At 34.8% G+C, this 236,063-nt stretch overlaps 23 protein-coding genes and 3 pseudogenes across 35 annotated transcripts in view; 14 read left to right on the top strand and 12 right to left on the bottom strand.

Annotated features, from left to right (window-relative positions):
• Positions 1-1,438: 1,438 nt before the first annotated feature.
• LOC147403219 (uncharacterized) lies at positions 1,439-7,142 on the bottom strand. The gene is made up of 5 exons (XM_086438713.1): positions 6,797-7,142; positions 5,329-5,430; positions 2,416-2,557; positions 2,283-2,329; positions 1,439-1,861 (listed from the first exon to the last, which is right to left on the bottom strand). The coding sequence occupies exons 1-5, from the start codon at positions 6,881-6,883 to the stop codon at positions 1,646-1,648; spliced, it is 594 nt and encodes a 197-aa protein (XP_086294839.1). The 5' UTR covers positions 6,884-7,142; the 3' UTR covers positions 1,439-1,645.
• Positions 7,143-9,127: 1,985 nt separating this feature from the next.
• Positions 9,128-15,271, bottom strand: LOC147403218 (acyl-coenzyme A thioesterase 2, chloroplastic-like). Its single transcript, XM_086438712.1, has 5 exons — positions 14,526-15,271; positions 13,018-13,195; positions 11,986-12,455; positions 10,206-10,334; positions 9,128-9,412 (listed from the first exon to the last, which is right to left on the bottom strand). Exons 1-5 carry the CDS (start codon positions 14,931-14,933, stop codon positions 9,275-9,277), a joined length of 1,323 nt encoding a protein of 440 aa, XP_086294838.1. The 5' UTR covers positions 14,934-15,271; the 3' UTR covers positions 9,128-9,274.
• A 4,422-nt stretch (positions 15,272-19,693) lies between these two features.
• Positions 19,694-21,561, top strand: LOC147403217 (UDP-glycosyltransferase 74F2-like). Its single transcript, XM_086438711.1, has 2 exons — positions 19,694-20,347; positions 20,770-21,561. The coding sequence occupies exons 1-2, from the start codon at positions 19,694-19,696 to the stop codon at positions 21,499-21,501; spliced, it is 1,386 nt and encodes a 461-aa protein (XP_086294837.1). The 3' UTR covers positions 21,502-21,561.
• Positions 21,562-27,575: 6,014 nt separating this feature from the next.
• Positions 27,576-29,647, top strand: LOC147403216 (UDP-glycosyltransferase 74F2-like). Its single transcript, XM_086438710.1, has 2 exons — positions 27,576-28,251; positions 28,833-29,647. Exons 1-2 carry the CDS (start codon positions 27,607-27,609, stop codon positions 29,553-29,555), a joined length of 1,368 nt encoding a protein of 455 aa, XP_086294836.1. The 5' UTR covers positions 27,576-27,606; the 3' UTR covers positions 29,556-29,647.
• Positions 29,648-42,275: 12,628 nt separating this feature from the next.
• LOC147403215 (mogroside I-E synthase-like) lies at positions 42,276-43,940 on the top strand. The gene is made up of 2 exons (XM_086438709.1): positions 42,276-43,031; positions 43,124-43,940. Exons 1-2 carry the CDS (start codon positions 42,369-42,371, stop codon positions 43,841-43,843), a joined length of 1,383 nt encoding a protein of 460 aa, XP_086294835.1. The 5' UTR covers positions 42,276-42,368; the 3' UTR covers positions 43,844-43,940.
• LOC147403214 (uncharacterized) lies at positions 43,894-53,855 on the bottom strand. Its single transcript, XM_086438708.1, has 15 exons — positions 53,699-53,855; positions 52,298-52,978; positions 51,894-52,206; positions 50,975-51,121; positions 50,783-50,871; positions 50,577-50,669; positions 49,621-49,747; positions 47,801-47,865; positions 47,540-47,714; positions 47,042-47,236; positions 46,870-46,917; positions 45,945-46,094; positions 45,696-45,778; positions 44,702-44,817; positions 43,894-44,218 (listed from the first exon to the last, which is right to left on the bottom strand). Exons 2-15 carry the CDS (start codon positions 52,897-52,899, stop codon positions 44,133-44,135), a joined length of 2,289 nt encoding a protein of 762 aa, XP_086294834.1. The 5' UTR covers positions 52,900-52,978; positions 53,699-53,855; the 3' UTR covers positions 43,894-44,132.
• Positions 53,856-55,648: 1,793 nt separating this feature from the next.
• Positions 55,649-60,764, bottom strand: LOC147403213 (2-alkenal reductase (NADP(+)-dependent)-like). The gene is made up of 5 exons (XM_086438707.1): positions 60,463-60,764; positions 57,964-58,144; positions 57,404-57,570; positions 56,619-56,698; positions 55,649-56,240 (listed from the first exon to the last, which is right to left on the bottom strand). Exons 1-5 carry the CDS (start codon positions 60,694-60,696, stop codon positions 55,862-55,864), a joined length of 1,041 nt encoding a protein of 346 aa, XP_086294833.1. The 5' UTR covers positions 60,697-60,764; the 3' UTR covers positions 55,649-55,861.
• A 3,743-nt stretch (positions 60,765-64,507) lies between these two features.
• Positions 64,508-71,943, bottom strand: LOC147403212 (2-alkenal reductase (NADP(+)-dependent)-like). The gene is made up of 5 exons (XM_086438706.1): positions 71,607-71,943; positions 69,344-69,521; positions 66,760-66,926; positions 65,781-65,863; positions 64,508-65,044 (listed from the first exon to the last, which is right to left on the bottom strand). Exons 1-5 carry the CDS (start codon positions 71,838-71,840, stop codon positions 64,666-64,668), a joined length of 1,041 nt encoding a protein of 346 aa, XP_086294832.1. The 5' UTR covers positions 71,841-71,943; the 3' UTR covers positions 64,508-64,665.
• Positions 71,944-78,089: 6,146 nt separating this feature from the next.
• Positions 78,090-90,220, bottom strand: LOC147403211 (2-alkenal reductase (NADP(+)-dependent)-like). Its single transcript, XM_086438705.1, has 5 exons — positions 89,755-90,220; positions 81,713-81,890; positions 80,138-80,304; positions 79,342-79,424; positions 78,090-78,598 (listed from the first exon to the last, which is right to left on the bottom strand). The coding sequence occupies exons 1-5, from the start codon at positions 89,908-89,910 to the stop codon at positions 78,220-78,222; spliced, it is 963 nt and encodes a 320-aa protein (XP_086294831.1). The 5' UTR covers positions 89,911-90,220; the 3' UTR covers positions 78,090-78,219.
• Positions 90,221-93,432: 3,212 nt separating this feature from the next.
• On the top strand, positions 93,433-100,864 carry LOC147403210 (pyrophosphate--fructose 6-phosphate 1-phosphotransferase subunit alpha-like). Of its 5 annotated transcripts, XR_015177451.1 has the most exons (8): positions 93,436-94,034; positions 96,121-96,183; positions 98,349-98,462; positions 98,563-98,630; positions 99,426-99,478; positions 99,982-100,074; positions 100,159-100,212; positions 100,584-100,864. XR_015177451.1 is itself a non-coding variant. In XM_086438702.1 (6 exons), exons 3-6 carry the CDS (start codon positions 98,360-98,362, stop codon positions 100,717-100,719), a joined length of 360 nt encoding a protein of 119 aa, XP_086294828.1. In that variant the 5' UTR covers positions 93,433-94,034; positions 96,121-96,183; positions 98,349-98,359; the 3' UTR covers positions 100,720-100,864. The 5 variants fall into 5 exon arrangements, 3 of the variants coding, with proteins under 3 accessions (XP_086294828.1, XP_086294829.1, XP_086294830.1); XR_015177450.1 differs by lacking the exon at positions 100,159-100,212 and having other exon boundaries at positions 93,437-94,034; XM_086438702.1 differs by lacking the exons at positions 99,982-100,074; positions 100,159-100,212 and having other exon boundaries at positions 93,433-94,034.
• A 2,238-nt stretch (positions 100,865-103,102) lies between these two features.
• Positions 103,103-104,294, bottom strand: LOC147403209 (probably inactive leucine-rich repeat receptor-like protein kinase At5g48380 pseudogene; annotated as a pseudogene).
• A 2,415-nt stretch (positions 104,295-106,709) lies between these two features.
• Positions 106,710-108,020, bottom strand: LOC147403208 (probably inactive leucine-rich repeat receptor-like protein kinase At5g48380 pseudogene; annotated as a pseudogene).
• A 1,465-nt stretch (positions 108,021-109,485) lies between these two features.
• Positions 109,486-114,066, bottom strand: LOC147403207 (Zinc-binding dehydrogenase family protein). Its single transcript, XM_086438701.1, has 5 exons — positions 113,686-114,066; positions 113,370-113,547; positions 111,138-111,304; positions 110,767-110,849; positions 109,486-110,036 (listed from the first exon to the last, which is right to left on the bottom strand). The coding sequence occupies exons 1-5, from the start codon at positions 113,914-113,916 to the stop codon at positions 109,658-109,660; spliced, it is 1,038 nt and encodes a 345-aa protein (XP_086294827.1). The 5' UTR covers positions 113,917-114,066; the 3' UTR covers positions 109,486-109,657.
• Positions 114,067-117,897: 3,831 nt separating this feature from the next.
• LOC147403206 (putative serine/threonine-protein kinase PIX13) lies at positions 117,898-121,318 on the bottom strand (annotated as a pseudogene). The gene is made up of 6 exons (XR_015177187.1): positions 121,176-121,318; positions 120,600-120,618; positions 120,351-120,516; positions 119,008-119,147; positions 118,792-118,915; positions 117,898-118,353 (listed from the first exon to the last, which is right to left on the bottom strand). The product of XR_015177187.1 is annotated as a putative serine/threonine-protein kinase PIX13 (transcript).
• An 8,440-nt stretch (positions 121,319-129,758) lies between these two features.
• LOC147403205 (polygalacturonase-like) lies at positions 129,759-131,684 on the top strand. The gene is made up of 4 exons (XM_086437633.1): positions 129,759-130,207; positions 130,496-130,785; positions 130,894-131,122; positions 131,205-131,684. Exons 1-4 carry the CDS (start codon positions 129,773-129,775, stop codon positions 131,421-131,423), a joined length of 1,173 nt encoding a protein of 390 aa, XP_086293759.1. The 5' UTR covers positions 129,759-129,772; the 3' UTR covers positions 131,424-131,684.
• Positions 131,685-134,443: 2,759 nt separating this feature from the next.
• On the top strand, positions 134,444-139,944 carry LOC147403204 (Ankyrin repeat family protein). 3 transcript variants are annotated; one of them, XM_086438699.1, is made up of 4 exons: positions 134,444-134,770; positions 135,771-136,285; positions 137,161-137,570; positions 138,565-139,944. In XM_086438699.1, the coding sequence occupies exons 2-4, from the start codon at positions 135,844-135,846 to the stop codon at positions 139,426-139,428; spliced, it is 1,716 nt and encodes a 571-aa protein (XP_086294825.1). In that variant the 5' UTR covers positions 134,444-134,770; positions 135,771-135,843; the 3' UTR covers positions 139,429-139,944. The 3 variants fall into 3 exon arrangements, with proteins under 3 accessions (XP_086294825.1, XP_086294823.1, XP_086294824.1); XM_086438697.1 differs by having other exon boundaries at positions 135,645-136,285; XM_086438698.1 differs by lacking the exon at positions 134,444-134,770 and having other exon boundaries at positions 135,557-136,285.
• Positions 139,945-141,069: 1,125 nt separating this feature from the next.
• LOC147403203 (Rhodanese/Cell cycle control phosphatase superfamily protein) lies at positions 141,070-145,503 on the top strand. Its single transcript, XM_086438700.1, has 4 exons — positions 141,070-142,033; positions 142,893-142,995; positions 143,785-144,030; positions 145,211-145,503. Exons 1-4 carry the CDS (start codon positions 141,141-141,143, stop codon positions 145,262-145,264), a joined length of 1,296 nt encoding a protein of 431 aa, XP_086294826.1. The 5' UTR covers positions 141,070-141,140; the 3' UTR covers positions 145,265-145,503.
• Positions 145,504-147,858: 2,355 nt separating this feature from the next.
• On the top strand, positions 147,859-151,785 carry LOC147403202 (PPR superfamily protein). The gene is made up of 2 exons (XM_086438696.1): positions 147,859-148,957; positions 150,078-151,785. Exons 1-2 carry the CDS (start codon positions 148,225-148,227, stop codon positions 151,172-151,174), a joined length of 1,830 nt encoding a protein of 609 aa, XP_086294822.1. The 5' UTR covers positions 147,859-148,224; the 3' UTR covers positions 151,175-151,785.
• A 1,468-nt stretch (positions 151,786-153,253) lies between these two features.
• LOC147403201 (protein transport protein SEC31 homolog B-like) lies at positions 153,254-170,291 on the top strand. The gene is made up of 23 exons (XM_086438694.1): positions 153,254-153,853; positions 156,755-156,809; positions 156,891-157,013; positions 157,414-157,510; positions 157,612-157,648; positions 157,748-157,853; positions 157,952-158,009; positions 158,557-158,654; positions 158,835-158,954; positions 160,322-160,364; positions 162,139-162,260; positions 162,336-162,463; positions 162,547-163,108; positions 163,266-163,358; positions 163,904-164,089; positions 164,174-164,384; positions 165,581-165,696; positions 165,797-165,955; positions 166,674-166,799; positions 167,395-167,677; positions 168,907-169,145; positions 169,244-169,342; positions 169,967-170,291. The coding sequence occupies exons 1-22, from the start codon at positions 153,534-153,536 to the stop codon at positions 169,337-169,339; spliced, it is 3,378 nt and encodes a 1,125-aa protein (XP_086294820.1). The 5' UTR covers positions 153,254-153,533; the 3' UTR covers positions 169,340-169,342; positions 169,967-170,291.
• An 852-nt stretch (positions 170,292-171,143) lies between these two features.
• LOC147403200 (uncharacterized) lies at positions 171,144-174,416 on the bottom strand. Its single transcript, XM_086438695.1, has 5 exons — positions 174,010-174,416; positions 173,590-173,677; positions 173,340-173,448; positions 171,865-172,653; positions 171,144-171,453 (listed from the first exon to the last, which is right to left on the bottom strand). Exons 1-5 carry the CDS (start codon positions 174,161-174,163, stop codon positions 171,214-171,216), a joined length of 1,380 nt encoding a protein of 459 aa, XP_086294821.1. The 5' UTR covers positions 174,164-174,416; the 3' UTR covers positions 171,144-171,213.
• Positions 174,417-178,657: 4,241 nt separating this feature from the next.
• LOC147403199 (uncharacterized) lies at positions 178,658-178,999 on the bottom strand. Its single transcript, XM_086437551.1, has one exon. The coding sequence runs from the start codon at positions 178,997-178,999 to the stop codon at positions 178,658-178,660; it is 342 nt and encodes a 113-aa protein (XP_086293677.1).
• A 4,614-nt stretch (positions 179,000-183,613) lies between these two features.
• Positions 183,614-188,573, top strand: RAP (RAP domain-containing protein). The gene is made up of 3 exons (XM_086438693.1): positions 183,614-185,553; positions 185,645-185,727; positions 188,195-188,573. The coding sequence occupies exons 1-3, from the start codon at positions 183,813-183,815 to the stop codon at positions 188,285-188,287; spliced, it is 1,917 nt and encodes a 638-aa protein (XP_086294819.1). The 5' UTR covers positions 183,614-183,812; the 3' UTR covers positions 188,288-188,573.
• Positions 188,574-191,870: 3,297 nt separating this feature from the next.
• Positions 191,871-197,695, top strand: LOC147403197 (uncharacterized). 4 transcript variants are annotated; one of them, XM_086438692.1, is made up of 4 exons: positions 191,940-192,026; positions 193,045-193,095; positions 194,766-195,715; positions 197,465-197,695. In XM_086438692.1, exons 3-4 carry the CDS (start codon positions 194,768-194,770, stop codon positions 197,468-197,470), a joined length of 954 nt encoding a protein of 317 aa, XP_086294818.1. In that variant the 5' UTR covers positions 191,940-192,026; positions 193,045-193,095; positions 194,766-194,767; the 3' UTR covers positions 197,471-197,695. The 4 variants fall into 4 exon arrangements, with proteins under 4 accessions (XP_086294816.1, XP_086294817.1, XP_086294818.1 ...); XM_086438690.1 differs by lacking the exon at positions 193,045-193,095 and having other exon boundaries at positions 191,871-192,026; XM_086438691.1 differs by lacking the exon at positions 193,045-193,095 and having other exon boundaries at positions 191,938-192,090.
• A 9,468-nt stretch (positions 197,696-207,163) lies between these two features.
• Positions 207,164-209,105, top strand: LOC147403196 (ARGOS-like protein). Of its 3 annotated transcripts, XM_086438687.1 has the most exons (3): positions 207,164-207,391; positions 207,645-207,745; positions 208,271-209,105. In XM_086438687.1, the coding sequence occupies exon 3, from the start codon at positions 208,654-208,656 to the stop codon at positions 209,017-209,019; it is 366 nt and encodes a 121-aa protein (XP_086294813.1). In that variant the 5' UTR covers positions 207,164-207,391; positions 207,645-207,745; positions 208,271-208,653; the 3' UTR covers positions 209,020-209,105. The 3 variants fall into 3 exon arrangements, with proteins under 3 accessions (XP_086294813.1, XP_086294814.1, XP_086294812.1); XM_086438688.1 differs by lacking the exon at positions 207,645-207,745; XM_086438686.1 differs by lacking the exon at positions 207,164-207,391 and having other exon boundaries at positions 207,470-207,745.
• Positions 209,106-219,418: 10,313 nt separating this feature from the next.
• LOC147403195 (guanosine nucleotide diphosphate dissociation inhibitor 1-like) lies at positions 219,419-227,243 on the top strand. Its single transcript, XM_086438685.1, has 13 exons — positions 219,419-219,639; positions 221,450-221,512; positions 221,616-221,699; positions 221,820-221,927; positions 222,021-222,193; positions 224,619-224,730; positions 224,855-224,935; positions 225,015-225,077; positions 225,185-225,286; positions 225,616-225,740; positions 226,294-226,504; positions 226,586-226,660; positions 227,044-227,243. Exons 1-13 carry the CDS (start codon positions 219,553-219,555, stop codon positions 227,092-227,094), a joined length of 1,335 nt encoding a protein of 444 aa, XP_086294811.1. The 5' UTR covers positions 219,419-219,552; the 3' UTR covers positions 227,095-227,243.
• Positions 227,244-229,050: 1,807 nt separating this feature from the next.
• Positions 229,051-236,063, top strand: part of LOC147403194 (guanosine nucleotide diphosphate dissociation inhibitor 1) — a 7,716-nt gene continuing 703 nt past the window's right edge. Inside the window, exons 1-11 of the mRNA XM_086438684.1 lie at positions 229,051-229,213; positions 230,679-230,741; positions 230,843-230,926; positions 231,076-231,183; positions 231,290-231,462; positions 233,625-233,736; positions 233,860-233,940; positions 234,027-234,089; positions 234,196-234,297; positions 234,949-235,073; positions 235,826-236,036. Coding sequence (XP_086294810.1) covers positions 229,127-229,213; positions 230,679-230,741; positions 230,843-230,926; positions 231,076-231,183; positions 231,290-231,462; positions 233,625-233,736; positions 233,860-233,940; positions 234,027-234,089; positions 234,196-234,297; positions 234,949-235,073; positions 235,826-236,036 — 1,209 coding nt within the window. The 5' untranslated portion in view covers positions 229,051-229,126. The remainder of the gene's footprint in view (positions 229,214-230,678; positions 230,742-230,842; positions 230,927-231,075; positions 231,184-231,289; positions 231,463-233,624; positions 233,737-233,859; positions 233,941-234,026; positions 234,090-234,195; positions 234,298-234,948; positions 235,074-235,825; positions 236,037-236,063) is intronic.

Raw genomic sequence — 236,063 nt, 5'->3', positions numbered from 1 at the left:
AAAGACCATTCTCACCAAAAATCAACTCATTCCGAGCATTTACAAGTTTAAGGAATTGTAAATCATTAAATTTTTTAAATCACTTTTGATGGGGTTTGAAGTTTTAAAATGGACTGATTTTTTGTAAGGATGATCTCCTCACCATAGAGATCATCCTCACACAAAATCAGCTCATTCCGAAATCTTCTAACCCTATAAATTTAAAAATGTTTGTCACACTGTTTAGTTTTATGTATGATCCTTGAACGCCTCCATAATCTGAGACGGTCCTTGACTTAGTCCAGCACTTTTTAACATTTGTCATCATTGTTTCTTATAAATAAGGTTATTTTAGAAATACCCCTGTTAAATTTGTGATATTAGGATTACCCATTTGCAAAGTGTAAAATTAGGTTTACCCCCCTTGATTATAAGTCAAGGCTGCTTTTTCTTGATGATTTAACAGTGAAATTTTGATTTTGATTTTTTTTTTCAAATTTGGATTCAGTAATTTAAGTATTTCTTGATGATTTAACAGTGAAATTTTGATTTTGATTTTTTTTTCAAATTTGGATTCAGTAATTTAAGTATTTGAAGAGTAATTTGAAAAAACAAAAAAACAAAAAACAAAAAAAAAATCATAGTTTCACTGCTAAATCATCAAGAAAATGCAAGGTTTACTTAGAGTGGAGGGGGTAAACCTAATCTTGCATTTTGCAATGGGATAAACCCAATATCGACCCACTATAAATAAAGATTGCGGATATTGGAACACTAACTTTTACTAGTACCACCCAAGTAAAATAAAAATAAAAAAATTGATGGGGGTGGGAATAGGAATTCTTCACAATATATTTATTCTTGGAAACAAATAGCGGAAAAACCCCATGAAGCCGTCCGCATATGTACATATACACCTAAAAGCCACCATAGGGTGGGGGTTGGTGGATTTAGGTTTTACCTAAATGTTTTACAAACTTCATAGAAGGATTGAAGATCAAGAGTGTACTAAGACACGAGGCAGCACCACATGTGGTTGGGATGAAACAAATATGATCATATATAAGGACCATCAGCCTGATGAACGGTTATAGCATGTACACAATTATTTGCAGTCCAGATTTACATCAATCATCTGATCAAACAATTGTAACCATCTGATCAAAATATCACTGTCAAAAGTGTCGAGAAAAGTTTTCTCACACGCCAATGGGGGCAAAGAAGATCAAATTTGGTTGATAATCAGATATAACTGAAAATGCTGGGAACTCTGCCACACGATTTGTCAAACAGAAAACAAACACAATAAGCACAGAATTATGAAACAAAGCAGGTAAGCAAACAAAGTGGGGAAGTTCTTTTCAATCAGATTTCCTGTTATGTCAAACCTAGCAATCATTAGCATTTCGATTCTAACATTCGAATACGATATCTTTAATTGATAAAAAAAGAAAAGAAATGAGGAAATCAAATCTATGAATATAAAAACTTGACAGAGTATTATACAAACTTTTAATCCTAGATGAATTAAGATAAAATTCTACTCTGTCCTTCACAGAGCTTACTGAGACATCCAAACTCCTTTAGAGAAAATTAAGGAAAAGGAATCCATCCATCCATCCATAGTTGAAAGAAAGGTCTATAAAGCTACCCAGAGGTTGAAAGATCAGTTCTTTACAGTCCCAAAGAATCTTGAAAGTGGCAAAGGCCCGTCACCCTCTTCACTATCACTAGTGTGTTTGTTTCTTGATTTGTGCCTTCTTTCCTTCTTTCTCTTCGACCTTGATTTCGATCTCCTAGTTTCTCTGTCTTCGTCGTCACTGCTAGAAGATTCCGAAGATGAAGTTGAGGAACTTGATTCAGAAGACCTCCTCCTAGAATGCTGCAAAGAAAAGCTTAGTGCAAACAACAGACAAAACAATAGAAGCAAATGAACCATTCCCTAAAGAAACACGCTTCAGAAGTAACAAAGTTTCCACATGGTTTTGCTTTAAAAATTCTCTCCTCAAATAAACCAATATTCAACATTGCCCAAGGGAGGGCCTTAGACCCATAGCTCAGTTAATTTGACACATTGCAAAGCAACTTTGAGGTTGTGTGTTCAAGTCCAGCTTACCCATCAAAAGGACTTGGACCCATAGCTCAGTTGGTTTGACACATTGCAAAACAACTTTGAGGTCGTGAGTTCAAGTCCAGCTTACCCATAAAATAAAAAACATTGCCTAAGCCTTGTATGAATCTAATTCTCTAGAAATGAGAATAAAACATGCCTAGACATAGTAAAATTGTTTGCAGAAACCAACCTTTCTCTTTTTGCTGCTCCTTCTCTTGGAATCCTTGTCCTTCCTATCTGTATGGACAGCTCAATTTCAGAGATAAGCTACAAAAATTATTGCAAAGAAAAAAATAAAGAAGTTTTTGTATTTGTATGCTTACCCTTTTTGTTAATAGATTTGCTACTTGAGTGGTTTCTCCCATGAGCGAGCTTGCTTGCCCTTTCAGCATCTAATTGAGCCCGGTATTCTCTCATCATTTTATCTTTATCTGCCTCCATTTCTCCTTTTTTCAGTTCATCTTCCTAGAAAAATCAAGTAGAATACAGAATATTTAAAAGGAATAGCAGACTTATGAAGCATCATACAAAAACAAAGAAGAACTATATGATTTAGCATGCGTTTATTATGAAAGACCAACAGAAACTATGAAAGGAACAACATGATAGAGCAAACATAATGTATTGAAATGTTTGAAGAAGTTAAATATATCATGAATCTTGGGAAAAAAAAAATTAATGCATTCGTCAATGGAAATGCATGAAGAACGTTCACACACTTTGACCCCATCTTTGTGGATGTAACCAGTTTTGAAGATGGCTCATTTCATTCCCTAAACAAAGACGCATGATGCTTCTCATGACGCATTTCTTTTTCAGAGGTAATGTTCAACTTCATGGAGTTTCAATGATAATCTGACAAGGATGTGAAACTTTATGAGTTATTTCGGGTGACCCTACGGACATCATCATAGAAGCCTTATCCCAAATATTTGGAATTGGCTAAATGAATCACATCTGTTTATTCAACTTTGTCCAGAGCCATGCTTTATGTTACTGAAAATATCCGCTTTCACTATCTCAATCCACATCCGTTTGGACCTTCCTTCTACTCTTTTAGAACCATCAACTCGTATATTTCTTCTAACTAAGGCTGTAATCAGACCTCATTGAATGGATGAAAAGAGATGGAACATAGAAATACTGTGCTTATCACTCTCAGGGGGGTCATGGCAGATTGCAGTTAGGACTAAAAGCCTGGGATATCTGCTGCAGTATGCCACTGGAGAAAGGGTCTATACTTTCCCAGCAATGCACTCTTAGCCATACTAAAGGTTCAACTTCATGGAGTTTCAATGATAATCTGACAAGGATGTGAAACTTTATGAGTTATAAAAGCCTGGGATATCTGCTGCAGTATCCCACTGAAGAAAGGGTCTATACTTTCCCAGCAATGCACTCTTAGCCATACTAAAGGTTGGTCACCATTCTCTAGGTCAATCCAAGGCAAGATCTTTCTTTGATCTTGTGGCCTAAACTGTCCCAACAAACTGAAGATGCTGCAGAATTTGCGCAATCATATTCATGGCTTTCATAGGGAGTTATTGGGATGTAGCCCTTAGGAACGAAAATAACATGGAAGAAAGTGATTCTAAATGACAATACTTGCTTAATTCTAGCAGACAATGATGATTAACTTGAAGCCCAAAATATTTCCAGAGTGGTGTACTTATCAAAAGATCCATTACAAACATGCACGACCATATCGTATGAAGAAGTTGGAAACCAATGCTTACGACTAGGAGCATCTAAAATATTCATACAGCATCATCACCTTCAATATAGAAGATTTGACTTATCAAAAGATACACTACAAACATGCACAACCATATCGTATGAAGAAGCAGTTGGACACCAATGCTTACTACTAGGAGCATCTACAATACTTATACAGCATCATCACCTTCAATATAGAAGAATAGGGTTTGCCCGTGCCTACGGAACGGTCATCCGCTTTGGGGTTCAAGGGGGTAAACAAGTAAAATAATAATGTTGGGGGGTATTATTAAAAAAAATTGAGGTTAAGGGGTAAAAGATGACAAACAATAGAGTGTGTTAAAAGAGTAAAAGAGGAAATATAGTAAAGTTAGAGAGGGTGAAGAGATGAGAAAAGTGGTTGGGACTTGGGATGTTTATCCTAGCTGGATTTCTCTCTCACAAAAGTGGGCCCTACAGTTGTGTTTTATAATATAGATTTGACTGCTTATGAAAGAATCCTTAAGCACCAAAGAAGCCTAGCCACATCATCATGTACAGAATTGATGATTTAACAGTTTCTACATGTTGTGGAGCATATAAAATTCTTGGGGTGATGGAAGCATTAAACTATAGGTGGTTGCATCCATGGTTCAAAATTTCGTGCCATTTCGGACTGTTTCCATGGAACAGAAGGTTTAGTTGAAACCAGAATGAAACATCAAATATTTTGGACTGTCTTAGAATGTTCCAGTTGAGACCGCTTCAGTTTTTTCCATGACTGAAACTTGCTTCAAAACGAGACTTTAAACCTTGATTGCATCTGGATTTCTGCAAAGTTCAGAAAAACAATCCAGATCTTTCTGAGTCAAACTAAGCAAGTCTATTTGTCTCAAGCTGAGGAGACAAGTTGACCAACCTCAAATTGAGCTCACAAAATATGTTCCAGCTCACTCTCAAGTTTTTAGAAACGTTACCCGCAAGTTTTCTACATACAATTGTTTTAATTGTCTATATTGAATGAAAATGGGATAATTCGGAACCATCCAGTACCATGATCTTGAATCAGTGAAATTCGAATGATTCTACCTTTTAAGCCCATATTCTGTGACAATTTTACCCCTAAATAGAAAAATTTTATGTGGAGAGATATTTTTCTTGATCAATATGCCAAGGTCGGAACTTTTTAAGCAGAAGGAAATATGCTAAGGTTAGGAAAGCAAAAATCATAAGATACAGACATTGAAATAATCGTACAAAGTAAGACAACTAAACAAAAGAGAGAAGTGTTTGCTGTTATATTTCAGTAGGAGGAGTTCAAAGCGATGTTTTTTTTCATAAAGATTTTCTTGTTAGCTGGGAGAGGGTTTATAACTTATCCTTGGGGTAGTGTGTCACACTGTTTGGGTTATTGTATTCGGGCTGGTTTCGTCAACTACCCTTTTTTCGCTTTTTCAAAAAAAAAAAATAATAATAATAATAATAATAAAAATGTGTTCGCTGTTGAACATACCAGCAATTTTCCATGTCCAGTAGATTACCTTTTGTTTCTTCTTGAACTCTTCCCAGGTAACTGTGTGAGAAGTTTTGAGGCTGGCCAAACGAGCAGCATGCCACTCTGGTGAATGAAAAGAACCATCCATCTGTGACAGTCCTCGTCAGTAAAAATCCAGGAAACAAATCCATCTAAGATATGAGTACTATAAAATATTGTCCAAGTAAATTCTTTGGGAAAGAAGAGATTGTAACAAAGCACAGTAGTAACTGAAAAAGTATAAGTAAACAAATATCCATCCAACATGTTTTGTAAACTGGGGTTAGAAGATTCAGAATGGATTAACAGAAAATGGATGGTCCACGATTCTTCAACTTATAAACTGGGGTTAGAAGTTTTGGAATGGGCTCATTATTGGTGAGGATGATCTCCTCACCATAGAGATCATCCTCACCAAAAATCAGCTCATTCTGACACTTCTACCCCAGTTTACGAAACACGTTGGATGGTGATCCTGTGCCATATATATGTATGTATGTATGTATGTATATATGCTGGCAAAAAAATAAAGCCTTTTCTAACACAAGAGTGAATTTTTTTAGCAAAGGCTTATATTTTCTTCTTTAATATGAATTACAAATTTATCCAAGTGGGATAAATTTTCAATTATTTTTCATAGGTGAAAAGAACAATTTGATGTGAAAAATTCCACTAATTATCAAATAATAAACCTTAAAAGGTTAAGATGCTTGGTCTCATATTTCTTTATATAATCATCATCACGCCACTCCTACCAATGATAATAGAATTTTCAAGGGTTTCCCAATAGGAACAACAATATTATACACCTTTCAATTCATCCCAATTCTTACTTAGATAAGTTATGGAGAAATTTTGAAGCAAGAAGAGGAATCTATATAAGGTCTTCTATTTACTTAAAAATAACACATGATAAGTCCCTCAAGAGTTTATTTGATGAGTTTTAGGAAAAAAAAAGGAACCCCGAGTAAATATATTTACTATTATTAAGGACAAGTACAATTGAATTATAACTAATATGAGAATAGTGTGTCGATGTGACAAAAGATTTTTTTAGTTACAATGGGTTTGCTTAGTATCAGAGATCTACCCAAAATTTGCACTTTTTTTGTATTAGTAATAGATGGAGTATACAGATCATAGGGGAAACTTATCATATTTTATTCTAATTCATCATACCATATGGCACAATATTAATTGATTCCCACATTTTATATAAACATCGATATACAATACTACAGCAACATTAAACACCAATCATATAAAATCTCAAACAAGTGTTGTAAATTTTAACAAATTGAACCTAAACCCTAATTAAATTCCACAAATATTCATTATAAATAATACACAAATGCACAAAAATTTAAAGGGTATGTAGCATTAAGATACCCAAACCTAGAAAAGTATGACAAAAAAATCAAACAGAACCATAAATCGAAAATTGAAGGAAAAGGGTAGTATGAAAGGGTACAAACCATGCCATCTTCAACCTCCTCTGGTCCAGCCGAGCTCGAACCCACCCTTGCCCTCTGCATGGCTTTGTAGGCTTGATTTTTCCCCATTTTTGGAAGAAATACAGATGATAGGAACAAGGGAAGTTGAAAAATCGACGGAGAAACTTTGTTGGATTTTCTTGAAAAACTTTTATTCGATGGGTTTTTAGATACCCATTAGCGATTCGAGCACTTTAAGGGACGTTAATCCATTAAAATACAAGATCGAGGAAGAGCGGAAAGAACTGTTGGATTTTGAAATTGGGGATGAGAGTAGATACAAAGGAGAAGAAAAATAGGGTTGAGACTTGAGAGAGAGATATGGATGACATTTGTGGTATATTTTGAGGTACCCACGTCTTTTCAAACTTATGATATACCCTTGACCTTGGACTTTATTAAAGACTAATTGCAATGACGTCAATGCCCCAGCTTCAATCTCCACCTCAAAAAATACATTGAATATTTTGTAGAGCTACTATTGGAACCTCAACTTTTACTTATTACACTCCCAATCTTTTTAAATTATTTATTTCATCCTAATTAGAGATTAAAACACACCCTTTAAACATTACACAAGTTTGGTTCAAGTTATTACCTTAACCTTACAAAATATCATAATACTTTCCACCAAATTTTTATAATTAGGATTGTGCTCATATAATATCTAGTGAATAGAAATCTAAACAAGAGAGAGAGAGAGAGAGCTTCTTTTGACTTATTCTCAGCCATTAATTTTTTTATATTTTAATTAGAGTGTAACAATTAAACATTAGGATGCCAATAGCTCTCATATTATTTATTTATTCTGAAAAATCTGTCTCCTCCATCTATTTTCTAGTGTAAAAAATTTAGGGCAATGTTCGGCACCAAACATTTTAGCAAAACATTTTTCAAAACATGGGTTAAAAGTTTTGGAATTGGCTGATTTTTGGTGAGGATGATCTCTACGGTGAGGAGATCATCATCACCAAAAATCAGCCCATTCCAAGATTTCTAACCCCATCAAAAATGATTTATAAAAAATGGACGGTCCACGATTTTTTAACTTGTAAACATGGGACTAGAAATTTTGGAATGGTCTGATTTTTGGGGAGGATGATCTCCTCACCGTAGAGATCATCCTCACCAAAAATCAGCCCATTCCATTCCAAAACTTCTAACCCATGTAGGACAAAAATGATTGGCTAAAATGTTGGCCAAAATGTTTGGTGCTGAACAGGACCCAAAATTCTATCCTTGTTTCTAACATCGAGATTCCATCTCCTTGAAACTTGGAATCTTAATTAAGGATTTTTGACAAAAGAAGACAAGATAAGATTAGGGCAATTATGTCATTTCATTGTTATTCTATCATCCGTTTGAAAACGTAAAGAGAACCGGTTGGCCCACACTCACACAATTCCTTTATCATTCTATGAGCTATTGTATGCAAAATGAGTCATGCTGGAGTGACCTAAAGTTGGAATCTCATATCGCACTTTTTGACATGAAATATGGACATTTGACAACAAGAATGAACCAAAACACCCAACAGTGAAGCAAAGAATGAGGGCAACATGGAAGTTGAGTTGAGGATTGGAGATGGTGATGCATCCTTGTGAATTGATGGTGCTCAGGAGGGGAGGAACACTATTAAGCGTTCCCCAATGGGCTTGGCTTCACGGATGTTCCTTTGTTTTCCTGCCGCAAGTTACCAAAATGAAGCCATTGGAGACTTTGGACTCCCTTGTTCATGGCTTTTAATGGCTTTTAATATGCATGCAAAATAATAACAAACACAATAGAACTCCGCAATTAAATGTGCTTGGACAAAAATAATATTATGATGGATAAACTCCTGGAAAGTCCTCGTGTTGCACCCCTCCTTTATTTTTTTAAAAAAAATCTTGAACCAACGTAAACCAAATATAATTTTACAAAGAGATCCCACGACACGTAATGCTGGCAACAAATGGGTTGAACAATGTGTCAGCCATCTTTGCTTCTACCATAATGTGCTCCACCCAAACTTTAAGAAGTATTGATCACTTTTGAAGATGAGACCAACACAGATGGGTGTCTGAAATGAAGGAATGCCAAGCTCGAAAAGGATGATCCAACATGGAAAGCTTAACAAGGTCGAAAATCAACCTAGTCAAATGATCATGGCCATTAAATTTGAGGTCTTTTTCTTGAAAGCCGCCTATTTATTGACTTCCACGAGGATGGTATAAATTGTCGTGTGTATGTACATCTCCTAGAATTCAATTATATGTATGGCTAGGTTTCAATCCAAAAACTAGAAAAACAGAATTTTCCTTCTTTTCTTCGGAACAAAGACAAAAAGATATATTTGTTGAATACCTCATTAAAATGTTTCAATGTTGATCTGAAGTTTTACCACTCCCCACTTCCCCTGAAGAACTCATCCACTTTATTTGTTTAATACATCGTGTTTTATAATAATAAATTAAGAAATCATGACTTGTCAGCATCCATACGTTCAAGCACCCGTTGGGCCTCCTCCTCAGTTGCAGGAACAACATTCCGAATCCTCAATCCATTTTTCAAGGCCTCATGATGTACGGAGAATGTGAAGTGGAACGTGTTCGATACCTGCTCAACAGTGCAGAAACAAGCACAAAATAAATAGGTATAAGAACAAAAACTGAGTATTTTGGATAAGCTAAGAGACATAAATATACATAAACTTAAGTGTACATACCAACGAGCAACCACGAAAGAACACATGAAAAATAACAAAAACCTTTAACAAATCACATCAATCCATTAAGGAGTCTCATCTTACAACAAAATCCTCAAAGGCTCCTTTAAAGTCTTCTACAATCCTTGACTGAAAGAATAATAGAGCTTTCGATTCTTCAAGAGTCCAAACTGGGATGATCCAGACTACAACTATATCTATAAATAACATCTCTTACTTGTTCTACACGGGCAATGCTTTAGCTTGCTATTTGATGGGTGTGACCTGGGAGAGTATCTATGCTAAATTTTCACCTGTTTAGATGATAGCTATTTGATGTAATTTTATTTTATTTTCTTCTTGGTCCTAATAAAAAATGATGGATTGGATCTCATTGAATTTATTGGCTTTTACCAAATAAACCAAATAATTGGCTATGTTATGCTATTTATAAACCTCATTCACAGCCTACAAGACCCAATTCTTAGCTTCCCCTCCCGAAGAAAATGACTAGATAGACGTTGACAAGCTAATTAGTGGAAATTTGGTACTACCAAGGTTTAAAGTCTCATTTTGAGACATTGTCTTGGCCAGGAAAAATCAAAATGTTTGAATGTTACGTTATGGTCTCAATCAAAACATTCCAAGATAGTACAATAATATAAACCATGGATAACACATGCGTTGGGTGTTTCAGGAGCTAACCTCACTAGTCCTGAGCTCAGGCCGTGTAACGTGTGCGACAACTTCAATGTTGATGAGAGGCTGCTCTGGATTCTCAAGTTCCGTGTACAAAACGCATGATTTGAAACGGAGGAAGTCCCCAACATCCACCTGAATCAGCACATTAGATTCTTTCAAGATGTATTTTTTTCGTTTGAAGTTTTGATACATTCCTTTTTCTATTAGAGACGTATATGTAATAGTAGCGGTAGATATATATATATATATATATATGGGTAGCGTTCAATGGCAAACTTTTTGGCAAAACATTTTTCAAAACATGAGTTAGAAGTTTTGGAATGGGCTGATTTTTGGTGAGGATGATCTCTACGGTGAGGAGATCATCATCCTCACCAAAAATCAGCCCATTCCAAAACTTCTAACCCATGTTTACAAGCTGAAAAATAGTGGACCGTCCATTTTTTGTAAACTGTTTTTGATGGGGTTAGAAGTTTTGGAATGGGCTGATTTTTGGTGATGATGATCTCCTCACCATAGAGATCATCCTCACCAAAAATCAGCCCATTCCAAGACCTCTAACTCATGTTTTAAAAAATGTTTTGCCAAAAAGTTAGCCATTGAACGCCCCCCTACACACATATATATATATATATATATATTATATATATAGGGAAATGTTCAACACCCTACACTTTACCCTACGCTTTACCAAACGTGTTTTGTCCTACATGGGTTAGAAGTTTTGGAATGGGCTGATTTTTGGTGACGATGATCTCTACGGTTAGAAGATCCTCCTCACCAAAAATCAGCCCATTCCAAAATTTCTAGCCCCATGTTTACAAGTTGAAAAATCGTGGACCGTCCATTTTTTGTAAACCATTTTTTATGGGGTTGAAAGTTTTGGAATGGGCTGATTTTTGGTGAGAATGATCTCCTCACCATAGAGATCATCCTCACCAAAAATCAGCCTATTCCAAAACTTCTAACCCATGTAGGACAAAACATGTAGGGTAAAGTGTAGGGTAAAGCGTAGGGTGTTGAACGGGACCCATATATATATATATATATGGGGAATGCTAACGTCCAAGACCTCATGGAGACGTTAGCATTATCCACCACATTTTTTTTTCAGTAATATCCCTCCCCGTTTTTTGTCTTTTAGTTAAAAATACAAGAGTATGTTTGTCTTTTACATAATAAGTACATTTATTGAGCCCTTAATAAATGCATTTATTATGTTGGCATTGATTGCCAAAGCAATTATTAAAAACTAAAAAAATTAATCAAAATGCTTAAATTCCCTTAGCATTTGTTATATAAACAAGCATTTATTACGTAAAATACCAATATACCCTGGTCTTTTTCACTAAAACACAAATGGAGATGGGTATTATTGGAAAGTGAATGCGGTGGACAATGCTAACGTCCCAACAAGGTATTGGACATTAGCATTCCCCTATATATCTAATGTGATGTATAAAAAAATTTATAAAAAAAAACATAATATCAAGACATTATCATCCTTTACATTAAATAGTGAACCAAAGCACAAACAATCATAAGACCAAAAAAAGGGTTATTTTAAAAAAATGTGTTTAAAACTTAAAAAACATGTTTAAAACATAAAAGTCGTGTTTAAAACATAAAAACCTGTGTTTTTTTTAAGTCGAGTTTTTATTTATTTATTTTTTATAATTGTTTTAATCGTTAAAGGTGCATAACACGCTTTAAACGAGACTTTTTAAGAAAAAAAATGGAGTTTTTTGTTACTATGATACTAAGTAGCAGAAAGGCTACTCACAGGTCTTAAGAAATCAACATGATCAACTTCTAGAAAGCATGGCATGAGACCAGCAAAGGCATATGCTGTCGAGTAAGCCAGTTCAAATGCTCTGTGCATCAAGAAACCTCCGAAGATCCGTCCATGTATGTTCCTTTGCTGTGGTTGGCAAATCAAAGAGTACTCAAGACGTGTATCCCTCATAAGAATGCTGTCTCGGTTTGCTAAAGCTGGCATGTCACAGAAGATTCGTCCTTCAGCCAATAAAGCATTGAGCCTCTCGGTTTCCCTGTTCTCGAACTCCCTTTTCTGCTCTCCTCTTTTCCTCTTCCTTAGTTTGTCTCTAGCTTCAGCTTCCTCCCAAAGCATCTTTTCTTGTTCAGTTTCAGGTGAGAGCCGGTTCACGGGTGCAGATTTTCCTGTCTTAGAGTCACGAGCCACAAATGTGAAGTTTGCAGTTAAAGCTATGTCACCCGAAGGATGAGAGCTTTCTGCAAGATAAAAATCTTCATATTACAATCTAACAAGACATAACAGATGCTAGTATTGCTGGAAAAATTAAAGTTATATAAAAAAATTATAATTGGGTCAATTGACCCAATTACCACACAAAATGAACAAATCGTGTTTTTTATTATTATTTTTTTTTTGGGAGGGGGGGACAAAGGACGCTATTGGAATATTTTAATATCCTTTTATAGGGGAGCAACAATGGGGAGCATTCTGATACGCGAGTTAAATATATTTCATGTTTATTTCGGTAAGAAAATATGTCAAATGTTAAATTGCAAACATGGAAATCCTTTAAATGTCTCTGGACATTTCATGAGGTTTTCGCACGGCATAAAAGACCAAATTCTCGCATGCTGTGTATGTATAAATTTTGCACAAAACAAAACTTCCCAATGTTTTTGGATTTCTTGAAAAATAGCAGAAAAACTTTAAAATATAAATGATATTAATGAATGAAGAGAGATCATCAACCCAAATTGCCACCAAAATTGTGAAATTTATAGACATTCCAACAACTGGGTTAATCCCAATGTTACATACCTTGTGGCACTTGAATCACATCCAGTTGAATATCAATGGACGACCGTCCAACCCATATGACAGATCCAACTATTTTCAAATCAGTGTTAACATGGATAGGATTCTTCAGAACCATCTTATCGACAGAAGCAGTGACCAACAGGAGAGGCCTTGTCGTGCTATCATCATCAGAACAGTGCTGTCCAGTGGCAAAAATAAATTATAAATTATAAAAACGGGGGAACTGTTTCCATATGTTTGAGGGATTTTCTAGTTAGATGAACACAGCCAATTAAATTATTCGGTAATCAAGTTAGGGAAAGACCATCAGAAGTTTCCATTACAGCGATTAGTTGCATAATTGAGGGGAGATCTAGATTCAAACGTGATCCTATTCATGGAAAATAACGGAGGAGAAAGCCACTGAACTACACTCAACGTCAAGTCAAGCCATGCTTCTTGCTAGTAAATATTATTCAAACTATGTTTTTTGATATATATTATTCAAATATATAGCAAACTTTGATAAATCAGTAATGCAGAAGCAATTATATATTCCATGGAAGCTCAGTAAGACCATCTATACCACAAGTTAGACAAGATTACTAGTTGCCAGCAAAAAACTAACAATCCAAACCGAAAACATGAAACAGAATTACAATAGCGACAACCTATTGCAGTCAAGGTTTAAAATGTCTTATCGATTGAATGTTTCGGTTAATGAAAAAACAGATACCAATACATTCGATACAAACCAATACATTCCAATATATACCCGATATATTCCTGGAAAATTGAAGTTTCGGGGTCAATGTTCCATATCGGCCTCAGCTGATATCGATAAGTATTGGACGATACAACCCCAAGGGGTTGACCTAGTGGCAAGCTGAGCCTCGATAAGCTCCTCAGGAAGGGTAGGCCAAGTGTTCAAACCCCACGAAGCAGTGAATTCCTTGGGGGCCACCCTCCAGGGTCCGGTTGACCCTCAACTCAACCAGCTGCAGGTAGGACTTTCTGAGGGGGCGGTGTGTGTGACGGTGAGATTAGTCTCACCCGAAGTGTGGGGATCCCCACAGTAAGCAAAAAAATAAATAAATATTGGATGATACATTCCGATATTTTAAATCATTGCAGTAACACAGATGCAAATACTAAAAACCTAAGGAAATCACACACAATGTATATCTCATTTCCCAATTCCAATCAAATCCCATTCCAAAACCCCAAAATTTGGAAAAATCAAGAACAAAAGATGGGAATTCAAACAAGAAACTGATGATGATCAAAAAGCATTATATGGAGCCCATTAACCCTTCTAGTAGTATAGATCAAAAGCCAATTCAGAAACCACACAATCTAAGCAAATTACACAGAACCCATTACCTTATCTCCAAAGCAGGAAAAAAAACCATTTCAGAAAATTGCAATTCAAGCACTACAATTAATCAAAATCAAATAAATAGAAGAAAACCACCAATCAAAAACCCAAATTCAGAAATCAATGTAAATAGACTTAGAATCTAGATTACCTTGACTGAGATAGTTCCTGCTAGAGCATCTAGGTCTTCAAGCAATTTACCAATCCTAACTTTATTCCAAGGGTCTCTATACTGCTCTCTGAGTATATAATCAGAGGAGAAATTGTACACAATACTTGTACGGCTCTGAGATGGGGTTTTTGTGAGTAGTTCTCTTTGTGGAGGAGCATCTATTGGTGGGTCAAGGAGTCTCTCAAAGATGCTTGATCTCGCTTCCCATAAAGCATTTGTTACAGGAGAATGGTACATTCCAGGCCACAAACTAAGGGGTTTTCTGATTGAAGAACTAGCATCAATTGGAGGAGAAGATTCAAATGGAGAAGAAAAAGTTGAAACAACAGGGATGGTTTGAGAAGGAGAGGAATTGGAATTGGAATTGGAATTTGAATAGGGTTCCATTGGGTTTGATGAAGAGAAGGTCTTGGTTTGAGTAGTAGAGACTCTATTAATGGGTTTTGGTGGATCAGAGATGTGGGTTTTGTTAGAATTTAGAGGAGAAAATTTTTTAATTTGGGTAGGAGAGAGGAAGGATTTTGGTGGGTTTTGGGTTGTGGTTTGGATGGTTTTATGGTGGTGGTTGTGTTTTGTGGTGGTAGAACCAGCAGGAATGGGTCTCCTCAAGAAGTGAAGGAGAAACGGTTTTGAGGTTTTTTCATGATTTTGGTTCAGACTTGGCGAGGAAAGATTGTTCCATGAGAGTATGGTGGAGTTATTTAGGTAGTTTGACTTCTTGTTAGTTAGACTCCATTAAAGTAGGGGAGGCTCATTAATGATGAAATAGGACTCAAATTTGACAACTTTGGCTCATCTTCGAGTCGATGGGTTCCACATGTAATGTACGACCATTCTTTCAATGGGATCCAATCAAATACAACATTGTGGGACCTATTCAAGACGTGTGGAAAGGTTGAGTACAAACCATTCAATTCCTTGACGCCCCAAAATAAATTTAAATAGAATTCATGACAATTCTAAGGTTTTGGTTGACTAATTAAAATAATTATTTTAGGTGACACTTGATTGGATTAGATTAATGGGAGTTAGATGTTGCCCCTTCCCAGACCTCTCACGTCTCCTTACTTATGGGATGGGACCAGGTCACAACATGAGTGACAGAGAGAGAAAAAAAAAAAAAAGAGGGGTAGGTTGGAGGGTGCGTAGAAGAAAGTGGGTGCATTGAGCATAGAGGTGGGTGCAAATAGAATGACCCTTGCTGTCCTTTGACGAAGGCTACCTTTTTCCCACTTGAGCATCGTGGATGCTTTCTTGCTGAGTGCGCCTTCTTGTGAGGGCCCATACATGAATTTTACAACCTAATGTTATGATACTTTATCATGTCGATGGCATAACAAATTTAGATTCATAATCCCAATTGACATGCATGCGCACTCTTTTTATGTTGGACAGGGAGAGAGAGTTGGCCAATAATTCAAATATGTGAGTTCTACCCCAAGAGCATGGCCTAGTGGCAAGCCGAGCCTTTATAAGCTCCTGATGAAGGGTAGGTCAAAGTGTTTGAAATCCCACAAAGTAATGAATTTCTTGGTGTCAAGCTCCAAGGTCCGATTGACCATTAACTAAATCAGTTGCATGTAGGACTTTCCAAGGGAGTGGTGCATGTGACCGTCCGATTAGTCTCACCCGAAGGGGGAGGATACCCATGATAAGCAAATAATAATAATAAAGGAGAAAAAAAAAAATTATATTACTAAAAAAAGTGCTTTAGACATCACTTTATGTATATATACATTAATTTTGGAAAAAAAAAATAACATCTAAAGTGCAATTTTTGCAATTGGAGGGATCAAGCCAAAAAGTACGAGACTTTAGACATTGATTTACGTTTGATCTTTAGACATTGATTTTTGAAATATCGATGTCTAAAATTTGTCTTTTATGCACAATTTTTCTAGTAAAATCATGGGATCCACCTCATAGTAACAAGCAGGATTAACCGAAGAGATTACTGTTGTTGGCAATCACATTGAAAAAATGTTTACGCATACAGATTTTGTACCTTCACAAATAATTTCCTTATCTAAGTACTCCCTCGAGTTAGGCTGATTAGTGAATCTCTTGGAATAGAAACTTATGGAATAATATATTTGATTTTGTTGCTCCATCAACAAAATGGGAGACATCCACTTATTGTACCCTCCGATTCAAGAACTTAAATAGGTCAGGCTACTTCAAATTTTGAAGAAACCGTCCTCGTTAAGAGACACGTGGCATTTTGTATTTATTTTACACCCCTACATTTTTGTCAATATTTAAAATACCTCGTTAGAAATTCCATGTGTAATCCAAAGGAGATGGTTTCTTTGAAATTTTGAAGCGGGATGACTGCTTCAAAGTTTTTTCTGTGGGAAAGATCCTTTATGAGAATATTAATTAGCAAGCTAATCATCGATTGGTACAAATCTCAAATTAGTTAAGAGAGCTGCTATTGCCACACCAACTTTTGCTGACGCCACCAGAATGTGTGCTAATTCTCAGGTGATCTACATATGAATTGGGGTGGCATTAGCAAAAGTTGGTGTGGCAATAAAATCTCAATTAATTAATAGAGCTGAAAATAATCTCCTACATGAAGTAGGGTTGTAAGTCATGACATACCACCACACTCCACGGCCAATATTTATGACAATCCAACTTGCGAGGCCCTCAGGTAGCCCTTTAATTTATTCCCTTGGTACAGATTCTGTGGTGACTTTTTCTCTGGTAGCATTCTTCTTGGGTCTCAACTCGTTCATTCTAAGGTTTGAAGTTGAACCCAAGACGTTGTAGTGACTATGGAGACTAGTCCATGGACAAGACCATGGTCTATGGACTGGGCCAAGCCCAAATATGGGTCTGGTCCGCTGTCAACAGGATACCCGGTTATCACAAAAAATAGTGACTATGGCACCAAACCAATACGCCTAAAGCGTCTATGGGTATTCATGGTGCGGAAAGTTAATCCTATATCTCTTGAAGAACCAGTCTCCAATCGAGGATTACTACTTTCGACAACAAATATAGAATGAGTGTGTAAAAGAATATGATGCATGAGATACATTGTATAATTATCAGTGTATCTTATCATTGAAAATAATATATGTAGTAATATCAATTAGGATATTCTACATTAGAAATATTTATAAAGTAGAATATTTATATATTATGCTAATTTCCATATCTTGGTTGATGTAATCTTTATAATTACCTAATTAGGGTTTATGTTATATTCATCCAAGAATTTTCAATAAAATTCATCATGGTATCAAAGTGGGCCTTTCTCTTCTTCACGTTACCTAGTTCATATCTCAACGTGCTTTGGCCCAGTCAAGCCCACACGTGTGGGGGTGTATTGAGTTTAGTCTCACATCGGACATAAAATTGTCTTATCTCTCTCCTTATAAGATTTTGGGTCTCTCCACTCATTGCCAATTGGTTTTGAGTTGGACCCCCAAATTTATCAAGGTATCAAAGCTTAAGTTTCATTAAGCACATCAATCTTGGTACGCCGAACCTAAATCATTTTGTTTCCGTTATTAGTATTTTTTTTCCAATAAAAATACAATTTTTCTCTATATTTTTACAAGCCTCCCTATTTCACAAGTTAATCCTACATGATCTCGATTTTCATTTTATCTATAATCTCTTCAATGAGAGTTCTTGTATTTAAACTGCACGATCCTTATTTGTATACGTAGGGGAGAGATCATGACAGACCTAATCTAATGGGCCACCGACTCCAATAGATTTAAAAATGAGCTGGATGTGATAGTGATGGACTTCACAAATATACAGTGACCACCATCAAGCATGATTGGATGTTTGCGAATATCCATTATCAAGTATTTCATAAGATCAAGAGGAATTATTTAATTAAACCGATTGCATACTCTTTCTTAAAAAGACCATGCGATTGCGGGAGGTTGTAAAATAATATGATGCATAAGATACATTGTATCATTATCAATGTATCTCATCACAAAAGGAAAATAGTGATGGAAAACCATATTAGGAAATTCTACATTAGGAATATTAATAAAGTAGAATATTTATATATTATATTAGTTTCCATATCTTGGTTGACGTAATCTTTATAAATACCTTATTAGGATTCATGTAATATTCATCCAAGAATTCTCAATAAAATTTAGATTTCTACAGAGTGATGATTTTTTGACGCCCCCCTCTAACGCACACCCCCCTGATGTGGCATGAGCTAGAACCATAGATTCTTTTCCTTGGGATACACAATTGCACATATTTATGGGGATGTACAGTTGTGAATCTCGAGGGAAAATAAACTATGATTCTAGCACATGCCACATCAGGGGGTGTTAGAAAATCATGACTCATATAGAATATCATTTATTTGATGAGTAGTAGAGATTACCATTCCAATTATATAAAAAATAGAAAGTAATTTGTACCAATACATGTCTATCATTAGCAACTAATAGGTGTCATGTGAAAATGCAGGTGTTACAAAAATTAGGGTTTATGTAAGATTAAAATTCCTTATAATTAATTTAAATGATTGTTTTAGAAAATTTAAATAAACAATATAGATTTATCATATTTTATCATTCAATACACTATAAAATGTATTTTTAGAATTTATCTCATTAATTATAATAATAAAAATATATTTTTGTAATTTAAAATTTTAATAATATGGTTATATGAGGCATGGGTTTGTAATTTTATTTATTTTGATGAAAAAGATTTTAGGTACACTATGCAAAAATTGGAATATTCGACAGGCCAAGGCCCATGAATTTTAGAAATCAAATTTCGACAGTCAAAGGCCACTAAAATTTTTTATGTTTCCCAGATTCGACAGCTTAGAGCCGTTGAATTTCTCCCATCCTTCATTAATTTAATGATTTTGACCCGTCGAAAAAGAAATTTGACAATGAAAAATTGCAGTCGAATATAAACGTTTTTCCCGTTGTGGTAAGTTGAAATGTTATTGGAAGGGTAGTTTTGAAATTCAAAAATGTCGTGTCATGTCAACAACTCTCTAACAACAAAGATAAGGATTAATGATGCACATTTATTATAAAAATTAATACTCCTCTGTGGATTAGATTACAATAATTGTATTTCCTTTAATGGAAATTCTGACCAATATAAATACTTTCTCCTAATACCCTTCATGGATCATGCACATAGAAATGGATTCAAGTTCACCAGCTCATATCCTAGTGTTCCCAGGTACTGGCCAAGGTCACATAAACCCTCTCCTACAATTTTCTAAGCGTTTAGCCTTCAAAGGCATCAAAGCCACCCTAGCCATCACTGTCTTCACCAAGAAATCCATGCAAGCTGAACTTGGATTGATAAAAATCGAGACGATCTCTGATGGGTACGATGAAGGTGGATATGACGCAGCTACTAGTGTTGGGGACTACATTGAACGCTTCAAAGATGTCGGGTCACGAACATTAGCAGAGCTCATTCAAAAGTATGAAGAGACTGAGTATCCTTTCACATGTCTCTTATATGATCCTTTCTTCCCATGGAGTCTAGATGTAGCGAAGCAATTTGGCTTAGCTACGGCCGCATTCTTCACTCAATCTAGTGCAAACTTTGCCATCTACTACTATCTAAGACAAGGTTTTTTAACTGTCCCTCCTATAAGCCAAGATCTTATAATGCTCCCTGGACTGCCACCATTGGGAATTTCAGAGTTTCCGACGTTTGTTTCAGATAAAGAATCTAACCCATATTTTCTTGAGATGCTTTTGGGCCAATTTTCCAATTTGGATGAAGCAGATTGGGTCTTAATCAACTCATTTGAGAAGTTGGAGGGTGAGGTAGGACTTAAATTCTTTTCAGATATGCAATACATATTTTGGGAATTATGATCTTGAAAAGGAACTCATCGTGATTCTATTAATTGAATCACATTCTTTTTGAGAGCTTCTATTGTCACATCAACTTTTTGTTGGGTTTCTATTGGGGTGGCATTTGCAAAAGTTGGTGTGGCAATAGAACCTCTCTTCTTTTTATAGGAAGATTCAATAATGGACCTTTTAAATTAACGCATGAAAAAAGATTTTGGTATGCTTGTTAGTTTATTTGATTTTAAGTTCTTTTAAGCTTTTGTATAGCTTATGGACATCAGATTCTTTGACTCGATAACGTATTTCTAGAGTTTAATGTATATATGAGTCGTGATTTGTAGGTTAACATTAGTACTTACTAAAAACATTCCATATTTCAAAATTCTATCCAGGCATTAACTAACTTTAAGGATCGTTGGCATTTGAGGATGGTTGGTCCAATGGTGCCATCAATGTACTTAGACAAGCGTGTCAAGGGGGACAACTCTTATGGTCTCAATCTTTGGAAGCCAAATTGCGACGAAGTCATGAGGTGGCTAGATGCAAGGACAAGTAGATCAGTTGTTTACGTGTCTTTTGGAAGCACCGTTGCATTGGGAGCTAAGCAGATGGAGGAAATGGCATGGGGCCTAAGGAGGAGTAACAACTATTTCTTATGGGTGGTGAGGGCATCTGAGCAAAACAAGCTCCCTATCGAGTTCATTGATGAGACGTTAGAGAAAGGGTTCATCGTGACATGGTGTAACCAATTGGAAGTACTGGCACATCAAGCGGTTGGATGCTTTGTAACACATTGTGGTTGGAATTCAACTTTAGAGGCATTATCCTTGGGAGTGCCCATGGTAGCAGTCCCACAGTGGTCGGACCAACCGACTAATGCTAAGTATTTGGAGGGAGTATGGGAAGTAGGATTAAGAGCTAAAGTGGATGATGAGGGAATTGTGAGGAGGGAAGAAATGGAGGTATGTATAGACGAAGTGATGGAAGGAGTGAGAGGGAAAGGTATAAGCAAAAATGTTGGTAGATGGAGAGAGTTGGCTAAGGAGGCAATTGATGTAGGTGGGAGCTCAGATATAAATATTGAAGAATTTGTGGGGGAGTTGGTGAGTTTCGAGAAGAATTAGAACCTTTGTTTGAACATTTGGTGTACTCTTCATAAGATTCCATAATTCACATTAACAAAGAGATTTAATCCTCCCCTACTTTTCTTTTGCTGTTTTTCTTTTTGAAGTAAATTATATTTTGCGGAAAATTTGGTGCTATATCCCTTTTAAGGCCTGATTAGCATTGGACCATTTTATATGACTATTTTCCTAGGAAAATGATTTTCAAGAAATATTATGTTTTCTGCAATCATACAGACATACACCCTGAGAAATATTGAATTCTTGTGTTGAAAAAATCAAAAACTTCCATTTTTTAACCAAAAGATATCTATATTCAGTTGGGATATTCTAACTAGGGCTGTCAACGGATAGATATCCGATCAGATAGTGCTATATTTGAATTTGAATCCAAAAAAAAAATATTGATATCTGAATTCGAATTCGAATCCGATTGGATATCACTAGCCAAGATTTGACTTCAAATTCGAAAAATATATCGGATATCCGATTCGATAAACCAAATCGATTTGTAAAAACCAAATCGACCTTGCGAGCTCCGTAGGTTGAAGATTTGGTTTAAACTTCGATATTTTTTGAAAAAAAAATGGTCTTAAAATCAAATAAACTTTAATTATTTAAAAAAAATTATGAAAAATTCAAATAAAGATTTACATCAACATTAAAGAAATAGCTTTTCAAAAAAAAAATCAAAATTATTTTGATTGAGGTTGAAGCTAATGGATTTTGAAGGGTAAAAGAATAGGGTTTTATTGTGTGTATGTGTGTGTGAGAGAGAGTTTGATGCTCGCCGACTAGAGAAAAGGGTTGTGGAGCTCGCACAATTGAAAAAAATAAGGGGTTAAAGTTTGACTTTAAGAGAGGGAGAGAGAGAGAGAGAGAGAGAGAGAGAGAGAGATGAAGTATGAGTACCTACCTTAATGCTCGCTGGTCGGAGAAGAGGTTGGCTACGGAGCTCGCACGGCCGAAACCCACCTGTTGGTTCTTGCATTTTGGTTGGGAGAGAAGATAAGATTGAAAAAATTTAATTGTGAAACATAAATACAAAAGTAATTATATATATAATAAGTTTCGTTGTGTTACATGAATACGTAAGACATAAATTTAAATCGGAGTGGATATTACCGAGTCGAATTTCGTAATATTCGAATTCGTATCTGAAACTCATCCGAATGTTAAAATAACATCCGAATCTGATAATTTCGGATAATATCTGATTTTTCGAATTTGGATTTCGGCTATCCATTGACACCCCTAATTCTAACGTGATATTTTGAAAATTAAGTCAAACAGAGATGAATCGTAGGAACATGTATCTAGCAGGGCTCAATGGGCTAGGCTTGAAATGGTCCAATGCTAATTAGGCCTTAAAATCCTATCTCAAAAGTAGTCCAGTTTGTAAATATTTGTGTATATACATTGAAAAATGCTAACGTCCAAGACTTCATGGAATGATAGTATTGTCCAACAGTTTTTTTTTTTTCAATAATACTCCTCATCTTTTTGTTTTTCAATGAAAAAGATAAAGGTATATTGGTCTTTTACACTATAAATGTTTGTTTACATAATAAATGTTATGACCATTTAAGTATTTTAAATTTTTTATTTTTTTTTTAGTAAATGCTTTGGCAATTAATGTCAACATAATCAATGCATTTGTTAATGACATAATAAATATATTTATTGTATAAAAAATCAATATACCATTGTCTTTTTCACTAAAAGACAAAACTAAGAAAAGTACTATTGAAAGAAAAAAGTTGGACAATGCTAACATCCCATGAGGTCTTGGACGTTAGGATTCCCCATATATACTATATTATGTTTGGCCTTAAACATGAATCAAGTGTAACCCAACTAGATAACTAAATGGGTTCTTATGAACACTTCCCAATTACAATCCATAATGGATCAAGCTGGGCCAAAACAAATCTCAACCCATTGAATGTTGTATTGTAGAATCATTCTCAACATAAAACATCTATGGTTCCTAGACATTTTCACGTCATGATGTGCGATATGAGGTACAATCTTGCGATCACTCCAACATGACTCTAAGAATATATTGGTTATTTTTGCCACGGTAAATTTATGTTGAAAATGATTCTATAATACAACATTCAATGGGTCAAGATTTGTTTTGGCCCGGCTTGATTCATTGTGGATTGGATTTAGGAAGTGTTCCTAAGAACTCATTTAGTTATTGGGTTGGGCTTCGCCTGATTCATGTTTAAGGCCAAATATAATATAATATATATGGGGAATACTAACGTCCAAGACCTCATGGGACATTAGTGTTGTCTAACTTTTTTTTTCCAATAATAACCCTCCTAGTTTTATCTTTTAGTGAAAAAGATAAGAGTGTACTGGTTTTTTATATTATAAATGCTTGTTTACATAATAAATGTTATGGGCATTTAAATATTTTGAATTAAATATTTTTTTGTAATAAATACTTTGGCAATTAATGCAAAGATAATCAATGCATTTATTAATGACATGATAAATATATTTATTGTGTAAAAAACTAACATATCCTTGCTTTTTTTACTAAAAGACAAAACTAGAAGGAGTATCATTGAAAAAAAAGTTGGACAATGCTAACATCCCATGAGGTTTTGGACGTTAACATTCCCCATGTAAATTATATTATATTTGGCCTTAAACATGAATCAAGTGTAGCCCAACCCGATAACTAAATGGGTTCTTAGGAACACTTCTCAATTCCAATCTATAATGGATCGAGTTGAATCCAAGACAAATCTTAATCCATTGAATGTTGTACTGTAAAATCATTCTCAACATAAGATTACTCTGGCAGAAATAACTAATATATTCTTAGAGTCGTGGTGGAATGACCTCAAGATTGTACCTTATATTGCACATCTTGACATGAAAGTGTGTAGGAACTATAGATGTTTTTTGACTCGTATCTCGATGAAAACATCTTTGATTCCTACACACTTTCATGTTAGGATGTGTTATATGAGGCACAATCTTGAGGTCACTTCAACATTATTCATATTCTTATATTACTAACTCTATTAAAAAGCATAATTAACTATTTGAATGAACAATTCAAATTCAAGTCAAGGAGGTTACAATTTTGTGAGGAATAAACCTCCCATCAAATTATAATTTTTTGAGGCTCACTTTATTTCCTTTACTCTTAACCCCTTCTAACTTTATTATATTTTTTTCTTTAACCTATTTAATCTACTTGATTGTTTTTCATCTTTTACCCCTTTTAACAATCTTTTTTTTAATAATAATTATTGTTTTTAACCATAATTTTTCTCTAATCTCTAACTTCATTTTTTTTTTTTTCATTTTTACCCCCATTAATTTAAAAGATGATGCTTGTGCAGTAGGCACATGCGAACTCTAGTGGATTCATATTTAGTGAAAAATGTTCACCAAGGCGGGTTCAATTCTTTGTATTGTTAAATTTTCCAAAATGGTTTTCATAGGTCCCCACAGACGAGAGTTCAAACAAAAAGTTGTTGCTGGCTTTTAGATTTATAAGCAAACCTACTTTCAGTGTGTAACTCTTTAGGCTTTACCTATTTGTTCTCTTGCTTGTGGGGTACATATGAATAATAATTTGGATGATTCAATCGTACATTGATTAGAATTAATATTGATCTCAAGGACTCTTCTAAGATTCCCTTGTCTAGGGTGTCCAAGGTAGAAGATCAAGTTGGTTCGTACAAATAATTTGATGCACTATTTCCCTTCAAACTTTTGAGTTAAATACAACATCTCTTCAAAATTCAAAAGATATATTTTTCCATCTCAATATTTCTTTAAATATTAGAAAAGTTGAATAAAAACATATTTGTTATATTAAGAAAATCAACCAATAATAATGGGAAACTTATGGACTTCTAATTGTACCATTAGTTTAATTTTGACCCTTAACCAAATCATTTATAATAAAAAAAGTGATACACACAAGTATGGTCACAAGACATGAAGCCTAAATAAATTCCATTTGGAGGAAGGCCTACTTAAAAGAGATGGAGGAAAATGCATTAGTGTGCATCATATTTTTATTTTTATTTATTTATTGTTAATCCAGAAAGTATCCCTACATTGGTGAGACTAAGCCTCCCAGGGACTGAGCTAAGAAAGTATTCAAAGGTTACACTCAATTTTGAATTCATGATCAAGAGGATCATACTCTTATCGCTACGCCTTATTGCCGAGCCACACTCTTGATGAGCATCATATTTTTATTTTCTTAAAAACTCATGTTTTATTATTTTAATTAGAAAATTCATTCAATCTCATCTTAATCCTTTTCCACATCAAACTTAATAATCATCCAAATAATAATTCTTTTCTATTTTTTTATATTAATTACATGAAGTAAAAGTCCACATTGTTTCAATAAACAATAATAATAATAATAATAATAAATACTTCATCAATTCATTGAATATGGGGACAAATCATACTATGCCATGATGTACCTAGTCAAAAAATAAAATAACTAATCCAACAAATTTATCTCACATGAGCTTGAATCCTCTACTCCAAGAGTTATGTAAGTGTATAGGTGAATATAGGTGAAAATATGTAGCTGGGTACATGTTGCGTCAAGATTTGTATAAAAAGAAAGTGGGAATTAATCCATTGTAGGGAAATTAGAATAAGAAAAATATTTAAACAACTTAAAATAGCGTTACTAGCGTGAAGAATTTGCAAAAACTCATAGATACTCTTTCACGAGATATGTGTGTTATACACTCAAGGAAAATCGATGATTATCTAGACAGACAATACTCCTTCAAGTGTTATTTTGAGTCATTGTAGGAAATGTCATAATTTTAATTGGGAAGAGGATCTAAGGTCATAATATATCCAACATGAGTACAAGAATAGATAATCATATAATCCTAAAATTATGATATAGATCATGAAAGAAATGTAGTTGGTTTGGGTCTGCTTAACCTTGATAACTTTCCAAAAAAAGAGTAATGGAAGAAAGCTACCAAATTAAAATCTAATGAAGATAAATTTAATAAATAAGAAGATGATACATTATTCACAGGTAATTGAATTTTGTGAATATAATCAAATTTAACTTAAGTATTTAAGGGTAAACAAATAAGAGTCCTGATAATATAACTCATCAGGTAGCATACACACATCAACTCCTTGAAATGGACAAATTTAGGAATAGTAGATCTGTGCGTTTCAAAATACACAATTCTCTCGTGATAAATTTTTTTACGAAAAGTGTAATCATGTATATCGAGATGTAAAAATCCATGATTCTCGAACTTATCATGTCAGGGAGTCAATTGAGTATGCCACCCTGGTGAGTCATGACTCAACAAATAGAACTTCATTTTTTTTTAGGGTCCCATTCAGCAACAAACATTTTGACAAACATTTTTCAAAAGATGGGTTAGAGGTTTTGGAATGGGCTGATTTTTGGTGAGGATGATCTCTACGGTGAGGAGATCATCCTCACCAAAAATCAGCCCATTCTAAAAATTGTGGACCGTCCATTTTTTGTAAATCATTTTTGATGGGGTTAGAAATTTTGGAATGAGCTGATTTTTGGTGAGAATGATCTCCTCACCGTAGAGATCATCCTCACCAAAAATCAGTCCATTCCAAAGCCTCTAACTTATGTTTTGAAAAATGTTTGTTAAAATGTTTGTTGTTGAATATTTCCCTTTTTTTTTTAAGACAAATATTTGAGCTAGCGACCAGCAAAAATTGTGTCAAATGAAAAAAAAAACCGACATATTCACACAAATAATGAAGTAGATTGACTCTGGATGAACGGCAACTACGGTGTCATGTTGCTATAAGAATGGTAAAGGTATCTATTGTATCACTTCAAACATGTCCTACTGACACTGCACTCTGGGTTCACCATCAATCAATGAAAATGTTTTATTATAAACGTGGGTCCCCATGCTTTAATGATCTTTGTATACTTGTCTTTGTCTTCGCTTACGTAAGCAATGACTTCAAGTAAAATACTTTATTTAGTAATTTTTGAGATATGTGTGAACAGATCCCGAGGAACATGAAACCCTATTTAAAAAGGACTCAAACAGAGAGAGAGATCAAAGATCAAAAGAAATGGAGAAGGAGAGAGATTACAAAGCCCATGTTCTACTTTTTCCTTATCCATCCCAAGGTCACATAAGTCCACTCCTCCAATTCTCAAAACGCTTAGTCTACAAAGGACTCAAAGCTACATTAGTCACAACTACCTTCCTTTCCAAGTCCATGCAGGCCAAACCCGGCCCAATTGAAATCGTAACGATTTCCGACGGCTACGATGATGGTGGCTTTGGTGAAGCCGAAAGTATCGAGGCCTACCTGAAAAGCTTGGAAGAGGTGGGTTCAAAAACGTTAGCCGAACTCATAGAGAAGCTAGCTAGCAATGGGCACCCAGTCGATTGTCTAATTTACGATGCTTTTTTACCATGGGCTTTGGATCTAGCTAAACGGGTCGGTATAATGGGAGCTTCTTTCTTCACCCAAACTTGTGCAGTTAACAACATATACTACCATGTTCATAGGGGACTAATACCTGTTCCAATTCCGGGTCCAACTGTTACAATTCCTGGATTGCCTACACTTGATCTTCAAGACATGCCGTCTTTCTTCTATGTTTCGGGATCTTATCCAGCTTACTTGCAGCTTGTTTTGAATCAAATGTGTAACGTTGAACACGCGGATTGGATCTTTTTTAACACCTTCGAAAAGTTGGAGGCCGAGGTGGGTATATTAACATTTTTTTTTTCTTCTTTTATATCTGACATACATAGCTTTCAAAATCATGGTAACCCAATTAATTCCTTATTTATTTGGTAATTTTTTTTTTTTTTTTTTCGAAAAATGGTCTAATTTTTTTGTTTGTGTTTTTTGGAATTGTAATTAAGGGTGTGTCTGATTGAAGAGAAACTGTGTTCTTGGAAAAATCAGTTTCTTTATATAATTGATTTTCTTAGAAAATGTTTTCTTGCATCTTAGAAAATGTCAGAGAAAGTTTAGATTTAGTTTTCGTGGTGGGAATAATGGTTTTGAGGAGAGAATTATTTTCTAAAGAGGTTGACTTTGAAAATATTCTTCCAATAAGATGGGAATTTTTTTTTCTTGAGAATATGATCTTCTCTTGGAAGTCCACAATAATCATACACTTGTGATTGTGAATCACACTTTTTTTTTCCGGAAAAACCATTTTCCCATTGATTTTCCTGCCTCATATACCGATCCTTACCATAGATTAACTTGAGATATAGTTGTTGCTTAAATTTAATCTTTTTATTGAATGATCATTTCACAAAAATTTCAATTAGATTGTGGAGTGGATGGCTAAATTGCTTCCATTGAAGACAATTGGGCCGACGATACCTTCATTGTACTTGGACAAACGACTGGAAGATGACAAAGAATACGGGATCGATCTTTATACACCAAATAGTAGTGTCTGCATGAATTGGCTAGACTCTAAGCCAATTGGGTCAGTCGTCTACATGTCATTCGGGAGCATGGCAACATTAGATATCGAACAAATGGAGGAACTCGCATGGGGGTTGAGGGGGAGCAACAACTATTTCTTGTGGGCTGTAAGGGCATCAGAGGAGAGCAAACTCTCTAGCAAGCTTAAAGAGGAGACGGCGGAGATGGGATTAATAGTCACATGGTGCCCTCAATTGGAGGTGTTGGCACACCAAGCAGTGGGATGCTTTGTGACACATTGCGGATGGAATTCTACAATAGAGGCATTGAGCTTAGGCGTTCCAATGGTTGGAGTACCACAATGGACGGACCAAACAACGAACGCAAAGTTTGTCAAAGATATTTGGGGTATAGGAGTTCGAGCTAGGGTCGACGAAAAAGGGATGGTAAGAAGGGAAGAAATGGAGAAATGTATTAAGGAGGTCATGGAAGGAGAGCGAGCTCAAGAAATTAAGAGGAATGCTAGTAAGTGGAGAGAATTGGCAATAGAGGCCGTCGATGAAGGTGGAAGTTCAGACAAGAACATTGATGAATTTGTCGCTAAATTAATATGCACTTGAATTAATTAAATGCGTGTCTCCCTTATCTAAAATAAAATGAAATTCAAGTTCTTAATAACTATTCAACTATATGAAATAATATTTCACTCTAATATCTGTGATAAATAGGTAATAATGGAAAACCAACCACCGTACTCAAAGTGTCCACGTTCGCCAACTACTTAACATGGACCACAAAAACAAAAGCAAAGTTTCTTTTGGTTTAAAAGTGAACAAATTTGATGACAATGAAGTTGATTTTGTAATTTATGTTACTTTGGGAAATATTTTAAAAAATTGCTGAATACCATTGATATTTGGTCCGGCTTGATCTTTTGGCATAGTTTCCTTGCCCACCAATATAGGACATCCTCTTTTCGAATGTATTCTTGTCGTTTTCATGTAGAATATATAACTCTCATGTCTCAGTAGCACTACTTGAATATGTAGTATATATGGATTTTTTTTAATTATCGGTAAGTCTTTTTTAATTATTTCAGTAACTTTACATTAGAGGGATTTGAACCTCAAATCCCTGATTTCATCACCCAAAGATGTTACCAACTAAGCTAGCTGACACCTGCCATACATCGATATTATTTATGATACAAAATTGAATAGCCTGAATAGTTGGGCGACAGGTATTTTGGTGGCATAATATTTCTAGGTTCATCAACACCCATGAATTAATGTTTTTCACACCTACTTCAACTGTGAAGTTTGTTCATTTTTAGTGTTTATACTACCATACCAACTTTAGAGAAATCAAATAATGATTTTAAGTGATTCGGATTTTAGTGAATATTTGAAATAGTGCATTTTTTAAAAGAAAAATGCTAAAGTGGCCTGAAATAGCACTTGAGAAGAGTGTGCGTAAAAAGATTGATGCTTTTTTCTAGAGATATGAGTCTTACACTCGAGGACAATCAATGGTTCTCGACACATTCAAGTGCAACTTCAAGTGTTATTTAGAGTACTCACTATATAGCAAGGCTCTTTTTTAAATGAGTCGTGATAATCTGACTCCCCCACGTGGCATACTCAAAATGAAGAAATAATTAAAATTTAAATCTAATATTTAGAGTAAATACAAGACGATAATGATGATGATAATATCTGGAATACAACCACTGGTGAATTGTTCACCTCCACCAACCACATAACATGGACCACGAAAACAAAATTAATTCCATCAATTTTTGGCTAGAAGAGAACAAATTTGATGATAATGCATAAAGATGGTTTGTAACTTATGAGACTTAAATCTTTCATTGGGCTTGCTGTTGTGGCAGTTTCGATGCAGGCCATACGTGTGTAATCTTCGTTTTGAACGTATTCTTGTATCCATGTAGAATATACAACTCTCAATGTATCCATGTGGCACTACTTGTATGCATAACTGAAAAAATTAGGTTCAATTGGATAGCAAATACATCTGATACTCATCAATTATATTAGCTATGGAGAAGTAAAGCACGAGAAAATTAGAGACTGATAATAATTATGAAAAAAAGAAATCCACGATCATATTTGTTGAGTTTAGTCTCACATGGGACATTGTCTTGTCTCTCTCCTTATAAGCTCTTAGGCCTCTCCACTCATCGATATTATTTGCAATAATTATGACATAAAATTGGATAGCCTGACTATTTGTGGGTTGCGAGGTCAGGGGTCTGGTGACATCGATTATTCGAAATGTAGCAATTCTTCAAGTTTACTAAAACCCATGAGTGTTTTTCTCACCTCCTTGGTGTGCTTAATTCACACCAAAAAGTCCATGTGATGATGTGTGATTCCCACCATTGTGATTGAGATTATGCACTTTTATATAGTTTATATATTTCGTTTGTCGATGATTTTGACAAATCCCTTCAGATTTTAGTGAATAGTTTAGATACCCGTATTTTTTTAACTGATGACATGCCGGTCGTTTTTGTTCGAGAGACTAATAGAAAATGACCTAATGCCATCACCTTCAAACCCTAGCAAAATATCTTTGAATTTTCTCCCCAAATTATGGTAAAAATTTCAATCTCATTTTCGTGTCTTCAACCTCGAGATTCTCTCTCCTTCAACCTTCAAACTTTGAAAACATATGATTTTTGAAGAAGTTGAAAATGATAGATTTTTTCAAGTACAAAAAATCAAGGGTTCTCATTAAGAGGTTCAAAACAAAGTCTAATTTGTTTAAGAAATTATACTATACTAGAACGTGGCATGACCAAACACACATGCATCAAATTTTTTAATATGTGAGGCACCCTTAGAATTGGGTTAGAATTTGTGATTCCCCATACTTAAAATTGATGATTTGCCTCTCCGCCCTCTAAATTGATTTATTTAGATAGTACCCTTGGATGGATTAATATTAATTTAGAATACCCTTCCTTTCATCAAACAATGACAGGCCCCTTTGACCTTTGACCTTGCTTAATACAACAAGGCCCGTCCATTTTTAATGTTAATAATCCTTTCCTTTCATCAAACTTTGACAGGCACCTTGGACCTTGTTGTAGCCTATAACACAGCACACCTGCCCATTTTTAATGCAAATTATGAAAGGCCCCTTTGACCTTGCTGTAATACAATAAGGCCCACCCATTTTTAATGTTAATAACCCTTTTCTTTCATTAAACTATGACAGGGACCTTTGACCTTTGTCGTAGAACAAGTCGGCCCATTTTTAATGCTAATAAATTAATAAGTCAAAATAAAATAAAATTGATGGAGTTGTGAAGTTTTGGACGACTTACCACAAACCTAGTTAACGGTTCCAAGACAACGTTAAATATAGTTTGCCCACCCTAGACAAAGATCCTCACTCCGCCCTCGATTAAAAGGACTTATTTGTAATTTAAATATTAATTAAAGATTAAATAGTAAAAAATAAATATTATTATAACTTTGGAAACTAAGGAAGAGGGGTTGCAATTTGTTGGGTTTTTATTAAAATGATGTTGATTATATTAAATTTAAATCTAAAAATAGGGGTATTTATGACTATTCAAATTTTGATGTCAAACCACTTTTACTTGGCCTTCTTTCATTATAATAGTAAAAATTTAAGTTGAAGATGATGGATTTTTTAGATAAAGATGAAGGGGTTTTTGCTAAAATATGGCCGTACCTTAATTATTCACCAAAAACCCCGTGAGGGGTGTGTCTAAATCACATTTTTTTTCAATCACCACACACCACCACTATAGTGTTACATATGCATGAGTGATATAAATTATTGTGGAGTAATCTCCACCTAAATGCTCTCTCTTTGTCCATGAAGGAGCTAGCATGAACTCAAATACATACAACTTCCAACTCCCCACGAAAGCATATAAACATGCAACACCATTTGAATCTATCACCAACTGCCAATGCCAATCGCATCAAGCTTCAATCAATCGGAATTGAGCTGGTGATCGAAACATGAGTCATCTTTCAATAACTAAAGATGTGATGCTCGACAAAATTGAATGAAGGGTTAAGATTCGTTTAGCCAACCCCAAAAACTTTAGGTAAGGCTTGGATGATTATGGTGATTGAGATTTTTTTTTTTTTTGAAAGGTCAACAGGGTTAATGTAGACTCAGATTAGCTATAATCTTAAGAAAAGACAATATCTTTTATTCTGTGAGAGAAGAAAAACAAGGGGAGACGAAGATCCACAAACGATCTTCAAACAACTCACAAAAGGAAGAAATGATGCAAGGTAATCAACCACCTTGTTGACTTCTCTAAATACATGTAAGAAACTAACTACATTGAAGTTGATGCAAGATGATCAAGATGTTAGCCATTGTACTCAACTCAGAAGGCTTAAATTAAAAGAGTTATCCATGATGTTAGCAAAATTTGGTGTGGCAATAGAAGCTCTCTAACCATGAACCCTAGTAATATACACAACTCACTCTCTTTCTTCCCATAAGATTCTTATATTATTCCTCTTATGCATCTGTCATCTTGATAGAAATGGTTTTACCTCGTCCACTATTTATTCTAATATTATATAAAATAAATTAAGAAATATTTGAACTATAATTCATACGTACGGTTAATAACTCAAGTTCAAACTCAAAAACAAAAAAGATTATTAATCCAAGGATTTTTCTTCCTTCAAAATCATTCTTATACTTATTTTGAACAAATATTCCTATAGATTTTAGTAATTTAATTTATTTATTGAAATTAAATAATTTAGGATACATGAATAATATCCAATAAGATAATATGCTAATTAAAGACTCTATATGGGTAGCAATCTCATCAAATTAATCTAATTTTTTATTTGAATGAATTATTTGTTAATCTCTACTCAGCAATCACGTGCAAATGCATGTGCCACCCCTTAGTATCTTCTAATTAAGGGGAAACAAATTTTTCCCTTTGAAAACACACTCTTTTGGGCTGTGAATATTTCAAAATATTCTTTACTTTGGTAATGTTTATAATATATATTACAAAACACTCTATTCATTGGCACCAGATAATCATTTTCTTTTTAATTTTTTGTTTGTTATAGATCCCAACTAATAAAATTATAAGGGAAACGGTTGCACGAACCTAGGGACCATGTAGAGCCGGGACCATTGGTCCATGTCACAACTCAGCCCTCTTGTCTAGATTGGGGGACCGAAGAATCATCTATCTCTATGAACCACATGTCAATGTGATGTCTAAATACATTGTCGGGTGCTACATCTCAAATTATAATTATGATGTTTCGTTTGTACTTATTCAAGTCTATTTTGCTGGACACACATGAGATAACACCATGTGGTGTACTTTTTAGGTCTATGGTCGGTGATATCTTGGATACTGAAATTGGATTCAAGTCTACGATCTTAAAAATCACAAAAGAGTGCTTGTTTTAGGTGGAAAAATCATTTTCCTGGTGGATGGGATGAAAAGTGCAAAATTGCTTTTAGCGGAAAATTGAATTCTAAGAAAAATATGTAGCCAAACACCTAAGATTTGCACTTTTCAAGAAAAATTATTTTTTCTCCTAATTTTCATGCCTAATCAAATGTAGTCTTCATTTTGGTGGAAAATTAAACGAGACCGTCCTGTTCGGCACCCAACCATTTACCCAACAATTTTCCCAACATGTTTTATCCTACATGGGTTAGAAGTTTTACCATAGAGATCATCTTCACCAAAAATCAGCCCATTCCAAAACTTCTAACCCCATCACAAATGGTTTACAAAAAATGAATGGTCCACGATTTTTCAACTTGTAAACATGAGGTTAGAAGTTTTGGAATGGGGCTGATTTTTTGTGAGGATGATTTTCTAATCGTAGAGATCATCCTCACCAAAAATCAGCCCATTCCAAAACTTCTAACCCATGTAAGACAAAACATGTTGGACAAAATGTTGGGTATATATATATATATATGGAAATATTCAGCATCAAATATTTTGGCAAAACATTTTTCAAAACATGGGTTAGAAGTTTTGGAATGGACTGATTTTTGGTAAGGATGATCTCTACGGTGAGGAGATCATCATCACCAAAAATCAGCTCATTCCAAAACTTCTAACCCCATCACAAATGGTTTACAAAAAATGGACGATCTACGATTTTGAACTTATAAACATGGGGTTAGAAGTTTTGGAATGGGCTGATTTTTGGTGAGGATGATCTCCTCACCGTAGAGATCATCCTCACCAAAAATCAGCCCATTCCAAAACTTCTAACCCATGTAGGACAAAAATGGTTGGCTAAAATGTTGGCCAAAATGTTTGGTGCTGAACGGGACCCATATATATATATATATATATATATGGGAAATGTTCAGCACCCTAAGTTTTACCACACACTTTAACAAACGTTTTTTGTCCTACATGGGTTAGAAGTTTTGGAATGAGCTGATTTTTGGTGAGGATGATCTCTATGATTAGAAGATCATCCTCCCCAAAAATCAGCCCATTCCGAAATGTTTAGCCCCATGTTTACACGTTGAAAATTCGTGGACCGTCCATTTTTTGTAAATCAATTTTGATGGGGTTAGAAGTTTTGGAATGAGCTGATTTTTGGTGAGGATGATCTCCTCACCATAGAGATCATCCTCACCAAAAATCAGTTCATTCCGAAACTTCTAACCCATGTAAGACAAAATGCGTTTGTTAAAGTGTGTGGTAAAACTAAGGGTGGCGAACGGGACCCTATATATATATATATATATATATATATATATAGGGGGGCGTTCAATGGCCAACTTTTTAGCAAACTTTTTGGCAAAACATTTTTCAAAACATGAGTTAGAGGTTTTGGAATGGGCTGATTTTTGGTGAGGATGATCTCTATAGTGAGGAGATCATCATCACCAAAAATCAGCCCATTCCAAAACTTCTAACCCCATCAAAAACAGTTTACAAAAAATGGACGGTCCACGATTTTTCAGCTGGTAAAGATGGGTTAGAAGTTTTGGAATGGGCTGATTTTTGATGAGGATGATCTACTCACCGTAGAGATCATCCTCACCAAAAATCAGCACATTCCAAAACCTCTAACCCATGTTTTGAAAAATGTTTTGCCAAAAAGTTTGCTAAAAAGTTTGCCCTTGAACGCTACCCATATATATATATATAGGGAGTGGTTCAACAACCCTAAAATTTGCTAAACATTATGCCAAACATTTTTCAAAACATGGGTTAGAAGCTTTGGAATGAGCTGATTTTTTGTGAAGATGGTATCTACGGTGAAGAGATCATCCTCTCCAAAAATCAGTTCATTTTGAAATTTCTAACCCTAATTTACAAATTGAAGAATCGTGGACCGTCCAATTTTTGATGGGGTTAGAAGTTTTGGAATAGACTCATTTTTTGTGAGGATGATCTCCTCATCATAGAGATCATCCTCACAAAAAAATCAGTCATTCCAAAACTTCTAACCCATGTTTGACACAATATTTGACAAACTTTAGAGCTGCTGAACTGCTCCCATATATATATAAATGTTCAGTAACAAACATTTTGGCAAAACATTTTTCAAAACATGGGTTAGAGGTTTTGGAATGGGATGATTTTTGGTGAGGATAATCTCTACAGTGAAGAGATCATCATCACCAAAAATCAGCCCATTCCAAAACTTCTAACACCATCAAAAATGGTTTACAAAAAAAGGATGGTCCACGATTTTTCAACTTGTAAACTGGGGCTAGAAGTTTTGGAATGGGCTGATTTTTGGTGAGGATGATCTCCTCACCGTAGAGATCATCCTCACCAAAAATCAGCCCATTCCAAGACCTCTAACCCATGTTTTGCCAAAATGTTTGTTGCTGAACAGGACTTATATATATATGGGAAATGTTCAACACCCTACACTTTACCCTACGCTTTACCAAACGTGTTTTGTCCTACATGGGTCAGAAGTTTTGAAATGGGCTAATTTTTGTTGAGGATGATTTCTACGATTAGAAGATCCTCCTCACCAAAAATCAGCCCATTCCAAAATTTCTAACCCTATGTTTACAAGTTAAAAAATCATGGACCGTCCATTTTTTGTAAACCATTTTTTATAGGGTTGAAAGTTTTGGAATGGACTGATTTTTGGTGAGGATGACCATAGAGATCATCCTCACCAAAAATCAGCCTATTCCAAAACTTCTAACCCATGTAGGACAAAACACGTTTGGTAAAGCGTAGGGTGATGAACGGGACCTATACCTATATATATATATATATGGGTCACGTTCAGCACCCTAAGCTTTACCAGACACTTTAACAAACGCGTTTTGTCCTACATGGGTTAGAAGTTTTGAAATATGCTGATTTTTGGTGATGGTGATCTCTATGGTGAGGAGATCATCCTCACCAAAAATCAGCTCATTCCAAAACTTCTAACCCCATCAAAAATGGTTTACAAAAAATGGGCGGTCCACGATTTTTCAACGTGTAAACATGGGGCTAAACAATCCGGAATGGGCTGATTAGAAGATCATCCTCACCAAAAATCAGCCCATTCCAAAACTTCTAACTCATGTAGGACAAAAAACGTTTGTTAAAGTGTGTGGTAAAACTTAGGGTGCTGAACATTTCCCATATATATATAAACATTTCCCATATATATATATATGGGAAATGTTCAGCACCCTAAGTTTTACCACACACTTTAACAAACGTTTTTTGTCCTAGATGGGTTAGAAGTTTTGGAATGGGCTGATTTTTGGTGAGGATGATCTTCTAATCAGCCCATTCCGAATTGTTTAGCCCCATGTTTACACGTTGAAAAATCGTGGACCGCCCATTTTTTGTAAACCATTTTTGATGGGGTTAGAAGTTTTGGAATGAGCTGATTTTTGGTGAGGATGATCTCCTCACCATAGAGATCATCCTCACCAAAAATCAGGCCATTCCAAAACTTCTAACCCATGTAAGACAAAACACATTTGTTAAAATGTGTGGTAAAGCTTAGGGTGCTGAACATTTCCCATATATATATATATGGTCCCTATTCGTGGCCAATAGTTTGGCAAACATTTTGGCAAACACTTTTTCAAAACATGGGTTAGAGGTCTTGGAATGGGCTGATTTTTGGTGAGGATGATCTCTACGATGAGGAGATCATCCTCACAAAAAATCAGCTCATTCCAAAACTTCTAGCCCCATTTTACAAGTTGAAAAATTGTGAACCGTCCATTTTTTGTAAACCATTTTTGATGAGGTTAGAAGTTTTGGAATGGGCTGATTTTTGGTGATGATGATCTCCTCACCATAGAGATCATCCTCACCAAAAATCATCCCATTCCAAGACCTCTAACCCATGTTTTGAAAAATGTGTTTGCCAAACTGTTGGCCATTGAATGCTACTCATATATATATATATATATATATATATATGGGAAATGTTCAGCACCCTAAGTTTTACCACACACTTTAACAAACGTTTTTTGTCCTACATGGGTTATAAGTTTTGGAATGAGCTGATTTTTGGTGAGGATGATCTCTATGATTAGAAGATCATCCTCCCCAAAAATCAGCCCATTCCGAAATGTTTAGCCCCATGTTTACACGTTGAAAAATCGTGGACCGTCCATTTTTTGTATATCAATTTTGATGGGGTTAGAAGTTTTGGAATGAGCTGATTTTTGGTGAGGATGATCTCCTCACTATAGAGATCATCCTCACCAAAAATCAGCTCATTCCGAAACTTCTAACCCATGTAAGACAAAACGCGTTTGTTAAAGTGTGTGGTAAAACTAAGGGTGGCGAACGGGACCCTATATATATATATATATGGGAAATGTTTAGCACCCTAAGTTTTACCACACACTTTAACAAACGTTTTTTGTCCTACATGGGTTAGAAATTTTGGAATGAGCTGATTTTTGGTGAGGATGATCTCTATGATTAGAAGATCATCCTCCCCAAAAATCAGCCCATTCCGAAATGTTTAGCCCCATGTTTACACGTTGAAAAATCGTGGACCGTCCATTTTTTATAAATCAATTTTGATGGGGTTAGAAGTTTTGGAATGAGCTGATTTTTGGTGAGGATGATCTCCTCATCATAGAGATCATCCTCACCAAAAATCAGCTCATTCCGAAACTTCTAACCCATGTAAGACAAAAAGCATTTGTTAAAGTGTGTGGTAAAACTAAGGGTGGCGAACGGGACCCTCTATATATATATATATGGGTGGCGTTCAAGGGCGAACTTTTTGGCAAAACATTTTTCAAAACATGGGTTAGAGGTCTTGGAATGGGCTGATTTTTGGTGAGGATGATCTCTACGATGAGGAGATCATCCTCACAAAAAATCAGCTCATTCCAAAACTTCTAGCCCCATTTTACAAGTTGAAAAATTGTGAACCGTCCATTTTTTGTAAACCATTTTTGATGAGGTTAGAAGTTTTGGAATGGGCTGATTTTTGGTGATGATGATCTCCTCACCATAGAGATCATCCTCACCAAAAATCATCCCATTCCAAGACCTCTAACCCATGTTTTGAAAAATGTGTTTGCCAAACTGTTGGCCATTGAATGCTACTCATATATATATATATATATATATATATGGGAAATGTTCAGCACCCTAAGTTTTACCACACACTTTAACAAACGTTTTTTGTCCTACATGGGTTATAAGTTTTGGAATGAGCTGATTTTTGGTGAGGATGATCTCTATGATTAGAAGATCATCCTCCCCAAAAATCAGCCCATTCCGAAATGTTTAGCCCCATGTTTACACGTTGAAAAATCGTGGACCGTCCATTTTTTGTATATCAATTTTGATGGGGTTAGAAGTTTTGGAATGAGCTGATTTTTGGTGAGGATGATCTCCTCACTATAGAGATCATCCTCACCAAAAATCAGCTCATTCCGAAACTTCTAACCCATGTAAGACAAAACGCGTTTGTTAAAGTGTGTGGTAAAACTAAGGGTGGCGAACGGGACCCTATATATATATATATATGGGAAATGTTTAGCACCCTAAGTTTTACCACACACTTTAACAAACGTTTTTTGTCCTACATGGGTTAGAAATTTTGGAATGAGCTGATTTTTGGTGAGGATGATCTCTATGATTAGAAGATCATCCTCCCCAAAAATCAGCCCATTCCGAAATGTTTAGCCCCATGTTTACACGTTGAAAAATCGTGGACCGTCCATTTTTTATAAATCAATTTTGATGGGGTTAGAAGTTTTGGAATGAGCTGATTTTTGGTGAGGATGATCTCCTCATCATAGAGATCATCCTCACCAAAAATCAGCTCATTCCGAAACTTCTAACCCATGTAAGACAAAAAGCATTTGTTAAAGTGTGTGGTAAAACTAAGGGTGGCGAACGGGACCCTCTATATATATATATGGGTGGCGTTCAAGGGCGAACTTTTTGGCAAAACATTTTTCAAAACATGGGTTAGAGGTTTTGGAATGGGCTGATTTTTGGTGAGGATGATCTCTACGGTGAGGAGATCATCATCACCAAAAATCAGCCCATTTCAGAACTTCTAACCCCATCAAAAACAGTTTATAAAAAATGGACGGTCCATGATTTTTCAGCTTGTAAACATGGGTTAGAAGTTTTGGAATGGGCTGATTTTTGGTGATGATGATCTCCTCACCGTAGAGATCATCATCACCAAAAATCAGCCCATTGCAAAACCTCTAACCCATGTTTTGAAAAATGTTTTGCCAAAAAGTTTGCCATTGAATGCTACCCCATATATATATATATATATATGTTTTGGAAATGTTCACATGGTTTTTAAACTCGGTAATTTGTCTCGTCTCGTTCAGCTTCGATATCGAGTCGTCTCGGACAAATTTTTGAGACATCTCATGAGATAAATCAATAAATTGAACTGTGACTCGTAAATCTCGATCAAAAAATGACTTTGTGAGTTGATCTCGTTCAGCTCTAATACCGAGTTAACTCGTATAATATGTATCGATCTGGGACGAGTTTAAAAATCATGAATGTTAAGCACCCAATCATTTACCCAACAATTTGCCCAACATGTTTTGTCCTACATGGGTTATAGATTGGTGTGTTAATTGAAGTTTTTTTTTTTTTTTTTTTTCAATAAAATAAAGATTCTGATGCCCTTCCACTCGCTCACCATACGTTTATTTGCCATCTGTTATCCTGAGGGTATTATTTGTCTTTTCACCAAAATCAAAAGAACCCATTATTGAACAAGACGAAAAGAAGACATTTCCTGCATCTTATCTGGAGAGGAAATTTGCTCTCCCACAGTGACAGCAAATTCTGAGGTACTACCTCACGATGCCACCTTACACATTATTTTGGTCTGTCGAATCCGATGATGAAAAATAATTAGATTAGAGATTATTAATAAGGCTGCATTTTGACGTGTAGTTTTCGTACACATAGTAACAAAAAAGGACTTTTTTAAATTAAAAAAACAATGCGCGTCTTGTAACTCTAATAATTAAAACAATATAAAAAAATGTATGTATATATTTTTTTTGTTTTAAACGTGTTTGTTTTCAAAAATAAAAGATATAGAAAAAAATACTTAAATACTTTTATTTTTTTAATGTGGGATTTGATATATAATAAATTTTTTTTTTTTTTTTTTTGATAAGTATGACGATTTTATAAATATCAAAAAAGAGAATACAAAGGAGACTAAGATAGAACCTAAGGAAAGAAAAATTAAAAAGAGAGAAACAAGTGAAAAGACAAAAACCACCAAAACAAAACTAATTACATAAATTATCCCAACTAAACACAAAATTTGCGAAAAAAAACTTTGGAAAAACCCTTGCTTAACTTAGTCCAATTAGATACATAATAGAATTTGGTGATTCATAAATGTAGAAACATAGAATATGATGATAATATTTTGATGTTATGATTTTTCAATAATTTATTATTTTGAACAAAAAAAAAAAATTTTAACGAGTAAACTTTTTTCCTTTGGCATCATAACATGTATAATTATGTTTGGGAAAATGTTATTAGAAATATGGAATAAATTAAAATAAATATCTTATGTATTATTAAAACCTATGATTGTATATATATATATATATATATATATATATTATATATATATATATATATATATTTTTTTTTTAAATTTTTTAAGTATTTTTTATATTTTATAAAAAAAAAATTCCCATTTTTTAAACCTGTTTTTAAAGTTTTTTCTGAAGTTTTCCCTTGTATTTTAAAAACCTATGATTGTGTTCACACATAATGAACAGGAAAAAGTATCACAAGTTCCATTTTTCTGTGGTTTATCAAAATTTGTAGTCTTAACACTTGACAGCAAATTCCTCCCCCTCCCCTCTCCCTTGTCCCCTCGCTTATCAATTGTGCCACCTTATAGTTCAATGAGAGGGAGTAGAAGTCTAAAACAGAAATGGAGAAGAAAGAGAGAAATTGGAGAGGTCACGTTCTGGTTCTACCCTTTCCTGTCCAAGGTCACATAAACCCAATGCTCCAATTCTCTAAACGACTCATCTCCAAAGGACTCAAAGTCACCTTAGCCACCACTCTCTTCATCACCAAATCCATGGATGCCCATACCCAAACCCAATCCAGCCCAGTCAAACTTGAGTCATTCTCTGATGGCTGCGATGAAGGTGGCATGGCAGAACCAGAAAGCTTCAAAGCCTATCTCGAACGCTTCAAAACCATTGGTTCCCGAAGCTTAGCCGAGCTCATCAAGAAGCATGACAGCTCGGGTGGGTACCCGATCAAGTGTCTTGTATATGACTCTGTCCTACCTTGGGCCCTTGATTTAGCAAAACGGCTTGGCTTAACAGGAGCCTCATTCTTCACTCAGTCTTGTGCTGTCGATGCCATCTTCTACTACGTGCACCAAGGGCTGCTGAATACACCCGTGCAAGGGCCTACAGTATCGATACCTGGACTACCACTACTAGGAATTCATGACTTGCCATCTCAAATCCTTGCTTGGGAGTTGGATCCAACTTCATTGGGTCTGGTTTTAAACCAATTCTCAAACATTGATAAAGCTGATTGGCTCCTTTTTAATACATTTGAAAAGCTGGAGGACGAGGTGGGTTCATATCAAATCACCCCTTTTATTGGATTATATTCCTTTTTTTTAATACTCCAAATTGATAACAATGGGTAGGTTGATATACGTAGGTAGTGAGTTGGATGGCAAAGCTATGGCCGATCAAGATCATAGGACCAACAGTACCATCAATGTACCTAGACAAGAGAATTGAAGACAACAAAGAGTATGGTCTCGATCTCTTTAAGCTGAATGGTGATACCTACGTCAAGTGGCTAAACACAAAGGAGATGGGGTCAGTAGTGTACGTGTCGTTCGGGAGCACAGTAATGCTTGGAGAAGACCAAATGCATGAAATAGCATGGGGCCTTGAGGGAAGCGACTACCACTACTTGTGGGTAGTAAGGGAATCAGAGGAGAGAAAGCTTCCTATTGATTTCATAGAGAAAATGTCGCATAAGGGGTTAGTGGTGACATGGTGTCCACAGTTGGAGGTGCTTGCGCACCAAGCTGTCGGTTGCTTTATGACTCATTGTGGATGGAATTCTACGCTTGAAGCATTGAGTTTGGGTGTGCCAATAGTGGGGATGCCAAACTCGTCAGACCAAACCACTAATGCCAAGTTCATTGAGAACATGTGGGGAGTTGGAATCAAAGCTAGGAGGGATGAGAAAGGGCTTGTAAGAAGGGAAGAAATAGAGCTATGTATAAAGGAAGTTATGCATGGAAAGAGAAGGCGAGATATTAAGAGGAATGCAAATAGATTGAAAGATTTGGCTAAAGAGGCTGTGAATGAAGGTGGAAGTTCAGACAAGAACATTGAAGAATTTGTAGCTAGACTTGTATGTTGAACGTCACATTGGAGATCTCAAAATAGATGTGTAACATGAAGTCCACATAATAAAGGCAACAAATTTATGGTGCTCCATGCACATTTGTTTTATTTAATTTTTATCTGGTTTTCTTGTATTAATTTTTACACAAGTAAGAAATGTTTCTCTCTTCTACTACTGGTACAAAGAATCAAAAAAATTTACTTTCATCTTCCTGTATCATACCACAAAAACTCACCTTGCATATAGTATATGGTATCAACGTATTGAGTCAAAACTAGAATTCGTAATTGAGATATTTACCCTTCTAGACGCGCCCTTCTTCAGCCGTATCAGCATCATCTTCATTTTGACTTGCCAATTTGACAAGGTCTTCAACAAGAATCTTTCCTTCTGTTGCAAGGAAATTGATGAAAGTTGTTATATTTTCATGGGAGCAAATAGAGATTGCATTTTTCTAGTGTGGATTACGACAGAATTTGAATTGAATATGTTTAATTTATGGGAATACTTGCATCAGGAAGGACAAAAAAGGAAGAACAAAAAAATTTGAAAATAAAAATGTTAGCACATGTTAGTTAGGATCTAGCGTGTTTGACTGGCCCCACCTTGGAGATAACATAACTCAAAACCAATCAGGTTAGATACTCCTGGCCATAACTGGACAAGAAATTTTCTGCCACTAATCATATTTTTTTCCAACTGCCCAAGAGTGACTAGATTGGATGGTTAGGATCCTTCAATCAGGTTTCTTTTAGTAGATTTCTTAGGTGAGACCAATCAATGAAATCAACAGTTTGGCCTAGGAATTTTTAACTCATCTAGTGAGAAAAAACAGGGAATTATTAGTTGAAAACAAAACTTAAAGATACTGACCACTATCTTTGGAAAGGTTGCTGATGAGTTCTTGGATACCCTCCTTGCCCAACGTGTCCTTCAGGTACATAGCTGCAGATGCTACCTCCTCAGGAGTCACTTTCCCATCATAATCCCTGCATACATAAGGCATATATTATCTATTTGACAGAATTTTTCTTTTGACGTGTATTCAACTGCCTTAAATTGAAACAAAAATTATATTGAAATAATAAATAAACCATTTTTTATAGGAAGTAAATGGCAATAATCATTTATAAATGAGATGTCAGGACATTCGATGCATATGTGGGAGGTTGGACCAGGAAAATCATCTAGTCAGATAATCTATCAATTGAAATTTTAAATTTTCCATTAGATTTTTTTTTTAATCCATTAATAATGTTTATTGATAACGTGAGAATGTATTTTTTTTAAATAAATTATAGTAATGCGATAATATAGTACATATAGTTTTTTTTTTCATTTAAGAAAGTGGTACATATTAAAGTACTTGTAGTCACGGATATTTTTCTCCTTTCCAATAAGCATATAGTTATTTTAGGTGTTAGGCTTTTAGATACTCATGCCCATGTGCAACGAAACATTACTAATCTTCATTTCCATAATTCATATGGTTGTTTATCATAGTTTAATGACTTATGAGTGTTTTTATGTATGTTTTATCATTTCCTACACTTTCAATGAAAACTTCTTCAACATTTCTATCGTTTCCTAAAATTACCATTGTTTCCTTAAATTTGCATTGATTTCCACACTGATCTAAATATTTCCATTTCCCAGATGTTCGAAATAGTCATCAAAATCGAAATTTAATACCTAGCACAGGTACCAATCTGGTGGCATATAGTTAAGCATACCAATTAATAGGTTAAGACTCTCTGTGGAGTGTTATTCCCACGTCATAGGTTCAAACCTCCTTGAACCCAGCTTCATTTGCTAACCACTAGCCCTCTACTGATCAAAAAACTAAATATATAAAAAAATTACTTACCTGTCGAGTAGCCGCCAACGGTCTCCAATTTTAGCATCCACGTCATCGATTTCCTTCTCAAGATTTTGGAGCATAGCATCAACCTAAAGAATGATTAAAAAAAAATTCAAAAATAATATTGCATTATAAAGTGCACACAAAATGTATCATGTATTCAACAAGGCAAACGATCAAGTGATTGCAAAAACAACAATCAGAGGAAGTAACTGGGTTTAAATAACTTTTGAGGTTCATTCGGCAATTCCTTACCCTGTCTATTAGAGCTGAAGAAACCTTGTTGTCTAAAGATTTTTCTTCAGCACCTTGGTCACCGTCCTCTCTGGCAGCCTTATATGCCTTCTTGGCATCTTCTTCACCTTCAGTACCCTCTTTCTCTACCATGCTATTATACAATCCAATCTGCAAAAACATTTCAACATTAAAAAAAAGAATTTCCAGCAGAATGTAAAGTATACATTTTGAAAGGAAGTAAAGTAGATGATAAAAATGTTAAATCATAGAACTTATATTAAGCATTCTCATTCTCCATGAAGAATATCTAGTCATCATTTTAGAAGTAAACAAAATTGTAATACAGTCAATACTGTCATGCCTAAGATTCTTGTAAAACACGATAAATTTAGGGGTGATAAGTGCAATTATCAAAAGGTTAAGGGGGCAACATGGAATTATGCTAAACCATAGGGGGTCAACGTGTAATTTACTCCAAAAAAAAAAAATGAAAATAAGAAAATATCTAAGGTGCACTGCTGATTGACCATCAGAATGGTCTCTACCACAACATGCAGTACAGATGGTCCGTATGTAAGAGATCTTCCACGTAGGATTCATCAAGTAGGAAATATGGGCTACACATGAACAACTATCTTCTTTGTAGACCATATTTACAGTACCATGCAGGTATTATATTCTATAGAAACAAAAAGTTTAAGACTCCAGATAGGAGAAAAATAGAAACTAGGGAATATGAAATATAAAAAGAAAGATACTTTTTGTAGAAGGAACAAATAAATGGTAAAATTGGTCAACAGTTTCGAAGCAAATAAAAAGAGTAATATTCATCTTCGCAGAATTGAGGTAATTTCTGAAAGTAAATGCAATTCATCAGGTCTTCATAATTTACAGAAAAATAGCTAACATGTCAATGATAGTTATAATCAAGGTATCAACTTACCTCCTTATTGACAAGCCTCAAAAACTCCTCACGTTCCCTACTGACTGACTGCAAGGAATATCAGAAAAATTAAATAAACTATGTAGGATTCAGAGCAGATAGCATCACTTGAAACGGATTAATAATTGATAACAGCTTCAAAAGAACAGCAATGTTAAAATTCAATGCTTACAGATGCTGATGCAAGAACAGCTAAGGCACGGCTGAGCTCACAAAGCTGCTCTTGTTTCTCAAATAATTTCGCTGTTGCTTGTTCTTGTGCTTCTCTCTCCATAGGATTAGTCATCTCTTTCAAAGCCACGTCATCTTGACCAAGCTCAGATTCCTTTATTCTAGCTTGCTCCACTTCCTCTTTCTCTTCCTCCTCCTATAATTGAGTGATTATAGTACATTATTTAAAATACCCAAAAAAGAAAGAAAAAGATGGTCTTACTTCTAGCACTTTTGGTGACTCCAGGTTCTAAGCTTAGGTACCACCAAGACAGTAGATAGATTAAAAAGAGAGGTGTGGTCCTAAGGTTATGTGCAACATGGTCCGAAACTGATGCATTTAAACCAATGAAAACATGTTTACAAATGAAGGAAAGAACAACCAATCCACTAGTGAGACTCATCAAATGGCCCATACATTGGGTAAGATGAACTAAGGGCACAATTTATTTTTTCATACCTTGATAAGTTCTTCTTGCATCTCTAGGAATTCCAATTTTCTCCTTCTTTCTGAAACAGAATCTTCAGATGGCAAAGTTGTCACACCAACAGTATCCACAACCTCATCTGGCAGCGAGGACAGTGTAGCTTGAACAGCCTCTTCCGGTCTAACCTTTCCAGACACGTTGAAGGCTCTGAAGATGGTGTCACACAAGAAAGAGATAAGTTAGATGTGTAAGAGAATGTTCAAGTGCATATGAATAGATGAGGCCTTAATTACCTGGAAAGTATCAGAAGAGAAGATGGCACAGAATGGTTAAGAGACAAATCCAACCAATCGCGAAGCTGCAGAGAGAAATTGCCATTAAAAAGAATCAGAGTCACAAACAAAGCGCTTCATTTTTCTTTTGATCATTGAGAAATTTTATTGGGAACTTTAAACAATGAAAGTTGAAACCTATTTTTTTCTTTTTCTTTTTTACTTTTTTCAGATGATGAGTAACAAACTAAAAGATAAGAGAAATAATAGCAAGGCTCAGTAAATAGAATTTTCTACGTACGTCCTCTATTGAAATAACATCTAGTCTACACACAAATGACATATGTTGTGACTTCTAAATCGCTTCCAACAAAGCTAGTAGTTTCATTTCATTAGAATTAAAAGACCCTGTATTGCCGGGTGGTTCTGATTCCTCATTTGACGGCTTATGCTTGATGTTCCAAACCTTGATCCTACCAAGTTTGGGTGATCCGATCATATCCTTCTCCCTCTTTTTCTCTTTCTCTCCTTTCAACTAAGAAGCCATACCGCAGCACTTCCTCTTGAAGAAGATACCTTTGTTGTCTGCACATGATTCTCCTCTATGCCTCGATAGCTTTGACCAAACTGAGAAAATTCGAAGTAGGGAATGACAATCTCAAACAATTTTCATTATGGAACAAATGACACAAAATCCAATCCCTCTTGCTGTCATTAGGTGCCATTTGGCTACTCAAACTTCTAATGCGTTTTCCTTTATCCAATTGATATCGCATACATTATGTTCCATCCTTTCATGTGACTTTTAGTCAAGGGAAACACTAACAATAGAAACTTCCCTTTTCCTTTCAATTTTTTACCCATACACAGTCAAATCCAACTCATCACCATTAGTAGAATACCTACCAACTGTGGCCAAGTCCTGTGTTTCAACCATAGGATACATGGTGAGATCCAAAGCATATCTCAAGGAAAAATACAATCAAGGAGAAAGCAGACAACCCCATTGCGACAAGATAATTACATGGTTTAAATAGATCCTTCAATGCTTCTAAATGGGCTTCCTAGGTGCTCCCACTAACTTGAATTAAGCAAAATGAAACCAAAGATACAAAACAAAGGTGATTTTCCTTGAGCATTTCACTTTGACAATAAACCCCCCCTCCTCAAAAAAACAAACAAAAGTAAACAAAATTGTTGAGTATAAAAAAAAAGAATCGGGCTAAAATTAGGGAAGGAAACAATCCCAGGAAGTTGTATAGAGAGTCATATTGTAATGGAGAAGTGAAACTTTAAACATGTTCCAACTTCCAAGACACACACTGTAGATGAATAAGCTGTATGATGCATAGGGGAAATCATTAACCAGGGGAAGTCTATAATGAGAAAAACAAACATACATATAAACCAATACATTGATAAAGAAAAGAGGGAATGAGAATCAGAGTTGCATATTACTAATTAACATCATGTAGGGATGGAGGAACAAAAATATTAAAATTTGAGTTTTAGAGCAGTGAAACGAGAGAATTTTATTCCACAATATATACATGTTAAAATCTCTATCGATTATCATTATCGGCAGCAGCTGGAACAACAAGCTCAAAAAAAAAAAAAAAAAAAACATTTCCTAAGATATTATATATTCAACTAGAAAACTAGTACAAAAATACGAAAGGTTTTCAATGTGAATACTACAGAAAGTACCACTATATCCACAATTAAGTTATTCATAGTTACCAATGCATAACTGTGAAACACTGCAACGTGGAAATTATTTTTACAAAGTCCTTGATTTGTCAAAAAAATACAGTTAAATAAAGGTTGAGTTGAACAAGAACCTGCTGCCGCATTTCCTCAACTGAAAGTAATCCAAGTAAGCCTCGATCCCTACAATCTTCACGAAGTTCAGCTTCTGAAAGGGACTCCACACCCTCTGCTTGGATCATTTTATCATCATTCTTGATCCTAACCAAAACCAAGCAAATTATCACCTTGTAATGAACTATAAGTAATCTAGTTTGATGTGGCATTTCAGTTGATATAGAATAAAAAATGACAAGATAGAAATTAACATTAAAGAATAATCACAAGTAGTGACCAATTGTGAAATTATTTATGTGAAGAAAGGAGAAATGTTGAACAATGCAGATATAGCTCAAGAAAGAGTTGAATGGAGAAATAGGATTCATGTTGGCCACCCCAATATTTTGGTCAAACAAGCAATAAGGAGCAAGAGGAGAAATATTGAATTGATCATACATATGAAAATTTCAGGCAATTACTGACCCATTGCCTATTTCTCCACTTGGCTTCTTTGAAAAAATCATAACACCAAACTGGTAGTTTTGGATTGAAGTTCACATCAAAAGTCTAATCACCCAGCCCATTCTAACTTATGCCTTGAAGTATGTAAAACAATATTAATCGTTAAACAACTCTAACCAAGCATGGCTTCAACCATGCAATTACATGGTCAAGTTTACCAATTGATTCCAATGAGAGGCCACCCAATGGCCACACTTATGAGGGATGGACAGATCAAAGTTGAAGGATGCCAAGAATTAGGCAAAATAAAGAAGCAACCGCATGCCCATCCGGACATCATGATGAGAAATTTGTAGCAAAATTAAAGATAGCTGATCATTATGTATCATGATCAATCCCAACATCTCTCCTTGACAAACATGGTGTATCATGATCATTATGATTGTTTATATCACAACTCAGGCAGATGAATTTCCAAATTTGAAGGTCATAGAAGTCATTTACTAAGATTGCACACGACATAACTTACCATCGGAGTCTTTTTCGAAGCATGTAACGTAAATAAGCATCTGTTCCATACGGACTGATTCCCATATATTTGCACATATTTACTAATCGAGGCCTGAAAGCAACAAGTGGATTACAATGAATGCAAGCAATTGCATCAATAAACTAAAGAAAACTCAAATACAAATTGAAAAGCATGGATATACAAAAAATCACAATAATGCTAACCTGCTGATATTGTCCAGAGTAAGCTCGTCATTGAACAACTTTGCAAAGCCTAAAATTTCCTCATTAGAAACACGGGCACCAGTCCTAACCTATTTAAAGATACTAGTGCACACTTAGTTTTATGATTAAAAAATTAATATTGAATAGAAAAATCAATCCCAAAGAGGAAGAGGGATTGGTGAAGCAATATACCTTGTTCAAAAATTCATCTAAATCTTCTGCCGTCTTCTTAGTTTCTCCACTACGTGAGTTTTGAACTTCCTTTGCCATTTCTTTGACTGTGTCCTGTAGAAACTTCGCATACTCTATTCTTGCATTAAGCCTTCTTTTCAATGCTTCCTACAAGTTGAATGTGAGTGTGAGACCAAATGTTCTATTGAAGAAAGGGGACTCTAGAAGAGCCTAATGAGACATAAAACATACATACGCATATAGTGTGACACAAATGCTCTACTGAAAGAAGGGAACTCAACAAGAGTCTAAGGAGACAAAAACATATGTACATATGTATGGATATGTAAATATATGATATATGTTATCTCCATGATAAGAAGATGCGAGGAAGCAGCTCATCATGCCTCAGCCATATATGTGCAAAGGCACCCAAGAGGCACTGAAACCCACTATTTGATGGTCCTACCAAGGTGAATATATAGGACAAAAACCAACTTGACCCTATGATTCCAACCATTTAATCTTATTCTTTTGGGGCAAAAATAAATACAGTTAATGGTCCATAAAATTGGATAAATTTGGGAGGCCAAATTCATCCAAATTAGCTTTTTATTTTTATATGATGATTTCCAATCTCCAGGATGAGAGGAATCCTCCCGTGTGTATAGCAGAGGTATAGGATGAGCTTCAATCCATCCTCTTTCCCAGACTAAGTTGTCATCGGATCTAAATTACTAAAAAGGAAAGATGAATAGATTGTAAACAAGCATATGCATAGACATGTTTGCCTGAGGCTCATATTTCATTTTGTTCCTGAGACAATCTTTGTGGCCTGGCCTAGTAAATATGAATTATAACTCTATAAGCTAGCCTAATTTCAGTGCTGCAAAGTTCAATATGAAAATACTCAGATCATGACAACTATAGGGATCAATACCTGCTCTTTCATCTTGTCCTGGAATGTTGATGGCAACATGTTGGGAAATAATTTCAAGAATACCGGCAGCAAGAACTCCATGAATGGAACTATGATAAAAACTGCAAAAGGAACTAGCCTGAAAATATCTGCAGTGGTACGCGTAAGTTGTTGTCTTTCCCTCCTAGAGAGACTCTTTCCACTAGCAAGTTTTAAAAGTAATCTCGAGCTAATCCTGACATCAGCCCAAAGTAGTTTTGTACCCAACCAATAATGTTGCATGGTTGCTATAAATTCATCCTTCCAATGACGTAACTTCTTGGCCCAATCCTCTCTAGAACAAGGCAGTACAAATAAAATAAATAATTGGACATAAACTAGTTTATTTTGGTATCAAACAAAATGAGAAATAAAAGTGTTCTTACCTGCTCATAGAAGCTACGGCTCTAAGAGCTGGACCAATACCCAAAAAAATAGCCCATACTCTTTGGATGATAGACTTAGCACTCTTCTGAGACTCTTGTACTTGTTTAGCTTTCGCTTTAGCCTTCACGGTACTCAATCCTTCAACGGCCTGATCACATTCCTCTGGGGATGCCTCCTTTATCTGTTTGTGTACCTGTTCCTCATCTCCTTCATCCCCCTTACCAGATTCAGGTTGACCATCTTTGATCGTAGAAACGTTATGTATGGATTGTGACATCCATCTGAATCCCAATGGAGACATAAAATCCGACTTTCCATTTCCATAATACAACCTTGAAATTCCACCAGAATTCTTACACTTCAAGAATCGTTTGGATGAAAAACTTAACAAATCCTCTTTACCTAATGAGGCCACATCCTTCTCCCTTCTCCGACCAACATGAGTAGAAGGACGTTCTTCAACCAAAGCCAAATCTACAAAATCTAGACAATGGGTCGATTGACCATGCCCAAAACTCGAAAAACTTTGAATTGAGCGATTTAGCACATTTAGGTGATCGAAGAGGAATCTCTTCCTTCTAAAAATCGCTCTAGAAGCCATTATTAAAACTTTCTCCTCTACCGGATTAATACAATCATATCCTTGGTAAGTACAACATTCATGGAATTAGCAATCAAACCTACATCATAGAATAGAACAAAAATTATTTAGTTTTCCTATAATACAAAATTCGTGTTTTATTAAATGCGCATTTCTTCATCATCCATGTATGATGATGAAGAAATCATACCAAACATCTACATTAAAACTAAAAAAGTTTGATTATCAACAACAACAAAAAAAAAAAATTACCCAAAATAATTAAAGATACCTATCATAACACATGTTTCCATCAGTTCGTAAGTTTCATTTCAACTCATTTTTTTTTAAAATTCAGCGATCTAGCAAAGAAAAGATAATAATAATAAAAAATAAAAAATAAAAAGTAACAAAAATAAAAATTATGAGCAATCTTGTAAAGTTCATGGTATTAAACATGGACAAACATTCAAAAAAATTATGTAGTATACCGGACACATGAATAGACTCAAAATGTACAGAGCGGCACTTGTGTTTTTTGGGATTCACCGATACAACGAAGAGTCGGATTCCATGTGATCAAAAATCAAAGAATCCAAAGTCCCCAACCTATTGAAAACTTAGAAAACAAACACACATAACGCAATCTTGGATTCAATTTGTTCTTTTGGAGATTTCAACAAATAGGTTGGATGCATCAACAATTATAGGGTTTTTATTTAGGTTTGTAACAGTTTGTGTGTGAGAGAAAAGAAGAAGAAGATGAACATGATGAAGCGAACTGAATCTCTGAAATTATTTACTAATTCAAGGCACGTACCTTCCTTGAGTGCTTGTAAGAGAGAGAGAGATTGTATGCGTATTGATGTCTCGAAGATATGAGACGAGGAGGGTAGTTTTGGACTTAGCTGACAAAAAAAAAAAAAAAACGTTGATTTAGACATATTGGGGATCAGTTGAGAAACCCAAAATGTACGACTTTGATGAGATATTTACAAAATGGCAATAATACCCTCATCTTCAACTTTTTAGTAGTCGAAAGTAACAAGTCGAACATGTATTAATTGAATCCAAAATTCGAAGAATTTGGAGAAAATGGATTTTAGAGTAAGAAAATCACTTGTGCTGGATTAGTGGTTGGAAATGAGGATATTTAGGACATTTCAAGGTTCATCAGAGACAGTTAAAAAAAATAAAGGATATTCCTCAAATATTCACTAAAACATGGGAGGTATGTCTAAATCAACTCAAATAAAAAAATTCAGGATCTTGAACGGACACCGCCAGACTTCACGAAGTAGTGTGCCACGTGGCATTTTGGAGGACACGCCTTAATTCGGACTTATAGCGAACCATTGCACTTGAATAACCCTCTTTAACCCCAAATCAACAGCTGAGATGAGAGGATGGGCCCTAGAGATCAGAGTTAATAAAAAACTAGGACAGCTGCACGTTTTATTCGCATCTCAGCCCTGTATTTGAGGCCTAGCATTAAGCGTTGTTTATTGTTAATTTGTCATTTTTTTATTCGTTTGTTTATGTTTAGAGAGTTTCTATTACCACACCAATTTTTACTAAACAACTTTTTGATAATATTATATAAGAATTGGTGTGCCAATAGTAGCTTTCTTATTTTATCTTCAAAATTTTTATCTCTTTTTAAATTTCTGCATTCAATACCATGGTTTTTAAACTCGTTCGAGACCGAGACGTATCGCCCGAGTTAACTCGGTATTAGAGCTGAACGAGACCAACTCACAAAGTGATTTTTTTGACCGAGTTTTACAACTCATGTACAAATTTTCGAGTTATCTCGTGAAACGTCTCAAACGTATCGAAAAACTCGTCCGAGATGACTCGGTATCGGAGCTGAACGAGACGAGACGCGATACCGAGTTTAAAAACCATGTTCAATACACGTGGACCAATAAAAATTTGTTGTTTTAAAATTTATGAACCAAAACCAATGGCATGACACTGCATGTATTAGAAAAACAAGAATGATTGGTTAGGGGAGAGAATTTTGGGCAAATTTGCATATTGGGATTTGAACAAAGATTTGTTGTTTCAAAATTTATACGATAAGCTAACGAACCAATGGCTTAACGCCGCGTGTATATTAACAAAACAAGAATGATTGATTGGTGGAGAGAAAATTCCGACGATTTATGTGCTCAACTGATAAACCCTAAATTTATCAGTTTAGCACATAAATTTCAAAGCAGTGAATATCTGTTCTTGGATTTCTACATAATACCTCTTTTAGATCCTCCGAGCCTTGAGTTAGTTCGTACTCGATTTCGCTCTTACTTAATCCTAGATTCTCCAAAAATTTCTTTTATTTCCTAAAATAAATATTTTTCAAAATATTTATAATTTTATCTTTTAGTCTAAGAATAAAAAGTATCTTTTATATTTTAAAAATATAAATGTTAACTTTCAAAAATAAAGATCTACAAACTAAGCATTTTACATCTTTAAGAGAGAAAAAAAAAAAAAAAAAAACCACTGATTTATAATTTTTGGTACCGAAAAGATAAATTTTTTTCTCCCAAACTAAAGCAAGGTTTGTAACACCAAAAGACCCTCAAAAGTAAAATCTAACAATCTCCTACTCAGTCCACATAACAGATAATCTATTAAAACGAAATAGACCTTTAAAATTATCATGTTGAATATAACGAGCGTAAAAACGTTACACACGCTAAGATTTTCATCCCATAAAGAATGTATCATGAAAGCACAAGCCATCATCCAGACTAGAAGATCATAACCATCAAGCTATATTTATATATCACATATTCACATTCTATTAAACACATCATCAGTGAAATTAAAAGTTCAAAGTTTATCCTAATTTCACAGAATTATTTTATCTCATCGAAGATCATCTAAAGACCGAACCCTCCTTACTTCTAGTAGAGACAAATCCAGGAAACTTAAAACACACAACAAAAACTAAAAGTATTTCTGTAGCAGAAAATCATTCCCGAACAACTTTAACTACCTGTTTCCCAATGTTGCGGCCTTCGAAGAGTCCAATGAGAGCCTTGGGTGCATTTTCAAGGCCTTCCGTTGTATCCTCCACATATTTTATCTTCTCTTCCTTGATGTACTGATGTACCAACTCTAGGAACTTGGGATAGACATGATAGTGTTCTAAGACCGAGAATCCTTCCATGCGGACACGCTTTGCCAGGAGGCAGAGCAAGTTGTGTACCCCCTCGGGCTGGTCAAGGTTGTATTGGGAAATCATCCCACAAACAGCAATTCGACCATGGACTCTCATGTTGAGCAGGACAGCATCGAGCATCTTACCACCCACGTTCTCGAAGTATATATCAATGCCTTCGGGAAAGTACCTAACACATTGGACAAACGTGACAATTTATTTCTTCTTTTGATCGTACATCATTTTAAGAACAAGGGGTTGGGGTTATTTAGAAATTTCTTGGTTAGGACAAAGGTTTAAGTTGTATAAATAGGGGGGGTGATATATTTCAGCAATATAATTAAGAAAAATGTGTAAATTGGATGTCAAATTTGCAAGCAAAAGGGTATGGGCATCTTTTGGACAAGCGTAAATATAAAGGGTCAACTAGTTATTATTCGAAGGATGATGCAACCCTCTACGATTTTCAAAGGAAAATTATGGCACTCTTTGATAAGATTCAAAGTGTCATCTAAAATTAATTCTCTGTGTCTTAAATTAATTCTCTCGGGCAAGTATAGATACTGACCTTCTCAAAGCTGCATCCAAGTCATGTTCTTTATAGTTGAAAGCCTCATTAAAACCGAACTTTTTCTTCAGTAGATCAACCTTAATTTTCAAGGAAAAAAAGAAAGAAAGAAGGTCATTAGAGATACCATCATGATTCATGATTACTAGCAATCTGTCTATGACATGGATACTCTTTGTTGCGCTCGATTAGATTATTGGAATAGCAAACTGGATTGTTGAAATGGACTTGTGTGTCTATCTGTGTGTCCATCACAAACAAATAGGTGACCTAACGATTACCACCCAACTTGACATATGCAATTAATGATTTTCTTAAGATCGATCTGCCTTGAAGGGATTGAGTGAATATTATATATATTATAGCAATCATGCTTGGAGTATAAATGAAAGGAATGGAACGAAGTGCGCTTCAGGAGACATAGGTATTGAAATCTAAAAACTAGTAGGTTCGCAATTTTGAAAGAATTCCTACCAAGACGACGGCATGTGTCATTTGGCCTATTTGATTTTAAAGATCATACACTAAAGCAAGAGAAATATGAACATGGATTGATCCGCATATTTTATTTTTCTAGAAACCGGTTTGGCATCTTTTTACAAAAGTTCTGTTCTTCCTTTATTTTTTTATTTATTTTTATATAGTTTCCAATCCATAAGTTGATTTTATAATAAATAGAGTAAAATGTTTCTCATTTCCTTGACGGGAGCTACCAAATGGTCAATCCCACAGCCTTCTTATATATATATATAAGAATTAAAACATTAACGAGTGGGAGATGCTACCTTTTCTTTGGATCCAGCGCTACCAACCACATAGCAACCCATCAACTTGGCAAACTGTCCAACAAGCTGGCCAACCGCACCAGAGGCAGCAGACACGAACACATATTCTCCTTTCTTAGGAGAGCAAACATCATAAAAACCAACGTAAGCAGTCAATCCAGGCATACCTATAAAAAAAAATTCACGTATTAAAGTTACTGAAGCATTACAAATCTTAACAAGATAACTTCGAAAGAGGAATTCCTATTAAAGTAATTGCTGTTCTCTGATTAATATACTTGCATGAAATCCAAACAGCATTCATTGGGTCGAAAATCATGATGGAATTAAAGACTCCAAATATGAAAAATGTCTCAAGACAGAGGCATATTTGTAATCTTGGACAATAATACAAAACAGGATGAAGTAGTATCCGATCCCCCTTAATTGTTCCTATCCAAATAAAAAGGTTCTTTTGCACATAAAGACGTATATTCTCCTTCATAAAAACAACATTATTAATTTATATATTTTAATACCCATAATATGTAATGTTCATGAATTGAATCGAAAAGGCTTACCGAGTATTCCTGTGTAGTAAGAAAGAGGTACATCCGTGTTCTTTATTTTAAACGGGTTCGTATCTGGGTCCGTTATGAGGCTGTAATCTTCCCATCCTGTCATCCCCCACACCAAATCACCCTTCTTGAACTCTGGATGTCCAGAATCTATAACTTCAGCTACACCGTATCCGATTATTGGCTGCGCATTTTTGACATGATAAGTCACAAATGCAATCCTAAGACTCAGAGCAAGACCCATAAGTAGAAAATCAACTCAGATGTTCAAAGTTGATTTTTAAGTAGTTTTCAAGTCAAATTTCGATATGTAGAATATTAATTCAATGTTTATGCGGTTCTTTTAAGTTTAACTGTAATCTTTTGAAGGCCTTTTAAGTACTCGGTAAATTTTCTTTGAAAATATATACCAAATTAGCCGGTACATAATATATCCCAACACGCCTGAAATAACTAAAATACCAAGCAATCTTATTTGTTGAAATAAACCAATAACCTGCTAGGCTGCAATCATGTTGAACCCCACATGTACCAACAAATAGATAATGTTAACCCCATACATAAAAATAATGTTCAAACCCCATGCATTGATTTCTAACATTGGTTTTGTAAGTGACTCACGACCATAGATAGAAATTTCATGAATTATTGCATATAATTATATGTGATTTCTTCATTTTTTTTCTACGTAAAATGTGTTGGTAGGTTGAGTTTTTTTTTTTTTTGTTTTTTTGGGGTGGGGGTATCTTGTAGCTGGGGGAGTTTTTTTTTTTTTTTTCTCGATTTGGGCATCCTTACAACTTTTAGGGGTATTTTCATTATTAAAAAAAAAAAAGTGTGTTGTGCCCTAAGATGCCGTATATATATATTCCAAGTTCAGAAACCCTAAAAATTGTATTGTATTTTTGCAGTTTTCATCCATAAAGAATTATCATCGTCACCCGTGGACGTAGGCAATTTTGCCGAATCACGTAGATCTCTTGTGTTCTTTATTTCATCTGTTTTAATCTTCGTAGTTTATCAATCTTGATAGGTCAAAGGGAGCTTTTCCACAACAAAATGTGTTATATGGCAAAATTTTGATCTTATCAAACTTTTAACATTTTTAAGGGTAAAAATTGTCCTTTTTACCACAAATGGCCATGTCTCACTTCATATTCGTAAGCGTAAGAAGAGCCAAAGAGATAAATTTGTCTCTTAGTTTGCTTATCTATACATATATAATGTTAAAAATTCTAAATTATACAGGAACAAATACATATAACTATCTAAATTTATAAATTGAAAAGATATAAACAACCATTACAAAATATAATATACACTTCATATTAAATATTTTAAAAAAATAAAAAGTATTGTTATATCAAACTTAAATGAATTAATCAAATTCTAACTAGGAAGTATTTCTTCTCGAAAAGCATCCAAACATATAAATGTTCGTTCGGTGATGCTAGAAGATTGAAAACCAAGAACTCGAACAAATCAAAAACCGAATCAATTTGCTTCTACTTATTCATGGTCATGGTTTCAAATCTCGTCCGACACCGAGATGACTTGCCCAATATCGATGATAAACATGAATCACACCACACGTTGTCTCGTGTTACAGTCGAGTTGACTCGGTTAATATTTTGAAAATCTTAGATAAATAGGTAAAGTTAGGCCGAGCCAACTGGGATTTTGTACTTTTTGATTAAAATAATTAAAGTTTTATAATTTAGTCTAACAAAAAATATGATCTTCTCCCTAAATATCTAGGGGTGCAACTTGGTTCGGTTTGAGGTTAAATTGGAACCGAACTAACATAGGCCGGTTCCACTAAATAAGAACTAGAACCAAACCAAATTCCATTGGAACTAAACCAATCCAAACAGAATTAAAGTCAGTTTGGCTTAGTTCGGTTCTATGGACTGCCAATATTCTATAAATTGTAAGTAATATTTTTTAATGAAAAAATAAACATAAAATTTCATACAATAGATCACAAATCTATCCATAAAAATTCATTAGTTTATTCATAAAGATCACTAATCTATGTCCTAACTCCTCGAAAAATTCATAATAATTATTATATACATATATATTTATTTATTACATAGGGGTTCGGTTCTATACAAGCTTGATTCGAGAACCAATCAAAATTGATCGGTTCTTCATTTTCGTAACCCGGAACTGAACCGCAACTTGTTCCAAACCGAACCGAACCACCCCAAAACTATCGGTTTGGTTTGGTTCTCAGTTTGAACCGGACCAAGTTGCACCCCTGTAAATATCTACTAATCTATCTTATTTTAAAAAAATCACTTTTTTTTGTATATAAATATATTTATTGGTAAATAATTGTAAACTGAGTTCAATGGTTTACCCATCCGAGACAAATCAGTCTCGTCCATGAACGAGACGAAACATTAAACCGAGATTTGAAACCATGATCACGGTTCAGTGTAGTTTAGCTTCAAACAACTCGGCCTCGTCCATGAACGAGAGAGAGAGAGAGCTTACAGAGCCAGGTGTGAAGGAAGGGACGAAGCTAAAGCGGTCTGGTTTCTTCATTCGAGATCTCATGTAAGGATCGCAAGATAAGTAGAGATTTTTCACTAGAACTGCCTTCGATCCCTCTGGAATCTTCAACCTTATAGTTTGGGTTCTCAAAACCATGTCATTCTCTTTGGGAAAACCAGTGACATAATCTCGTAGAACGATCTGTCTGTTATTTGCTTCTTCTCCAGTCGCCATTTCTCTCTGCAATTCGAAATTCTCTCAGGATCGCTAAAATTTACTATTAGTGTTGCAGTTCTCTCTACTAACATTTGCTGTACTTATTTATAAACGAAAGCCTTCGAGAAAACACGGCAATTTACGAGAAGATTGAGGAATCAGGATGGGGAAATTACTAAAAGAGCCTTCTGTTGGATGACACGTGGAAAATTGATTATTTTGAAAAGTGAGATTCTATTTGAACGCCGACTTTTATTTATAACACACTAATTCTTTATAAATTTGAGAGATTTACAAAAGCTCCATTAATTTTTCAAGTCTGTGACTCAACAAACCTTTCTTTCTAAACTACGTCAGCTAATGGGCTAAGATTTTCTTTCTTATTAAGGGTCATTGGGTGGGCCTCACGTAGATTATCAATTTGAAAAGAGAAACCTTTTCCTTGATACCTTAATAAGATTTCCAGCCTTATTAAGAGTCATTTTGCTCAAAGAATCTGGATTGTGTGCACTAGGAAAGAGGATTGAAACCCTCCTTTCAAATCCCAATACATGCCATTTAAGTCATAATCCAAGGAATTAGTTCTTAAATATCTCCTTTTAAAAAATTTCTTGGATTATGACTTCCATAGCATGCATTGGGGCGTGGGAGGAGGGCTTGAATCTACCACTTGTTATGGTTTGTGGAGCTTGATAGTACATGTCAACTTGATAGTACATGTCAACAAGGAAGTACTCTAAATTTTATCAATGGTATTTTCGTAATTTTGTTAATATTATGTAAAATCCTAGTTAGATTTCTTGAAGTATTTATATATCTCATCTTGGTGAAAAGGTGTAATCTGTATCTACGAGTTTTCACTTCATAGTGGAATAGGTGTGATCCGTGGACGCACCTTAATCTTGAGGGAATCACGTAAAATCTCTATATTTTTTTGTATGATTACATCTTGTATTTGTTTTTTAATTCGTTTTCGTTATTTATTTATACTTATTTTCTTAACCACCCTAGGTGCTACGATCCACACTCTTTACTCAAATGGATGACGACATGTCATTAATCCAACACCACAACCATCTAATTTTTTTGAAAAACTCATATAAAAATGCAACAATCAGGTCTACTCGATAAATCTCTCTTTGTATTAAATACTTTTTACCTGGATCAGTGTATTATAAGTAAAAGTTAATGATTTAGTAGCATTTCTCTTTAGAAAAATTAACTTGATTTTTGAACCCAACAAGTTGATTCAAACAAACGACAAAACAAAGATAAACTCCATTTTACAATTGTTGTCTGATTTTCCTTTGGACAACAATAAGATTTAAATAAGTTTATGAAAGAGACAAGCTTTGAGTCAATTCTTTTCTTTGCCTTTCCTTTCGACAACTATAAGAATTAAATAAACTTATGAAAAGACAAGCTTTGAGAGTCAGTTTTTTTTATTTTTTTTGATTTATTAATGAAGAAAAGGAAAAGAGGAGACTGAGATAGCCCCAAACAACAAGACAAGAAAAAATAACAAGGAAAGGAAGAAAGAAAGGAAAAAATACACATCCGATGAGATGCACTTTGAGAGTCAATTTTCTATCTAAATGAGAAGGCCAATGCATAACACACCTCATATGATTAACATGGCAAATGCTAGTCAGCCAGAATACTTAAAAGTGGGAAATGTGGCACATTAAGCCACACACACTGATGGAATTGAGTTGGACACCAATTATGAGAAATTATGCGTGCGTGCATGCATGCCATGCTTTGGAACAGTTTTTTAACTGCAACCCACGATTAATGCTATCCATCAAAGAACAACGATTTGCTGTTAGAAATGTATAGGATAAATTTCCAAATAATAATCAAAGTTTTTAAAAATATTGGAAGTGTTATATGTGTTGATACAACTATCACATAATGTTGTTCATCAAATGTTATCTAATTGTCAATAGTACCTTAACTTTGTCAATATTCAACCCCTGATTTTTCAACTTCAAAACCAACCATCTTCAATCATTAAGATTCCATCTACTTTAACCTTTAAGTCAGCCAAAATAGGATTTTTGAAAAAGTAGATAATGATGGAATTTTGTAGGTTTACTACAAAGAGTCATGATAAAATGACGCGCAAACATGTACGCGGTTGACCTAACAAGTGCACAGAACTATAGATCTTTTTCCTCGGTATGCATAAGGAAAAACATCTACGGTTATGTGCACTTGCCACGTCAACCACGTACAGACAGCGTATGTGTCAACGCGTCATTTTGTCATTAGTCTTACTACAAAAGATTTAGGTAAGGACTAAATCGATTGACTGTAGATAAGGTTGAATAGATTAAATATAACATTATCATAAAGGTTGAATGATTTTTGAAAGAAAAATCACATTCAAAAAGCCTGATTTATGTTTTTTTTTTTAAGTCTTATTTTTATTCTTTGTTTTGCTCTCCTTTAAAAGTTCTTAGAAAAGGGTATGAACAATTTTTTTTTGCTCACATAATCCAGATCCACCGATCACACGCGTGTAACCGTATGTATTGAATGGCATCCCCAATTTACAAAATTACCTTTGTTAGGCTTGATTGGACACACGATTGAGAGTCTATGAGCACTGTGACGAGAAATTCTGTGAGCAAAAATCATTCAGTATGACATGGTCACTACGTTGGAGTAAAATAAGGATATGACGTGCTATATACAGCACCTTTTTGGGTCACCGATCCACAAATGTCTTCACCCTTTGATGTACATCACAAACAGTTTGTGTTGCTTGATTGTCTGGTTTGCTCGATTCAAATTTTAGTTCGCATTCACCACTCATGAACAAATCCAATTCACAGAGAGAGTTTGGCAGAGGAAATTGGGTCATTTATGTTAGTCTTAGAGAAAACGACCTAAGGGAGAATGTCAATAATTTGAAAACACTAGAGGTATCTCTAATATTTGACCATAACCCTATCGAGGGAGGGATATCTCTAATGTTGATCAAAACATGGGGGCATCTAATATTTGACAAGAGATAGGGGATACATCAAGTTCACTGATTCCTTTTGAGTTGCGATCCAAAGTGGTGTCCCCTTCCTATAACAACATACGGTGTCTACATGGTAAGTTAGGGTTGGAGATTAAACACATCAGGCTGCGTCCAATATGAAAAATGGCTAAGTTAGATGCTCAATGTGTTTTGACTCCTACTTAAATCTGTCACGTACACATCGTTCCTATGGTCGCCTTACTTGATCCTGTTTCTTTCACAAATCCAATTTGTTTTGTGCGGATTTATGGTACGGTAAGTAGAAGCAAATTTGGTAACATGGGTCATTTTGAATGTTTTACTTCCAAGAGTAGAAATTATCCATGCGAATGTGACGGCAAACTCCATATACAATCAGAAATGCAATAGAAATACTGGACACAAAACACAATGAAATTTACATGGTTTTGTTTTATATGAGATGAGAGTAAGTCATTAATTTTGGTAACAGTCATGCTGGAGTGACCTCAAGATTGACCTCAATTCACACTTTGCTGATGTCGAGGTGTGCACAGAACCATAGATGTTTTTCACTCGTATTTAGAAGCAAAGCAATTTATTACTCTTATAAAACACTGATTTATGTAAGTTTTCTCCTCCCAAACTGAAGCAAGGTTTGCACCATCAAAGGACCTTCCAGCAGAGTTAAATCTTACAATCTCTTACTTGGTTCCAGGAAAAACAGTAAGTTAAATCTTTTAAAACGAACTATATTCCTTTAAATTTTCATCCATATTGGAATCTAAGAATGGATCATGAAAGCACAAGCCACCAACCACTAACCACACAAACATCAAAACTAGAAAAACCCATTACCAGTGAAATGAGAGTTTGAAGCATGACCTCAATTGGGATGAATTATTTTATCGAATTCTAGACAATCTAAAGTCCCTCCACCATATAGAGAGAAATCTACCATGCACATCAAAGAATAGTAGTTATGTAAAAGAAAATCATTCACGAGCAACTACAACTACCTGTTTCCCAATGTTGCGGCCTTTGAATAGTCCAATGAGAGCCGTGGGTCCACTTTCAAGGCCTTCTGTCGTATCCTCCACGTACGTTATCTTCTCTTCCTTGATGTACTGTCGTGCCAACTCTAGGAATTTGGGATAGAGATGATGGTACTCAAAGACCATGAATCCTTCCATGCGGATGCGCTTTGTGATGAGGCAGAACAAGTTGTGAACCCCCTCGGGCTGGTCAAGGTTGTATTGGGAAATCATCCCACACACAGAAATGCGACCATGGATTCTCATGTTGAGCAGGACTGCATCAAGCATCTTACCTCCCACATTCTCGAAGTATATATCAATGCCTTCAGGAAAGTACCTGATAGATTGGACAAACATGACGATTATTTAACTTTTTTATTTGCTAACTTTTGATGGGTAAGCTGGGCTCACAACTTCGAAGTTGCATTGCAATGTTTGAACTTAAAGAAGAACATGGTTTCTCAACCAAAAAAAAGTGATAAAGCATCATCATTTTTAAGAACGATGGGTTGGGATTATTTAAAAAGTTCTATATAATAAAACACAACAGTGGACCCCACATAAAGGGGGATTAATTTAATATTGGTATGGATCTCGAGGAAAACTTGTAACTTTATTGTCTTTCCGTTACTATTACTTTCCAAGAATGCTCTTCCAACATTATTGTCTTTCCTCCACTAAGATACCCCTCCAACTTTATTGTCTTTCCTCTCTTACTCCCTTTTCCAATGATATGTCTCCAAATGTTTTGCCTTTCCTCTCCTAACCCCTTAAACACCAAAGAGGATGCCCATGACTGCCGGTACGGACAAACTCAGGTAGGATGATAAATTTGTACTCCACTAGATGATAGCATTTCAGCAGTATAATAGAGAAAGATGCCTAAACTGGATCACAGCTAAGCAAGCAAAAGGATATGGGAATTTTTTGAACAATTGTAAATATAAACAGCTGACTAGTTATTATTGTAAGGATGATACAACTATCAATTATTTTCAAAAGCAAAATATGGTAATCTTCTGATAAGATTAATGGTATCATAGAGATTCTCACAGTCAAGTATAGACATTGACCTTTTCAAAGCTGCATCCAAGTCAGGCTCTTCTTTATAGTTGAAAGCCCCATCAAAACCAAACTTGTTCTTCAGCAGATCAACCTTAATTTTCACAGAAGGAAACAGGAAGAGGAAGGCCATAAGAGATCATTTTCATGATTACTAGCATTCTATCTAACATGGATTATCTTTGCTGTGTTTAATTGGATTCTTGGGCTGGCAAACTAGATTGCTGAAATGAACTTGTGTATCTATCTCTTTTATCTTTCATATTCATTTTCATTTTCATTTTTATTTTTGCTAGAATATGTACTACTATTGCTTATCACCGGAAAAAGAAAGGAGAGAGAATGTGTATTACTATTGAATATAATATATTGTGTATCAATCTATGCTACAAAGTTCTGTGATTTGAAAGGTAAAGAAGTTGTGCTTTATTTCTTAAAATCTATTTAGGAGAAGAGAAAAAGCGTACGGTATTCCCTATTTGGGTTTTTTTACTAAAAATAAACTTACAAATATGAACTTCTGAAAATTTTGAAAGTAAATACCCTGCATGGAAGTTCAGAATATTTTCCATTAAAATATTTCCTTACAGAAATTTCTAATCTTTTTGAAATTTCAAAGAATTTTTAAAATCGAACTTTTTTTAAAGTAAAACATATCAGGGGACAATTTTCTAACTTTCATAAAGGGGCCTAAATTTATTATTATTATCAATCAACATTGATTTCAAATCTCAATATTTCCTTGCTTTTATATGGACAATTCCCATATTTTCTTTTTTTTTTCCTAATAGTTGGTTTGGCATCTTTTTATGGAAGCTTTGTTTTTTTTTTTTTCCTCAGAAATTTTTTGTAATCTCACAGCTTCCGATCCATAACTTGATTTGTATTAAGCGGAGTCAAATTCTCCTCATTCCTAGATGGAAGCCACCAAATGGTGGATCCCACAGCCTATATGTAAGAACTAAAAACATCAATGCGTGGGAGACTTACCTTTTCATTGGATCCGGCACTTCCAACCACATAGCAACCCATCAACTTGGCAAACTGTCCAACAAGCTGACCAACTGCACCAGAGGCCGCTGACACGAACACATATTCTCCTTTCTTAGGAGAGCAAATCTCATAAAAACCAGCATATGCAGTCAACCCAGGCATACCTATAAAAGAGCCATGTACTACAGTTATTGAAGCATTACAAATCTTAACCACCGTAGAAAGATGAATGCCTATGAAACTAATTGTTGCTCACTGATCAGTAGACCTGCGAAAACTGCTATTATATACGAAATATTATTATAGTCCATGTTATCTAACCATGTCTAGTTAATGAACACCTCTAATAAATTATGGAATTTTATTTATTATTAGGAAAATATTTGTGTTATTTAAATTGGATGGTTAGAATTTGTTATTTGGTTCTTAAGTTCACTTTTAGGGGTTTCTTCTCTCATGAACAGATGTCATGAGATCATATGAAGGATCCAAATTGTATGATCCTCTGATGGAGAAGAATGTCAAGAACAAATGGACATTATATCCCACCAGCTTCTGGGGCCCTTGCATTTATGTGCAAGAAATTGTATGCAAGCGTCATTCACTTTCATTGAAAAATACAAAAATAAATAAACACTCAATAACAGAGTCAATCTTTCACAGAGGGTCACATTGTAGGTTATGCAATTCATCAGCAGCCAATTGATGGATCATGTAATTAATCTTAGAGATAAAACAGCTTTACGCAAAAATTTGACATAATAATGAAAAAGAACTGCTTTGTTCATCAGCACAGAGATAATATCCTATAGAGTGGAAATATTTTAAAAAATAAATAAATAAATCTACTGTGATTTGTGCCTTTGATTTAAGATTTCTTTTTCTTGTTTTTTGATATGTATAGGTTTAGTGGTTAGCATATGAAGTTGGGTTCAAATAAAAATCTATATCTATCTAATAATTATGTAAGTAAAAACTGTTTTAAGGCACCCCTGATTCTGCATAATCTGAAGAACTGAATAAAGTTCGAATTCAAGTTCAACATTTCATGGTTGCCTTTATATAAGACCATCACGAAGGAATTCTTATAATGAATTCAACTTGCATGAATTTCCATCCAATAGACAGTAAATAGTAACTCTTAAGGAATTTGGAAGAACATGCCTCCAAGTTTTACGTTTGATGTAATTGAAACTGAAAGATGCAATGTTGCTTCTTCTGTTTGAATAAAACTGGCATGAAATCTAAACTCTGTTTTATCTTCAATTAATTGGATCAAGAACCACAATGGAATTCTCTTTTCTCAATTTATAGGTCCACTGTCAAACATTCAAGATCCAATTCTACTTTAACATGATAAGACCAGGAATGATGTATATGCCACTGCATGAAGTTAGATGACACTTGACATAATTAAAGACTCCAAATATGAGAAATGTCTCAATAAAGAGGTATATTGTACATAGAGAATATTCGCCTTCATTCTACATTATTTGTTTATATATTTTAATATTCGTCATACGTAATGTGTTATCCGGTAGATACCCGAGAATCGAACATAATAAAGATTGACCGAGGCTTGTGTTGAATACAATTTCCTTTAGACAATTTTGTTCCCGCAACTTGGTGCACACGGATCAATGAACAATTGTCTCCCAAGATACAACGATCACATGCGTAGAGGCAGCACTACAATCTACACGTTTAGCAAACTGAACGCTAAGTTTGTACTCTCAAAGAATGCAGACGAGAAATCAGAATGCAAGCAATTTTAAAACAGCAAAGAAGAAGAGAAATTTTTTGAATGAGAAAAACTAAGGTCGAAATGACCTATTTATAGAATTTTAAGAGACAATGTGTCTCTTAGGAAAAGGAAGGTTCTAAGATATATAATATCTCTTGGAAAAGGAAAGGTGTATCTCTTAAGAGACAACCCAAAAAATCAAAGGAGGTGTCTTAACCAGACAAACAGGCACCCATGGAAACCAAGAGGTGTCCTAACTGGACGGTGATAGGAATTAAGAGGTGTGTCCCTTCAAAAGAAATTCGGATTTAAGTCCAAACCCAAGCCCAACATGTAAATTAGCAAAAGGGCCCTGCGATCGCATTGTGTGCCTGCACACGCATTAAGGATTTTTTGGATCAATGGTTCAAATCCTTCTTGAGCCCATGGGCCCCTTGTGCGCGTGCGTGGGCTTATCCAAGTCTCTCTCTTATATTCACTTAAGTGATATGAGAAGTTCTATATAAGAACTAGACAATTTTCTTATTCCTATCCACTGTGGGACTAAAGAGTTTCACTTATAAGTTCAATAGCTCTACAATCCACATACAACAAACCATGGCTAGTAGGGGTTGTTTGGAGCCGATTTCTCATTCACCCAAAATGGATTTTTGACAACTAAATACATGAAACTATTCTCTTCAATGAGAAGAATAAGTTTCCAAGTGGTCCCGCCTCCAATAAATTGTGGGACCCACTTAAATCGTAGCTCAAAAAGACCCACCCAATCACAAAAATCTGGAAAAAACTGCAGATTTTTTCAACATAATGTTCATGAATTAAGTAGAAAAGGCTTACCGAGAATTCCTGTATAGTAGGAAAGAGGCACATCTGTGTACTTGATTTTAAACAGGGACTCTGGCTCTGCTATGAGGCTGTAATCTTCCCACCCAGTTATCCCCCGCACCAAATCACCCTTCTTGAACTCTGGATGTCCAGAATCTACAACTTTAGCTACACCATATCCAATTATTGACTGCACAAGAAAAGTCACAAATGCAATCCTAAGACTCAGAACAAGATCCAGAAGTCGAGAATCGACTCAGATGTACAAACTTGATTTTCAACTTGTTTCCAAGTCAAATCTCAATATGTAGAATACTAATTAAGTGTTTGTGTGTTTGTTTTAAGTTTTAAAATTAATCTTTTGAAGTCCTTTTAAGTATTTGACAAAGTTTCTTGGGAACAACAAACCTAGTTAGCTAGTTAACTCAATCAAGGTCTTGGCTGGGTTGACTCAATTCACTGAATTTTAGGGTTTTTGGACACAAAAATTACAGTTAGCCAGTAAATAATTTATCCAAACATGCCTGAATAATGAAAATATAAGCACTTTTATCTATTCAAATAAACCAGTAACCTACAATCATGTTGAACCTCACATGTACCAACAAACAGAAAATGTTCAACCACATACAACAATTCTTATTCAAGAACTTTTCGATTGAGAAATATAGGGTTTTATTTATATATTATTATGCTGAAATCATATTCTCGAACCTAAATTATGTGGAATTTTATTCCGTGTTAAATATTTATTTCAAGTCCTTGGGTATCACAAACTGGGTTAACCACTTAATTTGATCCAAGTCTTTATTGCGCTGAGTTCACTTGAATCACTAAATCTTCCAGTCTCCGACATCCAAACTACAGTTGGTAGTGACTCATGACCATAGATAGGAAGTTTGGGAATCATTTGTATGTTATATGTGACTTCTTCATTCTAGTTAATGTAAAATATGCTACATGGTAAAGTTTAAATCTTTTCAGACTAACATTCGTAATGGTTAAAAATGGTCACTTTACCACAATTCCACAAATGACCATGTGTCACTTCGAGATGTAAATAATCCAAGATCCCAACCTGAGTTCTCACAATAGGTCTCATTTCGAGCATATAAATAGAAGGGACCAATGCAAATCCCTCGGAAATAATGGCAATCTAAGAAACAGTTGGAAATTTAAATTGTTCCCTAACCCAGAAAGGAAAGGAAAGGATCTCTGAAAGGTCAATGGTGCAGCCGTGCAGGTGATCTAAGGAAGAAACATGCCATGATACCAATCTAAAAATAGGGACATACATAAATAGAGGACAGAAAAAGAAGTGTTGAATACTTGTGAGACTTGATTCAATAGATGTTTATTTTAGTTTTTTTTTTTTTTTTGTTTGATGTGTGTGTCCTAACTTGGGCGTTGGAATGCAATTTGGGCGCACGTGTGCACACATGCTTGCGAGAGAGTAATTTCAGAAGTATTGGTCGACTCAAAACTGATTCAATAAGTTATGAAATTGTGTCCCAATTCAATATAATGATAGATCCATCTCCTCTACTCTTCAAACTTATTTTACCTGGTTTGTTGGTTCACTGGGTTCGAATTCAGTTCGCGGTTTGCCACTATATGTATATATATTAAAAAACTAAGTTATACATTATACAGGAACAAAATATCTAAAGATTTAAATTCTATATATAAACAATAAAATAGAACTAAAACATACCAACATGAGTAAAATTATTACATTCAATATCACTACTTTATCAAATTTAAGTGTCATATTAATCAAACACATTCAAATCCATTTTGGGCCTTTTGTTTTGTTGGTCCAAAGTTTTTAGAGAATTTAGGGGGATCTTCTTCAAGGATTTTATCTATAACTGGGATGGGATGCTTTGTATTTCTGGTGAGTAGCATCTGTTTTTAAGGTCTTGCTAGGTTGGTCACCTCGACTGGCCTAGTATTGTTTTTTTCATATGAATATATTGCTACTTATCAAAATATATATATATATATTCAAAAAAGTAATTTTTAATCTAGAAGATGATGAAAACAATTAATTATACTCAACAATTCATCAATAATGACTCTTTAAGCTGAAAATAAGCTAAAATTTATGGAGAGATTGAAGAAGTCTTTGAGGAGAAAGAAACAATGGAGGCAAGTAAAGAAATCTCTAGCTATTTCACAACGAACAGTACTTGGACAAATTTGCTAACTTAGATTCGAACAAATTCTACAGAAATCAAAACCAGAACACAAAGGAGAGAATAATCAGTCTTACAGAACCAGGCGTGAAGGAAGGAATGTAGTTCAAAGAGCTTGGTTCCCTCATTCGAATTCTCATGTAAGGATCGCAAGATAAGTAGAGATTCTTCACTAGAACTGCCTTCGATCCCTCTGGAACCTTCAACCCTATAGATTCGGTTTTCAAATCCATGTCAGTCTCCTTCGGAAAACCAGTGACATAACCTCGTAGAATGATCCGCCTGTTAATTACTTCTTCTCCTTCCGCCATTTCTCTCTGCGATTCGAATGTCTTCGAGAAACCCTAGAATCTATTAATGGCGGATTTTTATAGGTAGTTAGTTCTCTGCAAAAATTTACTGCATTTGAAAAAAAAAAACCTCTAACTAACTTGTATAACTGGAAGAGTGCTGATTTCCTAACTAGAAAGTCTTCACTCGGTCACTACTCGGCTGACGTGGCCTGCACACAGAATAATAGAAGATATGCAGCTGTGTATCCCGAGAAAAAATATATGATTTTATTTTGATGCCACGTCAGCCAAGTATTGATCCAATAAATACCTTCTAGTTCGAAAGTCATTGTTTTAACTTGCAAACCAAACCAAACACATCGTGAAGCACGAGAAGACTCGGGAATCACGATCAGCCAATTACTAATTGCACCAACTTTTTGAAGCATCCGGACCCATTAAAAATTAAAAAAGAGTCGTGCTGGGGTGACTCAAGCCGAAACCGCATATCGAACTTCGTGACATAAAAGTGGATGAGAACAGATGCTTTTTCACTTGTATCTTATGAAAAATATTTGTGATTCACATATACTTCCATGTTAAGAAATGCGATATGAGGTTTAAACCTGAGTCACTTCAACATCATTAATAAGATATCCACGAATGAGATCCATATTATTATATGAACTCATCATTATAACTAATCATTTGAAATCTCGAAGTCTAATTTATACTTATATCTATTGGAAAAGACAAAAGAGAACTCCTCTCAATTCTCCCATTTTGTATTGATTCTAACATTTAAAAAAAAAAAATTTAAAACCATTATTTCGATTGATTATGACTATAGAAGTTTATTATTATTAAAAGTTAACTTATGCCCTTAAAATACAATAAATACACTTTAGAAATTGGATTTTGCACCAAAAGCACCTTTTAAAATTATTTTTTACCAAAATACTCACAGTTTCTAATATCCAAAGTGTATTTATTGCACTTTAATGTGTGCCCACCCATTATTGAAATCTTATTCTATTTTTAGATTTTTCATTGATTTTTATTTTTTTATTTGAATTCAAATGAATAATTCTCAATAATTCAATCTAAAAGGAATAAACCAATCAAATGACCACAATTCCAATAAATAGGATGATTCACAAGTTGTAGATAGAACTTATATCTTTCCATGCATTGATCAATTTTTCATTTTCGTATTTTATGTTGTTCAAAAAAACTATGTCACTAGGATTTGTCTAACATGGCTTAAGTCATGTCGTCCGAGACCTATTGACACATAGTTTTTAGGTACAAAAAAACATGCTAACAGGATACATCTGACATGATTTAATTCATGTCAAATATGTCATGTCAACTTGACTTAACACATATTGACCTTTTTAGGATTGACATAAGGAAATCAAAAAATGTTTTTTTTATTATAAAGATTTAACACACTATTAACAAGTTCTTATTATCGATACTTTCTAAAAATATTTTTCAATGTTTTTAAACATTTAGATGTTGTACATTATAATTTTAACTCTAATATAAATCAATCCATACCATTTGCCCAAATTTTTCTTCATTACAAACACATTAAAAAGTGGAGATGATAAATAAACAAAACTATTTCTAAGTTTGATGCCTTGCAAGATTTGAAGCAATTGGTTGAAGAAGAAGATGGTTCATTGTGCATTTCTTTGTAAACAACAACGAAGATGAGTTGCAAAGAAGTTCAATTGTGTATGATGACAAAATGTGTTTGGTTGGTATACATACCATATGGGTATATTTACAAATTGGTTTTAAATTCCCGAGGAGGAATTATTGAGTGGGTGTAGATGTCTCAAAAAGTGGGTGCAATTATTCACACCCATTATGAAAACTATTATGTATAATTTCAAAATGAGTCGTGCTAGAGTGACATCAAAATTGACATCATTTCACACATTGCTGATGTGGAGTGCACATAGAACTATAAAAGTTTTTACCTAGATGCTTTTTCACTCCTATCTTGATGAAAACATATATAGTTCCATACACACATCCACATCAATAATGTGTGAAACAATGTCAATTTTAATGTCACTCCAACATTTTCCTTCCAAAATTAGTGAATCGATTGTTAATACTAATTCACACTATTTCCTATGGGATTTTGTCATTGTAGCGTCAATTTATTTAAAATAATACTAAAGTGATCTCATCACATTTTCTTGATGTGGATGTGTGTAGGAACCATAGATACCTTCATTGAGATACATGAAAAAAAGCATTTATGGTTCCTACATACTTCCACATCAGGAAAGTGCAATATGACGTAGAATCTTGAGATCACTCTGGTATGACTCATTTATTTGTAGTGTTATTTGAGTTTTGTTAACATGTGCCCTAAGGGGCACAAGTTAGTGCATTAAAAGTAGGCCTATCAACGGATAAATATCCGATCGGATAGTGCTGTATTCGAATTCGAATCCGAAATTTTTTAGCGATATCCGAATTCGAATTTGAATCTGATCGGATACCACTAACGAATATTCGAATTCGTATCTGAATAAATTATGAGATATCCGATTCAAATCCGAAATTTACTATCCGAAAATTATCCAAAATTATTTACTATTCGAACATTATCCGAAAATTATCTGAAATTTATCAGAAAAAATAAATCCTAACCTGACGAGAGAGAGAGAGAGATTTCGATTCGACTTATCCATGGACGCCGATGCCCAAGGTGAGCCGCTGAGAGAGATTCCGACGGTGACCGCGAGGGGTTGAGATCGTGAAAGACGATGAGATCTGTAAAAAGCTTTTGAGAAAGAGAGAAAGAGAGACAGAGAGAATTCGACGCCGATTCAGCCTGTCAATGGACGCCGATGCCAAAGGTGAGCCGTTAAGAGAGATTCCGACAGTGACAAGTGTTTTCGACTGAAGACGATGAGGGTTGAACCGTTGAAGACGATGAGGGCTGTCGATGTCTCGTTGAGGGTAGAGCACGATGAGGGCCGTCAATGAGGGTTGGAGATGACACGAGGGCTATCGTAACCAGATCAGGCCAGCCATAGGACTATCAATGAGGGTTGAAGACGATGAGCATGAGGGCAGAGGGCAAAGGGCAGAGGGAGAGGACTGAGTTCTGTTCGACATAACCGAAATTTTAATGTTTTATACTTAAAAATAATAATAATAAATTATTATTTTCGAATCGGATATTATCGAATTCGAATTCACCTATATCCGAATTCGTATCCGAAACGCTATTGGATATTAAAAACTATCCGAATCTGAATTCGATATCCGAAAATTTCGGATAATATCCGATTTTTTGAATTCGAATTCAGATTTTGACTATCCATTGATAGGCCTAATTAAAGACACCTTGGAAATAAGCATTTGAGGGTATTTATGTTAAAAATAACATTTTGAAAGTATTTTTGGTATAAAAATTAATTTTCAAAGTGTATTTAGAGCAACTCCAACGCTTAACTTATCCCACTACGTACCCATCCATTTTAAATTGCCATTTTGGGTCATGGAGTCTAAAATAGGGATTTCCAACATACTACCTATCCAACAACATTTTTTAATTTTGAGGTCATGGAAATTTTAGGACCCAAAAATAGATCATTCCACTTGGTTATTCATCTTTTTTTAGAGGGAAAAAATCCAGATAGTTACTTGAAAATAAGTCAATTTCAAACAATTTGAAGTCTAAGTTAAATTAAAAAAATATTAAAATATTTGTTGATAATCATTTTCAGATAATACGGTTGGAGTGCATACCCCATGAATATCCAATGTGACTACTCATAAGTAATTGATGACCCATAAATGGGTATAAGTATGGGTATCTCCTTTGGAGTTGCTCTTAATGCACCTAAACGTGTGCCCTACAAAACCTGTGTTCTTTTTATAATAAAACTAGAAGGTGGAGTCATACCTCATGGATATCCAATGTGACTACTCATAAGCATTTGATGACCCATAAATGAGTACAAATATGAAAGACTTATTTGTAATTCAAAATATTAATTAAAGGGTGATTTTGAAGATTACATAATATTTTTAAAATTTTGAAAAGTAAAAAACGTCATTATAGGGATGTGGGATTGCAATTCTTGGATTTCGACCAAAATAACTCTAATTATATTAAATCTAAATGTTAAGGTGGGGGTATTTTTAAAATCCAAATTTTGGTGTCAAACCACTTCTACTTCACCTTCTCTTATTATAATAGCACTAGAAGATGCCATGTGCAAACACACATGTATCTAAAGTGTTTATTCGTAATTCAAAATATTAATTAAAGGGTGGTTTTGAAGATTACGTAGTAAAAAATTGATAATTTTGTGATCTTGTAAACTAACCAAAGTGATTTTCAGGATGAATTGCAATTTTTATAATTTTTTACCAAAATGACCTTGATTATACTAAATTTAAATATTAAGGTGGGGGTATTTTTAGAATCTAAATTTTGATGTCAAACCACTTCTACTCCGGCTTCTCTCATTATAGTAGTAAAGAACATAAATATGACTTATAGGGTGAATTCGTATCACAGTGGTGTGGTAATATGACCACTCCTTTCACAATATTTATGAAATGTCGACGGATGTGCTCATGGTTCTAAATCTCCATGTTCTGTCTAATCTAGTCTCTCACCAATTCCAAGTTAATTTGTTTGAGTGGATTTTTTATAATAAACCATGCTTATAGTTAAATAGTTATACTTTTTAATAAAATAATATGATTAGAAAATGTCTAATCACATTATCAAATTTTATTAAGATAATAAATTTTTTAATTATTATAATTTAATTATATTTATTATATATACAAAAAAAAAAAAAAATTCAATAATTTCAAAATATTGGATGAGTCAATATTAGGGATTATTTATATTGAATATTCCGGTTGTTCTTAAACGATACCAAGATGACTTGATCTTAAAATATTTTTAGAACCACAAATTTTGTACAACCGTGCAAAAGATTTTCATAAATAAATCGAACGAATCAACTCAAAACAGAACTAATTTCATTTCGGATACAGTACTCGTGTTTGAATCGTTGATTTGAAGTTGGACTCACAATTCACCACTCGAGAATGAAATGAGTATGATTAGCTAGTTCAATTCATCTGTGCATATATAGAATTCAAGTAAGTGAAATAAAAGTAACATTAGTCAAATTTAAAAATACATAATGTACCCTAGTATGTATATACATAAGAATTATTATATAACTATATAAATAATTAGACGTATGAAAGAGACGGGAATGGATCCCCTGTAACCCATTTTTCCTGGTGCTCTTGTTCTACAGTAAATAACAACTCTGTCCTTTTTGGTCATATTTTTATCAAATTTGAGAAAAAAAAATTCAAAAAAACATTTTTTTTTTTTCTATTTGAAAATTGACAATCATGGAACACTTAAATTTAATCGACTAGATGCAACCGTCTTGATCATGTGGCACACCCGCACCTATTGAAAACAGAACTACAAAGAGCTATAGAAAAATCAGGTCATAGAGGATTGAGTGATTATTTGCCCACAGTCCAACACCGATTTGATATGTGGCGTTGATGATGCAAGTAATAAGAGAAATTTTCTCTCCCTTACCCCCAAAATCTTAATTTTTCGCTTTCAAATCTTAAAAAGTATTGTGGGATCCACATGAATTATCATACTGATAATCGAACATCACATCTTTCTAGATTTCATGAAAAAACTCATGGTAAAAAAAAAATGCAAAGTTTTTCAAACTTAACCAAAATGTTAAAAATGAACAGTTATGGAGCACTCAAGTTTGAAATTAAAATTAAAATTCAACAGTGAAAAATATATATATTTTTTTAAAATTCATATAACTTCATCCTATGCAACACTGGTATTGGAATAATTGGCTCATGTTTTTAATGTCTCAAGACAACGTGATCTAAATTTAAAAAAAACAACAAAAAAATTCACTGTAGACAGGAGAGAGAAAAGTTCTCTTGTTAGTTATGTCATCTGCACCACCTGTCAAAACGGTGTTGGGTTGTATTTGCTCCCGAAAGAGACAAGCTTCAAGTCAGTTATCTTTCAAAATGGGAAGGGCAAACACGTAACACTTCACAAGTAATACGACATAGGCTAATGCACCAAGAACACTAAAAGTAGGAAAGGTGGCACATTATAAAGTAGGCTTACGTGAAGCCACGTATGTCTGGGCATAGCCTTTGAAATTAGACACTCCACATATTGGATGATTTTTTCAGTTTCAACCCATGGATGAGGCAACCATAGAGGAAAAACAAAATATTCTTAAGAGTTCAATTTTTATGTTCGAGGAATTAAAAAATTAAGAGGGATTTTTCTTGGGAACCCATAATTTGGAGATACGTCTAAGAGGAGCAGTAGTTATGTAAAAGAAAATCATTCACGAGCAACTACAACGACCTGTTTCCCAATGTTGCGACCTGTGTATAGTCCAATGAGAGCCGCGGGTCCACTTTCAAGGCCTTCTGCCGTATCCTCCACGTATGTTATCTTCTCTTCCTTGATGTACTGCACTACAAACTCAAGAAATTTGGGGTAGAGATGATAGTAATCGAAGACCATGAATCCTTCCATACGGATGCGCTTTGAGATGAGGCAGAACAAGTTATGTACCCCTTCAGGCTGGTCAAGGTTGTATTGGGAAATCATCCCACACACAGCAATGCGACCCTTGATTCTCATGTTGAGGAGGACTGCATCGAGCATCTTACCTCCCACGTTCTCGAAGTATATATCAATGCCTTCCGGAAAATACCTGACAGATGGGACAAACATGAAAATTCTTTAATTTTTGTCTTTTCTATCTTTTAATAGTTGAGGGCTCATGGCCTCAAAGTTGCAATGCAATATGTCTGTTGGAATTTTAGAGAATTGAATTTGAAAACCTTTTAATATTGATTAGGTATTGACATTAAGGTAAAAACTCAATCCCACCTTTTAACGTTGGTGGTGGTGTCTTTTCTTCTAAATTTTGTGTCTGTTCTGAAACAATACAGAATGAAGAGGTGCTTCGTGCATGTCTCAACCATTACTTATAGGTTAAGTATTTTTCTAATGCATTCAATTCCGAAATCAGAAATTTTCTCAAACTTCATCTCCCTCTTTTCATAGAAATCAATACCCAGTTTCCAACAATGTCAACCAAAACAAGAACATGGTTTCTCAACTAAAACAATGATGGGGCATATTCATTTTAAGAACAATGGGGTGGGGTTATCGAAAATTTTCATGGTTGGGAGAATGGTCTGGTATAAATAGGGTGATAAATTTGTACTCGACCAGATACTAGTATTTCAGCAATATAATTAAGGAAAATGAGTAAACTCAGTCACAAATTTGCAAGTAAAAGGATATGGGAATTTTTTGAACTGTAAGTTAACTAGTTATTATTGCAAGGATGATACAACCATCAATTTCAAAAGCAAAATATGGTCATCTTCAGATAAGATTAATGGTATAATTGAGATTCAATTTTCTCACTCAAGTATAGACACTGACCTTTTCAAAGCAGCATCCAAGTCATGCTCTTCTTTATAGTTGAAAGCCCCATCAAAACCAAACTTGTTCTTCAGTAGATCAACCTTAATTTTCACAGAAGAAAACAGAAAGAGGAAGGCCATAAGAGATCACCTTCATGATTACTGGCAGTCTGTCTAACATGGATGATCTTTGATGTGTTAGATTAGATTCTTGGACTGGCAAAACTGGTTTGCTGAAATGAACTTGTGTATCTACCATTTCAATCTTTTATTTTCATTTTCAACTTTTTTTTGCTAGAATTGTATTAATATTGAATATAATATATTGATATCTATGCTACAATGTAAAGCATCTTTCCATAATTTGATGGGTAAAAAAATTGTGCTTTATTTCTTGAAGTCTATTTAGGAGAAGAGAAAAAAACATATGGTATTCCCTATTTGAGTTGAGCATTTTTACTGCAATAAACTTACAAATCTAACATTTCAGGGGAGGATTTTTTTTGAGAAAACATTTCAAAAATATTTGTATTATTATTATTATCAAGTTGATATTTCAATTGATTTAAAATCCCAATATAGAGTTGCTATTTTATGGACTGCTCCCACATTTATTTTTCTAAAAACTGGTTTGGCATATTTTTTTTTAATAGAAGTTTTGCTCTTTTTTCCTCAGATTTTTTTTGAAAGGTCGCAGCTTCCAATCCATAAATCGATTTGTGTCAAATGGAGTCAAATTCTCCTCATTTCCTAGATGGAAGCCACCAAATGGTGGATCCCACACTCTACATATAAGAACTGAGTGGGAGATTAACCTTTTCATTGGATCCGGCACTTCCAACCACATAGCAACCCATCAACTTGGCAAACTGTCCAACAAGTTGGCCAACTGCACCAGAGGCCGCTGACACGAACACATATTCTCCTTTCTTAGGAGAGCAAAATTCATAAAAACCAGCATAAGCAGTCAATCCAGGCATACCTATAAAACATCCATGTACCATAGTTATTGAAGCATTACAAATCTAACAAGGGAACCCATATAAAGATGAATTTCATATTATAATAGCCATGTTCTTTAACCATGTCCACTTAATGGGTCACCTCTACGAAATTAAGATATTTCACTTATTATTAGGAAAATATTTTGTTTTATAAACTGGGTGGTTAGATTTGTTATTTGGGTCTTAAGTTTGATTTTAGGGGTTTTTTATGTCATAAATAGATGTTTTGAGAACATATGAAAGATCCAAACTGCCTGATCTTTGATACAGAAGAACGTCAGAACAAATGGACACCGTATCCCACCTGCTTGTGGGGGCCTTGAATTTATGAACAAGAAATTGTATACAAATGTCACGTGTTTCATTTGAAACAAAAGCAATCAATAATAGAGAATCTATCATTAAGGGTCACACTGTAGGTTCTGCAATTCATCAGTAGCACAATTGATGGAACATGTAATTAATCTGGAATGCCCAATTGATGGGTGACCTCATAATTGGACCATTACATGAACCACCATGTAATTAGGACTGGCATGTCTTTGAAAGTATGTAATTTCATAGAGATAAAAGAGTATTGTGAAACAATTTGACATAATAATGAAAAAGAAATGCTTCGCACATCAGCAACAAGATAAGATCCTATGGAGTGGAAATCCTACCCAAAAAATAATAATAAAAAATAAAAAATAAAAAATCTACTGTATTGTGCCTTTGGTTTAAGAAAAAATTTGATGTAATCAAATTAAAAAATGAACATTCATCAAATAATGGTGCACGTGAAAAATGTCCAAGGCAACCCTGATTCTGAATAATATGAAAAACTGAATAAAATTCCAACTCCACATCTCATGGTCGCATAAATAAGACCATCACGAAGGAATTCTTAAACTAAATTCAACTAGCATACATTTCCATCCCCATAACTCCTAAGGTTTTTGGAAGAACATACCTCCAAGTTTTATGTTTGATGTAATTGAAACTGATAGACGTAATGCTGCTGCTTCTGTTTAAATAAAACTTGAATGAAATCTAAAACACATTTATCTTCAATTAATTGGATCCAAAACTATGATCGAATTCTCTTTTCTCAATTCATGGGTTCACTGTCCAACATTCAAGATCCAATTCTACCTTAATATGATAAGACTAGGAATGATATATGCCACTGCTTGAAGTTAGATGACACTTGACATAATTAAAGACTGCAAATATGAGAAATGTCTTAGGAAAACAAGAAGTTGTATCCCATACCTTAATTGTTCCTCCTCAAATAAAAAGGTTATTTTGTACATAGAGAATATTCGCCTTCATACAACATTATTTGTTTATATATTTTAATATCCGTAACACGTAATGTTCATGAATTGAATAGAAAAGGCTTACCAAGAATTCCTGTATAGTAGGAGAGAGGTACGTCCGTGTACTTTATTTTAATCAGGGTCTCTGTCACCGTTATGAGGCTGTAATCTTCCCACCCAGTCACCCCCCACACCAAATCACCCTTCTTGAACTCTGGATGTCCAGAATCCATGACTTTAGCTACACCGTGTCCTATTATTGGCTGCACATTTTTAAAGAAAAGTCACAAATGTAATCCTAAGACTCTGAACAAGATCCAAAAGTAGAAAATCAACTCACATGTTCAAAGTTGTTTTTTATCTAGTTTTCAAAATGTGTAGATTACACTAATTCAGTGTTTGTGAGTTTGTTTTAACTTTTAACAGTAATCTTTTGAAATCCTTTTAGACTAATGAGAAGTGCTAAAACGTACACGGTCTGTATGCAGCTGACGTGGCAAGTGCACAGAACCATAGATCTTTTTCTATGGTTCTGTGCACTTGCCACGTCAATCAGTCGCATATGTTTTAGCACGTCATTTTATGATGACTCGTCCTTTTAGTATTAGACAAATTTTCTTGGGAACTACATACCAAGTTAGCTAGTTAACTCAAACTAGGTCTTGGTTGAGTTGACTCAACCCACTGAATTTTACAGTTTGACTAAAATTTGGACACAGGAATTACATTTAGCCAGTACATCAATTATCCAAACATGCTTGAAATCATTAAAAGAAAACAAGCACTCTTATTTGTTGAAATAAACCAGTAACCTCCAATCATGCTGACCTTACATGTACCAACAAAAAGAAAATGTTCATCCCCATACACCAATTTATATTTTTTTAAGGGACCTTTTGTTTGAGAAATATTGGGTTTTGATAATATCATCTCGTCACTCCTAGATTATGTGTAATTGTAATCAATGTTAAATGTTCTTTGAAAGCCCTTGAGTACTCTGTTCAAATATTCACGGGTGTCACAAACTGAATAAACCAGTTAACTTGATCAAATTCCGAATGAGAATCAATAAATTTTCCAGTTCTTGGATAATTTCGACATCCAAACTAGAGTTGTCGAGTACAGAAACTAACCTAAATACCCCTCAAAACCATTAAATGGGCCCATTCATGTTGGTATTGACTAATGACCATAGATAGGAAGTTTGGGAATTATATGCATATTATATTTGATTTCTTCATTCTAATTAAATTGTAGAATGTTATGGGTAAAGTTTAAATCTTTTCAGACTAACATCCGTAACGGTTAAAAATGGTTTTTTTACCACAATTCCACAAATGACCATGTGCTGAAAGGTCCATGGTGCAGGTGATCTAAGGAAGAAACATGCCATGACACCAACAGAGTAAATAAAAAGTAAGTCAAAAAAATAAGTTTGGAATACTTGTGAGACTTGATTCAATAAATGTTTTTTTAGCTTTTTTTCATTTGATGTGTGTGTCCTGACTTGAGCGTCGGAATGCAATTTGGTCCTAAGTAAGCACGTGTGCACACATTCTTGGGAAAGAGTAATTACAGAGTATTGGATGGCATGGTCAAATAGTAACCGATTTATGAAATTGGGTCCCAATCCAGTCTAATGATAGATCCGTCTCCTCTACTCTCCAACTTATTTTACCTGGTTTTTTGATTCACTTAGTTTGAATTCAGCTCGCTGTTTTCCACTCTAGAAAGATTTCAGTTTGTAGGCAGGGGTGGATTTATATTTGGGAGCGGTGGGGGCACTTGTCCCCACAAGAATTTTTGAAGTCTTTAGCTTAACAAGCTATTGAGACAAATATTAGCGGCAGATAAAAAATCCGCCCGTGTTTGTAGGGTATTAAAATAAAAAACTGAGTTGTACAGTAACATAATATATAAAGATCTGAATTCAACAAGTCAAGGTAGAAAAAAAAAATATATATATATATAGGGTAGCGTTCAAGGGCAAACTTTTTAACAAACTTTTTGGCAAAACATTTTTCAAAACATAGGTTAGAGGTTTTGGAATGGGCTGATTTTTGGTGAGGATGATCTCCACGGTGAGGAGATCATCCTCACCAAAAACTCAGCCCATTCCAAAACTTCTAACCCCATCAAAAACAGTTTACAAAAAATGGACGGTCCACGATTTTTCAGCTTGTAAACATGGGTTAGAAGTTTTGGAATGAGCTGATTTTTGGTGAGGATAATCTCCTCACCGTAGAGATCATCCTCACCAAAAATCAGCCCATTCCAAAACCTCTAACTCATGTTTTGCCAAAAAGTTGGCCATTGAACGCCCCCCATATATATATATATATATATATATATATGGGAAATGTTCAGCACCCTAAGTTTATCACACACTTTAACAAACGTTTTTTGTCCTACATGGGTTAGAAGTTTTGGAATGGGCTGATTTTTGGTGAGGATGATCTCTATGATTAGAAGATCATCCTCCCCAAAAATCAGCCCATTCCGAAATGTTTAGCCCCATGTTTACAAGTTGAAAAATCGTGGACCGTCCATTTTTTGTAAATCATTTTTGATGGGGTTAGAAGTTTTGGAATGGGCTGATTTTTGGTGAGGATGATCTCCTCACCTTAAAGATCATCCTCACCAAAAATCAGCCCATTCCAAAACTTCTAACCCATGTAGGACAAAACGCGTTTGTTAAAGTGTGTGGTAAAACTTAGGGTCCCGTTCAGCAACAAACATTTTGGCAAAACATTTTTCAAAACATGGGTTAGAGGTTTTGGAATGGGCTGATTTTTGGTGATGATGATCTCCTCACCGTAGAGATCATCCTCACCAAAAAATCAGCCCATTCCAAAACCTCTAACCAATGTTTTGAAAAATGTTTTGCCAAAATGTTTGTTGCTGAACATTTCCCATATATATATATATGGAAATGTTCAACACCCTAAACTTTACCCTACACTTTAACAAACGTGTTTTGTCCTACATGGGTTAGAAGCTTTGGAATGGGCTGATTTTTGGTGAGGATGATCTTCTAATCATAGAGATCATCCTCACCAAAAATCAGCCATTCCGAAATTTTTAGCCCCATGTTTACAAGTTGAAAAATCGTGGACCGTCCATTTTTTGTAAATCATTTTTTATGGGGTTAGATCATCCTCACCAAAAATCAGCCCATTCCAAAACTTCTAACCCATGTAGGACAAAACACGTTTGTTAAAGTGTAGGGTAAAGCTTAGGGTGGGGAACGGGACCCATATATATATAGGGTCAGGATCAAGGGACATGAGAAAACAATGTAACATTAATAAATTTTCACAATATGGGTTAGAAGTTTCGGATTGAGCTGATTTTTTGTGAGGATGATCTTTATGATGGGAAGATCATCCGAAAAAAATCAGTCCAATCTGAAACTTCTAACCCCATTAAAGTGATTTAAAATGTGAATCGTCGATTTTTTACAAATTTTTATCAATAATTTGTAAATCACTTTTGATGGATTTAGAAGTTATAAATTGAACTGATTTTTTGTGAGGATGATCTTATCATCATAGTGACCACCCTCGCAAAAAATCAGCTCAATCCAAAACCTCTAACTCATATTTTGAAAAACCATTGTTTTTACATATGTCCCTTGAACCGCCCTTATAAATAAATATATATATATATATATATATATATATATATGGGTTAGGATCCGTAGACACGTAAAGCTACTCATAAAGCTACAACGTTTTTGTCTTATATGGGCAAAAAATTGGAATGGGCTGATTTTTTGTGAGGATGATCTCTATGGTGAGGGGATCACCCTTGTAAAAAATCAGCCCATTCCAAAACTTCTGACCCCATCAAATGTGATTTACTGAAAATGGACGGTTCAAAATTCTTCAACTTACTAACATAGGGCTAATAGTTTCAGAATGGGCTGATTTTTGACAATGGTGATCTCCTCACCATAGAGATCATCCTCACAAAAAATCAGCTCATTCCGAACCTTTTTACTCATATAAGACAAAATCCATTGTAATTTTATGAGTAGCTTTATGTGTATACTGATCCTATATATATATATAGGGTCCCGTTCGGCACCCTAAGTTTTACCACACACTTTAACAAACGTGTTTTGTCTTACATGGGTTAGAAGTTTCGGAATGAGCTGATTTTTGGTGAGGATGATCTCTATGGTGAGGAGATCATCCTCACCAAAAATCAGCTCATTCCAAAACTTCTAACCCCATCAAAATTGATTTACAAAAAATGGACGGTCCACAATTTTTCAACGTGTAAACATAGGGCTAAACATTTCGGAATGGGCTGATTTTTGGGGAGGATGATCTTCTAATCATAGAGATCATCCTCCACCAAAAATCAGCCCATTCCAAAACTTCTAACCCATGTAGGACAAAAAACGTTTGTTAAAGTGTGTGGTAAAACTTAGGGTGCTGAACATTTCCCATATATATATATGGGTAGCGTTCAATGGCAAACTTTTTAGCAAACTTTTTGGCAAAACATTTTTCAAAACATGGGTTAGAGGTTTTGGAATGGGCTGATTTTTGGTGAGGATGATCTCTACGGTGAGGAGATCATCCTCACCAAAAATCAGCCAATTCCAAAACTTCTAACCCATGTTACAAGCTGAAAACTCGTGGACCGTCCATTTTTTGTAAACTGTTTTTGATGGGGTTAGAAGTTTTGGAATGGGCTGATTTTTGGTGATGAGGATCTCCTCACCGTAGAGATCATCCTCACCAAAAATCAGCCCATTCCAAAACCTCTAACCCATGTTTTGAAAAATGTTTTGCCAAAAAGTTTGCTAAAAAGTTTGCCATTGAACGCCCCCCTATATATATATATATATAGGGTAGCGTTCAATGGCAAACTTTTTAGCAAACTTTTTGGCAAAACCATTTTTCAAAACATGAGTTAGAAGTTTTGGAATGGGCTGATTTTTGGTGAAGATGATCTCTACTGTGAGGAGATCATCCTCACCAAAAATCAGCCCATTCCAAAACTTCTAACCCATGTTACAAGCTGAAAAATCGTGGACCATCCATTTTTTGTAAATTATTTTTGATGGGGTTAGAAGTTTTGGAATGGGCTGATTTTTGGTGGTGATGATCTCCTCACCATAGAGATCATCCTCACCAAAAATCAGCCCATTCCAAATCCTCTAACTCATGTTTTGAAAAATGTTTTGCCAAAAAGTTTGCTAAAAAGTTAGCCATTGAACGCCCCCATATATATATATATAGGGAAATGTTCATCAACAAACATTTTGACAAACAGTTTGGCAAAACATTTTTCAAAACATGGGTTAGAGGTTTTGGAATGGGCTGATTTTTGGTGAGGATGATCTCTACGGTGAGGAGATCATCATTACCAAAAATCAGCCCATTCCAAAACTTCTAACCCCATCAAAAATGGTTTACAAAAAATGGACGGTCCACGATTTTTCAACTTGTAAACTGGAGATCATCCTCACCAAAAATCAGCCCATTCCAAAACCTCTAACCCATGTTTTGAAAAATGTTTTGCCAAAATGTTTGTTGTTGAACGGGACCCATATATTTATATATATATATATATATAAGGGTCCCGTTCGCCACCCTTAGTTTTACCACACACTTTAACAAACGCGTTTTGTCTTACATGGGTTAGAAGTTTCGGAATGAGCTGATTTTTGGTGAGGATGATCTCTATGGTGAGAAGATCATCCTCACAAAAATCAGCTCATTCCGAACCTTTTTACTCATATAAGACAAAATCCATTGTAATTTTATGAGTAGCTTTATGTGTATACTGATCCTATATATATATATAGGGTCCCGTTCGGCACCCTAAGTTTTACCACACACTTTAACAAACGTGTTTTGTCTTACATGGGTTAGAAGTTTCGGAATGAGCTGATTTTTGGTGAGGATGATCTCTATGGTGAGGAGATCATCCTCACCAAAAATCAGCTCATTCCAAAACTTCTAACCCCATCAAAATTGATTTACAAAAAATGGACGGTCCACAATTTTTCAACGTGTAAACATAGGGCTAAACATTTCGGAATGGGCTGATTTTTGGGGAGGATGATCTTCTAATCATAGAGATCATCCTCCACCAAAAATCAGCCCATTCCAAAACTTCTAACCCATGTAGGACAAAAAACGTTTGTTAAAGTGTGTGGTAAAACTTAGGGTGCTGAACATTTCCCATATATATATATGGGTAGCGTTCAATGGCAAACTTTTTAGCAAACTTTTTGGCAAAACATTTTTCAAAACATGGGTTAGAGGTTTTGGAATGGGCTGATTTTTGGTGAGGATGATCTCTACGGTGAGGAGATCATCCTCACAAAAATCAGCCAATTCCAAAACTTCTAACCCATGTTTACAAGCTGAAAACTCGTGGACCGTCCATTTTTTGTAAACTGTTTTTGATGGGGTTAGAAGTTTTGGAATGGGCTGATTTTTGGTGATGAGGATCTCCTCACCGTAGAGATCATCCTCAACCAAAAATCAGCCCATTCCAAAACCTCTAACCCATGTTTTGAAAAATGTTTTGCCAAAAAGTTTGCTAAAAAGTTTGCCATTGAACGCCCCCCTATATATATATATATATAGGGTAGCGTTCAATGGCAAACTTTTTAGCAAACTTTTTGGCAAAACATTTTTCAAAACATGAGTTAGAAGTTTTGGAATGGGCTGATTTTTGGTGAAGATGATCTCTACTGTGAGGAGATCATCCTCACCAAAAATCAGCCCATTCCAAAACTTCTAACCCATGTTTACAAGCTGAAAAATCGTGGACCATCCATTTTTTGTAAATTATTTTTGATGGGGTTAGAAGTTTTGGAATGGGCTGATTTTTGGTGGTGATGATCTCCTCACCATAGAATCATCCTCACCAAAAATCAGCCCATTCCAATCCTCTAACTCATGTTTTGAAAAATGTTTTGCCAAAAAGTTTGCTAAAAAGTTAGCCATTGAACGCCCCCATATATATATATATAGGGAAATGTTCATCAACAAACATTTTGACAAACAGTTTGGCAAAACATTTTTCAAAACATGGGTTAGAGGTTTTGGAATGGGCTGATTTTTGGTGAGGATGATCTCTACGGGAGGAGATCATCATTACCAAAAATCAGCCCATTCCAAAACTTCTAACCCCATCAAAAATGGTTTACAAAAAATGGACGGTCCACGATTTTTCAACTTGTAAACTGGAGATCATCCTCACCAAAAATCAGCCCATTCCAAAACCTCTAACCCATGTTTTGAAAAATGTTTTGCCAAAATGTTTGTTGTTGAACGGGACCCATATATTTATATATATATATAATATATAAGGGTCCCGTTCGCCACCCTTAGTTTTACCACACACTTTAACAAACGCGTTTTGTCTTACATGGGTTAGAAGTTTCGGAATGAGCTGATTTTTGGTGAGGATGATCTCTATGGTGAGAAGATCATCCTCACCAAAAATCAGCTCATTCCAAAACTTACACCCCATCAAAATTGATTTACAAAAAATGGATGGTCCACGATTTTTCAACGTGTAAACATGGGGCTAAATATTTCGGAATGGGCTGATTTTGGGGAGGATGATCTTCTAATCATAGAGATCATCCTCACCAAAAATCAGCTCATCCCAAAACTTCTAACCCATGTAGGACAAAAAACGTTTGTTAAAGTGTGTGGTAAAACTTAGGGTGCTGAACATTTCCCTATATATAATATTAAAAAAAATAAGACTATTAAAATAGAACTAAAAGATACCACCGACATCAGTAAAAGTATTACATCTAAAAATCACTACTTTATCAAATTTAAGTGTCATATTAATCAAAACTCTAACTATGAAGCATTCTTATTTCAAAAAATCATAAAAAAAATAATAACTGTTCATTAGATGACAACTAGAAGAATAGATGATGACAAGAATCAATTACACTCAACAATTCATTTATAAGTGACTCTTTAAGCTGAAATAAGCTAAAATTATATGGAGAGATTGAAGATATCTTTGAGAAGAAGGAAATAATACAAATTATAAAATCGTAATATAAACCGTACTTGGAGCAAATCAACAGAAATCAAAACCAGAACACAAAGAGAGAATAATTAATCTTACAGAACCAGGCGTGAATGAAGGAACGTAGCTGAGAGAGTTTGGTGCCCTCATTCGAGATCTCATGTAAGGATCGCAAGATAAGTAGAGATTCTTCACTAGAATTGCCTTCGATCCCTCTGGAACCTTTAGATTTATAGTTTTGGTTCTCAATTCCATGTCAGTCTCCTTAGGAAAACCATCAACATAATCTCGTAGAAACGATCTGTTTGTTAATTATTTCTTCTCCATTCGCCATTTCTCTCTGCTTTGATGAACCCTGGAGTTTATGAATGGCGAATTTTTATTGCTACTTCTCTGCAAATATTTGCTGTATTTTTTTCGCATTAAAACCTTACTCACCTGACAGCAGCATATTTAACATCATAACTGGAAATTCAAATAGATTAACGATGAATGCATGCGGTCCCGCTTCTCGGTTTGATACACGGCTGACGTGGCAAGGGCATAGAACCACACATCTTTTTGGTGTGAATTCGCATTCTAATGACCACTATTTATCATAATTTTCAGATGTGGCTGATGTTGTCACGCTTATCTGATCTCCAACTTTTTCGAGTCCGACTTTGAAGCAGGCATCTCGCTTCAAAATGTGAAGGAACCCTCCTCGTTACATGCCACGTGGTATTTATTTCACACTTACACTTCTGTCAAATTTTAAAATATCACTGAAAATACCACGTGTAATTCAACAAAGAGGGTTCTTTCAAAAGTGATAAATATTTATTGGATTTTGGTCACATTTGTAACACATGTGAAGTTGCATTAAAATGAGATCTAAATGAATAATGCTAAAGTGTACATGTGAAGTAATATTAAAATGTACATCATAGATGCTTTTCATCAACACATGTTAAATTGCATTAAAATAATGATAATGCTAAGTGAGATCTCGATGAATGACATTTATGATTCTGACACGTGTGCACGTTAAAAATATCTTTCATGTTGTACATTTCAATGTTACTCCAACACGAAACTTAAAATAATGCACTTTGAAAATTTAATTTTCTAATAAAAATACCTTCAAATATATATATATAATATGCTCTAAAATTATTGTTGTACCAAAATATTGTCAGATTCCAATTTTCAAATTATATTATTGTACTTTTAAACGTGTACCTAGCAATATGAACATGACATAGACTAAGCAACCGCAACAGTGACATTAGGAGACGTGGCACGTTAAAAGCCACTCATTAATTAAGGGGATCAAATTTGATTCGAAGACTTCATAACATAACATGTGAAGTCACGTACATTTGGACCATAAGCCTTTGACATTGGCATTCACATATGAGAGAATTTTTTCAATTTCAACTAGGGGTGAACATTAGATTGGATAAATCCAAGAATCGAATCAATCTGAAGTCTTTTGGATTGAATTGATTTGAATTGAGTATAACTTGATTCGGATGTGGATTGTAAAAAAAAAAATCCAATTGATTTGATTCGATCATGGATTAGGGGTATAATAGAATTGAACCAATCCGAGAATCGAACTAATCCGAACTATCTATCATATATATATTTTATACTAATTTTATATGCTTTAACAATAGATTTCAAAAAAGAATGATTTTCTCCTAATGAATTTTAACTTTCTTTCTATTTTATTTTATGAGTGTTTTGTGTCATATTCATACTTGAATATGATTCTAATATTTATTTTATTTCCCTTTTCATTAATTACGAATCTTTAAATTGTAAGAATTTTTCTATCGATCACTCCCACACTTGAAATATTCATGGACTTTTCATTTTTAAAAATAAATTCCAGTAATTTTTGATGTATAGATAGACTGATGTAAGATTGGACTAAGGGTTTGTTATTTTTGTGTTATGTATGATGCTTTGTTTATGTTGCAATAATATATATGTTGATGTTTTGTTTATGCGTGCTATGTGTTGTTATACATGATACTTTGTTTAATATTTATTTTGCTTAGTTTTAAATTTTAATTATTTTAATTTTAGTATTAAAAATAATAAGTATGAGAACTGAGATCCGATCCGAACCAATCTGAACCAAGGTTGGTTTGGATTGGTTCGGTTATATAGGGTAATTGAATTGATTCGGTTCCAAATTTGTAGAATCGATCATACTTAGTTCGGTTCCAATTTTGTTAAAATACAAACCAATCCGAATAATGTTCACCCCTACTTTCAACCTATGATTGGTAGAGGCATAGCCATTCAAAGAGACTTTTAAGATGATAGAAGAAAAACAAAAATCTTCTAATAGATCAATTTTTTTTTAGAGATACATTTTTGTTGGGAATCCATTGTTTCTCAACCATCTCTTTGATGAAGAGCATCAATTGTGGGTTGAGGCTCTGCATTAAAAAACACTTGATTTTTCTTTTAATTTTTTAAGAGATTCCATTGCCACACCAACATTTGCTAATATTAAATCACCAAAGAATTAACACACATTTGGATTGGTATTAGCAAAAGTTAAGTATCAGAAATTGTATCTCAAGAAAATTAATGTTATATATTTTTGATATTGACATAAGAATTATGATTGATTCAATATTTTAACATTATTTGATGTAAGAATTATAATTGTTTTGTCATTGTTTGGGATCAAAGTATACAGTAAACACCTGTCAAAGAGTCTCCAAAGAATGATCAAATTAAAGTCCTATCTCTCTTCCTTTCTCTAAACATTTATAGGTCTTTTATACTTTCAACTCCTAATTGGGTATCATTCTTCCATCATGATTCGGCCAATTTAAATCCGAGTTTTCAGCTTGACTCAACTCGATGAACAGTGAGTCAAGTTTGAAGTCATGGCACAACCATCTTAGACTCTCCTTAATAATGACAGAGAATCAAAAGAGAAATCATTATTAAGTTGAGAAGACTTCTATAATTAAGTTGAGAAGACTTCTATAATTTCTTAGTCGTCAATGTGGACTATTTTTTTTTTTTTCTTCTAAAACTAGGTTCCATACTTCTCAGTCTCATAGATGGTTTAGAAAATTTTATTTTAACCTTAAAAAAAAAAAAAAAAAATTATTTTTCTTTAAAATAGTGAGATAAATATAGATTTCTTTGAAATACGAACACTTGAACTGGTGGATTTTATTATTATGCATGCATAAATACAAAATATCCATGATAGTAGGCTGTGTTTATTGAGGACAGTCATAATTTAAAAATACGAGTCGCGATCCAATATAGTGTCCAGTTCGTTCTTACAGATAGAAATGGTTGTCTATGTGACATGTTTTGATTGGCAAACAAACACATTGGACTACGTGTAAATCTTGGTTAGCAGCCTGAGACTGTTTTAAACTACAATTAAAACACGTCACATAGACATTGTTCCTATATATTTTATAGAAATGGGACACTTTACTTTCTAAGTCTTAAAATAATGCCCATGTTAGGGAAGCCCTTAATACACATGGTGTCCTATGAGCAATCGATCCATGATTCTATGAAATTCTGAATTAACTTTCAAAAAGCTAAAAAATTCTCCTTACATTGCATTCTAAAAATAAGAAAGAAAACGTCCAAAAAATTTCAATATATTGAAAATGTTGTAGTGATAATACCCTCAAAACATTAAATTATTATTGCAATACTTTATTCTCTTGAAGTAAGTATAAATACAGAGATAATAGTTCATCAATTACCATCTTTATTAACGCCTTGGCACTACGTCATATTACGTATTTCGCGACAGCACATTTGCGCTAAAAACGACTGTTAAGGGCTGTCGTTAATTGCGACAGTTTTTAACAGTCGTTTAACCGTCGTTTCTACTTACATACAAATTATTAGCTGTATATCGATATACTATATCAAATCTCTCTCTCTCTCTCTCTCTCTCACTCTCTCACTCTCTCTTTCTCACACACACAGCTCGATCTGTATCTATGTTTCTCGCACTCTCGCACTCATCTCTCTCTCTCTCTCTCTCTCTCTCTCTCTCAAATCGCTCGATCATATTCTCTCACTCTCCCACAGTCATCTTTGTCTCTCTCTCACTCATCTCTGTCTCTCTTTCTCAAATCTCTCGATCATACTCTGTCTCTCGCTCTCGCTGTCGATCTCTCACTCTCTTGCACTTTTTCGATCTCTTTGTCTTTGTATTTGTCTCTTGCACTCTTTAGATCTCTTTGTCTTTGTATTGGTCTCTCGCATGCACTCTCTCTCCACAGCATCCAAGATCTAGGGTTTGTGAACTCGCTTCCAGATGCATCTCAAATCTACGAATCTTAAGTTGAAATCAGATCTAGGGCTTGCGCACTCGGATGGATTTTAAGGTCTGATTTGCTTATTTTTCTATTGGTGGAGCTTTATATCTGGTTTGATTGTTTTCAATTAGTGAAAAGAGAAAGAATCGTACTTTAATATTTGGGGCTTTGTTCTGGTTTTCACATTTTTTTTTCTTTCCTTTCTTAGATTACTGTTTAGATAGCTAAAGTATTGATATAAAATCGCACTTTAGTATTTGAGGCTTTGTTCTGGTTTTTCATGTTTTTTTTTTTCCTTTCTTGGATTACTGTTTAGATAACTAAAGTGTTGATATAATGACCTGATGCTTCTTGTTCTTTTATTTTTCTTTCTAAATTTTTTTTTTCCTTTTTTTTTTAATCTATTTTATTCAGAGGTTGCCTATTTTGTATGGTTCTTTTGAATTGAGAAACATCTGTAACTTGCATCCATTGCATAATGGGGGTTTCTCCAATCACCAGAGACTTAGTTTATTACTGCTCAAATGTAAATATGTTGAGGATGTTTTAATATTTTATATAGAGGTGACATGTGAGTGCACAAGCCATATTCTGAGTTGGTTAAAAGGCCACTTTTTTATGAGTATTGTGGGATCAAACCTAGTACATTATTGTTCATAGTTATGGCCATAAGATAACATCCTGGTTCTTGGTTTTTTTATTCAAGAGGTTCTGTTCTTTCTGTTTCTAGTATAGAAGAAAATTTATAATAATGCAAGCTAGTTGATGACTTAAATTGTCCTTTTGAACCCAAAAAAAAGACATGGAGTCCAACATCAGGTATCTGATAAGTGCCTTTGAGAACTCTACAATGCCAACACATCTATAATTCAATTTTATTAAACTATGAAGGTTATTTTTTTTCCTTGTAATTTTATCAATAATAAAAAGCAATATAAGAAAAGTAAAGCTTGATTGTGATTAACGACGTAATAAATTAGCGTATTAAGGATGTTTTATGCTAATCTATGTATGAAGTCGTTTTTCCCCGGAAAATCATCAAAATAAAATGTTGACACTACCTTTCTGGTTAGAATGTGTTTGTTGTTGATATGTAACAGACAACAAGAATCTTAAAAAGTACCATTTACTTGTTACGAAGGTAGTGTCTTGTTTCTTGCTGTGGGTTTCTCTAGAATGAGCTGCTATGAGTGCTTGAGGGTTCATGTGCTCTAGGTAGAAGCCTTAGCAATGCAGTGCGCTGCATAATTATTCAGCTTGAGTTTCTTTCCTATTAGTTTCATTGTGCCTCAGGTTCTCGTCACAATTCATTGACGGGGTTGTTAACATATGTTCTTATTTAGAGGTGATTCCCTCTTTGGTGCTAATGTTATTGGTTTTTTTTCCTCTCTTTTTTATTTTATTAGATACCATTTGGTTAGGTAATTTGAAGGTTAATGCAACTGTTACAAGTTTACCCTTGGCTATATTTGTACATTGCTTGGCTATAATTTGATGAATAGGAAGGCTTTGTGCCATTTATTTTTTATTTATGATGCATGCTTTCTTCCTTTTTTCATAATGAAGATCTCAAGGATTCAGGCAGATGTTTTGGAGAATTAAAAAGTAGATATGCCTACTGATATTTTAATATTTAAGCAGAAATAGTGTATTTCAAATTTTATTGTTTCCATCAATAATTCTTCACTTATATGAAAACTTAGTTGTAGCAATCCTAGCAGAACATTTGGAACATAGAAATACAGCACACATCTAATAAATTAGAAGCAATCGCGTTTGTACAACCATAAATTGAAATGGTAAAAAAATGGTTGAGGTGGAAAATTACCAACTTGAACATTCGACGCATATTCAGTCCTCTAAATTGGAAAATTCCAATTTTATATAAAACCTTCTTTACTTCTAGTAGTATTGGCAGTTCAGAGTGAAAATGCTAAGAAAGTGTTAATTGTTGATTGGGTATCACCAATAACTCATCTTAACTATCATTGTTCTGTTCTGCTCTATGTATAATGTACTTGTTGTCTGTCACTAATGTTTATTTACATGTATGATTGAATTAGCTGAAATATGATGGGCAACCTTGATCCTGTAAGTAATACTGAAAACTAGATATATAGTTTGAGTTGCTTTATTAATTCTATTTGGTTTATAGGTAGCATTGAGTGTGGGCATAATGTATTTTCTTCCCTACAGAACAGCATAAATTGTTGATCAGGTTTGGATGAATTTAGTTTTTCTCCCTGTTATTGTTATTTGTGTGTTTAGAGTCATCTGTGCAATCTGTTATTGTTATTTGTGTGTTTAAAGTTTTAAATTTCATCTTTAGATTGTCCTGAAAGCTCGCTTTTATGGTCTTTCTGTCTCAGATCCCCTAGTGGCCATGCCACTTTTTTTCTTTCTTGGATGAAAATACTACAATTATCTTTTTGTCTCAATCTTCAACTCATATTACTCACTTGTTGCATGCATCTAAAGTTGATGCCCTGGCCCCTGGCTGCCCTATGGCACATCTCTGGCACATCTCTCATTTTTATTTTAAATCTTCTGGTGATGCAATTATCACTCTGATCATCTCCTTCAGAACCCATTCAGGCTCTCAAATTCACCATGAAAGCCACATTCATAGTGGCGGAGCAACGAGTTATTTTTTGTTCTGATTAAAATAATATAAAATCCTAGTGAAAGTTTTTCTATTTAGAAAACCTGTTTGTTCGTAAATTAGTAAAATTTCATTTCTTCTGATTATCAGCAAATGCTTGGAATAGTTCTTCCAGTGTTACCTTGGCACATGGCATGGGTGCTAAGATTCAAGGCATGTGTTGGAAGGGTGACTCACTTGTCCATGGGAATAGTCAGACCAAGTCTGGATACCTGTGTATAAAAAAAAAAGATGTTCCTTTGAAAAGAATGGAAAAAGTGGTTCTACCCTATGTATGGAAAGTGTCTAAGCATTAAGTGTCAGTCCATGAAATGTTGTGTCATTTCGGCCCAGAAAAAATTTGGACGTTAGAAGTGCCAAGGCAACACTGGTTTCTTCTGGTGCTTGGACCCATAGCTCAGTTGGTTGACATATCGCATTGTGACTGTATGGTTGTGGCTTCAAGCCCAACTTACCCACCAAGTAAAAGATAACAAGTTTATTGTTTTATTCCCCCATTTTTCTCGTATTGATTGCTCCCTTCTTATTCCTTTTCCTAGAACATATTGTTTATTTATTTTTCCTTGCTGGTTCTTGTTATTGTACTTTTGTACACGACTGTTTTTCTTCAGGTTTCCCTTTCGAGTTATCGCTTATGTGATGTTATTTAACTCTAAATTCAGATCACTCATCCAGTTTCTTAGCAATGAAATCTTGAGTTCTTGCCTGTCTAAAAGAAAAAAAAAATCTAAGAGTTCTTGATCCTTTTAGATATATCCTTTTAGGTAAAGCATGCTCTTTTTAGTTCTAGATGTCCTACAAAGTCTGGGTTTTAATGCATTTGTGAATTTCCTTTGGTGCCTAAGTTGTATATGTCTCCCGCGTTATACAGATTGTTGTGAATCTGCACCCATTGTGATTGGCAAACGATATTTCCTATCTTACTTCAACAAATGATATTAGTTCAAGAATATTCGGATTCAGCTAAACAAGACCCTTTCTTCCATTAAATTCTGTACAGAGCCCACGTCTTCTATCATTGAATGTGTGTTCAGATCCGTTTCACTTTCTCAATACACGTTCTTCTGAGCATTCTTCTAGCTTATTTAGAACCTTCAACTTGCATACTCCTAATTTGGGCTGTAATCGGCCTTCATTGAACATGGACAAACCATCTCATTTGGCTTTCTAGTTATAGTCTTGCCCCAGCTTTCCCCCTTTCCCTAACAAGCATGTAATCTGTAATTTTTAAAATTTAGTAATTCATATCAATTCTCTTGCAATTTGTCATTTAAAAAAATGTCATTTGCGCTTCTCTTATCCTTCTGCCTATTCATTTGTGTTGTGAGCTGGAAAAAATATGATTCAACTTTCCAGACGTGAGTGAAAGGATCATTATTTGATAAAGCTGAACCAACTTTGATCTATATGTATCACCTTTTTGCTAATTTGGATGGTTACTAAACTCTATGAAATAATATGTTCAAAACATGTTTATTTTGAGAATGTGGTGGGTGATTCAGAGCAAAATTTAACAATATGGTAATTTAGTGGAGAAAGCACACATGTGGTACTTTCTTTGGATGATAATCATGTCAGTTCTGTCATGAACACCAATTATCTTTCCCATGCTTGGCTTAGCCATTTATTTCTTTGAGGATCAAGTTTGTAAGCAACCTTTTGGACTCAAGCTATTCAAGATATAACTTATTTGGATTATTCTTGTCTTCTTGCTTGTGAAGGTGGTTATGACATGTTGGGTAGAACAAAGGATCAGATAAAAACGAGTGAGCAAGTGAAAGCTACATTGGAAGCATGCCAAGCATTAAATTTAGATGGGCTTGTGATTATAGGAGGTGAATATAATTCAGATTGGATAAATTTTTGACTGACTTTAAATAATTTCCACTTTCGGATTCATGTTTCTCACATTTAATTTTGTTTGATTTTGTGTAGGGGTCACATCTAATACAGATGCAGCTCAGCTTGCCGAGACATCTGCAGATGCAAAATGCAAAACAAAGGTGCTTAACAAATCATGTTCTTCCATTCTGTTCTGTCTAAATTCAAGTCTTCTGTTATCATGATACATCTGTATATAAATTAATTACTTAAGATAAATTTTCTGAGGTTCATTGAAAATGTCACCAAAACAGTAGCATTAGGTTGAACATCACCATTGATTGTCTTCAAGTTTACAATGAATCTCTAGAGGAGTATAACTGTTTAATTAACAAATAATTGGCTTGTAATATGATCCCAGACGAGTAATACCCCTAGGATAAGGATATGTGCAACAAGAATAAGCATCCTTACTGCTAAGCATGATTTAAAGTTTCGTACCATTTCAAAATGGTTTCTGCCAAGGAAGTAATATGGCAGCCACAAATGAATAGTTTTTGAATATTGTAAAAAGGGTCGGTCATTTTTGGTAGTTGCTTTCTTTATACAATCAAAACTTAGACAACAAAGGAACTGTGTATCTTCTATTAGAAGCTTTGGTTTTAATTCTTGGTACTTGTAATTATATCCTGTTGAGAAATTGGAAATTCTGTTTTTAGCGATTAGGTGTTGAGATCTTTCTTCTCTCTTTTTTAGCGATTTATGTTTGTAGCTTACAATTTATTTATTTATTTATTATTTTTTTTTGTTTTACCACTTAAATGGGTTGTTAAAGTTGTTACTTTTATGAATGCCTGGGCTATCTAATTAATTCATGATTCTCTTATTGCAATTGCCTGCTTGAAATTTATGTACACTTTTATGCCCTTCAATAATTGGAGAAAATATGGTTCATATTTTCTTATGTTTTTCTTTAGGTGAACTCTCAACTTGTCAGCAATTATGTACTGATGCGCTCTCTGCGGAAAAGGTATAACTTCACATTTCATTCATGTGCTTACAGTTAGATTTTGTTTCTACAGATTTTACTCTCTCTATCTCTCTCTTTCGTGGTCTTCTGTTCTTTGTTTTATTTTCCCTGTTGTGTGCCATGATTTTGAAAATCTACATACAAGGGGAAGACCCCAGTAAGGACTCTAAAATGCAATGATGCTTTTCTTTGTAGTATTTTCATTCTTTCGTCTCCTTTTTTGGAGATCATACTATTTTGGATTTGTTTCTTGAGTTGCGATTTAGTAGTTCTATTGTGAATTTGGACTTTTTATAGTTTCTAATGTTGATTTAGATCTCATAAACTTTGTGATTAAGACATTTGTCATGTAGGAAAAATCTATAAACGAAGCACCAACTTTGTATCTACGATTTTCTGTTTCTTTTACCTTCTTATCTTGTTTTTTTTTGTTGAAATTTTACTATTTCTTTGTTTTTGAAGTCATCTGTCATATCTTGTTAATGTGGTTTGTTGTGTTGTAGATGATCAATCTAGCTGCTATTTGTACTCTAGCGGATTACAATATGCGTCCTCTTGATACAATTTACAACTATTTCATTGATGCACTCCCTTTGGTAAGCTTTTAGATCATCTGCTTTAGTGGATTCATGTGTATGTGTGTGGAAATTGATGAAGGTGTGTGATGTTGAATTCTTTAGGTTAAGTATTGTTCTGAGTGATGGTTCAACATTATTTCTACATTAATCTCTGATGTAGTGTTGAATTGAACTCCATATGCTTATTAGTATCAAGGGAAAACTTTGAACTGATTTTCTTTGAGGTTAATAATCTAGTTAAATATAGATTTTTTGCTTTTACTTTTTTCTTCCTTTTTCTGGATTTGGAAGAAACAAAGAAATAAAAATGAAATTATGGATTTTTGCGCAATTTATATTGTGTTCTGACTTCAATCTTCAATGGCTCTTGAAACGAACCTTCATTTTCCTATCTTGACAAGTTACATTCGAATAGTAACTAATGAAGATATTAGTTATACATGTTTCACCGTTACCGCTAACTTCAGTTCCTTTATACATGTTTTATTGTTCATGTTACTTATAAAAATTGTTGTTGGTGTTGGCAGGGTCCCTTGTGTGAAGAAAGGAGGAATAAGATTCACCATCAATGGCCACTCTTACTTCAACTTGGTCTTGATCACCAATGTGGGAAATGCAGACGATGTTGTAAAAGTGTCAATCAAGGATTTTAAAACAGGATAGCAAGCCATGTCAAGGAACCGGGGTCAAAATTGGCAGAGTAACTCATACCTCAATGGGCAGAGTCTCTCCTTCCAAATCACCACTAGCCATGGCAGGACCGTCACTAGCTATGATGTGGCACCTTCTGGTTGGTAGTTTGGACAGAGTTTCAAGGGGGGAAATTCTAGAGTTCCAACTACAAGAGATATAGTACTAGGTTGATATGGAAGCTAGTGGCTGTATGCTGTGATAGCACCCACTAGGACTTTATATACAAAAGGTTGTGGTTGTTAATTGTTTGAAAACGTTAAATTTGCATAATTGTTTGATTTTACTTTCTAAAAATAAATAATTTATACTAGGTGGTTCCGAAAATAGTTAGATTTATGAAAGTTGAAGATGAGGGGCATTTGGGTCTTTTCATGTTATTAGTTGGGGTGTAGGTCATCAATGTCAAAACATAGGGGTATCTCCAACATTTAGCAACATGTGAGGGGTCAGGTGTAAAATAAATTTTTTTTTAAAAACAAAATACCCTATAGCGACGGTCGCCGACCGTCGCTATATCTCTATTTTACTGTCGTTTTTTCCGACTGTCTTGGACAGTCGTTTTTTTCCGACTGTCTTGGACCGTCGTTTTTAAAAAACCACTCCTTTTAAAACGACTCATTTTCCGACTGTAGGGGCAGTCGTTTTTGGCGCATTATGACGTAGTGGTGGGGTGTATTCTCTTAATACTTCATAAACGTTGAACATAACAAACAATGTGAGTCAAGTTTGGAGTCATAGCAACAACACATCTAGACTCTCTTTAATAAAGACAAAGAATCAAAAGAGAATCATTTATTAAGTTGAGAAGACTTCTATAGTTTCTTAGTCGTCAATGTGGACTATTTTTATTTTCTTCTAAAATTAGGTTTCATACTTCTCAGTTCTCACACATGGTTAATTTTTTTTTCTCTTCAAAATAGTGAGATAAATATAGATTTCTTTAGAAATACGAACACTTGAACTGGTGAATTTTATTTTTAGGCATGCATAAATACAAAAATATCCAGGATAGTAGGCTGTGTTTATTGAGGGCAATCATAATTTAAAATAAGAGTCGCGATCCAATACAGTGTAATGTTTGTTCTTACAGATAGAAATGGTGTCTATGTGACATGTTTTGATTGGCAAACAAATACATTGTTAGAAAAATAGAACTTGAACTTAAATTGTATTGCTCTGAGGCACGTAGTAATCTACGTTGTCTTATAGACAACAGACGCCCCCACTCCGATTAAACACGAAGATGCAGATGGGTTGCTGGCGAACTTGTCTTCAGGATACAACAGAGCCCAGTTCTAACACAACTGTATATTTCCTCAAAATTTGCACTATTTTGAGAAAATCTGTCACTAAGAATCTCGGATACACGAATGCTTCTTTTTTGTAGAAATTTTCTTAAAATTAGTTATTTTTTTTTAACAGAATTAATCTCCATAAATATATATCAATTTAAAAATCACACCTATTCGTAAATGATTTTTGAATCTCAATAGGTATGAAACCCATTGGAACCATTAGGTACCTATTCGGATCAAGGAATCCGTTAAGCACCCTTAAGCCCCTTTGACACCTTTCGGTTCGGCCTGGTGCCTATCCAAAATTGGACAGCCCTATTAAATATTTAATTTTTCTCTCTCTCCTTTCTTTCTTTCTTATTTTATATCTATATATATATATATAAATTAAAATAAAATAAAAAGAATTATTAAATTTCCATATAGCTGAAGCCATTAGGAGCTCTCAAGGAGAGAGTCTTTGGAATGAAGAAAGAGTTGAGAATAGGTCTTATATATAGGTTTAAAAAATCCCTCCAAAACATTTTAAAAAGCAATGTGGGATTTATGAAATTTTAAAAAAAGGAGCCAAAAGAACTTTTACAAATTCCAATCCATGTGAAAAGTTATCAACCAATAGAAATGCTCTTTTTAAAAATTACTTACTTTTCTTTTAACAAAAGTAAACCAACCCATAAAGTAACTTTCAAAATATCATTTTTAAAATAAATCAAATTAATTTTATTTGAATCAATTTTAAATAAATATTAATCATCATTTATTAACATTTATTTTAACATACATTAGACTGCGTGTACGATTTTGTTAGTTGCTTAAAATTGTTTTAAACTACAATTAAAGCACACCACATAGACACTGTTCCTATATATTTTATAGGAATGAGACACCTTACTGAGTCTTAAAATAATGCCCATGTAAGGGAAGCCCTCAATACACGTGATGTCCTATGATCTATCAATCTATAATTTTGTGAAATTTTGAATTGACTTTCTAAAACCTAAAAATTTCTCTTTAGATTGCATTCGAAAAAATAAAGAAAAACTTCCAAAATTCAATAATACCCTCAAAACATTAAATTATTATTACGATACTTTAATCCCAATAGCAGTCTATTGAAGTAATTATAAATACAGAGATAATAGTTCATCAATTACCATCCTTATCGACTCCTTGGGGTGTATTTCTTCTTAAATACTTCAAAAACGTTGAACATAACAACACTGTAACCTAAACCAACTGCCAACCCGATAAAAAACGCAGTATGAGATATGTCTTTTAGAAAACCTGAATGAGCCACCTTGCAAGTATTGTTCAAAGGTTTCCCACAAAGTCCTACATTATTTGCATAACTGTCTATTCCAAAAGTTGGATTGGCAAAGGTAGGGATCGGCCCAGATAAGAGATTGTTGGCGACATTAAAGGTCTTGAGCCGAGAGAGCTGGCCAAGTTGCAGGGGGATCTGACCTGTTAAACGGTTATGGTCGAGTTTTAGGATATTCAGATAGGTACAATTTGCTAAACTCGAGGGGATCTCCCCAGAGAAATTGTTGGAGGAGAGATCGAGGGATGTCAAGAATGAGAGACGTTCCGAGATGTCGGATGGAATGGGTCCCGTGAACTGGTTATTAGATAGATCTAACCCCGTCACGCTGCTGCAATTCTCGAGACCCTTCGGAAACTGGCCCTTTAGCCCCATGTCTGATAACCGAATGTTTAAGACCTTGTTCTCGTCCGCATTCCAGCATTCGATCCCTTTAAATTTACAGATGAATCCTTCGGTATAGTTGTTGAAATTCCATGAAGAGGTTAAGTAATTCAAAGGGTCTTCTACTGACTCTTTCAGAGTTCTTAAGCAATGAATATCACTTAAGGTAGCATAGGATACATTAGTATTACCCAGCATGATTATTAACAAGAAGAAAATTGAATGAAGAAGCACAACAGAAAGACCTTTACTTCTAATAATATTCATCATCATGACCATTAAATCCCTTTAAAATCAAAATAGAATTACACTACTCGGCTGCTAAAAACATATATAATATTAAAGAATTCTTTTCAAGTCATCCCCCCCCCAAGCATTATTTAATTTCAAAGAAAAATTACAAAACCTTTTAACCTTGAAAGACCTCCAAACCTTAATAGAACGCTGAAACTTGATCACCCATAAATAAATAAAATAAAATAAATTGAAGAAAATGAGATACCCAACTCAAAGACATCTACAAATGAATAAAAGATGGGTATTTAATAACTCAACTGAGCGTATTAGTGGCCATTTCTTTTTTATATTTTTATTTTCATGTTAGAAAAATAAACGTCAATCTAGACCTAAACGTAAAGACCCCGCAATTAAGAATCAACGAGGAAGCATCCCTCATATAAGTCCTCTGTCTCCAAGACTTTTCCAAAAACAAACTCTTTCTCTTATATAAATTAGTAGTTAGGAATTAGGAATATATAAATAATGATGAATGCATGTAGTTGGATACGCAGCTGGCGTGGCAAGGGCACAATACCAACCGCACATCCTTTTCCTGTGTATCCCGATGAAAAAGATCTATAGTTTTGTGCCCTTACCAAAACCCCTTGCATTCATCACAACTTGGAATATATGAATATTATAGGTTAGGTTGCATAGTAATAGAGTTAAATTATTTAATTTAGAAGTTTGATTTAAATGCGAACAATGTTGAATTTGAATTGTGATAGTTAGTTAGAGAACTAGTCTTAGTAATCAATTGCAATTTGGGCCCTGTTTGGTATGTAACAAATTATTTGCATTTTCAAATAATTTGTTGAAATCAATTTTATGAGTGCTTGGTTACACAATGCGAACCATGTGAAAAATTTACTTGTTTCATCTAAATTCTTTGAAAATTTCAGCAAATGATTTGCAGCACAAAAACTTTCACAAATCATTTGCAAAATTATTCAACTCCAACCTATGTATATAAAAAGAATTAAAATATCTCTTATAAAAATAATAAAATTATAAAAATACCCTCAATCCCTGAGACCTTAACATGGTTCAAGTATCTGGTAATCTCATCTAAGTTGGTACAAAATTCATATAAATACAATAAATGATTGATGGTGCCAAGTCTAGCAGAGTTTGTCAAATTGTTACTCAATAATTCAAAACAGAAAATGATAATGCAAGAAGAGTAAAAAACTAAACTCCAAATAAAACTGATTCAATCAAGACAACGGAAGAAAGCGAGAACTTATATTTATATGAAAATCTAACTCAACACAAGCAACAACATCACTTGAAAAACTCCAAATATTCGAAAAACCAACTTGTACTGCATAAAATGTATATGAATTACCCAAAAACCAGAAAACTAAGTAAAAAACCTTTTGTTCTTGGTATACAAAACTAGATTTATGAACTCTTTAAAAAAAAGATTTATAGAGGATCATAGATTTTGTATACTTGTATCTCAAGAAAATAAATTTATGGTTATTTGTGCATTGCCACATCAACATAATATCGAATACAGTTTCCAATGAAGTCAATGTAGAACGACTGTCCAAAAAATGATCAAATTAAAGTCCTATCTCTCTACCTTCCTCTAAACATTTTGGGCAGTTTCCCTCCGGTATTATTCTTCCACCAAGACTCGGCCAATTTAACACCCGAGTTTTCAACTTGACTCGACTCGATGAACAGTGAGTCAAGTGTGAAGTCATAGCACGAATATCTTAGTCTCTCTTTAACCATGACAAAGATTCAAAAGAGAAATCATTTATTAAGTGGAGAAGACTTCTTTAGTTTCTTAGCCGTCAATGTGGACTATTTTTTCACTTTCAGATCTGGCAGATGGTTACAAAATTTTAATTTGGCAAATTAACCTAAACATGCACCACATTTTGATTATTTATCAAAATAGTAAATTATAGTAATTAATTTCAAAAATGATAATTTTTCGTTTTTAGAATTAATATTTTTTACCAAAATGGTAAAAACAATAAAATATAATTTTTTTATATCGAAAATACCTTTTTTATTTTTTTTTGACTAAAATTACAAAAAAATCCTCTCCTCTTTCATAATTCTATTTAGTGTTGGGAAGATTAAAAAAAAGAGAGATTTAATTGGATTTTAATTTATTTCTAAGGTTAAAATGGTAAATATATATGTAAAATAAAAAAGGATATTTTTGATAAAAAATATATATATATTTTACTGTTTTTACCATTTTGATAAAAAATATTAATTTCGAAAATGGTAAAATTACTATTTTCATAATTAATTGCTATAGTTTACCATTTTGGTAATTAATTATGAAAACTATACCATTTTAATAAATTTCTCTTCTAAGTTTCTCCAAAATGGTGAGATAAATATAGATTTCTTTTGAAATACGAGCATTTGAACTGGTGAATTTTATTTTTGCGCATGCACAAATACAAAAGTATCCATGATAGTAGGCTGTGTTTATTGAGGGCAATTCCAATTTAAAATAGGAGTTGCGATGCAATACAGTGTCCCGTTCATTTTTATAGGTAGAAACGGTGTTTTATGCGGCATGTTTTGAATGGCAAACAAACACATTAGATTGCATGTACGGCTTGAGATGTTTCAAACTACAGTTAAAGCACACCAGATAGACATTACTCCTTTATATATACAATATAGGAACGGAACACCTTACTTATTAAATCTTAAAATAATGGCCATGTTAGGGAATCCTTCAATACACTGTGACGTCCTATGATTGATTAATCCATGATTTTTTGAAATTTTAAATTGACTTTCTAAAAGCTAAAATTTCTTCTTGGATTGCATTCGAAAAACAAGAAATAAAACTTCCAAAAAATTTCAATAATATCCTCAAAACATTAAATTATTATTACAATACTTTAATCCCAATAGCACTCTATTGAAGTAATTATAAATACAGAGATAATAGTTCATCAATTACCATCCTTAATTATCTACGCCTTGGGGTATATTTCTTCTTAAATACTTCAAAAACGTTTAACATAACAACACTGGCAACTAAGCCAACTGCCAACCCGATGAAGAACGCAGTATGAGATATGTCTTCTTGAAAACCTGCATGAGCCACCACCTTGCAAGTACTGTCCAAAGGCTTCCCACAAAGTCCTACATTATTTGCATAACTGTCTAATCCAAAAGTTTGATTAGCAAAGGTAGGGACCGGCCCAGATAAGAGATTGTTGGCAACATTAAAGGTCTTGAGCCGAGAGAGCTGGCCAAGTTGCGGGGGGACCTGACCTGTTAAACGGTTATGGTCGAGTTCTATGATATTCAGATAGGTACAATTTGCTAAACTCGTGGGGATCACACCAGAGAAATTGTTGGAGGAGAGATCGAGGGATGTCAAGAATGGGAGACGTTTCGAGATGTCGGATGGAATGGGTCCAGAGAACTCGTTATTAGATAGATCTAACCCCGTCATGCTGCTGCAATTCTCGAGACCCTTCGGGAAGTGGCCCTTTAGCCCCAAGTCTGATAACCGAATGTTTAAGACTTTATTCTCGTCCGGATGCCAGCACTCGATCCCAATAAATTTACAGATGTATCCTTCGGTATTGTTGTTGAAATTCCATGAAGAGTTTAAGATATTCAAAGGGTCTTCTAATGACTTTTGCAGAGTTTTTAAGCAAAAAATATCAGTTACGGTAGCATAGGATACATTAGTATTACTCAGCATTTTTATCAACAAGAAGAAAATTGAATGAAGAAGCACAACAGCCAGACCTCTACTTCTAATAATATTCATCATCATGACCATTTCAAGTCATCCCACACAAGGATTATTTAATTTCAAACAAAAATTACAAAACCTTTTAACCTTGAAAGACCTCCAAACCTTAACAGAACACTGAGACTTGATCGCCCATAAATAAATAAATAAATAATTGAAGAAAATGAGATACGCAACTGAAGATGTCAACAAATTAATAAAAGATGGGTATTTAATTACTCAACTGTACGTATTTCTTTTTTAGATTTTTGTTTTCATGTTAGAAAAATAAAAGTCAATCAAGACCTAAACGTAAAGACCCCGCAATTAAGAATCAACGAGGAAGCATCCCTCATAGTCATCGTCTCCAAGACTTTTCCAAAAATAAGTTCTATTTCTCTCACGAATATTGGTGGTTAGGAATATATGAATAATGATGAATGCACACCGTTGGGTAAGCGGCTGACATGGCAAAGACATAGAATCAACCGCGCACACATCCTTTTCCCGTGTATCCCAATAAATGGGAATAATGTTGAATTTGATTTGTGATTAGTTAGTTAGAGAACTAGCCTAAGATATCAATTGCAATTTGGCCCCTCTTTGGTATGTAGCAAATTATTTGCATTTTCAAATAATTTGCTGAAATCAATTTTATAGGTGCTTGGTTACACAATGCAAATCATGTGAAAATTTTGTTTGTATCATCTAAATTCTTGGGAAATTTCAGCAAATGATTTCCGGCACAAAAACTATCACAAATCATTTGCAAAATTATTCAACTCCAACCCCAGTATATAAAAAGTATTAAAATATCTCTTATAAAAATAATAAAATTATAAAAATACCCTCAATCCCTAATACTACAATATATATATATATATATATAGATACATAAATTTACAAAAATACTCCTTGTTAGAGACCTTAATCGTATGTTGTTGGGAAAGAGACAAAAACCAATTGCTATTTGTAGTGTTCCAAGCAGGATTTCATAAAAAATATTGGAAAATAATCTAAATTATAGTTTTATCATATGTTGATGTGATAGAGACACCTTTATGGTAAGCAAATGATTTGTAGTGCACCAAGCAGGGTCTTGATATTTTGATTTGAGAATAACATCCAGTTTGGTATGCTGCAAATCATTAGCAAATGCACATGATTTTTTTATATCAATTTTACCGTGATTTGCTTGAATTGCGTAAATTCTATGAAATTTCAATAAATGATTTGTTGCACAAAAATTAAAAAAATCATTTGCAAAATCACAATGAGAACTTTTATTGCAAAGATAAACCGATCACAAAAAAAGATTTCGCAATTTTTACCAAGCAATGGTAAATCACTCATCGCAAACATAGTATTGAAATCCCTGAGATTTAGGAGATTGACATTTCAAATTGATTAAGAGGCTTGGAACTTCAAATATCTCAAATATGCCATATATTAGCATCTCTTTCACCATTTTTATCCCTTGTTTTTTTTTTTTGGGGGGGGGGGGGGTGTGAGAGAGAGAGAGAGAGAGAGAGATTATATCTTCCTTTGCTTCTAGTTAGTGACAATATGATCCAAGAAGCAGGGGAACAAAAGCAAATAATTGCTTTGTAGAAACAAGTTATGTATCCCTTAAGAGATGCATTGTTGGGACACCATCCCACACCTACCCAAATTATCAGAGTAGATTTCGATGCCTCGCGGGAACAATAGAAAATAAATGAGATAAGTAGCCTATGCATCTTAAATCGAAAAAATTCCACCAAGTATTCCGAACACCCATTGAAACAGCTTAGATTATCCCGGTCAAACATTCTCAATGGTGAATCAAATTGCAACCTCCATATGACCACAAAACACAAACAAACATAACATTAAGAAAAAGCTACAAAAAAATCAGTCGCGGGAAACACATATGACCTGCTTACCAACATTCTTGCCCGAAAACAACCCAACAAAGGCAGCTGGAGCACTCTCGAGGCCTTCATTCATGTCTTCTATGTAAACGATCTTCCCTTGCTTGTAGTTACTGATAATATGATCCAAGAAGTTGGGGAACAACTGCAAGTAATCGTGTTGAAGGAACCCTTGCATCCGGATGCGTTTTGTTATGAGCATGAACAAGTTATGGATCCCCTCAGAATCAGAGAGACTCTGTTGGGACACCATCCCACAAACAGCTATCCGACCATGAGGGTTCATGTTGAGAAGTACTGCATCAAGCATCTCCCCACCCACATTTTCAAAGTAGATGTCGATCCCTTGTGGAAAATACCTGTTGAGTGAGATAGAAAGATCAGCTGAAATTAAATGAGTCTAGATATAATAAATAAGATAGCATATCAAGGGGGAAGGGAAACGATACTCTAATGAACCAAAGCATCTACGATGGAGAATTTTCAAAGTAAGGGTTGCTTCTAGACCCTTAACATGGTTCAATTATCTGGTAATCTCACCTAAGTTGGTACAAAATTCATATAAATACAATAAATGATTGATGTTGCCAAGTCTTAGAAGAGTTTGTCAAATTGTTACTCAATAATTTCAAAACAGAAAATGATAATGCAAGAAGAGTCAAAGAACTAAACTCCGAATAAAACTGATTCAATCAAGACATCGGAAGAAGGCGAGAACTTATATTTATATGAAAATCTAACTCAACACAAGCTACTTGAAAAACTCTGAATATTCGAAAAACCAACTAGTACTGCATACAATGTATATGAATTACCCAAAAACCAGAAAACTAAGTAAAAGCCCTTTCGTTCTTGGTATACGAAACTAGATTTATAAACTCTTTAAAAAAAAGGATTGAGTAAAGGCTGTAGAATCTACGTCCTCAACAACTGTGTGCCAAGTTCCAAGTTTTTAAAAACCATGAGAAGAAACCTTAAAAATTACATGGTAAACCCAGATTCTTAAACTGAAGCCTAAAGGATCTCTGTCTAAATCATTTAGTTCATGTTATAAATAATTTAGTTTCTCAAAAATGCATTACTCCTCACCTTTTTAAAGCAGCATCCAAGTTTGTCTCCTCTTTGTAGTTGAAGGCACCATCAAAACCAAGCTTGTTCTTCAGAAGATCGACCTGATATGTGCAATTTACATTTTATTGGTGCAAAAACAGAATGAAGAAATAAGGTAGAATCATGGTTTAAAGTTTCGTGCCATTTTGGAATCTTTCGGCTAAACATTCCAGTTTCGACCAAGCGTGGCATGAAATATTGAATGTTTCGGTGAAAACTGTTTTGATTTTTCTCATGACCGAAACTTTGGATCAATTTTTTTTTAAACCCTGTGTACAATAACGCACTCATTATTTTGAAAAGTTGCACGATACGTCAATACACCATGTTAAATAGAACAAATAGCTAACCTTTTGACTAGTACCAGCACTGCCAACCACATAACAGCCATGTAGCTTGGCAAGTTGGCCAATAAGCTGACCAACTGCTCCAGAAGCTGCAGAAACGAAAACATACTCCCCCTTTTTAGGGGAGCAAACCTCATAAAATCCAACATAAGCTGTAAAACCTGGCATACCTGTGTCAAAAACTTCTTGTTAAAATGACTACATTAGAGGACTAAATCATATGTTATAAAAAGAAATAAAGAATTAAGAAGTGTTGAGGCTGTTTCCAGCTCCCCCATCTTCCCTTTCTCAACTTAGAAACATTTATGTGGAGAACTCGAATGGTATGAACCTTGTCTTTTGGACAAAATCTATAAGTTATAGATACTATAGCCAGGATTATCCAAGAACATCAATTTTGTGAGGGAAAATGCTGCAATGACACAAACCGAGACACAAAGGTGACAAAAATGATGTGGTGGCGCGCGTATAACCGTAGATGCTTTTTACTCGTATCTCGCGGAAAAGCATCTACAGTTATGTGCGCACCACCACATCATTTTGTCACCTTTGTGTCTCTGTTTGTGTCACCCCAGCACGACTCTTTTGCGAAATAGCTCTTCGACGTTTTAGACTTCCACTATTGAAATTAACTTTTTGGGATGTCAAAGCAGTTATAGTGTGAGGGTGAGTGCCTTAGAGCATCTTGAACCGGTCTCTAAAACTTTAACGTGTTGTTTGGGTTGATAAAGTGGAGAGAAAAGAAACCCATTAAGAGAAGAGAAGAGAAGAGAAAAGAAACCCAATTTCTCTCAACCCTCTTTGGATTGACAGGAGAGAAACAGGCGCAATGTTGAAATTTTAAAATGCCTAAAAAGAAATTCAGGGGCTGAGTTGGAATTATAGATTTCTTAAGAGGGTTTCTCTCCATTTCACTCCAAATCTCTCCACTTTTGGAGAGAAACAAAATCACCTTTTTCCTCTACTCTTCTTTTGTCTTCTCTCCCCACTTAACAATCCAAACCAGAGAAATGGAGAGAAACTCATTTCTTTTCTCCTCTCTTCACTTCTTTCAATCCAACATAACGTAAATATAAAGGGGAAGATGTCCGAACCTAACTCCAACCATACTCTATTTTAGAGAAACCCCCTCTATATCACTGTTCACATCTTCAAACATAGAGATTTGGAGAAATTTTGAAGGGCTCGCTCTAAATTACTATTCACCTTTTTTTTTAAATACCTATTTTATCCCCATTTTTCCATGAATGACATTTTTGACCTTCTCTTTTTATGAAACATGTTTTAAATATCATTTTTATCCCATTCTCTTTTCAACTTTTCTCTTAAATGAAGAATCATTGATTAATTCATCAATTTAATCGTCTAACCCCTAACTCGAAGAACTGTACAATTTTTTTTTGCAAATTTCAGAGAATTTTAAGACTATGATCAAACCTAATACTTTTAAATTTAAGGAGCCATGCCTAATATGTTACATTATGGTTTACCTTAGTTTTGGGTAATTTAATATTAATATCTCATCAAATCTATGTACTAAACGCCACAAAATTTAATATTTTACAGAACAAGTTATACTTAAAATGAGAAAATTCCCAAAGCATGGGCAACTTTTGTTAAAATACCTATTTCAGTATACTGTTCATTTTAATCCTCAAAAGATACATGAACATGAGGGAGGTAAGCAAGATCACAGGTATTTATTCTAATTTTAAAGTGACTATCACTCTTATAAAAATTAAAACATGACGTAGTGAGGTCACAAGTATTTATTCTAAAAGTATTAAAACATGAGGTAGCGACATCATCACTTAATAAATCAGATATTTTTAAAGTCGAATATCTTTTGATATTTAGCAGTGCAGGTATTTATTCTATAACTGACGATCTGACTGAAAAACAATTCCCAAAACATGCTTTTTAGCGAAATCATCACTTTTATGAAATCAGTGAGATTGTCACTTTTAGAATAAATAGCAGTTATCTCGCTACCTTTTAGTGAGATCGTCACTTTTATAAACTAGTGAGATTGTCACCTTTCGAATAAATATTACGACCTCCCTACCTTTTATCAGCGAGATCATCACTTTAAAATCCCTAGGATCGCGCTATGCATGTTTTTGGAATTAAAATGAATAGTGTACTGCAACCAGAATTTTAACAAAAATTGTGCATGTTTTCCGAATTTTCTCTTAAATTATGAGAAAGATTAAAAAAAAAAAAAAAAAAACTTACCAAGAAGACCCACATAGTAGGATAGAGGTACACCGTCAGTGCCAATTTTCCTCAATTGATCTGTTTTCTCCACCAAACTGTACTCTTCCCAACCAGTAAATCCCACCACAAAATCACCAACCTTGAAATTTGGATTATTGGAATCCATAACTTTAGAAACACCAAAACCCTCGATCACCTTAATTGAACACCACAAAAATCATTAATAAAAAAATAAAAAAAAAACCTAGATTTCGATTCATACATAATAAATCATAATTGAGAGCTTAAATTGATCCAGATTGAAAGATTCAAAAAAAAAAAAAAAAAAACTTACCGATCCCGGAACGAAAGGAGGAATGTAAGATCCGTGGAACTCTCGCATTCGACCTCTCATGTACGGATCGCAAGATAGGTAGAGATTCTTGAGCAAAACATCTCCAGATCCTTGTGGGATCTGAAGCTTAATCTTCCCGACCTTCAACTCCATGTCTGTCTCTTTTGGAGTTCCAACGATGAAACCTTTGAAGATGATTTGTTTGTTTTCGATCTCAACTTCTTCTGCCATGGCTAATCGATCGAACAATTTCTCTCAAATGAGATGCAGAGATAAATATAAGTGATTAGCGCGTGTGTTCATGGCGGGATGTAGTTAGGTATGATTTGCCGATTTAGATTGGTAGGTGAGATAATTTTATGTACAACGAAATTGGATACGAAGTGTCAATCGACGAATGAGATAGTGAAATGTTTGGACTTATTCTATGTATTTCTCTTTGAGTTGTGATCCAATAATGTGTTCCGCTACTATAGATTTGAACGGTGTCTACGTGGTACATTTTCATTGGAGAATAAACACATTGGGTTGCGTTCGATTTTGTTACGACTAAAACTTGCCAAGTAGACATATCCTGACTCTTTCTCTTTTCCTATTTATCCTATGAGTTGCTATCCAGTACAATGTCCCGTTCGTATAAATAGGAATAACATTTACGAAACACATTTTGATCGAAAAATAAACACATTGGGACATGTTCCTTGTTTGATTGAGAGTCGAGGTGTTTTAAACTCCAATTAAAAAATGTGACACATGGACACGATAAAACAAGAATGGGACACTTTATTGGATCCTAAATCTACATCCCATTGCTTTCTTTTGAATCTTTTGTGTTTATTGTACTAGTGAGCCCTGCACGTGCGAATACCCATAAATATAATAGCTTACTACCACAACCAAAAGATAAAATACTTTAATATAAAATATATTATATTAACCCTTTGTCCCTTCATCTGAATAATGATTGCTTTAAAAAAACATAAGATCAACAATTTTCTTATTCTAACATAAGAATTGGGTTAGGATAAGTAAATGTAGGCATGCCAATAACAGCTCTCTTTAATTAAGAAAATAAATGATTTTATATAGAATCAAATGAGGAATAAGGCTCAATCATCTATAAGACTTATTATTCTATTATTTTGTTCATCTTAATATAATGTCTTATATTTGTGTCTTCTATATGTTGGTAGCATCATATTAGTAGTAGGGACTATGTACCAAGAAGAGATACTATGGGTCTAATTCTACGATAAGTTTCAGGGTTGTTAGGTGGTTCATCTCAATCCAATTTTTTTTATTTATGGAATTTATTTTATTCAATTTCATAATTATTTATCTTTGGTTTAATTTCGTCTTTATATTAGTTATATTTATATTTTCATTGTAAATCCAATTTTTATAAGGGATTTTTAACTTTTCGAAGAGAAAGAGAGATAGAGTGATTAATGATTATGGCTCTGATTTTCACGATAATGATGAAAGGACGTCATCATCATCATCTCTAAATGTAAAAACTTTAATTAACCAAATCACATAAAAAAATATCTTGGTCTTTTATTTTTATTTTTCTATTTTTCAATTTTGATAATTGGCATTCTCAATTCTTCTATTGCTTTTTCCAAGTGATGTTCAGTGTTCTACTATTCAAAAGAAAGAAAAAAAAAGTTACAAATTTTAGTTTATGGTATTTTATTTTTAAAATTCAAAGAAAAATGATGTATATACTTTAAGAGTAATAGATAGAAAATAAAAATTATTCTCTTTTTGAAAGGTACTGATAGAGAGAATTTAATCTATAACGAAACATAGCCGAGAAATTGTATAAATATTGCCATTTAAGAGATTGATTTTCCTTACACCATCCACCACTTGAGGACCTCTATAACAAGAAATATTGTTTTAAAATCAATCATAAGTTGGATATATCTCTCATGAAAAGAAGCTTCTTTTGAAAGAGAATGGAGTCGAGATTAGCTTTCAATCAAGCACATACCTTAAATTTGGCAGATCGAACCACATTTCAAAATCATCTAGAAAATGTTATTTCCAATCAAGATCACTAAATTGATATCTGGATTTACCTCTATTCCACTATGCTACTACATTGCCTCCACCTACCCAATTATGTCTGTTTTAATTAGATTGATCATCAATAAAAAATTTGTCGTAAATAAAATAACAAAAGCAAATTATAAAAAAAAATGTGAGAAGCTCAACACCCCCAAAAGGTAGGGAAAGGGAGGAGCACTTAAACTAGTACGATTCAAAAAATTTATCCACAAATGGAACAAATACAAAATTAAACAATAGAATCCACGAGGAGACTATGGACTGATGTGCGTGTGTGTGTGTGTGTGTGAGAGAGAGAGAAAGAGAGAAAAAGAGAGAATCATGATTATTCTAATTGATATCTCATACATGTGTGGTTACAAAATGCTTATCATAACTTAACATACTCATTCCATATATATTTTCTTACTTTTTTCATATATCAAGAATAATCAATCTGATTGACAATTTACCAATGACACACCCGCCTCCAGTAGTAAGCACTATTAATGGGGTCATTGGCATCAACTGAAATTTTCTCAACTCTGCACTTGAACTTGCACCCTCTCCATTCATTGTAAGTGAAAGTCGGAGAAAAAGAATCAAGATTTTCTACATGAGATGTAAGATGATGGATTAGAGAATAGAGATATGTGGATTAAATTCAGGGGATTGACCACGGTTCAACAATTTCGTTGAGATTTTTGTGGAGAAAAATCAGCGGAGTGGCTCCTAGCGTTTAAACTGTTAGTAAGTCCAGTCTTACTAACTTAGTAAGATTTCAAATCTTAGTAAGGCTTCTTAGGCTGTGTTTGGATTGAGGGAAAGGGAGGGAAGAGAAACTCATTAAGGGAAGGGAAGGGAAGGGAAAGGAAGGGAAGGTTCTCTTCACCCTGTTTGGATTGAAAGAGAAGAGAAAAGAAAAAATCAACTTTCTCCTGTTTGGTTAGGATTCATAAGAGAAGAGAAGAGAAATTATTATTGTCAAATGACTATTATACCCTTCATAGTAAAAAACAAAATTCTACTTATACAATGATACAAACCTTCATACCATATTTCTTACAGAAATTCCCTATTATCAAACTTAAGAAATACAAGATTGTATATCATGAGAGCTTATATTTCCACCAATGTTTTAAAAATCAAATTGATTCATTGGTTCAATTTGGTTGGACAAATGTATGTTTTTATTAAAAAAACTAAAAATACTTGTTCATCTCATTGACTCAAAATCCAAGTCATTTGGCACACTAAAATATGCAAATTTGAGATTAAAGACATGGTCCTAGACATTTTAACCTACAATGATGGACCTTTTCAAACTTCTTACAATTTTTAGCTCTCTCAAAATGTTGAAGTAAACTATCAACTTCCCAACAGTTACTAGCACACATCATCTCTAACCCAAATTCAAGATTAAGCCATTTATTTTCGATCAATTACTAGGGAGAGTGGATAACATTGATTAGAAAGGCTCATTTTTTATTATTATTAATATCGTAAAGTTATAATGTTTTTCTAGACTATTTTGATCTAGATTAATTGTTCTTGATCGACTGGCGCTAATAAGGGATATTCCATACTAAATATTTACAAAGTCTCAAGAAAAATTTCTTCCTTCCCCATATAAAACATAGTAGTAGAACTTAGTTAAGAACCTTGAGAAGTTGAAGACAAGATCAACTGTCAGTAAAAGCTTGAAGGGCCAGATGGTTGGGAGCTTGATCTTTGAATTAATTTGCTTAACCTTTCCAAGCCACATGTTTGACTCAACCCCTTATCGTTAGTTGTTTTTTAACAAATGCGGTCAAGTTGTTAGGTGTGACATGGTTCATTCACTATGTGAAAAAAGCTTATATTTGACAGTCTTAGCCCGTCAAATTTTGAGAAATTTGACGAACCCTCTCGTCAAATATGCCTGTCAAATATTTTCTTGTAGAATTTTTTTTTGACGGCCCTGGACTATCAAATTATTGGAAAATGAGCTTAAAAAAAACAAAAAAAATTCCATAGAGTATGACCGTCAAATTTGAAGATTTAACAAACAATAGCTCGGTCCTCTAATTCACCAATCACAATAAAAAAAATAATAATAAAAAAATCAGAAAAATAAAAAAATAAAAAAAAGAAAAGAAAAATCATAAAACAAATTCCAAATTAAGCTAAACAACTCAAAATTCATATTATATATTGAAATTCCATTGTTAAACAGGCTCTACTAGAAGCAATTAGGCACCAATAAGCTTCTTATTACAATTCAAAGGGCACCAATAAGCAGCCGTTTTGGGATTCCTTGGACTTTTCCTTGATGGCTTGCAACCGTTCCAAAGCTTCCACAACTTCTTTCATCGATGGATGGTTTCTTGGATCCGTCCCTAGGCATTTGAGAGTGAGTTGCGCTGCTTGTACTGCTCCTTTGACAGGATACTGACCATCGAGCCGTGGATCTATTATATTAGAAAGCTTTCTTCGCTCCGATAGAGATTGGCTTTAACCACTCCACCAAATTATGGTGCCCACTTGGGCGGTTTGTGTCAATTGCTCGTTGGCCTGTTAGCATCTCCAGCAACACTACTCCAAAACCATATACATCACTCTTCACATATAAATGACCTGTTCAGTTTGGGCACATTTTTTATTCATTCATTATCAAGTATTTTTAACTCTTCTTTTGTGGGCATGCACACCAATTCAGATGACTCAAACGCATTAAATCAAAAATTAAATTCGATCAGCCCAACTGTGGCCCATTGGGACTGGATTTGAGCTCAGTGGACCTATGTTCAGTAGGTAACTACCTCTTTAGGTTTGGGTTAGGACTCAACCAAGTCCTAACCCACCCATTGACAGCCCTAACTGATTTTGTTGTGTAGATCCACACATTCACATGTCATGGTTATTCCAATGAGCACGACCGTGACATGTGGGCAACTTTACTTGTTGATTTGAAAAACATGATTCGGGCCCTTGTACATCAAACCGCTAGGCGGGGGTGACTGTCGAATGGCTATGTAGTATGGGATCATAAAAGGAGCCAGGATATTTTTTTACCTGTGGCAATATATTCAGGAGCTGCATACCCATATGTGCCCTTTACACGTGTTGTCACATGTGTGTCACCAGGCAATGGGCCATCTTTTGCCAAACCAAAATTCAATAGTTTTGCATTAAAATACTACAAAAGAAAGAAAATACAAGCACATTTAATTGCATTAAACACACTTTTTTCTTTTAATATCAAATTCTGCGATGATTTAGTAAATTTACCTCGTCGAGTAAGATATTGGACGACTTGAAGTCCCTATAGATAATTTTCTTTTCGGATGCGTGCAAGAATGCTAGGCCTCGAGCTACACCTATGGCTATCTTGAGTTGTGTGCTCCATGAAAGAGGTTGGACTGAACCCTCTGCACAATAAATAATCTTGCATAACTAACAAATGTTTGGATAGTGGACAATCCATCCTAAAGTCAATATGAAAATTTGAAATGCTAATCAACATTTGAAACACACATTGAAGTACATCAATTCTACTGTGAACTAAAACTTATAAGGCTATGAACTAGAAACAAAGAAGTGGAGACTTAAATTGTTTATTTAATTTTTGCCTTGGTGTCCCAAGCTCAGATGTCTCATATGCATTATCACTACCATAGTCAAGTGTTTTGGAAGAACTGCCACCAACCACAGAAACACCTGAACTTTGTTGAAAAGAAACTGCACTGTTTCCAGAAGGCTTTGCCTCTAAAGTTTGCTGATTTATATCATGAAATGCTGGAAAGAAAAATACGTGGAACCAACATGTTAATAGGAAGTCATACTTATTAATATATATATATATATATATATATGTGTGTGTGTGTGTGTGTGTGTGTGTGTGTGTGTGTGTGTGTGAAAGTTCAAAGAAAAAAAAAATGAAGTACAGATGTTTCCAAGCACAAATGATGCATTAAGGACATTAGGAGACACCTACAAGACCTAGCAGCAGGGTTTAGCTCAAGGAAGGATGCCACTAGAACACTTCTAAATAAATTAAGGGTCCCTATCCGTGGCCAACAGTTTGGCAAACATTTTGGCAAACACTTTTTCAAAACATGGGTTAGAGGTCTTGGAATGGGCTGATTTTTGGTGAGGATGATCTCTACGGTGAGGAGATCATCCTCACCAAAAATCAGCTCATTCCAAAACTTCTAGCCCCATTTTACAAGTTGAAAAATCGTGAACCGACCATTTTTTGTAAACCATTTTTGATGAGGTTAGAAGTTTTGGAATGGGCTGATTTTTGGTGATGATGATCTCCTCACCATAGAGATCATCCTCACCAAAAATCAGCCCATTCCAAGACCTCTAACCCATGTTTTGAAAAATGTGTTTGCCAAAATGTTTGCCAAACTGTTGGCCATTGAACGCTACTCATAAATTAATATCAGATAGTAGCTTGCCCATCCACTCCTCCAAAGAACACCTTCTTTGAAACAAAACTAAGCAGTTTGTGAACATTAACTATCCATACAGAATGCAGATAGCTGATTCCAAGTTTCTAGATAAAGGTAACTATACAGGAGGATTGTAATTAATTAAACAATACATAAGTATTCAAATTTGCATACCTGATATCCCAGAATCTGGCCTACTGTTATGAGCTTCAACATAGGCATTTGCTACAGGACCAGCTCTGACATTGCCAACAAATTTATTGCCATTGCTGTGCCAAGGTGCAGACAAAATGATATCCCGTAGTGGAGGCTCGCTAAAGCAACTTATGATCAAATTGCACTTCTAACTTTTTCAAGCTACATGATTAGATGATTTATCAAAATATATGGTATAGAAGCAAGGAATAAAGATCCACAATTTACTTGAAGCAATCCAAATCTCCTAAGAGGCAAGTGAACCTAATCCAATAAGGATATCCATATCTGACCAACCATGTTGTTTTGGTTGGTCAAAAGAATGAAAAAATATTGGCAGACATTAAGAGAAAAGTTCTGGATAGGAAGGTCCTCTCATCCAAACTGTAAAGTAGTATATCTCCTACCCATTAGTTGGTTGACCTTGCGCCATACATAAGCTCTACATATTCCTACATTAAATATATAGAACAACAAATGTTACTTGTCATCCGTTACTCTTGGAATGTTGTTACATGACTTTTAAGTCCATCTATACAGAAAAGTATGGCTCGTGATTCTTATTATAAAAATGGGCGAAACACATCACTGTGAAAGCATGTTTGACGATCTCAGTTGTGCTTTTAATGTCAATAGGCAATACATTGGGGTTCTTATACAATGTTGAATCAAGATTATACATAAAGAATCAACTAGAGATCCCACCCTAGAACGTACACACCTTGAACCAAGTTGACTGCAACGGATCGTCGGTGGTGTGCACTTTTCCTTCAACCGTCACGACATGGTCACTACACCTTTTACCTGGAAAAGTGTTTTGATGGCTGCTGCTGGTTACTTGAAGTTGAATTGGAAGATGTGATGTTTCCATTATTATCTTGAGGTGGGCCAGCCCACTTCGGTTCTGCATTTGACGGTTCCACCACATGGACAGATCTGTCACTCATTATTATCTTTGTAAATCTCTTCGGTTCTGCATCTTACGATGTTGCAACCAACTTATTTTTTAGCACTTCATTACATTGTGCAAATCCACTTATAGAACTTTTGCATGAATAGGCAATTGACAAAATGAATATTATTAACTGAGATTCAAAGTGTTGCTCCAGTATGGACCTGTATAGGTGAAAAATAAATAAATAAAGCCAACAAAACTGCAATTTTAACATAATATAAAGCACACTTGGCAAAAAGTATTAATAAAGCATAGCATACAAACAGAAAAATGAAATGCCACAAAAGATAAAATAAAAATCGAGGTAATTTAAGGTTGGGGTCAAGCATGTCAAAGAATAAAATGAAAAATAACCATAGACTATAAAATGTTCAACAATATCTAAAAATATGAAATGGAGAAAAAGATCTTACAATGAATTTAAAATTGAAATTGGATTAATTTCTTTTAGGTACTACAACAAATAAGAAAAATATTTTTCTGAATACATTAGAAATAACTTGAATTATCTCCTAACTTATGAACCATTCTAAAGCAAGTCCACAATGCATCTAAAGCAAGTAAGCAACACAAAAATAAGTAGAATGTCAAATCCAAAAAGCATTGATGAGCTCGAAGTTCACATAGTTGATATGTGTTGGTTGGGTTTCATGATCTGAGTCTGAAGTATAGAATCTATAAAAAATTTAAAATTCTATTTTATTAGCTATAAAATTCCTCATAAAATTAGTGATCTTTTTTTTAGATTTCATCAGTTGCAGAGAGCCTTCACCGATATCAAATCAGTAATTTATTTTATTAAGTAAAACCCAAATCTCTAAACTCTCAACTACAAATTCCTAACCACCAAACACTTATAAACCTCCAAAATTTACAGAAAAGAAATTCTAATCCAAATCAACAAACACGTTTTTAAGCACAACCTAGATTAGCAAACACAATTTTGGACTAAACCCACAACCTCAAAGTTGGTTTGTAATCCATCAAACCAACTTAGCTATGGGTCTAGGCCTGAATTAGCCAAATAATTTCACAGTGCCAATGCATGTTGGACCCATATTTATGAATCCAAATCCATGAACAATTCACACTCCAGCTGTTCTAATGGAGAATCCAATTGCAGAAAAATATAGCTATCTAGAAAAGTATATCTAATATCAAACTTTCTTGATTTTCAAGAAAACACAGATCTGGATTTTCAAAAAATTTACCTTCTTGATGACCTTGAGATCGAAGATGATGACTTCCCACTGTTACAAAAAAAAAAAACAAAACAAAAATCAGAGGGTGTAAGGATTTTTTAAAAAAGAAGATGAAGAGAAATGTGTGCCATTGAAGAGGGTTTCTTGAAGAAAACCAAGAGAATGGGAGAGAGAGAGGATACCTTAGGTCGTCTCCTACACGAGTTCAACTCAACTTCTTCGTTCTACACCTCTCAAGGGTTTTTGAAATCAGATTTTTGAGGGTTTTTGAAAAAAGAAGAAGAAGAGAAAGATGTGTGAGCTTCAAAAAGAGAAATATGGGTGATGTTGAAGAAGGTTTCTTGAAGAAAACCAAAAGAATGAGAGAGAGAGAGGTCGTCTTCTACTCGAGTTCGAGTTCAAGCTCAAGTTCGAAGTTCGGCTACTTCGTTTCTAGGGTTTCTGAAATCAGGTTAATGTGTTTTATCATTTGGGGTGTATGTAGTAATAAATGGCCTGTAAATATAAATAAAATTTGGAAATTTTGAAAAGAATAAGGGCAAATTTGGAACAAAAATTGAGCTCTCTTCTCTTCCCTCCGAATCTCTCCATTTTTGGAGGGAACAAAATTTTCACTTTTTTCCCTTCCTTTCCCTCCGTTTTTCTTCTCTTCCCTCCCCACTTAACAATCCAAACAGGAGAAAGGGGGCTGTTTTCTCTTCCTTTCCCTTCCTTTCTCTCAATCCAAACACAGCGTTAATGTCACTATTTGGCATTCAAAAACAAGATCTAATGCCACATGAACTAAAAAAATACTTATTTTTTATTGTTAAATTTTAAATTTAAATTTGGGAGTTCAGTAACTATCTATTTTCAAAATCTAGATCAAACCCTTAAAATTTTTATTTTTATTTTTTGCCATCATAGGTTTTCGTGAAATCTATAAGTCTTTAATGTTGGGTTGCTTGGTAATTCATTTGAGCTCATTGATCATTAGTATAATTTGAAATTTTATTAAATTAGTGAGCAAAGTTTTTCTGTTATATAAGTGCAAAAATCTCGGGATTTGTAATTGGAAGAGTAAATCTAGTCATACTACCTTAGCAAGATTTCAAATCTTACTTAGAGTGGTTGAATTTATCTTTTGACAAACAAAAACATGATCCAATTACAAGGGGGTGCAAATGACAATATTCTATGGACTTTAAGAGGAAAAAAACCTTGATAGAGGATAGCTATCACCGTTAAATTTTAATTAAATTTGAGATTTCGATGGGAGATGAGTAGCCATTAATTTTTAAAACCTTGGATCAAAATAAAAAATTAGTTTTCTTTTAAATTTTTTTTTTTTATATTTGATTTTTTCATAGAAATCTAAAAATCTGTGTTGTTGGAATGCGAAATTGATTGACCTCAACACCCTTAGTAAGATTTCAAATCTTACTAAATTAGCAAAAAAAAAAAAAAAACACACTGTACTTACCAATACGATGTCAATGTTACTTAACCGTTTCGAAGAGGCGTAGCCGGTCGGAATCACAAAATAAATTGTTAATATAATAATTATTAAAATTTTAATTTTTTATTAATTTTATTAAAAAATAAGTAAAAAAATTATTTTGCTTTTTAGCTTTTTTTTTTGCTTTTTATGGAGGCAGATAATTATATCAGTCAAGTTAGGCTACCATGACTATCTTGGTAATGATTCAAATCTTGCTAAAAGTCGTTGGCTGCCCACGTTGTCACTCCAACACCACAAAACTAGATATTTTCATGTGTGAGACCTTCGTTTTGGAGACCACATTTTTATTGGTACACGTGGCATACGGGAAACCTTGTTGGCTGCCCACGTTGTCCATCCAATACCACAGACCTTCGTTTTGGAGACCACATTTTTATTGGTCTATGTGGCATCAGAAAACATGATTCAAAATCCAACACGACAGGTCTCCAGATTTTGTGGCCTAGATAAGGTTTTAAAAAAATAAAAAAATTACTAAAGAGGATCATGATGGAGGGATTTCTTTCCAATTAATCCCCAAGTTTCAGGGCATCTCTTCATATTCTAGTTAGTAAAACTTTATTTTCCAAATCAGTCCAGAACCCCATTCACACGTTTCTCACAATTGAATGCCTAACCGTTTGATCTCCTAATTTTCGTCTAAAAAATTGGATTTTCAACATCCCAATAAAATTTTAGAGACTCCATTAAATCGAAAAGGTTTCAAGGGAGAAGAAGTCATTTTCAATGATTTTTTTCAAGCATTTTGAAGACATAAAAACATAATTATTTTTAAAATAAAATAAAAAATTCGTTTATGGATAAAAATTGATCAAAGATGGATCTTTTGGTTTGAAATCATCAAAACAAGTCTTTATCTCAAGTTTTTAGTCAATTTTTCATACATTTTAGTTGGAAAAACTCAGAAATTGAAGATGGATGGTTTTGCTGGTGGTGAGATCGACACTAAATAAAAGTGGTGAGTTCGACGATAAAAATATTGACCTTGACAATAAATAAAAAGTGGTCAGCTCGTCAATAACGAGGGATCATTCAGAAAAGAAAAGCTTACCAAATGGACTATCAGGCTACTGCTCAAAACTTAAGGACCATTTAAAAAGAAATCCCTACATCAGGGTCCCTCAAGTAATTTTTCCTTAAAATAAAAAAAATTAAAGAAAAACTTTTTTCAACTTCATCCTAGGGTTAGAAAATTGACATTCAAAATTTAAGATAAGAATTCAAGAATGAAAAATAACTTTTCTTTTTAAAGTTTCTACAATTTTATGATGAGTCTGACTTGCCTTACAAATTAAGGATTTCACCCTTACTAAGAGTCCTTGGGCTCACCTTGTGGCATCCAAAAACATAATCGATGCTTGAAGATTTGTAGAGGATGAAATGCAAGATTGGGAGTTATGTGGAAGTTCAATAGACATCCATTTTCAAAACCTTGGGTGCATGATAGACCCGGAGGGAAAAAGAGGGACTACAGCAATCTTCAAATAAAACCTAAAAAAAAGGAAAAAAAAGGAGAAAGAAGAAGAAGATATAAAACAAACTTATGGAATCGAGGAATTCGAGGAGAAATATAGGAAAAAAAAGTAGAATCATTCAATTTGGAAACAACGCCTGTGAGAGAGAAGACCTATTTGATGCATTTCAAAGGAGAGAATAATTCATCCACAAAAGGGGACACAGTGTGACCCCTAAGCAATTGGAGGTTCTAGCTGGGGGTTCATATCATCTCTCAAACTATTCATGTTCCATTGGCATAGCTAAATTAGAATAGGATGACTCAGCATCAGGCCATCAGGGATTTCACGCATTCATAAGTAAATGACTAATGCCAACTGAGCCGGCAAGTGATATATCTTTTTGGTTAAAAAGAGCTCTTTATGCTATACACAAAGGGATACTTAGGAAAATGGTACAACATTTAGTCTCACTTTCGGGCGAGGTCTAGCCCAAAAGAATTGTTTTTTGATTTTTTTAATTTAAGTTTTTCATGAAACTTAGAGGGTTGTGGTGTTAGATTGCTACTGCAGTAATCCATTTGTGCAAAATAATCATTGGTAAGGCTTAAAATCTTTACTAAGTAAGGAAAATATTTCTCTTTTGAGATATTCATCCATGTGACATCCTACCATGTTTATGGATGTCCATTATGACGGGGTCTCGGAAATTGTACTCAATTTCATGGGGTAGACTATATATATATTTTTTAAATTAAAAAAATAAAAATAAAATAAATAAATCTTTTTGGCTTCATCCATGACTTTGAAAATGGATGGGCACCAAAATCCCACATTTAAAAAATTAAGATTCAACGAGTTGAGAAATAATTTTTTTTTTCTAATTTCTTTTTTAAAATTTTGTCTTCTACATCCCTGTGGCATCCGACCATGTTTTCGGATGCTACCCTAACCTATTTAGGAAAATGTTTTTCTTTATTTATTGAGCATTATTTAGCTCTTCCACCGAATATGCACAAATAAAGACTAATTCACGCGGGAAAATTCTAGCATCCAATCTTGTACAAGAGTGAAATGCAACAAAAATGAAGAAAAGTTCATGGATGGCCACATTATCTCCATCTTATAGATCCTACAAATTCATTGCAAGGACGTATTTGGTATATAGGGGTAACGGATCAACCATAAAACCTCCTGTTTGATACGAGTCGCAATGAAATTTGATCATAGCACGACCAATCCTAACAGGGAGATCAAGTTGCATGACATAAAGCACACTTAATAACTATGTAACGAAATCCTCTTGTCTCAATGCATTAGGGAAATAATTAATTGTTGGTTTTGTTTCGCTTCCAAGTTGTTTGTAAAAGAAAATCATTTATAAAATATATTAGATAATATTCTTAATGAGGAAATTAATAATATTAATTAATGGTTGATTATGGTTCATACTGAGTATTTCTTTTCAACTTTTGGTCTTTGATTGTGTTCTATATATGAAATCACGTTATGTTTGGATTGAGAGAAATGGATAGAAGAGAAAATAAATTAGTTTATCTCTATTTCTCTTGTCTGGTTTGTTAAGTGGGGAGAGAAGAAGAGAGGAAAAACAGGTGAGTTGTCTTTCTCTAATATGTCTTTGTTCTGCTTTGGTGGCTTATCATTTATTTTTGAGACATGTTTGAACAGTAGAATTTTGTATTTTTATATTTTTGTATTTTTTTTTTTGGTGTGAAAGTGCAAGATTGTATTGATAAATTATTATAATTATAAAAAAGTCAAGGGCATATCCCTTCATATATATATATATATATAGTAGAAACAAAATTTTGGAGGCCAATAATTTCTCTAAAGAGTCATGATAATCTGACTACCCCACGTGGCAAACTCAATCTATTATGATGTGACAAGTTCAGGAATCATAGATCTGTGTTCCTCGAGATACACAGATGCATTTTCCCATAAAAAAGTGCATATCGAGGGAACCATATATCTCAAGGAGCGCATATCTATGGTTCCCAAACTTGTCACGTCAGGTAGTCGATTGAATTTACCATGTGAGGTAGTCAAATTATCATGATTCTTTCTCAAAAATAATGTCTTTGAACTATCTTGGTAAATAAGAAATATTATTGATAACTGCAATATTGTGTCTTCTATAAATGCATTTCTTACCTCCCAATTAATATCCGTCAACATTTTTTCTTATTGTATCCATTCAAAACCCAACAGTCCGAAGAAATTGTGACTCCAGTTGATTCTCTAACCAGACCATCTCCTGGTTTTCCCCTACATGCTCCATTAAGGATGAGAATTCACTTGAAGTAGCTACTTCATGTAGTGTAGGTCTAGTCTCGTCCCTCATTGATACTGAGTTGACTTGCTTGAATCATCTATTTTACAGGAGATAAAACATTTAATTTATTTTAAAATTATTTCTTAATATATGTTTTTATTTAAATAATAACAATATTTATAAATTAACATAGACTAGAATATATAAGTTATTAAAAGTTAATAATTTTATTAAAATATAAAGCACTGGTTGATTCAGCCTAGTTTTATCAACTTGTCCAAGACTTTCAAAATCTCAAACATGTCATCACAGATACTGAATGAGCCAATGTTAAGGACAAATCACGTAGATTTTTATGGCTCGTTCCTGAACAATACCAAGATGACTCCGAAGATGACCAAAATATTTTGGGATCAAATAATTTTTAAAAACATGATCATTATTTTGGGGTTTTAGAGCTCATTCGATAAATAATCTTAAAGTGTGATAAAATGAGTTTTAATGTGTAATAATTTCTAGGGTTTAGAATTACAGAAGATGGGGAATCAAATGTTTAAAAAAATGGACATTCATTAATTCCACTATACTATTATTAGTGATTAATAATGGAAGAATTTCTTCATATTCATAGAGATAGGGGACATAATTCACATGGATATAGTAAGTCTTGCTTGGGCTGCTTTAATGGTAGTCTTTACATTTTCCCTTTCACTCGTAGTATGGGGAAGAAGTGGACTCTAGAGGTACTACTAATTTAATTCAGTTTCAGTATAGTATTGAGTTGAGTAATCAAACTGTATCAATTGTTTCATAGATCGTTCTGCAAAGCGTTTTTAAATAAAAATATCTCCATTTCAAAATTCTACTGGAATCCCGTAAAGTAATGTAAATGTAATAAATTGACTAGTAATATATGAATAATAACCTTTCAATCAAACAAATATTTCAATGATTCCTATATTCATATTGCAATGAGAAACATTTAACCCCCTATTTTATTTGTTTCCCTTTTTATTGTTCAAAGAGGACACTACGTGAAAACTGAAAAATTAGACACAAAAACTTGACGAGCCAAGGTCCACGAATTTTAGAAATTGAATTTTGACAGTTTAGGACCGTCAAAATTCTAGATATTCCTAGATTTGACGGTTTAGAGCTGTCGAATTTCTCCCATCCTTAATTAATTTGACAATTTCGGCCCATCGAAGAAAAAAAAATTTGATAATGAAAAATTCGACCCTTTTGTCCATTGAATTTTATGAAATTTGGCGGCCCAGGACTATCAAATTTGGACTTTTTATCACATTGTGGGAAGTCGTTCTGTTATTACGTAGATACATAGTTTATATAGAATAAATAATAATAAGATCTTAGGATGGACAATTCACATATTGCGCAATATTTATGCTTTATATCAAGTGAGAACCACCTTGTTTTTCAATTAAAAGTCGAATTCAAAAATATTTTTAACTTTTTTAACACATTATTTTTCAACTGTTTTACCAAACAATTTTACTTTTTTTAATGAACATGTGGGAGTTTGAATGTTTTTTGAAACAGTTCCACACTCAACATAGCTACAATCGAGCCTAAGACCATGGTAGGGTAAGGTATATATAGATCAAGATCACGTAATGGAATGGAGGAATAGATTTGTCAAGATGGCGAGTTGACAAATATATAACTTGTACAAATGGACAACTACTTGAATGTGGCCCTTTCACCAAAATTAGACTCAATTGGTCTTTTGCAACAAGTGATGCATGTGACCTATTGAATTATCCTTTAGGTGTACTATTACCATGATACCAGCAGCCACCATGCCTTAATACTTTTTCTATAACAGAAACATGGTTTGGTAGAATTTTAGTTTGATTGCGCCCAACATCCATAAAAGGCATCACATTGGCCTTTTCTAATTCAACCATCAAACACTATAAATAGCTCAAACTTCTTATAAAACTTCTATCAACTAACAACCAATCTCTCTCTCATGGAGAAATACCAGTCTTTGAGTCTTCTTGTCTCTCTTGTTTTGATCAGCTTCTTGGCATCTACAAATGCAACCTATAATGTGGTCGATTTTGGTGCAAAAGCCGATGGTAAAACTGACTCAACCCGAGCATTTCTTGCAGCATGGGCCTCCACATGTGGTTCAACCCGACCCACCAACATTTACGTGCCTCGTGGAAGGTATTTGATCAAACGAGTGATCTTCAAAGGCCCATGCAAGACCAGTACGATTCAATTTCACATCGATGGGACCTTGGTTGCCCCTTCTAATTATTGGGAAGTCGGTAATTTTGGTCACTGGATTTCGTTCTATAAGGTCAGTGGTGTGTCGGTCTCGGGTGGTACCCTAGATGGGCAGGGTGCGGGTTTCTGGTCTTGCAGGGCTGGTGGAAAGAAATGCCCAGATGGAGCAAGAGTAAGTATTGAGCCATAATATATAACACCCTCTAGTATATCTAGAATTAGAAGAAAATATCACACATTTAAAATAAAATAAAAAATTAACAAATATAATTTTTTCCAACCAAATTGAACTATTGTTGGACCATGGTCCAATCAATTTAATTAATTTCCAGTCTCATCAATTCAATTCATTAAAGTTAAAACATGTTTAGTAGCTAATACTATTTAAATGTCAAACTTGGCCTCTAATTAAGACATGTTCACTTCTTACGACCATTAATGCTTGTGTGCTTGTATGCAGTCGTTAACATTCAACCACGCTAGAGACATAGTGATCCAAGGCTTGACATCGATCAACAGCCAGGTCGCTCACATCGCCCTCAACAATTGCAAGAATGTGATGGTGCAAAGTCTCAAGATTTTTGCTCCTGATGATAGTCCAAACACCGATGGCATACATATACAACGTTCAATGGGTGTGATCATCAAGGATACTAATATAAAGACAGGTGATGATTGTATCTCAATTGGCCCTGGAACCACAAACCTCTGGATTGAGCACATCGATTGTGGACCAGGACATGGAATAAGGTGAGCATTTACACAATGCCCCCTCGAAAATTTTGGTTGTTTATGCATATTTAGTTGTTATGGAGATGGATTTAGTACTAATATGAGCAATGTGTGTACCTATGACAGCATTGGCAGTCTAGCTAGGCATGCGGTAGAAGAAGGGGTGCAAAATGTGACAGTTAAAAGAGTTGTTTTCACAGGAAGCGATAATGGATTAAGAATAAAATCATGGGCGAGACCGAGTAACGGGTTTGTGAGAGGAGTCCTTTATCAGAATATTATCATGAAGAATGTTCGAAATCCGATTATAATCGATCAACATTACTGTCCTCACAAAATAGGTTGTCCTGGTCAAGTAAGTTAATTTTTCTTTGACTATGTTTTAGGTGAAAACATGTGTCTATGCTAAATCATTTACTCTTGGAATTTCTTCTCAGGAATCAGGTATAAAAATCAGTCAAGTGATGTACCAAAACATTCAAGGATCATCATTGACACAAATTGCAACGAAGTTTGATTGTAGTGCGACCAATCCTTGCAGGGATATCAAGTTGCATGACATAAAGCTTACTTATAATAATTACCCGGCGAAATCATCCTGTCTCAATGCAAAAGGAAAAACTAGTGGTTTCGTTTTTCCTGCAAGTTGTCTGTGAAAGAAAATCATTTGTTATACGTATAAGATAACATTCATGAGGTTGATTTGGAGTCTATGTGAAAGAAATTCGTTTGTATGGTTAATTAGTATTAAATAAAGATTTCTAATTAAAATTATATTCTATTAGCTAGGTTGATTTGGAGTCGTTATAATGAGTATTTCTTTCTAATTTTTGTCTTTGGTAGTTTTCTATATAAACCCACTTAGGGTTGATGTAACGACTATTCACTTATTAATAAAGGTTGTTTATTTTATTTTTTATGTTGGATTATTGTGTCTGCATTGTACATATGGTAACGTTTAATATACTATCTTTATTCTGCTTTGAAAGTTTATCGTTTAAAATTTATTTGAGCTTTTAAAAAAAAAAATACAACTTTTTTTAAAATTCAATCAAACCAATTAGGTGTTATGATTTTGTTTTGAAGTGATGGAATGCAATCAGTACTAGGAGATCTGCAACTAATCGGCCTCTTTTGGAGTATATTTATTATAATATACAATGCTATTTCTGTATTTTTTTTTTTTTAAGCAAACGAGAGATTGTATTATTGAATTATAAATACGTACACAAAATTAAATGGCATACCTCGTAGAAGCAAGAATTTGGGATCATGATCACATTTGGTTCTCAAAATAACTCCATGATCATGCAATGTGATAAGGGTAGAGTGATCTGAATTCTACCATAAAAGTTGTTGAGTTATTGATAAACTTGTAAAAACTGATGATCATGATCACATTTGGTTCTCTAATCAGGCCCCTTATCCACCAAGGATGAAAGTTTACATTAAATACTTGCCATATTCCAAGCTAATCTATTCGATAAAGTATGCCTAAGTGGAAATTTCAGAATCTCAAATGCAATTTCGATACCCAATCTTTGTCAAATCCCCTTCGCTTTAATTATCATCTATCAAAGTTTCCGAAATTAGTGTGTTTTCCTACATCGTGATATCTGCTTTCCGTGATCAGTCTCAATGTAAATGTTTGTTCCAATTAAAAATTTAGTCCTTAGTAAATGTTTCGTTTGCAGCCTCCAATATATCTTAATTATCCTAACTGATGAATTTCTTGGAGTTTATAGATCCTAAGTCGCCCTCATTGAACTGGTTTTTTGATGATGTGGAATTTTTTGTTGGAGGTTACGCGAAAATTTGAATTATATGAACAAGCGTCTATATGCCAGTTAATTGACACTTTAAAAGACTCAAATTCATTAATCTAAACAAAAAGCCTTTTGTTGGTTATTTTGGGCATTTATGTGGGTCCATCTCATAGGTATGTATATTAGGGCTTGTTTTTAATTTAGAGACTGCAATCTCATTATCTATTTATCCTTATAAATAGGAGTAAAGTAGTGTACGTGAAATACACCAAAAATCAGAAAATCTCTCTATTCCCTCTCCTCTCTAAGTTCTACGAATTTCTGGGTTTCGATTAAAGATCCTACGATTTAAGGTGTGGAAAGCATCATAACTACTTTAGTAACATCGATGTAATGGATATTTAAATTTTCAATATCCAACAATCAGCAAAACGTGGCACAACTAAAAGTTTGGACCTCCACTGCGATTATAAGTACGCTACCTAAATTCCTAACACCCTTTAATACACACACACTAAATTAAATGTAAAATACACGATAAGCATATCATCCATTCAAAAAGATTGTCCTTATTTACTAACCCAATAATATTATTTTAATTTTATTTGTTTATTAATTGAAAAATGTTGTATACATATAAGCAAAAAGACATTTTTAGCCTCAACATTGTTGAGGCAGACCATTAAAGGTAGAATTTAGTTTGATAAAAAACACACGCTTCCTAGCTAAGGATTGGTAAGACTTTCTCAGGATTCATTTTCTTGGGAATGCCTAGGAATTCTTTTCATCTCAGTCGTACATCTCCCATCAAATACAAATCGTTGGGTTCTCATCCCAAAGGTTAGGGAAGAAAAAAAACTCTTGAATAATTGAAAAATGAAAATGAATTTTTTGAAAGACGTGTTTGATTACATGACAACTCACATTGAAATTTTTTTACTTGAAAAATCTAATTTTTGGTCATTTGATTGTAGAGAAAATATTTATTTGTTTCGGGAATCATTTTTTTTCGAAAAGGTGTACAAAATATTATCCTTGCCCACCATGAAAATAACAGTTGTCGTGAATCATGATAATAGATATCAACCATATAAAAATCTACATATAATTTTTTTTTATGTTTCTCATGATTATTAAAAAACCCTTGAAAGTCAAAAATGGACCCTACCACTTCTGAATTAGGCCTAACAAGTGAATATGGTCCTCTCACAGCCCAAGCTTCACTTTCAATAGAAAAAAAATTCAGATCAAAATTGTTAATTATCTCTTGAAATAGGTATTTTATTTTTATTTAAAAATTTTAAGTAAATGAAAATTAATTATATCATCTATGTTTGTCAAAATAAAAAGTATTTCGCTATATATTTTTTCCCACTTTTTTACTTGTTCAATAATACCCTTCAAATTTTATCCTCTCTCCTCTTCTCCCTTATTTTTCAATAATTCTCCTTAGAGTTGTGTTGTAGATGGTGATAAAAACTCATGGTGTCATGCACCTTATCATAGATACTTTTTCACGAGATATGAATAAAAAAAACATCTACGATTATATGCGTGCCACGTCAATTTTTTTAAACTCTTATGCGTCTGATTGCGCCATTCCAGTATTTTCCTTTCCCTTATTGTCTTTCCGCTTCTTTAAACTCTAGTCCTCTTATATTTTTAAAATTTTGAAAATTATTTTCCAACAAATTCCTCAATCAAACATTCCCAATTATTCACCGAAATAAAACTGAAAGGTCCAAATTACCCTTTGTTTTGTCAATGAAAAACTCCTTTGATTTGCTTTGGAGTTTGCGTCCTCTATCATTTGCTTGCCATGTGACACCATCATTTTCGGTTGAATAGTGTCTAGTGTCAGTTAGTGATGGCCGCCACTAAACTCATCCTCAAATTAAAAAGAAACAGGCAGAGAGAGAGAGAGAGAGTAAAAAAAAAAATCTAAATTATTTTCTGAAAATAATTTAGAAAATAAGAATCTAAGATGGACATGTGGGGGCGACTGTGCAGTTTGTTTGTTGTGTTTTGTGATTGTGGTTGCTTTTAAGTGTTTTTGGAGTGAAAGTTGAAATGGGTTTCTTCTGCTTTTGCTTTTCTCTCAATCTGCGTTAGGTTTACTACATATTGGTGGAAAACTAGGTCTGGGTATTTACTTTTAAGATCGGGAATCATGGTTTGTGTACTGGTGGATGGGTTTTGAGGATCACTGATTGTTATTGTTTGAGCTTGGATTACTGGTAAGATTTAGGGTGTTGGGTGGTTGTTTTTTGTTTAATTATTCTCATGAAAAAGGACTGATTTTGAACTCTTATTGTGATAGAAATTGTGTTTTTGAGCTCTGAAAATGTGAATTAGGGTTTTTATTTCCAGATACGGTGAGTTGATTTTGAACTCTAATCGTGACAGAAGTTGTGTTTTTTGAGCTCTGCAAATGTGAATTTGGGTTTTGATCTCCTGATATGGTGAATTGATCTTGAAGTGAGAAAGGGGAAAACATTTGTGAGATTAGAAATAAAAGATTTTGAGTATGAGTTTCTCGATTCAAATCTTGAGAAAAGAGTGGATTTTCAGTGCTGAATCTGGAAAATTAGGATCTTTCTCAGAAAAAGGATTGATTTTGAACTCTTATTGTGACAGAAACTGTGTTTTTTGAGCTCTGAAAATGGGAACTAGGGTTTTCATTTCTTGATATGGTGAATTGATTTTCAACTCTTATTGTGACAGGAATTGTATTTCTTGAGCTCTGAAAATTTGAACTAGGGTTTTGATTTCTTGATATGGTGAATTGATTTTGAACTCTTATTGTGACGGAAATTGTGTTTTTTGAGCTCTGAAATGTGAATTAGGGTTTTGATCTCTTAATATGGCAAATTGATCTTGGATAAAATATTTGAAATTTGAATCAAAGATTTTGAGTATGAGTTTCTAGATTCCTATCTTGAGAGAGGTGGATTTTTAGTGCTGAATCAGGAAAATTAGGTTCTCATGAAAAAAAGATTGATTTTCAACTCTTATTGTGACAGAAATTGTGTTTTTTTGAGCTCTGGAAATGTGAACTAGGGTTTTTATATCTGAATCTAGTGGATTGATTTTGAACTCTTTTTGTGACAGAAATTGTGTTTTTTGAGCCCTGGAAATGTGAACTTTGATCTCTTGATATGGTGAACTGATCTTTGATCAAGAAAGGGTTAAAAAAATCCAAGATCTGAATCAAAGATTTTGACTATGAATTTCTAGATTCAAATCTTGAGAAAATGGTGGATTTTCAGCGTTGAATCGGAAAATTAGAATCTTTCTAGTGTGACTGGCCATGGAGAAACAGAAGAGCTTTCGTTTAATGGAGAAACAGAAGAGTTTCCGCGGAATAATGGAGAAGCAACTGAGTTTTCGTGGCGTGATGGACAAACAAAAGAGCTTTCGAATAGCTATAGAGAAGCAACAGAGCTTTCGCGAGAAGAGGAAGAGCAAAGAGTCTCCTGGAAAGAGGGGTGATACGCCACTTCATATAGCGTCTCGCACAGGGAACTTAGTGAAGGTTAAAGAGATTCTTCAGGACTGCACTGGTGATGATCTGAAGGATTTGCTATCAAAGCAGAATCTTTATGGGGAGACAGCACTATACACTGCAGCTGAGAATGGACACGTCCCCATTGTTAGCGAGCTCTTGAAGCATTTAGATCCTCAAACAGCCTCTATTCCAGCCAATAACAATTTTGATGCGTTCCATGTTGCAGCCAAGCAGGGTCATCATGGTAACAATTGATTCGATCATCAATTTCTTGTGTATTTACTAGTTTTATTTTGCTTCTTTTGTTTCCTTTGTCTTGCATGTTTTGGGTATCATTTACAGTATTACTCAATATTTCTAAGTGGTTGTGATGCCCCTTGAGTTAGAGAGGGATAAGCCTGAGTTGCTTCTCCTTTTATATTTTAACATTTTTGGAAGAAACCCCATAATGTCCTTTTGTTTTTACATATGTAGAAAAAGGCATTGATGATGATAATTGGGATGATATGGGAATATAAAACGAAAACCAATAAGGAGTGTTTTGGTGAAAGTTGAAGGCACCAAGGTGAAAGGAAGGCCGGAAATGATGTGGATTAACCGAAAGGAAGATCCAAGCAAGCGGACTCAAAGAGGGGTCCCAAATTTTAGAGCATAGCTCATGGGGGCACCTCTTTGAGGGAGTGATACTGTAATAGCCAAAGTGGATAGATATGCACTAATAAATATGTTTGAAATGTGCTTTTCTGAGGGAGGGAACAAAGGCATAGACCCAGATAACTTGCTTTGGGCAGAATATACAGCTCTAGATAGAGTAGAATGGGGGGGGGGGGGGGGGGGACTTGTGTTACGGTTACAGAACCCAACATTTGGGCTAATATTTAGATCATAATGATAGTGTGATGATGATTTTTATTTTTTATTTTCAGGAGTATTATTAGAACTTAGACCAGGTCATGTTTATGTATTTTCGATCACAGCTATGATTCATTTAATGTATTTGTTTCCATGTAACCTATCTAAGCCTTGTGTTTCTTCGACATTTTCATGATGGATAACATAAGTGAATGCTATGTTGTTGTTCCTTTGTTTCATGAAGTGATTTTTGATCTGGTTTTGCAGATGTGTTGAAGGAGCTTTTGCATTCTTTTCCTGAATTAGCCATGACCACAGATGCATCCAATTCTACAGCATTACACACGGCTGCAACTCAAGGACACATTGATGTTGTAAATCTTCTTCTAGAGACTGACACAAACCTTGCTAAGATAGCCCGAAATAACGGTAAAACTGTCCTCCACTCTACTGCAAGGATGGGGCACTTGGAAATGGTGAAATCTCTATTAAGTAAGGATCCAAGCGCAGGTTTTAGGAAGGATAAGAAAGGTCAGACTCCATTGCACATGGCAGTGAAAGGGAAAAAGGTAGATGTTGTGCTTGAATTGCTTAAACCTGACCCTGTGGCTATCAGTTTGGAAGATAATAAAGGAAACACAGCATTGCATGTTGCAACAATCAAGGGCCGCACTCAGGTGGGTCTCACTTTTTTGTCTCATTCTTAATTGTTTATATATATAAAGAGTCGTGACCTCAAGCTGGAACCTCATATCGCACTTCATGACGTGAAAGTGAATAGGAACCATAGATGCTTTTTCATCGAGATACGAGTGAAAAAGCATCTAAGGTTCCTATCCACTTTCACGTCATGATGTGAGATAAGGTTCCAGCTTGAGGTCACTTCAGCAATATTCAAAAAAAAAATTCTCTTAAATTATTGTTTGAGAAGTAGACATTTTCATTGAATTAATTCAAGCTTTTATACAAGACTAGAATTATGAAGTACCTATTCTCTCATTCAACATGTTGATCATGCCAAGAATTGCTATATGGTGTACTATGGGCCCACTGATCCCATGAATGTTTGGGCTACTCATTTGTGAATCAACACCTCAAAAATCAACTTGATAGGTAACTCCTAGCTGTTGCATTTGCACATTTTTCATGGTCTTCATGAACACCATCAGTTAAAAAGCATCAATGGTCATGACGAAAAACATGCTCCAATCCAATGGCTAGGAATCACCAATCAGATTCATTCTTAGTGTGTAGATTCCCCAAGGGGTGGGCAAAACATTTATGGTGTCAGTGGGCCTGAAGGGTGTGCCATATGTGAAGATTTAGCATGACCGACACACTCAACAGATATTTATGACCAACACCTAATGTTTATTTTCTCTGATGATGTTTCAAAAAAGGTACCCTACAAGTATATTTTGTTTTGTTTACCTACAAAAGAACAAGTAGGTTTATCTTGAGCCGATGTTAATTGGCCATTTCAAGTGAAACGAGCTTTGTTTTTTTCTATTTTATCGTCTTTGAAATGTAAGGATAATCGTCTATGTACTTACCATATATAGACTCAACTTGACCAAATTAGAACAATTTTTGAGTTAACTGAGAATTTGACTCATCGCTCATCTATGATGAATCTATTATCACTACTAAAATGGCTTTATATAATTCCAGATAATCCGCTGTTTATTATCAATCGAAGGTATTAATATCAATGCAATTAACAAAGCTGGGGAGAGCCCACTCGATATTGCAGAGAAATCTGAAAAACCAGAGATTGCTTCCATTATAAGAGAAGCAGGGGGTGCCGTTGGTAGGGACCAAGCAAACCCTCCAAATCCGGCGAAGCAACTGAAGCAAACGGTTAGTGACATAAAACATGATGTCCATTCCCAACTACAACAGACCCGTCAGACCAAGGAACGGGTACATAAGATCGCAAAGAGGCTACAGAAGCTCCACAGTAGTGGTCTCAATAATGCAATAAACTCGGCCACAGTTGTTGCTGTTCTTATTGCGACCGTTGCCTTTGCTGCCATCTTTACCGTACCCGGCCAGTATGTTGAGGATAAGACCGATGGTTTCACTCTTGGGCAAGCTTATATTGCAAACAATGCAGCATTCATCATCTTCTTTGTGTTTGATTCTGTGGCGCTCTTCATATCCTTGGCCGTAGTCGTAGTTCAGACATCCATTGTCGTGATCGAGCAGAAAGCAAAGAAGCAACTCATGTTTGTGATCAACAAGCTTATGTGGTTGGCTTGTCTTTTCATATCAGTGGCTTTCATCTCTCTCACGTATGTAGTGGTGGGTCACCATGCCCGTTGGTTGGCTGTGTATGCTACGGTGATCGGTGGATTGATCATGCTGACTACCCTCGGTTCTATGTGTTATTTTGTCATTATGAATAGAATTGACGAGTCCAACAAGAGGAACATAAGGAGAGGGTCTGGTAGTCAGTCCCGTTCATTCTCTATGTCTATGGTTTCGGATCCTGAGTTGTTGAACAACGAACATAAGAGGATGTATGCAGTTTAGGTTAATTCATTATGATCTCACAATCCCCAGTCGTAGCTCCCGCTCTAGTGACATATGGTTAGGCCTATTAACTTGAGCCGAGGTGTAAAATAAGTTCATAGGACAGAGAGATGAAATGGGTATTCAGGTTGAGAAACACTTGGAGATGATATCAGGTAATCTACTCTGATCTTGGTTACTTGAATTGAAATTGTGGGAGAGACTGGGCATGAAAATGGGACTTTGTTTTGTTGTTTTTGTGTTATATTATGAGGTTAAATGTAAAACAGGCCTAAACCCTGAATCTGATCCATGGAGCCATTCCAGAGGACAATGATGTTAAATGTAAGACAGGCCTGAACCCTGAATCTTATTCATCGAGCCATTCATGAGGACAATTATACCAAGATTCCTAACTCTGAGTGTGTAATTACTACTAGTTGTGTCCACTGGCACTCGTATCAGTGAGTGTACACAGAATCGAATACATCGGATCTGCAAATATCAAAATAACATATAATGTTTTATGTTTGTTTATCATTGATGTTCCCCTATTATTTTCTATTTCCCTATCATTTGCATTGATCCAAAAATGCAAATTTTCTTATGAATCTTGATTTAGTAACTGTGAACATTTCCGTAGACTTCAGATGCATCATCCTTTCTTGTGGCCACTGATTCATAAATAAAATTGCTCAACAAATTGTGTAAAATTTTCTGGTTTTTAAACGTAGTTGTATTGATGAAGGTTATATTGGAACCAATTGAAGGCAGATATTTATTTAAAGAAAATGATATTTTTCATGTCTCGTTTAATTTTCTGATCGTAAATTCTTTTCATCATTATTTTCAATATTCCCCAATTAGTCGAACTATCAGATCTATAGGATGGCCAAGAAATCCGTCTCACTAACAAACTTCACTTGTTCATAGAATAATTTCTACTTGTGACAAAATCTCCTTCACCTAAGATAGACTCATCATCAACCACCCTATTGACTTTCGTAGATAAAATATTATTTCAATTAAATTACATATGTTCATCTAGAAGCAACGACATTTAATGCTCTAATATAATAAATAACTCGATTATGTGAGCATGACCAATGATTTACATGTATTACGATGATTTCAGCGATCTATTGTTAGATCGAGTGGGTCTGGGGTGTCAATGAGTTGGGTTCGTTCTGGTTCGGTTCCTAAAGAAATCAGAATTGAAATGTTATATTCAATTGATTTGGATTCTTATAAATTTTCGTGCTAAAATTAACTAAATTGGAATCAAAATCATTAAAAAATTTGTTTGCTTCTTGAGTTCTATCAGTTTTGGTTTTCAATCGATTTGATTCCAAGAGACCCAATAAGAATCGAATTCAATAAAATGAGGTTCAGATTCTGGGTTTTGACTGCAATTCTGTTAAATGGGTACACATTAACACTCCTATGATACAAAAATTAACAGTTAAAATCTTAACCTATAGATGAATCGAGTTGAATGCTGGGTATGGTGAAGAAAGGACACGATAAGTTTGACAGAAATTTGATATTCCGTAACGAATGGAAGGTTGCCCCGGAAAAAACATGTCAAATGCCACTCAACAAAACCCGAAGACAAACTTAATATCGGCCGAAACGAACTGCGTATCGGCCTCTTTTTAAAGCACCTAACAAAGAACAGAAATCTTATCCAGGAGAGAGTTTATGAACCCCTTTGTCCACTCGTTCTCCATTACATGGAGTCTCTTACTGTGAGCCTTTCATCTCTCCCACCAATCCAAAACAACCCTAAAACCCTCAAAACCACCTCCAAAACCACTTATGTTCTACCAAATCTCCTCAAAAAGAGCTCTTGCGGCTCCAAATTTGCCTCTCAAGTTTACCGAAATTCCTTCAAGACCCCTGAAACCACCTTATGTGTTTCTAATTCTCCCTCAAACCAGATTACAATTGTCCAACCTGTTTCGAATTTCCTCCAAAACCACTTTTCAATCCGAAAAACCGCTTCTTTTCTGAAAATTAATACTACCCATCCCTCAACTCGCTTAAAAAATCACAATTCAATCCACAGAATGGTTTCTTTGCTCAAAATTTCGGCTACCCATTTGTCAAATCCACTCCAAAATCACGTTTTGATCCTCAAAATTGCTTCTTGCATGCGAGATTATCTTAAACTTCAACTTTCCTTTGCGTTAATGGCGGTGGTTTCAGCTCCATTCCCCTCCATTGCCTCTGAAATCAATATGTCCAGTGAGCAAATCTCAGATAAAATTAATATCGAATCAATTCTAATTTCAATCGATGACTTCTTTAACCGGAATCCTTTTTTCGTTTCTGGGGTTACTTTCATTTGGCTCATTGCGATCCCTCTTACAGAAGAATATCTGAAGAAATTCAAATTCATTTCTGCCATTGATGCCTTCAGGAAGCTCCGGGATGACCCAAATTCACAACTTTTGGATATTAGGGATAAGAAGAGTTTGGCCTATTTGTGTTCTCCCAATTTGAAGATTTTGAATAAGAGTGTGGTACAGGTTCACTTCTCCGAAGGAGAAGAAGAAGAGTTTGTGAAGAAGGTGTTGGAGAATTTCAGGGATCCTGGAAACACCACTCTATGTGTTCTTGACAAGTGAGTATCACTTTTTAATAATTCATGACTTTTTGCTATGCTGAAGTAGTGATTTGCATATTTATGTTAAAATGTATTATTTATTGTAATTGAGGGAACGATGATATTGCATTTGAAGATAAAATCTTTGAAGGGTGATTCCTTGGAGTCCCATTGGCATCTTAGTCCACTCTAACCCAAAGACCTTAATGTCAAAAATGTAGAACGTATTTGCATCTTTATGTTATAATTTAATGTGTATTAGAATCGAGGGAACGATGATATTGCATTTGAAAATAAAATCCTTTAAGGGTGATTTCATGGAGTCCCATTGACATCTTAATCCACTCAAACACAAAGGCCTTATTGTCGAGAATGATGTCGTGATTTTCTTCATCCTTTCCCTTGAAAACTCTGCTATTCCTTTCATTTCAAAGGCCCCAGACGAGCCGCACATCAGAAGAAACCTCCATAATCGTTAAGATGGTTTGGATCCTCCAATCTCATAGGTGGGAACTCATCAACTATCTTGAGCATTTTACATGTGTGCCACGTATATGGATCAGGTAGGATTCATAGACCTCTGTGTTTGACTCATGGTAATCTTCCCTTTTGATTAACTATCAAGGAAATAAAATTGGAATCATTGGAGGAATTTGGTCCCTTTTTTTTTCACTATGAAAGGCACTAATTCCATGCTTCTGCGTCTCTATGTAGTTCCACAAGGCTCTTGTGTTCTTTTTTTTCCCCTTTTCCCCAAGTATACGAATTTTCTTCCTTCAAATATGAATAATTTGACAACTCGACTTTGATTCTAATTACACTTTTGGAAAGTGATGAGAGTTTAACTCAAGTACTACTTTTTTGCCGTGTAAGGTAGCTTTGATGGTAGTTCCATGAAAGTGTCAGAGTTATTGTTCAAGAATGGCTTCAAAGAAGCTTATGCAATCAAGGGGGGCCTCAGAGGCAAGGATGGGTGGCAGGTATTCTTATCTTCTCTCTTTATATGTGTAACATATCCTTTATTAAATGGATACTTGAACCTGGACAACCATCAGTTGAGCTTCACCTCAAGTCCCCAACCTTTTTTAGTTATGGCTGACATGCAGGGGTTCTGGACCCACCATTACATGGTCCCCCATGTTGGGTTATATCTCTAGGCCAAAATTTCAATCCTAGTCATCTAATTCTTTCACATTCTTTGGAGTTTGGGCAATTAGAACTTGTATGAATATCGTTATTGTAGAGTGGAGTGGTGAACCTGATAATAGTGCAATACATATTGTCATGGATATCGATAAATATTATATCACATCATATGCTAAATTATATATTGTAATGCGTGCCTCAAAAAAAAAAAAAGCACATCAAATTATTAGTTACGATTTGAAGTATCATGGTGAGAACTCTATGGATCTTGTTCCTTGATTTCATTTGACCAAAGTTTTGGGATAAGGCTTTGATGATGATGACGAACCAACACTTCAAACATAACAGCTGTTATAAAATTTTATTCTGTTATATAACATATATTTTTTGTTATTTTATTATTTTCTCAAAATAATGTAATTGATCCAAAATAAATAAATTAATAAAACCACAGTGCTGATGGCCATTGTAACTGCTATGACCGTAAACAACGTTCAATATCCCTACCCTCTATTTTTCGCTATTTTAGCTTGATTTTGAGTTTTCAGAACTTGCTTACCTATGGTGGATGAGAAAGAAAGGGAACTAAGGTGTTTGTTTTTGTTTTTTTGCTTAACATTCAGGCAATACAGGAAACCCTTCTGCCACCATCTGTTCATGTTTTCCCTGGGAAGCGTAAAACATCAAAATTAGTTGAGAGGGATGGAAAAGGATTAAGCAGTCTGACTGAAGAAAATGGTCAGACTTCGTCTTCTACAAATGTCCCTGCAAATAAAGGGAAAGGAGTGGCAAATGGATATGTCAATTCGATTGGACCTACTTCACAAGGAAATCTTGGTTCAATTAGACCTTTGTCGCCATATCCAAATGTATGTTTTTTCCCCCCCTGAATCATAACCAAAACTATACTGCTCTTTGACTTCTATTATGTTTATTTGAATTCGTGCATCTCTTCCAATGTTTTAAGAACCAAACTGATGGCTGGGCTGAAAACTTATTAAATTGGTTGGACCATGGTTAGACCTTGGTCAAATTTGGTTGGACTGATTTGCATCTTAAAGAATTTTAAAATATCTGTAATTAGATTAGTAGGGAACTAAACAAACCTTTGATCATATAATATATATTTTTTTACCTTTTATTTGTTTTTTTTTTTTTTGTAACTTACATTTCAAAACCGAGTTTCGATAATCTCTTCAATAGACATCCACATTCATTTAAATTGATTCTTTTTCTCCCAAAATTACCTTCTCCCATTTGCATAAAAGGATTTGGTGTTAAAGAATCTTTCCATTATGGACACCATATTTTTTCCCCAAAAATCTTTACTCCTGAGTTTTTTTTTCCCCAAAATTTTTTGTATTTTATATCGGTTCACAAAAACTGGGTTTATTCAATTCAATGGTTAAGTGGTCAGACCTGGTTGGGCCACCGGGTTTGGTACAGTATTTTAAACACTGATCTGAGATCTCTCCTCTATAGGAGTGCCCACCTGTGGTGACTACTGCTGCTTTGTGTTATGTAAGAGAGAGACTTGTATTCATGCATATTTAATTACGGTAAATGTAAGCATGTACATAAATCCATGTTGCCATGATATACATATGTGAATGTGCACATGCATGAATGCATACATAAATTCATTTAATATCCATGCATACGTACCAGTTTGTTGAAGAATGCATAGCATAATCATATTCATACTACCCCAAATAGATGGGATCAGGAGCCAATGATGATGGTCACGATGATCATTAGCATGATGTGCATGCACATCATGGTAGTGCATGTTCTCTTGCAAGATTTTATGTCTTATAATGGGGAGGAAAGATGTCCATGGTTTATGATAAGATGTCATACCCATACTTACCAAAACAAAAATATATTTATACACATGCATGCATGTGCATATGGATGTTGTTTATAATAGGGATAAGGTGTATGCATTATAATAATGCATATACCTTATCTCTATTATAAAGTATACACTTTATCTCTATTAGTTTATTCATTCCTGTTTGCTTAATATTTGATTGGGTGTGGATGCAGTACCCAGATATGAAGCCACCTTCTTCTCCGACTCCATCAAAGCCTCGAAACTGAACCTGGAAGATCCATTGGTTTTTGTTGGATTGCCTCAAGAAATCACTGACATCATCCCAAGTCCAGGAAAAAAGGCAATTTTTGTTCCATAGATTGATTAACTAGTTTCAAAATTTTTATTTGTTTACTAGTGAGGATAGAGGAGAGTTTGTGGAGAAAATGGAATTTTAATACAGGATTGGCATGAGTATTGCTTGTCTAGTCTTTATGAGGAAATTGAATGTAATGTGTTACGTGGATATTTCTCCTATGACATGCCAAGATAGATACCCCTATTGTCAACTCCACACATATGCACTTTTACATTATAGGATTTAGGTGTGGAATCGAAAAGGGTTCCATCTTAGGGACATGTTATCATCTGGTTAGACTGAATGTCTTGGCTTGTTATAAGAGATTCGTTCTCTCAAAGAAGTGAAGAAATGAGTGTTGGCTCTTGAGCAAATACAACCATCACCACTTGTGTAAAAGAAGATGAGAGGTACATGCATGAGAGGCTTTTATGGGCACATGCATTCAGTAAGATCTCTCACTTTCGAAGGGTGCCAATTTAGCTAAGACAGTGTTTGTTTGCGCTATTTTTCAGCGTTTATTGCTGAAAAAAATTAAATTCAGCGCTTTTTGTGAAAATAGCGCGTTTGTTTACTCTATATTTTCAGCGTTTATTGCTGAAAATAAGTGAAAAAAATTCAACACTATTTTGATGCTGAAAAAAAGTGCTGAAGCGGTAAGCACTTCGCTTTTTTCGACACGAACAAGTATGCCCTTCGTTTTTTTGAGCATGGACAAGTATGCCCTTATTCTTAAAAGGATATTACTTCTTATATCCCATGGATAAGTATATAAGCACCCCACAAATTAATAAACCACAACCATGACTAAATGATTTTGTCTTATATGGGTTAAAAGTTTTGGAATGAGTGATTTTTGGTGAGGATGATCTCCTCATTAGTAGATAAGCACCCCACAAATTAATAAACCCACCATGACTAAATTATTTTGTCTTATATGGGTTAAAAGTTTTGGAATGAGTTGATTTTTGGTGAGGATGATCTCCTCATTAGTATATAAGCACCCCACAAATTATAAACCCACACCATAGCTAAATTATTTTGTCTTGTATGAGTTGAAAAGGTTTGGAATAAGTTGATTTTTGATGAGGATGAATCTCTACAATCACCAAAAAAATTAGAACATTCTGAAACTTCCAACCCTATCAAAACAAGTTCAAGAACCGTAAATCGTCCCTTTTTTTTTTTTGAAAACTATTTTTGACGAGTTAGAAGTTTCAAAATGGATTGATTTTTGGTGATGATGACTCTATACCAATATGATCATCCTCCTAAAAATTTTTTCATTCCAATACTTTAAACTCATATAAAACAAAAAAAATTGGCTATAGTGGTGGGTTGCCCTTATTAATTCATAGGGTGCTTTTATAATTACACATCCGTCATTTCCATCAAAATTATTCATCCAAATTAAGTTATTGTAATGTTGATTTCAAAAATTTGGTGACTTGTATGACATTATTATTTTTAATTTGAAATTTGTGGGCTTTTACAAAAAAAAAGGATTATTTATAAATTGAAGATTTGAGTATTAATTATTAATTAAAAATGAATTATATTTTTAATTTTATAAGAAATAATATATTTTATTGTGTTTGATAAAAAATAGGCATTTGAAACATGTAAACAATGTATAATATGATTGTAAGGATAACAAAGACAATTTACCAGCTTCAGCAATGTGTAACAAAATATGATTTAATATCTAAACAAACAACTTTTTCAGCACTTAAATTCAGTGCTTAAAAATTTCAGCGCTTAATACTATTCAGCACTAATTTTTTTCAGTTTAACAAACAACACTTAAGTTGGTAAAGGTGTGTGCAGTGTTGATCCCACGACGTAGGTTCAAATCTGGTTGAACCCACCTTCATGTTTACTAGAAAAATTGGATCTTTCACCTTGGCTTATTCTTAGGAAGCATTTGCATGCATAGGAGCTTATATTCCTACAAAATGAAGACTGACATTGCAAATATTACCAAGACATGATTTCTTTTCATTTCTTGTATATGAGTTTAAAAAAAATCCTATTTGAAAATGGTAGTTTTAGTAGAAAGGAAGATGATCATATAAGTCAAATAGGATCAATCTGATCTGATGTGATCAAAAGTCCTCAAAAGATAGACAAATACATTTGTGTGCACAAATGTATGAGACTACATTCATACAAATCTTTTTAAAATAATTTGTATTTCTCTTATTTCTCAATGTTGAAAGATACTTCCTCAAATCTAGATGTAAAGTTAACAATCCAGATTGTCAAATTTAAGATCGGAAATGTGTTTCCCCAATCCAAAAATTTGATGACTATCATCAGATAACATGTAAATCATTTACCTTGGGATACGCATAACCATAGATTTTTTTTTTAGTTTAACCCCAGGCAAATGATCTACGGTTTTGTGATGGGGGCGTGTGTCAAAGGGTGGCGTCATATTATCACTACTCATGACATATATAACCTACTTGATCTCAGAAGAATTACTAATCGATTTGATAAGAATTAGATCAGCCCCTTTTCATATCTGGGATTTTATCGGATCTCGATATTGGGATAAAATATAATTAAATTCCATGCATTTACATAAAATATATATCATATAATTTACATAATTTGCTCGGCCGAAAAAGTATTTCTCACATTTTATTGGATTGGGCTCTATCAGATCGGGACATGATTGATCAAAAAACCTATCCAATGGGTTATCAAATTGGATCCTCATCGGAACCCAAATCCTAGATCCAAATTTAAGGTCATCCGGTTAAACGGATCGTTTTTCGGATCCGATCCATTGACAGCATGAAAGAGTGCGCGCGCGACGCTTGAGAGAGAGGGAAGCCTCCCTCGAAAACTAGTCTGCTACGCCAACGTGCGTAAAACGCACCCATGAACAGAATCTGGACAAAAACTGCCAACCACTTTTCAAAAATAACTGAATTTCAATCAAAGATTCTCTCTCTTTGTAAGCTCCGAAAACTAAAAGAAGTTCTACAACTGCTCCACTCGGAACCCATTCCCTTAGACTCCTCATCTCTGTACTCATCTATTCTACAGCTCTGCATCGATTTGAAAGCCGACAAAGAAGGTAGATTAGTTCATGATCGTCTTTCGAGAAATGGGTTGGATTCAAATTTGTATTTAAATACCAAATTGATAATATTTTACTCGAAGACCAGAGACATGGGTTCGGCTCGTAACGTGTTTGATAAAATGTCTGAGAGAAGCGTTGTGTCTTGGACTGCAATGATTTCTGGGTACTCTCAAAATGGGTATTCGAAGGAAGCTCTGGATGTTTTCTGTATGATGCATCGGTCGGGTTTTAGGGCGAATCAGTTTACTTATGCAAGTGTTTTGGTGGCTTGTACCAATGTAAGGGGCTTGGAAAGAGGGAAACAAATTCAAGGGTGTATTATGAAGAGTAGATTTTCAGAGAATCTGTTTGTGCAGAGCGCATTGGTTGATTTACATTCAAAATGTGGTATAATGGATGATGCCAGGTATTTGTTTGAGCGGATGTCGCAAAGGGACTTGGTTTCTTGGAATACGGTTATTGGTGGGTATGCGGTTCATGGGCTGGTAGATGACTCTTTTGAAATGTTCTATTTGATGTTGACTGAAGGTGCGATTTAAATCTTTGTAATCAAATAGGGATTTTGCGAAGAAACTCGGAGTTCTTGGTTGGCTTGTGGTGGTTCATTTGCTTGAGCTCTGTTCCAAGCAAAAAATCAGAGTTTACCAGTTTGTAAAATGCTTCAAAGTAGAAGTGGCAACTTGGCTAAGTTAGTAAGACATGTGTTGTTTCCACGTCCTAGGTTCAAATTCCCTCAAACGCAACTTCATCTTGCTAACCAATAACCCTTTGTCAAAAAAAGAAACAACAAAGAAGACAAAAATCGCACAAACACAAGGATTTACGTGGTTCGACAGTGTGCCTATGGTCCACAAATCAGATCAAGAACAATCTTTATTTTCTTCCAAGTTTTAGACTTGGGAGTTGCTAAAACATGTTTATCTCCCCAAAAATAGAAAACCCTAAGAAGACATTACACAATTGCCTTTTTCGTAATCCTAAAAAATTTGAGCCAGGAGCTCCGACCTCAAGCCCTTTGAAAGGGGGCACGTGACCCATGGCAGGGTACACTGCCCCCTGCACCCCCGCAACTCAGTGTACCACCAACATAATATAAAACATTCACACAACACCCTTTACCTAAAAAAATGCTTCGAAATTGTGTGCAAACTTTGCTGACACCACAGAGACTCAGATAGCTCGGGCAATCAAATAGGTCTTGGTGAATCATATTTCTTGGACAAGGTTGTCAAGAACGTTCGGAGAGAATTTTAAATTTTTTAGGGAAACTTTTTAATTGTAGAGTACTTATTGGTTCTTGCTACAGAACCAAGAATATCATGTCATTGCCTTCTTATGTGATAAGAAATTTCCTTGCATTAAATGAAAGATTTGCGTTTGGAGTTTACTAAGCTTGTTAATCTAAAAATAGCCCAACTAATCAACAAAACCCTTTTTTAGGAAAAAGATGCATATGAAGATTTTCTATTAGGAATTGCTTGCGCTTTTTTTTTTTCGTTAGTTAGTTAGTTTGTTTAGTTCACATTGTTTTTTATTAATTCAATTTCCATCCCCCATTAAAGAATTATCCTTGTTGCATATGCATAATGATTGCTTCTCTTTGTTTTATTTTATTTTCATTCTCTGTGGTATTACCTCTATTTGACAGGTACAATGCCTGATCAGTTCAGCTTTGGAAATGTTTTGAGAGGCTATGGTGGTGTTAGATCACTCGTGAAGGTCAATCAAATTCATGGGCTCATTGTTCACTTGGGTTTTGAGTCTCATGGTGTTGTAACTGGATCACTTATTGATGCTTACGCAAAATGTGGAAATGTGACAAATGCGAGGCTTGTCTATAATTTTATGCAAGAAAAAGATCTGATCTCCTGCACCGCATTGATCACCGGCTATGCACGTGAAGGTAGCTGTAGTAGAGATGCTTTGGATCTTTTTACTGATATAAAACAAATGGATATTGGAATGGACGATATTGTTCTATGCTCCATGCTTAATATATGTGCCAACATAGCATCGTCAAACTTGGGAAGACAAATCCATGCCCTTGCACTAAAGAACCATCCCAATTTTGACGTGGCAATGGGTAATGCTCTCATTGATATGTATGCTAAGTCGGGAGAAATTAAAGATGCTAATCGTGCATTTGACGAGATGCAAGAGAAGAATGTGATTTCATGGACTTCATTGATTACTGGATACGGGAAACATGGGTATGGAGAGAAGGCAATCACATTGTTTGAGAAGATGGAAGATAATGGATTGATCCCGAACGATGTTACATTCTTATCTCTTCTCTTCGCTTGTAGCCATACTGGCTTGACTGACAAAGGTCAGGAGTGCTTTAATTCTATGATTAGTGAATATAATATCAATCCTAGGGCCGAGCATTATTCTTGTATGGTAGACCTTTTCGCGCGTGGAGGCCATTTGGAAGAAGCCTATGATTTAGTATGCAAGATGAATGTTAAACCCAATGCTTCACTTTGGAGGGCTATTCTTGGGGCTTGTAGAATATATGGCAATACGTCACTTGGAGAAGTAACGGCTAGGCATCTTTTCAACTTGGAGCCTGATAATTCAGTCAACTATGTTGTTTTAGCAAGCATATATGCTGCAGCTGGTTTGTGGGAAGATTCTTCGAAAATAAGGAAATTGATGGAAGATAGAGGCATTAAAAAGGACCCGGGTAGTAGCTTTATTCAGTACAACAGTAGAAGACACACTCTTCTTCCAGAAGCAAATTAAAAGTTGGAATTGTGTTTATATTGAGAAGTGGTGACCTCGTCTTCCTCGCTAGGATAGATGAAGCTTCCGGACCACCTTTTCCTGCCATAAGACACTCTATTTTCCAAGACTACGCCATGATGGATTCCATGTTTCGTGCGATGTGTACATACTAGCACACTTTGGCATGGACAATTCAGAAACTAGAATGGCTTGACACTTTAAATGGAGGAAGTAGAGGAAATACTTCATGAGGAGGCATATTTTGGTGGGGGGTGAGAACTCTTCACTACTGGGGACTCATAATCTTCTACTACTGAAAGCCTCCAAGGTCTTAGTTTTTTGTAAGTTTCAGACACATACTAACAAACTCTGGCATGGAGATTTCAGTAACTAGAATCACTTGCTTGACAGTTTAAACAGTGAGGAATGGAGGAAACAATCTCTAAGGAACTTGAATTTTGGGATTTCTCACATTTAATACCCCTTAAAGCCGTCCAAGACCTACTGTAATTGCACATCTACAACTACAGCCATGTTATCGACCTTTTGTCATTGAGTTCATCATGTAACTGTCTATACTGAATTATGTAGATGAAAGAAGTGATTTAAAGGATGAAAGTGGAGGTTCCCATTGTCCTCGAAGGGAATAAAAACTAAAGTACCTGCCAACACTTAACTGTTCTCATCAAAGGTGTGCATTTATATTCGATTAAAATTTTAACTATTGTAGACTATTCTCTTCCAAACCTTGTGGTCTCTCTTTCTCTCTCCCTCTCCAATATCAAGGAACAAAGAAAAGGAATAATTGAACTTCTAAAGAAATACAACTTCCAAAGTAGAGGTGCAGCTTTTCTTTTGGGGATTGCACTCTTGTCAATAGAGTGCATGGGATTTTTTAATGAATGAAGTGCAACCGGTATTGGGTGATCTTGTTTTGTCTTATAAATCAATAAGGAGAAAATAAATTCAATTTTTTCATCACATGGTTTTTTCAAATAATCAATGTTTTTCCTAAAGACTAAAGAGATCGAAAACTTTAGACTTTTGGGAGAAAAAAAAGGATTTTTAGCGAGAAGTTGAAGGCAAGCCCTGTGGAAGAGCATGTCATCAAATTCCAAACATAATGCATATTTCAATGGTAAACCAAAATCCAGGGGGTTTTGTTTAAGTTACTCAAAAATATCCCTTGGCATGTTTGAGATTGGGTAACGCCACAGGGTTGGCCTAGTTGCAAGTTGAACCTTGATGCGCTCCTTAGGAAGGGTAGGTCAAGTGTTTAAAACCCCACAAAGCAATGAATTCCTTGGGTCCACCCTCCAGGTCTGATTGACCCTTGACTCAACTAATTGCACGTAGGACCTTTTGAGGGGGCAGTGTGTGAGACCATGGGACTAGTCTCACTCAATGGGTGGGGATACGATAAGCAAAAAAAAGAAAAAAAATTGTTCCAGATTGGGTTGCACGGACGATAAGGGACTACCTATATTTTTGGATCAAACGTCTTGCACAATACTCAAAATTATGATTGGGTGCCTTGAGGAAGTAGAGAAAAAATTGTAAGAGCAATAAAAAAAACATTTTTTATTAATTGATTAAGGTGTTTTTAATTTTGGGACTTCAATGACAGTCCATTTTCCAAGTCTTCCATCATGAAAAAAAAAAAAACTTCGAAGTGGTCAACCCGCTTCAAAATTTTGAAGGAACCCTCTCCATTTGATTACATGTGGCATTTTCAAGGAGGCGTTTCAAATTTTGCCAAAGATGTAGGGGTGTGAAATAATTTCAAAACTCCACATGTCTTCTAACGAGGAGGGTTCCTTCAAAATTTGAAGTGGGCTGCCCACTTCAAAGTTGGACTCTTCCATCATGTATATTGCAAAATTAAACAAACTTAAAAAAAAATTCTAAACAAAATTAAAAAAATTCTTAATCTTTTAAGTTGTTTTAAATTTTGGGGTTCAATCCATTTTCCAAACCTTCATCAGCTTCAAAACCTATAATCTTATAGATTGGATCGGGTTTTGAACCGCATAATGCATATTGTTGGATCTTTTGTAATCTATTTAAACCCGACCGACCCTTTGACGTCCAAGGAGCATATGTGTAGTGTCAATTCCTCAAATTGTGCAATTTCAAGCTCACTCGAACGCACAGATCCGAGAGAGAGAGAAGAGCCTTTTGTAGTTTTGTTCACCTTTCTCTCTGCGCGTCCATTACTTTGTTCTTCGCTTCTCCGATTTTATACTATTGAATTAGAGCGTAAAAAACCCTAAGAAAATTCGTCACATCGATTGAAAAACGAGGGTTTCGATCTGCAGATCCGTGTCTGAGTTTGCTCTCTCTGCTAAGGAGGTGCGGATCGTAGGATCTCTCAGCCATGGCGTGCGTAAAGAGCGTCAACAGATCTGCTTCGGTCGCCTTCTCGCCCGATTCACCTTACCTTGCAGCGGGTACCATGGCTGGAGTAGTCGATCTGTCGTTCAGTTCTTCAGCCAATCTCGAAATCTTCAAACTTGATTTCCAATCGGACGATCGAGAGCTCCCTGTTGTTGGAGAGTGCCCAAGTACCGAGAGATTCAATCGGCTTTCGTGGGGCAAGACCGTATCGGGATTCACCGAAGAATTCTCTCTCGGACTCATCGCTGGAGGCCTTGTCGATGGCACCATCAACATCTGGAATCCCCTCAATCTCATCAGGTATTTGGTTGAGAACTGTTATTTGATTCTTAATTATAATTATGATGTAGACAGAGATAAGGAAAAAAAATTATATTTTTTTGGCGTTATTTATTAAATAATCTATATATATATATATATATATATATATATATATATATATACACACACGAAGCTCTAAACTCTTCAATCACTATTTACAAAGTAACCATGGAGGGAAAAATGGAGAAACAATGAGATTTGTGCTGACATAGAGAGAGATTGAAAGAATATTGTTTGGTTTATTTATATCAAACCTTGTCGAAAATTCTCTTGCAATATTATGAAGAAAAAAAGAAGAAGGATTCTCTTATAACTGTTTGATTTTTCTTGAATTATCCCCTTTGGATGACTTTGTTCGTCATGGCCCCGTCCATGCACTATTGGCTGGATGTGGAAAAGGGATGCGGAAATTGTGTGAGGTCAAAGTGGATGCATCACGTTGCGGGGTGGAATAACAGGGAAGAGTGCGATTAATCCCACATCAGTTAGGAGAATGTTAAGACCTTGAGTTATAAGGACAAACCAGATCCTACACATATGGTATGAAGCGTTTTAAAGTCGTGCAAACTTCAGCCTAAAGGAGACAATATCACACTGTTGTGGGTCCCAGGTGTTACAAATGGTATCAGAGTTGAGGAAGGTTTTTTCTGTTTGGTGGGGAGGTTGTTATGGTTTTGTCAATGCACCACTAACTGGATGTGGCAGTTGAAGTGGAGTTGTCATGTTGTGAGTTGGAATAGCAAGGAGGAGTGTGATTAGTCTCACATCGGGTAAGAGAACGTTTTGAGTCAACCTAGGTTATAAGGACAAATCAGACTTTACATGGTATGATGTGTTTTAAATCTACGTGGGTTTCGACGCAAAATTGACAATATCATATTGTTGTGGGTTTGGGACATTACATGGTCGGACTCATACATGTCATGGAAGGTTTCGATGTAGATGAATCCAGTTGACTGCATGGAAGCTGAAGTTTGAGGAGAGGACTCCCTTTATGACCGTTTCCATGCCACCTATTTTATTGTTATGAAAAGACTCGTAATGAAGTTGTGTGGGTTGCTAAGATAAGATAGAATAGGCATGCGAGCTATGTGGTGCATTGTTGTGTTTGTTGACAAGACCTTTAGGCTAAGATATGAACATTATCTTTTGGGGAAATTTTTTGAAAAGATAGGAGAGTTTTTTTTTTTTTTTGTGTGAGGTGAGTTGGTGTTAATCAACCAGTTTATTTGAGGATAGAGATTGGCAATTCTGAGGGAGGAAAACTAATAAAAATATTTGAGTCCTCCAAAGGTAGAAGCTTGAGTTCCTAGCTATTTGCGAATGATGGTACTTAAGTATCTTTAGTTCTGATGGAAACAAAAATTAGATTAGGGAGTAGATAATCCAGAAGAAGAGGTACTCTGCTGGGAATACACGGATCTACGAAGGGATAAAGAACAAGATAGGAAGGTTCATATGTTTGAGAGAGTTCACTCCTAGGGGCAGGTATTAGTTTTGTTTTTCTTAAAGGATCAAGAAATGGAGGTTGTGGTCAATTCACAAGTGTTATTTTGTCAATGTCCATCAAGGAAGTGTTAGAGAAGTTTATTGTGGATTCCGAACTATACAAAAAGGTGTCAAATGTTGAGAATGATCCAACATGAGACAACGGGGGGGGGGGACACTTTTTAGGAATGGAGAAAGATATTCACACGAATCGTGGGATTGGGGACAAATCATGGTTTTTTTTTTTTTTTTTTGGGGGGGGGGGGGGAGTCCATTTTCAATTGGAGTAGGTAGAACCTTACTATAGCAATTCAATTGGATGGTCCGGATTTTTCAAATGCAAGTGACTTTTCAAAGGCCATGAACGTCAAAATGGACTGATTATTTTTTAGGATTGTTTGCTCTATAAAGAGTTGTGCTATTGAATTGTCCAACATGGTTTCAGTGTGCCACCTACTCATTAATGCAAACCCTATAACATGAAACAACATGTGTCAAACTTAGATGCTATTCATAGACATTATAACGGCCCTTATATTGTGTCAATCATGTGCAAGTGTATAACATCCACTAGTTTACACGCTATTTGACACATGGAAACATTTTTTTGAATATAGAAATTGAATTATACTTGAACATTGTATTGGGTCAAATACTACTTTTTGAGTTGCTTGGATAAGGTCTTTGACATTGAATGCATAGTCTTCTCTTTCTTTTCTAAAAGGTATGATAGACCTCTCCCAAGGTCTCCTTTTTGTACCACTAGCGTCCATACACACCAACTGATTTTGCCAGAGCTCTCCAAGATGGAGTGACTTGTTAGCCTCCCTCTGCCAATCACTGAGGGAGGTCTCCTTATTTGGTGGGATATGTCCTTCCCTTGTCGGATAAAAGTGTGTTGGGGACCACTGTCTAGCCGTTTTAGTTTCCTCTTGTAGATTGTACCTCCTGTAGTGTGATCATCAGTTCTTGGGATGTATATGCCTCTAGCTAGGCCTTTGCTTAAACTCCATCACCAGGGTCGGCGAACTTTTGAGGGTGCGATGCCACGATGATGGATTGCTAAGTGCTAACTACTTAGTACAGCACAATACTGCCTAATTGTACACTTATGTGGATTCTGCATAATCTATATAAGGCAAAGGAATTGGTTAAATATTTGACCTGACGTCCAAATCCGGGAAATGAGGACCTTGGGTCAAATCCATTGGATTCTGTCATTTGAGATGCGTTGGTTCTAATTTTGTCCTATCTGACATGTCTCTCAAGATTGCACCATTCAGTTGATTACTGAGTTCCACACTCTTTGTTGTGCACTTCAACTAAAGCTCATCATTTAGGAAACCTGAGATGCAATTCGATTTACAAAGGCAGTTTATCATTCTTTTGCAGTTCAGAGGAAATTGAAGGTGCTCTTGTTGGACGTCTACCAAAGCATACAGGACCTGTAAGTTTCCCTGTTCATATTTTTCCCACAGTGTAACTAGCAAGCTTTCCATCTCATTTATTACTTGTTTTTTAACCACAGGTTCGTGGTCTCGAGTTCAACACTAATACACCAAATCTACTTGCTTCTGGGGCGGATGATGGAGAAATCTGCATCTGGGATCTTGCTAACCCTGCTGAACCTTCTCACTTCCCACCTCTCAAGGTATATCAATGTCATCTGACAATTGATGCATGGCAAGCCTCATCATTGCCTTTTTCAAATGCTTATCATGTCAACTTATTTTATTTTATTTATGGACAAGCTGGACTTGAACCCACGACCTCAAAGTTGTTTTGCAATGTGTCAAACCAACTGAGCTATGGGTCTAAGCCCGTCAACTTAATTATCTTTTAAGTTGGTAAATAGTAATGAAGTGAATTGTCTCAAGAAACTGTTGACTTGAAAATAGTCCATATTTCGTCAAAGTGGAGGAAGAACTGGGACACTTATCTTATATCTACCTTATATGCCATACTCTGGTTCAACATTTTATTTTTCTTGGTTCTTGTTACCATATTTCTTCAATATATTGCTTGACATAGCTTGTGAAAACTTCATGCAGAGTGTTGGATCTGGTTCTCAGGGTGAGGTTTCTTTCTTGTCATGGAATTACAAAGTGCAGCACATCTTAGCTTCCACTTCTTACAACGGGACCACAGGTATGGAGGGAAAGATATTTTGTGTAGTTTTCCCGTATTATAAACTTATTCATCTTTTTTTTCTTTGAACTGAAACTGGTAATACTTTCAACATTTTCCAGTGGTTTGGGATTTAAAGAGGCAAAAACCTGTGATAAGGCAAGTTGCTATCTTGCGACTAAGAAATGTTATGGGCACTTCTGGATAACTCTATTTGTTGAATCAGATAAACTGACGTGATCTTTGCATTTCTAACAGTTTTACAGATTCGCATAGAAGGCGGTGTTCGGTTTTGCAGTGGAATCCTGATGTTGCCACACAACTCATTGTTGCATCTGATGATGATAGTTCACCTTCTTTAAGAGTATAATGTTTTTGAAATACAGTTTTTTGTGTTAATTTTAACCTTTAAAGATGATGTGTATTAGATGTTTAGTATTTTGCTATGGTATTTATACACAGCTTTGGGATATGAGGAACACAATATCGCCTGTGAAAGAGTTTTTGGGTCACACTAAAGGTATTGTCAGATACGTGACACAGCAGTACTTCGTTTCTTCTTCATTTTTGAATTAATGGTTCATGTATTTTAATCAACATTCTTTGCATTAAAATGTTTTGTGACTCTCACAATGGATTATAGAAAAAACAAGTTTGCTAATTACTGTTTATATTTAATTAACCTGGTTTGAAGTTTCATTAGCTCTCGATTAACTGAAGTATTGAACTATATTATGGATTTTATGTTCTTTAATTATCATAATAATACTTTTTCAAGCATTTCATTTACCACAAGATCAATCTTCCTAATTAGCTTTTGAGTTGGGACAGTGTCTTTTTTGGATGGTACAACTTTGTGCAAAAGCTTTTACTATCATGTTACATCCTTTTTTGTTACCTGTTCAGTATTTTTATGTATTGCATGGGCTCATTCTTTCACTAAAGTTCCAGTTACAGCTCTGGCATTATTCCTCATCTTAGTTTGGTTAGATGTTAATAAATAACTAAAGTTCTTGTTGGTTTTGTATTTCTATTTCAACTTCGGTTGTCTATATCTTTTAAACCAGGTGTAATTGCAATGTCATGGTGTCCAATCGACAGCTCCTACTTGCTCACTTGTGCGAAAGATAATCGGACTATTTGTTGGGATACAGTGACTGGAGAGGTAGGGTAATAGGCCTTGATTATTTTGCTACATTAGTTGTAGTTTTTTTTTTGGTTGATAAATACATTAGTTGTAGTTTTGTCTTGCCGTCAAGCTTGTTTTTTCCATTTATTTGTTCTGCAACCATCCAAAATTGTCTTTTAATTCACGATTCTGCTTCTCATATTCTATTTTGTGCAGATAGCTTGTGAATTGCCTGTTGGAACCAACTGGAATTTTGATATTCACTGGTATCCGAAGGTCCCAGGAGTGATATCAGCATCTTCATTCGATGGGAAAATCGGCATTTGTAACATTGAGGTATGGCTGTTTTCCTTTTTGAAAGAACCGCGTTTAAAACATCTTTCTTGGGCTTTCTTTAACTTGCATTTTCCGTGTTTAAAACGTAAAAACTGATTTTTGTTGTTAAAAAATAATCATGTTTTTTACTCGTTTTATTCGCTGGAGGGACAAAACATCTTTTCAACACGACTGTAAGAAAAAACAAAGGTCATTTTTTCTTACTATGGACACAATTTTAATGATAGTCATGACAGCATTGCCAGTGAGGTTAAACATAGACCCTTTTTTTTCTTCTTTACATGGATGATCTTGTTGGATGAAATCCCTATTGCTAATCATCTCACTCCCAGGGGCCTTAGTATCCCCAATGGGTGCTTGACGTGTGAAGGGGTGGGAACAAACGGTCGATCAACTTCTAATCCATTGCATCTCTGATCTGTTTGAGCTGATTTTTGCACTTAATTTCGTATTTCGTGGATAGTTCCTAGAATTGGTAGAGGAATGACCAACCAAGGTTTAAGCCTTGTAGGGAGAGGTCCTGGCATTAGGAAATCACATAATCTTCCTAAAACTCCTTAAATCATGGCCATAAATCTTGAAATCAATACTTATTCCCCAAGAAAAGTCGTAGGTTTTGAGCTATTCTTCCCACTATAATCTTATGACGAACCTCATCCAGATTTGGTACTTATCAGTGGATTTCTCCTTGCTTCAGAGTTTGAAACCCTAGAGTTCTCCAAATTTATGAACCTTAAAAGCTCTCCAATATCTCTAATACTGTGGATGAAAGTATTTTCTTTTTCCAATTTTATTTTACGTTATTGATCTCTCTTCTCACTAGATTTGGCTGAGCCTTGGGGCCCAGATCATCTAACGTTGATATTGAATCAACTCAAACAATCTCATAATCCAGACATGAGTAAATGTGAGTATGAGGTAAAGAACCAAGTCGAGTTAGGATAAGTAAATGCTAGGGAGGTTGAAAGTTGAAATCAGTGCCAAGTCATACCTCATGCCAAACTTAGAACGTAGTTAAGCAAGACAAGGCTGATCCCCAGACCCAATGTTATTTTGACCGGGATTGGACGATAGACAAGTCAAAATGGTACCATCTAAGCTTTTTCGTGGGGTTGATATGAATTGCCGTGGTCCCATAGTTGTTGGATTGCATAACCAGGTCAGGCTTGAGAATTGGGTCCTAGGTCAACTCGTTTGATTAGTCAGTGTTATGTCTTTCAAGAAATTGAGTTATTCTGTCTAAAGCTAAAAGATCATATTACGTATCTTATTAGTTGGAAGTATCTTATTTGACAGTCAGCTAAATATCATATTACTCATCTTATTTGTTAGAAGTATCTTAATTGGTAGTGTTGTTCTTGGTCCAGGGTTGCAACAGATTGGCTGCTGGGGAGGGTGACTTTGGAGCGGGTAATTTTTTTTTTTACTAATCATGGTTATGAGTTAATTAAACTGTTAATCATTTGATTTTATTATTGTTATAATTGCAATGTGGCCATGTGGGCCCAATGATGATTTTGGGAGAGAGAATTGATACTAATAGAAGAGAAGATATAATAGTGGGTATTTGATTTAAAGAATGAGTATTATATGTATTTAATCTTTTTTAAAAGAATATGGGTCCCACTTAAGGTTTGTTGGGTAACAAACTTGATAAAGTAAGATTCACCTGGCATTGTTAGATCTCCAAGGGAGTATTTGTAATAAAAATGCAACAGTACAGTGAGGTCTGTTTGGTAAATCTCTCAAAAAAGAAAAATTAATTGAAGTTCCACTCTACGCAAGAAATAAGGTTTATTTCTTTCAGCATTCATTTGGGAAATCGAAGGCCCCATCCAAGGTGCGTTTTTTCACTTGGCTAGCCACTCTTGGCAGACTTCCCACGCTTGATATTCTCATTAGTAGGGGCTTTGTGACCCCAAACTATTGTTTCCTTTGCAATTCAAGTAATGAGTCGGTAAATCACATTCTCCTCCATTGCAATTTCTCCCTCTCAATTTGGTACCATTTCCTCAATTTGTTCAACATCACTTGGGTCGTCCTGCGTTCCTTCTTGGATCTCTGTCATAGTTGGGACCATTCTATGTTCTCGGGGATAAAGAAAACTCTTTGGAGATTCCTTCATTTTGCCATTACTTGGGGGCTTTGGTTGGAGAGGAATGGAAGGATTTTCTAAGGTGCAATCACACCTTTCCCAGACGTGGTGATCAGTATTATGGGTTTTTTGTTTTTTTATTTCGTTTTTTCGTTATAAAGTATGCCCGGATTTTAAGGGTGTCTTCTTCAAGGAGTTTGTCTTTAGATGGAAATCATTATGTGTTTGTTCGCTTTGGTGGGTCATCTCGACCACCTCTTGTAATTTTTCTCTCTTTTAATAAATTCATACTTATAAAAAAAAAAATTAAGGTTCATAGAGGCGTATTTTTCTGCCTCTGCATAGACCAAAACGCATAGATTTATCCGATGTTTCTAGCTAGTCTACGTCAATATTGAGTGGTCTTTGAATGAGCAATGTTTCTTATATTTCAAGGTTCAACATGTTAAAAATCCATTGTTTTTCGATTGCGAATTTGCGACTAAACAATGATGAGGAAACCAAGATTATCGATCAACCATCGTTAGCATTTAGTCCCTACTGGCAGAAAATCCTAGCTACGCCCCTGTATGTAAGGGGAGTAACGTGTAAATAAATTATTGTGTTTGTCTTGCTTGTATAGGAGGGCCCCTTATCCTCCATTTTCTTCAATACATTTATCTATTTATTTATTGGAAAAAAAGAAACCAAGATTATCGATCAACCATCGTTAGCATTTAGTCCCTACTGGCAGAAAATCCTAGCTACGCCCCTGTATGTAAGGGGAGTAACGTGTAAATAAATTATTGTGTTTGTCTTGCTTGTATAGGAGGGCCCCTTATCCTCCATTTTCTTCAATACATTTATCTATTTATTTATTGGAAAAAAAGCCTGGGATCATGACTATGACAAAAATACCCTCAACTTACATAATTTTTTCCAACCTCAGATAATTGAATTACGTATGATGCCTTATAAATACCTCAATACACTTTATTTTCTGCACCTATCTTCTTCATGTGCACTTTTCTAGTTGTTTTCTGTACTGAACATTGTTCTAATGATATTGTCGATTTTTCTTCTTGCATATGTTCTATGATTTTTGTTCAGCAACTTTGAGAGCTCCGAAGTGGTTGAAACGTCCAGTGGGGGCATCTTTTGGTTTTGGAGGCAAATTTGTTTCATTTCACCCTAGCCCATCAGTTGCGGGTACTCCAACTGGAAGTTCTGAGGTATGCACAGTGATTGCTTTGTCTTTTTGGTCTTCTTCCATGATGCTGAATGGTTCATTTCCTCCCCACTTCCAGGTTTATGTGCATAACTTAGTTATTGAACACAATTTGGTAAGCCGTTCCGCTGAATTTGAAGCTGCTATACAAAATGGAGAAAAATCTTCACTGAGGGTTTTGTGTGATAAAAAATCTGGAGAGTCCAAGTAGGTTGTTTGTATACACCAAGTATCAAAATGGACTCACTGTCTGCATTTTTTTTTTAATTCTGTTGTATTGTCTCGGACAGATCTGATGAAGATAGAGAAACATGGGGTTTCTTAAAGGTTATGTTTGAAGAGGAAGGGACAGCAAGAACAAAGCTACTTGCCCACCTTGGTTTCAGTGTACATAATGAAGAAAATAATGTTGTGCATGATGAGCTCACCAAGGAAATAAATGCTGTCAGTCTTGATGAAAAGACAACAAATCAAATAGGATTGACGGGGGATAAAGAAGCCAGTTTACTCTCAGTAGATAATGGGGAAGATTTCTTTAACAATCTTCAAAGCCCTAGAGAGGATCCATCTCATTCCCATTCTGGTGATAGTTGTTTCGTTGAAGATAGTTCTATACCTAATGGGGAACAAAAGCAACAAGAACTGGATGGTCAGGAAGAAAGCACCGAGTCTTCATTTGATTATGACATCCAACGTGCTTTGGTTGTTGGAGACTACAAGGGAGCGGTTTCACAGTGCATTTCTGCAAAGAGAATGGCTGATGCTTTAGTTATTGCTCATGTGGGTGGTGCTTCCCTGTGGGAGAGCACACGTGATCAGTACCTGAAAATGAGTCATTCATCTTATTTGAAGGTATCAGAAAGGAATTACCATCTTGTCATCTTGAGAGAAATGACACATCTTGTCTTTCATATAATTGAGACAGTTGTCTCTTCATACTGAAATATAACATTATAACATCCTATTTTATAGAGTTTCTCTCATAAGATTAGGTTATGTGTACATTCAGGTTGTATATGCAATGGTGAACAATGATTTCAAGAGCCTTGTGAACACCAGGCCTTTGAATTCCTGGAAGGAAACGCTTGCCCTTCTTTGCACTGTAAGTTGGTGGTATTTAATGTTTGATTCATTAATGGATGAAGTCTATAATAACCAGCTTTGAATTATGCTATGATGGAACTTCTTGAGATATGGAATTTTTAATGTGGAGACTTTTTTCATCATGAGTAGTGGAACCTTTCTCACTTAACACGTTTAATAACCCACAATTGTGAGGTTTTGGATTTGATTCCATGTTATCCCCCCCCCCCCCCCCCCCAAAAAAAAAAAAAAAAAAAAAAAAATCTCTTTACTTGACTGGGGGAATGAAAATGCTGTAGTAAACCTTGTGTTACTCCACAGCCCCTTGTCAAAGTATGTTGACAAATATTAGTTGTTCAGAGTGTGGGGTCTCTCTAATAATAATAAAGGTTATGAAACAACACCAAAATAATGGTAAGAGACTTTAACTATAAAAAATCAATAATAATATAAGTTAAGGGGAAAATCTGTTATTTACTACTGTTTCATATGTGAGTGAACTTCTAGTTATTTAAATTGCCTCAATTGCGTGCTTATGTTGTTGTTACCACCATCATTAAACAGTTTGCAGAGAGGGAGGAATGGACGGGTCTATGTGATAGTCTTGCTTCAAGGCTCATGGCTGTGGGTAATACACTAGCCGCCACTCTCTGCTATATTTGTGCAGGAAATATTGACAAAACTGTGGAAATTTGGTCGCGGAATTTGAAGCCTGAGCATGAAGGGAGAACCTATATTGACTTTCTACAGGTGGATGTTCAACTTTTGTACATTCAAGGAAACATATTTTTCTGACTCAGTTAGCAGTTTTCCAACCCTCATCTATTTTTGTAGGACTTAATGGAAAAGACTATAGTCCTTGCTTTGGCAACTGGGCAAAAGCAATTTAGTGGATCTTTGTCCAAGCTTATTGAGAACTATGCTGAACTACTTGCAAGTCAAGGGCTTCTAAAAACTGCGATGGAGTACTTAAAACTTTTGGGCTCTGAAGAACCATCTCATGAGCTTGCTATCTTACGAGATCGCATAGCTCTTTCTTCTGAAGGTGGTGTTTCCTTTAGACACGTTTTCATATGCAGTATTATTTATAGTATTTGTAGCATTTTTATCTTGGTGGCTGAAGCTTTTTTTTGTTTCTCCTAGAATGGATGATTAGTCATTGGTGATTTATGGTATATGTTACTCTTGATTCTAAATCCTTGTTGACGTATAAATATTTCTAAAGCCTATGGGTTCTCTAGAAATAATTTGCTCCATGTGTAAGATATACGGAACAAGGAGGCAGTGACCTTGGTTTTTATGCACAAGTTTTCTTTATAACTATCATCAATGTTTACAATCAGTTCTGAAACTAAGATGTTATTGGAGGTTTTGCAAAAATTCTCATGAAATATGAATTGGCCAGAGTCCATGTTAGAATAGGTACAGGAAAGCTGGAAGTGTTAGTTAGCTTGGGCTGATACATAAATGGGTGTTACAGAGGTGGGTTTTAACCAAGATAGATTTGTTCACACATGTCAATTAGTTCTACATTGTTACTAGGATAGAGTCATTCTCTGAAGCTGTTTGTTTTGGAGAAAACAAATGGTTCACTATCCTCCAACTTCTTTGTATTATAATATTTTGAATATGGTTCTGGGATCTAACAGAAAAAATAAATGAACATTGTTTATGTGCTCACACATGGAACATTGGCTGTTAGGCCTATGTCTTCATTTGTAAGCTCTGTTCTTCATTACTAAATAACGGAATCTTCTATTCCTTGTGCTTGAACTTGGACTTTCTTGTTTTTAGGCATATTGAGAATTACTTTTTGACTCTTTGGTTGGTTATTTTTGTTTTTGGAAGAGAAACACTCTTCTTGATGATGATTATGGAACAGAATTTGTTTCACTGACCCCAAATCTTTGGGATAAGGCTTTGATGACGATGATGATGAAGTACTCTCTTTACTTTGGTGTGTGGTAACTAAAGTTAGATTAGGCTTCAGGTGACTCATTATGTTAATGGCTTTCCTTTGCTGCTTTAGCATGATGCTTCTTTTCGAAGTCAGCTACTAAGACCCCTGTCCAGTTGTGCTCCTTTATCATTTTGATTTGATTCGGTTAACAAGCAGAACATTAGTTTTGATGATTTTCTTATTAAAGTTGGGTAGTGTGACCATATTACTAAACAAACATATGAGGTGATTCCTGTAATTTTTAAGCTCCAAACAATGATCTTGAGACGCAAATTATGCAGAGAGTGAAGAACCTAAGAGTTCACATGTTGAAAACACTCAACTGCAACCAGAATCCGTATATGGCACAAATCAACCTGGTTTTGACGTGGCTAATGGCGCTCAGAATTATTATCAGGTGCTTTCATCTATAAAATACTTATTAATTGATACTGCTGTTGTTTTTTGAATGACCTGATTTCTTGAAACCTTCTGTTTTTGTTCCTCTTTCATGCCAGCCACAACCACAACAGAGTGTTCCTAGTAGTCCTTACGGTGAAAATTACCAACAACCTTTCGGTGCTTCATATGGTGGAGGATATGTTACTCCTGCTCCTTATAATGCAGCACCATCCCCCCAGATGTTTCTTCCGTCACCAGCACCTCAGGTTTCTCAGGTACATCTCATCATTGGGCTCATTTTGCTGGGGAAAGCTATTGAATCATCATATTTTTTCATTGACTAGGTACAAATGATTACCTCTGGCATTGTCCTATAATTTTACTCCATTATTTCTCAAACCGATTTCATAGTTACAAAATTCATAAAATTCTCCGAATTAGGGGTTGGTCAATTGAATCAACGAATCAACAAATTAATTGATGATTCCTAGATTAATCATGGAATATGGTAAAATCTTTACCCTCTACCTTCAAAAATTATATTTTTTCAACATTCAAGAATCAAGGTGGGGTTTTTAGAGAGGTTGAGATGATGGGTTTTTGGTAAAAAAATCCAATTTATTTTTGGTATAATCTCTGTAATTTTCCCAATTTGTTTTTGCAAACCTTCTCAAATTTATCCAAATTGAACCCACACCAAGTAATTACCAAATCTGAACTTTATTACTTATCATGGTTTTTAAAGTTCAACATGTGTTCCTACTTAAAGTTAGGTATGTTCGATTTTCTTAATCTATAACTTGCTTGCTTATCAAAAACTATTGTAGTGAAATAGTTAGACTAGGAAAATCTTAATGGAGTTCAGTCATAGATATTTGGGCAATATTATTGGAATTGTTTCATTATTATTTGTACTATAAATTGCAGATTTGTTATTCTTGTTGAGATTTGTGTTCTTATTGTTCAATGTATAATTCTTTTTGTTATTCTCAGGGCAACTTTACTCCACCTCCGGTCCCTACTCAATCTGTGGTGAGGCCTTTTGTTCCTACAACACCTGCTCTGCTGAGAAATGCGGATCAATATCAGAAGCCCACTTTGGGTTCCCAGCTTTACCCTGTCTGTATACATATCTTTATTGGCACTGTTGAATTCTGATTTGCACTTCTTAACTAAGGGTTTTGTTAACATGTGCCCTAAGGGCACACGTTAAGGTGCATTAAATTACATGCACACGTTTAAGTGCATTAAATACATCTTGGAAATATAATTTTGTACCAAAAATGACCTCAAGAGATTTTTTTTTTACCAAATTACCCTCAAATGCATATTACATAGCATGAGGAGAGGACAAGCTAATCCCACAGATAGTCTTCGTTTTGCTTTTATGCTGCGTCAGTGGTTGAAAGCCCTCTTCTCGGGCCCTCCTAAAAGGTGCTGAAAAACGAATATAAGTGCGCACACTTATGCGTTGGCGCGCAACTCTGCTTCTCACTTCAGCTAACAACCTGACTTCTTGTGGCTCCTGCCTACACTCGCTGCTCTGCTTTTGTTGCCCTGATGTGTTGAAGATTTTTTATTTTACCAAAAAACCCTCAAATGCTTATTCTTAGATGTATTTAATGCACCTTAACATGTTAACAAAACCCTTTAACTAATTATAAGGACATCTAGTACACTGAATGACAAACTTTTATCTTGTCGCTTGCTTCAGGGAGTTGCGAATCCCATGTACCAACATGGACCACCTGGATCTAATTCACTTGGTTCTGTTCCAACACAAGGGGATTCAGTTCCTAGCCATACGTTGCCTCAAGTTATAGCTCCTACCCCAGCACCTAGGGGTTTTATGCCAAGTAATGTAGGATTTGTTCAACGACCTGGAATGGGTCCAGTGCAACCACCAAGTCCTACTCAGCCGGCACAGGTAGGAGCAACTGCCCCATCTGCAGTTCCACCGCCTACGGTGCAGACAGTTGATACATCAAATGTACCTGGTAATCTCATATTCTCTTTTATAATGCAATTTTATGCATTTATTTAGGTTGCTTAAAGGTATGAAATAAATTATTCCTTAAGAGTTCAAAGTCCCCATTCTGTCAAAACCTCTTCAGATCGACGCCAATCCGTCTCTAAATTTTTCCACCAAATTGGCATCTTCTCTAAATTTAGAGAAGATGTTCACCTCCAAACCAATTTGAACTCCAACTAGCCCCTTCTCTAAAACACTATTCATTCGCTTGAAAAAGTTGAAAATTATAGGGGACAAAAATGGTATTGAAAATATGTACCTTGAAATGAGAAGGTCAAAATGGCATTTATGGAAAAATGGGGGACAAAATAGGTATTTAAAAAAGGTGAATAATGAGGCCTTCTAAAATTCCTCAAGATCACTATATTTGGACTCGCGAACAGTGATTTAGAAGGGTTTTCTCTAAAATCGAGACAAGTTGGAATTAGCTTTGGACGTCTCTATCTCTAAAGAGATTTAGAGACTGGTTGGAATTGCTCTCAATTTATAGAGCACTGAAAAGAAGCATCCAATGTCTCTAAATACGCGGTGGGCTTTCAAATGCAATTTATGGAAGTGCTTTGTCTTTGTTAAGAGCTGCTTATGTATTGCTGATGTTGTCTTAGAATCCCTCTTATATACCATTTACTAGATTCATAAACTATCATGTGATGTACTGCCAAGTATCCTCCTGATTTACTGATTGTAGATAAACTTCCATATGTTTGCATGGGTACGAGCATAGTCACCAAGGCTGGGTTCAGGAATAAGTCGGTGAGGGAAAAAGTCGAAAAGTCGAGAGAAAATTGGGAAAAAATCGAAATAGTGTTAAGACAATTTTTTTTCTTCTTCTTCTAAGCGATGTTATCATTTGTATCATCAAATCCTATTTTAAACTTACGAATAAATGGTCTTTGAAAAAACCCTTTAAAAATAGCTTGCTCAGTAAAAAAAAAAATTCACATTTTCGTGTGTTTAAATCGGGACTTGTTCAAAGTTGTGATTTAATCACCAGTCTATAAAATCTCGTGATTTAAACATGAATTTTTGAAAAAGTTGGTGACTTTGGTGACTATGGGTATGAGTGTATAGAAATATAGTTACATATGAAAATTCTTTCCATGCATGGGACAACCACCACGAAGCTTTCTGTTGCTGAAACATGAATCTGCTTGTTCTGAAATTTAGAACATTTTTGTGCATTAAATGCTGCAGCCCAGCAAAGACCTGTCATTGCAACGTTGAAAAGACTCTTCAATGAGACGTCAGAAGCGCTGGGAGGTTCACGTGCAAATCCAGCAAAAAAGCGGGAAATAGAGGACAATTCAAGGAAGATTGGTGCCTTATTTGCAAAACTTAACAGTGGGGACATATCTAAAAATGCAGCCGATAAGCTCGTTCAGCTCTGCCAGGCTTTAGATATTGGAGATTTCGGTAGTGCCTTACAGATCCAGGTACACTACTTGTTAATTTATTCCAAACAAGGATAGGAAATTCCAAAATAGTTTTAAAAAGGTTTGTTTATTCCTTCTTGGTTGGCTTTCTGGAACAGGTGCTTTTGACAACGAGTGAGTGGGATGAATGCAATTTCTGGCTTGCCACACTAAAGCGAATGATCAAAACAAGGCAGAATGTGAGAATAAATTAGAAGGTATGAATTCCACCTAGCAGCCCATTGCAATTCTGTGTCTTCATTTTCGATATAGGTGTAGTTTTAGGAATCTAATGGAGGTACCTACTTCCTAGGAAATAGGCTCTATATCTTATTCTAGGATAATAATGGGAAGATATATGGAGTACATTTGACATGATCTAAAATGATCTTGTAAGTTGGAACCAACTATACTCTAAACAATACTCCCAAGATCTTAAACTAAAATAACCAAAATTATTCTTAAAAAATCAGAAAAAAGCCTGGTTATTAAACACCACTTGACTCGGCCTTCTTTTTTTTTTTTTTTGGGGGGGGGGGGGGGGGGGAGGGGGTAAGTAATGTTCGGTTGGATTCGGATTACATCAACAAGATCGTCAGATAAGAGAGCATCATTTTTAAATCTCATTTCCTACTCCTGGTGCCGAGGCCATAAGATTACTAGATATTGAAAATCACAAATTGTCCAATTTAAAATGAGCATTTTTTTTTTTTTGTTATGATCAGTATGTTGGGATACCTCACTTTTACAGTTATATCATCTGGTATGATATCTGTGTCCACAATTGCATTCAACCTAACTTGCATGTACTCTCAACGGTAACTGTGCTTTTCTTCTTCCAGATGCTTTCTCATCTCCCCTTTTGCCAACCATACTGAGATGCTGACCAAAGCAAAGAATGAAAAGGGTCAACAAGAATGAAAGATTGACCAAGGCTGGAATATCTCTTTCTTTCAGTATTTGCTAATATGTGCGTCTTTGTATCTGTTTGAAATATTGGGATTAGTCCTTTTTTTTTCTTTTCTTTTTAACTTTATTGTCAATCTCTTGTCTGTTAGTTAATAAGGGTGGATGGACGTTTTGGTCAGTGTGTATTTCCTTGTTACCAGGCCCTGTCATAGCCTTTTAAGTGTGATTAGATATAATACATTAGAAGATTTTTTTTTTTTGAGACCTCTCGCATTTTTAGTCTTGTTTTTTAATCTGGGGATGGCTTGGAGTGTTAAAACTTATCTCAGGTACGGATGATATAACGCTGTTGTTATTCTTGTACTGCAAAGAATAAAAATAGTGGTGGAATGATAACTTGGACCCAACCTGAGCAACACTAGCGATTTCCATTTTGGGGTATTATTACTTATTACAATATGATCAACAAATTAGGCTCCATCTCCTAAATTTTTAGGACAAGGCTTTGAAAGGTACAAGAGTGACTTATTGTTTTATGGAGTTGAATGGTCATGTTAAATCTGCCGAGTATTGCAGAGATAAGGATGTTGAGGTGGATGAATGGAAGGCTTAGGAAAGATAAAATTAGAAATAAATGCATCCAAGAAAATGTACTACTTCCAATAGGTGATGAAGTGGTTTGGGCCTTGTTCGACAAAAGGGTGTTCATTCGGTGATCGGTCTCAAGTCTAATGTTCAAGTTGAAGGTTTTAAAACAGCGAGAGACCAACTCAAGAATGTGGGTTTCGATAAAGTGGAATGAATAAGATTCATTTTGTGAACGCCAAATCTTTGGGATAAATATTTTGGTGGCATTACCTCTCTCTCACCCACTTTGCCAACTGTTGCACATTCAAGACTTTGAAGATCTGATCATCTCAAGAATATCCAAATCTCTGAACTCTCAGGACCTAAGCCTTTTTTTTTTTTTTTTAAGGGTGGCGTCAATGACTTAAGTAAGCCCAGTCATTCCAGAAGAAATCAACATCGGACTTGGCATTTAGCCAAATCAACTTGGTTGAGCTCCAACTTGACTCAGCAAGTTTCGAATCTACTTTTAAGAAAGAAATTGTATTGCAAACAGCATATATTCTAATACTCCCAAAAATCTGGTGGATTACATAGGAAAAAAAAAACATTTTCAACATAGCCCCCAATTGCTTCGGGTATCTCCTGCTCTGATAGGGTATTTTCTGGTCTCCTTTCTCGACTTCCAGCTGCTTTCTTGGTTTCGAGTTCGAACTCCTTGCACCAACGCCTGATTTGATCGAGGACTTGACTCCGAATTTGAATTTGAATTTGACTTTGAAGTATTACTTGTGATAGAAGGACTCTTTATCTGATTTCCATGTCTTAAATTAATCGGATCTCGTCTTCTCTCCTGTAAAAAAAAAAAAAAAAAAAAAAAAAGAAGAAACAAATTCACTTAATCTTCATGAACTTTGGATTGTTAGAACTGGGTGATCATTGAGTATTCCAAAAGTTATGATTTTTTGAAGAAATAGAAAGATAATGGAATTTTGTGTAGAAAAATCAATGATTCTCTACAAGAGATTAAGTTGAGGTTGATAACAATAGATCAAAGATTGAAGAGTACATATTTTTGGGAGAAAATCTAGGATTTTTAACTAGAAGTTGAAGATGAGGTCATTTGGATAATTTTTCATTATTAGTCTATAAATGCCATCAGCTTAAAAACACATGGGTATGTCAAATATTTACCAAAACATAGAGGGATTTGCCTAAATCACCCAAAATTAAAAAGATGTAAGTGAGAAGTAGAGAAACATACCATGTGTTTGAGAGCCACATCAAGTGAATTCTTAGCCATCATTCTCCCAAAACCAGAATTCTCATAAGCCATGACACCAACTCTTAGCTTTATTTCTCTTTCTTCTCCACCAACTACTACTGATTTTCTAGCATTCATCACCTTTTCCACCATTTTACTCCCAAAAACTAATGTCCCATTTCCTCCTCCCTGAATCTGCCCTTTCCCCATTGTTGAATCTCCTCCAATTTCCTGTTTTAATTCTATTCTCCTCCCCCTCGACGTGCTTGGTGAGCACGACTGCCTTCTTGGGTTCACACCTTCGGGTTTTGGATGAATTGTTATTGTTGCATTACTGGGTCTAGCTCTTGAAGTAGAAGACGAACGATCCGTTCTTAGATTAGTTGGTGTTTCATCAGAAAACCCGGGAATTGTAGAAGGCATTCGAGACCGCACTAGAGGTGAAACTCCTCTGCTTTGAGGTTTCGAGCTTGAGTCTTTTACTGGGGTCTTCGATGGGTTGATGAAATCAGGAGGATTTTCTCCTTGTTGATTACTACTTTTGAAGTTTGAAAGCAAAGTTCCTTTGGTGTTCATTGAATCAGTATTTGATGAAAAATTTGTTCTTCTTGCACCAGGAGTTACAGATCGGGAAGGAACTGTTCCTTTGGTGTTCATTGAATCAGTAGTAGTTGATGAAAAATTTGGTCTTATTGCACCAGGAGTTATGGATCGGAAAGGAACTTTATATTTTGGAGTCGGAGATTTTGAGCTATAATTTGTTTTCAATGCTTCCGACTGTCCTGAAAACTGAGAGTTTAATCGGTTAGGAAACTAATGCATACATAAATGTGCCTCGTCTTGAGTAATAGTCGTGATTTTCAATCTCATAATCATTTCTCGTTCAATCAAGAATATCTTAGAGATAAATATTTTACTCATAGAAAAGTCAATCTTAAATTTCACAGAATTTGAATTAACCAATCGTAAGATGTCACATGTATTGAGGGCATTGTCAATTTACAAAAATTCCTACACTATGGATGTCCTTGATTGATACACGCGACATCCTACAATTATTCAATCTGAAATTCTGTAAAATCTTAAATTAATTTTTCTGTGCACAAAAAATTTCTCTATAAATTGGAAAGATGTAAAAGATCTTGGTGACAATGTCATTTCGATCATGAACGATACTGAAATGACTTGCCCAAGACATTTTTGTCTTAGTAGACTTTTAAAACTATTGTAATTGCATCAAGACGAGGGCACATCACAATGTAGCTTACAAATATAACTATAGAATATATTATATGGGTGAGATAACCGTAAGGGAAAATTATTTAATAGACCCTAGTGTTCCCTCAGTAGTAAAGGTTTATAAGTATCGAAGAAGCCAAACATTTCTCCTTCAAAACATGAATTAGAGATTGCAGAAGAAGAAACTTTAGAATTTGGGATTGGTAAGATGTTTTGAAACTATAATTGAGCATTACCCGAGTGAGAGGTTGAAAAATTGGGATTTCTCTTTGAACGACTAATTCTGGGGCATTGGCTTCCATTTCTAAAGATGGAAATAGAGGAGTTGCTGGTGGTGTTTTTAGCCTTCAATCAAACAATCAACATTAACACATTTTGATCAAGAAGATGTACTTATATTTATAATAATAATAAAAAATCTATTATATAAAATTCTAACAAGTTACACTATAATTGATGGAGGAAAAGAAAGAAAAGAAATCTCACCAATCATAGTCATTTTTATCGTTTTCGGTAAGAAATTCGAATCCAAACCCTTTCTTTGCAGATGCAATTCTGTAAAAATGAGAATTACCTGTGTTTGGAGAACTTGATTATTAAAACGGAAATAGAGAGGAATAAAAAGCTACAAATATATCTCAAGTTGTGTAAATATATCATGAATCATGAAGGAGATCATAGGTGATCTCGAGGTATTAGTCATCTAAGTGAAGAAAGGCCCCAACAATTAATAAGTAATTAAAAGTTTGGTCTTGATATGAAACTACGGAATTTTGTGATTGTTTCATCTATTAATCCAATATTTAAATCTATATCAATTGTGCAAAAATAAATGTAAAATCTGATGGTCCAAAATGGGATTTATTTGTATGTGATAATGATATTGATGGTTTTGTAAAAACCTACCAGAATTTGGTTCGAACTCTTCGGAAACGGGCTGAAGGAGACTGATTATTTGACCTTTGTCGCGTTTATGCATTTCGCGAAAGAGATGAAGATCTTCATCTCGATCCTTCGTTGGTGTACGAAAGAATCTCCGACCACGATCACCACCATTCATTTCTATCTGATTAATTAGATCAAATCAGGGAAGGCAAGCATGAGTGAGTTTAGATGGGCAAGTGTGAGGAGAAGCCAAGATAGGAGAAAATTCAAATATGTAGACAAATGTAAAGGGTACCTCGTGGAGCCCTGGCCGGCAATACCAAGGTGTAGGGTGGTCCCACCAAGTCAAAAACTACCACGTGGCAACTTTATATATGATTGGATGTTTGTATTCTGTCCTTTAAACTCTTACCATTTGAATAAATCAAATACAACACCCCCACATTTAACCTATACGGCTATGTTGTTATATAGTTTGCCGTCTTTTTTTTTTTTTTAATTTAGTATTTAGATGCTTGTAGTAGTCACGTGCATTTCACGTGATCATGAGATGTGACTTGTGAGATGCGAGTGGGAGCATTTGTGCGTGATTGTATCTTTCAAGTAGGTTTTTGTCTCAGAATCTGGAGAATGTTGTTGGTATTACTGTGTTGGAGTTTGGTGAAGTTGGCATCTGTAGGACATGTTGACGATGTCAAGCATGATGTATTCTGGACACTGTCTATGTCTTTAGAGGCATAAATTTATGACTAATGATAAAAGGACATGCGGACACATATGCGGTCGGCTGTCTGTACGTGGCTGATGTGGCACGGGCACGGATCCTGAAGAAAAAGATCTACGGTTTTGTGTCTTTGTCATGTCAACCACGTAATGACCGCGTATGTTTATCACGACTCTAAATTATATGATACAAAATAATGCTTGATGGGCTGTATATCTTTTGTGATATTGTTTGATCATCATGAAGTTAGTGGGGCCAATCATAGTTTTAAAACTCAACTTGGATGTGTCAAATAAAAATATATTGAATCTATAAATTATCATATGGTTTTCGATATTTAATATGTATAATCATATAATCAAAATAGAACGATCGAGTTTCTAACCCAACTCGATGCATTACTAGCTATTTTTGACCAAGTTGATGAGTTTCAAGTTAAATTTGACAAGTTCTCACTAAGTTTATGAAAATAAAACATTGACACTCCACTTTAATATCTCCAAAAGGAACAAAACACTCCAGAATGGTTTTTTTTTCATTTTTCTATGTTATAAAACATGCAATACTATAATATTGGTTGGGTTCCATTAATTCAAGATAAAACACAAGAATTCTCATTTCGTATTATAAATCCTGACAGTTGGATTTCGTGCCTATACAGTCCTTATCATGTTTTTGGATTAATTTTAAATAGATTGCCATACTCATGATCATCATCAAATGGTTGATTTGTTGATAGAGTAAAGAAGACAATTGGTTGAATGGGTTAGGAGGTTGACTACATATAAATCAGACCTGACCCATTTATATAAATCAAAAGGGTCCGGTCCATGCTAGACTGGACCCAAGCCCAACACAACAGCTTTAAAACCTGCCTTATATACATATATTTGAGGGGGGAAGGGGCGGCTATCAATTGACCAAAAAGCTACTAATTATTGATTTGTTAGATTATTTAGGCCCATAATTATCATTTCAAGTGTGTTGCTTTTGGACTGGTACCTGGATCATTTTGGGCCTGTTGAAGGCCCCAATGATATATTTTGGGACCTATTGAAGCCTATAAATAATAATGCTTCCGACCCACGTATTTAAAATAAAATTGGGACTGCATATATTATTTAGTGCCATCCAGACATAATGGTTGGACTGTCATGAAACCTTTTTGGATTTGCTCAAACACATCAAATATATGTTGTTTTACCATGTTCCATGGACACATTCATGAGCTAATAGGCCAAATTTCAAACCATTATATGTTGCTAATTTTGGACTGATTTAACTCATTAGTACATTAGGTTATCATTCGGTGAAGTGTTAAAGTCTAGAGATGTGATGATACAACATATTAGAATTGATCGGGCGCTTCACACAAGCCATCTTGCTGAATTGGTTAAAGTTTGTTAGTATTGATGCCACGATCTGGTCTCAAAACCCTAACTACTAAGTTGCTTGCTTATCAAAAAACAACATAAAACTATGGATGGGTTCGAGCATTTGTCAACCTTGAAGTAAACATTTTTAACCTATTAGGCCTCGTTTTTGAACTTATCTTCAATCTATCGGGAAGAAGAAAAAAATAATCTTGTATTTTCTTTCAAAAATCTATCATCTTCAATTTTGAGAAAGTTCTATTTTACCCTTAGAGGTCAAAGATAGAGAGATTTCAAGAGAAAAATTAAGGGCTTTTGACAAGAAGTTGAATATGAGGACATTTAGGCTATTTTCTTTTTTTCAAAGAAAATCATTGTCAATGAGGGTATGTTTTTCAAATGGAAAGATTAGATTTGAAGAGAAAAATTAAGGGCTTTTGACAAGTTGAAAGCAAGGACAATTAGGCTATTTTCTTTTTTTCGGAGAAAATCGTGGTGAAGGAAGGTATGTCTATATTACCCAAAAGTCTACTACCTTTAACACCATTTACAAACGACAGTATTTCCTTTTTTTTTTAAAGGTCAGCAAGGTTAAGGCAAATCCAAACCAGCATGAGAAGGGGTTCAAGGGGTTTGAACCTAAAGACACGTTGTAGGACGATGATGGTTTTAAAACTTGGACGAGTTGGAATGAATATGAAGGCCATTGAAAATTTTGGTGTCTTTTTTATTAAGGCATAACTTCTTCAAATTGGATTGGATTTAATTCACTGAGTTAAAACAGGCCCAACGCGTACCAATCTGGTTCTTAATACCTTAATGGTGATAAAAACAATAAATCTGCCTACCTCTCATTATTACCGGTGTGAATCGGTCTGAAAATCATCGAACTCAAGATTTTAGTTACTTTTGAAATTGTCTTGGGGACATAGTTACAATGTTATAGATAAAAAATTTGTTGAGGAAATATTTTTACATCTGAATTCTTGAGTTTGAATATGTGAAAAAATCAAAATAACAAAGACAATACAATCACACAAAACACAAGAATTTATGTGGTTTGACAGTGTGCCTATATCCACTGAACAAAACAAGAATAATTACTATTTTCTCATAAGTTTTACAGTCTAGAAATCTCTATTTATATAACCGAGAGTTACTAAAATATATAAAAATTCTAAAAAATAGAAAATCCCTTAAGAAAATATTACACGGTTACCATTTTCACACCTCTAAAAAATTTTGAGGCCCATGCAACTCTGCGTAGCGCAACAGTATACAAAACATTTACACAACAGAATCCTCCCATAAGGATCACTATCAAAGATTTATCCCAAAAATAACTTGATGCGTGCAAGTGAAAGAGGGGGGGGGGGGGGGGTATACATTCAATATATCCCAGATCATTTGCTCAATATTTTTGGGTTGAAGGGCTTAGACTCATAACTCAATTGGTTCAACGCATTGCAAAACATGTCAATGTTGTGGGTTCAAGTCCAGTTTACCCATAAAAAAAAATTCCGGGATTTAGACACCAATATACATGTGAGGAAGGGGGACCCATCAATCATATAGATCCTATGGTATATGATCACCTAATCAAACTGGCCTCTTTCAGATTAGTCTTTTTGGTGGGACCTTATTAAAAATGGTGACGTAAGTCTTTACAGTTTCAAAGCTATGCCATTTTTAGTTGCTTTGTGTGTGTGTGTGTGTGTGTGTTGGGGGGGGGGGGGGGGGGGGGATTTAAAGTAAAAACTTTAAATTTCAATCGAGACCCAAAATATTTTGATCCAAACCATCTAACCAAGAAACGTAATTTCCGTCAGATCCTGATAAGTTCTGATTCGAAGTATTCTATTAAAGAGATTGAAAGGGAAATTCAAGCTTTGTGGAGGTACTGAGAACTTATAGCAGAGATCGAGCTGTTACGTGCCTCTTTTGATATTTGCAATTTTGAATTTTATTGGAGGGAAGCAAATAGATCTGTGGATTTTTTTTAACCCATTTAGATATCCGTGGGAAGTTTGTTTTTTTTATTATTAATAATTAAGGAAGAAGAGAAGATTCCTCCAGAGTTAATGAGAATTTTGGAGGAAGATTTTATTTGTAATTACCCCAAGTGCTAGTGCATTCGGGGAGGGGTTTTATCAACAAATATAAAATTAAAAATTAAAACCAAGCTCATAACAACTATACATTCAGATGGATTTTTTTTCATTGAAACATCAACAAATTAAGGTTCAATCAAGAACCATAACGATAAAACCAAACTTTTATTTTTTTAGGATTGGTAAAAACTCGACCTTGACGGGAATTAAACCAACCCTTTTAATTGCTTTGATTAAGCATCCATCCACCTCTTCTGGTAGATACTATTCACAATGCCTTAAAATAACAGAGACATAAATAAAAAGAAAAAAGAAGGATTATTACAAATGGCTGAGATGGAAAGAGAAACATAATTTTCCTAGGGATTACCACTGGTTTCCTTGGGATTACTATCCTTAGGGAATCTCTTTCCATCTCAACCGTTGGTTGAACACAAGAAATGAGAGGAGAGGTAGCACAACTACGCACCACTCATGCAAGAGAACATACGATGACTCCTAAAACCGGCAACTTGCTTAGACAAATGAGGTCCCTTTATAGTCTTCTCCGGTGAGAAGAACCCGTCGAAGAATTGTCCTACAGACTTGTGTCTTCGATGCCCATAGCGTTCTTTATCGTGTCCGATGAACTTTTCAGGTGGCGGTGGTGGTAGTGGTGGTGGTGTGAGATATGGGTACCCATCAGGATAAAAGTCAGCAATATCGTAAGTTTGGCGAGCGGCAACGGTGGAGAGAGACTTGTACTTTCGACGAAACTTGTTTCTCTTGATTGTCTTGTATACAAGGGGTATGAGGCCTTCCATAGTTTACTTGCTCTTCTTGAAGCATAAATATTGAAGCTTTTAAAGATTTAGTGGAAGAGTTTTTGGGTTTGGTGGTGGTGTTGATGTGAGAAACATTTTCAACAACTTTGCTTTCCTTATTATATCTATAACATGAGATCGGAACAAGGGGAGTATCAAATACGGCTCTTGACTTTAACGGGGAAATCGTTGAAATTGCACCCTCATAAGAATATATATTTTTACGCTATTTTATAATTGTTAGAAATATTTTTAATAAGGACAAGAGCATAGTATATATATATATATGTATATACAGGTTAAATAACTATGTTACTTTTGGATTTGGTCATAAAAGGCTAAGCTTTCAGAAATATTATTAAAAAACAAAATCCCAATAAATGTTATATGGAAAATGCTCAAGTAACATTAAAATTGACATCGATTCTCACATTGCTGACATGGATGTACATACGGAATCATAAATGCTTCTCATCGAGATGCGAGTGAAAAGCATATATGGTTATGTATGCACCTCCGCATCACATCAGCAATGTAAGAATCGATTTCAATTTTAATGGTACTTCAGACCGACTCATGTTATATTTCAATAAATAAAATAAAAAATTATTATAGTGTTATGGAGATCTCCATACTATCATATGCTAAAATGACTTTCCATGACACTGCGTTGAGGTGGAGATATGCTCAAACCATACATGTTTTTCTTGAAATACATGTGAAAAGAATCTATGGTTTTGAGCTCATCTCCATGTTAGCTCAGTATCGAGTGTAGTGTCCTGCAGAGTCACATCATATGAAAATCAATTTATTATTTAAAATTGAAAGTTGCACAAAAGTAACTTGTTAATATTGTAAATTTAGATTGACTTGTTATGAAGGTGTCTTCCAAAAGTTAGAAATCTTTATTACTATCGTGTATTACATAATTGATTATATGTGCATATGTACAGAGAGATTCTTTGTTTCCAAACTCATTTAATATCGTCAAGACGACTTGGGCAAATCATCTTGGTATGTGAATCATTGATCATATTGACTCGTCCAAGTTTCAAGATGATTCATTTGATATTTTGAAATTTTCCACCAAGTGAAATAGAATTTCTTTTGAAGTAAAATAATTAATATTTTTTATTTATAAAAAAGAAAAAAAAAATTTGTGATTGAAATCCACTCGTCTACCTTATAATAAAATTAATACATACAATTATTAGAATATAAATACACAATAATAAATAATTTTTATAAAATAATTTAACTTGTGCATCACAAGATGACTTGGTATGATGCTGGCGAGACGAGATATTGGATTTTAAAATCCTGAGAAATTTAAATAAACAAATAAAATTAAAAGAATATGAAATTGTAAATTTATAATGGCCACATTGTAAATAACAGAGAATTTTGTGTTTGTGTGGGTGGGTGGGGGTGTGCAAACTATTGCCACGTGGCATACTATTTCCAAACCACTAACCCCTGTTTGCTTTATTACCTAAAATAAACTTTATTGATTTAATTTATGACCATTAGATCAAAGTCTTATCCTTTGTCAACAAGAAACATGAGTGAAAAACAACAGGCTTCTTAGACACAAATAAGAATTTGTTCTTCTTCTTGTTTTAGTTTATTTAAATTTAACTTTTCAGATAAAGAGAAGACTGGGTCCTCCCCGTCAAACTCGGTGGATGGAGAGAGTTAAACATGTTTTTTTAATTTTTTTTATTGAGATAACCTTGTGAAACTCGTGTATTAAAAAATACCAGGTAGGATGTTCTTGCTTCTCGCTCCAATTACGAGTTGGAAGCATTTTGTAAGAGAATTTTTTTTTTCACATAATCAAAGGTAAGATGTTGTGTGTATTGAAGGCATTCCTAGCAAAAGACCCACATTAGGGACATTTTCAATCCATATGACATCCTACAATTGATTATATAAATATTTTATAAATCAAATTTCGACGATTTAGGGTCATTAAAATTTTTTATGTTCCTGGGATTCAATAGTTTAGATTAGAGACGTCGAATTTCTCTCATCCTCCATTAATTTGAGGATTTTAGTCCATTGAAAAGAAAAAGAATTTGAATTGAAAATTTTGATGTTTTGGTCCGTCGAATTTTATGAAATTTGACGACTTTAAATCATCGAATATGATTTTTTTTTTTTCACGTTGTGTAGCTCGTGTCGTGATTATGAATGATATTATTTACTCTTTTACCTTTATTTTTATTTTTTTTTATCAAATTGCTTCCCCATCCCTTCCCAAACTAATATACCCACTTTTGATTTTTGAATCTGTGGGGGGGGGTGAAGCGTGTTGTTTCTTTTCCAACACAATTTAAAATAATACTTTAGAATGGACCATTACCCTATACAAACATCTAATAGGAAACCCCTCAAAATAATATAAGACCCTTTACATTGATTTGAATATATCTATGAAACCTTAAACATTAAGGTTGATTTAGAAATACCCTTTCAAGTTTTGGTGCATATTTGAGATGCCTTTGTGTTTTCAACTCGTTGACTACATAACCATTGACCTCGGTCAAACTGAGACACTAATTGAAAGTAGCCTTAAATGCCCTTCTCTTCAACATGTCACCAAAAACCCTTGATTTGATTTTTCTCCTAATAATTTGTTCTCTCCAAATTCTTCAACTTCTACGATAAATTACTTATAGCATATTAAATCTTTTCTTGAAAATCATAGATTTTTCTACCCAAAAATCCAGACTTCTACTTTCTTATAAGTTGAAGATGAAAGAAAATCAAAAGGTTTTTATTAAATGTCAAAGATGAGGACATTTAAGTCATTTTATTGGTATATCAGATAAGATCGAGACCAAGACTCAAGAATTATATTATCTATTTGAAAATATAGGTGTATTCTCAAATATTCACCAAAACATGGAAGGGTTTGTCTAAATCACCCATAGATTAGTTATAAAAGCAACCATTAATATAAAAATAAATTAATACCAAGTGCCGTTTGTCCTTCAAAATCAATTATTATTTGTTGACCTTATCAAAAGCTCCACAATCTTAGTTTAGATGCCCAATTAGTTCTTGTTATTTAGCTAAGTTATAATTGAATAGGTTATAATTCTCTATTATTTACAAATACCTCCCTAAGTAAAGCCGTGTGGGTTAGTCTTTCTTATAAACCTAAACCTTCTACCATGAGATTTATACGAGTTAGTGACATAGGCATTAGATAACCTTTCCCTTTCTCCTTACTTCTACAATATATCCATACTTTTTAAATAAAAGTCTTCAAGAGAATGATAAAGAAGCTATTATATATAGATTCATTTAGATACTAATTTAATGTCAATTTGGATTCATTATTGTGTTTGAATTTTTCAAACAAGGAGAATTAAATCTTTGACCCATTATTCATAATGATGATTAAGTCTTTGGTTATGTGCTGAGGATGCCAGGTGTGTCTCCTGTTGTTAGGGTTTAACATCTAGCTGATATGGCAATTTTATGAGATAATCTAAAATAATGAATTAAATCAAAGGTGTGGACCCTAATCGTTGGAATCATCTTTTATAATAGGGATTGATGGATTGAGTGTCCAAATCAAACTTTTTTTCTTTTTTTTTTTTCTTTTAAGAGATTGGGATTATAGATTAGATCAATTAATAAATTACCAATGAAAGGAAAGCATACCATTGGTAGGGCTGAGACTCAAGAGTTTACTAAAATATATATATAACCAGTTACCCCAGAACCAGCTGCACCCGTGGTTTTTTTTTGTTTTTTGTGTGAATCTTATAAGTTCAAGTTGGTTCAAATTGATTTTGACTCTCCACATCATGAATGTATCTATTAAAATGGGCCATGTATTCATTACATAGGGAGATGGGCATAAGTTCTTTTATTAGGAATATTTTGATAGATCTTAAACAAGTACAAAAAGTACTTGATTAGATTAAATTTGGGAGTACAATGGCCATCCATTTCCAAAGTATTTAAGTATCATTTAGACGACATGATAGTCCATGTCACCTAAATGAGAACCCCAATCTAAGCTCTACAAAGTTCTTTGGTCACTACCTTTTCCCTATATTAACATTGCAGGATTGTTGAGATGGTTAATATCATGTCTCAGGAAGTTAAGGTCTTGAGTTTGAATCCCCCCTAAGGACCATTCTCAAGGATTTATCTCAGAAATTACCTAGTGCTCTAAGCGGGGATTGCACATGCCCTGAAGATTTATCGGGTGCTCTAAGAGGAAAAGACAAGTTGGGTTATATATTTGCCATGATACTTTATTAATAATACAAGTTAGATGAAATTATGGATTGGGTCTACATAAAATTCTTTTAGAATTTTTAAAATTTTAGTAATTAAAAGAGGAGTGCTGATATTGCTACATCAACTCTTACTAATGTCAAAAGAGTTGTACACAATTGGTGTGGCTTTAGTAAAAGTTGGTTCGGCAATAGTAACTCTCTTAAAAAGGGCTTAAGTGGGCTTAATCCGAAGCCTGGGCTTCGAACTAGCTGGAGGCCTGGAAGAATCCTGGCCCAATTATTGTTTGGGCTTATAAAATCCGGTCCGAACCAGACTTAATCGAATTGAACACCCCCCCGGTTTAGGCTTATCCTTCTTCACCCTCCTCACTTCTTTTGGTTTTGTCATGGTGGATGGTTGGAGCAAAAACCTCCTCTCCATTTCATCTGTTTTCTTCCACAAAAATTCGAAACAGAACCAACTGTGGTGAGTTTTCGAACTTCTTATTTCGTTTATACTCTCCAATAACTGTAATCCAATATCTTTATCATCACTCTTTCTCTCTCAAGAAATGGAGCGATTGTTTAACACTTTTGCACCTCAAAGATGCTTACAACCTCTGAATTTTACCCCCAGAACAGTTCAAAACCTTCCAATAATGAAAATAAGTAATGGGTTTTCTAATAGAAAACTTGGGTTGGTTTTTCTTCCAAGAAATTGTAGAAATGTAGGAGAAGATATTGTAGTTGGTGCAAAAGGTGTTGAGGGGGATTTACAAGAAGAATCTGATATAGATTGGGAAACAGAGTTTCTAGGTGAGCTTCATCCATTGGGTTTCCATCCTCCTAAGAAGAAAACCCGTAAAAAGTCAAAATTGATTGAAGATGACAATGGAATGGATTGGTGTGTGAGAGCAAGAAAGGAAGCTCTGAAATCAATTGAGGCACGGGGATTTACTCGTTCGATGGAAGATTTAATAACCGTAAAAAAGAAAAAGAAGAACAAGAACAACAAGAGCAATAAAGAGAAAATTAACAAGAAAACCAAGATCGTCGAAGAAGATTTGGATTTTGACACCGAAGATGAGTCGAATGAGGGAGATAGTGTCGACCACCTAAAGAAGGCAGTAAGTTCGATGGCAGGTGGAATGTTTGAAGAAAGGAAAGAAGAAACAATGGAGGTTTTAATGCAAAGACTCTCCCAATTTTCTGGACCATCTGATCGGAAAAGTGAAATCATCTTGAATAAAGCGATCGTCGAGGCACAAACAGCAGAAGAAGTACTAGAAGTAACTTCTGAGATGATATATGCCGTCGCAAAAGGGTTGAACCCTTCACCTCTCACCCCCTTAAACATTGCCACCACGCTCCATCGGATTGCAAGAAACATGGAGAAAGTGTCGATGATGAGAACTCGTAGATTGGCATTTGCCCGTCAAAGAGAGATGTCTATGCTTGTGGGTATGGCAATGGCGGCCCTCCCGGAATGCTCAGCTCAGGGTATATCGAACATTGCGTGGGCATTGTCGAAGATAGGAGGCGAGCTTCTTTATTTGTCGGAGATGGATAGAGTTGCAGAGGTGGCTGTCACGAAGGTAGGAGAGTTCAATTCGCAAAATGTTGCAAATGTCGCAGGTTCTTTCGCATTGATGCAACACTCTGCCCCGGAACTCTTCTTGGAATTATCAAAAAGGGCATCGGATATAGTTCACACTTTCCGGGAGCAAGAGATTGCTCAAGTGTTGTGGGCTTTTGCTTCTCTATGTGAGCCTGCAGACCCTTTGCTCGACTCCCTTGATGACACTTTCAAGGACATAGGTAGTCTTAGATGTTGTTTAAGAGAAGAGAACAATGTAGACAGCATAGGAGTGCTTAATTTCAATAGGGATCAACTTGGGAATGTAGCGTGGTCTTATGCCGTTCTTGGAGAAATGGACCGGCTTTTCTTCTCCCACATATGGAGGACACTAAGCTATTTTGAGGAGCAAAGGATTTCAGAACAATATAGGGAGGATATCATGTTTGCATCTCAGGTTCATCTTGCAAATCAGTGTTTGAAGCTTGAATACCCGCATCTTCAATTATCGCTGAGGAGTGATTTGGAGGAAAAAATTGCACGGGCAGGAAAAACTAGGAGGTTCAATCAGAAAACGACTTCTTCGTTTCAAAAGGAGGTTGCACGCCTTCTTGGTAGCACAGGCCTTGAATGGGTTAGAGAATATGTGGTTGATGGATACAGTTTGGATTCGGTCGTTCTCGATAGGAAACTTGCTTTGGAGATAGATGGACCAACTCATTTCTCTAGGAATTTGGGTGGGTATCTCCCTAATGTATTGCTCTTCAGTAGAGAAATCTTCTTTTCTTTTATAAGTTATTGAGGAACTTTCATATACCTTTTCTGCAGGGACTCCTTTAGGCCACACAATGCTGAAACGCCGCTACATTACTGCTGCTGGGTGGAAACTAGTATCTTTGTCCCACCAAGAGGTGAGTTCTTGCCCACACACTTGTTGAAACTCCTATATTGGGTGCTCCAGTGGAAATGTATAACAATTTGCAAACACCTGACATTCACAAATACAAATAGAGCAAGGAAATAAGAAAGATTAAATACATCATAGCCACACTGATGATTTATTTTTTCTTTCACAAAAGCATTCTTTATGCACACAAATATAACCCGTCTCTTGTTAAAAACCCCAAAAATGGTATTGTCTAGAATTACGTGTAGTATCTATTCTAAACATCCCAACTCCATGAATTTCGACAGTTGAAGCACCTTAGGGAGTATTTGGGTTGATAACAAATATCCAGTTTTCATGACATTAAGAAACATGTGGCCAGTGTGGTCTTTAATGGTAGGATTTTGTATTGTGGGTGAAATATGGACTATCTGGTTATGTGACTTTGGCTAGACCACACTATTCCTCTCAAACCTCAATAATATCTGAATTGGTGTCTGTAAGTAAGGCATGTTAAGATTTTTCACTCATCCTTAGAAGTTATGAACAAGTACACACTAATTTATGATAACTTTGGCCTAGTGGGATAGGTATGCTTGTCAGAAACATGCAGAGACTTTGAATTAAACAAATCTTAATTTATCAAATATCTGATTTTCAGCTGTTAATTATGTACAGCTTATATGATTTTGATGTATTTGGAACACAGCATAGATGGTGATTCCCACTCCCAGTTTTTCTCAAAAAACCAGTCTTGATAACTTGGATTCTGCATTTTTTTTTTTTTAAACTTCTAGAACATCAGCAATCTCGCTCTTTGATTTCACTAATTAATTAAAACATTCGGCTCCAGCATTTTCTTGTCACATTTTAGGATGGTTTTGTTATTTTATTCCTTGATGGAAGTGTGGAAGATTTATGAGACTGTCTCAATCCCAAGTGTGTTGCAGAATTCCTGAAACAAAGACAACTTTAAGCCCCATCTATGACATCCCTATGTTTTCTGCATCTTAATATCTTTGTTATGATCTCCATTTGTTTTACTCACTTTTATTCCATACAATGCCCTCCTAGTAGACTGCTTATATTTCCTATGTCTTCATCAATATTTATTTAGCTTGCTTCCTTGTGATATGCTAAGGATCGCATGGGAAGAACTAGTTATTTGGTATTGTGCACACACACCACACATGGTCTTCATCATGATCATCTATGCCCCCAAATACTAGGGCGGGCAGCGTGATTCCTATTGCACCATTTAACTCCATCTTGAGCCAAATCGAGTCAAGGCATTTTTTTATTGATATCTTTTTTACACTTAAAGATACACTTTTTAAATCCCAAAGGGTTGGAAAAATGGCTAGGAGCCTAAGACTATGCCTCAGGAAGAGGTCTTGAGTTCGAATCACCTCTTAGGGGGTACCCTCAGGGATTCGTCCTAGAAATTACCCGGTGTGTGTGGTGGGGGGAGGGCAATGCACGTGCCCAAGGATTAGTTGGGTGCTCTAAGAGACCTGAACACCTCGGTTACAAAATAAAAAATAAAAAATAAAAAAATGGTACACTTTTTTTTTATAATTGATACACAAACACACTTGCACCCCTTTTCCTCATCATGAAAACCTTATCCAAAAAAATATGGGATCAGAAGAGCGAATCTTTCTCCTCCATTTAATCTTATCTAAAGCCATGTCTTATGTTAATTTAAATGTGGTCACATGCGCGATCACACTACCTCAATCCGCATATTTTTTATACTCTGTCTCTCTCATTTAAACCTTCAACTTGCTTGTTCCTTCTAATTGTGGCTGTTACCGGTATAGTTGCATCTTACCAAACCATTTCAATTGACTTACCTTAGTTTTTCACATATTGGGGGTATTCCTACATTTTCACAAATACTTTTCATTTACATGGCATCTTTCAAGCATAACCCTTTTAGCTCAAAGAAATTGGCACATTTTTCAATCTGTCTTGACATAACTGAGACTAATCAAATAACAAGGGAATACAATAAGAAAAATAAATTAACTAAAGAATGACTTTTCATGAAACTTGGTAGTGTTTGAGCTGAATTGTTACTAATTAGAAAATGTGTGTCCACTCATTAACTTGGCAATGTGTGTGCACTAGATTAGGTACATTACATGGTTCAGTCCCCATTAATGTCTGCCACAGGTAATATCTATAAGCTTTGTGGAAGGAATCGAATACTAAATCTTTGGAAATTGAGCGAATACACTGTTGATCACTGTGGAGTTGCATTTGGTTGCAATTATAACTCTGGTCAAGCACAAGTGGGGTTATTGAGTATTAATATAAATATTATTTCCCAACAATAGACTTACACCCCAACAACGCTGACCACTCATATAGCCGATCAATCTGGATTGTCTGATTGATCAGCAGAAAAAATTTTCAGTTTCAATATCTTTTATCATTTGAAAACAATTTGTATCCATTTTTCTTCATTCTTTTTATTATCCTCGCAGTGGGAAGAGCTTCAAGGTGGGTTTGAGCAGCTAGAATATTTGAGAAAAATACTTGAAGGTCACCTTGGTGAAGGCCATGTTAACAGTTTATGAATGATGGGGAGTGTTGAAGTATTGAAAACAATTGAGATGATGACATCAAGGCAAGGATGCTTTTGAATTCCTGCAAGTAAAGGTATCAAATAACTCCTTTCTTCCACATTTGACTAGGAAGTGTGGCTCCGTTGTGATTTAATTGCGATAGCAAAGAAAGTATGTTACACTTGGAGAGAACTTGTTTATCAAATCTTAATCCAAAACATGTATTGAAGTAAATAGATCAACTTTTGCTTCATTTGGAATTTAAATGGAGAAAGATACCCTTGTAGAGTTCTCACCTTAGCAGGGATCCAGCTCTATATTACCTGGTTTGTCGGTTTGCATGGTTTGAAATCAGGTTTGTGGTTCTCCACTCAAGAACAAATCCAATTCCTCGTAAGCAGAGATAATTCATTTTTGTTCGCTAGTACATTTCAGTGGTGAATATATAAAATTCAAGCAGGCAAATTACAAGTAAACTACCAGGCGTGGAGTGGAGCCAGGATTTTGTCTACATGGAGGCAAATAAGACACTTAAAAATTTTAAATTTTTTTTGTAGGGGTAATAGGGACGGATTTTGTTATCTATCACAATAGCATATAAATCCTATTAGTTCTAAATATTTTTGTGGGGGCAAATACCCCATTGGCCCCATTGGAGAATATTCTTATAAATTACATCTTCCTCTCCCAAAGGGAGAAAACTCTCCATTCTCTCTACCAAACAGCCGTTAGAGTTCACCATTGGATCTTTCCTCCAACCGTTCTCACTTTCTCCTCTCTTTCTTTGTAATGTTTTATATATAAAAAATCGTTTTTATATTCTTATCGATCTTGATATCTTCTCCAAGAGTATATAAATAGGAAACTTAATGATTTCGCTAAGGGGTCCACTAGTTGCACTCCATCACTTTTTTTTTTTCCTTTGCACTCTATTAGGATGATTACACTCAAAATAAAAATAAAATATTGAAGTCTTTTTTTTTTTTTTAATTTTTCGTTCTGCCATTCTTCAATCACACTCACATTAATTATGGTTGGTTCAAACTTTTTTTTTATAGAAATATTTGACTATATAAGAAGCATGTTTACAATTTACACGAGCAAAGGAGATAAATTACCTTAAATCTTAACATTTTTGACAATGAAATGCAGTTAATAGGTTAAAATGGAGGTTAAAAAAGTTAGTTTCAAGGTTGGTGTGCAACCAGCTAATGGTCGCATGCAACTGGCCAGACCCAAAAAGTTCCCTTTTTTGAGAGCTTCTATTGCCACACCAAGTTTGGCTTACGCCACCGCAAATGTGTACTAATTCGTTGGTGATCTCTCGTTTTTTTTTCCAATCGACTCCTTGATGTGGGGTTTGCCATAACCATAGACTTTATGACTTGGGATACTTGGGATACACAATCGCACATCCCCATATACACAACTGCACAGCTTTTTGGGGATTGTAATTACGTATCCATGGTTCTGACACACTCCACATCAGGGAATCGATTGAGTGGGGCGTCATATTATAAAAAACTCCCAAGGGTTTTGATACACGGAGTCTGCCCGTATTGGACACGTAAGCATTTGATGTGATCCAAAGGATAATGATATGATGTGATCGCTTGATATAAACTATTGGACACGTAGCTGCATTCACATTGAAGTTACTCCTTCAAATTAGGACCAATGATGGTAGATGTGGGCTCCACACGTTATTGACTTTTCAAAGAAAAAAGTGTTACGCGGCTTGTTAAAGTTCCTGCAGAGCCCAAACCCCACCGAAGTAACGATGTCTCTGTAAGATCAATTTTGTTGTGTTCGGGTGTACAAAAGTTTGATGCCTTAATGCCTATAATTTTTTATTATTTTTTTTAATCCAATCATGATCAAACATTAAATTAGAGTTTTGATAGGTATAGGGTCCAATTTGCTTCTAAAACAAGTGTTCCGTTCCCTCTAAAACAATTTTTCACGATCATTAAAAAAAAACAGGAGAATCGCCTCAAAAGAGTATTTATCTAATCTATGTGAAAAGGTAACTAATTAAAGTGCTTTGTTCCACATCATCCGTGGAATGTGGTTAGATTTCAAAACATATTTTCATTTTTCTAACAAATTAATATAACATTTATATATAATAGTTATACAGTTCCTGGGTATCCTGAAGTTAGTGGGTCTGATTAAGTGTTGTAAATGTATTTTAAGAGAGTACATCAAAGTTTGTATGTTAATGAGAATAGCAAATTACCTTTCACAATAATGAAATTATCGTGACAGTGTCTAATAACGTGTCCAGCACTTGGCGCTTCAGATTTATTTTGGGCGGCAATTAAATTTTTTTTTTTTTTTTTTTTTTTTTTGCTAAACACCCCCTCATCTGAAAACAATTAATTTTCTTGCGACAACTAACTTCTTTTTTTTTAGCTAAACACCCCTCATCTTAAAAAAGTTTAAAAATATATTTTTTTAAATAACCTTTATCCAAAACATTACTTAGACAACCTAATATTTCAACTTTAATGGCACTAATTTTGTACGAAAATAGTAATTTGTCTTTTAGTAAAAAAAAAATTAACTAAATTCCCTTGATTTTGGTTCAATTCCTATGAAAATTAAAATCATAATCATTATATTTTTTTCGATTCTGATTTCGATTTTAAAATAAATAGAATCGAAACTGCCAAACATCATGGTACTCGTCAATTTTAATTCTCAAAAATCGAATGAAAAAAATATTTCAAAATCATTATAAATAAAAAATTCTTCTAAAAAATAGCATATTATTTGTAAAGTATCAAATTAATAATAATTTATTTCACTCTTACAAGTAATAAATTTAAGAAAAAATGTCTCATTTTAAATTTCAATATTTAGTTTATATAAAATTTAAAGAAATTGATGTAATATATGTGAAATTTTAAACATAGGAAAACCTTATAATGTAAAAATAAATCACAAAACAAGTCTGTTATGTGTACTCATCGAATAGAATCTAATGATTCCGATTCCTCTAAGTTTGATTTCATATTAGACCCGATTCTAATTGATTCCAATAAAAAGATAATCGGAATTAGGATTTTTTATTCTGATTTGGTTCCAAGTAAATTGGTACCCATTGACACCCCTAATTCCTTTGCCCTCAAAGTAAAGTTTTAAAATGTCAAAATACTCTTTGTTTTTCATCAAATACACAATTTGGTCAAAGTCCCAATCCAATGAAATCGAATAGGATATTAATAATAAGAAATTATCAAAGAGTTAAATTTTATTTTTAAGCAAACTAACAATTACACAAAGTGATGTATAACACTATTCTTAGAAAGCGGGGAATTAATACCTAATTTCAAAAGAAAAAAATAAATAAATAACTTATTAGTTTAGAGATTGAGACTTCATGTTTCACTCGAGGGTAACTTTTAATAATAACAAAATGTGAAAATAAGATTGGAAAGCAAAAATAAGTTCAAAGAGGGGTATTTTAAATCAGGGGGAGTTTTGTTGAAATAGTTTTAGTAATTGGGTTGATTAATTTCCGCCCAAAAATCAGGGCGTATCCATCGAAAAACTATATATTAGGGGGCACTAAGTAATTTTACATAATCGTGTTTTGTCCACGAGAGGAGGTCGCATTAAACTCGGTTCTTATCTTAATGGGTTGTCCGAACTCCGAAGAGGCTTCCAGTAGCAGCTGTGTTTCTACTATCTACTCTCTTGTGTGAAAAAAACGTGAAACTTTAAAAGAAGAAAATCAAGCTTAGTGGTGAGTAGTACCTCTCTTCTTCAATTTTCGCAATCTATCTCCCTTTGTTAATCTAATCTCTGAGGTAAATCGATTTCAGCTTCTAATTTGTTCTTGCGATCTTGTTTCTTTCACCCGATCGCAACACATTGGTTGTTTTTCTCTTCTTTAATTAATTAGATTTTTTTTTTCTAATAATTTTGTTTATGCCGGTTGGATGATGTCTTCGAGAGGGAGATCTTATCCATCTGCACTCACACTTATCTGGATTTCAGTAGATCAAGTAGTGGATCATGATCGATCTAGTTTTGCTTGCAGATTTGTTGATTTTCTTCTAGTAGCTGATGAATCTGAAGTTTAAAGATCTAACACTGTGTCATTCGTTTCATTTTGGATCATTAACCTAAAAATTGTTTGTTTTTATTATTTTCGCTTCTTTGCTTGGATCGTCTGTTAATTTCCCTTATAATGTCTTTCTGTTGGTTTCGATGGAGTCTTCAAGAGGGAGATCTTCCCTAGCTGAACTCACAAGGATCTAAATTTCAGCAGATCAGTAATAGGCCATGATCGATTTATTGTTTTTCTTCTAGTAGCTGATTTATCTAGATTTTGAAGTTTAACGATCTAACACTGTCCAGTTTTTTCTCTGTCAATTCTTAAGTCTTATTAAGATTTTATTTATTCTGATTTATAATTCTGTGGATCTAATGATATTTTTTTTCCTTTAGTTTTCTTAAATATGGATGTGCCTGGCCGAACTTCTCTCTATTTATTAAATCAAGTCTAGATCTAATCAATCAAGATCAGTAAAACCATATAATAGTTTATTTTTATATATCAAAAGATACACATGTATCTAAATCTTATAACTTAAAGGGGTATACCCTGAAATTTCTCTATATATGGAATGATTTCTTGTTCCATTCATAGCTCATTATCTTTGTTTATGCTGGAACATTTTCGATATTTGTAAGTTCCAATTTTCGTCACTATAGAGATCTATATTGAGACAATAATTTGAAATCTCATTTTGTCTCAGCCAATGCATCTCACTCTAGGAGGTGACCGACAAGACATTGGAGGTTATTAGGTTGGTATCGGTTTGTCTCGATTGAGATGTCTCATTTTCAACTAACTGAGAGTAACTTGAGACCAACCCTTCAAATAATGTTTGAGTTTTCATCTTTTTCCCGCTGTTTTTCTAGTCTTAAATGTTTGAATGAAATGGATCTCCATGATAGAGGGTCTGCTATGGTCTGTAGAGCCTGATGGTACTGGTCGACAAGGAGTCATTGTTAAGCAACCAACAACTTTTTTCAGTTGAGCTTTTATAGTTGTTTTATGTAAGAGAACATTGTAATTTTTTTGGCCTTTTGACCATAGTGAAATCGGTGTGACTCTGGTTTTTCCCTGAGTTAGGGTTTTCCTTGTAAATTCGTGTGTTGTCGATTTCTCTTTCTCGTTTATGCTCTTCAATTTGTTTGGTTTCCTAGGGCTATCAATTGGGGTCTTTCCAAAAGGGTCCACTTTTTTTTGTTCTTCTTTATGTTGTCCTTTTCTATACTAAGCCATAGTAGTGAGATTGATACAAAGTCAAGCCAACTTTTTTGTTAAAATCGTATCTTGAGTTACTCCATAAATTATTAGTAGATTCTACGATGGAGATGGTAGTGGTTGTCGTTGTCGCTATTGATGCATTGACTTCATGAACATACTTTATACTTACACAGATCCAAGGATTCTTAACTATTGAATGCGTACTTCTTCACTTGTTTTGAGTGTCTTCTCATGGTGGTTCTTCAGAGTCTACAGTCATCTGAAAGATTGGACATAAATATGTAAATTATCCAAATTTTCTTTATTTCTTTTTTTTCCTATAATATTTTTTTTATGGGTAAGTTGGACTTCAACCCACGACCTCATGGTTGTTTTGCAAAGTGTCAACCAACATCATTGTTCTTTTTCCTTTAAGTTATATAGCTGTAAATTAAATGGAAAGCTTCAGACATACAAAAGGATGGTGTTCAAAGATTCCCTATCTTTTCTTATGATTTTTAAAAATTGTTGGATTTTGAGATTTAATAGAGGGCCAGTTGCTTCAGAATCTTCAAGTTTTCATTCATGCAAGTTGCATCTGTTGGCACTATTGATCAAAGTTTACTTCAGAATAGAAAACAGAATAATTAAGTGGTTCCAATCTGGAGTCAGTTAAGCTTAGTTCTGTTTGGTTGCACATTTTCTCCATGCCTGTTATTCTGAGAAGAAGATATGTTAATGGAATTGTGTCAATCTAAGACACTTCTCTGGAAAATTGCGCAAGGCATAGGTTTATGATGCAGTGATCATAAAAGCATGAAAATAGGTAAGGGCCCCTTTTTTTTACATATTTTAATGCTTCAAAGAATTTTTGCACATGGCCAAATGACATTTGGGTAAGCCGTTTAAAAAACAGTCACACAAAATGCATTAAAATGTGTATGTAAACAGGCCTTTTCTTGTATCACCAGGTTAAAAATATCATTCAAATGAAGTACTTATAATATAAAAAAAATATCATTCAAATGAAGCAGTTCAGCAATAGATCACATTTGATATTTTATCCTTAAATGGTTTACTTTTAATTTTCTCTTATCTTTTTTTTTTTTAGGGTCTCATAATAACACAAATTGCTATTTTGGGTGTGTGATTCTCGCACTGCTATACTTTTTTTTAATAGGATACAATGTACTTATTTAAATGTCTGGACTTGGTCTTATTAAGGTATGGCATCATCAGATAAACCAGAAATTGTTGAAAGGGGTTGTGAGGAGAAAGACCAAAAGGAAGAAGATAAAGATGAAGAGAAGGGTGGATTTATAGACAAGGTTAAGGGTTTCATTCAGAACATTGGCGAGAAGATCGAGGAAGCAGTTGGATTTGGGAAGCCAACTGCAGATGTTACAGGGATTCACATTCCTAAAATTGATCTCAGTAGGGCAGACATTGTTGTAGATGTGCTCGTAACAAACCCAAATCCCATACCGATACCTCTGATAGACATAAACTACTTAGTGGAGAGTGATGGAAGGAAACTTGTTTCTGGATTGATCCCCGATGCTGGAACTATCCATGTCCATGGTTCAGAGACTGTCAAGATACCGCTCAGTCTGATATATGATGACATTAAGAACACTTACGATGATATTAAACCAGGAAGCATAATTCCATACAGGCTTAAGGTTGATCTTATTGTAGATGTGCCCATTTTTGGAAGGCTTACTCTACCACTAGAGAAGACAGGAGAGATCCCCATTCCTTACAAGCCTGATGTTGATCTGGAGAAGGTTCAATTTAAGAAGTTTTCTTTTGAGGAAACCGTTGCTGTTCTTCACCTGAAATTGGAGAATAAGAACGACTTTGACTTGTGTCTCAATGATCTGGACCTTGAAGTTTGGCTCTCAGATGTGAGCATTGGAAGTGCTGACCTAGCCGAATCAACCAAAATCGATAAAAATGGAATTAGTTACTTTGATATCCCCATTACATTTAGACCTAAGGACTGCGGTTCTGCGATGTGGGACATGATTAGAGGAAAGGGTAGTGGTTATTCCATTAAAGGAAACATTAATGTGGACACTCCCTTTGGAGCGATGAAGCTACCCATCACCAAGGAGTCGGGTACCACCAGCCTCAAGAAAAGCAGAGAAGATGGGGAAGATGACGACGATGAGGTACACTTTTTCACTTATTCTTGTTAATTTATTGCTGTCTTTCTTCATACTGTCTTATGCTCAAGATATTTTGTCCAAGTAGTTTCTTTGATTTCATACTTCTTTGGGCTCAATTTTATACTGAATCATTTATAATGTTAAAATAGAATCACCCATCTCTCTCTCTCTCTCTCTCTCCCTTCCTCCACTCTCCCTTCCTCCAAAGTAAGCAATGTTGCTATAACCCCTCACCCTAATCATCCTATTTTACAAATAATTGATGGAACAAACAAAGCATGGCACCCCTAGCCCTAATCATACTTTGTGCTCAATTTTATACTAAATCATTTATAATGCACCCCCTCGCCCTAATCATCCTATTTTACAAATAATTGATAGAACAAACAAAGCATGGCATCACACCAGGAAAATTGGCCCAAATGAAAGGCTGGTCGGTGTTGGGTTTCTTAATTTTTTTCTGAAGGTTTAGCCTGATAAATAAGGTCGGGTTTGAATTAGATTTTATTTTTCCCGATTAAATCAGCTTGTATAAAGCCCAGCCTAGTCCATTCACATCCTTTATAGGGACCAGCAGTCCTCGACTGTACTTGACTACCTTATATAAATTGGGTCGGGATCTTTTCATGACCACTATCACAAAATCTCTGAATTTTTCTAAAAATTAGGGGAATTCAGTGATCTGTGGAATTAATTGGCGATTCTCCAAATTAATCAGTGAATCATCAAATCTTTTTTTACCTAATCAACTGAATCATACTTAATCTTCATCTCTCCATCTCTCAAAACCCTAACTCCATATTGCTGCACATATTATTTATCACCTAAAAACATTACTTTTTTATTCTCCAAATTTCTTTTGGATCTTTCTCAAATAAAACCGAACTGAGCCCCCGAATAATTGCTGAATCCAAACTTTGCTAACATGATTAAGACATTGAAATTAGACACAATTGTATGGAGCACACGTGGAGATGAGACAATGGCTGTTCTTTTTTGTGATATTCACAGCATGAAGATCATCCTTGCCAAAAGTAAGCTCTTTTTGAAACTTATCTACCCACATCAAATGCTGCGCCGTTCCAGCTAACTTCATAACTGGATGGTCCATTTTTTTTTCCCCCAAATTTGGTAATCATCTTCAGAGGACATGGACTGACCCAAGCTTGTTATGCAATGGTACTTGTGGTAGTTCCAGGGATTGTCGGATGCCAATGAACCTCCTAATTCTTTCTTGCTTGATGTTCTTCTTATCTCTTTTCTTTCATGATTTACCGTGATTGTGTACCAGAAGAATGAGTTCTTAGTCCAATGCCACAAAGTTATCGAGCTGTGGAATGAAAACTGATTTCCTCCCTCAAAAACCGTTCCTAAGACTCCTCAAATTGAGATATGTAGAATTTATGCATTTTGTGGCTTGCTTTCATATCTCCAATATTTATTAATTTAATGTAGATTATGATTCATCACCCTCTCTTGTGCTCTGATTTATCATGCATGCATCTTAACCTATGATGCTCAGTGTCTGACAGAACATAACCATTATGCCATGAGAGATTAGTTAGTCTGGATTTTTACTTGTCCCTTAACATCCCTTCTTTGTAGCACCTTTTCATTTCCTGTTGATTGGCCTGGGATGAAAGATGTGACTATAATCTTCTCCTTAATTAAAAACCTCCTCCTTTATTTATTATAATTAATTTTTATAAAGTCTGCATCTATATTTAAGTTCTGTTTCACTTTGTTGTGCAGGACTAGAGAAGACGATACTGTACTAATAAATCGGTTTGTTGAAAGACCCTTCAATGAGAAGATATTAGGTTCAGACTTCTTCCGATATATATTGTGATGCATGCCAATGCCATTTGTAGAAGCTTATGTTATTTTATATTTGTCTGTTTTAAGCCCAGCTATTGGACCAAAACTGCAACTAAACTTCTTCAAAAATTTCCTTTTAGATAATTATCATTATTATTGCTAGTATTTTCCCAAGTGACCCATATTTATGGTTCCCAGAGAATCTATTTAACGTGACTCGAGAGGATAAGGTCCACTAAATACTTACGGTCTGGATGACATTGATACTTAAAACGTGAGGTAAGTTTTTACCATGAGCCCATTACTGTTGGGGATTGGGGAAGCGGATCTTCTGTAGCACATGTTCCGGTAGCACACTTTGAACGGTTGGAAAAGCACCACATCAGGGACAAAATTAGATCTCACCACTAAAATCTGGGGAGATCAGTAGCTGTTCATTTTTAAAGACTTGGGTCTCAGTAAAAAAAACAGGGTTTTTGAATTTTTTTATATATATTATAATCAGAACTAAGTCGTGCTCACAAGAGGCTGAGATATTAATTTTTTTATAAAATGCCTCCCATCTTTTGAAAGTGTGCCACAGGGTTGCTACGGAGGATCTGCTTCCTTACTGTTGGATGGTCTCGATGTGATTGGCTTTGGTAACAGATGTTACCTTGTCATGACATCGATACGGGAAAAAAAATTTGTGCTCACAAAATTGTACTCACACAGATCTCACAGAAATCTGGGATCGACCGATGACATGTACTCACTTGTATTGAATGGCATCCCTAATTTACAAAAGTACCATTATATACTTGACGAGAAAAGCGCTGAGGATCCTCTGACCACTGTGAGCGAAAAAAAAATTATCCGCTTTGATACTTGAACATGAGTTATTGTTTTCTCACATAACAACGCCATTTTGACATGTGGCTCTAATGACGGAAGTAATAAAAAGAAAATTTCTCTCTTCACACATCAGCTATCTAAAAATTTTTTATTTTTAGATTTCAAATTTTAAAAAGTATTGTGGGATTCACATGGATTGTCATGTTGGCAATCAACCATAATCGTTTAGATTTCATGAAAAATCTTGTGGTAAAAAATAATTTTTTTCAAGCATGATCAATGTTGTTGAAAATTGATGGGGAACCCAAATTTAAAATTATAATTGAAAATTGAAAAACACTTTTGTATTGAATCATATTTTCGAAGGCAACAAGATGATTTTATTAGGAAATTTCACTTTTAAATCTTGGGCAGGAGAGAAAAACTCTTATTGTCATATGTCAAAATGGTGTTGGTCTATGAATAAATTTTCTCACAGCACTGACCAAGCTATCACTTCTTAAATATGAGGTATTTTTGTAATTTAAAATATCACAAGGATTTTGATTTTTTATTTTTAAAGGTTATTTTTGTAATTTTTGAAAACTAACCTGATTAGAGTGATGACGCGATTCCAATTGTATGAAAATAACTCTCGTGATGTTAAGTTTAAATGTAAAGCTGGCTACATTTGACGGATTCCCAAATTTTTTTGGTGTTCTACCTTGCCTTATCTCGTTATAATCTTAAAGATAAGACTGTCGATGTGGGATTTGACATACCCCACATCGGCACACTCTGTGTGTTTGGTGAATGTTTAGCATGCCTGGTAGGTTTCGCATTGGTCATACACTATACGCCTTGGAGCCCATTTTAAAGAAACCCTCTTCCTCATACGACATGTGGCGCTTTGAATTTATTTCACGTCCCTGCATTTCTGTTAAAATTTAATTTCCTTGAAAATGACACTTGTAATCAAATGCCGAGGGTTCTTTTAAGATTTAGAAGCGGGCTGCCCACTTCAAAGTTTTTTCCTACACCTTGGCTGTGGTCTTATAGGAGACGAATTTAAATGACCAAACTACCATCATGAGCAATAAAAAATCCTTTTGCCGATATCACACCAATTTTTTGATATTCATAAATAGTCGTATTTTATTTATTTCTATTTGTGCACCTCATTTTTCTTTCAAATATTATCTTCGAAGTTATTATCCAATTATCTGAATTCTATGTAGACACCCCAAATTATATGAACCCAATTCAAGAAAAAAGTTTCAAAACAGCACAAAAACCTCTCAATAAATTCATAATCCTTGAACTCGATAATTTGTCATTTTTGGAATTAAAACATCTTCATTAGATTGGGAAAATTTTACTGTTTATTAAAACAAGTTTTTTTTTTAATGTTTAAATCTAACGATAACTTGTATAGTACTTGATAACTTTTATCCACTAGGTCTAAGCTCTTGAAAAAGAGTTTAAATTCAACACTTAAAAATAATTCTTAATACAATGCGATTATCAATGGATACACATCAACAATCAAACTGATATTTTATGTGGAGATTCATTCACCAAGGGACGTGGTCACCATAAATGCCACATGGTGTTAAAATAGGGTGCCATCTAACCTTGGTTAGGAATGGAACACCATTTTGGATCCCTACCCTACCACGTAAGCCATAATCCAAATATATCCTTTTTAAAATTTCATTGTATTGTGACTTATAGGTGACTGTGTGTTGAGAGTTTTAATCCTCCACCTTGGTCCTTCTGTACATACCATCTCTACTCTACTTACTTACTCTCGCTCTCTCTCTCTCTCTCTCTCTCTCTCTCTCTCTCTCTCTCTATATATATATATATATATATATATATATATATATATATATATAAACAATGTAAAAACAATGATTTTTCAAAATATGAGTTAGAGGTTTTGGATTGAGCTGATTTTTTGCGCGGATGATCACTATGATGAGAAGATTATTCTCACAAAAAATTAGCTCAATCTGAAACTTCTAAATCCATCAAAAGTGATTTACAAATTATTGGTAAAAATTGGCAAAAATCGACAGTCCACATTCTAAATCACTTTCGATGGGGTTAGAAGTTTCAAATTGGACTGATTTTTTTTTTCGGATGATCTTCCCATCATAGAGATCATCCTCACAAAAAATTAACTCAATCCAAAACTTCTAACCCATATTTTAAAATTATTATTAATGTTACATTGTTTTTACATATGTTCCTTGAACCGCCCCATACAGACAACATTCTAAACAAAGCATTTTGTTTTATATGGCTAAAATTTTTAGAATTGACTAAATTTTTGTGAGGATGATCTCTTTGATGAGAAAATCATCCTCACAAAGAATCGTGAACCGTCAATTTTTACCGTTAGTTTGTAATCACTTTTCATGGGGTTGGAAGTTTCAGAATTGACTGATTTTTTGTGAGGATGATTTATTAACTATAGAGATAATCCTCACAAAAAATCATTCCATTCCAAAAAAATTTAGTCATATAAGACAAAACTTTGTCTAGAATGTTAGCTAGGATTTTGTCAAAAGAACGCTACCCATATATATATGGGAAATGTTCAGCACTCAACATTTTGCCCAACAATTTGTCCAACATGTTTTGTCCTACATGGGTTAGAAGTTTTGGAATGAGCTGATTTTTGGTGAGGATTATCTCTATGGTGAGGAGATCATCCTCACCAAAAATCAACCCATTCCAAAACTTCTAACACCATGTTTACAAGTAGAAAAATTATGGACCGTCCATTTTTTGTAAATCATTTGTGATGAAGTTAGAAGTTTTGGAATGTACTGATTTTTGGTGAGGATGATCTCCTCCTCACCATAAAGATCATCCTCACCAAAAATCAGTCTATTCCAAAACTCCTCACCATAAAGATCATCCTCACCAAAAATCAGTCTATTCCAAAACTTCTAACCCATGTAGGACAAAACATGTTGGACAAAATGTTGGGTGCTGAACGGGACCCTATATATACATATACGTGGGAAGGGATCAACAGCCAACATCCTAAACAAAATTTTGTCTTTTATGACTAAAGAGTTTCGAAATGAAATGATTATATATATACAAAGACACACAACATTTGAGTATTTCATTTTGAATATTATAAGGACTAACATCTAGATTTGAATTTTATGGCTTGGGTTACAATATTGCTAAGGACGTGTCCCTTTTATGGGCCCGATGAACAACTTTTTTATATAGGAGGAGCTCCCATCAAACTATATCTATAATAAGAAGGTGCCGGTTCAGTGGCCAGTGGGAAACCCTAACCCACTTTCCCATCCACTACCAATACCAATAGGTGATCCTCCACGATACTACCCATTTCTTTGACCGCCCAAATCGTAGCAGATTTGATATCTTTCAAAAACAAGAAACAACAGTAACAAAATAAGTAATAAAATAAACAAAATTCCTTGAAAAGGAAAAATAAAAAAAAGAATGGGAAAGATGCATCATAAATGTTTCAACTTTTATAAATTATTATATTATTCTTATTATTATTATATCAAAAGAGGAGATTTGATGCGTTGGTCTTGGTCATGGAGAATGCATAAGACAGACCCACGTCCCTTACATGAATATATTCAAGTTTTATTTTATTTCGTTTCACGCCATTCCGAAAGTCAATAAATAATGGAACAAACAAGTATTTGTCTACTTATAAACTCATTATATTATCATGCTCAAATGGGAACATTTTACATTCATGGAACTTGTGTAGGAAAAATCTGGCACCATGCATGTTACCTGTCAAGTTGCTTAATTTGTCTCCCTTTAAATTTCTATGGTCTCTCGATCTCGTAAGGAATTTGGCAAGTCTAAGTTCGATAAAGAAAAAAAAAATTCATACATAACATGGGGTTCCAATTTATAGATTTTCAAAAATTTATGTTCGAATTTTCAATCGTTTTGGACATATCATATCACTTGAGTGTGCACGTATTATGACATCATTTCTCAGGATTCTGCCTTTGTGCGTTTGTAACATACGTCAATATTTATTAATTTGTTTGACTAATGTCGTAAAACTAACTTTTTTTTTTAATGATGAATCCACTTAGAATTTGCCACATGATGGTTAGTTGTTCTTCATGATTTGCCTCGAAAGTCCTTAACACGTTTAAGTGGATCATGGTGTCAAGTTTCAGGATGGCTTCATGCATGTTATGATGTGTATCAAATTTGTGTTTGGCTACTCGTTCATACATGTGCAACTTTTTATTAGGCCCATAGACATAGTAACAAAAAAGAGGGCATTTTTAATAGGGGTGAAAGTTAATTTGGTTCAAACCAAGAACCGAACCAAACCGTGTGTTTTGGATTGGTTTGATTCAATTTTTATTATATACGATTCGGTTTTGGGTTTTAAAAATGAAAAATCGATAGGTTCGGTTCGGTTCTCAGTTCATACTTAATAAAAAATCGAACCAATAATTTTTTAAAATATAATATAAGTTTTTTTTTTTTTTTTTTTTCATTTTTTAAATCCTAACTCTACCCTCTCTCTCTTTGTCGTCTCTTACAACTAAGGGCTGCTGACTGCTCTCAATTCCGGTGGTCGGTTTCCTCTCTCTCTCTCATTAGTCGTCTCTTACAGATGAGGGTTGCGGGCTGTAACTGGTCTCTTCTTCCATCCTTCTTCTTCTCTCCTTCCTCTGATCTTCTCCATTAGTAATGGCGGAGGCGACGATTGGCTATCTCCATCTGCAATTGCTAACGAAGGTATTTTCCATTATTTTATTGATTGATTTATGTATTTTTTTTCTACCCATGGAACTGAACCAAACTGAATTAAGGTCGGTTTGGGTTGGTTCAGTTTTGGTTTTTATATAAGGGAACTGACCTTGGTCAATTCGATTATGATTTTGCTCTAAACTGAACTAATCTGAATCAAGTTGCACCCCTAGTTTTTAATGTGGGATTTGTCTTATATAGTTGCAACGTGTTTTGTCTTACATGGGAAAAAAATGTTCAAAATGGGCTGATTTTTTGTGAGAATGATATCTATGGTGAGGAGATCATCCTCACCAAAAATCAGCTCATTCTGAAACTTCTAGTCCATCTTTACAAGTTGAAGAATTTTGAATCGTCCATTTTTTGTAAATCAATTTTGATGGGATTAAAAGTTTTGGAATTGGCTAATCTTTTGCAAGGATGATCCCCTCGCTATAAAGATCCTCCTCACAAAAAATCAACTTATTCTAAATTTTTTTACTTATATAAGACAAAACATATTGTTGTTTTACATGTTTCCCCATCTTAACTCTATATATATATATATATATATATATATATATATATATATATATAATAGAATTTGGTGATTCATAAATGTAAATGATATGAGATTTGATGATAATAACTTGATTTTACAAAGTTTCCTTAGATATATACATTTTTCTAAGTGGATCATAGTGTCAAGTTTCAAGATGGCTTCTTTTTTTCTTTTTTTTTTTCATGTTACGATGCGTGTCAAATTTGTGTCATTCATGCATGTGCTCCCGTACTGGAGGGTTTCCTTCATACATGTGCTTCAACTCTTTAGTAGTCTCATAGATTGGTGTGAGGTCAGAGGTTATTCAGGACTTTGGAGTACTTTTTTTTACATACACCCCCATCACAGAGCGATAGTTCCTTTACTTCGAGATACACAAGAAAAAGATCTATGATTATGTAATTGCCAAGTCATGGAAAGTCTGAAAAAAAAAAGTGTTAGGTTATCATAGAGTATTTGTATTTGACCACGTTATCGAGGTTTATTTTCTCATGGATTCAGGCTCTTGAGTCTTGAATGTCAATTTATTCCTTTACAGACCTCACAAGAAATGAATAATATAAAACTATGCAATCAATCAGGATCATAAAAATGTAAAACCCAATGATCATGTTTTATCCTATATATACAAGATGAATCTTTGGGATATGTATTTTATTCCAACCATTGGATTTCGTGTGATTTTATGAGTCAGTAGTCCACTGATCTAAAAGAGATATGTTGAGACTTTTTTATTTGAAATCTTTTTTATAATAAGGTTAAAAATAAAATACTAAAATATATATATTTTTTTAATATAAGTATGATCTGTGGAAATCATTCTCACCAGAAACCAACACATGACTGTGTGTCATTTTAATTTGTCGATTTGGGTGTTTCTTGATACTTTGACTCATACATAAATATCAATAATATAATTATGGAAAGAGAAAAGGTTTGAAGATTGAATCGTGCTGGGGTGACACAAAGGGAGACACAAGAGTGATACAATGACATGGTGTCGTGCACATTACCGTAGATGTATTTCTACAAGATACGAGTAAAAAGCATCTATAGTTATGTGCGCGCCACCACATCATTCGTGTCACCCATGTGTCTCCATTTGTGTCATTCCAGCATTTTTCTTCAAGATTTTATTGAAGACTGAGATTCCTCATTAATAGGATTGAGGAATCCAATTCCAAGGTTGCCTAGTTGCCACGAGAAACTCCATAGAATTCCAGCTAAATACAATACAAAATGCACATATTTTAATTTCTTTATTTCTATCCAATCCCCTATGTTGCTCAAACTAAATATCAATCAATCTGAGCCCCTTATATCAACTTTACAAATAAGTTCTACTTCTGACCCTTGGATTTGAATACTTCTCAGTCAAAACTTGGAAAGCCTAATGTTTTTCTACAAAAAGTTTTGTTCATTTTAATGTAATAAACCTATGTTTTAAAAATTGAAATTTTGAATTGAGAATTGAGATACAATGAAATTTATTATATTTTAAATTTAAATAGACCGAGTTTCTTATCCTACTCAACAATGAGTTTTAGTCTCAAGGCAATCGATTCAAGTCTATTCGATAACTTAAAATAAATTTTAAATATTTGTATTTATAAATATCTGATACTTTGTGAGCAAGCACTATTAGGGCTATCAAAAAGGCCTATGGGTCCCAAAGGCCCGTTGGGTTTGGAGTCCTTTCGAGATGGCCCTGTGCTCTAACCCTCCGAACTTGGCTAGAAGTTCAAATTGATTACGAACCCAAACTAAGCCCTCGTGACCCGCCCATGAGAGTATAGGATCCGGAGTCTATATTTATAAAAATACATAAATTATCCTAATCTTGGATTTTAAATTCACATCTTACTTGGATCATTGAATTTAGTGTTTTACTAATCATGTTGAATGTTTTTTTCTTGAATCATTGGATCTCAATCCACATATAAATGGATGGAGATGGTGAAAGTAGCACTTTCATAAAATGTTTGGATGCACTTAAAAAATCCTTTTTTTTTTCTTGAAAGTTGTTTCCTCGATGTATGAGTGAGTGAAAAAGCATTTATGAATCCTATACTTTCTAGGTTAGCTGAGTTGGTAAGACTCATGCCTTCGAAATTCTATATGCCCTTCCATAAAAAAGTGGCAATTTAATGATGCACATGTGCTGGGTGGGATGGTATGCACGGCCCACCATAATAATAAAAAATGTCAAATGTGCGATATGAAGTCTAATCTTGAGATCACTTCAATATTATTCAAATTCATTTAGTTGATCTCAACTGCTTGGAATATGACTTAAAATATGCCAAAGTGTATATAATTTCATGGTTTAGGTTTGGGTGACTCACGAATATTGACTCATAAAAAAATCGTGAACCCAAATATCAAATTCAATTATTAAAGTTTATCGTGAAATTAAATATCTTTTAAATATGCATTATTGTGATACACATAAATCCCAACCAATGAATTTTGTATTTATACCATGGGAGTCATGTTTTATGACAAATCATTTTCCATTATTCATCGGAACCCATTACCCAATCCTAATGTAAAATAATTTAATTTATCTTAGACAAAATGATGCAACGAAGTCAAATCGGTCTCAATGGATGACAAAATGAGACGAAAACCGTGTTTGAAAACCATGGGCGTTGGTTGGGGGGTCATACATAAAACAATGGAAAGATCAATGAGAAGAGGGAGCGAATGTTAAAAAATCAACTATGATTTAGATTTTAGACAAATCCCATCATGGTTTGGTTAATATTTGAGATAGCACCTATGATTTCAAACTGGTAACATACTCCTTAACTTAAATCTTATCTTATAGACTAATATGAAAGATCTAAAAACCCAAATATTCAACTTCAATATAATAAAATAAAAAAACCCTTGATTTTCTCCGAAAAAAACATTTGTCATCTTCAAATTCTTTTACTTATATAATTAAAAAAAAATTAAATTTATTTAATCTCATTTTAAATTTATTATTCTCAATTTTACCCCACATGCATCAGATACTTTTCTCTAAGGAGGGTTTTGAATTCAAGATCTCCACTTTTTAAAGTGTGGTCTGGGGCCATCTTACCAACTCTTTGTCCGTAGTCAAAGTTTTTATTTTATTCTATTTCTCTAAAAAATTTATCTTGTTATCAAGGTTAGAAGGTTGAAGTAAATAAATTCTTAAGATTGCAGTTAGAGTGAAAGAGTTTTAATCAAGAAATAAAAAAGATGATGGATTTTGAGAAGAAAAATCAATGGTGGTCAAAAAAGCTAAACGTTGAAGACAATGGCATTTAAGTCATTTCATTAGTTGATTGCAATAGACCAAGTTCAAGAAAGTAGATATGTCATGAGTTTAAAAACATAAGGGTATCTAAAATATTTATCAAAAAGTTGAGGGGTATTACTAAATCAGTTTAAAAAAAAACAAAGCTGAGTTGACAGGTAAGAAGAGGGGGGGATTGTCCAGGGGTGAAGAACCTTAAAAGACACCCCATTCTTCTCTTTCCAAACTCATCCACTTGCCTCGAACCCAACCCCACTTGTGATTGAATTCACTGAATCCAACCCCTCTCTCTCTCTTCTTTATACCTCATCAATCAATATACAAATATACATAGAAAGAATTCACAAACCATCCAAACCATCTCTATCAATCTCCATATCAACCGCAAGAAAGGGAACAACCACCAACACCAATATCAACATCTCAGGTACATTGCGTTCTCTTTTTCTCTCCTCTCCTCTCTCTCTCTCTCTCTCTCTCTCTCTCTTTTTCCATAACTTCTTCATCTTCACCGTCACTACTACCTTTATTTCTCTCTTCTTGATAAACTCAAAAAAAAAAAAAAAAAAGTAGTGGGTTTTGTTGTTGTGATTTGTTTTAATACTTTTGTTATTCTTTATGGGAATTGGGTTTTAATTGAAGAAAATTTGTGTGTTTGTATGTGTTGTGTGAGAGAGAAGAGTGGGGATCTTGAAATCAAAAAGTGTATGAGGGGGACCTTTCTTTCTTGTTGGTTCAGTTGGAATTCTGAAAGAGAACAAAACCAATATCAACTTCATAGGTATGAATTAGCAGACTTAATGTTCTTATTTTTTTCTATTTCCTCTATTTCCTCTACATATAGGACTATTTCCTGGGTCTATTTCTTATTGAGCTGAATTGGGTATTTGGGTTTCAGCCTTCAAGTATAGGAGTTTGATCCAAGAGGGCTGAAATAGAAAATGATTTTTGAAGAAACCTTACAAACATCATTCAAAAAATTGGAAATTGGAAATTCCAATAATAAATTTTCCCCATTTCTTTTTCGATTGAATGCTTTGGGGAAAACCCATCAACAGAACAACAACAAAAAAAAAAAAACGTGATTTTTTTATGACCATATTTTGGGGTCTAGATCTGTTGACTTGGTTCTTAGGAGGAAGCTTCATTAAATCTCTTGGGACTAAATTGGGCGTGACCCTGATAGAATTTTTTTCCATTATTGAATCATTTATTTTTCCATCTGTATTTTATTCATCCATTGATTTTTTTTTTCCCAATTTTGAGTCCACTTAAATTGACTGGGGTTGATGTTCTTGGTGTACAGGTTGAAGTCTGCCCAACAATCAAACTAGGGTCAGAGATGGTTCTATGGTTCTGAGTGATTTGTGGACTAAACCCTATCCCTGCAAGTTCTTGTTTTGGTGAATTCTAGAGCTAAGGACTCTGATCATACAAGTTCAATTTCTCCTCTTTGTAATTGGTATTGGGTTTCTTCGAATTTGGGACTTGAGAAGCTTTATTTTCTGATCAAATCGTCTAAGTTAAGGAATTGAAAGTTTAAGCCTCCACTTTGAAATCAACAAGTCTCATTGTACTTGAAGTGTAACAAGGAAAGCTGAATCTTTAGTTTTCAAGAGATAGCTATAAAGGGTATCAAGTATTTGCTGTTTGGTGATGTTGTGAATGTGTAGATTGAGGAGAATTTAAATGAGAAATGATCTCTTGGGCGTGGATTTGAAATTATCGCGAGGTTCAATCGATCTAGAACATTGGGTTGGTGTAATGGAGGGCAGAGCTAGGACTAGTCTGGTTGAAGGAAGGAAGAGAGATTATCGACGAACAATCTCAAATGGGAACAGCAAAAGAATCTTCCCTGCAAGTTATTTTAGTGTGGAATCCTTATTGGTACTCTTTTGCCTTACGGCGTCGTTGCTGATACTTCCTCTCATATTGCCACCATTGCCTCCACCGCCATTCATGCTGCTTTTGCTTCCTATAGGAATACTTGCAGTGCTTCTGATATTGGCTTTCATGCCTTCAGATGTTCGCAATGTCGCGTCGTCTTATGTGTAAATGTAGATGTAAGATCCATTTCTTTTGCCCCTCAAGTAGGATTTTTGAATCATTCAAAGAAGAGCAATTTTCATTTTTTATCTCAATCCTTTTATTTTTCACTCAGATTTTTGGTTTGAGCTCTAAACCAAGATCATTATTAATAAAATAAAATAAAATAAAGTACATTGGCCTGCATGAAATACCTAAGTCCAATAAAAAATGGTGTATTGGGGGGGAATGCTTGAAAGAAGTTGGATTCAAATTGTGAGAAATGATTTGAAGTTGTGTAAATCTTGATTTGTAATGTTTAACTGACTGGCAAGATGATTTTTTTTTCTAATTATTTGGATTGTTTTTAATTTCTCTTGAGATTTTATTTGTTGGTTTAATGCTAGGTTATTGTGGTCTATGTTGATTGGAGTGGCTGCCATGGTTTAAAATTCATGCTGGATGGCTTTGGTTCTTGCTGTTGGCCTTAAATCCAGTTGTTGGGTTAGATGTCTTGAATTAAGATCTTGGTGGATACATTTTATCAAATACCCAACCTGGGTTTCTAGTGAAATTCTAACAGGGAAACTAATTTGATGTAAGATCAAATATGAAATTTTGGATTTTGATTTATAAGTAGGTTGTAATCATTCTCAAATATGGTGAAACTCTAATTCTTTATCAAACACCGAAGTAGATTTTCAGGGAAATTTTCTAATAATGAAATTTTATGTCAAAAAACAAAGCAACAAAGAGGAGAAACAATCAAACAAACACAAGGATTTATGTGGATTGATGGTGTGCCTACGTCCATGGATTATCAGAATAAAATCCAATAACCTCATATTCTTCTGAATTACGACCTTAGAGATCTCTAGCAAAAATTGAGAGCAGAGAAAAAGTTACTTTGTCCCAAAAATACACCCCCAAATTTGTTTACCTCAGCTTATGTCTTAACCTAAACAAAATACAATAATCTTTTAAGTTAGCCCCCTTTGATACTTATTTGCCTCTTGAAATGTTAACCTAAACAGAATACAAGATATTTACGCAACAGATGGAAGATATCTTTGATTTGTAAGTTAGGTTGTAATTATTCTTAGATGTAATGACAACTCTCTTATCTTGTGTCTGTGGCATGGTTTTAAATTTCATCCACGGTATCGTCCACCCCACCAACAAAAAGAGTTGACAAGTCGTCTCAAAGACATGACTTATTCTAATTATAAGGACGTCTCAAATAAATTAGATATCTCATTCAAGACGACTTGATCTCATTCATGGACAAGACAAGACAAGACAAGACATCAAAACAAGTTTTAAAAACATGGTCTGTGGACGTGGTTTTGGCCAACTGATTGTTTATTACGAATAACACCAGATTTAGGGATCTGTACTCAGACTATTCATTCAAGATTCACCTAGTGAGAGGCCCTATTAGACCCATATAATAAGTTCTTCAAAATATTTATTGGAAGAGGGGTGAGGGAAAAAATATTTTTGTGCCACTTGAATTCATCCAAGTCCTATTTCTGTTTCAAAATGAAATAATTAAACATCCAATATTTCAAATTATATCAAAATGTTTCAGTCAAGATTGTCCCAATTTTTCTGTCGACATGAACATTGCTTTTAGGCAAGGTTTCAAACCTTGTTCCTTCCACCTTGCTTACTCTCTATTGCTGCAAAATTCTAATTTCAATAAAGACTCGGAATGAAATATAAAAATTTTCAAAATGTTTTAGTCAAGACTGTTTCAATATTTCTCTAGACCGAACATTATTGAAAAATTCTAATTTTGACAAACTCAAATGACATTCACTTTAAAACATCCCATATTATAAATCATCTCAAAATGTTCGGTCAAAACTTTTTTTTGGTAATTTTTCTCTTAATTGGAACATTGCTTTTAGACACGATTTTAAACCTTGTCACGATTCAATGTTCCAAAATATCTCCAATAGTTTCATCAAAACTATTTCAATTCTTCTCTTGCTGGGAACTTTGTTTTTAGACAAGATTTTAAATCTTGCCAACCCTCCCTCCATTCTCCTCCTCATTTTAAATGGTCATGCTAAAGTGACCTCAGCGGGCACACGCGGGAGCATCTTAACGTGGTGACACACACATGTCCATAGATATATTTTACTCGTATCTCAGAAAAATGCATCTATGGGCATATGCTCCACCAATTCAAGATGTCCTCAAGTGAGGTCACTTCAACATTAATCTTCTAAATATTTCATTTTTCAAATTATCTCAAAATTGTATTTTCCATCTTACCCTCCCCCATCCTTTTAAATAATTTTTTATTTTTATGAAACATTCAATATTTTAAAATATCTCAAAATATTTCGGTCAAAACTGTTTCGATTTTCTCTTTGACTAGATTACTAGAATATTGCTTTTTTAGACAAAGCCCATTCCCGACAAGGCATAATTATTTGCTCTACAAATGCTAGCCATTAGATTTCATTTTTTTATTTTTGTCTTTTAAGAAAAAGTAAATTGGAAAAATGCTCAAAGGAACAACAGACACCATTGATCTTAAATGGGACCCACATTTGACCCAAAATGCACTGTAATAACCAACAACAATGTTAGCAAGTCATGTGTATGAAATGAAATTCTTCTCCCTGGAATGAATGTGGAGGTGGGGGGGGCAATAGGGTTCTACTCTTAAATCCTACCCACCCATTATATTCCACTTTTTCAACTTAAAAAAAAAAAGTACCCCCCTTTGATTCTCCAAAATGCCCCCAACCAACCTTATAATGAATATTTAGTCCACCCTTGCCAATCCTATGGGCTTAGTTAGAAGGAAAACACTAAGCCAAAGTCTTGAGACTCTTCTTAGAGATTCCCGATAAAATGGATCCTTAGGAAAGTCTTTACTAATCCCTAAGAGATCAGTACAAGTGTCTAGGAAATTTATTTATTTTTCTCTCATGAAAGAGAGAAAATTGGGGGGTTAAAGTTAAATTTTCTTGAGATGAAAAACTAATCTCTATATCCAATGGGCGATTTGTTGTTGACTTAATAGCTTAGAGGGCTATCAAGATCGATCTATGTAGTCTTTATAGATCTATCTATACCGACCATGGTAATAAGAAAAGGCACCCGATGTCACCTCTATCAAAACATGATTTTCAATTCGTAAGAAATAACAAAAATAACATAGTCTCAAAAATAGCTTGATTTAAAGTCAATCAACGTAATAAGAAAAATGACTTCAAGATGATCTGAGTACTTTCTCACACCAAATCAAAGTATTTAATGTGATATCTTATAGTACTTATCACAATAAGTGGAGAACCTGACATTCTTTTATCAAATTACTCTTAAACAGTAAAATCATACTACCTCAACATTAAATATTTTGAGACACTATTAATCCAACTTAAGTAGTCACATTAATGAGATGTGAGCATAATCCCTAAGGATAGAATCAACAACCTCTCAAGCACCACCCGACATTACACTTGGACTTATCATGTAGTTATAAAGATTTGAAAGAAGGTTCATAACTTGAAATCTCTCAAATTTCATATCTTTCAATTTCCACACCCTACAACCTCATGTTCATCTTTTTCTCTAAACCATCTTCATTGCTCTATTTTCTTCCCACTAATATTGACTTAACCTTCAAAGAATCTTTGCTAAGCACCATGCCGAGACCTCAAATTTATTTCTTTCTAACTTCCTATCATTGAAGCAACCTCAAGAGATGAACAAAACGAAACATCATCAATAGCTAAAGACCGTTAGATCTAGCATATCAAGAAATCAGTGTTTTCATCTTGAGGAGTTTTCATCCAAATTAGCCTCCACAATTTACCATGTTCTTCCTACGTTTCTTAATAGTCATCAACTTGTTGTCACCTTGTAATCGTAAACAGAACCCCAAAGAGATAAGCAAATTGATAAATTTGGGGGTCCAACTCAAAATCAATTGACAATGAATGGAGAAACTCAAGATCTTATAAGGAGAGAGACAAGGTAACTTGTGTCCGATGTGGGACTAAACTCAACACATCCCATACATGTGGGCCAGACTAGGCCAAAGCAACTTGGAGATATAAACTAGGCGACATGGAGAAAAGAAATGCCCGTTTTGATACCATGATAAATTTGAGGATCTAACTCAAAACCAACTAGCAATAAGTGGAGAGGCCCAAGATCTTTTTGTAAGGAATTCAACCCGAAATTCCAAACTTGTGAGAAACAAGAAATAGAAGAAAAACACACACGTCGAAAAAGGAAAACAATCACACGCACAAGACAGTATTTACGTGGTTCGGCAATTTGCCTACGTCCACGGAGTTGTAGAGATTTCACTATTTCGAGAAGAATTACAAAAGTGCGGCTCTAGTCCAAAGACGACAACCAAAACCTTAAAAACCCTAATCACCAAAAACGGCTTTTATATACTGCGCACAAGATACACAATGGGTTACAAAACAGGCCCCAAAAATTTTTCCCGGGGGCGTTGCCCCCTGGGCCCCCAGGAGGCTTATCCATGAGCACTCCGGCTTGGGCCTATCGGCCCAAGCCTCCACTCCATGGATTAAGCCTCAGAAAATATCCCATCAAAATACCACGCAAACATTATTCGGGTCGGGTCGTCAACCGGATCAAAATATAACTAGGCTCCACAAAGCCCAACACTTTTGAGGAGAGAGACAAGGTAATTTGTGTCCAATGTATGACTAAACTTAACACGAATGTCGGTGTAGATTGTAGTAGAAAAAGAATAAAAAGTCCTAGAGAACATAATGTTGAAAGGTTGACAACGCATGGGCAGCAGTTGATGTTAATGTTAATGATGTTATTATAACAATGTAATTCGGGGATCACCATATTATAACTGGTGAGTATAATCTATCTCACAGATTAAGCATAATTGACAGACATGGTCATCAAATGTCTAGCAGTAAATTACAACCCAGGATCTTGAAGAAATGGCAAACATTCTGATCATCAATTAGAAGAAACTGCAAGAATTCAACAAGAGATCGAGAAAATAGAACATATCGATCAGTCGTGAACTACAATACATGGCAAGTAAGGTGCTCGGGCTCTTGCATTTCTCCTTCCAATATACAAAGATTTTTCTTTTCTTCAAATTAGAGAGAAATCAAGAAAAAGAAGTTATGTACTCCAAAAAGAGATAAATTAAAACTCAAAAAAAAAAAATATGAAAGATGAATAATAGAGGGGATTTATGTCGAAAAATGAAAGACCAGTGTTTCTCTTTGGATTCAATGATTGTTCCTAATTTTTCATTTGTTTCTTGTGACTTCTTACGCATTTTTTTTCCCTCTTTTCATTGGTTAGCTTATTTCTTCATACTTTTATTTTGAAAGCAATACATAGTTTGACTACTTTCCATCATTATTTAGTGTTTATTTAATCATTGTATTGTCCTCTAATGTGGCCTATTACGGCATGGAGATAACCGTAGACGTGTTCCTCGAGATATGAGTAAAAAGCATCTACGCTGTTTTGTGTGCACCTTCACATCAGAAATGTGAGAATCACAGTAAATCCAATACCACCCCAGCATTAGTGTTTTTAATACACATTAAAGAGTGTCTTGGGTTTGGGGTGGGGGGCAAAAGTAATAACTTTTACTAATAATATTTTATAATTAAATATATACTATCAACACAGATCCCTAATCTACTGATGGATACAGTAAAAATAAATAAGAAAAACAAGATTTACGTGATTTGATTATGCATACGTACACAAACAAGCAATAAAAGAACTCTTCATCATATTTGAATAATTACATTTCAGCCCTTATATGGTTACAAATTGGGTAAAAAAGTTACCCAACAGTCCCAACTCCTTGGCAATCCCTTTCACCAATAGAATACAAGGCATAATAACTTATATTTTTCAGCCATATGGCATACTTATTATTGAGTAATGCTTGGGTGACACAGGGATTTACTGTGATTCTCACATTTCTGATGTGGAGGCGGCTACATAATGACATAACCGTAGATGCTTTTTACTCGTATCTCGATGATAGACATCTATGGTTATCACATCAATGGAGTGAGAATCACAGTGAAAAACAAAGTCCCCCAAGGATTTTCCTTTATTATTTAATTAATTTTCACTAATATCAATGCCTAGAATTCAATCAATGTTAAATGCTATTAGGGTAAAAGACTCCCAAAAACTCGACTGCTTGAAAAAAAAAAAAAAAAAAGGGTTGGGCCATCATATGGATCTAGTTAAGATTGGGCCAGGTCCAATAATTTTTCAGCCCATCAAATCCGGATTATGCTAGGGCTTGATAGTTCCCAGCCAGCCCATTACTATATTTTATAGATATTTCATAACATATATGTATATATATGGTTAGATGAATGATTTTCTAATAAAACTTACCTAAAAGTAAACTATATTATATAATTAAAGTTTAACATTCTTCTATAATCATTGTAAGTTAAATGGGAAATCAATTTCAATTTTGATTGGATAATCTTAACATACAGACAAAAAAATTATTTAAAAAAGTAAAAAAAATTCACTAAAAATATTGAATTATAGACATTTTATTTGGTCGAAGCCCATTAGGATTGGGCTAGGGCTTACTCAAATTGGGCCTAATAGAGCCCAGCTAAGCCTAACTCAAACCCGCCCATTCACAGCCCGACCCACCCTTTTTTCTCCATAATGGTATGGATATATAGAGTTTAGACATGTCAACAATTCAACATCCAATAGAAGTTTTGGGGTGTTGGCAGTCAAGAATATGTTCCCATACCGATATCTACACACCAAATCGGAGATCAATTTGTTTTTTTTTTTTCAAGTTATTCACATGGATGGGCCTGTAAAACTTTGTACCTATAAATTTATGGTGATTGGTGAGCACATCTTTACTATTATAATGAGAGAGGTGAGTCCTGTTGATGCAAATTCACATTAGTTAATTTTTTTTTTTTAATTTTAGAAATATCTTTGCAATACATAAATGTATGAGACAACACGTTATAAATTTAATCATAAATTCTGGTATATTGTAAAGCGATAAATAGGGATTTTGGCTGACGACACAGCATCTCGTAAATTACTAAATTAGTTATAAAGAAAATCTTAATCATATTTAAATGCTAAATTTTGTTACTCACATGCAAAAGCACATGCCACCAATAAAAGCAACCCCTTATGTTCTTTAGTTTTCATAATTACTCCCTCTGTGTCTCATCAAGTGGAATGTAACTTCTCGTCTTTTTATGGGTAAATAGGAGTTGATCCCACGACCTCAAAGTTGCTTTGCAATTGGTCAAACCAATTGAGCTATGAGTCTAAGCCTTTTTTTCTTTGATGAAGGGAGCGTCGTCCCGTAGACCCGACTAGCAAGGGCAAGACAACCGGCCTTTTAGACTACCATATCTTGTCCAAATCCCTTAGGTACATACAATACCCTACAAACCACACATACCAAGTAAACCGGGATAAATCCTTATGGGTGGCCAATGAGAAGACTTGAACTCCTCTCTTTCCCTTCTTTTTTGGCTCTCCCTTTCTCTCGTTTGTCTCCTCTGGATCATTTTGCAAGAAGATTGTGATATCTACGTAAGTAAGATTGGGATTGATAGATTGTTATCCTTTGATGTCTTTATTTAAATCCTTTTCTAAGGGTATTTTTTTTTTTTTTCTTTTTTACAATCAGATATCCCTATAGACAATGAACTGGGCCCATATCCAGGCTTTTCCAGTCCATAGACCATGGTCTTGTCCAAAGACTAGTCCCAGGGCATGTGCAATGCCCACACATCATATGCACCAGCTAAGTGAGGGTGCACCTATGCAGGTGGTCCCTGAGGAATTAATGCTCATATTTGATACTGAACTCATGACCTACGGGAAACCCTTTTTTAAGGTGAATGCAGTTTATTGTATTATCAATTGAATCCCTTCTTCTTTGTGGTATTAGAGACCATCTCTTGCAAATAAGCCCAAGGTTTATATTTTCAAGGCCTTTTAATTGTCCAGCCCAACTGTTTTTGGTCCCATCTCATCCGGGTCTTTCATTGAGTTAACCCATCTTTTTCTCTCCCGTTCACTCCTCTTTGCTAAATTTCTCTTCTTTATCATAATTTTAGGCTCATAAATGTCCAATCTGAGATCGAACACAAGTCTAATTGATTGAGATCGACTTTATTTATCATAGTTCAAAGTGCCTCGGGATCATTAGTGATTAAGCTAATCTCGACCCAAAAATTTGAGTATCTGAATCTTCCATGATTAAGTTCATTTTGGTCAATAGAGGTTTATTTCATTTTTTGGATTAAAATCTGTCAGATTTCTATCTAGCCTAAAATCATGGGACAATTGAGGCCCATATGAGTTGAATGATTCGCTCTTCTTCGTCTTCTACACATCTATGCATGAGATTCATCTCATCTATCTGCAATCAATCATTGTGTAATTATCATATCATTGACAATTCGTTTATCGACAACAATTCCTCAACAATTTTGAGGGCTGACAATCATTTGAAACTATTGAATTCATCAGTGACACAGATTTGACAAAATGTTTTTATTTTATAAATATTATTATTATCTTATATGATTGCCATGAGTTTTAGGAGGGTATATTAGAAATTATATTAGATGAATTGGAGTAAAGAGTATATTGTTGCTCCAAATCATATTTACAAGAAGAGTAGCATAGCAATGAGATTGTAATTAGGCATAGGATAGATTGATATTGATTGATTGCTATCTTTTAATATCCTATTTTTAAGGATGATTGTAGCTTATTATCAATGAAATTACTCTTTTCTTCGTTGTCAATTAGCTAGAGAGGACGATTGTAGGTAGAGGGCCCCTCGCCCACCTTTTTTAAAAAAAAACTATTGGCATGAAAGTCAAAATATACAAATTTTTGAACAAGAATGTTGGCCCTAGGTGTTAATAAAACTTTAAGCATTTGACGATTTTTCTTAAAGGAAAAATAGATGGGTGTAATTGATAAATGTTTGATATATAAGAAATTATAAATTTAGGTTGAAAATGAGCTGGGGGGGTGATAGATAGAGAGAGAGAGCGAGAGAGGATCGTTACGGTGAAAATTATTTGTAGATAATCATAGAGGTTGCGTGTGAAGTCCCTACCATTGTGTGGTTGGGACTAGGGGTGTCAATGGATCGGTGATCGGTTCCATAAATACCTAGAACTAAAACCTAAATAAAATCTTGGTTATGGTTTTTATCATTTTCGGTTCTGGGTAGGAAATCCTTGGACCCAGAACTACCCCTAGAAATATCTGATACCCATCAGGTACCCATCGAGTACTCACCGAGATAGATAATATTTTTTTAAATGAAAAAATAATATGAATATTCAATACAATAGAGAATTAGTTATAAATGTAACAATTTAACTTTGAATTCCTCAATTGAAAGTTAAGATCAACATTAAATTCTTCGAGCAAATCAAACTTTTGAGAATAAAGTCATAGAAAATTATAATATGAAGCATTTTTTTGTTGTTGAACTTGTATGAGAATAAAGAAAATGAATGGAAGTTCAGGTTGAGAAAATGCAAAAATTAAAGAATTTATATTTTTTTTAATCTTAACTTTAGTTCAACTACATTTATTTTAAGATATCTCTTTGTGAGTATTTTATTAGTCTACTAATTTCATTATAAATGCTATAAAGTTACTAGTTAGGTACCCAAAGAGTACTAGAAGGAGATATGATTCTTATTAAGTCCTTAAGATAGCTACCCAGAATCAATCCGAAAATAATCAAATCCATATTGGTAGACTCAAAATTGACTAATCGATTTTGGGCACATAGGGTAATTGCGTACCCGTTGACATCCATAATTGGGACTGTGTAGGTATTGACTGAGTTTGACTTTGTTTCCAACCGTTTTGCCAAAAACATTGATTTTTTTAATTAAAGAATCCTTCATTTTCTACTTCCTCAAAAATCCAAAACATTCTCGAGGTTTGAAAATTGAAGGAGATAGCATATTGAGGATAAAAACTTGAGTTATACCAACCTAGCTAACTTAGCCATGCTCCGACCATCATTAATTGAGCCAAATAACATCTCAGAACTTTAAAGTTCATGGTTTAGATTAGAAATTAAAAAATAAAAGTAAATAAAAATGATCAAAATTTTCCAATTTTTAGGGTTCCAAATTCAAAACTTGTCTTCATGTTGGCTGAGGATGAGGTCCTTTAAGTCATTTTATTTAAGTCTCAGAGTATCGTCATCAATTTAAAAATAACCGGGGGTTTCTCAAATATTCTCCAAAACCAGAGGATTATTATTTTATCTATAAACCATTTGGATTCCTTTACTTACCGCTAATTGCTACTTTACTTGTTTACCACCCTTAAATTTCGTCTCTGTAGATTTTTTTTGTCTTAAAATCGTCCTTTGGTGGTCCAACTTACCTTCCACAATCATCAAAGCATCTCTCCCACCTTTTTATACTACAAAAAACACAAAACCTTCATCTTCTCTCCCTCTCTCTCTCTCTCTCTCTCTCTCTGTGTATCAATCTGTGATCTGCCATGGATGAAGAATACGACGTTATAGTTCTCGGAACAGGGCTCAAAGAATGCATCCTCAGTGGTCTTCTCTCTGTTGACGGCCTCAAGGTTTCTTTTTTATTTTTCCTGTAAAAAAAATTTAATCTCAATATTTTCATATATAACATCCATGTCTATACTTGAATTGGTTGTCTAGGTTTTTGTTTTTGATCCGATCGGTCCTGATCTCGATGTTCCAATAATTTCAGTTCCCAAAATTTTCCAAAATTATACAATGTTTTGATATTAGTAAGGAACTGAGATTTTTCATAAAAAGTCCCAAACCTTACATGTTAAAGTGATTCAGCTTCGAGCAGATCGCTAATTTTGTTTGTCTTTGTTTCCTCATATTGCTTTGTGAGGAATTGGTTTGTATATCTGAGTTAATAAGGGTGAGAATTACTATTTAATTGAGATGCCCAATTGTTGGTTTTACATTAAGTGAAACTTTTTTAGTTTGAAGTACTTCTGAATCTATCTCATTCAATGAAGTACTTTAAGATAATAAGACTATTGCGGTATTGGGTGTTCTTTGTGTTATTGACAACCTTTGCCGCTGATCCCACACTTCAATTGATCGACATTTTGCAGCAAAACCTACTAAACTGTGGGTTTGATCCAAACATACCTCCCAAATGAGGAGTTTGCTTACATGCTTCCAGCTTTTATTTATGTGTAAATCACGCATGGTCGCACCAAGGAATATTTCTGGATATATATATATGTATAGGGTCCCGTTCCCCACCCTAAGCTTTACCCTACACTTTAACAAACGTGTTTTGTCCTACATGGGTTAGAAGTTTTGGAATAGGCTGATTTTTGGTGAGGAGATCATCCTCACCAAAAATCAGCTCATTCCAAAACTTCTAACCCCATCAAAAATGGTTTACAAAAAATGGACGGTCCACGATTTTTCAACTTGTAAACATGGGGCTAAAAATTTCGGAATGGGCTGATTTTTGGTGAGGATGATCTTCTAATCATAGAGATCATCCTCACCAAAAATCAGCCCATTCCAAAACTTCTAACCCATGTAGGACAAAACACGTTTGTTAAAGTGTAGGGTAAAGCTTAGGGTGTTGAACATTTCCCATATGTATATATATATATATAGATATGGACAGAAGGACCATTTGTCTCTATGGATCACATTTCAACGTAACGCTCAAATACACCATCGGATGCCACATGCATCATATAGAGCATGAAATTTTATGAACTTAAAAAAAAAAAAAACAAACAAACAAATAGAATTGAAAAAAGAGATTTTTTTCACCGTTGGATTTAAATTTTAAATCCAGGAGTTCATTGGCCGTCCATTTTAAATTTAAGATCTGGTGCTAAAAAAAACTTTATTTGAGGCTTTTATTTTTCTCAACCCAATCTACACCACAAACAAGAGGGCTGAGTTGTCATTTGGACCAACGGCTAGTCCACGTGGCCCTAATGTGGACTTCGGTCCATACTCTACGTGGTCCCTCTGTCCATGTAACCTTTTCCCATAATATATATATCAGCTGATAGAATTTAAAAACCATATGAAACATCTGTCCATATGCATGAGTAGGTTAAAATTTGAACTTAGGTATAGATGTCACTGAAGAGCGGATGGGATGATTAACATTTAGGTTGTATTAATATCTGCATCCATGAGGATCTGTGACATGGATGATATTCTGGAAAAATAAATGGAATCTACTTTTTTTTACATCGATAAAGATAATTATGAATTATGTGAATTATGTTATTTTCCCTGTTATTGATTTCCCTTAAAACTTGAAAACATCTTGGGTTTTGAACGCTCTTTAAATTCGCTTAATGCATCTTGGGTTTTGTTCATGTTATTTGTATAACTCATTATTTGTATTTCACAAACCAGGTACTGCACATGGATAGGAATGACTACTATGGAGGAGAGTCGACGTCACTCAATCTTATTCAGGTTCTTCTGATTTTATGGGAGTGCCCTACAAAGCCTTGTAAAAAATTCATGGAAATTTAAAATTCCTCTCCTTATAACTTTCTTTGGAACTATTAAATTGCAGCTATGGAAAAAGTTCAGGGGAAATGATAAGCCTCCTGCACAGTTGGGTTCTAGCAGGGATTATAACGTGGACATGATCCCAAAGGTTTTCTTCTTCCCCCTTCTCCCTGTTGTCTTTCTTTCTTTATTTATTTTTATTATAATTTTTTTAATTGGGTGCGTAACATATCAGTAATGCCTTATTGAATAATGTTTGGTTTATTAGTTCATGATGGCAAATGGCACTCTGGTGCGTGTCCTCATTCATACCGATGTTACAAAATATTTGTACTTCAAGGCTGTGGATGGAAGCTATGTCTTTAATAAAGGAAAGGTATCACCTTTTATCCCTCCAAGTCAGCTTTCAATAACTTGGCTTTTGGGGTTATAAGACCAAGCTCACCATTTCATCTCATCATTTCAATAGGTTCACAAGGTGCCGGCAAACGACATAGAGGCTCTCAAATGTCCGCTGATGGGTATATTTGAAAAGCGCCGTGCTCGCAAGTTCTTCATCTATGTTCAAGACTACGAAGAAAACAACCCCAAGACACACGATGGGATGGACCTTACAAGAGTAACGACAAGAGAACTTATTGCGTATTGCTCTTGTTCTTGGCCTCTTTTTATTTTTATTTTTTATGTTCATCTATTTCTGTTTCATATACATAATCCATTAACAATGGATGCTTCGTTGTATACATTTTTATTTTTGTTCCTTGTTGAGGAAATTGGAGATACCATTAAGATGGTCTCAATAACATTTGGGCTCATGCAACTCATATAAGCTGTTTGGATCCACCACTTGGCAGTCCGACATAGGATATGCTACTTCAGCCTGTAGTGATAGTTTTCATATCATTTCTGATTTCCATAAGGATTTGATAGATTATATTGGCTAAGTTGTCAGCAGGAGGCACTGTGGAACCATAGAGTGTTTTAAGATATCAAAGCAAAAAAAAAAAAAAAAGTACAATAAACTTCTAACATTGATATCATTTCAATACTGGGGCACTCAGAAATGGTTAGAGCTCTTGGTCTGCCAGGCACAACAAATAGGTGAACTCAATCATAAAGGTGGACTTAACAAACCTAGTAAATATCATTTCTTATTTATCAGGCATGAGAATTCCGAGTTAGTGATGAGGTTACTGATGAGAGATTTTTTTTATGATACAGTGGTGCACAAATGGGTATCAGAAAGTCTTAAATCCCAAGGTTTAGAATCTTGTTTCAAGACAATGTGTCAGTTAGGTGAAAAATCGAAACACCCTCAACCAAAACATTCATTGTTTCATTCCAATATTGAACCATGCTAAATCTCAACAGTTAGAATCAAAGGTTGTATCACACACCACAATATCCGGTGGTTGTATTTTTTTCCTTTTACTTTTTTTGAAAAAGAAAAATAATGAGTTGTTTTGCTATATAGGAAATAACAATGAAGCATTTATGGAACAACCACCATATGTGCTTTATGGGAGGTGAAACATCAGAGAAGCACAACCTTTTAATTGATCAAGTAATCATGATGTTTGATATAATGCATGTATCCATCAATTTAAGCTATTCACAATGCTGCTAAATTGATTATGAAATCCCCTGCAACTATCAAGCTATTTTATCTTGTGGTGTCAATTTTAAAGGAATAACATGAAGTGATATAAAAACCAGGGGGCAATAGGGGTTTGCTTCCTCTGGTTGTGTGTTTGAAATTGGGTGGCCTCCTGACTGACTTACCCTATTGCATGTTGGGAAACTTCCTTGTCAAGTTGTGCGACCGTAGGGACCTTGTGTTTTTCTAAAATAAAAAATAAAAAATGCAGTGATATATTATTACATTTAATATCCTTTTGAAAACATTTATTATTGTTTACAATTCAATAAGTATGACCTTTCTTGCATGGGTATTTTTTATGTCTCGAGAGCGTGACCCTAACAAGAACATTGAGACTTTTTTTTGTAAAAAAAAAAAAAATCTTTTTTGTGTGATAGAAGTGGTCTATTATGGTTCATGTTGATGTAGTTTGTAAATTTAATCTTTACTTTTTTCTTAATTTGGTTAGGGTTGTGTGGGCCTAGTGAGAGATTTTAAGATACTTTATTTCATCATCATAGAAGCCTTATCCCAAATATTTGGGCTCAGCTATTTTAAGATATTTTATTCAATTAAGTTAGTTTTCCTAATTAAATTTTAAGTGGTTCTTTGTTCTCTACAATACAACTTTTCTTAAACTTGGGTTAGTTGGTTGCAATGTTGCAAGAATTGTAAAAAGATTAAAGATTTAAATCTCATTTTGACTTAGGGATCAAAGGGAAAATCTTTACCTATCTTAAAAAAAAAAAAAAAAAAAAAAAAATCAAAGCAAAAGTGTCCTAAGGATCCCCCACCATCCCTTCAACAGTGTAGCCCTTTTCCCCTAGAACTCAATGATGAGCAGTTTTCCACATAAAGGAGTGAGGGATGTCCCTCCTCTCACCCCTAAAGTACTAAGCCCCATCAAAAGCCAAATGGATAAGAGAAGAAAGTGTCCCTTCAAGGTGCAATTTTCCAGATTTTGATTGGGTTTGATCTAACATTTCAGGTTTCATACAGAGGTATTGATGATTTTAGGTAGATCTTTGTCTTGATGGAAATGCTCTAGATCAAGTATTTTACATGTGATTGAGAGCTGAAAAAATTCTTAACTAAAGTGACACCTTCCTTTTAATAATGATGTTTTAAATGTGGGCTGGTTCCCAAAGTAAGGTATCCATTAGAAACTTAAGCCTTGGGTTCAGTTCTAGAATCTGTACATATGATATTTCTGTTATTATGTAGCCTCCTAACTATGTTTAATCTGATGGTCTTTTTTATTTTGTTTTCTTATGATTTGTCTTGTCCATCCGTGACTATACCTCCCTCCAAAAGCTTAAATTTTTTGATAAAAAAGGTTTTTTGTTTTACAACTAATAATATTCAAATAAAAGAATTGCATCAAACACATACTATTATTCTCCTTATGACTTGGTTAATATTTTCCAGTAAATTCGGGCTTGATGACAACACTGTGGACGTTATTGGCCATGCTTTGGCACTTCATAGAGACGACCGCTACCTACATGAACCCGCTCTGGACACTGTGAAGAGAATGAAGGTAAGATGAAGCTAGAAGCCGTCAACTTATTCTTTAGCTTTTCTAGTCTTAAACCTTGAAAAAACAGTTTTCCATCTTTCTCCCCTGCTCTTACATGAAGGATTTTTGTTTCATTTTATGATAGCTTTATTCGGAGTCTATAGCACGTTTTCAAGGAGGATCACCATATATCTATCCTTTATATGGCTTAGGAGAGCTTCCACAGGTTGGTCCTTTTTTATGCTACACAAACTTGGAAGTACACACTACTTTGCTCCATGTGTTTGTTGATTGATTTCTTTCAGGCATTTGCACGGCTTAGCGCTGTTTATGGTGGGACATACATGTTGAATAAACCTGAGTGCAAGGTATTTTCCATATTGGGTTTTGAACATAACCTTCTATCATCTTTTACTGAATTTTTCCTGATTAAGTTTTATATGACATTGTATATGATCTTGCTTTCAAATTCCAGGTAGAGTATGATGAGGAAGGTAAGGTTTGTGGTGTCACATCAGAAGGGGAAACCGCTAGATGCAAGAAAGTTGTCTGTGATCCTTCCTACTTGCCCAACAAGGTGAAAATTTTCATTTCATGATTACAAGTTTCTTGGAAAACCTGGTGATATTCTGGACTGTTATACAACCAAGTATGCCTGCACCCATGTTAAGACATTTTTTAGGAAAACATCAAGACCTACAATACTTGCAATAAGGGAAAAACACAAACTTAATAGCAGGAAAATTAAACTGCCAAAACAATACTCCAGAGTTCAATTTGTATAAAAGAGAAGAAATAAAAACATGAGAAACTCAGTATTTAGTTCAATTGAAAAAGAAACTAAAAGCAATAAATGGAAGTATGGGAACTCTGTGATTAACAATGTGGTTTCCAATGATTAAACAGGTTAGGAAGGTGGGGAAGGTTGCCAGGGCTATCTGTATCATGAGCCATCCCATCCCAAACACTGGTGATTCTCACTCGGTGCAGGTCATCCTGCCACAGAAGCAATTGGGTCGCAGATCAGACATGTGAGTTTTCATCTTACTTGTCCTATTGTGAGGCTGAACTGCCGGTGTTCCAGAAATATGTACTAATGTTGCATTTTATATTAGCATTATCTTCAGAAACCCTATTCTATTGATTCTCATTCAAGTTTTCAATTGGTTCTACCGACTTCAAATATCAACCCCCATTTTTCATTATAAGCTGACATAACAAAATACACGAGCCTCCCAATGAATATGGTCATCATCATCCAAAAATGTTGGTTTCTGGCTAGGTCTCCTAAATTTGACTTATTGAATGAAATTTGAGTTCCATTCCATTGAATTTGCCCCATGCCTATGGCAATGTCCGCAATGGGGGTTGGGAAGATAAGATTTCCAGTCTTCTAATGAATCTACCAAGATTTTTTCTGTATAAGAAAGTTTTTCGTTGTTGGATTTGGTAACTGAAAGCCCAAATTCCAATTTGAATATCTGACATTAATTTTTTTAGTGGACTTTTCTAATGAATTTGGTTTCCTGTTGAATCTCAAATGCTTCTAGTGATCTTTTGTAGTGCCTTTGGTTGGTTGGGCAGGTATCTTTTCTGCTGTTCGTATTCCCACAATGTTGCTCCTAAAGGAAAATTCATTGCATTCGTGTCAACGGAAGCAGAGACTGATCAGCCTGAGATTGAACTAAAGCCGGGAATTGATCTTCTGGGCCCCATTGATGAAATATTCTTTGATGTTTACGACAGATACAAACCCGTTAATGAACCCTCTCTGGACAACTGTTTTATATCGACGGTGAGTCTCTTGACCTTTTCTTACGATCAATTTTTCATTAATATGGATGCCTGTCTGACCAAGTTCATGGATGTTTAACAGAGTTATGATGCTACAACACACTTTGAGTCGACTGTCATGGATGTGCTCAATATGTACACAATGATTACTGGGAAGGTAAGAATCAATCTTTTCTCCAGAGTTGTGATCTCATGTTCCATCCAAATTCATAAAACGAGGTTAAAATTGTGTTTGGCATGGTCAAACACTGTGGTTAATATGATCTGGCTTCCATGATGATCATGGTATCTAGAACTGTACATATATGAAGAAGGGTATGATGGTTGAACTGTCTTTGAGTGACCCAACATTGGGTCTCTCAGATCCAGGATCAGATGGGCTTTAGTCAAGCAGACTTTGACCAATGATCTTGATTCAATTGAAGAGGTGAGCAATTAGGTTCATCTCTCTTTTGAACCATTGACACCACATGTTTTTGTTTGATTATGGAAATGTTGGTGTCTATGCAGTACTAATGTGAGAGACATGTTTGCAAGCAGGTTGTAGATCTCAGTGTGGATTTAAGCGCTGCCAGTGCTGCCGAAGAATGAGAGGTGGATCGCTTGGTGTAGGAATGATTCATGCTTTCGAAATGTATAAGATGCCATGGCACGGGTGGAGCGTGTCAAACTGGAATTTGGTTGAATTTAGTTGTGAATCGTTCCCTTTAAACTCAAATGGTTTCAAAGTTCAGACTAAATTCTCAGTTTACTACAGTACTTGCTGGGGTCCCAACAAGCATTACAAAATGGAACAAAAAATTTAGAATGGTAAAATGGGATGTGTCCCTATTGGATAGAGGCGTGTTGGGATTGCGTCAAGTAGGGCTGTAATTGAACTTGGTTAGGATCGGGTCTTTGTGGGGCCAATCTGATAAGGTTGTTTGGACCTTTGTTGGATTGGTTTCTTAGCTCAATATTAGGATCCTAATCCAATTGATATAGAAAATATAAATAAACTCATGTATTTAAACAAATATTTGATATTTACATAATTTCTAACATTTTATCCTGATAGTGCTCAAATATCTTTTTTTTTATTTTATGGGTAAGTTGAACTTGAACCCACAACCCCTCACATTTTATTCCGATCTAGTACGTTGATTTTATATGTTATCCAATCTGATCCTCATCAAAACCTACCTCGTTGATCCGAATCCAAAATTATGGGATTGGATAAAAGGTTTGATACCATTTAGTTTTTTGAACTTAGCTGTGGCTCATCCAAGACCCCTTCCGGACACAAGTCCTTGGACTTGGTGAGAATGCCTTCCAACCAATTACAACCAATTATACATGTGTGCATATGTATAGATAATGCATTTCAAAATAGGGGTTAGAAGTTTCAGAATGAGTTGATTTTTTGTGAGGATGATCTCTATGGTGAAGAGGTCACCTTCACCAAAAATCGGCTCATTCCAAAACTTCTAACCTAAGTTTAGAAGTTAAAGAATCGTGGATTGTCCATTTTTTGTAAATCACTTTTGATAATAAAGATCATCCTCCCAAAAAATCATATACACTAAAAAAAATTGTTTGGCACAATGTTTGGCTCTCTTTAGAGCCTCTGAACGCCACCCATATATATATGTCAGGAGATGTCTTAGAGTGACTCCCCCTTTCACATTGTGTTGATGTGGAGGTGCGCACAGATGACATAACCATAAATTCTTTCACTCCTATATCAAGGAAAAGCATCTACGGTTCTACGCTCACTCCACATCAGCACAATGTGAAATGCAGTGTTCTGCAGTCACTTTAGCATTTCCCATGTGTAAGGTGCATTATGAATTACGAAGATTAATATTAATTGATCTAAACACCGTCGTTGTCAATCTTCAGCCAAACCAAAAGCTCTTGATTTCATCCTCTAGGGTGAAATATTTGTAGCTATGGGTTCAACCATCCAACATGGAATTATTATTATTATTATTATTTTTTAATCCAAATTGCTTGGGTTTATGAAATAGGTAATTTATATATGAATAATGCTCAAACGACCTCAAGTTAGAACCTCATATTGCATTTCATGACTTGAAAGTGGAAAGGAATCATAAATACTTTTTCACTCATATATCGATAAAAATCATTTACGATTTCTATCCACTCATCATGAAGTGCGATGTGAGGTTCCAGCTTTGCATCCTAGATTTTATCTCTTTGTATTTCCATTCTTTTCTTGTATACCACCATACCCATCTTTGTCACACAATGCTTTTTCGCCGTTTAACATTCAGCTACATAGAAAAGAAGTGTCTTATAAAATTTGATTGGTATACCTCGGTCGTGTAAGTATTCTAATCACTCCTATCTTTTTATTTTTCACTCTTTGAAGGTGAGGGCATTTAGGTCATTTTTAATATTAGATAAGAGAAGTCCCAAGTCAAGGGGCATGTTAGTAGTTTGAAAATACAGGGGTACTTCTAATATTCACCAAAACGTCGAGGGTATCTCTAAATCACCCTTCGCTTCCTTCTTCTTTGAAGTATAAAATTGTTCTCTCACTTTACTTTCAGAGTCAACAAAGCATCTACAAGCCTAGAACCCTCTCTCTCTCTTCCTCTGTATCCGTCTGTGCTTCACCATGGATGAAGAGTACGACGTTATAGTGCTTGGAACGGGACTCAAAGAATGCATCCTTAGTGGTCTTCTCTCTGTTGATGGCCTCAAGGTTTCTTCTTGCCTTTTTGTTTTTCTTTTAAAATTTAATTCACCTCCATAATTGTATAAATATCATATTCAGATCAAGCAATTTTACAGCGAAAATAGATAGAATTGATTCCATCCATCTCTATGCTTGAAGTGTTTGTCTGGGTATTTTTTTGTTTGTTATCCAATCGGTTCCGATCTCGATGATCTAATAATCTCAACTTGAACTAACTTTCCAAAAATCTTCCATTTTCCCCTGTTGAGCTAAATATTACTGAGAAAATGAAAATTTCCAAAGAAACCCCTAATTTCTCCTATTAAATTGATTCATCCAGGTGAGTTAGCGTCGATTTCATGTGAGGAAGCATATCGTTAATTTCACTTGTCTTTGTTTCCCTGTTTTAATTAGTCTTGAATCGGTTTATATATCTGAATCGATCATGGTGGGCATTACGCCTTGTTGGCAACATTAGTTGAAATTGTTGACGAATTATTTTAAGGTAATAAGATTATAGAAGAAAAATATGATCTTTGTGTTGATGACAGCTTTTTCTGCCGATCCCATGCTTCACTTGAATGGTGGATTTGATCTGAACTCACCTCCCAGAGAAGGAGATTGCTTACACGCTTCTGGTGTTTATTTCTTAGGAACATTTCAGGATAAATGTCAGCTGATAGAAGTTAAAAAACATGTAAAATATCTCACAAAAGACATAAACTGGCTAAAATTTGAATTCTAGTATAGATGCTACTAAATGGCAAAAGGGATGACAAAAATTTAGGTTTTGTTAATTTCTGTGTGCATGAGTATCTGAGACGATTATAAAGTTAATTGCGAATTATGTTATTTTTCTGCCAAAGATTTCTCCTTTATTTGGAAATCTCTTTGATATTGAACACTATTTAGAATTGGTTAATGCATCAGACAGGCTTTTTTTTTTTGAAATGTATTGATCATTTATGTTTTGATTCAAGGGATTATGCACGTTTTTTTATACATCTAATTATATTATATTGTTGTTATAGCAACCTCCAATACTTATTGTTTTGAAAAATATCTCTCATTTTTTTTATCTTTTAGTGAAAACCGAAAAAGGTAAGGGCATTTTAACTTTATATACGATGTAATAAATGCTTGTGCAATAAATATTTTAAATCCATTTATAAAAATGTCAATAAGATTTTTTATATTTATATTTACAAAAGTGTCATTGCATAAGTATAAAAATACCATTTTTCTTTCTCACTAAAAGAGAAAATAAAAATGAAATATACATAGAGAGCAAGTGATAGAGAGAAATTGGTCACTGTGATACTTCAATAATGTGTTTCAATAATGCCAGCATATTTGCTGTTATATTTATGTTGCTGTCATATTTGTTATATTCTTTCTATATATTATACTTTTTCTTCTTTGATTAGGCATATCAGACTGTTCTAGTTATTTGTAATTTTGTATCACTCATTATTTGTATTTCATAAATCAGGTCCTGCACATGGATAGGAATGACTATTATGGAGGAGAGGCAACGTCACTCAATCTCATTCAGGTCTGATTTTTTGGGATAGCCTACAAAGCCTCATAAAAAATTTGTGGAAATATTGACTAGTTCTTCTCCTTTTAACTTTCTTGGACATCATTAAATTGCAGCTCTGGAAAAGGTTCCGGGGAAATGATAAGCCTCCTGCACATTTGGGGTCTAGCAGGGATTATAATGTCGACATGATCCCAAAGGTTTTCTTCATCCCTGCTCCCTTTTGTTGTTGTTGTTGTTTTTTTTTTTTTTTTACTATTCTTTTGTGTGGATAATTTATTTATTTATTTAGACTATTGGGTCTGTTTCATATTACTAAGATCTGATTGTGTAACTTGCGGTTAACCAGTTCATGATGGCAAATGGTACTCTGGTCCGTGTTCTCATCCATACTGATGTTACAAAGTATTTGTCCTTTAAGGCTGTGGATGGAAGTTTTGTCTTTAACAAAGGAAAGGTATCACTTTTCTCCCTCCAAATTAGTTAGCTTTCAAATATCTTGATCTGCTTGGCTTCTGGGGTTCTATTTCCAAGCTCACCATTTCATCTCATCATTTCAATAGGTTCACAAGGTGCCGGCAACCGACATGGAGGCCCTCAAATCTCCACTGATGGGTATTTTTGAAAAGCGTCGTGCTCGCAAATTCTTCATCTATGTTCAAGACTATGAAGAAAACAACCCCAAAACCCACGATGGGATGGACCTTACAAGAGTAACAACGAGAGAACTTATTGCGTATGCTCTAGATCTTGGCCTTTATTGTGTTCATCTATTCTGTTTCATACGTAAAATTCTGTTAACAAAGGATGCATGTTTTATATATATATATAATATTTTGTTTCTTATCGAGGAAATTGTAGATACCAGTAACACATGTATGCTGATCGGATCCTCCACTTGATAAGTCGTACCTAAGGGATGTTCAACATTAGCCTGATGTGATTGTTTACATCTGATTTTTTATTTCCATTAGGATCCAATAGATAAGTGTACGGTTATTAGATTGGATTAGTTGTCGGTACAAGAATGTGATTAATGGAACCAAAGAATCTTAAAAAGATATCAAAGCAAAAGCGCTACGAAATTCATACATTTATATCAATTCAAAACAATTGATGTCTCATGTGAATTTTTTTTTTTTTGTGCCATATGAAAAATAACAATAGAGCTTGTGTGGAAAAACCTCCAACTCTAAGTAGAGGATGAACAGGAGCACTTAAGACACTGTATGTAGAGGCATGCCAAATAAACTAACAAGCACGTATTTTTAGCAAAATAGTTAATGTCAAGCTTCTAGCATACAGATATGTTGTCAGCCAACTGCACATGTGGTCTATCGGACAGATAACTTAGCCATCCTCAGCCTTGCCATTTTGGTGAGGTTGTGTAGCTGGTAAACTTCTTTTTGGATTTGTATGGCGTAGACACTTCATTGGTAGTGAACCAAGTTTAGTTTATGATGGAAGTATTAAGGTTCCATATAAATCATTATGTGATTCACAAGTTATATGGGCATTATTGGAGGTGGAACATCAGAGAAGCGTGGGTTTTAATTGATCGAGAAATCATGATGTTTGACATATTTTGTCCACATAGACATTAAAAATCTATCTATCAATAGAACCTATATTCCTGATGTTGCGAAATTGATCCTGAAACCCCGTCGGTATTATCTTGAGGTGTCAACTGATCTATTTAGTATTTTTGAAATATTTGGTATTATTGTTTATAGTTCGATAAACATAATATTTCTTGCACAAGTGAATTTTAAAAGGAAAAACTATTTGGTTGTATTTGATATCTCGAGAGTGACCCTCAACAAGGACATCGAAACTTTTTGACATAAAAAATTGTTTTATTATCATTTTTGTGTGATAGAGGGAGATCTATGACAGCTTATGTCAATGTGCTTTATAAAGATAATATTTGCTCTTTCTTAATTGGTTTGGCCTTAGGATTGTGTGGGCCAAGTGGGAGATTTAAATATTTGATTTCATCATCATCATCCTCAAAGCCTTATCCCAGAGATTTGGGATCAATTGTTTTAATATATTTTATTTAGATTTTATATTATTGAGGATTTTGTGTAGATCTAGCTTTGATTTAGTTTCAAAACTCTAGATCAATTATTTTGCATGTGATGGAGAATTGAAAAAACTCTTAACAAGAGTATCACCCTTCCTTCTTATAATGACTTTATAAATGTAGTCTAGAGCCAAAAATGGTTAGTATTTATAGGTATCTAGTCAGAAACTTAAGCCTTGGGTCAGTTCTTAAACTTGTACAGCTGTGCTATTTGAAGACAGGATGGACCTTCTCATTTCTTTTGCTAAGTAACCTCCAATTTTGTTTAATCTGGTTATTTTATTTTTTCTTATTATTTCTCCCATCCTGATCACACCTCCCTCCCACAAAAAGCTTAAAATTTGCACAGGATATTTTTAGATGTGCTATTGGCACCCCAAATTTTATTTAGTACACCCCTATTAAAAATAAAGAAAATAAGTGAATGTTTGAGAATAAGTAAAAGTTGGGGTGCCAGTAGAAGTTCTCTCATTTTTTTTTTGCTAGATTTCTATTTTTTGGCTTTAGGATTTTTACGAGCTTAATAATAATTGTAAACAACCACTGAAATTTTTTGAACGAGTGTTATAATGTTGAAACTTGAGATTATAATTTGAGCGAAACCTTTGTAATGTTTGAAGAGTGTGTTTTAATCTTTAATTGGGGTGATAAATAATTTAAGAAATTGGGGTGTAATACGTAAAAGTTGCGGTGCCAATAGCAGCTCTCTTTTCCTTTTTCCTTTTTATTTTTCACAATTAATAATATTCAAATAAAAGATTGTATCAATCACATAATATTATTCTCCTTACAACTTGTTAATTTTTTGCCAGTAAATATGGGCTTGATGACAACACTGTGGACTTTATTGGTCATGCTTTGGCGCTTCATAGAGACGACCGCTACCTTGTTGAACCTGCACTGGATACCGTGAAGAGAATGAAGGTAAGATGAAGCTAGTGGCCTTCAACTTATGCTTTAGCTTTCCCAGTGTTAATCCTTCAAAAATTAAAGTTGCATCTTTCTACCTCACTCTTACATGAAGGATTGTGTTTCGTTTTATAATAGCTTTATGCAGAGTCTCTAGCACGTTTTCAAGGAGGGTCACCATATATTTACCCTTTATATGGCTTAGGAGAGCTTCCACAGGTTGGTTTCTTTTTATGCCTACTCCTATGCTATACAAACATGCCACTTTCCTCGAGGTGTTTCATTTCTTTCTTTCTTTCTTTCAGGCATTTGCGAGGCTCAGTGCTGTTTATGGTGGGACATACATGTTGAATAAACCAGAGTGCAAGGTATTTCTTGTCTTTTACAGCACTTAACCTGACTGGGTTTTATGTAATATTGGCTTGGTTTCATTGGCGTGTTAATGTTGATGATGATCTTGGTCTTAAATGTCAGGTAGAGTTCGATGAGGAAGGTAAGGTTTGTGGTGTCACATCAGAAGGAGAAACTGCTAGATGCAAGAAAGTTGTCTGCGATCCTTCGTACTTGCCCAACAAGGTGAAAATTTTCATTCTATGACAACTTGTTTCTTGGAAAACCTGGTGTTATTCTGGACTGTTATACAACCTAGTATGCTTGCAACTATATTAAAGAAATTTACAGAAGAACTTCAAAGCATACAATACTCGCAATGACTTCAAAGCATACAATACTCGCAATGAGGAAATAAACAGTAGGAAATTAAATGGCCAAATAGTACTCTAGAGTTTGATTTATTTATTTATTTTCGAATAGGTATATGGGTGAAGGTGGGGTTTTGATCTCAGGTCTGTGGTATTACCACTCACAAACTTTACCAGCTAATCGAGGCACCTTCAGAGTTCTATTTGTTTAAAGGGTCTTGTTAACATTTTCCCTAAGGGCACACGTTAAACTGCATTAAATACTTGGAAATAAGCATCTGAGGGTATTTTAGGTATAAAAAATCTTTTGAGGGCATTTTTGGTATGAAATTCAATTTCCAAATTGTATTTAATGCAACTTAACGAGCACCCTTAGGGCACTTGTTAACAAAACCCTTGTTTAAAATAGAAGAAACAAAGCCTGAGAAACTAAATGTACAAGCCCAATTGAAAAAAGAAACAAAAAGCAAGAAATGGAAGTATGTGAACTATGTGTTAAAGTGTGGCTCATTCAATGATTAAACAGGTAAAGAAGGTTGGTAGGGTTGCCAGGGCGATCTGTATTATGAGCCATCCCATCCCAAATACCAGTGATTCTCCCTCGGTTCAGGTCATCCTGCCACAGAAGCAATTGGGTCGCAAATCAGACATGTGAGTTCTCATCTTCTCCTAGCATGAGGTTGTACTGCCGGTGATCCAGAAATATGTTCTAATCTTGCTTTTTATAGTGGCATTTTAATTCAGTAACCCAATTCTCGTAATTCTCAGTCAAATTTTCACTTTGCTCTGCTGACCTCAAATATGAACTCCAAATTTTTATTTATAATGGACTGACCCTGAAGTATTCTTTAGATATATCATATACGACTGTGCCCTGGCAAGCAATCACTTTTTTTTGGGCTGAAAGGGAGATTTTTAATCACTGTAAAAGAAAATATGGCGGATTGATTTCCGATAATAATTTTAATTTATCAGATGGTCATCATCCACCAATAATGTTGTTTTCTGGCCTAGATCTCCTAAATTTGACATGTTAAATAAATTTTAAATTCTATTTCATTTTAATGTCTTTCATGCTTGGACCTAAAGGTGGTCCAAGTCCAGATACAAAAGTTCAGCACAGAAGCCCATTTACATACACACTTGACAAGTGTACTAGGACGCATGAATACATGACTACCCCTGGGCATGCCTGGTGCGGGTCAACTTTGTAAGACCTAGGCAATGTACACAGCCCTTACAAAATTGCGACCAAGGTTGGGAAGATTAGAATTCTTGTCTTCTAATGAATCTACAAGATCATTTTTGTAAATTAAGTTTTTCATTGTGGAACACTCAGATTCTGGTAATTAAAAGACCAATTTTCAATTTAGTGATCTTTTGTAATGCATTTGGTTGAGCAGGTATCTTTTCTGCTGTTCATATTCCCACAATGTTGCTCCTAAAGGCAAATTCATTGCATTTGTATCAACGGAAGCAGAGACTGATCACCCTGAGATTGAACTAAAGCCAGGAATTGATCTTCTGGGCCCTGTCGATGAAATATTCTTTGATATTTATGACAGATACGAGCCCGTCAATGAACCTTCTCTGGACAACTGTTTTATTTCAATGGTGAGTCTCTCTGATGCTCTTGACCTT

The sequence above is a fragment of the Akebia trifoliata genome, chromosome 4 (assembly GCF_017979445.1).
Source record: "Akebia trifoliata isolate Shusen 1 chromosome 4, ASM1797944v1, whole genome shotgun sequence".
NCBI classification, from domain to species: Eukaryota; Viridiplantae; Streptophyta; class Magnoliopsida; order Ranunculales; family Lardizabalaceae; genus Akebia; species Akebia trifoliata.
This window is presented reverse-complemented; position numbering and strand designations above follow the sequence as displayed.

Bases quoted from the DNA above. Each gene is read 5' to 3' on its own strand.
- LOC147403205 (XM_086437633.1), top strand. From the start codon at position 129,773: ATGGAGAAATACCAGTCTTTGAGTCTTCTTGTCTCTCTTGTTTTGATC. The intron at 130,208-130,495 runs GTAAGTATTGAG...GCTTGTATGCAG, and splicing joins AATGCCCAGATGGAGCAAGA to TCGTTAACATTCAACCACGC. The intron at 130,786-130,893 runs GTGAGCATTTAC...TACCTATGACAG, and splicing joins GGACCAGGACATGGAATAAG to CATTGGCAGTCTAGCTAGGC.
- LOC147403212 (XM_086438706.1), bottom strand. From the start codon at position 71,840: ATGGCGGAAGGAGAAGAAGTAATTAACAGGCGGATCATTCTACGAGGT. The intron at 65,864-66,759 runs GTAAGTCTCCCA...GTGAAAATTAAG, and splicing joins GTGCCGGATCCAATGAAAAG to GTTGATCTGCTGAAGAACAA. The intron at 65,045-65,780 runs GTCAATGTCTAT...CCAATCTATCAG, and splicing joins TTGGATGCAGCTTTGAAAAG to GTACTTTCCTGAAGGCATTG.
- LOC147403202 (XM_086438696.1), top strand. From the start codon at position 148,225: ATGAACAGAATCTGGACAAAAACTGCCAACCACTTTTCAAAAATAACT. The intron at 148,958-150,077 runs GTGCGATTTAAA...TCTATTTGACAG, and splicing joins CTATTTGATGTTGACTGAAG to GTACAATGCCTGATCAGTTC.
- LOC147403214 (XM_086438708.1), bottom strand. From the start codon at position 52,899: ATGGCTTCTAGAGCGATTTTTAGAAGGAAGAGATTCCTCTTCGATCAC. The intron at 50,670-50,782 runs GTTAGCATTATT...TGTTGCTTTCAG, and splicing joins ACTCTGGACAATATCAGCAG to GCCTCGATTAGTAAATATGT. The intron at 44,219-44,701 runs GTCAGTATCTTT...TCCTTGCAACAG, and splicing joins CAACCTTTCCAAAGATAGTG to AAGGAAAGATTCTTGTTGAA.
- LOC147403200 (XM_086438695.1), bottom strand. From the start codon at position 174,163: ATGAATGGTGGTGATCGTGGTCGGAGATTCTTTCGTACACCAACGAAG. The intron at 173,678-174,009 runs GTAGGTTTTTAC...CTCCAAACACAG, and splicing joins AGAGTTCGAACCAAATTCTG to GTAATTCTCATTTTTACAGA. The intron at 173,449-173,589 runs GTGAGATTTCTT...GTTTGATTGAAG, and splicing joins GATAAAAATGACTATGATTG to GCTAAAAACACCACCAGCAA.
- LOC147403216 (XM_086438710.1), top strand. From the start codon at position 27,607: ATGGAGAAGGAGAGAGATTACAAAGCCCATGTTCTACTTTTTCCTTAT. The intron at 28,252-28,832 runs GTGGGTATATTA...AATTTCAATTAG, and splicing joins TCGAAAAGTTGGAGGCCGAG to ATTGTGGAGTGGATGGCTAA.
- LOC147403219 (XM_086438713.1), bottom strand. From the start codon at position 6,883: ATGGGGAAAAATCAAGCCTACAAAGCCATGCAGAGGGCAAGGGTGGGT. The intron at 5,431-6,796 runs GTTTGTACCCTT...GGACTGTCACAG, and splicing joins AGGAGGTTGAAGATGGCATG to ATGGATGGTTCTTTTCATTC. The intron at 2,558-5,328 runs GTAATCTACTGG...TGATTTTTCTAG, and splicing joins AGTTCAAGAAGAAACAAAAG to GAAGATGAACTGAAAAAAGG.
- LOC147403204 (XM_086438699.1), top strand. From the start codon at position 135,844: ATGGAGAAACAGAAGAGCTTTCGTTTAATGGAGAAACAGAAGAGTTTC. The intron at 136,286-137,160 runs GTAACAATTGAT...CTGGTTTTGCAG, and splicing joins AGCCAAGCAGGGTCATCATG to ATGTGTTGAAGGAGCTTTTG. The intron at 137,571-138,564 runs GTGGGTCTCACT...ATATAATTCCAG, and splicing joins CAATCAAGGGCCGCACTCAG to ATAATCCGCTGTTTATTATC.
- RAP (XM_086438693.1), top strand. From the start codon at position 183,813: ATGGAGCGATTGTTTAACACTTTTGCACCTCAAAGATGCTTACAACCT. The intron at 185,554-185,644 runs GTGGGTATCTCC...CCTTTTCTGCAG, and splicing joins TCATTTCTCTAGGAATTTGG to GGACTCCTTTAGGCCACACA. The intron at 185,728-188,194 runs GTGAGTTCTTGC...TTATCCTCGCAG, and splicing joins TATCTTTGTCCCACCAAGAG to TGGGAAGAGCTTCAAGGTGG.
- LOC147403215 (XM_086438709.1), top strand. From the start codon at position 42,369: ATGGAGAAGAAAGAGAGAAATTGGAGAGGTCACGTTCTGGTTCTACCC. The intron at 43,032-43,123 runs GTGGGTTCATAT...TGATATACGTAG, and splicing joins TTGAAAAGCTGGAGGACGAG to GTAGTGAGTTGGATGGCAAA.
- LOC147403199 (XM_086437551.1), bottom strand. From the start codon at position 178,999: ATGGAAGGCCTCATACCCCTTGTATACAAGACAATCAAGAGAAACAAG.
- LOC147403210 (XM_086438703.1), top strand. From the start codon at position 98,360: ATGTTGGGTAGAACAAAGGATCAGATAAAAACGAGTGAGCAAGTGAAA. The intron at 98,463-98,562 runs GTGAATATAATT...GATTTTGTGTAG, and splicing joins TGGGCTTGTGATTATAGGAG to GGGTCACATCTAATACAGAT. The intron at 99,479-100,583 runs GTATAACTTCAC...TGGTGTTGGCAG, and splicing joins ATGCGCTCTCTGCGGAAAAG to GGTCCCTTGTGTGAAGAAAG.
- LOC147403195 (XM_086438685.1), top strand. From the start codon at position 219,553: ATGGATGAAGAATACGACGTTATAGTTCTCGGAACAGGGCTCAAAGAA. The intron at 221,928-222,020 runs GTATCACCTTTT...TCATTTCAATAG, and splicing joins ATGTCTTTAATAAAGGAAAG to GTTCACAAGGTGCCGGCAAA. The intron at 226,505-226,585 runs GTGAGTCTCTTG...GATGTTTAACAG, and splicing joins ACAACTGTTTTATATCGACG to AGTTATGATGCTACAACACA.
- LOC147403203 (XM_086438700.1), top strand. From the start codon at position 141,141: ATGGAGTCTCTTACTGTGAGCCTTTCATCTCTCCCACCAATCCAAAAC. The intron at 142,034-142,892 runs GTGAGTATCACT...CGTGTAAGGTAG, and splicing joins ACTCTATGTGTTCTTGACAA to CTTTGATGGTAGTTCCATGA. The intron at 142,996-143,784 runs GTATTCTTATCT...CTTAACATTCAG, and splicing joins GAGGCAAGGATGGGTGGCAG to GCAATACAGGAAACCCTTCT.
- LOC147403211 (XM_086438705.1), bottom strand. From the start codon at position 89,910: ATGGAATTGAGAACCAAAACTATAAATCTAAAGGTTCCAGAGGGATCG. The intron at 81,891-89,754 runs GTAAGATTAATT...AAAAATGTGCAG, and splicing joins CTTCATTCACGCCTGGTTCT to CCAATAATAGGACACGGTGT. The intron at 78,599-79,341 runs GTCAGTGTCTAT...CCCATCTGTCAG, and splicing joins TTGGATGCTGCTTTGAAAAG to GTATTTTCCGGAAGGCATTG.
- LOC147403201 (XM_086438694.1), top strand. From the start codon at position 153,534: ATGGCGTGCGTAAAGAGCGTCAACAGATCTGCTTCGGTCGCCTTCTCG. The intron at 157,649-157,747 runs GCAAGTTGCTAT...CATTTCTAACAG, and splicing joins AGGCAAAAACCTGTGATAAG to TTTTACAGATTCGCATAGAA. The intron at 162,261-162,335 runs GTATGCACAGTG...CCCCACTTCCAG, and splicing joins CTCCAACTGGAAGTTCTGAG to GTTTATGTGCATAACTTAGT.
- LOC147403207 (XM_086438701.1), bottom strand. From the start codon at position 113,916: ATGGCAGAAGAAGTTGAGATCGAAAACAAACAAATCATCTTCAAAGGT. The intron at 113,548-113,685 runs GTAAGTTTTTTT...TGTTCAATTAAG, and splicing joins CTCCTTTCGTTCCGGGATCG to GTGATCGAGGGTTTTGGTGT. The intron at 110,850-111,137 runs GTTAGCTATTTG...TGCACATATCAG, and splicing joins GTGCTGGTACTAGTCAAAAG to GTCGATCTTCTGAAGAACAA.
- LOC147403218 (XM_086438712.1), bottom strand. From the start codon at position 14,933: ATGGAACCCTATTCAAATTCCAATTCCAATTCCAATTCCTCTCCTTCT. The intron at 13,196-14,525 runs GTAATCTAGATT...GCCACTGGACAG, and splicing joins CAGGAACTATCTCAGTCAAG to CACTGTTCTGATGATGATAG. The intron at 9,413-10,205 runs GTTAGCTCCTGA...ACTGTTGAGCAG, and splicing joins CTGAGCTCAGGACTAGTGAG to GTATCGAACACGTTCCACTT.
- LOC147403213 (XM_086438707.1), bottom strand. From the start codon at position 60,696: ATGGCGACTGGAGAAGAAGCAAATAACAGACAGATCGTTCTACGAGAT. The intron at 57,571-57,963 runs GTAAGCCTTTTC...TTTTTTTTATAG, and splicing joins TTACTACACAGGAATACTCG to GTATGCCTGGATTGACTGCT. The intron at 56,699-57,403 runs GTAGCATCTCCC...TTGAAAATTAAG, and splicing joins GCGCTGGATCCAAAGAAAAG to GTTGATCTACTGAAGAAAAA.
- LOC147403217 (XM_086438711.1), top strand. From the start codon at position 19,694: ATGCACATAGAAATGGATTCAAGTTCACCAGCTCATATCCTAGTGTTC. The intron at 20,348-20,769 runs GTAGGACTTAAA...AATTCTATCCAG, and splicing joins TTGAGAAGTTGGAGGGTGAG to GCATTAACTAACTTTAAGGA.
- LOC147403196 (XM_086438688.1), top strand. From the start codon at position 208,654: ATGAGAAATGATCTCTTGGGCGTGGATTTGAAATTATCGCGAGGTTCA.